Source organism: Jaculus jaculus, chromosome 8, assembly GCF_020740685.1.
Source record: "Jaculus jaculus isolate mJacJac1 chromosome 8, mJacJac1.mat.Y.cur, whole genome shotgun sequence".
NCBI classification, from domain to species: Eukaryota; Metazoa; Chordata; class Mammalia; order Rodentia; family Dipodidae; genus Jaculus; species Jaculus jaculus.
The window spans coordinates 109,666,277-109,926,910 of record NC_059109.1 but is presented as its reverse complement, the minus strand read 5'-3'; the positions used below and the strand labels follow the sequence as shown (position 1 = coordinate 109,926,910).

The 260,634-nt window shown below is 46.3% G+C and overlaps 7 protein-coding genes and 1 long non-coding RNA gene across 13 annotated transcripts; 6 read left to right on the top strand and 2 right to left on the bottom strand.

Annotated features, from left to right (window-relative positions):
* Window positions 1–12,237: 12,237 nt before the first annotated feature.
* Zcchc3 (zinc finger CCHC-type containing 3) lies at window positions 12,238–15,107 on the top strand. Its single transcript, XM_004668057.3, has one exon. The coding sequence runs from the start codon at window positions 12,250–12,252 to the stop codon at window positions 13,492–13,494; it is 1,245 nt and encodes a 414-aa protein (XP_004668114.2). The 5' UTR covers window positions 12,238–12,249; the 3' UTR covers window positions 13,495–15,107.
* Window positions 15,108–15,935: 828 nt separating this feature from the next.
* Window positions 15,936–18,700, top strand: LOC123462727. Its single transcript, XR_006638489.1, has 3 exons — window positions 15,936–16,087; window positions 17,187–17,423; window positions 18,634–18,700. It is a non-coding gene; the product is annotated as an uncharacterized LOC123462727 (long non-coding RNA).
* Window positions 18,701–33,518: 14,818 nt separating this feature from the next.
* Sox12 (SRY-box transcription factor 12) lies at window positions 33,519–36,287 on the top strand. Its single transcript, XM_004668056.2, has one exon. The coding sequence runs from the start codon at window positions 33,527–33,529 to the stop codon at window positions 34,484–34,486; it is 960 nt and encodes a 319-aa protein (XP_004668113.2). The 5' UTR covers window positions 33,519–33,526; the 3' UTR covers window positions 34,487–36,287.
* A 13,089-nt stretch (window positions 36,288–49,376) lies between these two features.
* Nrsn2 (neurensin 2) lies at window positions 49,377–59,812 on the top strand. Its single transcript, XM_004668055.2, has 3 exons — window positions 49,377–49,506; window positions 52,241–52,436; window positions 58,293–59,812. The coding sequence occupies exons 2-3, from the start codon at window positions 52,248–52,250 to the stop codon at window positions 58,713–58,715; spliced, it is 612 nt and encodes a 203-aa protein (XP_004668112.1). The 5' UTR covers window positions 49,377–49,506; window positions 52,241–52,247; the 3' UTR covers window positions 58,716–59,812.
* A 29,549-nt stretch (window positions 59,813–89,361) lies between these two features.
* On the top strand, window positions 89,362–99,962 carry Trib3 (tribbles pseudokinase 3). The gene is made up of 4 exons (XM_045156870.1): window positions 89,362–89,488; window positions 89,876–90,163; window positions 95,812–96,104; window positions 98,807–99,962. Exons 2-4 carry the CDS (start codon window positions 89,876–89,878, stop codon window positions 99,276–99,278), a joined length of 1,053 nt encoding a protein of 350 aa, XP_045012805.1. The 5' UTR covers window positions 89,362–89,488; the 3' UTR covers window positions 99,279–99,962.
* A 6,052-nt stretch (window positions 99,963–106,014) lies between these two features.
* Window positions 106,015–132,054, top strand: Rbck1 (RANBP2-type and C3HC4-type zinc finger containing 1). Of its 3 annotated transcripts, XM_004668053.2 has the most exons (12): window positions 106,015–106,575; window positions 108,386–108,530; window positions 113,469–113,562; window positions 114,027–114,225; window positions 115,449–115,564; window positions 115,646–115,819; window positions 116,764–116,924; window positions 117,932–118,043; window positions 125,367–125,546; window positions 126,133–126,231; window positions 126,459–126,602; window positions 131,405–132,054. In XM_004668053.2, the coding sequence occupies exons 1-12, from the start codon at window positions 106,554–106,556 to the stop codon at window positions 131,483–131,485; spliced, it is 1,527 nt and encodes a 508-aa protein (XP_004668110.2). In that variant the 5' UTR covers window positions 106,015–106,553; the 3' UTR covers window positions 131,486–132,054. The 3 variants fall into 3 exon arrangements, with proteins under 3 accessions (XP_004668110.2, XP_045013146.1, XP_045013147.1); XM_045157211.1 differs by lacking the exons at window positions 106,015–106,575; window positions 108,386–108,530 and having other exon boundaries at window positions 116,610–116,924; XM_045157212.1 differs by lacking the exons at window positions 106,015–106,575; window positions 108,386–108,530; window positions 116,764–116,924.
* A 2,323-nt stretch (window positions 132,055–134,377) lies between these two features.
* Tbc1d20 (TBC1 domain family member 20) lies at window positions 134,378–163,341 on the bottom strand. Its single transcript, XM_045157190.1, has 8 exons — window positions 163,212–163,341; window positions 150,031–150,216; window positions 144,357–144,437; window positions 140,390–140,576; window positions 140,114–140,215; window positions 138,065–138,206; window positions 136,887–137,074; window positions 134,378–136,698 (listed from the first exon to the last, which is right to left on the bottom strand). The coding sequence occupies exons 1-8, from the start codon at window positions 163,282–163,284 to the stop codon at window positions 136,443–136,445; spliced, it is 1,215 nt and encodes a 404-aa protein (XP_045013125.1). The 5' UTR covers window positions 163,285–163,341; the 3' UTR covers window positions 134,378–136,442.
* A 10,696-nt stretch (window positions 163,342–174,037) lies between these two features.
* Csnk2a1 (casein kinase 2 alpha 1) lies at window positions 174,038–246,585 on the bottom strand. Of its 4 annotated transcripts, XM_045156370.1 has the most exons (14): window positions 246,434–246,568; window positions 230,687–230,749; window positions 224,642–224,851; window positions 218,140–218,251; window positions 217,052–217,153; window positions 216,386–216,436; window positions 214,881–214,940; window positions 211,656–211,739; window positions 187,838–187,948; window positions 183,817–183,918; window positions 182,367–182,467; window positions 180,727–180,875; window positions 179,659–179,745; window positions 174,038–176,890 (listed from the first exon to the last, which is right to left on the bottom strand). In XM_045156370.1, exons 3-14 carry the CDS (start codon window positions 224,740–224,742, stop codon window positions 176,775–176,777), a joined length of 1,176 nt encoding a protein of 391 aa, XP_045012305.1. In that variant the 5' UTR covers window positions 224,743–224,851; window positions 230,687–230,749; window positions 246,434–246,568; the 3' UTR covers window positions 174,038–176,774. The 4 variants fall into 4 exon arrangements, with proteins under 4 accessions (XP_045012305.1, XP_004668108.1, XP_045012307.1 ...); XM_004668051.3 differs by lacking the exon at window positions 230,687–230,749 and having other exon boundaries at window positions 246,434–246,585; XM_045156372.1 differs by lacking the exons at window positions 230,687–230,749; window positions 246,434–246,568 and adding an exon at window positions 245,740–245,835.
* Between the last annotated feature and the right edge of the window lie 14,049 nt (window positions 246,586–260,634).

The following is a 260,634-nucleotide window of genomic DNA, read 5'->3' as shown; positions in this document are numbered from 1 at the left end:
TTTGAGTCTCCACCTGAAAAGAAGCTTCACTAACGGAAAGTGAGAGCAGCGCTAATATGTGGACATAAACAGAAATATTGAAAGGGCAGTTTGGTGGGCATAACGTATCTATTTAGCCAAACAACCATAGTAGCTTCCCCCTAGGGTTTATGAGCTCCCTAGCCATAGGCTTTTGACTAGGTTTTCAGTTCCAGGCATGTACTCCCTCCTCCCATGGAGTGGCCCTTAAGTTCAATGAGAGTTGGTTGTAACAGACATGCTATTACTGCTTAGGTAGCTTGCAGGGTTCACTGCTGACTAAGACTGTTCATGACTTTTCTCTCCCAACTAGCTAAATAGATAGCACTTTCCAGCTCTGTGACAGTGGGGAGGTGGCTTCCAGCTTACTTCTAGCTTGATTTCTTACTGTTCTGTAACATGTGGTATCTTCAGCAATAAGGTCTTACCACCTAGTACTGGTGGGTAGCCAAGAGCCTTGACAATAGCCTATATTGGTGTTGGTTTTTTTTTTGTTTTTTTTTTTTTTGAGGGGAGGGGAACTCAGGAGCCTCTCTGACCAACAAGACAAACTATGTCTTCTCAGTGCAGCATTGTCCACTCCCATAGAGTACTTCTGTCCAAATTCTTTATATATATATATATATATATATATATATATATATATTAACTTTATTTTTATTTATTTATTTAGTTGAGAGGGGGGGAGAGAGAGAGAAAATGGGTGTGCCAGGGCCTCTAGCCACTGCAAACAAACTGTAGGTGCATGTGCCACCTTGTGCATCTGGTTTACATGGGTCTTGGGAAATTAAACCTGGGTCCTTTGGCTCTGTAGGCAAGCACCTCAACCACTAAGCTATCTCTCCAGCCCACCTTTTTTTTTTTTTTTTTTTTTTTTTTTTTTGTTTGTAGTTTTTCGAGGTTGGATCTCTCTGCCCAAGCTGACCTGGAATTCACCATGTAGTCTCATGGTGTCTTCAAACTCACAGAGATCCTCCTTCCTTTGCCTCCTGGGTGCTGGGGTTAAAGGCATGCACCACCACAGTCAGCTTCACCTTTAGTTTTGATTAGCCCTCCTTCATCCCCTTCCATGGATTCCTATGCTTCTGCTCTGAACTGTACATGCTTCCATTTTCTCAAAAATAATGGACTAGAAAATCTCCAGGTTTTCTCCTCCATCATCATTTCTTCCCTCTACTACTGGTATGTCAACATCTTTTCATTTTTTTTTCTTTCCCTGCCAACTGCTCTCCCATTTCACCTTCACTTTAATTTTATTTATTTGAGAGAAAGAGGCAGATAGAGAAAGAGGTAGAGAGACAGAGAATGGGTGAGCCAGGGCCTCTAGGCCCTATGAAGGAACTCCAGATGCATGTGCCACCTTGTGCATCTGGCTTACATGGATACTGGGGAGTCAAACCCAGGTCCCTAGTCTTCAAAGGCAAGTGCCTTAACCACTAGGCAATCTCTCCAGCCCATCACCATCACTATATAGCATACACACACACACACACACACACGTCTGCTCTGTTTACCGTTCCTTCCCCTCACTTAAGACTTTCTTTCTCTATCTCTCTACAGAAACTGCCCTTGTCAGTATCATAGATGACTCCTCCTGTATTAGGGTTCTCTAGAGGAACAGAACCAATAGAATAAACTATATTAAAAGGGAATTTATTGGATTAGCTTACAGCTGTCCAACAACAGCAGTTTTCAGGCCTGACAGTCAAGGAACCTGGTAGCTGCTCAGTCCACAAAGCTGGATGCCTCAGCAGTCCCAATCCAGCACTTAAGGCCTGGAGGCTTCCTGGAGAGCCACGGCTCTTCAGGCCACACTGATCTTCAGTCCATACTGGAAAGCAGCAACCAGGGAGCAAAGAGCAGCCAGGTGGGAGGGGAGGATACTTTCCTTCTCAGAGCTTCCTTATATAAAGCTGCCACCCTGCCCCCTCCCCAGAGGGACTGCCCACTCTGGGGGAAGGGCTCACCCTGGGGGAAGGAGTCCTCCCTTAATCAATTTTCCCTGGAAGCAACTTCAGAGACCCACTTACAGGTAATGTCTGTGAATTCCTAAACAGATCAAGTCGACACAACACTTAACCATCATACCCCCATTACTAACTCCCATGGTCACAATCCATTGCTCGCCTTATTGTGCCTATCTGCAGCACATGACACAAAAATTACTCTCTTGAAAGGAAAATACTTAGTAGCAGAGGCCAGTAAGTTAAAAAGGAGATAATAAAGGGAAGAGAAAGGAAGGGAGGAGGGTACTTAATAGGTTGATATTGAATATATGTAAGTACAATGATTGAGATGGGGAGGTAATATGACAGAGAACGGAATTTCAAAGGGGAAAGTGTGGGGGGGAGGGAGGGAATTACCATGGGATATTTTTTATAATCATGGAAAATGTTAATAAAAATTTTAAAAAAATTACTCTATTGAGATAGCTTCTTAGTTCCATGTCAAGGAAGCCATTCATGAACAGCTTTCTGCCTCCTTTTCTGTCTTCTTTATTGGCTCCCCCTCTTCATTATTGGAGTGTCCACAGTTCAGGTTGGGCCCTCTCGCTCTTTTCTTTTTTTTTTCTTTTTTTTTTTTAATTTATTTATTTATTTATTTGAGAGCGACAGACACAGAGAGAAAGACAGGTAGAGGGAGAGAGAGAGAATGGGCGCGCCAGGGCTTCCAGCCTCTGCAAACGAACTCCAGACGCGTGCGCCCCCTTGTGCATCTGGCTAACGTGGGACCTGGGGAACCGAGCCTCGAACCGGGTTCCTTAGGCTTCACAGGCAAGCGCTTAACCGCTAAGCCATCTCTCCAGCCCTCACTCTTTTCTTGATGTCCACTCTCACTCCATTTACATGCCATTCCAGTCTCATGGCTTTGTCCCCAGCCCGTGCCTCCTCCTTAAATTACAGCAACTACACCCAGCTGCCTACTTAACAGCTCCACCTGGTGCCTTAAAAGGTGACCTGTACTATTTCCCCCAGAAACACTTCCCCCCCCTCAGCTCAAAATGGCATCTCTCTTTTTGGAATTATCTTTAACTTGTCTCTCATCCCACATCAAATCCATCAGCAGATTCTGCCTGCAGTACCTTCAGTGAATGTTTAGAATTGGATCACACACACACACTTTTGCACCTAAACTACAGTACCAGCTCCCAACCTTCTCCTATTCCAGTTCTGTCTACAACACTAGGTTGAACATATATTTAAACAAAGTGTGGTGGTGAACGCCTTTAATCCCAGCACTCAGGAGGCACAGGTAGGTGGATCACCATGAGTTTGAGGCCAACCTGAGACTACATAGTGAATTCCAGGTCAGCCTGAACTAGAGACTGCATCTTGAAAATCAAAAATAATAATAATAATTAGGAAGGAACAAACAATTTAAAATCACACCTGGCATGGTGGCACATGCCTTTAATCCCAAAACTTGGGAGACAGAGGTAGGATCACTATGAGTTCTAGGCCACCCTGAGACTGCATAGTGAATTCCAGGTCAGCCTGAGCTAGAGTGAGACCCTACCTCAAAAAACATAAATAAATTAAGTAAATAAAATAAAATTACCTTGGGCTGGAGAAGATGGATTGGCGGTTAAGGTGCTTGCCTGCAAAGCCAAAGGACACTGGTTCGATTCCCCAGACCCACATAAGCCAGATGCACAAGGAGGCACATGTGTCTGGAGTTCATTTGCAGTGGCTGGAGGCCCTGGCACGTCCATTCTCTCTCTCACTTTCTATCTACCTCTTTCTCTCTGTCTCTCTCTCTCTCTCTCAAAAAAAGTAAATAAAATATATTTTAAAATAAACAAATAAATAAAGTCACCTAAACTTCAATATGAGAATTTTTGTGTTTGTGTGTTGTGTGTGCCAGGTGCCCATGCAAATGTATACACATACATACATGCAGAATCCAGAGGTGGGCATCAGGTGTCTTATTCAATTGTTCTGGTGATACTCCTGCCTCAGCCTCCTGAGTACTGAGACTACAAATGTAAGTGACCATGCCCAACTCCAACAGCACTGTTTTTCTGGAATGAGGGGGTGTGTTTTTGCTGCTATCGTTTGTAATAGGGTCTTACCAGGTCTCCTAAGATGATGGCAGTGTGTAGCTCAAGTGGGCCTCCTCATCGTTATCAGTCTTCCCACCTCAGCCTCCCAAGTGTGGGAGTTACAGGCCTGGGCCACCATCCTCAGCATTGGTAGCATTAGAGAGCAATTAAATTAACCACCCCAGGACTGAGGGGCGGAGCTCAGTAGTAGAGTACTTGCCTAGCATGGGCAAGGTCCTAAATTCACCAAAAAATAAATAGGGTAAGCAGGGAGTGGTGGATGGCACACACCTTTAATCCCAGCACTTAGGAGGCAGAGGTGGGAGGAACTCTGTGAGTTCAAGGCCACCCTGAGACTACATAGTGAATTCCAGGTCAGCCTGGCCTAGAGGGAAACCCTACCTCAATGAAACAAAAATAAATAAATAAGGTAAAGCAAATAAATTAACCAACCTGAGCTGGGTGTGGTGGTACATGCTTGCAACCCAGAACTTGGGAGGTAAAGGCAGGAGGAGTTCCAGTTTAAGACCACATGGGCTACACAGCACGTTCAAAAAAATAAAAATGTGGACTGGGGAAATGGCTTAGCGGTTAAGACGTTTGCCTATGAAGCCTAGGGACCCCAGTTCAATTCCCCAGGAGCCAAGTAAGCCAGATGCACAGGGAGCACATGAATCTGGAATTCATTTGCAGCAGCTGGAGGCCTTGGCGTGCCCATTCTCTCTTTCTCTCTATCTGCCTCTTCCTCTCTCTCTCAAATAAATAATTTTTTTTGTTTTTCGAGGTAGGATCTCACTCTAGTCCAGGCTGACCTGGAATTAACTATGTAGTCTCAGGGTGGCCTCAGACTCATGGTGAACCTCCTACCTCTACCTCCCGAGTGCTGGGATTAAAGATGTGCGCCACTACGCCTGGCTTAAACAAAATATTTTTAAAAAATGAATAAAAGGACTCTGTCACTGTCACACACCTTCATCAGACATGCTGGCCCAGCACAGACACACACTGAGCTGCCTCTCTTACATCTCAGGTGCTCAGTAAATGACTGCTGAACCATTTCCAATTCTACAAATAAGCACAAACGTTTGCAGAAACACTGTTATTGGAATCAAAGGCAATCGAATGACCATTGGCAATCAGTAGTTGGGGCAATCAACACTAGGAGCCAGGACCGGAGAGGATGGCATCCTTCTGCACTTTCACCTGTTTAAGTGGCACTTCTTTTGTTAGGTTTTAGGGTCTCACTCTAGCCCAGGCTGACCTAGAATTCAGTATGTAGTCTCAGGGTGCCCATGAACTCATGGTGATCCTCTTACCTCTGCCTCCCGAGTGCTGGGATTAAAGGCGTGCGCCACGATGCCCGGCTAAAGCGCATGATGGAACCTCCCACCCTAGCACCTGGAAGACAATTCAGTGGCTTCCTTTCTATACCTGTGAGATACTGAGTGTGACAAAGAACCGACCAGCTCTGTTTGGCTCAGCTTGGATGTCAGAGCCAGCAAAACCACAATACGGGCTCTGAGCTGTGTGCCACCAAACTTCACAGAGAAAAAGAAAAAAAAAACTACTTTCCTTTATTTCTTCCTCTCTTCTTTTCTTTCTTTCTTTCTTCCTTTCATTTGGTTGGAGGAGTGCTGTTGTGGTGGTTTTGTTTAAGATTTTGAGGCAGAGTCTCATGTAGGCCAGGCTGGTGTTAAAAATCCCTATATGGCCAACACTGACCTTGAACTCCTCATCATCCTTCCTCCATTCTCAAGTGTTAGGATTATTGGTGTGTGTCACCATACCCAACCAAACATCTTATGCAAGCTACCATTATCCTAGAATTTTCTAAGGCTGGAGAGATTGCTCAGTGGCTAAGGGCACTTGTTGGCAAAACCTGACGGTTTGGGTTTGATTCTCCTGAACCTACATAAAGCCAAAGAGCGGTGAATGCATCTGGGGTTTCATTGCTCTGATGCACCATTTCTCTTTCTTTTTTTCTGCTTGCAAGTAAATAATAAATATCTTAAATTTTCCTGCCAGTGAAATTCTGAGAATCAGCGGTCATTTACCCAGTACTAACAGCATTGGACATGTGTTGCCAATAACCTTTCCTCTGGGGTGAAGGGAACACAATGTCTTCTCCCCCAGATTAAGGCACAGATGGTAGACCAAAGGACGATTACACCAAAACCAGTGAAGCGATGAGTTTATTGGGTTTACTTACAGGATTGTGGGTGATTAAAAGGCAGCTGCATCACCACAAAGTCCCACCCTATCTTGGGTGGTGACCTCATGAAAGCTGCATCATGGAGCCCAACTTCTAAACCTTCCTTCTCCTGCATAATGTAACTTTCTCCCCAAGATCACTTGCAGCTGGAGGGAGGGCTGATGGGAACAATTGCTTTACCCTCAGGTGAGACTCTTGTGACCCTCCCTTCCTCCATCTGCTAGGGAGCTGTCAGTAACCACACTGCCATTATTACAAGTTGCCATCGCTAGCTGGCCAAGGCATTCTTTACCTAAGATGGCTTCGATGTTATGCTCCTCACCAGCAATCCTCTGTGAAGTCAGACAAGACATGAGCCCAGCTCTCAGCTCTCAGCTCTCACAGCCAGCTCTTCACCCCTGTGGGCCTCAGTGAACCCCTGTGAAAAGTGGACACAACAGCACCTTAGCCAAAGACCAGGAGCTTGTTAGTCAGGCAGCTTGGGGGCCTAAGGTAGCCTGAGACTGCATGAGTTTAAGGCGGAATAGTCACAGAAAAAGCTGGCTGTGGCCACACATGCCTGTAACCCAGTCCTGTGGGGTGCAGAAACAGGATTGCTGGCGCTCCCAGCTCAGCCAGACTGACTGAAAAATGACAGCTCTAGTGTCTGTGAGGAACTCCCCCTCAAGGAAACTGAAAGAGTGACAGAGGAAGACACATCTCCTTCAACCTTCACATGGGCACCAGGTATACACGAGTGTGCACACATATGCATAGCACACACGCATACACACACACACACACCACAATATAGCCATGCATACTATATACAAGCAAAAAAAAAAAAGTGGCTTCCAACCCCCTCATGGCTCAAACCTATAATCCCAGCTACACAGAAGGCCGAAATAGGTTCAAATGTTCAAGGTCAGACTGGGCAACTAACTTAATGAGACCTTGTCTCAAAATAAATTTGGCACCTACTAGAGCCTATTAATAGATGGCTAGAGTAATATACTAGTATAGTAGCTGTTAACGAGTTAATAGTGGCTCTCTGGGATGAGATATTATCTTCTTGTCATGGAGAAGCATAATGAGACTATAAAATGTGGCCATTGGCTTAGTGGAACAAGGCCAGGATGTGAAGCAGCCACATTCCAGCACTCACCTCCACAGCCTGACTTTGCTTTCACTGGATATGGAAAGGCCGGAACTTGAAATGCAGATATGCCATGGGAAACAGTACCTTCCAAATGACTCCAATCTCCAGAGCACAGAAGAAACAAGGGGAAAGAAACCATAACCAGTGCTAACTTTAGCCAAAAACTATAGTTTTTTATATTTTATATTTTTTATTTTTATTTTTTATTATTTGAGAGCGATAGAGAGAGAAAGAGGCAGATTGGTAGAGAGTGGGCACGACAGAGCCTCCAGCAACTGCAAATGAACTCCAGATGTGTGCGCCACCTTGTGCATCTGGCTAACGTAGGTCCTGGGGAATCAAGCCTCAAACTGGGGTCCTTAGGCTTCACAAGCAAGTGCTTAACCGCTGAGCCATCTCTCCTGCCTGCCAAAACTATAGTTCTTATAGGTGACCTATAATGCAAGAGTCACAATGCTAGAAAACAAGAATATAAGCTACCAACACTTGAAGCTACCTATCATCTCTAGTAAGTGATTTGCACTCATGTCTCCAAACTCATCTCCTTATCTGTATAATGGGTATGTATAATTGTGGCATCAGTTTTATGGAAGATTCCATAATGCCATAAAGCCTACATTGAGCTTAGTATACTATAGGACATTTAAAAAGTACTTAATATATGATCATAATCATCATGAATAGAGGTTCTTTTTATTGTTTTGTTTGGTTGGGCTTTAAAATTTATTTGCCTGAGGGGAAGAGGAGTCTGTCAAGGTCTCTTGCCACTGAAAACAGACCAGATTCTTGTACCAGTTCTCCCCCCGCCCGCCCCCCCACCCGAGGTAGGGTCTCATTCTAGTTCAGGCTGACCTGGAATTCACTATGTAGTCTCAGAATAGCCTTGAACTTTTGGTGATCCTCCTACCTCTGCCTCCCAAGTGCTGGGATTAAAGGTGTGCACCACCACACCTAGCTGCTTGCACCACTTTTTGTGGCTGGCTGGGGAATTGATGACTGGGGAATGGAACCTGGGTTATCAGGCTTTGCAAGCAAGCACCCCAAGCCATCTCCCCAGCCCCCACTTTTTTAAGGTAGTTTCTCACTCTAGCCCAGGATAACAAGAAATCCAGCTCCATTTTTATTTTTGAGACAGGGTCTTGCTTTATTGGCCCTAGCTATCCTAGAACTCTACTTAGGGCAGCTTGGCCTAGAACTCATGCTTCAGCCTCCAGAGCACTGGGATTATAAACATGAACCATTCACTGGGGCTGGAGAGATGTCTTAGCAGTCCAGACAAGCACCACTACGCCAGCTGACCAATATTCTCAAAAATTAAAAATTGTCCTAGGATCCAGTTATCTTGGCCTCCTGCACCCTCAACTTGAATCCTAGACATTTAAGTTGGGGTTTCAACAATCTCAGCTTTCACTGCCAGGGTCCCAATAAGATTCCAGGCTATCTTGCACCTCAGCTATATGCGTTAATCCTGGCTTACAGTTCTTTCACATATGAAGCTATATAGCTCTCAATCTAGTGCTTGCCTGTGAGACATGAGGTCTTCCCCTCCCACTTAGCCCTACCTGCCTTCAATATGTGTTATGAGAGGTCTTTGTCACTCATACTTCTAGTGAAAAATAAAACAAAATAATAGGCATGTCCTCAATTCCCACTCTTCATGAGATCTAGATTTTCTGACAAAGATGGCTTGAGACTCTCACTTAGAGCCAACTATCTTTTCAGCCTTTAGTCTTTTGGCTTAAATGACATTGAGCATTGTCTGAGGAGCCTGGAGTCCCTAAGAGAGGAAGATAGCAAAAATATAGGGGTGTGTCCTGCAGTACACTGCTACCCCTTCCTTTCTAGGGTTTGGTATGGCTGCTGTCCCAGGTGTCTTCTCTTGGCCTTTTCCTTCCCCTACCCCTTACCGGGATCTGGGTATCACTCTCCAGGCCTCTTGACGTGTGCAGGGCCGAGGTCAGTCAAGTCCATAACCACCACTGAGATCTCATTTATTGCCACAAATGCACAAAATAAATAAACCAACATCACACACACACACACACAAAAAAAAAAAAACTTAAAAATAATGCAACAAAGCTAGGCATGGTGGCACACGCCTTTAATCCCAGCACCAGGGAGGCAGTGTAGGAGGATCACCATGAGTTCAAGGCTACCTTGAAACTTCATAGTGAATTCCAGCTCAGCCTAGGCTAGAGCAAAACCCTACCTCAAAAACACAAAATAATAGTAATGCAATAGTACTTGCAAATATGCCAAGAAATTAGCATCAATAAATGGGGTAGTAGAATTAGGTGCAGTAAAAATTTAATGAGAAAATTATTAAGGGCTATGCATGATAGCACATGCCTCTAATCCCAGCACTCAGGCGGCAGAAGTAGGAGGATCGCTTTGAGTTCAAGGCCACCCTGAGATTATATAGTGACTTTCAGGGCAGCTCGGGCTAGAGACCCTACTTTGAAAAATCAAAAAGCTGAAGAGATGGCTTGGCTGTTAAGGCACTTGCCTTCAAAGCCTAAGGACCCGGTTCAACTCCCCAGTACCCACATAAGCCAGATGCACAAGATGATGCATGTGTCTGGAGTTCATCTGCAGTGGCTAGAGGCCCTGGTGCACCCATTCTCTATATATATCTGCCTCTTTCTCTCCCTCTCCTTCCCTTCTCTCTTTCAAATAAATAAAATATTTTTAAAAGGAAAGAAAAACATAAATGAATAAATGGCTGGAGAGATGACTCATTAGTTAAAGTCACTTGCTTGCAAAATCTGATGATCTGGGTTTGATTCACCAGCACCCACTTAAAGCCAGATTCACAGATAGCACATGTCTAGAGCTTTTTTTCAGCAGCAAGAGGCTTTGGTGTGCTCTCTCTCCCCACCTCCCACCCCCAAATATATACATATATATATATATATATATATATATATATATATATGTATATATATGCTTAATACAAAAGAGTGAGAGTAGGAGCCAGAGAGAATTGGCGTGCCAAGGACTCCAGCCACTGTGTGCTATCTAGTGTGCATGTGTGACCTTGCATCACCTTGTGTCAGGCTTATATGGCACCTAGAGAGTCAAACATGGGTCCTTAGGTTTTGCAGTCAAGCGCCTTAACTGCTAAACCATCTCTCCAGCCCCTACCTACTTAAAAATAAATAAATAAATAAATGAAGGAAGGAAGGAAGGAAGGAAGGAAGGACTGGGAAAATAGCTTAGTAGTTAAGGCACTTATCTGTGAAGCCCAAGGACCCAGATTCAATTCCCCAGTACCCACATAAGCCAAATGTGCAAGTTGGTGTATGCATCTGGAGTTTGGCAATGGCTGCAGACCCTGGTATACCCATTCCCCTTATATTTCAAATAATAAAATAAAATAAATTTAATTTTAAAAAACTCATCAGCTGGGCACAATGGCTCACAAACTTTAATCCCAGCACTTTGGAGCTGAAGTAGGTGGATCACCATGAGTGCAAGGCCAGCCTAGGCTACTAAGTGAGTTCTAGGTCAGCCTAGGCTAGAGTAAGCCCCTGCCTCCAAAACAAAATTTAAGTAGCAAAAAGTCAATGTGGGCTGGAGGGATGGCTTAGTGGTTAAGACACTTGCCTGCAAAGCCAAAGGACCCAAGTTTGGTTCCCCAGGACCCACGTAAGCCAGATGCACACTGTGGCGCATGCTTTTGAAGTTTGCAGTGGCGGGAGGGCCTGGCATGCCCATTTTCTCTCTCTGTCTGTCACTGTTTCTTTCTGCTTTCAAATAAATAAAATTTAAAGAAAAAGCTACGGGGGGGGGGGTGCTGAAAGGATGGCTTAGCAGTCAAGGCATTTGCCTGCAAAGCCAAATGACCCTGATTCGATTCCCCAGGACCCACGTTAGCGAGATGCACAAGTGGGGGTCACGCATCTGGAGTTCATTTGCAATGGCTGGAGGCTCTAGTGCACCCATTCTCTCCCCACTCTCTCTTTCTCTGTCAAATAAATTTTTTTTTTTTTTTTTTTTTTTTTCCGAGGCAGGGTCTCACTCTGGCTCAGGCTGACGTGGAATTCACTATGTAGTCTCAGGGTGGCCTCGAACTCACGGCGATCCTCCTACCTCTGCCTCCCGAGTGCTGGGATTAAAGGGGTGCGCCACCACGCCTTAAATAAATATTTTAAAAAAGAAAAGAAAAAAAATTACCAGGCGTGGTGGTACACGCCTTTAATCTCATCATTTGAGAGGTAGAAGAATCTACGTGAATTCCAGGTCAGCCTAGCGAGATCCTACCTCAAAACACAAAACAAAACAAAACAAAAGTTAAAAGTCCTGACTACAGTTTTTCTGTGAGTCTGAAAGTTCAGAATCCAAAACTGGGTTGAGGGGGGAATGACGCATTGTGGTGCGCTTTGGGGAAAGGGAAAGGCAAGCGGGGCCCTGAGGAAGTGCAAACTTTGTGCTCCAAGAGGAGCAAGACGGTCCAGCCGGTCCCGCCTCCGGGCTGCGGGCCGTTTAGCAGCGCCCGGGGCGGGAGTTCATCGAGGACCTCTTGCGAAACGCCAAATCCTCGAGAGCGAGGCCCGAGGCGGCCAAGCCGGGCGGCGGGACAGGGCGGCCGCCGCGGAAGGGGAGGTGGAGCCCGGCGGCCAGCGGAAACGTGGCTCGGCCCGGGTCCCATCTTGTGCGAGTGTTGGGAGGGGGGGGGAGGTGTCGAATTTCAGAGAGAGGGTTTAAAAAAAAAAAAAAAAAGCCCTCCCACGCACGCGGGAGGCCCCCGAGCCCCGGGCCGGCGGCGGGCGGGCGGGCGCGCGCCATGGGCGCCCTTTGGCTGCGGGAGCGAGTGGAGGATGCTGGGAAGGAGGTAAAATGGCCACCGGCGGCGGCGCGGAGGAGGAGAGGCAGCCGGACCAAACGCAGCTCCCGCTGCCCGCACAGGCCGCGGCCCGGGCCGACGAGGCCGAGGGCGCCCGCGAGAAGATGGGCTGGGCGCAGGTGGTGAAGAACCTGGCCGAGAAGAAGGGTGACTTCCGTGAGCCGCGGAGGCGGGAGGAAGAAGGCGGCGGCGGCGGCGGTGGCGGTGGCAGCAGCGCGGGCAGCGGGCTCAGCTCCCCCGCGGGCCTGGCGGCGCCGAGTCCCGGCGACTTTCCCCCGGCCGGCCGCGGGGACCCGAAGAGCCGCCGCAGAGAGCCGGCCTGCGAGGCCGCGGATGCTCGCAAGAAGAAAGGCGCAGCGGACCCGGGCAGGAGGAAGAAGAGCGAAGCGGCGGTAGCCATGGCAACTCCCTCCGGGCCCGGCGAGGCGGAGGACTCGACCGAGCATCCCCTGCAGGACGAGCCGGAGACGGCGGCGGCGGCGGCGGCGGCGGCGGCGGGGCCCCCGGGTAAGGGTCGCTTTCTCGTGCGCATCTGTTTCCAGGGTGACGAGGGTGCCTGCCCGACCCGGGACTTCGTGGTGGGCACGCTCATCCTGCGCTCCATCGGCATGGACCCGAGCGACATCTACGCGGTCATCCAGATCCCGGGCAGCCGCGAGTTCGACGTGAGCTTCCGCTCGGCCGAGAAGCTGGCCTTGTTCCTCCGCGAGTACGAGGAGAAGCGCGAGCGGGAGGACTGCTGGGAGAACTTCGTGGTGCTGGGGCGGAGCAAGTCCAGCCTGAAGACGCTCTTCATCCTCTTCCGGAACGAGACGGTGGACGTGGAGGACATCGTGACCTGGCTCAAGCGCCACTGCGATGTTCTGGCCGTGCCCGTGAAAGTGACCGACAGGTTTGGGATCTGGACAGGGGAATACAAGTGCGAGATCGAGCTGCGGCAGGGGGAGGGCGGGGTGCGGCACCTGCCGGGGGCCTTCTTCTTGGGCGCCGAGAGAGGTTACAGCTGGTACAAGGGGCAGCCCAAGACCTGCTTCAAGTGTGGTTCCCGGACCCACATGAGCGGCAGCTGCACGCAGGACCGCTGTTTCAGGTGCGGGGAGGAGGGACACCTGAGTCCTTACTGCCGGAAGGGCATCGTGTGCAACCTGTGTGGCAAGCGGGGACACGCCTTTGCCCAGTGTCCCAAAGCAGTTCACAATTCCGTGGCAGCTCAGCTCACAGGTGTGGCAGGACACTGAACACCCCGCTTGCCTGCCGCGTTGAACACACAGCCAGTTTACCCCTCTTTAAGTGCCAAAACTTTTTTTGAAACCGTTTTTTATCGTTTTTTGGAAGATCTTTCTAAAACCCACCAGAGACATTTCTCTATGCCTTCTTAAAAAACGAGTTCACTCCGTTTCAGCCTGTTCTGCCACGGTGGGTCTCGCCAGTAAGGACTGTCCAGAATTATAAATGCATGTTACCCCTTTCCCTTTAATTAACTTTTTAAAAAATCTTTTCATTTTGTATTTGCTGGTTTTTTTTTTTTTCTGTCTACTTTTTCCCCCCTTGAATTTTATACTACCTCCCTCCTCATATTTTGTTTTCTGGGGTTTTCATTTTTTGAGCTGCATTGCTCATCTTTTTGTCCCCTCTGCGTGTGCGGGGCCCGATGTGTCGGACACTCCGTCAAGTATTTGGCGCAGCTCTACCCCGTGCCCTTTTAACTTGCTGCTTCTAATCTTTGTGGTCTGAGAATTTGTGAAACCAGTGTTGTTAGAAGTGTATGTAATCCGAACCAGTGAGCCCTGAATGGTGGCCAAGGGCCTCTCCTGTGGCATAAAGACTTACGGACTCTGTGGCAACTCTTCTGTTTAGCTCAGAGGTCATTTTTCATAGAATCATGGAACCTAAACTTTTTGCTGCTGGGAAGGACTTAAGAGGTGGTTGCTTTTATTGTTGTAGAACTTGGTGGTGGTGGGCTTGTTGGGGTTTGGTTTTTAGGTTTAGTTGTGACACGGGGTCTCATACTGTAGCCCTGGCTACCCTGGAGCTCTGTTGGCCAGTGGCTGCCTTTGAACTTGCAGTCACCATCCTTCCTCCACCTCGAGAGGTTTTTAAGTCAACCCCTTTGTTTTCCAGCAGATAAACGCCCAGAGAGGTTAAATGACTGGGTCAAAGTTGCATAGCTGTCTGGCGCCCTTGGTAGTGTTCCCTGACCTCAGACCCGGTGCTCATCTCACTACCTCTCACACTGCACAATTTCCTCAGCATTTGAGGACCCAGAAAGTCTGATCTCTCCACAGCGATGAGCTCAGAGCAGTACTGAGAAATCATCTATGAGAGAGAGCAGAAAGGGAAGGCTTGACTGGGACTTCTAAATACTTGAGAGCTAGGGAAAGGACCCAGGAACAAGTTCGAGGCTACGTGCATTTGCCCTGGGGTACCACCTCTCAAATGGGTCATGGGTCAGGCCCTTTGGAGGCCCTCCTCTCCCCATTCTTTGTCGTCAGTGAGAAATGGAGGTGCCCCTGGGTAAGGAAACCTACCATAGGTTTACATTTGCATCTTTGCCTCAGTAACTAGGATCCTGAGAGAAGCTAGCCAGACTCACCTGAAGCCTTTAAGCAACCTCGGACTCTCAGAAGAAAGGTTGTTTCAACCCGGAATTATGAGTGAGGTGTTAACTCTAAAATGATCTTGGGAAACTGGCCAAGCCAGAGGGCTGGGCCAACTACGTGTAATCAAGTTACAATTAAAGGACATAGTACCCTACTTTTAATTGTCTTTGCTATGTTTTGCTATTTTCTTGTGGCTTAGGATGTAATATTGTTAAAGATTTGTTCTGAATAAATATTTATCTTTTATACTACTAACAGTGTGCAGTTTCTTTTTAAAATGATGTATGCACAATTACACAGATTCAACTTCACTATCTTTCCCCTCATACCATTTATTTACCCTGCAGTCAACATTTAGTACCTAGCAGGCCACGCCAGGCCCTCCGGGGTTACCTAATCAGCGCATTGCAGTCAGGTCACCAATAAAACTTTAGTTTTTGTTTTCTGAGGCCCTCTTCCTAGCTGGTGGTTTCTGGATTCTGCTTAGGCGACTTAAGTGGAGCGCTGGGATTACAGGTATGTGCCTGCCAGAGGCCCAGATGGGGCCTGTTGGCTGAATAACGTCCAGGTCTCTGCGGACCCCACCGCCCCGACGGACTTCCAGCTGCGAGGTGTTCAGATGATCTGATTTCATCATTAAAAGTTCCCAGCACGCTGATTCTGGGGGACCGTACAGCTATTTCCTGAGCTGATCTGGAGTCGGGGCCTGGTAGGCTCTTGGGATGCCTGCCTTTCAGAGCCGGCCCAGTCCCACTCCCTCCTGGAATCCCACAGCCACCGGACTCGCCCCTCCCGGACCTCTCTCTCCCATCCTCCCTCACGATCGCTCCCGGCGGGAGGCCCACAGGAGAACACCTCCTTTCTCCCGGCTCCCCACCCCCATCCTCCCAGCAGGCAGCGGGCGGGGAGCCGGGGTGGAAGGAGCCGTCCCTCGCCCGCCCCTCCCCCACCCTCCAGGAGCCTGGAGGAAGACCCGGGCTCCCCGCCCCTCCCCCACAGGATCTGCTCCGGGGGCCTCCCGCCTGGCTGGCGGAGCCTGGGCTGGAGGCTGTCGGCTGGAGCGGAGCTAACCTCCCCCAGCTTCCTCTCCCGTTCGCTCAGCCCCCAAGTTATAATTCCTCAGGGAGGCTGGCCGGCTCGCGGATTCGTTCTGCTTGCACAGATCCTTACGGGCCGGTGGAGCAGAGAAACCATGAACCAAGATAGTGGCTGTAATGGAAGATGGAGACAGGTAGCCAACCCTGCAAGTCCCACTGTGACATCAAGCTATTTTAAGATACTTAGCCAGTCTAGAAATGTCTGAAGGAAATGGTTCCCTGGAACAGACAAGGTCTTGGCCGAAACCCACAAGATGGAATTGGGAAGAGATGTCCTACAGACGACAGCGTGTGCAGAGAGCACAGCTGGGGATGTAGGTCAGTGCCAGGACTTGCCCAGCATGCCAAAGCCATAGGCTAGAGGAGGGTGGAGGCACAGATGTAGTTAGAGGAAAAGCCGAAGGTGACACAGGGCTAGTAGGCTCTATCTTTTTTTAAATATTTGAGAGAAAGAGGCAAAGAGAGAGAGAATGGGCGTGCCAGGGCCTCCAGCCACTGCAAATGCCCTCCAAGCGCATACACCACCTTGTGCCTCTGGCTTATGTGGGTACTGGGGAATCGAACCTGGGTCTAGAGTCTATTCATAGGTGAATCCCTTAACCACTAACCCATCCCTCTAGCCTGGCCATATCTTAAGAACAGTGAATTTGGGCTGAAGAAATGACTCAGCAGTTAAGATGCTTGCCTGCAAAGCGTAACAAACCAAGTTCAATTCCCCAGTACCCACATAAAGCCAGATGCACAAAGTGGCATATGCATCTGGAGTTCACTTGCAGTCGCTGAAGGCCCTGGTGTACCCTTTGTGTTTGTCTCTGCTTGCAAGTACATAAAATTAAAAAAAAAAAAACAGGCTGGAGAGATGGCTCAGCGGTTAAGGCGTTTGCCTGCAAAGTTTAAAAACGTAGCTAGATACACAGTGATGTGAAGGACTCAGATACAGGCGCAATGTGGCACATACGCACAAGGAGGCATAAGTGTCTGGAGTTAGTTCACATCAGCTGAAAGGCCCTGGTGTGCCCATTCTCTCTGCCTCTTTCTATCTCAAAAAAGAAAGAACGAAAGAAAAAGAATGCAATGTTTGTCTCAGCTTCAGTCAGTGCTGCATTCTGTTAAGTTCAGTATGTAAGTAGAGCACGGTTCTGTGTGCATCCTTTCTATGCAACTTGGATAGTAATGAAAATAGTGGGAAAAGGCATGGTCATTTAGAAACCGGAATCTTATATATCCCTCCAGGCTTGGATATAAACCGTTCTAGGTATTGAAGAAAGGGATGAGTCCTCAGCTGAACAGCAGCACTGACTTCTAGAGCACCATAGAACTGAGTTACTACCTCTCAGAAGGAAGCCAGGGGCCACTTCTGGAAGGTGAAGGAAGAGGATGCTCTGCATCCCAGACTGGCCTCAAACTCAGTGGTCCTCCCACCTAAGCCTCCTGGGAGCTGGGATTAGAAGCGTGTACCACATCAGCCAGGTTTGATTTTGTTGTTTTTTGGTGTTTGGTTTATTTTGGGTGCTGAGGTGTGGACCCACAGGCCTCACACATGCTAGGCAGGCAATGCCCCCTTGAGTTTCACCTTCAGCTCCAAGGGTATGTAGTTATTTTTGCTTGTGTGTGTGATATATATAGTGTGTGTGTGTGTGTGTGTGTGTGTGTGTGTATGGTGTATGCACGTGTATATGCCCTTGCAGTGAACTACACTTGACTGCGGTGATACAGAGCAAATATTGGGTGTCCTGCACTATTACTTTTTAGCCCTTTGTGATTTGAGATGGATCCCAGAGCTTGCTGCTTTTGTAGGCTCCATTGATTCCCTGGTCTCTGCTCCACTGTTGGACTAGGATTACAGGCACATGTGGCCGTGTCAAGCTGTTTTCCTTGGATTCTGGAGTTTCAAACTGGGACAGTCTCAGACCCTCCTGCTTGTGCAGGAAGTACACTTAACCACCCACCAATCTCTCCAGCCCCACACGGATGTATTTTTATTTATTTATTTGAGAGTGACAGACAGAGTGAGAAAGAGGCAGAGTGAGAGAGAGAGAGAGAGAGAGAGAGAGAGAGAGAGAATGGGTGCACCAGGGCCTCCAGCCACTACAAACGAACTCCAGACGCGTGCGCCCCCTTGTGCATCTGGCTCACGTGGGTCCTGGGGAATTGAGCCTCAAACCAGGGTCCTTAGGCTTCATAGGCAAGTGCTTAACCACTAAGCCATCTCTCCAGCCCACATGGATGTATTTTTTAAATATCATTCAGTAAAGTATAGAGAATGGATTAGACAAAAGTCCAAGTGGAAACAGTACAGTTTAAGTGGTGGGAAATGAGGATTGCGTCTGGAAGGATAGAGATGGACAAAGAAACAGCAAGATTTAGGAAGCTGGACATGATGGTTCACTCCTATAATCCCAATACTTGGAAGGCTGAGGCAGGAGGATCACTGAGAGTTCAAGGCCAGCCTAGGGTGAGACTGAGACTCTGTCCAAAACAAAAATAAGAGAAGGAGAAAGCCATTATAGACCTTCTCTCTCTGCTTCCTGGCCATTGTTAGGTGAACCGCTTTGCTCTCTCACAGTCTCCCCATACTGGACTAAAACCGTGAACCTTTTGTGGTTCCCTTTGTGTTGCTGGACAAAACACCTGACTGAAAAGCAGCTAGTGAGAGGAAATGTTTTATTTTGCTTTACAGTTTCATGAGGACGTTTCCTGGTGGCAGAAGAAAGCACAGCAAGCACAGGGGCTGGACATCACCTCTGCCACAGAAGGTACAAACCAAAGAGAGTAGGCCCAATTCTAGCAAGAGGGAGCTGGGCTGTAACACCCCTAAGCCCACCCCCAACAACACACCTCCTCCAGCAAGGCCCTACCTCCCAAATTACCATCAGCTGGGAACCAGTCATACAGAACACATGAGTGGGGGACATCAGATACAAACCACCACAAAGCCAAAATATTTCCTGCCACCTTCTAAGCTTCTGTCAGGTGTTCTGTCACTGCAGTGATAACTGACTAACACAATGTCTAAGAGGAGGTGTGGAAGAAGCGGTTGGGTATACAAAGATCTCAAGTTTCCAGAAGGGTTCTGGGCTTGAGAAATAAAGCAGCAATCATGGAGCAGTGGTTTTCAAATGATTTCAACACATCCCAGAGTAAGAGACACATTTTCCAGTGCACTACCACACATGCACATGTGTGCATTTGCATCTAAAATAAGCTTGCTCAATATTCACCCGAGGCATGATGCACCCTGATAATTTTTTTTTTATTTTTCGAGGTACAGTCTCTCTCTAGCCCAGGCTCACCTGGAATTTACTATGTAGTCTCAGGGTTACCTTGAACTCATGGCAATCCTTCTACTCTGGCCTCCTGAGTGTTGGGATTAAAGGTAGGCACGAACACACCCACCTCACCCTAATACTTTTTATTGGCATATATTTATTATACATGATTCTGGATTTCATAAGGACATTTTCTTTTTTTTTAATTATTTTTATTTATTTATTTGAGAGCTACAGAGAGAGAGAAAGAGGCAGATAGAGAGAGAGAGAGAATGGGAGCGCCAGGGCCTCCAGCCACTGCAAACAAACTCCAGATGCATGCGCCCCCTTGTGCATCTAGCTAACGTGGGTCCTGGGGAATCGAGCCTCGAACTGGGGTCCTTAGGCTTCACAGGCAAGCGCTTAACCGCTAAGCCATCTCTCCAGCCCATAAGGACATTTTCATACAAGTACTTGGATCATACTTCCCCCCACCAACACACACACACCCCATATCTCCCTACCCTCTCATTTATCTACTGTCTTCTTTAAAAAATTTATTGGCTGGGGGCTGGAGAGATGGCTTAGCGGTTAAGCACTTGCCTGTGAAGCCTAAGGACTCCGGTTCGAGGCTCGGTTCCCCAGGTCCCACGTTAGCCAGATGCACAAGGGGGCGCACGCGTCTGGAGTTCGTTTGCAGAGGCTGGAAGCCCTGGCGCGCCCATTCTCTCTCTCTCCCTCTATCTGTCTTTCTCTCTGTGTCTGTCACTCTCAAATAAATAAATAAATAAAATTAAAAAAAAAAATTATTGGCTGGGCAAGGTGGCGCATGCCTTTAATCCCAGCACTTGGGAGGCAGAGGCAAAAGGATCACCATGAGTTTGAGGCCACACTGAGACTATATAATGAATTCTAGGTCAGCCTGGGCCAGAGTGAAACCCTACCTCAAAAGATAAAAAGCAGAGCCAGGCGTGGTGGTGCACGCCTTTAATCCCAGCACTGGGAGGCAGAGGTAGGAGGATCACTGTGAGTTCGAGGCCACCCTGAGACTACATAGTGAATTCCAGGTCAGCCTGAGCCAGAGTGAGAACCTACCTCAAAAAACCAAAAAAAAAAAAAAAAAAAAAGATAAAAAGCAAGCAACTTTATTTGACTTACTGATATGCAAGGAGAAAGAGAGAGAGAGACTATGGGCATGCTAGGGCCCCTTGCTGCTTCAAATGAACTCCAGATACATGTGCCACTTTGTGCATATATGGCTTTACATGTGTACTAGGGAATCGAACCTAGGCCATCAGACTTTGCAAGCAAGCACCTTAATTGCTGAGCCATCTCTTTAGCCCCTTCTCTGATATTTTCTTTTTCTTTTTGGTTTTTGTTTTGCTTTTTGTTTTTTGTCTTTTGGAGGTGGGGTCTTACTCTAGCTTAGATGACCTGGAACTCACTATGTAGTCTCAGGCTGGCCTTGAACTCACAGCGATCCTCCTACCTCTGCCTCTCGTGTGCTGGGATTAAAGGCGTGTGCCCCCATGCCCAGCTTTGATACTTTGTTTGTTGTGTTCTGTTTTTTGGTTTTTGGGGTTTTTTTGAGGTAGGGTCTCTAGCCCAGCTGACTTGGAATTCACTATGTATGTAGTCTCAGAGTGGCCTCAAACTCATAGCAATCCTCCTACCTCTGCCTGTGAGGTGGGTTCTCACTCTAACCCAGGCTGACCTGAAATTCACTCTGTAGTCCCAGCCTGGCCTCAAACTCAGTGATCCTCCTACCTCTGCTTCCCTAATGCAAGGATTAAAGGCATGTGCCACCATGCCTGCCCATGGTCACTTTTAAAATATTTTATTTTCATTTATTTGAGAGAGGATAAAAAAGGGGGGAGAGAAAGAATGGGTGCCTCAGAGCCTCCAGCCATTGCAAAAGAACTCCAGATGCACATGCACCTTGTGCATCTGGCAATACCTGGGTATTGGGAAATCAAACCTGCATCCTTTGGCTTTGCAGGCAAGCGCCTTAACCGCTAAGCCACCTGACCAGCGCTATGGTCACTTTCAGTTCTCTCAAAATAAACTCTTATGATGACAACCTTATTTGCATAAATATTGCATATTTTACAGGTTTTTTAAAAACACATTTTGTTTATTTGAGGGAGAGAGAGAAAAAAAAGTCAAAAAGAAAGGAAGTGGAGGCTGGGCATCTTAGCACACCCCTTTAATTCCAGCATTTGGGAGGCAGAGGTAGGAGGTAGTGAGTACAAGGCCACCCTAAGACTATATAGTGAATTCCAGGTTAGCCTAAGCTAGCAGGAGACCCTACTTCAAAAAACCCAAAGGAAAGGAACTGGGCTGGAAAGATTGATCAGTGGATAAGGTGCTTGCCTAAAGAGCCAGGTTTGATTCCCCAATACTCAGATAAGCCAGATGCATAAGGTGGCACATACATCTGGAAGTTGTTTGCAGTGGCTAGAGGCCCTGGTGTGCCCATCTCTCCCTCTCTCTCAAATAAATAAAAATACAATATTAAAAATAATAAAATAACACAAAACTGGAAGAAGCCATTCTGCATGCAGTTCAATGGGAGAAAGAGAAATCACCAGTGAAGATCCTCAACAGTGGACACTGCAAGCCTTATATTTGGCCAGCCAGGCCAAATGAGCCAACTGGTGCAATAGTGGCACGTCTGTCTTGGGGGAAACCAACTGCCCTCTCACTGGACTGGAGGCCCACTCCATGGGAGGGAATACATCCCTGATACTGTAAACCTAAAACAGGGTTAGTCATGAGCCCTAGGGGTATAACATCTGCTGCTGTCTGGCTAAATGTATATACTATGCTCATCAAACTGCCCAGTAAGCAATTCTTTTAATGTTCCTCTCATTTTTGGTTGAGAACCTTCTCTTTTCAGATGGCAGTGACCTTGGGATGACTCAGAAGGCATCATGGTGCTAGAAAGATGACCAGAGTGCTCAGCATTGCAATATCTCTATCACACCTTCCAATGCTCAGGGTCCATTGCAGAAAAGGTGGCGGAAAGAATGTAAGAGCCAAAGGAAGGGTAGGACTCCTTACAACATGCTCCTCCAGACACAAAATGGCCTGGATACCCATGACATCACAGTGCCTGACACTACCTACACAAGACCATCATAATAAGAGGAAAAGATGATGACATCAAAATAAGAGAGAGACTGATTGAGAAGAGGAGGGGATATGATGGAGAATAGAGTTTCAAAGGGGAAAGTGAGGGGAGGGAGGGCATTACCATGGGATATTGTTTGTAATCATGGAAGTTGTTAATAAATTTCTTAAATGATAATAAAATAGGGCTGGAGGGATGACTTAGTGGTTAAAGCATTTGCTTGCAAAGCCAAAGGACCCAGGTTCGATTCCCCAGGACCCACATTAGCCAGATGCACAAGGGGTCACGCCACGTCTAGAGTTCGTTTGCAGTGGCTGGACGGTCTGGTGCACCCACTCATTCTCTCTCTCTCTCTCCCTCTTTGTCAGATAAATAAATAAAAATATAATAATAATTATAATAATAAAATAAATAAACTTCACATGCATTATCTCCACTTAGTTCTGGCACCAACTCAATGAAGTGGGCACTGTTTATTCCCCGAACACAATGACAGGGGCGTCTAGAGAACTGAACCTCTGAGAAGGACATGAAGCCAGGGAATGATCTTACTGCAGTGAGCAAGTGCCAGCCCTCTTCCAGCGTTTTAGTGACTCCTCCTCCAAGCCCTTATATCCAGGGCTGTCATAACTGCAAAGATCAACTGTGGACTTTTAGCCCATAAGGGCGGGCCATGCCCCATTGTCCACATCATGTGACCTCCCTCCCGCTCTCCTCCATCTTCCCCTCTTTCCTTCCTCACATGAAGTACTGGGACCTAGCTGGAGCCAGGCGTTGTGTTCAACATGTTATCAGTGGGAGGATGAGCAAGATGGAATCATGGGTCAATTATCTTTGACTGCCATTCAGTTTGGCTGATTTTTTTTTTTTTTTTCTAGTGAGCACACAGGCCCGGTTCATCGAGCTGTTTCAACTGTGGCAATGTTAGGATGGTTTGGTCCCCAGAAGACCAAGAATCCTTAACTCCCAGCCCCCATCCCTCTTCCCCAGGCCCTCAAATCCAGGCCGCCCTGCCCCCTCCGGAAGGGGAAGCCTGGGACGGGCGCCGAAATCTGAGCGGCTCTTTCAAGCCTCGGTTGCCTTAGAAACCAGGCGCGCGGGCCTTGGCTGTCCATTACACCACACTCTCCAGGGCCCTGGCCAATGGGCTCCAAGCTCCATCTTGGGAAGCCACCAATCGGCAGGTCCCTTGACTGAGAACTCAGGGATACTACCAATGACACTGCCCTCCACCAGCTTTAACATAACAAGCCTTGATCTTTTTTTTTTTTTTTTAAGGAATTCTCCAAATTAGAAGGAACTAGCAGTACTGTGTCTGTCAGTTGCAGCCTGCATAATTTTTGGCTGGTGTTTTACATAAGGAGAGAGAAAAAAAAAAAACTGAATTATGCAACAATATTCGCTATTCTCTACTAAAACAGTTTTTAGGCAATAAAAAGGCAACATAATGGGATTTGTTTGTAGCCTGCTACGTGCATTTCATTCATTATAGGTTGGTTCATATCATTTTAAATGATCCCTAATATTAGTCCTCTTTCCTTGTTTGTATTAGTTCGTTGTTTTTCTCTTCTTGTTACAAGATCTCACCATGTAGCCTTTGGTTGGCCTGGAATTCACTATGTAGACGAGGCTGGCTGGGACTCATGAGCTCAAGGAGTCACCCCACGGCGATTCTCTTGCCTCTGCCACCTGAGTGCTGGCATTACAGGAGTGAACCACCACACTAAGCAAGAAGAAATTCTAATTTAGGGATGTGCAGATGGCTCAGTGTATAAATGCTTTTCCTGTGCAAGCATGAGGAACCAGATTTGGATCCCCAGCACTCATGGGAAAAGCCGGGCATGGCCACACACACCTGTAATCCCAACACCCCAAGATTCTGCAAGCTCCAGCTTCAGTGAGAAACTGTCTCAAGGAAATAAAAAAGAAAGGCAAGAGAATGGCACCTTACAATCTCTTCTGACTTCTGCAACTGTATAGGGTGCAATTGATATGCATACCCACCACACACACACACACACACACACACACACACACACACACACACAAACACACCACATACTACCCATGAATACACACAAATTTAAACAGGTCTAAAGCCACATAGCTTTGACTCTTTGGACTTTAAATGAACCAAATACATTTTTAAAACCTTCTAGGGCTGGAGAGATGGACCAGCTGTTAAAGGTGCTTGCTTGAAGCCGGGCATGGTGGTGCACACCTTTAATCCCAGCACTCGGGAGGCAAAGGTAGGAGGATCGCTGTGAGTTCGAGGCCACCCTGAGAACACAAAGTGAATTCCAGGTCAGCCTGGACTACAATGAAACCCTACCTCAAAAAAAAAAAAAAAAAAGTGCTTGCTTGCAAAGCTTGACAGCCTGGGTTTAATTTTCTTGTACCCACATAAAGGGAGATGCGCAAAGTGGTGTATACATCTGGAGTTCATTTACAGTAGCAAGAGGCCTTGATATGCCTACTCCCCCCTTCTCCGCTTTATATATTAATTATGTAAATATTTATTAATTAACAACCATTAATTTGTTTTCTTTTTTTTTTTTGTTGCTTTGTTTTGTTTTTTGAAGGTAGGGTTTCACCCTAGCTCAAGCTGACCTGGAATTCACTATGTAGTCTCAGGCTGGCCTCGAACTCATGGTGATCCTCCTACCTCTGCCTCCCGCGTTGCTTTTTGAGACAGGATCTCACTCTGTAGCCCAGAATGGCCTTGAATTCATGGTGATCAACCGATTTTAGCCTCCCAGTCCTGGGATTATAGGTGCAATATACCACACTCGGCTTCACAACCATTATTATTAATCACCAAATTACATTCTCAACACATTGGAAAAATATGAATGTAGGATTTTATATTTTTTGGGATCCAAGTCTGAAAAATCCTATCTATCTATCTATCTATTTTTTTAACCAGGTCTCTAGCCCAGGCTGCCCTGGAACTCATGGCCATCCTACCTCAGTCTCCCAAATGCTGATATTAAAGGTGTGCACCAACACACCAGGCTTGAATGAAATTTAGATAAGTCCAAAAACCTGGGCTATGCAGGGCATGGTAGCACACACCTTTAATCCCAGCACTCAAGAGGCAGAAGTAGGAGGATCACTGAGTTTGAGACTAGCCTGAGACTACATAGTGAGTTCCAGATCAGCCTGACCTAGATTAACACCTTTCTTTGAAAAAACAAAAAAATGAAAACCTAGGCTAGAGAGATGGCACAGTGGTGAAGGCACTTGCTTGAAAAGCCTAACAACCCAAGTTTGATTCCCCAGGACCCATGTAAAGCCAGAGGCACAAAGTGGTGCATGCATCTGGAGTTCATCTGCAGTAGCTGGAGGCCCTGACATGCCCATTCTCTTTCTCTATCTGCCTCTTTCTCGAATAAATAAATGAAATAAATAATAAGAAGTCTTGTCAGGTTCTCTGACCCCACAGTTTATAGGACACACGGTTGCAGGGTGAATACAGAAGTTGCTCAGTGCTCTGCAACAGTGTACCAAGTGGGCTGCACAGGCAATGACAGGATGCATTGTCTGGAGAGAATTTAGAGAATAATAAAACTGATTGAAAGTCGGGCTGCTTTTTATTAGCTCCATGCAGCCACAGTTCTAAACCACGTCAGTGATGCTGTAGCTTGAGTTAATAACATATTAGCAAGCTTTATATGGCATGTGCATAATAAACATTCTAATCTACAAGAAAGTTAATTCAAAGCACTCACAGTTACAGGAGCCCGAGTCAATGGCTTGTGTTAGTTATGGGAATAAGTCCCAGCAGCGTGGGATTGCTGAAGCTTGCTTCCTGTCTCCAGTCACTTTGGTTCCACTTGTGGGTGCATTTAAACAGCAGCTTCAGAGTAAACAGTGGTGCCAAGTGACTCTGATGCTGAGCAACCATCTTGACATGCTTCAGTGCTGCCATTTCACGGGACCATTTGAAACTTTTCTTTCTAACTTTATTTATTTTCAAGCAGAGAGAGAGAGAGAGAATGGACATGCCAGGGCCTCTGCCAATGCAAATAAACTCCAGATGCATGTGCCACTTTGTGCATCTGGTTTACATGGGTCCTGGGGAACTGAACCCAGTTCATTAGACTTTACAGGCAAGGGCCTTAACCACTGAGCCATCTCTCCACCCCCACTTGGAGCCTTTGACTTAAAAAATTTGAAATATCAGGCCTTTAACCACTGAGCCATCTCTTCAACAACACCCCACTTCTTATTTATTGAGGCAGTCTCACTCTCGCCCAGGCTGACCTCAAACTCATGGAAAGCCTACCTCAGCCTCTTACGTGCTGGAATTACAGGTATGAGATACCATGCCCAGCTTCATGGCTCTTTTCTTGAAACAAAAATCTCATGTGGCCCAGACTGGCCTCAAACTATGTGGCAGAGGATGACAAGAAACTGCTGCTCTTCTTGCCTCCGGGTGTGAGAGGAAGTAGGCAGTTAGGGTGACTGGACCCCTAAAAGCAAAAAAGACAGGAAAGTCTATACTTGCTAGAAATCAAGGATGATCTATCTGACTTATCTCTTGCCTGGTTCTCTAGACCTGTTTTTCTACAACCTGGGCCCATCCTGGGAGTGAGGGCTTTCATAGGATTTAAACACTGTGGTTGGTCAAGTTCAGCCCTGGGAACTTGGTCAGGACTAGCCCCTGAGCTAGAAGACAGGCCCATCACCATAAGGTTATAAATACCTTTGCAAGGGGAGAGCACGCTCTGAGAGCAGCCTGACCACGTGGGAACTTCCAGGTGTGGGGGAGCTTTCCCTCCACTGAACTCTTTTTTTTTTTTTTTTTTTTTGAGGTAGGGTCTCACTCTAGCCCAGGCTGACTTAGAATTCACTATGTAGTCTCAGGGTGGCCTCAAACGCACAGCAATCCTCCTCCCTCTGCCTCCCAAGTGCTGGGATTAAAGGTGTGCGCCACCACACCTAGCCTTCCACCAGCTTTATCTCCACCAGCTCCTCCTTTTAATTAATTTATTTATGTATTCATTGATTTTTTGACATAGGGTCTCACTCTAGCTCAGGCTGACCTGGAATTCACTATGTAGTCTCAGAACTCATGGTGATCTTCCTACTCTGCCTCCCAAATGCTGGGATTAAAGAAGGACATGTGCCACCACGACCGGCTTCAATAAATATAATAATTTAATGATCATCCTCCTCAGTCCTTTTTTAGTCAATTCTTTGATTAAAATTAGAAATGAACCTAGGGTTTAGGGTTCAAGGACTTTCTGTTACAGGTGGGCACCACCACGCCTAGTTTATTATGTGGTACTGGGGATTGAACTCAGGACCTCATACATAAAAGACAAGCATCCAACCAAGCTACAGCCCCAGCGGTAAGCTATAATTTTAAGTGAAAACTGAGACAATATGGAGTCAGCCAAAGGATATACAGAGATGAAAATAACTACATTTTAAAAAACCAGAATGTTAACAGTGGGTGTTTCTTGGCATTAAGATAATAAATCCCAAAATAATTTTTCATCTAAATTTCAGTATTTTTGAAGTTTTAAACAATGATTGTGATCTAAAAAGCTACTCCCCTGGGCTGGAGAGATGGCTTAGCGGTTAAGCACTTGCCTGTGAAGCCTAAGGACCCTGGTTCGAGGCTCAGTTCCCCAGGACCCACATTAGCCAGATGCACAAGGGAGCGCACACATCTGGAGTTGGTCTGCAGTGGCTGGAGGCCCTGGTGTGCCCATTCTCTCTCTATCTGCCTCTTTCTCTCTCTGTCTGTTACTCTCAAATAAATAAATAAAAATAAAAGCAAAAAGAATTAAAATAAAATAAAAAGCTACCTACCCCCCAATACTTTCTGTCACTAAGCTTCCCTCCCCTCAAGCCCACTGAAAAGGCACAAAGTGACTATGGAATGAAAATACTAAAGCCTTGAGCCAAGATAAACCCTTCATCCTCAGGATTCAACAGTTGGTGTAATAACCTTGCCTTAGTCATGGTACGCCCACCTTATCTGTGCTTACACTTTCGGCAATTCCAGTTACCCAAGGCCAACCTCAGTCCAAAAATATTAAGTGGAAAATTCCAGAAGTCAACAATTCCCAGCTTTTAAATGATGTGCCATTGTGTCCCATGTTGCCCTGCTCCATTCTGCCTGGCATGTGAATCTGTCAGTACATCTACACCACACACACTACTTGCCTGCCTTTCTTTGTGTGAGACAGAGTCATATGTAGCACAGGTTGGCCTGGATTTGGCTATGTAGCTGAAGATTACCTTGAACTCATGACTGTCCAATCTCCACCTCCCACGTGCTGGGGTTACAGGCTTATGCACCTCTTTGGTACTTACTGGCATTCTGTGTTATCAGATGGACTGCCCTGGGGTCCCAGTACTTAGGTTTCAGTAACTTTAGTTTTACTTGTAAAGGCCTCATGATGCAAGAACAGTGAAAATGCAAAATCAGGATTGAGGAGATGGCTCAATGGTTAAAGGACCTTGCTTGCAAAGCCTGCCAGGTTCAATCCCCCAATACTTATGTAAAGCCAGAAGTGGCACATGCATACAGTGTTCATTTTCAGCAGCAAGACTCTAGTGCACCCATACACACACATGTGAAAATAAAGGAATTTGTGGACATAGGTCTTTTGTTTTTGTTTTTCAAGGTAGGGTCTCACTCTAGCCCAGGCTGACCTTGTGGACATAGTTTTTATCTTTCTCCCGCACATTTGCCTCTTCCAAACCATGCACAGTGGTACAAGTCTGCAGTCCCAATACTTTGGGAGGCCAAGGAGGGGGAGTTACTCGCACCAGAAGGTCAGAATAAGCCATGATAGCATGGTGACTTCAGCAAAACGAAAACATCTCTTCCCTGCTCACACATGCACAAATTTCCCTCCTCCAATTCATCCACTCAAAATTCCTTAATCTTCCCAGGGCACAATTGATCATTTTTACGCCACAACTAAAGAACTTTTGTGGTAATGTATTGCCTAGGGGAACTCTTTAACATGGCTTCCAGATCCAAATGCCACACTTTCTAGCTCCACATAAACTTGTCCTGTTCCCCAAGTTCACTCTCTGGTCTTGAAGACCCCCCCCCCCACATCTCTCTCAACACTTCATCCCCACTGCTGGCCTGTGCACCAGCTCTTTCCTTTGCCTGGGTACCTTCCTGCCCCCTGCTCCCCAAGACCCATGAATGAGCAATTCACCACCCTGAGATCTAAACTCCCTGCCTAGGTGCTAGCATCCCTTCTGTGCCAGGCACTCGCCCTCCTGGTACCTTGTTTTGTTACACTTTAATATATATATACATATCTAGGTGTGATGACGCACGCCTCTAATTCCAGCACTTGGGAGGCAGAGGTAGGAATGAGTGCCATGAGCTCCTGGCCTCCCTGAGACTACAGAGTGAGTTTCAGGTCAGCCTGAACTAAAGCAAGACCCTACCTTGAAAAATCGAAAAACAACAGCAACAAAAAACAAATTTACCTTATTCTTTTAAAAAATATTTTATTTTATTTGTTTATTTGACAGAAAGAAGGGGAGATACAGAGAGAGAATGGCTGTACCAGGGCTTCCAGCTACTGCAGATGAACTCCAGACACATGCACCCCCTTGTGCATCTGGCTAACATGGATCCTGGGAAATGAACCTGGGTCCTTTGGCTTTGCAGGCAAATGCCTTAACTGTTAAGCCATTCCTCCAGCTCTACCTTGTTCATGTCTGTTTCCCCCAATGGAACCTAAGAAGGACCTGGGATTTCATCACTTCTATAACCCAGTAGCCCTGGTTTCAACTTCTGTGCCTGGCACAATAAAATGCCCGCTTTTCTTTTTGCTTTTAGTTTTCCCTTTACCAAGGAACAGACTTTGCTAGAGTATTGGTAGCTATCCAGGGTTCATCATAGGGCCTTTGGAATAGTATTGCTAAACTTTTGTTGGGCTGGGATGATGGCTTAATGGTTAAATGTGCTTCCACGAAAAGGCTGTTGAACAGAGTTCAGTTCCCGAGACCCCAAGTAAAGACAGAAACAAAAGTAGTACATGTGTCTGACACATTTGCAGCAGCACAAGACCCTGGTATGTGCGCGCACGCGCACACACACACATACAAAAATACATTTTTATTGTTGTTGTTTTTCTAGGTAGGGTCTCAATCAATCCCAGGCAGTCCTAGAATTCACTATGTAGTCTCAGGGTGGCCTTGAACTCACAGGGATCCTCCCACCTCTGCCTCCCAAGTGCTGGGATCAAAGGTGTTCTCCACCATGCCTCGAGCTAAAACAAAACAAAACAAATTTTTATTGAGTGGATAGACACATGTATGAGAGAAAGGAGGGAAGGGTGGCAAAATAATGGGTATATCCCTTCCTTCCTTCCTTCCTTCCTTCCTTCCTTCCTTCCTTTCTTTCTTTCTTTCCTTCCTTCGAGAACGGTGACATCCTGGTCCAAATTAATCCAGCCTTGAATATGCTTAGGAAGTGCTCAAAAACACTGGACTGATGCTAGCAGCAGGTAGAGTCTAAAACAAGCCTTTAACAGACTTTTAAGTACAGAAAAAGATCAGCGATTTTTATGCCACTTAAGGTAATACAAACATTATCCAGGGCTGGTGGCTCACTTCTTTAATCCAAGAATTTAGGTCGTTGGCTGGAAGTTTGAGGCCAGCCAGGATACACAGTGAGTTGCATGTCACACTGGGCTAGAGTGAAATCCTGCCTCAAATAATCATAATACAAATATTAAATATGGTGTTTGGCCAGAGCTTCACACTGTAGAACTACATATCCCATGCTGGGGGCGAACTCTCAACAGTCTTCCCTCAGCCTCTTCAGTGCTGAGGCTGCAAGCATAAGCCACCAGGCCTGACATGAGCTAAGGAATTTCAGTGAAGTTTGTATTTTCCTATGATTACTACTTGGGTGGCTTTTTTGAGGTGTTAAATTCATCCCAACCCCACTAATTCTTTTTCTCCTTAAGATGGTATCTTTGCATTGCTGGTGACCTGGGTTCATTACCGTTCCCGGTATCTAGTTCCAGATAACTTTTACACAACGCTTACTAGGTCTCAGGAGCATGTTTACACACATTATCCTATTTAATCCGTTAAAATAAAAATTAAAAAAAAACACATTAGGGGAAAAACTGTATTATCTCCTCTTAAAAGATAAAGCCAGAGGAGGTACAGGGAAGTGAACGCAGGGAGCCTGACTCCATCGAACAAAGAACCGCCCAGGCTGCAGTTGGGAGGATTAAAATGCAGTGATTTTCCAGCTTCCAATGAGGTGCGGGGACCCATGGGCGGGAGCAAAGCCAGCTCCTTCCAAGGGCCTGGGCCTTTAAGAGTTGCCCCCTCCCACCAGGGGTGCTCCATCCTCCCCCTCCCCACCTCTCCCGCGCGCGCCCAGCACCACCCCGCGCCGCCCCTCGGCCCACGCTCCTCCACCTCTGGCTGCGCCCTCGCCACGCGTTCCCCGCCGCCAGGGAAAAATGCCACCTCCGAGACCCTCGTTGCGACCCCTCTCCTAGCCCCGGTTTACAAGGGCGACGGCTCCGCGCCCCCTCCCACCGCCCAAGCCCACGTTGCCATGAAGGTGACCTCCCCCCACCCACCCAGGGGCCGCACACACCGGGTGGTGCCAAAACTGGCTCACACGTGGTAAGCGGGGAGCGCGCGGCCCCTCCCCGCCACGCGCCTCCCGGCCGCCGCTAGGCCACGCCCCTCGTAGCAGGCTCCGCCCCGGGCGGGGCAGCGCGCCCCCACCTCCCGCACCCGGGGGCAGCCCGGCCGCGCGCGCCTGCGAACGGGCCCAGGACGCGGCCCCAGCGCATCCCCGAACCTCTCCCGAGGGCGCGCGGCTAGCGCCGGCCCGCCTAACTGTGATCTCTTGGGTGGCCCGGCAAGGCACCGGGGAACGTCCGGGGAGCGCCAGCCTGGCACTGGAGTTGCACTGTGCGTGTCCTCCCGGCTGGTCTCCGGCAATCGGACGTTAGAGTCCCTTCGGGATTCCTGGAGTCCCTCGCAGGACACAAACACTCGTTCATTGGGTCCAGAAGCATTTGCTAAACCTAGGTGTGGCTGCATCCTGCGTGCAGCAGACCGTGGGGGTGGGGGGACATCTGTGACACGATACGTCCCATTAAAAAGCTTTTCTAGCCGGGCGTGGTGGCGCACACCTTTAATCCCAGCACTCCGGAGGGGAGGCAGAGGTAGGAGGATCGCCGTGAGTTCGAGGCCACCCTGAGGCTACACAGTGAATTCCAGGTCAGCCCGAACTAGAGGGAGACCCTACCTCGAAAAACAACAAAAAAATTCTGAATCTCGGTTCCTTTACACATTCTCTCCTGGCGACGGTAGAAGGGAGTGCTACCTGGCGGCAGGTGTCTCTCTCAATGAACTAAAACTGCAAAGGAAGCACGGAGCGAGGGAGAGCTTTGAGAGCCAGATGGGAAGCGCTCGGTGCTGGCCCCCCTCCATCACTTTCCCTCCAACCCCCAACCTAAGAAAAGAAGCCGATCTCATCCCTGCTCCACGCCCCCCCGCCCCCATCCCCATCCCAGGCGCGAGACCGCCCCGCCCCGCCCCGGCCGCCAGCGATTGGGAGATGCAAATACTGAATTCTCTGCCCAGCAACGGGTGACGCGCCGCCGAGCACGAGGCGTGGCCCGGCCGCAGCCCAGGCGGGCACCTCAGTGTTTACACGGGGCGGCCCCGCGCGCGCCGCAGCGGCCCGCAGACGGCGAGGGGGAGGGGAGGGGAGGCGCGCGCGCCGCCGGGGCCGCGCGGGGAGAAAGACACTGGAAGGCGGCAGCGGTGGCTGGCTGGCGGGCGGGCGGGCCGCTGCGTTGCCCTAGGCTGCAAGAAGAGCCCTCGGAGGTCCTGGAGGCGCGATTCCTCTGCTCCCCGCACAACAATGCGTGGCGTGCGGCAGGGTGCAACTTGCCCGGGGCGGCGGGGACGCGCCGAGCCCGCCTGAGACCGCGCGGCTGACCTTCTCTCTCTCTTCTCTCCCCCCCACCCCACCCCACCCCACCCCCCGCCGTCCGTTGGGCCCGAGCGCCCAGCTCCTCGCTCTCCAGCTCGCGGGGGCCGGGCTGAGCCGCGGGGCGGGGCCGCCCCTCCGTCGCCGCTTGCCTCCTCCCCCACCGCCAGCCGCGGAGGATGCGGACGGCCCCCGGCGGCGTCTAGCGGCCCCGGGCCCAGGCGCGATGGTGCAGCAGCGGGGCGCGCGGGCTAAGCGGGACGGCGGGCCATCGCCCCCGGGGCCCGGACCGACTGAAGAAGGGGCGCGCGAGCCCGGTTGGTGCAAGACCCCGAGCGGCCACATCAAGAGGCCGATGAACGCGTTCATGGTGTGGTCGCAGCACGAACGGCGGAAGATCATGGACCAGTGGCCCGACATGCACAACGCCGAGATCTCCAAGCGCCTGGGCCGCCGCTGGCAGCTGCTGCAGGACTCGGAGAAGATCCCGTTCGTGCGGGAGGCGGAGCGGCTGCGCCTCAAGCACATGGCCGACTACCCGGACTACAAGTACCGGCCTCGCAAGAAGAGCAAGGGGGCGCCCGCCAAGGCGCGGCCCCGCCCCCCCGGAGGAGGAGGAGGAGGCGGCGGCGGCGGCGGTAGCCGGCTGAAACCTGGGCCGCAGCTGCCGGGGCGCGGGGGCCGCCGAGCGGCGGGAGGGCCTTTGGGGGGCGGCGCGGCGGCGCCGGAGGATGACGATGAGGACGACGACGAGGAGCTGCTGGAAGTGCGCCTGGTGGAGACCCCCGGACGGGAGCTGTGGAGGATGGTCCCGGCGGGACGAGCCACCCGGGGCCAAGCGGAGCGCGCCCAGGGACCGTCCGGCGAAGGGGTGGCTGCCACTGCCGCCTCCCCGACACTGTCGGAGGACGAGGAACCTGAGGAAGAGGAGGAGGAGGCCACCACCGCGGAGGAAGGCGAAGAGGAGAGGGTGGCGTCCGGGGAGGAGCCGCTGGGCTTTCTGTCCAGGATGCCCCCGGTCGCCGCTGGCCTGGACTGCAGCGCCCTGGACCGCGACCCAGACCTGCTGCCCCCGTCTGGCACGTCCCACTTCGAGTTCCCGGACTACTGCACCCCCGAGGTTACCGAGATGATCGCGGGGGACTGGCGCCCGTCTAGTATCGCCGACCTGGTTTTCACCTACTGAGCCCACCGTCAGCGGGGCGCGCACGCCCCCAAACCAGCTGTTTACATACAGGAATCAGGTATTGGGGCCCCTCGGAGGCCGAGGCTGGCACCCCATCTCCCGCGCAGCCTCCCCCCCTCCTAGTTGTGCCCATCCCCCCCTCAGATCCAGACATACCCCTCCCCCGCAGACACACCCCAAGGCAACCCAACTCCCACTCTTTCCCTGACAACCAAGCCCCTCCCCATCCAGTCCCATCCCGCGTAGCCACCAGCAGCCAGCCCCCCCTCTCGGTGACACCTCCCGCACCCCGTTACATACCTGCGCCCCTCCCCCCACTTTGCACACGCCCCTCCTCGTGGCCGGACGACACGCCCCCTCGCTCGGGAACCCCTCCGCCCTCACCCAGTCTGCCTTGCTGGTTCGTGGGGGGAGCTGCTGCCCAGCGCGCTTCTCCCTTGTCCCTCCCCCCACCTCGAGAGCGCGAGGCCCCACCCTTCGACTTGGGCCCGCCCCTTCTCGCGCATGCTTGATGCTACTTAAGAGGGGGCTGGTCCCAGCCGAACTGCATGCCTCTTGTCTCCGACTCCGGAAAGGAGGGGGCGAATGTTGAGCGATCCTTAGAAATCCTTTGATCCTGGAGCCCGTGGCTTTCTCTCGACCTATCGGGGCGTCACTGCCTTAATGGGAGGAGCACTCAAAGGGAGAGAAAGAAAATAGCTGGCCCGCAGGGTTAGTTAGAGCTTGAAACTCTCCCAAGTGGCGCGACCCCTTTTCTCTGATGGGGTCACCCATGCCCACCACCACCTCGACCGCATGACTGCCTTTACAGTCCATCTTGGTCCCCGAAAACTTCCTTTTCTTTAAGTGAGAACTTGGGGTTTGGGTCTTTGGAAATCCACCAAGAAGTGACTGTCCAAGAAAACTCAGAACCAAGACACCTACCAGTCTGGGGACAGGGTCCCCTCTGCTCCTTCCCCCTTCTCCTCGGGAAGCGCCCTATCAGCTCAGGGCACCCTCTCAGCCTGGGCTCCTCCCTAAAGCCCACCGCCCCTTCCTATCACCCAAATCCATTCTCAACAATCACAGCTACAGTATTCTGTGGGAGAAACTGAGGCATCTTGGCGTTAGGGTTTAGGGCTGAGGCGCACGGGCTAAACTGTTTTGAGAGCGACCCAGCCCTGGAGACAGAATGGTTGAGTGGAAGTAGACTGCGCCTCAGACTTCCCTTGAGTGAAAAGAGATGGCACTGTCAGGAAGTTGTGTCCAGTTCAGGGTGCCTTCCAGATCCTTGCCCCGTGCCGGTTCCCCTTCGCCCAGTGTCCCCGCTCGAGCCCCGCCCCTCCGGCCTCCCCACCACCATCCCCCTCTGCCCTCACTACCTGTATCTCACCGGCCGTGTGTTCACCCTCTGGGTGGTTCACACACACTCATTCACACACACAAATCTCAGGAACAAACGGTCCCAGAGTCCTCCGCGACCCTTGCCCAGGGTCTCTGCAAGAGGTCTCTGCCCCACGCGTTCCCTTCGCTGACAAAGCCACCAGCTGCCTCCTTTAAGCTTGGTGCTCCGGCTCTGGGCCTTTCTTGCGCTCTTTATTCTTTTTCTTTTCCTTTTTTTTTTTTAAGAAAATAATAACAAAAAAGACAATGAAAAAAAAAAACGGAAAACGTCATGTGAGTGAAGAGATGTCACTGTCTGTGGTCTTGGAGAACTAGTCTCGTAGCTGAGGGGAAGGGTCCCTCCATCTGGGGCACTGGCACCCACAGCAGGACTTCGCCAGTCTGATGCCAGGACTGAATAAAAGTGTATTTGCCCCGAGCTTGCCCTGTGGTTCTGCACGTTTCTGCTTTTCCTCACCCCTCCCCAAACAGCTGGCACAGGATTTAGACCTGGGTGTCTCAGCAAGGCACCTGGCATCTCTCAGCCTCTGTCTCCTTCAATCTCAGAAATCCCTGCCTTCATTAAGGATGGCAAACTCCTCCCTGAACTGGCCAGGCAGAGTCTGAGTGGGCACTGGTGTCATCAACCAATGCCAAGAGTGGCAGCTGCCTACCTCCTGCCAGTAGTGACCTTGTGGGAATGCAGCCCACAGTGTGGCCAGATGGCCGCTTTTTTTTTTCCCCCAAGAGATGCTGGAAAGGAGTCATTGTAATTGAATGCAAGCTGACTCAATTAACAAAAAAAAAAAACACAAAAACTCTGGGCCAGAGGAAACAGGTAGGTCTGACCCAAGGAAGTCAGTTTGACCTGTGTCAGTGAGGCTTAGGAAGCAATGCTGTGTCACTCCTCACCTCTGAGCAGTGGTGTGACCTTGAGCAATCTGGCTTCCTCTCAGCTCTTTCCATATGTGTGAGGATCATAATGGTATTTGCTTCACAGGGGGTGAGCAGCATTTAGTGTTCCATGAAGTGATACTCCATTGACCAAAGGAGAATCAGCTTACTCCCCACCCCCCCACCCCCACCGGGCAGTCTGGGCCAGAGGCCTACCGTGTGTCACACGGTGCTGAGTCCTCTGTACAGTTCCCCAGGTGTGTGCACGGGGGACAACAGTCCACACTGTTTCTCATGAGGTTCTGACTGTGCTTTGAGAACAGACCGGGACTTTTGTCCGTGCCACCTGCTCTGCTTGTCAGATCCAGTGAATTCCTAAGTTGAAAGTCTCTGTCCCCTCCCCTCCCACTCCACCTCACACACGCACGCACACAAGCACACACCAGCTGAGGCTGAGTGTAGTGTAGGATTTATAATGAGAGCTTCCTTTCAAGCTGGGGGAAGACCCTGAGAAGAGAGGACCTTGAGAAGGTAAGGCAGGCAGGGTGTGTGTTCTCTACTGAAGCCTGGGCAAGGAGGGGCTTCCCATGCCGGATGTAGGGCCAGTGGGATGACTTCCAGCTGTTGGCTCTTTCAGGCGTATGGCCCAAAGCTCCTCCTCGCTCCCAGCTCCCAGTCAGGCCTGCCCCGGACTCTTTCTGAACTAGACTATTTGGAGTCTATGTGGGACAGACACTGAGAGACATTTCTCACACCAGGCCACTCCACGGTTCCCTGCCCCAGAGCAGCCCAGGCTTGGCCAGGCCTGAAGCAGCTGTTCCAGTGCCCGGTCCTGCCTCTTCTTTTCACAGGTGTTTATCCTAATAAAACGTCTCACACTCCAAACTCCGTCGTGGTGTCTGCTTCTGGGAGCTTTCTGTAGTGGAGGAGTCAAGGGTGGGTAAAGGGAACTGAACAGGGGGTATCTGGCCACCTTTGATACTCCCCCAGCCCCCTTTCAAAGGAGTCTTGGCCTGGGGATGTTCAGTTGGTGTGGCGCTTGTCCAGCATGCAGAAAGGTCAGATCTCCAGTGCTGCATAAACCAGTGTCATTCAGCACCTGGCTGGAAGCTAGATCAGGAATTCAGGGTTATCCTTTTCTACATAGCAAGTTTGAGGGCAGCTTGGGCTACGTGAACTATTGTCTGAAAAGAAGTCTTCCATCAACCTTAGGTCTGTCCCCTTCCAAGTCGACTCACTAGGCTGCAGCATGTTCCACCCACAAGGGCATTCCAGAGCTCTTCTGTCAGCACTTGCTGATCAAGGAGGAGGGTGGATGGTGGTGACTGTCCTTAACATGGCCTGGAAGAGTGGGGCACTGCCTCTCCTGGAACGCTGCTGGAGCCGTGGGAACTTTGGCCAGGCCCATCTGTTCTGTGGGCCTTAATACCCCACATGGAAAGTGGGTCGATATAGGACTTGATGTAGTGGCCTCGAACTCACAGCGATCCTACCTGTGCCTCCTGAGTGCTGGGATTAAAAGTGTGCACCACCACGCCCAGCTCCCTCTTTTGTCAACATTAAAATAATTTTATTTGAGACACAGAAAGAGGTCAATAGAGAATTGACGCACCAGGGCCTTCAGCCACCACACATGCACCACCTTGTGCATGTGTCTCATGTGGGTGCACAGAATCGAACCTGGGTTCTTTGGCTTCACAGGCAAGCTCCTTAACCACTAAGCCATCTCCAGCCCATTTTTTTTTTATTAAAAAAAAAAATTTGAGAGAGAATATATATGGGTGTGCCAGAGCCTCTTGCTGCTACAAGTGAACTCCAGGTGCATGCACCACTTTATACATCTGGCTTTTAAAAAATACTCATTTACTTACTAGAGACCGAGAGAAAGAGTGAGGGTGAGAATGGGTGTACCAAGGTCTCTAGTCACAGCAAACAAACTCCAGACACTTGAGCCACCATGAGCATCTATCTGGCTTACATGGGACCTGGAGAATTGAACCTGGGTTTGCAGGCAAGCACCTTTATTTCTAAGACATTTCTTCGGCCCTATATCTGGCTCTTTATGTGGATACTGGGGAATTGAACTCAGGGCTTCAGGCTTTGCAAGCAAGCGAGTTTAACCACCCAGATAACTCCCCAGCTCAAGAGAGACCATTTCCTATTCTGGTTCCTTCCATTTCAGATAGTGACTGGAAAAGAGCAGAAAGCACCTGCTCATAGGGACTGTGGGGACATCTAGTGACTAAGGAGTAGAAAGCAAGTTCTGTGGGAGTGGAGGGAGGTCCATGTGGCCCCAGAGAATTGGCCCACTCTAGTCTCCATGGAGCGAGCCTGCAGGGCCATGTTACTTGCTAAGACAATTTGAGCCAGCTTACCTCAAAACTGCTGGGGTTTTTTGTTTGTTTGTTTTGTTTTGTTTGCTTTTTCAAAGCAGGGTATCATTCTAGCTTAGGCTGACTTGGAATTTACTATGCAATCTCAGGGTGGCCTCAAAGTCACTTCAGTCCTACCTCATCTTCCCAGAGTGCTGAGATTGAAGGCGTGTGCCACCTCGCCTGGCTTGCTGCTATTATTATTTTTTAAATTTTTATTTGGGAGAGAGAGAGAGTGTGTGTGTGTCTGTGCCAGAGCCTCTAGCCACTGCAAACAAACTCCAGACGCACGTGCCACCTTGTGCATGTGGGTCCTGGGGAATCAAACCGAGGTCCTTTGGCTTTGCAGCAAACACCTTAACCGCTAAGCCATCTCTCCAGCCTGTTGCTGTTATTTTTAAGGCAGAGTCTCACTGTAGTCCAGGCTGACCTCAAATTTATGTCCTCTTCCTACCTCAGCTACCTAAGTGTTAGGACTACAGGTATGTGCCATTCTGCCTGCCTCAGAGTTTTGAAAAGCACTCATATGCTAACCTACTGGCTGTCTATTGCTACTGACAACTTCACACACTGAGCAGGTTAAGGCAGCATGGGGTTTTTGTTTCACAGTCCAGGGCATCCAGGCCTGTTCGACACCTCATGGGGCAGCCGCCCTGGTATCGGCTGGCTTGCATTCCTTGCTGGTGCGCAGCATCCTTTCCCAAACTCCCACAGCTGTGGGCAGAATTTACTTCCTGTAGTTACAGGACAAAGGTTTCTAATTTCCTGGCTGGTGTTAGCAAGGGCCAGTCCTGAGGGCTGCACAGTCTTGCCACATGGCCTCCCAGCTTCACCAGGCCTTTCCCAAAATTAATTAATCGGAGAGTAATTAATTTGAGACAAATTCTCCAAATGTGATCCAGGCCAGCCTTAAACTTGCGATCCTCCTGCCTCTGCCTTCCAGATGCAGAGATTACAGGCGTGTGTGCCACCCAGCCTGGCCTGTTTTTCTCAAAAGCATTTACTACTAACTGGCTGTGGACATTCTTGTTGCTGAGACAAAATACCTGACAAGAGGCCAGGTGTGGTGGCGCATGCCTTTAATCTCAGCACTTGTGAGGTAGAGGTGAGAGGATCACTGTGAGTTCAAGGCCACCCTGAGACCACATAGTGAATTCCAGGTCAGCCTGAGCTAGAGTGAGACCCTACCTCAGGAACAAAAGAAAAACTGACAAAAATCAGTTTAGGGCTGGAGAGAGGCTTAGCGGTCAAAGCACTTGCCTGCAAAGCCTAAGGATCCATGTTTGACTATACAGGTCTCACGTAATCCAGATGCACAAGGTGATGCCAGTGCACAAGGTTGTTCATGCATAAAAGGTGGCACATGTGCCTGGAGTTCTATTACAGTGGCTGGAGGCCTGGCATGCCAATTCTCTCTCTTACTCTTGCATTAAAAAAAAAAAGACTAGGGCTGGAGAGATGGCTTAGCAGTTAAGCACTTGCCTGTGAAGCCTAAGGATCCCGGTTCAAGGCTCGATTCCCTAGGACCCACGTTAGCCAGATGCACAAGGGGGCGCATGCGTCTGGAGTTCCTTTGCAGTGGCTAGAAGCCCTGGCGTGCCCACTTTCCTCTCTCTCTCTACCTCTTTCTCTGTCTGTCACTCTCAAATTAATAAATAAAAATTATTTTTAAAAAAGACTAATCTGCTGAGCTTGCCTCAAAAAAAAAAAAAAACAGTTTAAGGGAAGAGGGTGTATTTCATCTTACAGGATATATAGACCATCATGGGAGCAAAGACATGATGGCAAGAGCTTGAGGCAGCTGGTCACAATGAAGAAGCTGACCAAAGGAGCGACTGCCACAGCTCAGTCAGCTCGCTTCCTCTCTCGCACACATGCTCTCTTCCTCTCTCTCTCCCTCCCCATCTCTCTCTCCTGGAGTTAGGGTTTCACTGTAGTCCAGGCTGACCTGGAAAGGCTAACCTAGAACTTGTGGTGATCCTTCTACCTCTGCCTCCCAAGTGCCAAAGGTATGTGCCACCACACCCAGTGCTCTCTCTTCTTTATATAGTCCAGGACACCAGTCCATGGGGTGATGATGCCCATGGTTAAAGTGGGTCTTCCAATTCAATTAACCTAATCTACATCATTCCTCACAGGTGACTCTAGGTCCTGTCAAATTGACAACCATTGGAAACCATTATATTGACTAGGATATATAACGGATCTGGAATGATCTTGGCCTTGGACTTCCTGCTTTTGCTTATTCACTCACCCATTCAAAAACATTTTGTGAGGCAGAGGTAAGAGGATGCACCTGAGTTCGAGACCACCCTGAGACTACATAGTGAATTCCAGGTCAGCCTAGGCTACAATGAAACCCTCCCTTGAGAAACCAGAAAAAAATTCAAAATGTTATGAATGTTATGAATAAGCCATATGGAGAGCTACTATTTTGGATAATGGCACAACCAGAAGCTATAGTCAGTTACTAGGAAAATTTCAGTGCCAAGGATGGAATACCTTCCAGTGAGTTGTTGGCCAGGGAGGTCCCTGATGTTCCCCAAACATCACAGACCACTGGCAAGGCTCTGGGTTTCCCACCAGGAATAGATGGTAAGACCCTGTTGCTGAAGACTCCACATGCTTTGTCTGCAAGGTCACTGAGAACTCAAGCTGGAGCTGAGCTGAAAACCTCCTCCTTATAGACCAGCTGGCAGAAAGCTGGAAAAAGCTGTACTGCATGCAGTTCAGCGGGAGAGAGAAGTCATCAATGGTGAAAACAGTGGACACTGCAAGCCTTAAATTTGGCCAGCCAGGCCAAGTGACCCAATGGCTGCAATAGTGGCATGTCTGTTATGGGGGAAACTAACTGCTCTCTAATTGCACTAGAGGCCCACTCCATGGAAGGGAATACATGCCTGGTACTCAAAAACCTAGTCATAAGCCTATGGCAGGGGAGGTCATGAGCCCTAGAAGTATAACCTTGCTCTTATCTGGCTAAAGGCATATATTATGCACAGCAAACTGCCCTGCAAGCACTTTTTTTTTTGTTCATTTTTTATTTATTTATTTGAGAGCGACAGACATAGAGAGAAAGACAGAGGGAGAGAGAGAGAGAATGGGCGCGCCAGGGCTTCCAGCCACTGCAAAAGAAGTCCAGACGCGTGCGCCCCCTTGTGCATCTGGCTAACGTGGGACCTGGGGAACCAAGCCTTGAACCGGGGTCCTTAGGCTTCACAGGCAAGCGCTTAACTGCTAAGCCATCTCTCCAGCCCACTTTTTTTAAAGTTCATACCCATATATTAATGCTATTCTTGCTTTTGGTTAGATAAGCTTCTCTTTTCAGATGGTGGTAACCTATGGAATGACCCAAAAGGCACCATAGTGTTGAGAAGAAGTGACGGAGGAGTGCTCAGCACTGAAATATCTCTGCCACACCTTCCAGGTCTCGGGATCCATTGTGAAAGAGGAGGTGGAAAGAATATGAGAGCTAAAGAAAAGGTGGGACTGCTGACAATGCAATCGACCAGACACAAAACGGCCTGGATATCCATGACTTTGCAGTGCCTTCACAAGACCCTCGTAATAGGAGGGAAAGATGATGACGTCAAAATAAGAGAGAGGCTAATTGAGAGAGGGAGGAAATATGATGAAGAGTGGATTTGTGAAAGGGAAAGAGGGGGAAGGGAGGAAATTATCATGGCCTGTTGTCTGTAATTATGGAAGTTGTCAAAACAAAAAATAAAGAACAAAAAACATTTTGTGGGCGAGGCATGGTGGTGCACACCTTTAATCCCAGCATGTGGGAGGCTAAGGCAGGAGGATCACTGTGAGTTCGAGGCCAGCCTGAGACTACATAGTGAATTTCAGGTCAATCTAGGCTAGAGTGAGACCTAGCCTCAAAATAAATAAATAAATAAATAAATAAATAAATAAATAAATAAATAAATAAAAGTACTGGGCTGGGGAGCAGTTAACACATTTACACACTTGCCTGGGAAGCCTAAGGACCCAGATTCGTATTCCCCAGTACTCACATAAGCAAAATGCGCAATGTGGTACATGTGTCGGGCGTTCATTTGAAGTGGCTGGAAGCCTCTCTATCTCTCTTCCTCCCTCAAATAAATAAATTAAAATTAAATTAAGCTTGGGCTGGAGAAGCAATTAAGCAATTAGCAATTAAGGCGCTTACCTGCAAAGCCAAAGGACCCAGGCTCCATTCCCCAGGACCTATGTAAGCCAAATGCACAAGGTGGATGCCTCTTTGTCTCTTTCAAATAAATAAATATTTAAAATCAAATTAACCTTAAATAAACAAATAAAAAACGATAAAGACCAAGCATGGTTTGTCCCCTGAGCTCAGTGACCTGGAAGAGGAGAAAAACATAAACCAGGCACTGAAAGGCTTTGATGACCTTGGCCAGCGAGTCAGAGAGGAAACCCAGATTTGGAGCATGGTCAGGTCAGGTTAAGCTGTGGCCTGAAACCCCAGTAAGTGGTGATGATTTTAGAACACAGCCACAAATCTCCTGATATCCTGGAGGCCCTACTATTGCCCTTCGTCTGGGCTGGCTTCCACAACCCCCTGCTAAGGAGTAGGAAACAGCAGAAAGGATGCCGCCGAGTTCCCAAGGCTGAGTCACTTGGAACCACTATGTTGAAAGGCCAGTGTTGAGACTCATACGGTGAGGAAGTCCGGGCTACATGGGAAACTACATGGGTGACCACATGCAGGCGCTCCACAGCCCAACTGCCTAGAGTCATCTCATCCTGCCCAGAGGTTGAAAGCTCTTCCCAGCAGAGCCATCATGGAGCATAGGCAAGCCCCCAACATCCATCCATGGCCTATCTAAATTCAGCAGAATGAAATGGAACTTACTCATGCTGGCAAGTTTCAGGCACAGTTTGTTATAAAGCAGAAATAATGAGCAGAGTAGAGGAGGGGCAGAATTCAGTGAGAAATGAACTTTCTAGACACCAGCAAAGCAAATGGGAAGGCTAGTCCACAGAGGCTGACCTGGAAGCTCTGGCTGCAGGAGATGATGTGCAGAGCAGGAAGGGTCTTGAGGCATTTGGAGTTTAACCTGGGTCTCTACTTTGCTGCCCAGGGGTCTTTGGCAAACACAAGAAGTAGTTGCTGCTGAAATCCTTCTGTGGGTTGCCATTGTCTTCAGCAGCCAATCTGAAGTGCCCCCCCCTTCTTTTTTGTTTTTTCGAGGTAGGGTCTCACTCTAGCCCTGGCTGACCTGGAATTCACTATGTAGTCTCAGGGTGGCCTTGAACTCACAGCAATCCTCCTACCTCTGCCTCCCGAGGGCTGGGATTAAAGGCATGCACCACCACCCTGGCTTCTCTTTTCCTCTTTTGTAGACTTATCTTCAGCCACCTGCTCTACTTTCAAAGTACCCCAGCCACACCTAGCCACTGCCCAGTGATCATGCATTCATCTCTGCTTTTGTTGAGGAATTGGAGGGACCTTGGGCCAATCACATTGCCTTTTAAGGCCTCAGTTTCCACAGCTGTGCTTGGTTGGTTGGACTAAAAGCCATCAAGAGTGTACTCAACCTACATTCTAGAAGTCTGAGAGGAGGGGAGATGCTTACAGGCAAACCTGCCTGCCTAGCTTTTTCTAGATTGCCTAGCTATGGATGCCAGGCCTCTACCCCATCCCTGAAGGTTTCTTAGCAACCCAGATTCTGGCCCTCTGCTGTTTTTGGGTTTCCTTTCAACTAAATGTCAAATCCTTTTCTTTCTGCTCCAGAAAACCTGAGGTGGAGACCTGAATACAGATTTGGAGTGGAAAGAGCCTGAGTTGGAGGTCAATGCAGGATTTGCTGTGTCACTTAGAAAAGCTACCTGGTCTCTCTAGCTTTTTATTTCAGTTTCTGATTACCCATCACCTGCTCCTTGGGGCTTTCCTTCTTCTCTTGTATGTGTTTGGCTCCATTGCTAAATTTAGTCACTCGCAGTAAACTTTAACTGTCTTAGGAATTGAGGATGCATCACTGAGTTAAAATCATGCTTCAAGACCTTACACTTTAGTGGAGCTCTAATGGATGGAAACACACAGTGAATAAACAAATAAATATAACAGTTGTGTGTGGTGAAGAAGATGAAGTGTGAAGTGGGGCTATTTTAGATGAACTGATTATGTTAGTCAAGATCAGTGAAGGAAGCCAGAAGAGGTGGTCACACCCGGGCTATTCCCAGCCCCGCTCCATCACCTGTGATGAGCCAGATGTGGTGGCGCGCGCCTTTAATCCCAGCTCTCAGGAGGCAGAGGTAGGAGGATCACTGTGAGTTCAAGACCAGTCTAAGACTTCAAGGTGAATTCCAGGTCAGCCTGGACTAGAGTGAGGCCCTTCCTCAAAACACAAACAACAACAAAAACCAAAAAACCAAGGTGGGTGTGGTGGTGCACCATGCCTTTAATCCCAGCACTTGGGAGGCAAAGTTAGGAGGATTACCATGAGTTCAAGGTCACTCTGAAACTACCTAGTGAATTTTAGGTCAACCTGGGCTAGAGTGAGACCCTCCCTCAAAAAAAAAAAAAAAAAAAAACCTAAGCTGAGCTGGGGGCTGACGAAGAGGAAGGTGGCTGGATGGCTCTGCAGAGTAAGGAAAGGGTGGGGACATACTGAAGACCAGGAGGTCCAGAGCAAAGTGCCTCTTGCTGCTTGAGAGCAAGCTTTTTCCATTCACCTCCTGCCCTCAGGCGACTGGGGATCCCAGAGTCATTTTTAAAGCACTTTGATAATTTAAAAAATGTGATAAAATATCTGTAACAAAATTCACCTTTTTAACTATCTTTAGATGTACAAGTTAATGACATTAAATACAGCCATTCTGTTGTACACACACACACATTGGATTTCATTATGCAGCAGATCTCCCAGTCTCCATCTTCCTACCTCAGCTCCTCCTGAATGTTGAGATTACAGACATGAGCCAACACTTCATGTAGCCTCCAACAACTCAGCTATTAAAAAAAAAAAAAGTTTATTGTTATTTGCAAGCAGAGAGAAAGAGAACAGACATGCTAGGGCCTCTTGCCACTGGGCTTTATGTGGTGTGGTGGTTTGATTCAGGTGTCCCCCATAAACTTATGTGTTCTGAACGCTAGATTCCCAGCTTGGTGGTGGTTTGGGAACTGGAGTCTCCTAGAGGTGATGTATTGTTGGGGTTGGGCTTATGGGTGTTATAACCAGCTTCCCCTTGCCAGTGTTTGGCACACTCTCTTGTTGCTGTTGTCTACCTGATGTTGGCCAGGAGGTGATGTCCACCCTCTGCTCATGCCATCGTTTTCTTTTGTTGTCTTGAAACTTCCCCTTGAGTTGAGTTGGTAAGCCAAAATAAACCCTCTCCTCCCACAAGCTGCTTTTGGTTGGGTGTTTTCTGCTAGCAGTGTGAAGCTGATTGCAACACTGGGTACTGACTATTCAAACCGGGCCATCAGGCTTGCAAGAAAGTGCCTTTAACCACTAAGCCATCTCTCCAGTCCTATGTTTGTTTTTTTTTTTTTTTTTTGAGGTAGGATCTCGCTCTAGGCCAGGCTGACCTGAAATTCACTCAGGCTGACCTCAAACAGTGATCTTCCTACCTCTGCTTCCCAAGTGCTGGGATTAAAGTCGTGCGCCACATCCAACTGCAGCCCCATTCTTTTTTTTTTTTTTTTTTGTGTGTGTGTGTGTTTTGCGGTACAGTCTGGCTCTAGCCAAGACTGACCTGGAATTTATTATGTAGTCACAGGTGGCCTTGAACTGACAGCAATCCTCCTACCTCTGCCTCCCTAGTGCTGAGATTAAAGTCATGCACCACCGTGCCTGGCTTTCCAGCCCCATTTTTAACTTTTCAAAGAATCACTGTGGTTTCCTTTTTTCCCTCACAGAGTTTCATTAAGTACCCCAAGCTGGCCTGAACTTGATATTGCCCTACATCAAACACCTCAGTAGCTGGGATTACAGGTCTGTCTGGTTCACCAAACTGTATTCCATGGAGTTTATACCATTTTACACTGTCACCAACAATTCACAAGGGTTCTAATCTCTATAATGCCTCCCCAGAACCTATTTTTTTTTATCTTTCTTTTGTCTTTTTTAAAAGTCAGGCTTATGTATCCTAGGCTATCCTAGACTAAATAGCTGAGGCTAGCCTTAAATTGGTCCTGTTCACTCCACCTTCTGAGTCCTGGGATTACAGATGTGCAGTCGCCACAGCCAATTCATGTGATGCCAAGGATAGGCAAGCACTCTACTGATGGAGCTTCCAGACCCCACCCCACTTTTTTTTTTTTTTTTTTTGCTGTGTTTGGGTGTGCCTATGTAATATTACGGGTAATATGGTATGCGTGTGTAACGTGGTGGGCATGTACATGTGTAATATGGTATGTGTGTGTGTATGTGGTATGTGTAATTTGCTGTGCATGTGTAATGTGATGTGTGTGTGGTATAGGTACATGTACATACCTTTGAGTCACCCCAGATGCTCACCTGTGCTGGAGGGGTCCTCCTTTTGTGGGGGCTGGAGTGGACATCAGGTCCTGCTCTGTTGCTCTTCCACCAATCTTTTTTTTTTTTAAGATTTATTTTTACTTATTTACTTGAGACAGAGAGAGGGAGAGGGAAAGAGAGAGAGAAAGCAAGAGAGAGAGAGAGAGAGAGAAAATGGGCGCACCAGGGCCTCTAGCCACTGCAAACGAACTCCAGATGCATGCGCCACCATGTGCATCTGGCTTACGTGGGACCTGGAGAATCCAACCTGGATCCTTAGGGTTCGCAGGTATGTGTCTTAACCTTTAAGCCATCTCGCCAGCCCAATCTTGTGGGCTTTTTGTTTGTTTGTTTTTGTTGTTTGTTTTTCCAGGTAGGGTCTACATAGTCTTAGGGTGACCTTGAACTCATGGTGATCCTCCTACCTCTGCCTCCCGAGTGCTGGGATTAAAGGCATGCACATTTAGGGCTGGACCACCCATTGACACTTCCTCCAGCCAGGTGGCTGCAGATCAAACTACAAAAACACTGAATATATTGGGGGGGGGGCCTATTCAAACTACCACACGTGGGTACTGGGGAATCAAACCTTGGTTGTTAGGCTTTTCAGGCAAACACCTTAGCTGCTGAACAATATCTCCAGCCCAAAGTTACACAGGTTTGTTTTTGTTGTTGTGTTTTTCATGGCGTCCTCTTGCTGGCTCACTCATCCCTGCATCCCCAGCCTCCAGCACAGGGACAGATCAACCAGAAGCTCAAGGCATGAAGGCATGTTTGAACACTGATCTCTGGTGAGGCTCAGAAAGACCGCAAGGACTCTCTCAAGACCACCCAGCAAATGCATGAGCACTTGGCATGGCATGAAGTTGATGTAGCTGGCCTGCAAGGGTTGCCTCTCCAAAGGAACAGCCCCTGGCACACACTGCCTTGTGTGTGTGCTACACTGGGAGACAGAATTAAGAGAGGTTGCCTCATGAGCGCCTTCCAAAGGGAAGGGCTATTCCCCCATGACCTCTTCCTCTCCTCCCCTGACTACCATTTCAAAGTCAAGACTGATTTTTCTTTTTTGGTTTTTCGAAGTAAGGTTTGGCTCTAGCCCAAGCTGACCTGGAATTCACTGTGTGGTCTCAGGGCGGCCTCGAACTCACAGCGATCCTCCTACCTCTGCCTCCCGAGTGCTGGGATTAAAGGCGTGTGTCACAACTCCTGGCTCAGGACTGATTCTTGGAGGTAGGGAGTCAAAGAAGAAAGAGAATGGAGGAAGGGGATAGGAGAGTATGAGAGTGAAGGATTTGGTCAGATTAGAGTTGTCTTGCCAGTGGAACTTCTTAATGCGTGCCAAGTGAAAGAGGGACTCAGTGATGGCAGGTGATCGGAGACCCAAGGCCTTCAAGGGAGTAGAGGCTCAGTGAGAAGTGTGGGCTTTTGTTGTTGTTTTGGTTTGTTTGGGTGTTGCTACAGAGCCCAGGTTGACAGTTAATGTGTGATCCTCCTACCTCAGCCTCTTAAATGCTTAGGATCACAGGCGTGCACCTCCAGGTTTGCTTGAGATGTGGGTTTCTGTACAGTTTGTGGGCTCCAAGAGGGGTGAGTGGAGACAGAGAGGCTCTGAGGCCTCAGGAGGAGACACGTGAGGACCTGCAGGAGGCCCAGAGAGACCCCAGCACAGCAGGGTCCTTGAAGGCTCTCCTAGAGAGAAGAGAAAGGAACTTCGGAAGGGACAGGGTGTGGGGGTCTGCCTGGGACCGCAGTCCACAGAACCAGCACCCCTGGGGCCCCCCACTCCCCTCCCCCGCCTTTCCGGCATCTCTTACACCTCCGCCCCCGCCCGGGACTGCGGCGCAGGCGCGAAGCAAACCCGCCTTGCTCGGCTCCAGCTCTGGCAGCTGCGGCTCGCTCTGCGGAGACTGCAGGCAGATAGGTGAGCTCGACCCCAGCTCCACGAGGCCCGACCCCGGGCCGCCGTCTCCACCGCTCCACAGGTCCCCTACCCTCTCCCCGCATCCCCAGCCCGCCGGTGTCCCACCCCCACACCCCCCACCCCGGGGTGGGAGGGGACTCACACTGCCGGCCTCGGCCGCTGGGTGCTTTAGACTGGACCAAGGTTCCAAAGGACAGGATCACGCACCCCTCTAAAACCCCATCCCATCCCGCTGTGCCTCAGTTTCCCTCCAGAAGAAAAGACGTAGTCAACTTGGGCCCAGGGGACGAGCGGTGGCGTCAGAGACGGGGGATAGATAGAGTGTGTATAGGGGGGTACCGATGTCCCTTAGCGGCCCCCCCCCCCAAGGAGCGTGGCACTGGAGTGAGAGGGTCTAGGGAGGCGACCGATTCCATTCACCCTCGGGCCCGCGGGCCTGTCGCCGTCGCCTAGACTCCCCCACCCCCCTGCTCGCCTCCTCCGCCTTGGCGCCCCTCACCCGACCACGTAGTGCCCCCTCCTCTTCCCGCTCCCTTCGCATCAAGCCCCTCCCCCTAAGGGTTAGAGGCACCTCCCCGGCGGTTCCCATGGCAACGCCAAGGGCTCTAGAGCATCCTTGTCGCTCCGGGCCTCCCCCGCCCACCCGCTAGACCTTCTACTCCCCGAGCGACCCTAAAATGGGAGGAGGAGGGGCCAGGCTGAGGGGGGGGCGGCACACTCAAGGTCACCTTGCTTCTCCAGTAGGAGCCGGATGGGGGTGATTTACATACACTTGGAGGCGGGGCGAGCGGTGAATTAAAGGGGAGGGCTGACTCAGCCCCATTGTCCCTGAGTCCCTCCCCGCCCCCTCACCTGGGGTCTCCAATGAAAGCTCCTTGACTGAGGTTCTGACTGCTCTGGGGGTGGGGAGTGGGGGGAGCCCCATTCCTTTTCCACACACCGCCTCCTTTGCCCTTGGCTGGGAGGCGCTGGCCACGCCCCTTCTCGCCGGGTCCTTGCTATCCATCCAGTGCGTCGCCCTCCCTTCCTTCCTTCCTTCCTTCCTTCCTTCCTTCCTTCCTTCCTTCCTTCCTTCCTTCCTTCCTTCCTTCCTTCCTTCCTTCCTTTCTCTCTCTCTCTCTCTCTCTCTCTCTCTCTTTCTTTCTCTCTTTCTTTCTTTCTTTCTTTTCTTCTTCCTTCCTTCCTTTTCTTTTTCCTTTCCCTTTTTTTTTCTTTTCTTTTTTGTTTTCTCTAGGTAGGATCTCGCTATAGCCCAGGCTGACCTGGAATTCACTATGTAGTCTAGGCTGGCCTCGAGCCCACAGTGATCCTTCTACTGTGCCTCCAGAATGCTCGGAACTTTTTCGCTTTTGATCTCTGCCCTCTCCTTGAACTTTGAGCAAGGAGCGTGGACACTGGCTGTGTATGGACATGTTTGATCCACAGCCCCCTGTGCACTCGTGTGCCCTGTACTGCGCGTGTGTGTATGCGTGTTCACATCTGTGCAGTGCGTGTATATGTCCACCCCCGGGGTATGTGGGCATGCTGGCGGGCGGTGCGTTAGCAAGCCTCCACGCAGGCATTTGAGAGTGACGCCGATAAATGAGAGGGATTCTAGATCCACCTTGCCCTTCAGAACAAGCACATTGATCAATTGTGTTTGAAGCTTCTCTGTGGAGCTGAGAGGACCACTGGAGATGAGGCTATGGGACAGAGCCCTGTCCTTATCAACACCTCTCAGGACACAGGTCCCCTCCATTCCCAAGTCCTAGAGATCTCCTTTTGTAGCTTCTTAAATGGTTTTCCCTGGAAACCTAGAAACCAAAGAGCCCTAGAGCCCCTAGTTCTGAGGTGCCTGGGCTTTACCTCGTGTGGTGTCAATATTCCTTGGGACTTTGTAGTCTAGGGAGAATCAGTCGTGGGAAGGCGTTTAGGTCCTTGCAGCTTGGGGACTCCAGCTCCTTTGGACAAGTGGCAATCATGACAATTACCCCCAGGAAAAGCCCTAAAGGGGAGGAAGACTTCGAGGGGAGGGCGACAGAAGGATCTCTCACTAGACATGGGCCCCAAAAGGTGAGAATGGAAATAATTACCAAGAAAGCACAGGAAGTATTAGCAGCTAAGTTACCCTGAATAAACAGGTACTTTTAAATTATTGGTTTATTTATTCATGAGAGAGAAAGAGAATATGAATGGGCATGCCCTGGCCTTAGCCACCCCTAATGAACTTATGTCCATTAATAATTATTAATAATACTGATGACTTATGCGGGTTCTGGGAAGTAGAACCTGGGTCCTTAGGCTTCCCAAGCAAGTGCCTTAACCACTAAACCATCTCTCCAGCCCAAAACAGGTGGCATTATTAACCCTGTTTTACAGATGAGGAGGCTGAGTTCCTGAAATGCACTTGTCTAAAGTCACACAGTGAGGAAGTGGTGGATTTGGGACCCCATCCAAGCAGTGAGGTTCCAGAGCCCACAGTTTCAGCCCCTGGGAGACCTCCTGAGTAAACATGCCCATGGAGTGACTGTGTGGTTGCCAGGCAACAGGCCGAGCCTTCAGTCACCGGCTCACTCCAATAGTACTCAGGGAAAGACCGGGAGGATTCCCAAAGGCCAGGCTGGCCTGTTAGGGTAGATGTCTGGAGTGGTACGCATGGTGGTTGGGGCTCCAAGGTTCACAGAGGATGGGGGTGGGGGATGGCGACCGTGGGCTGCTTCCCCTGATCTCCTGTTGCTGCACCTTGTCCTCACAGGGATCCAATGATGCTGAGCTGCAGCCGCCCCTGTGCCTGTAGCCATGGCAACACCGTGGAGGAAAGCAAGTGGTATGGGGTCCACTCCTATCTGCACCTCTTCTATGAGGACTGTGCAGGGACTCCTCTCAGTGATGACCCAGAAGGCCCCCCGGTCCTGTGCCCCCGCCAACCCTGGCCCTCATTGTGCTGGAAGGTAAGGTCAAAGATGCCAGTGGCTTGATGGAGGAGATGGGGCGGGGTTGGAGGACCAGAGCAGAGAGGAAAAGAAGGTGGGGTACTTAGAGGCCTAACACATTCAAGCAACAGGAAACTCAGGGCAGACAGGTTTCAACAAAGTTTGTGTTCCAGAAGAGACCAGAGGTTGGAACCTTCTGGCAAAGTTCAAAGTAGCAAAGGACTGAGGTGGAGGATTTGGAAAGTTTTTTCTTTGTGCTCAGATTCCCAGTGTTGCTCCTCTGTGTACAGCCCATTGGCATCAGGCTCTTCCACATGGCCTTAAATGGCCACTACTGTGCTGACCATTGAACTTTATTGTTATTATTAACATTTTTTTTCTTTTTAAAATGTCTTTTATTATTAATATTATTGTTAGCTTGGACTTTTTTGTTTGTTTGTTTTGTTTTTTTTGAGGTAGGCTTTTACTCTAGCCCAGGCTGACCTAGAATTCACTATGTAGTCTCAGGGTGGCCTCAAACTCAGGGCGGTCCTCCTATCTCTGCCTCCCGAGTGCTGGGATTAAAGGTGTATGCCACCATGCCTGGCTAGCTTGGACTTTTTTATGGGGAAGGAAAGGTGTGTGTGTGTGTGTGTGTGTGTGTGTGTGTGTGTGTGTAAGTGTACATGCACATATGTATGTGCTTGTGCAGAGGCCAGATCTTAATGTTGGGTGGCTTCCTCAATCATTCTCCATCTTACTTTATGAGACAGGGTCTCTCAGTGAACCCAGGGCTGACTCAATCAGCTAGACTAGGCAGCCAGCAAGACCTGGAGCTGAGGTGCACAATACCACTCCCACTCTTAGTATTTTCATGGGTGCTGGGGATCCAAACTCAGATCCTGGGCTGGAGAGATGGCTTAGCAGTTAAGCCACTTGCCTGCAAAGCCCGAGGACCCAGGTTCAATTCCCCAGTACCCACGTAAGCCAGATACACAAGCTAGCACATACTTCTGGAGTTCATTTGCAGTTGCTAGAGGCCCTGGTGTGCCCATCCTCTCCCTCTCTCTACCTACCTTTTTCTCAAATAAATAAGTAAATAACACACTCAGGTCCTCGTGTTGTGTGACAAGCACTGTACTAACTGAGCCATCTCTTCAGCTGACCTTGGGCATTTATGAAAGGTCAATTTCCCTGGGTGTGGTGGTGCACGCCTTTAATCCCAGCATTCGGGAGGCAGAGGTAGGAGGATCACTGTGAATTCAAGGCCACCCAGAGACTACATAGTGAATTCCAGGTCAGCCTGGACTAGAGTGAAGCCCTACCTAAAAACAAAAGGGGGGGGGGGTCTGGAGGTATGGCTTAGCAGTTAAGGCGTTTGCTTGCAAAACCAAAGAACCCAGGTTTGATTCCCCAGGACCCACGTAAGCCAGATGCACAAGGGGGCACATGCATCTGGAGTTTGTTTGCAGGGGCTGGAGGCCCTGGCTTGCCCATTTTCTCTCTCTCTCTCTCTCTTTCCCTCTTCCTCTATCAAACAAATAAATTAATTAATTAAAAAAAAGAAAGGTCAATTTCCTCCAGTATTTGTTTTTCTTCATGAAAGAACACAGAAAAGACAGAGCTTACGAATGCCTTAGCTTTTCCGCTAGCACCCCATAAGAATACAGAAAGATAAGCACAACTTTAACAAAATCTGCACAATATAGGAAAGCTGCGGCACTTGAAAGGTATCAAGAACCAGATCAGAAGACCCATACTACCAAGTTTGGGTAGGAAGGCTCAGCATTATGAAAATGTTATTCTTCCCAAGCTGCCTAGAGAGTCGACAGGATCTTAATCAGAGTTGCTGTGTGCAGTGTGTGTACCAGCAAGCTGACTCTAGAGCTCCTATGAGAGAAGAACAAGATCCAGGACAGGGCTGGGCACATCTTCAGTACCAGCGCTATAGAAAGTAGGCATAGTGACACATGCCTGTAACCCTAGCTTTTGGGAATTGAAAGCAAGAGGATCAGGCGTTTAAAGTCATCCTGGAAGTGCATTGCAAGGATGAGGCCAGACTGAAATACATTAGACCCTACTTCAGAAAAGTACAAAGAGGCTGGGGAGATGGCTCAGTGGATGAAGCACTTCTGCCACTCGAGCCTTAATACCCAAGTTCAGCCTTCATACCCTGTTGTAGCAGACAGCTTCATGTTGCTGAGATGAACCGCCAGGCCAGGCACACTTATGAAGGGATTTATTGAAGCTTACAGATCCAAGGAAAGTTCCATAGTGGCAGAAAAAAAAAGCTTGCCTGCTTTCACAGGTCCAAGCAGACAGAAAAGCCACAAGGCAAAACAAAACAAAACAAAACACCAAAAGCCACACAACATGCAAGCACACTTAAGAATTCCAGGCAGGACTCAGGCAAAATCTACCACCACACCTTACAGATGAACCCCAGGATTGGCCCAGTGACACCTCCCCCAGCCAGGTAGCTGGGAATCTGAGAAGCTTGATTAAACTCCTGAATCTGTTGGGGGGACATCTATTCAAACTACCACAGAGCCAGCATGCATGGTGGGTTTCTGCAATCTCACAACGCAGTCAAGATGGGAAACGGGCAGGAGAAGTTCCCAGAAGCTCTGTGAGCATAGCTTCCAGTGAGGTGGAAAAGCAATGTCTGACCAGAAAGCTGCCCTCTGACCTCTACATATATGCAGTGGCACACACGTGTGCATGTGCACACATACACACAGAACTATATAAAACTTTAAAAATAAATAGGAAGGAAGGGGGAAAAAAGGAGGGAGAGGATCAGGGAAAAGGGAAGCAATAGGAAGAAAAGATCCATGATAGCGAGAAATTAATTGGAGGGTAGTTTGGCTGCCTAACGAAACCCTGTCTCAGCTATGCTGGGTGTGATATCCCTGACGTAGAATTCTAGCACTTGGAAGGCTGAGACAGGAGGATTGTGAATTTGAGCCCAATTAGGGATACAAGTGACTTACAGGCCAGCCTGGGCTATAGAGTGAGACCCTGTATCAGAAAAAAAAAAAAAAGAAGAAGAAAAAATAATAAGTAAATAAAAAAAAAGAAGGCCAGGTGTGGTGATGCACGCCTTTAATCCAAGCACTCAGGAGGCAGAGGTAGGAGGATTGCTGTGGGTTCAAGGCCAGCCTGAAACTACATAGTGAATTTCAGGTCCACTTGGGTGAGACCCTACCTCAAAGTAAAGAAAGAAAGAAGCAAACAAGCAAACAAACCAGGCGCAGTGGCACACACATCTATAATCCTAGCACTTGGGAGGCTGAGGTCGGAAGATCACTGTTGAGTTTGAGTTAGCCTACAAAGTGAGTTTCAGGGCAGCCTCAGCTAGAATCAGATCCTGCCTCAAGAAGAAAGAGAGACCCAGGCATAGTGGCTCTCCCCTTTAATCCCAGCACCCGGGAGGCAGAGGTAGGAGGATCACTGTCAGTTTGAGGCCAGCCTGGAACTACACAGTGAATTCCAAGTCATCTTGGGCTAGAGTGAAACCCTACCTCGGAAAAAAGAAAAGCAGCAAAAGAAAGAAAGATGGGGAGAGAGGAAGAAAGAAAGAAGATAAAAGGTTGAAAGAGGACTAGAGAGATGGATCTGCAGTTAAAGGTCCTTGCTGGCAAAATCTGTTGGCCCTGGTTCCATTCCTCATACCCAGGTGAAGCCAGATGCGCAAAGTGATGTGTGTATCTGGAGTTCTTTTGCAGTTGCAGGAGGTTGTTGAGTGCCCAAACTCAACTGTCTTTCTCTCAGATAAATATTTTTTTTTTCCCTTGTGTTTTCCAAGATAGGGTCTCACTCTGGCTTAGGCTGACCTGGAATTCATTATGTACTCACTGCGACCCTCCTACCTCTGCCTCCTGAGTTCTGGGATTAAAAGGAGGTGCCACCATGCATGGCTAAAAATACTTTTAAATATATTTTTATTTATTTATTTGAGAGAGAGAAAGAGGCAGAGAGAGAGAGAGAAAGAGACAGAATGGACATGCCAGGACCTCCAGCCACTGCAAACGAATTCCAGATGTATGCGTCCCCTGTGCATCCGGCTTATGTGGGTCCTGGAGAATCAAACTGGGATCCTTTGGCTTTGCAGGCCAATGCCTTAACCGCTAAGCCATCTCTCCAGCCCTGAAAATAATCTTTAAAAAGAAAGGGGCTAGAGAGATGGTTTAGTGGCTTAAGGCGCTTGCTTGCAAAGCTTGTTGGCCTGGGTTTGATTCCCTAGTACCCACATAAAGCCAGATGCACAAAGTGGCACATGCGTCTGGAATGCATTTGCAGTGCCTAGAGGCCATGGTGTGTCTATTCTCTGTCTTTGTCGGTGTCTCTTCTCTCTGTCTCTCTCTCTCTGTGCAAATAAATAAAATATTTTAAAAAAGAAAAAGAGAGAGAGAGAGAGTATGTGTGTGTTTGATTCCTAGAAATCATGACTGATTGGGCCACTTGCCAGCTGTGAACTAATTACTATGGTGGGGGCGGGGGCTGGGGAGGAAATACACTGGCAGGAAGTGGAGTTCATCTCACTTTAATCTTCCTGTGGTTTCCCACTGTGGGGTACCATTGGCAGATGGTGGAAAGATGTGAGAGAAACAAACAAGTGATGTTCTTAATAACCCGAGAGAGTTGTCAGTCAGCACTCCCTATGATGGGCATAGTTCATTGCCAAATATTGTGTGGAAATTGAAGCGGAGGGCCTTCTCATTGTTTTTTTTTTTTTTATTATTTGTGTGTGTGGGGGGGGGTGCATCAAGGTCTCTTGCTACTGCACATGAACAGCAGGCACATTTGCCACTTTCTGCATCAGGCTTCACTGGGGTGAAATAAACCCCGGGCCAGCGGGCTTTGTAAGCATGCGCCTTTAACTGCTGAGCCACCTCTACCCCCCGTCATCCTGCTTTCAAAGCTTTCACTTTAATGGGGAGGCAAGGTGCCAACCTGAGTAGCAGCATCAGCCTGCACAACCTTGGGTCAAGGGTACAAAGGATGCCGGAGGGGAGATGGTCTCCGTACCTGGTGTGATTAGGGAAGACTTCCAGAACAAGGCTTGTGAGGAAATGGAAGCAGTCTCGGCTGTCATAGCTCACAGTCCAGGGAAGCAGGCAGACGTCCCTCACCTAAGAACCAAAATCCACGTCCAAGTGCGCTCTGAGGTGGGTGCACAGAAGGGAAAGTTGGCACAGAGCTATGCAGAGAAAACTCCTTCTGAAGCCAGAAGTGTCCTAGAAGGCGTCCCTGAGGAGGGGAGGTTTGAGCTGAGAGCTGAGGATGCATGGGCATTAATCTAGCAGAACAAAGGGTCAACTTATCGTAGGATCCAAATGATGGGGGAGATTTCAGCTGGCTGGAGGTAAATACGGCTAGACCGGGCTTGGAGGCACACTTCTGAAACCCCAGTACTTGGGAGGTAGGTTTGAGGCCATCTTGGGCTATACAGACAGTTCCAGGTCAGCCTGGGAAACTTGACAAGATCCCCATCTCAAATGAAAAATTTAAAAGGTCTGAAGTTCTGGCTCCGTGGTAGAGTAGTTAACCATAGCATGTGTCTGGACCTGGGTTCCATTCCCAGAACCAAAGGAAAAAGCTAGAGGTGTTCCGGGACGCCTATCTTATGACCCTGTGCTTCAAAAGCCAGCAGAGGGCTGGGGAAATGGCTTAGTGGTTAGGGCATTTGCATGCAAAGCCTAAGGACAGGTTCGATTCCCCAAGACCCACATAAGCCAGATGCACAGGGGAGCGCACGCGTCTGGAGTTCATTTGCAGTGGCGGGAGGCCCTGGCATGCCCATTCTCTCTCTCTCTCTCTTGACTCTACCTCTCTCTTTCAAAAAAAAAGGCCAGCAGAGCCTAGCCTCTTGCTCTGTCTGCTTCTCCTCAGATCACCCTGTCCTCAGGGACCCTGCTTCTGCTGCTAGGTGTGGCAGCCCTGACCACCGGCTACGCTGTGCCCCCCAAGCTAGAAACGGTCAGTGATGGTAAGTTTCCATCGTTGGACGAGCGAGCTGCCGACTACAACCGCGCCCTGAGCATTTGCCGCCTGGCAGGCACTGCGCTCTGTGGGGCAGCTGGGATCCTGCTGGCCGTCTGCCTCTTCTGGGTCACCACGGGCTGTCTAAGCCAGGACACCAAGGCAGAGCCCTTGGACACTGAAGCTGACAGCCATGTGGAGGTCTTCAGGGATGAGCCTGAGCAGCTGTCTCCCGCCTTCCATGATGCCAGTGGTCAGTCATGGTTCGGGACGCCCACCAGCCCCTTTGGGCCGTCTTCTGTGCAGACCCTTCAGCCCAAGCGGGACTCATGAGCCTGGCAGCTGGAGTCAGGCGTTGCCCCTCCCAGCAAATCTCACCCTCCTGTCAGCCTAACTTCTGCTTTTCAGCAGGGCCATTCTCTCCAGGACCCCAGTAAGCACTCTTCCAGGTCAGGTCATGCTCAAATCTATCCCTCTAGAATAGGGCCCAACTCATCCAGAAACTGCCCTTCCTTAAGGACTCCCAAAGCTGCCCACCCACCCTCCTTCCCAAGGTCCAGTGGAGGCAGAAAACGTGCTTCAGCCTGTCCCCAAACATCTGTCCTCCCTGTGACCTGAGTGAGGCAAGCCCCTTGTTCCTTCAGATGACCAGCTCCTCCCTGATACTGTGAAGGTTTGGGGACAAGATCCTAGAGTTCTGTGACCTTCCTGTTCTCCCCAAGGTACAAGTGGTACCTTCCAGGGGCAAAGGTCATCCTCATCCACCAGGTGTCTTAGAGCAGCTGGGTCCAGGATGCTCATTTGGACCCGTTCCCCAGGACGGTGTGAAAGCATTTACCCCTCACACCATGTTCTTACCTGACTTTTGGCATCTGAGTCCCACATCCACCCCCATCCCCAGTAACGACCACCCCCTTCCCTGTTTGCAGATGAAGTGGCTGAGGGAGGCTGAGTTGGCGCTGTGTCCAAGGCCACAGAGTTAGGCAACCTCCAGGAACTAGACCGCCCATCTTCAGACTCCTGGGCCAGCTCTGGTTTTGCTGCTAAAGCAAAGCCCTTCCTGGTTTCTAGGCCATTCCCAGGTGTGGAAAGTGGCCTGATGGTCCCAAAGAAATTTGCGTGTGAATTTAAATAGTTTCTAAAAGTCATGGCTCAAGAGGACTAAGATGTCTTTGCCTCCCAGAGTTTACCCCTCTAGAAACCAATGCCCAGTGGCCCTGACCCCAGATACCATTGGTGCCCTCCTGTAGAAACCCCCCTCCCTCCTACGGGCCTCCCAGCCAGAGGCGTCATCTGCCACTAGAGGGCGCTCCAAGACAGCTGGCGCCCGGAACCGGTCCTCAGGCCTCGCCATCAGCCTCTGCTGTGCGTCCTCTCTCTGTCCCTTGCCCTTTCCCCACCTTCCCTTTCAATAAAACAGCTGGGATGGACATCGTCTTTCTTCCTGTCCCTTGGATGGCTGGGGTGTGGCGAGGGAGGAAAGAAGCCAACTGTTAGGAGATCTACTGTGTACTTGAGTCCACGATGTTCGGATGCTTGGTCACTCAGCGTGATCCTTTAAGCGATTGTTTTGATGGTCATAGAGGTGACCTTAGGCCTCCTCAACGTGTTGATGCTACCTTTACTGGTCATTCCCCAGTGTAGCTCTAGGAAATCGCTGGCCCCTGAGAGGTACTCCTAGAGGCTGGAGCCAAAGTGGTCATTTAGGGGGCCTCAAACAAAGGTCAGTTCTTAGGGCACACCCAAACCCCAGCACTTGGAAGGCTGGAACGTGAGCGTAAGGCCAGTCTGGGCTATACGGTAAGATCCTATCTCAGTCCCCATCCCTCCTACAACAAGAAAGCTTTATAGATGAGGTCACTGAAACTTACAGACTTTTTTGTTTGTTTTTTGAGGCAGGGTTTCATTGTAGCCCAGACTGACCTAGAACTCACAGTAATTCTAACTCAGCCTCTTGGGTGCTGGAATTAAAGACACCAGCTGCCACCCCTGGCTAAGACTTAGAGATATCTAAACAACATGTGCTGTCACTAGTAAGTGACAGACTTGGGATTCAGATGTCACCAGCCAACCCATCATGCCATACTGTCGTGGTTTGAAGGCCCAGAGCTGGGAACACAGCCTGAACTGCCAACAAATGCACCCAGCTGTCTGTTGTTAAGGTGAGAATGTGACCTTGGTGTTAACCGGTTACTTTTCCAGGCAAGCTAGGAATGCCCAAGTTTTTATATAGAATTTAGCCAGTTAAAAATTATAATGTGGGGCTAGAGAGATGGCTTAGTGGTTAAGCACTTGGCCTGTGAAGCCTAAGGACCCCAGTTCGAGGCTCGATTCCCCAGGACCCACGTTAGCCAGATGCACAAGGGGGCGCATGCATCTGGAGTTCGTTTGCAGTGGCTGGAGGCCCTGGTGTGCCCATTGTCTCTCTCTCTACCTCTTTCTCTCTCTGTCTGTTGCTCTAAAATAAATAAATAAATATTTTAAAAATATTTTAAAAAATTATAATGTGGGCTGGAGAGATGGCTTAGCAGTTAAGGTGCTTGCCTGCAAAGCCAAAATACAAAGGTTCAATTCCCCAGGACCCATGTAAGCCACATGCACAAGGTGACACATGTATCTGGAGTTCATTTTCAGTGGCTAGAGGCCCTAGTGTGCCCATTCTCCTTTCTTTCTCTCTCTCTCTCTCTCTCTCTTTCTCTCTTCCCCCCTCTTTATCTCTTCCAAACAAATAAATAAATAATAAAAGTAAAATATTAAAAATTATAACATGGCAGTATACACTTTTAATCTTAGCACTCAGGAGGCTGAGTTAAGAGGACCAGCATTAATTTTAGGCCAGCCTGGGCTAGAATGAGATCCTGCCTCAAAGAAAAGAAAGAAAGAAAGAAAGAAAGAAAGAAAGAAAGAAAGAAAGCCAGCCTGCCTGCCTGCTGGGTTTGGTGGTGCATGCCTTTAAGACCAGCACTGGGGAGGCAGAGGTAGGAAGATCGCTGTGTGTTTGAGGGCACCCTGAGATTGGCTTGGACTAGAGTAAGATCATGTGTATTCATCCATATGCATTTTTTTTTTCCAGGTAGGGTCTCACTCTAGCCCAGGCTGACCTGGAATTCATTATGGAGTCTCAGGGTGGCCTCAAGCTCACGGCAATTCTCCTACCTCTATCTTCTGAGTGCTGGGATTAAAGTCGTGCGCCACCACACCTGGCTCTATATGCATATATTCACATGCAAAAATAATAAAAATAAGCAATTTTAAAGTTTACTATCTGAAGCCAGGCATGGTGATGCATGCCCATAATCCAAGCATGCAGGAGGTAGAGGAGAAGGATCAGGAGTTCAAGTCATACTTGGCTGCACAGTGAATTTGAAGGTAGCCCTGGACTCCATAAGACCCTGCTGAAATGCACACAGAAATACCCATGCGTGTGTGCGCACACTTGCGTCTGGGGAGGTGGCTCAGCAGTTAAAGGCTCTTGCTTGCAAAAACCCTGTCTGTCCGAATCCAATTTCCGAGCACCCACATAAATCCAGACGCAAAAAGTGGTACACACATCTGGTATTTGCAATGGCAAGGGTCCCTGGGTCACATGACCCCACACGCGCGTGCACGTGCACACACACACACGTGTAAATAAATGTATATAAAAAATTTAAATTAGATTTTTTTTCCTGAAATTTGGTTAACACTGTGCAAGATGAAGTATTCCAGGGAACATTTTCACCCCAGGAGTATCCATGTGCAGTCTCTGCCCACACTGCTTAGGAGCCGGATAGAATTTCTCACTAATGAAATGACTAAATGGCCACGGAAGCTGAAGGGGACTTCCAGCCTGGAATATCTATGTCACATCAGCTTGCCTTCTCAGCTGTCACGTGTGTAGCCAGACCTCTTCTGTAACCCAGTAAATGCTAGGCTTCCACGCAGCCCAGTCCCTACAGAGCATCCCGTTACTACAAAGCAGAATCCAATCACCAAAATTAATTCCTAACCCTGCCAGCTGTCATTTAAATCCCCTAGAGAACATTCAAGAAGGTTCATTTTCCTGGGGGATGTGTACCAGGTTGAAGAGTGTCTCCAAAGATTCACAGTCACCCAGGCCCTGTGACACCTAATCTAGAAATGGGGTCTTTGCTGATATAATCAAGTGTACACGAGGTCAGACTGGATCAGAGTAGTCCAATTCAGTGACCAGTGTTCTGAGGAGCTCGGATGCAGGAGAAAGGCACTACATGAAGACAGAGACAGAAATTGGAGTGACACTTCTACAGTCAATACACACCAACAGTTGCCTGCAGACAGGAGGCATTAGAAGCTGCAGGGGAAGGTTGAGTTTATAGGCATGTGCCACTATGTCCACTTTGTGAATGTTAAATATATATACATATTTATTTATTTATTTGAGAGAAAGAGGCAGATAGAAAGAGAATGGGTGTGCCAGGGCCTCCAGCCACTGCAAACAAACTCCAGACACATGTTGCCCTTTGTGCATCTAGCTTACGTAGGTCCTAGGGAATCCAGCTGGAGTCCTTAGCCTTCGCAGGCAAATGCCTTAACCACTAAGCCATTTCCCCAGCCTGTGAATGTAATACATTTTTAAATGGTTAACTTTTGTTTTTTCAGTAAGTAGTGGTAATACACACTGTAATCATAGCAGGAGAACCAAGTTCCAGGCTAGCCTGGGTTACTTAGTGAGGCTTTGTTTCAAAAACTGTTGGCGCACGCCTTTAATCCCAGCACTCGGGAGGCAGAGGTAGGATTGTTGTGAGTTTGAGGCCACTCTGAGACTACATGGTGAATTCCAGGCCAGCTTGGGCCAGAGTGAAACCCTACCTCGGGGAAAGAAAAAAAAAAGATGCTAGGCCGAGACACCTCAAAAGAAGAAAAAAATAGAAAAGAAACCCAAAATTACCACAGTCAAGTTTGCAAGTCTAACCACCCCCTACCCCCCCGCCCACACACACCTTCAATAACCAAAACCCATGGCATAACTCTCTTTCTCAATAACTGACAGAACAAATAGGAAATCAGTGATGCTGTGGAAGATTTGACCTTGAGTTTATTGACATTCATAGAGCTTTCCTCCGGACAGCAGACACACACAAGGCCTTGAGCCAAGCAGCTCCTGGAGATAACCAGATTTGGACTGCCTCAGGGCGCCCTCTGGTGGTTATCCGGCGTCGTTGCAGCTTCCTGGACCACGAAGGAAGCTGTGTTTCTACCGCCCTATTCCCCCGGTAAGAGAAGCTGGCCATAGTGGCTCATGTGGTGTTTTTTTGTTTTTGTTTTTGTTTTACTAAGCCAACGCTCTACCAGTGAGCGATATCCCCACATTTTATCCCTGTCTTTTTAAAAACTTTAAAAAAATATTTATTTTTATTTATTTATCTATTTGACAGAAAGAGAGAGAGAGGGAGAGAGGGAGAGAGAGAGGGAGACAGGGAAAGAATGGGCACACCAGGGCCTCCAGCCACTGCTAATCAACTCCAGAATATGTGCCACCTTGTGCATCTGGCTAATGTATATAAATCCTGGGGAATCGAACTTCTGTCCTTTGGCTTTGCAGGCAATGCCTTAACCACTATGCCATCCCTCCAGCCCCTTTCTCCCTCCCTTTAATGGAAGGGCCAGAGCTCCCAACCCATGCACCACCTGGGGATAGAGGGCTGCTTCCTCCTGCTGACCCAGGGGACTAAGTTATTTCACCGAAACTCTCTACTTCACCCCAGTCAGACCAAAAAGGTCATCTGGAGCCCTGATGGAGCTCTGGTGGGCAGCAGGGGTGGAGGAGAAACAGCCATATTGGAAGATGAGGAAGGTGTCAGTGGGAGAAAGAGGGCTTGGGGAAACCAAGATATACAGTCAGCTCATGCTCTAGAATCTTCCTCCACAATCCTGTATCTAGTGCCTGGGAGGGGGAATCTGTAGGTCAGGGGTCAAGGTGCTGTGTGAGCCTGAGGAATTTCTGAACCTCTTTGGACTCCAGTTTTTACGTTTCTTTTTGTTTTCTGAGACAGTGTCTTTCTGGGTAGCCCAAACTGACTTTGGCTCACCAGCCCTCTGTCTCCCAAGTGGTGGGATTGTAGGTTTGCACCACCACACATGGCTTGAGCCAGAGTTTTTCTATTGTTTTTGTTCTGCTGTGGTCTCTAAAATAGGCACAACACAGACATCAGTATCTTGAGATGGTTTTAAAACCTTTGAGCAGGGCTGGGGAGATGTCTCAGCAGTAAAAGGGCCTTGCTTGCAAAGCCTGCAGACCCGAGGTTTTTTCTCCAGTACCCGAATAAAGCTAGACGCACGAAGTGAGGCATGTGTCTGGAGTTCATTTGCAGTGGCTAGAGGCCCTGGTGCATCAATTCTCATTTTCTCTCAGTCTCACTCGCTCATACTCTCGCTCTATATCTCTTACACATAACTAACTAACTAACTAAAGTCAACCAGCCTTACCTAAAGCCTGGCACACGGGCCAACAAATGAGAACTATTGTGGAGGAGGGAAACGCCAAGTATCAGAATCAGCAGGCAACACAGGTTAAAGCTATGGTAACAGAAGCCTGCTGTCAGAGACTCAGTCGGGTGGAACAAACAGACAGTCCTGCCAATAGGCTGTGACAATGGACAGAATAAGTGTCGTAACAGAGGAACAATACAATGGCACATCACAGGGGACCAGTGGTGAGATTTAGACAGTAGCACATAGCAGTGGTATGAGGGACCCCAGAGGGCTTGCACAGCATGCACAAAGCCCTGGGTTTGATTCCCAGCACTGCATAAAACAGGGTGCGTGGTGCATGCCTGCAATCCCAGCACTTGGAAGGTGGAAGAAGGAGAGTCAGGTAGCTACATAGCAAGTTCAAGGCCAGCCTGGGTTCCACGAGTCTCTGTCTTAAAAAAAAAAAAAAAGTGGGCTGCAGAGATGGTTCAAGTGGTTAAATCATTTGCTTGCAAAGCCCAAGGACTCAGATTTGATTCCCCAGTACCCATGAAAGCCAGATGTACAAGGTGGCGCATGCATCTGGAGTTCATTTACAGTGGCTAGAGGCCCTGGCATACCCATTCTCTATCTCTATCTGCTTCTTTCTCTCTCCCTCTGTCACTCACATAAATAACTAAATGAATAAGGTTTCTAGACAATGCTATAAAGCTGGAAAGATGACTTAGCGGTTAAGATGCTCGCTTGCAAAGCCAAAGGATAGTTTCAATTCCCCAGTACCCACATAAGCCAGATGTACCAGGTGGTGCAAACATCTGGAGTTCATTTGCAGCAGCCGGAGGCTCTGGCACACTCATTCTCTCTCTGCCTCTCATAAATAAATTAATTAATTAAGGTATGTATATATTTTTAAAAAAATGGCATAGGGCTGGAGAGATGGCTTAGTGGTTAAGGTGCTTGCCTGCAAGGCCAAAGAACCTAGGTTCAATTCCCCAGGACCCACATAAACCAAATCTCAATCTCTCTCTCTCTCTCTCTCTCTCTCTCTCTCTCTTTAAAATAAATAAATAAATATGAATTTTTTTTAAGATTGGCATATGTAGCACTTGTATGGACCAGTTTCCTCAGCGGTTGAAGAGATTTTCAGTTCTTACACATGGGAGGTGGTTACTGTAATCTCCAGTTCACAGGAACGGAAGCAGAGTGCAGTCTGTGTGAGCATCTGCTTAGCCAGCAGGGTTGAAATTGGAATTCGAACCCAAGCAATGCAAGTCTAGAATGCCCCACACTCCTAGCATTCACAGATACAGGAATCACCCCACACTCTACCAACTCACTACCCCCTAAGGGGGCGGGGGGAGGGCATACTCCCAACCAGCCCCCCGCAGGTACACACACACACACACACACACACACACACACACACACACGTTATTCAGATGAACTCCTGCTCCCCCCCCATACAAAAGATCCTCTGCATGTTGCCCCAGGAAGGCTGGACATAAACAACCGGTCCTATGGACCTCATGGACATGTATAAGTTCTCCAATAAGCGTGTTACATGCCAGGACTCCCCTTGACATGTTCTCCTATGCACACCCACAGACATGTAGACACACTTGTCACCAGTAAAACAAATGTTAGGGTTGAAACAGCAAGGTTGGGGACCTCAGGGAAGGTAAACAAGAGGCCATGCAGCTGAGGTGTATGAGATAGCTAAGGTGGGGGAATAAGAGGATGTCAGGGCGCTGGGCAAAAAGCAGGGCTGACCACTGCGGGCTCCAGAGCCCCGCCCTGAGGAGCACGTGCAAGGCATCGCTGTCCTTTTCCCTAATAAACTTCTGGGGCTGGAGAGATGGCTTAGCGGTTAAGCGCTTGCCTGTGAAGCCTAAGGACCCCGGTTCGAGGCTCGGTTCCCCAGGTCCCACGTTAGCCAGATGCACAAGGAGAGGCTGGAAGCCCTGGCGCGCCCATTCTCTCTCTCCCCCTCTATCTGTCTTTCTCTCGCTCTCAAATAAATAAATAAAAAATGAACCAAAAAAAAAATAAATAAACTTCTGACCTCGACGACTACTTACATCTCCGCACAGGCTTCTGCATCTAACACATGACTGTAGCAAACTGATTTGTGGGTAAGAATGGCTTCTATGAAAGCCTCCTACTCCAGGGAGGGGACCACCTCAGAGGTGGGCAAAGGGAGCAGAAATGGTGGACCAAGACTTAAAAGTCCGATTATTCGAGGCAGCCACTGGCCATGGCTATCCAGCTCGGTCTGCTCTCCACTCTGAGGGTGTACCTAATCTCTGCTTTTGCTTTCTTACCTGCTAAAACTTTTTAAAAAAATGTTTTCTTTTTTGCATTTGTGTTATGCGTGTATGTGTTGGGGGTGCACATGTGCGCATGCGCATGTGCATGTGGAGGTCAGAGGTCAACATCAAGTATTTTCCTCAATTGCTTTCCACATTAGCATTATAATTTTTGGTTTTGTAGGGACTGGCTGTAGTCCAGGCTGACCTGAAATTCACTCTGTAGTTTCAGTTTGGCCTTGAATTTACAGCAATCCTCCTAACTCTGTTTCCCAGGTGCTGGGATTAAAAGCATGCACTACCATTCCTGGCCCTCCTCATTATTTTTTAAAATATTTTTATTTATTTATTTGCAAGCAGAAAGAGAGAGAGAGAGAAGAGAGACAGAGAGAACGGGCATGTCAGGGCCTCCAGCCTCTGGAAACGAACTGCAGATACATGTACCACTTTGTGCATCTGACTTTACATGGGTACTGGGGAATGAAACCCACGTCATTAGGCTTTGCAGGCAAGTGCCTTAACTGCTGAACCATCTCTCCAGCCTCGCATTTTCTATTGTTTACTTATTTGTTTATTTGATAGAGAAAGGGGGGGGGAGAGAAAGAGACAATGGGCGCACCAGGGCCTCCAGCCACTGCAAACGAACTCCAGATGTAACGTGGGTCCTGGGGAATCAAACCTGGGTCCTTTGGCTTTGCAAGCAAACTCCTTAACCGCTAAGTCAGCCCTCCAGCTCCTTGCGTTGCTTTTTGAGACTCTTTTGCTGAACACAGCGCTCACCAATTTGGTTAGACTAGAGGGACAGCCAGCAAGCCTCAGAGATTATTCTGCCTTTGCCAACACACCTGTTTTTTACATGTGTGCTTGGGATCTGAACTCAGGTCTTGGGCTTATATGGCAAGCACTATATTGACTGAGACATCTCCACAGTCCTTAAAAACCTTTTTGTTCAGCTGGGCATAGTGGCACATGTCTTTAGACTCAACACTCAGGCTCACTGTGAGTTTGATGCCAGCCTGGGCCTATGGAATGAGTTCCAGGTCAGTTTAGGCTGGAGTGAGATCCTATCTCAAAAAAAAAAAAAAAAATCTTTTTGTTTGCTAAAATAAGCCTTGACTATGTTTTTTTTTAAAAAAAGATTTATTTAGATTGACAGTTTCTTTGAGAAATGTCCAAAGAAAATCTGGGACACACGTAGGTACCCACCCACCCCCACAAACTAAAATCATCTAAAAGGAGGAGAGAAAATTATCTTTGTTTCTGGGAGATGTTCCCATGCCCCATTCCAAGTCCTCTTCCTCTGGTGGCCACTAGAACTTTTAGGATAGCAGCTTTTCCATGGCTAGCTCCTGAGCTTTGGTTTTTATTTTTCATGCTCTTTAATATGGGTACATTTTTCCAACATGTCAGGTAAAATCAGAAAGCAGATCTTGCTGCTGAAAGACCCCCAGAGGGAGACCTTCACTCAAGTCTTGAGATAGCACGCACCCAAAGACACACGGGAGACCAAACTTGCTGCAAAAGCATGAGGCTTTATTCCGGAAACCAGAGCTCTGGGGTCGACACGTATCTCATGCAGGAGACAGAGGAGTCGACCCTGAGCCCTACTGGGTGTTTCTTTTTATAGGGTTTTTAGCAAGGAAGGGAAAGGGGAGGGGGTCTCACAAGGGTGTTTGCCAAGCTTGTACAGTTATGTCTACATATCTTATTTGTGCATAACCAGAGTTTAAGTCCTTGGTCAGGGTGTCTTGGGAAACTATTTTTTTTCCTCTTCCCGGGACATAAAGTTTAGGTTGACCCGACCAACCCATATCTTGGGCCACCCGCAGCCTATCTTTTAGCGAATTTTTGATTTACTCCTTTCTGAATATATAGTTCAGGCTGTCCCCTAGCTGTAGCAACCAGCTGTTTCTTCACTAAGTTTACTTTAAAATTTTCTATCCTGCCTTTCACTGCCGTGGATGTACACAGGCTCCAGCTGTACCAGTCGGCCGTCTCTGCAGGTGACTGTGATGTTAGACCTGTGGCAGTTCATGTCGCCCTCCGCGTCAATGAGCCAGCCTCCATCCACCTCACCAGTGTTCCTCTCACAAGCAGGACTTTAATTAGCACACCGGTAGACATCTTGGCAGCAAGAGATCAACTACGGACTCCCTCCTCCTCCACACCCTCCTGTTCCGCTCTGCCCTTGACTACTTTCTTGCTATTCCTGTGCCCCAGTATGAATTCTTCTCTGTTGCGAGCCCAGGAGCCAGAATTACTGCGGCAGTCTGGAGGCGTGGCAGGCAGTACGACTCGCCCTCCATCCGTCCGCACTGACGCGCTTACTCTTCCACCGATGTTTCTAGCAGCTACACTGATTGATTGCTATGTGAAAGTGCACTGGCTTGCTCAAGGCCACCCAGCTAGCCGATGGCGGGGATTCGAGTCCTGATCATGTTGTCCCTGCAACTGCTGCACAGGTATACCTACGCGAACAGATGTGCCCTGGCTGCATCCCCACATTGATATTCCCTGTGGCCGACATGTCATATCCTTATCCAGATCGTATCCTCCTGACCCTTGGGCATGCGTGGGGATAGGACCGTAACCCTGCTGTAACCTTACACCAAATCTCAGCTTGGGTTAGTGGCGGCAGGGCTGGGCCTGTCCCAGCTTCGCCAAAGTCAATCTCTGGGCACCAGGCCAACAGGGACCTTGTGAAGGAAGAGCTCACAGGATTTCATAAGCATCCGGCCTGGGACACAGGTTGAGGGCAGAGAGTAAGAGAGAGGAAAAACAGGATGTCCTCTGGGGTGTGCGCCTGGGCAGGGTCCACAGACTGGACTAGGTTTGGCAGGGAGGACCTACTAGACTTGGCATCTAACTGTGCACATGGCAGGTTGCTTGCATTTGAGTGGAGGAGGGGCAGGGAGAGGGTTAGAAGGAGTGCACGAAGGAAGGAGGCCTGTTAGGGCCAGATAGATGAAGGAAGACGTGAATTCACTTATTCATAAGTCTTTTGTTATTGTTGTTTTGAGACAGGGCCTTATTCTGTGGCCCAGGCTGGCCTTTAACTTTCTTTTTAATTTTTAAATGTTATTTATTTTTTATTAAAATTATTTATTTTTATTTATTTGAGAGCGACAGACAAAGAGCCAGTTAGAGAGAGAGAGAGAGAGAGAGAGAGAGAATGGGCTTGCCAGGACTTCCAGCCACTGCAAATGAACTCCAGATGCGTGCGCCCCCTTGTGCATCTGGTTAACGTGGGTCCTGGGGAATCGAGCCTCGAACCGGGGTACTTGGGCTTCACAGGCAAGCACTTAACCGCTAAGCCATCTCGCCAGCCCTGTTTGTCTATTTTTGTGAGAGAGAAGGATAGAATTGGCGACCAGGACATCCAGCCACCGCAGTCAAACTCCAGACGCGTGCGCCCCCTAGCGTGCATGTTGTGCTTGCATCACCTTATGTGTCTGGCTTATGTGGGACCTGCAGAGTTGAACATGGGTCCTTAGGCTTTGCAAGCCTTAATCGCTAAGCCATCTCTCCAGCCCACAGGCTGGCCTTTAACTCCTAAGAATCCTCCTGCCTCAGCCTCTCAAGCGCTGGAATTACAGCTATGAGCTACCATGCCAGGCAGTACTTGCTCTCAGATGACCCAGGACATGCTCTGTCGGGGGCTTAGTGCACCAAGTGGAGCCAGCCCTGCTGGTGCAAAGGGGAGAGCATAAAGGATGTTAGCAGACTGGGGACTAAGAGACCATTGGCATGTGGAATGACCCGGTCAGTGTGAGTGGACTGGGGTGTATATAGAAGACAAAGAGGTGTGTGTGAGTGTGCGCGCGCATGTGTGTGTGCGCGCGCACGTGCGTGCATGCCCACATAGGCAACTGCCTGCAGTGGCATGCATCCCAAGAGCATACATGCAGCCTGGTCATGTCCTTAGGACGTGCCTTGATTTGTTTGTGCTGGTCTTCTAAGATAGGGTCTCAAGTAACCCGCTGGTCTCACAACGTAGACAAGGATGGCCTGGGATTACAGGTATGCACCACCACACCTGGCTATGTGCTAAGTGCTTTAGAGACACACTAACCAGGTGTCAAGTATGCTACCTTTTTTTTTTTTTTTTTCTTTTCTAGCCCAGGCTGACCTGGAATTCACTGCGTCGTCTTAGGGTGGCCTCCAACTCAGAGCCATCTTCCTACTCCTGAGTTCTGGGGTTAAAGGTGTGCACCATTGTGCCAGGCTCCCATTCATAAGCTTACAGAGTAACAAGTTAACGGCTTATGAACAGAGTGGCTTTGTTATAAAAGTGAACTCTTGGGCTGGAGAGATGGCTTAGTGGTTAAGCGCTTGCCTGTGAAGCCTAAGGGCCCCGGTTCGAGGCTCGGTTCCCCAGGTCCCACGTTAGCCAGATGCACAAGGGGGCGCACGCGTCTGGAGTTCGTTTGCAGAGGCTGGAAGCCCTGGCGCGCCCATTCTCTCTCTCTCCCTCTATCTGTCTTTCTCTCTGTGTCTGTCACTCTCAAATAAATAAATAAATAAAATTTAAAAAAAAAAGTGAACTCTTTCTCACCATGTGATGTCCTCATGGAATACGATGCCAGCACCATGCTTTTGGACTTATCGGCCTCCAAAACCCAGAGCCACATTGTGGTGGTTTGATTCAGGTGTCCCCCATAAACTTAGGTGTTCTGAATGCTAGGGTCCCAGCTGATGGAGATTTGGGAACTAACGCGTATTGGTGGGGGTGGGCTTATGGGTGTTTTAGCCAGTTTCCCATTGCCAGTGTTTGGCATACTCTCCTGTTGCTATTGTCCACCTTATTTTGGGCAGGGGGTGATGTCCACTGTCTGCTCATGCCATCATTTTCCTCTGCCATAATGGAGCTTCCCCCTGAGTCTGTAAGCCAAAATAAATCTTTTTCCCATAAGCTGTTCTGGATTGGGCGATTTCTGCCAGCAATACGAACCTGACTGCAACACACATAAAGATCAATATATTTTTTTAATTTTATTAATTGGTTGTGGTGGCACACGGTTTTAGTCTCAGCACTTGGGAGGCCAAGGTAGGAGGACTGCTGTGAGTCCAAGGCCACCCTGAGACTACATAGTGAATTTCAGGTTAGCCTGGGCTAGAGTGAGACCCTACCTCGAAAAACCTATACATACATACATACATACATACATACATATATATATATATATATATATATATATGGGTATACATATGTATATACATACACACATACTTGAATAATTATTGCTACACCAGGGTCTGTTGCCACTGCAAATGAACTCCGGATGCATGCACCACCTTGTATATCTGGCTCTACATGGGTACCAGGGTACTGAGTCCTGAGCTGTTGGGCTTTTGCAAGCAAGCACCTTTAATTGCACTCCATCTCTCCAGCCCAGCTGGATTCTCTTTTTTTAATTTTGCTTTTAGTTATTTACTTGAGGGAGAGAAAGAGGCAGAGAGAGACAGGAGGAGAGAGAATGCGCATGCTAGCTCCAGCCCCTACGAGTGAACTCTAGCCACATGTGCCACCTTGTGCAGCTGGCTTACCTGAGTCCTGGGGAATTGAACCTGGGTCCTTTGGCTTTGCAGGCAAGTGCCGTAACCATGGAGCCACCTCTCCAGTCCCCATCTGTTTTTTTAAAATATTTTTTAAAATTTATTTGTTTATTTATTTGACAAAGAAAGAGGGAGAGAGAGAGAATGGGCACACCAGGGCCTCCAGCAAATGAACTCCAGACACGTGTGCCCCCCTTGTGCATCTGGCTAATGTGAATCCTGAGGAATCGAACCTAGGTCCTTTGGCTTTGCAGGCAAACACCTTAACCACTAAGCCATTCCTTCAGCGCCCCTCTCCTCAAGCTGTATTCTTTATTTAAAAAAATCCAGTGTGTTGGTTCAGTTATAGTCACAGAAGACAAACTAAGACATCTTCCCAAGTCTTGCTGCAAGATTTTTTTATGTGTAGTGTAGTATGTGTGGTGTGTGTGTGTGTGTGTGTGTGTGTGATATGCATGTGTGATAGGCATGTGTGTGCGCAGATGTGTGACCCCATGTGCACACATGCAGAGGCCAGAGGAGGCGAGCTGTCCTCTACCTTCTTCTTCCTTGTTTCCCTGGGACAGAATCTCTCTGAAACCAGAGGTGGCTGTTTTTCTGTTAGACTGGCTGACTGGCAAGCCTCACTGTTCTTCCTGTCTCTGCTCCAATTATCTCTGGGATTGCCTGGATTTTCAGTGGTTTCTGGGGTTCGAACTCAGGTCCTAATGCTTGTACAGCGAGTGCTCTTACCTACTGAGCCATCTCTGAGCCCCCATACTCTGAATCTTATATCCCTCTGCTTCTCCAACACTTCCCCACACAGGCCATTGGTACTTAATCTGTAAATTGCTCAGTGGAGTTGCTCATTCCTCATAAATAACAATGACAGCCACTAGAGGCTGTAGAATAATAAGCAAGGCTGCTCTGGGTTTTTATGATTTGCCAGGCATTATGCTGAACCTCATTCCTTCATCCAACAAACATCGACTGGATGTCTGACAGGTTCCTGGACTGTGTGAGCCATGGGAAAACTTCCAATTTTAGTGAGGGCAGGAGGGACCGTCAATATGCAATTTAATACCCAAATCCAGGACAAATGCCGGAACAGAGGACAGAGTTATGGAGGAGAGACAAATTGCCGGTGTCAGGTGGGGTGTACTTTCTGTGAGTGGCCAGGGAGATCCAAGAAGGTGATATTTAAAATATTTTATTTATTTATTTATTTGGTGGTTTTCCAAGGTAGGGTCTCACTCTAGTCCAGGCTGATCTGGAACTCACTATGGAGTCTCAAGGTGGCCTCCAACTCAAGGCAATTCTCCTACTTCTGCCTCTGCCTTCTACTTCTGCTGGGATTAAAGGCGTGAGCCACCATGCCTGGCTATTTATTTATTTTGAAAGAGCATGAAAGAGACAGAGAGTGAGAGAGAGAGAGAGAAAGAGAGAGAGAGAGGGAGGGAGAGAGAGAAAGAGAATGGGCATACCAGGGCATCTAGCCAGTGCAAACAAACTCTACCTTGTACATCTGGCTTATGTGGGTACTGGAGAATTGAACCTGGGTCCTTAGGCTTTGCAGGCAAGTGCTTTAGCCACTAGGCTGCCTCTCTAGCCCAAGAAGGTGATATTTGATGTGAGTCTTGAAGGTGGAGGAGTCTGAAGAGACGGGACCACAGGGGCAAAGACTCTAAGGCAGAAGGAACTTGGCAAGTGCAAGGGTTAGAACAAAGAGGTGAGGCCGGACTCCAGAGAGCAGGTGGGCATGGAAGATGACGTGGCGGGGCTGGTAAGGGTCGGCTCCGTAATCCCTGTCCCAGCTTCACAGGCTGACGCTCAGAGAGGGCAACTGGCTGGTCCAATCCATGTCACACAGCACTTAGAGACTATGCAGGGCCTCAAGCCTAGGTCTGCTCTTGCCCCTTTATTCTAGGTAGCCACAGAGATGCCCATTCCTGGCATTCACATCAATATACACACATTCGTTCTGCACACTGATTCACGTTTAATGGCAGGACCAGTCGAGGTAGTCTAAGATCCTGTTTTCTTCCCTGCTGTCTCGTGGGTCCAAGAGAAGAGAAGGATGTCACCCCAACTCAGCCTTCTGGAGTCCCTGGGTCAAGGAAATGTTCAATGGCAGGAAGAGGGAAATGGTTTCCTAAGGAAAGCAAGGAGCCAGTTCATCTGTTGGGTATAGGGACGGAGGAGATGGTGGAGCTGTGAGACCCCATGGGTCGTGAAGGAAGGGGGAGTAAGTGCAAGGGAGCTGAGAGAGTCACCACAGCGTCTCCCCACGCTGGCCCCAGCTAGCAGGGTCTCTTGCCAACCAGTGCCAAGGCAGGTGCTAATGACGAAGTCTTCCACATCTGCCTTTAGGCTGGTGGGCAAATGTGGAAAGATTTCCCAGTTAGAATGAGAGAAACCCCACGAAGTTTCATGAAGACACCTCCTTTCTTGTAAACTGGCAACAATCAGAAACTTCGAGGATACTGTGTGCTGAGAAAGTTGTGGGGAGACAGCTGGTACTCACATTGTGCAGGCAAAGGTAGACAGAGGCAAGCTCTGTGGAGATATCTCTGACGATGCAAGTGTGGGCTGGGGAGATTGCTCAGTGGTTAAAGGCGCTGCTTACGTGCAAAGCCTGATGGCTCAGGTTTGATTTCCTAGTAGCCACGGAAAAGCCAGATGTACAAAGTGGATCATGTGTTTGCAATGACAGGAGGTCCTGGCATTGCCCACACTATCTTTCTCTGTCTGCCTCTGCTCTCTTAAATAAATAAATATAGATAGATACATACATACATACTGCAAATGTACAAACTTTAAAAAATATTTTATTTTATTTGAGGTAGGGTCTAGTCCAGGCTGACTTAGAATTCACTATGTAATCTTAGGGTGGCCTCGAGCTCACAGCAAACCTCCTACCTCTGCCTCCCAAGTGCCGGAATTAAAGGCATGTGCCACCACACCTGGCTTTATTTATTTTTTAAGAGAGAGGGCTGGAAAGATGGCTTAGTGGTTAAGGCGCTTGCCTGCAAAGCCAATGGATCCAGGTTCAATTCCCCAGGACCCATGTCAGCTAGATGCACAAGGTAGCACATGCATCTGGAGTTTGTTTGCAGTGGCTGAAGGCCCTGGGGTGCCCATCCTCCTCCTCCTCTCTCTCTCTCTCTGTACCTCTTTCTTTTACATAAAATTAATTAATTAAAAATAAAATATACTTTACAAGAGAGAGAGAGAGAATGAGGCAGATAGAGAGAGAGAGAGAATGGGCACGCCAGGGCCTCTAGCCACTGCAAACAAACTCCAGACACATGTGCCACCTTGTGCATCTGACTTTACATTGGTCCTGGGGAATTGAACTTGGGTTGTTAGACTTTGCAGGCAAACACTTTAACTGCTAAGCCATCTCTCCAGCCCAAATGTACAAACTTTTTTTCCTTTTTTCTTTTTGAGACAAGCCTAAAAGACTGGCCTTTTTTATGTGAGAGAACAAGAGAGGAGTGAGAATGAGAGAGAGGGAGAGACTTGGCGTACCAGGGCCTCCAGCTCTGTAATGGAACTCCAGACGTGTGCACTACCTAGTGTGCATGTGTGACCTTGCACACTTGCCTCTGGCTTATATGGGACCTGGAGAGCCGAACATGGGTCCTTAGGCTTCACAGGCAAGCACCGTAACCCCTAAGCTATCTCTCTAGCCCATACAAATTTTTCTTAAGAAATTCTGTGTAAAAGAAATTGGCTTAGAACTGTTTTCCCACACACTGCTGTGTGAACACCATAGCATTGCTTGGATAGCAGAAACCTGCAAATCCCCGGGTTTCCTGATGGGGAAGCTAAATGAACTAGCATCCATACTGCTCAGTGGCTGAGTGTTTGCCTAGCAAGCTCAAGGCCCTGGGGTCAACCTCCAGTTCTGCCCAAATAAAACAAAAACTGAAATTCCAAATGCATTAAAAACACTGCTGTGGGGCTGGAGAGATGGCTTAGTGGTTAAGCGCTTGCCTGTGAAGCCTAAGGACCCCAGTTTGAGGCTCGGTTCCCCAGGTCCCACGTTAGCCAGATGCACAAGGGGGCGCACGCATCTGGAGTTCGTTTGCAGAGGCTGGAAGCCCTGGCGCACCCATTCTCTCTCTCTCCCTCTATCTGTCTTTCTCTCTGTGTCTGTCACTCTCAAATAAATAAATAAATAATTTAAAACAAACAAACAAACAAACAAAAACACTGCTGTGCAGACCACAAGCTCTGCAAGAACTAATCAGGAAGTCCATCCTGAATTGATAGGGAATCCTTCCCAAGACACTGCTAAACAGGAAGGAAACAGTTGTGGTGCACACATATAATCCCAGCACTCGAGAGGCTAAAGCAGGACAATCGTGGGTTTGAGGCCAGCCTGGGCTACGTAGTGGGACCTTGTCTCAAAAAGAAAAGAAAAGAAAGTCTTCAAAGCAAAACAAAACAAGTGCAGTCTTTATTTGATCTACAGCCTTCCCTACACTAGTCACCTCATTTCTTTTTCCTTTTTAATATTTTATTAATTTATTTGAGAGATACACAGAGATAGGGAGAGAGAGAGAAGGGGTATGGCAGGGTCTGTAGCCACTGCACATGAACTCAAGATGCATGCGTCATCTTGTACGTGGGTACTGGGGAATCGAACTCAGGTCCTTAGGCTTTGCAGGCAAATGTTTTAGCCACTGAGCCATCATTCCAGCCCAGTTCTAGTAATTCTATTGTTAAAGGAATAATCATCTTGAATTTTAGATCATTATTTGTGTTAACCTTTTTTTTTTTTTTTTGCTTTTTCGAGGTAGGGTCTCACTCTGGTCCAGGCTGACCTGGAACTAACTATGTAGTCTCAAGGTGGCCTCGAACTCATGGTGATCCTCCTACCTCTGCCTCCCAAGTGCTGGGATTAAAGGCGTGTGCCACCACGCCCAGCTTATTTGTGTTAACCTTTAATCCCAGCACTTGGGAGACAAAGTTAGGGAGGATTTCTATGAGTTCAAGGCCACCCTGAGGCCATAGAGTGAATTCCAGGTCAGCCTCGGCTAAGTGTAAGATCCTATCTACCCACAGTTGTAAGTTCCCAAGTCATCAGAGAGAGAGAGAGATTTCTCTTTTTAGGTAAGGTCTTGCTCTAGCCCAGGCTGACCTGGAAACCATTATGTAGTCTTAGGGTGACCTTGAACTTGTGGCAATCCTCCTACCTTTGCCTCCTGAGTACTGGGATTAAAGGCGTGCACCACCACGAAAGAGACACACATTCAGTCAAAATTAAACTTGGAAGTTGGAATTTGACTTTATTTCTCAGGTGTAGTCATAGGCTGCACAGCAAACCACAGCTCCCTGTCAGCCACATGGTCACTCCACAGTGTGTCTGTGAAGCTAAGGTAGGCTTTTCCCTAGGATAGTTGTATTGAGGACATTTGTTTTGAGACAGGGTCTCAGGTACCACAGGCTGGTCTTGAACTCACTGTGTAGCTGAGGATGACCTTGAACTTTGGATCCTCCTGCTCCTACCTTCCCAGCACTGAGATTACATACCGCAACGCAGGCTGGGTATGTAGTGTTGGAGAATGGGCTTTGTGCATATCAGGAAAGCCCTCTACCAGCTGAGCTATACCTCCAGCCCTTAAAGAACATTTTGACTTGGAAGTAACACCATCATACGTTGAGGGGCATTTGTGTCCCCAAAGTCCAGTCACATCTCATCACCCACACAGCCACCTCTGCTTCCTAGTCTCCCTGTCCTTGGTCCCTTCAGCCTGCTCTGTGCACTGCTCCCTCCAGGATTTTATTTTTTTGTTTGTTTGTTTATTTTTATTTATTTATTTGAGAGTGACAGACAGAGAGAGAGAAAGAGGCAGAGAGAGAAAGAAAGAAAGAGAAAGAGAGAACGGGCCCACTAGGGCCTCCAACCTCTGCAAATGAACTTCAGATGCATGCATCACCTTATGCGGGTCCTGGGGAATTGAGCCTTGAACCAGGGTCCTTAGGCTTCACAGGCAAGTGCTTAACCGCTAAGCCATCTCTCCAGCCCCAAGTAAGTCAAATCACTTTCTTTCTTTACTGAAACTCTCCCAAGACTTCTTCACTGCCCAGAGTCCCCTGAAGGGCCTCCAAAGATGCATATGATCTAAATTCCCCATCTGACCTCACCTACCCCCACCTTTGCCTTTGCAGAAGCTACCAGCCTGAGTGATTGCCCTCCAGAGGTCTCCTGGTGTCCCTAGTCTGGCCACCCACCTTACTCCAGAACCCACATCCCCTTAACCCACTCTTTCGCAACCTTTTCCCCTAGAACCTATCATGGGCTAGAACTCATTAGGCTAATTATAATCTACATATCTCTTTTTCAAAATTTTATTTATTTGCAAGGAGAGAGAGAGAGAGAATGTACATTCCAGGGCATCTAGACATTGTAAATGAACTCCAGAGACCTGTGGCACTTTGTGCATTTGGCTCTATGCGGGTACTGGGGAATTGAACCTGGGTCATCAGGCTTTACAGGCAAGAGCCTTAACCACTGAGCCATCTCTCCAGTCCCTGCATTTCTCTTTCTATTGGGATATAAATACCATTTTTATGGTCATCCTCTTTGTATCTCCAGTCTTTAGAAAAGTGTCTGAAAGGTGGCAGGTGCTCAATGATACTTACTGAATAAGTAAATGATATCATTGCTCTTGGAGCGAGAATGGATATATGGATGGATGGACAAACAGGTGCTTGGTGAGTCAAGTGCAGATGGGATATGGAAAGATAGAATAATGGAGAGACGTTGAATGGATACATGGTGAGGGTGGGTTATGGATGAAGGGTGCATGGATGAGGGGGTTCATAGATGAGGGGTGCACGGATGGAGGATGCATAGGATGCTTGCAGCTACTTTTCACTGCCTACCATGTGACATGCAAAGAAGCAGATTCTAGGGTCACACCGGGAAGGGCTCTGCCCTGATGGAGGTAGGGTTTAGAGGGGAGAGATAGAACGAACTAGAATGCTCTGGGAGAAGTCATGTGGATGAATAATGGAAAATGGACCATAAATGGGCAGGTAGGTAGAGGTGCCCACGCCCTGGCTTGCTGTACCATGTAACACTTCCAGACCAGAAAGCTCCCCACACCAACCACAGCTCAGATCTCCAGACCCTATCCTCCCCGCACTGGCTTAGCCCCTGCCGATCCCATTCCAATGGCCAACCTCCATCCTCCCGGCGCTGACTCCACCCCACCTCACCCTGAGCTAGTCAGCAGTCATTGCAAAGCATGATCAAGTCAAAAGCTGGCATGGGGGAGAGGACCAGCAGGGCAGGGAGCAGATTTTTGGTGCCCATGCCTGTGCCCTCTTGTTTCCGTGACCAGAGTATCTGGGAGTAGATTTGAGTTTATCTTGGGGTCTGGGGTGGTGAGTGATGATGAATTAAACCTGCCTAGGTCCCTCCCCAAGGCTAACTTGGCTTGGAGTCTTCTAACTGTCCTCACTGGCCACAAGGGCAGGGTGGCGTAGAGGCTGGGGGTGGCAGGGTTCTGTCTGTCCCAGAGGGTGTCTTGTGCAAGGTTTTCTGATGCAATGGCCTGAACACTGTATCCCATCCCCCCCCACCCCCCAGTCTCCCAGCTTTTCTCAGAAAGGGAAGGGCTGGGCAGTAGCCAGGACCCAACACACACACAATCCCTTTTGATTCCCTGACCTCTGATGGCCTCCAGACCCGTGCGAGTCAGGAAGGCAGGCCAGGAGGAAAGAAGACTGAACAGCGGCTCAATGGTACAGCAGTAAGTCCAGTGCTAGGGGAGACCTGACTGGGGGGGGTTCCCCTCCCTCCCAGCTGGAAGGTAAAAGAAGCTGAGATCCTGGTGTGTCCCTGCCATAAACACACACACCCATAATTATGGGATTGAGCCCAGGGAGGGACTAGTCAGCCCAAGGTCAGATGCAAGGTACAAGCCCAAATCTGTGGTCCTTCTGCTGCCTTTTAGCTCCTCCCTGAACAAGGAGGGCAAAGAGCAAAGACCCTTCACTGACAAACAAAACTGAAAACATCTGAGCGCCAAGGTTCAGTGAGAGATTATATCAAGGAAGTAAGGCAGAAGAGTCATAGAGAAGGACACCCCATGTCCTCCCCTGGCCTCCACACTCATTCTTAAGGGCCCTCACACATCTGCACACACACACACACACACACACACACACACACACACACACACACACACACCCCTAAGGCTGCTTGCAGCAAGACAATGTAAGGGAAGCACACACACACACACACACACACCTGGACCTCACTAGACCCTCAGGCACAAGAATTCCTTTCCTTGTAATTCTCTAATTGCTAGGTTGGTTTTCCTGCCTGCGGGGGCCCAGCCTGCCCGACAGATGTGGATGATGAGAGATCTGTGCAAAGTCCCTAGGAGACTCCAGAGAAGAAGGTGCTCAGGCCCTTAGACAAGGCTCCCTAAGAGAAACGGGTCTGCTGCAACTCCTGACTTAGCCAATCACTTGTGTCTTCCGCAGACTGGCTGCTCCCAAGCTGTTTATGTTTCCCCAGCTCATAAAAAAATAGAAAAATTGGGCTGGAGAGATGGCTTAGCGGTTAAGCACTTGCCTGTGAAGCCTAAGGACCCCGGTTTGAGGCTTGATTCCCTGGGATCCACGCTGGCCAGATGCACAAGGGGGTGCACACGTCTGGAGTTCGTTTGCAGTGGCTGGAGGCCCTGGTGCGCCCATTCTCCCTCTCTCTCTCTCTCTCTCTCTCTCTCTCTCTGTCGCTCTCAAATAAATAAAAAAAAATAAACAAAAAAAGAAAAATTAAGCCCAGCGTGGTGGCGCACGCCTTTAATCCCAGCACTTGGGAAGCCAAGGTAGGAGGATCACCATGAGTTCAAGGCCACCCTGAGACTACAGAGTGAATTTCAGGTCAGCCTGGGCTAGAGTGAGTAGAGTGAGAGCTTATCTTGAACCACCCCCACAAATTACTTAAATACCTTTATTTAAAACAGACACTTTATTTTCTCTCTCTATATTTTTTCAAGGTAGGGTCTCACTGTAGCCCAGGCTGACCTGGGATTAAAGACGTGAGTGCTATGCCCAGCAACAACTGTTTTTAAAAAAAGATAGTAACTGTGTGTATGTATACGAAGTGTGTGTGAAAGTGGCCTGTTCATGAGTGGCATGGCACAAGGAGAACAAAGGACCACCTTGTGTTGGTGGTCACCGAGGCAGTTGGCACTTGAGCTTTAGGATTCTCCTGTCTGCCACCCTTCCCGCCATGGGCAAGCTGCTATCACAGATGCCTGCACGCCACCAGAGCTCAACTTCACGCGGCCCCCGGATCCACACTTGGGTACTGAGGCTTGCACTGCATGTGCTTTCCCTGCTCAATTACCTTCCCAGCGCCTCCCTTTGTTTTTTTGTTTTGTTTTTATTTTTTTTGTTCTTTTTTTGAGATGGGGACTCTTGTATCCCAGGCTGACTCTCTATGTAGCCTAGAATGACCTTGAACTCCTGATCCTCCTTCCTCTATTTCCCCGAGTGCTGGGATTATAGGCATGTAGGACCACCCCCAGTTTATTTGGTGCTGGGGAGCAAACCCAGGGCTTCATGCATACAAGGCGGACATATTGTCAATTAACACTCCCAACTCCTTGACTTCTTTTTCTTTTTTCTGACTTTTCAAAGGGGGTTCTCGCTCTAGCCCAGCACTTGGGAGGCCAAGGTAGGAGGATCACCATGAGTTCAAGGCCACCCTGAGACTACAGAGTGAATTTCAGGTCAGCCTGTGCTAGAGTGAGTAGAGTGAGACCTTATCTTGAACCCCTTCCCACACACAAATTACTTAAATACCTTTATTTAAAACAGACACTTTATTTTCTCTCTATATATTTTTTCAAGGTAGGGTTTCACTCTAGCCCAGGCTGACTTGGAATTCACTCTGTAGTCTCAGGGTGGCCTTGAACTCACAGTGATCCACCTACCCCTGCCTCTCCAGTGCTGGGATTAAAGGTGCGTGCCACCACATCCAGCTTGACTTCTTTTTTCCTAACATTTTTTAAAAAATGTTATTTCTGGGCTGGAGAGATGCTTAGGAGATAAGGCACTTGCCTGAAAAGCCTAAGAACCCAGGTTTGATTCTCCAGGTCCCACATAAGCCAAATGCATACGGTGGTGCATGCATGTGGAGTTCGTTTGCAGTGCTTGGAGGCCCTGGCACACCCATTCTCTCTCACTCTTTATCTCTATAATAAATAAATAAATATAAATATTTAAAAATTGTTATTATTTATTTATTTGCAAGGAGAGAAAGAGACAGAGACAGACAAAGAGAGAGAGGGCACCAGAGCCTCCAGATGCTGCAAACAAACTCCAGACACATGGGCCACCTTGTACATCTGGCTTTACATGGGTACTAGGGTATTGAATCTGGGCCTTTAAGCTTTGCAGGCAAGTGCCTTAACCACTAAGCCATCTCTCCAGCCCTTGACTTCTTTTTATAGCAAATTATAGTTTTCCATTGAACTAAGTGATTTAAAATGTACATTTTGAGCCAGACTTTGTGGTGGTACAAGCCAATAATCTCATCTATTTGAGGCAGGAGAACAGCAAATTCAGAGTCTGCCTAATTTACAGAGTTGAGTTCAAGGCCAACTAAGGTAATTTAGTGAGACACTGCTTCAAAAAATGTTTTTAGCCAGGTGTGGTGGTGGACACCTTTAATCCCAGCACTCAGGAGGCAGAGGTAGAAGGATCTCTGTGAGTTTGAGGCCACCCTGAGAATACATAGTGAATTTCAGGTCAGCCTGGGCTAGAGCAAGACACTACCTCAAAAAACAAACAAAAAATTTAAATATTTTACTTATTTATTTGGGAGAGAAAGATAGAAAGGAAGATAGAGAACAGGCACACCACAGCCTCTAGCCACTGCAAGCAAACTCCAGATGCATGCGTCACCTTGTGCATCTGGCTTACATTGGTAGGAATCAAACTGGGTCCTTAGGCTTTGCAGACAAGTGCCTTGACCGCTAAGCCATCTCTCCAGTCTCCACCCCCCCCAACCTGAAATCTTTTTATTATTATTATTTTGTTTATTTTTATTTATTTATTTGAGAGTGACATAGAGAAAGAAAGAGAAGGAGGCAGATAGAGACAGAGAATGGGCACACCAGGGCCTCCAGCCACTGCAAACAAACTCCAGATGCATGCGTCCCCTTGTGCATCTGGCTAATGTGGGTCCTGGGGAATCGAGCCTCGAACCAGGGTCCTCAGGCTTCACAGGCAAGTGCTTAACCACTAAGGCATCTCTCCAGCCCCTGAAGTCTTTTAAATTAAGTAAAAAGGAGGACTGGGGATGTAACTCAGTGGTAGAGTGCTTTCCTAGCATTTGCAGGATTTTGGGCTTAATCCTCAATAGTGGGGATGAGGAAGTTGGGCTGGGGTGGTGGCTTAGAGGCAGAACACTTGCCTAACATGCATAGGACCCGGGTTCATCTCTAGAACTGCAGGGGAAAAACAGAAAAGAAAAACAAAAACCTGATGTAAAGAGAAGAGGTCACTGTAAAATTAAATACAAGAAGAACAAAACAAGATTATGCTATCCTGGTTCAATCCCATCTCCCGCTGAAGGCTCGGCGCTGAGCTTTGCTCTCCAGTCCTTAACAAGAGAGATGAGAAACAGGCAGAGAGACGTTCTCCCCAAGGCATTGGGGGAGCAGAGAGAACATCTCCTGGAAAGGGACCCACGCATCTCCTGGGGGTCAGTATCTTCATCCAGGGTCTCGGAGACCTCAAAGCCTTAGCCACCTTGCCAGTGTCAGGCAGGGTTTATTTTGGAAAACATTGACCTATTCCAACTGTTTCCTCTAACTTTTTCCAAAAAAAATTAATAATAAACTGAGTGTGGTGGCACATGTCTTTAATCCCAGCTCTTGGGAGGCAGAGGTAGGAGGATTGCCATGAGTTTGAGGCCACCCTGAGACTGCGTAGTGAAGTCCAGGTCAGCCTGAGCTAGAGTGAGAGCCTACCTCGAAAAAAAAAGAAAAAAGTTCACACTGGAAAGCTGGATGTGGAACCACATTCCTGCAATCCCAGCACTCTGGAGAGTTCCAGCAGCAGAGACAGGAGGATCAGAAACTCAAAGCCAGCCTCAGATGCATATTGAGTTTGAGACCAGCCTGAGCTAGATGAAACCTTGCTTCATAAAACAAACAGGCCAAGCCGGGCATGGTGGCGCACACCTTAAATCCCAGCACTAGGGAGGCAGAGGTAGGAGGATTGCCATGAGTTTGAGGCCACCCTGAGACTGCATAATGAATTCCAGGTCAGCCTGGGCTAGAGGGAGACTCTATCTCAGAAAACAACAACAACAACAAAAAGCACCAAAGGCTACAGAGATGGCTCAGTAGTCAAGGCACTTGCCTGCAAAGCCTAATGACCCAGGTTTGATTCTCCAATACCCATGTAAAGCCAGATACACAGTGGCACATACATCTGGAGTTTGTTTGCCATAGCTGGAGGCCCTGGTGTGCCCATCCTCTCTCTGTCTGTCTCTCTGTGCTTGCAAATAAATAAATAAAAATTTTAAAAAAAAAGAAAGAAAAAAACCAGAGCATACAAAACACAAAGTGAACCAAAAATGATTCAAAAATATGGCACTTAAAGATACTAGTATTAAAAGAACATATGAGCATGAAAAAAAGTTGAATGCTATTAACAGTTTTGGTTATCTGTTGCAAAATATGTTCAGTGTGTTAAAAAGGATAGATTTATAAAGCTATTTTTCTTTTGCTTTCCTTCAATGCACAACCAAAAAAAAAATTTTTTTAATTGTTTTTGTGAGAGAGTGTCAAGTAGCCCAGGACAGGGCTCAGGGGCACCAGCAGGACAAGTCAGATCCCAGAATCCTCCAGGGGACTCCAAAGGCTCTGATACATAAGGGGGCTGGCCCCCTGGGTTCCAGAACCAGAGGATCAAAGGTGACCCTGCCCTGCCTCCCTTCCACCTCTGTCTGAAGGTGTTATTTTTTTTTTTAATTTTTTTTGGTAATTTTTGTTTATTTATTTGAGAGAGACAGAGAGAGAGAGAGGGAGAGAGAATGGGCACGCCAGGGCCTCCAGCCACTGCAAACGAACTCCAGACGCATGTGCCCCCCTTGTGCGTCTGGCTAACGTGGGTCCTGGGGAGTTGAGCCTCGAACCGGGGTCCTTAGGCTTCACAGGCAAGGGCTTAACCGCTAAGCCATCTCTCCAGCCCTGAAGGAGTTATTTTTTGACACTGGTGAACTCAAATATCAGCCCCGACATGAGGCTTCCAAGGTAAGTGCTGGAGCCCTGGGGCTGGGCAGGGATGTTGTGCCTACGTTTGGCAGCACGACGGCTTCCTCCCCTGGGTGTGAGTCCCGTTAGGTCTCTCCTCCTGCAGCGTTCAGCATCTCCCTTCTACTCCCAAAGGCCTACATGCAGCACACACTGTTCTCAGTATTTTACTTATTTTCTCGTGGTACAGAGGATGAGCCCAAGGCCTTGTGTGTGCTAGACAGATGTTCTCTCACTAAGCTACAGCACCAGCTCTGCCACATCCCCTCCGTCCTTTAAAGAACATTTTAGGGGCTGGAGGGATGGCTTAGCTGTTAAGGCATTTGCCTGCAAAGCCAAAGGACCCAGGTTCGATTTTCCCAGGACCCACGTTAGCCAGATGCACAAGGGGGCGCACGCGTCTGGAGTTCGTTTGCAGTGGCTGGAGGCCCTGGTGAGGCCATTCTCTCTACCTATTTCTCCATCAAATAAATAAATAAAAATAAAGTATAATTTTGAAAAAGAACATTTTAGGATTAAGAACATTTTAGGATTTTTAAAAATATTTATTGGGCTGGAGAGATGGCTTAGCAGTTAAGGTGCACTAGCCTGCCAAACTGCAAGGACCCAGGTTCGATTCTGTAGGACCCATGTAAACCAGATGCACAAGTTGGTGCATGCTTCTGAAGTTTGTTTTCTGTGGCTGAAGGCCCTGGCGTGCCCATTCTCTCTCTCTGTCTCTCTCCCTCTCTCTCCCTCTCTCTCTTTCTCTCTCTGCTTCTTTCTCAAATATAAGTGAAAATAAAAATAAAGTAAAAAATATATTTATGTTAGCTGGGCTAGGTGGTACATGTCTTTAATCCAAGCACTCAGAAGGCAGAGGTAGGAGGATAGCCATGAGAGACTATAGAGTGAATTCCAGGTCAACCTGGGCTAGAGTGAAACCCTACCTCAAAAAAAATTTTTATTTTACTTGCAAGCAGAGAGAGACAGAGAGAATGGGAGCGCTAGGGCATCTAGCCACCGCAAATGAACTCCAGATGTATGCACCACCCTCTGTGTCTGGCTTTCTGTTGGTTCTGGAGAATCAAACCTCATCAACAGGCTCTCAACCACTGAGCCATCTCTCCAGCCTTTTTTGGGGGTGTGTGTGTATTGAGGTATGGTCTCACTCTAGCGCAGGCTGACCTGGAATCCACTTTGAACCTGAGGGTGGCCTCAAACTCTCAGCGATTCTCCTACGTCTGCTTCCTGAGTGCTGGGATTAAAGGCGTGCGCCAGCACACCCTTTCTTTATTTCTTTTTCCTTTTCAATTTTTTTTTATTAACAACTTCCATGATTGTAAACAATATCCCATGGTAATGTCCTCCCTTCCCCCACTTTCCCCTTTGAAACTCCATTCTCCATCATATCCCCTCCCCCTCTCAATCAGTCTCTCTTTTATTTTGATATCATGATCTTTTTTTCCTATTATGATGGTCTTGTGTAGGTAGTGTCAGGCACTGCGAGGTCATGGATATCCAGGCTATTTTGTGTCTGGGTGGAACACATTGTAAGGAGTCCTACCTTCCTTTGGCTCTTACATTCTTTCTGCCACCTCTTCTGCAATAGACCCTGAGCCTTGAAAGGTGTGGCTATCTTCATTTCTGAACTCTGTCACTTCACAATTGTAACTGTCTTTCCCAAGAGTGACCCAGACCACCCATCCCAATTACCACTTCTCTGGAATGGTCCAGGCCCTGAGGCAAGGTGGATGGCCCTGCAGCGGAAGAATTGTAAGGCCTCCACTGCCCCCCTGAGTACTCCTAGTCTATAAGGGAGTTGCTTCCTACCTGCCTGGTCAGAGAGAACCCTTCTCGGCTTTCCCCAATAAAGCCTATCTCTGCTGTTGGTCTGAGTGTTTTCTGGTTTCCTGCTTTTTTCCCCTAACACACAGTAGTAAACACTCTTAGCCACTGGGCCATCTCTCCAGCCCCAGACATGTTAGTTTCTTCCTTCCTTCCTTCCTCCCATTCTCCCTCCCTCTCTCTTTTTTTCCCCTGGGGTAGGGTCTCACTGTAGACCAGGCTGACCTGGAACTCACTTTGTACTCCCAGGCTGGCCTCAAACTCACAGAGATCCTCCCATCTCTGCCTCCTGAGTGTTGGGATTAAAGAAATGTACCCCCATACCCTCTAGAACATGTAAGTTTTGAGACAAGTCTCCAATACGAAGCCAGCCCAGGCAGTGACCAAACTACTGATCCTCTTGCCTGAGCCTCTGACTACAGATGCGTCCTGAGCGGGCAAATGTAATGTAATGCAAATATAAGTGTAAATGCGTTATTGCCCTCAACAACCCTATGACTGTTCTGGGCCCATGTTTTGGCGGGCAGAATTGAAGTTGGGTTTCCTTTGTGTAGGGGAGAAGATTGTTTTGTTTCGGGCATGCTGGACAAGTGCTCTAGCATCGAGCCACACCCCCAACCCAGGCAGAGAAAGCGAATTTCTTCTTCTTCTTTTTTTTTTTTTTTTTGGTTTTTCGAGGTAGGGTCTCACTCTGGCTCAGGCTGACCTGGAATTCACTATGTAGTCTCAGGGTGGCCTCGAACTCTCAGCGATCCTCCTACCTCTGCCTCCCGAGTGCTGGGATTAAAGGCGTGCGCCACCATGCCCGGCTTCTTCTTTTTTTAAAAAAAATATTTTATTCCTATTTATTTGAGAGAGAAAGAGAGACAGAATGGCGTGCCAGGGCCTCTATTCACTGCAAACAAACTCCAGATGCGTATGCCACCTTGCGCATGAGTCTTACTTGGGTCCTGGGGAATCCAACCTGGGTCCTTTGGCTTTGCAGACAAACGCCTTAACCACTAAGCCATCTCTCCAGTGATTTTGTTTCTGAGCAGCAGGGGTGTGTGCAGAGGTGGGTGCACACTTGGAAGGATGGCTCTCAGAAGGCTGGAGAAGGATGCGAGTAGTTTTGCAGTATTGTAGCCAGACCGAAAAGGTAGATTGTTATTCCCATTTCATAGGTGGGGAAACTGAGACTCATAAAAGATTCACATGCAGGGCGTGGTGGCGCACGCTTTTAATCCCAGCACTTGCATTTAGGAGGCAGAGGTAGGAGGATCGCCGTGAGTTCGAGGCCACCTGAGACTCCATAGTGAATTCCAGGTCAGCCTGGGCCAGAGTGAGACCCTACCTCAAAAAAAAAAAAAAAGATTCACATGATAGACAGAGTCAAAGGCTAACGTCTGCAATCAAAATAGAGGCTTCCGCTGGCGGGCGGGAGAGGCCCTGGGGCGAGGGGCAGGGGGTGGGCCAGGCTGGGGAGGCGGGGCCCGGGATGGTGCAATCCCGCGCAGCCCGGCGTCAGGCGGCGGCGGCGGCGGATTAGCTCAGGTTTACATCAGCCCGGCGGGCAGCGGCACCGCGGAGCCCGGCGCCCTCGAGACACTCGCGGAGGAGGCGGCGGAGGTTCCCCCACGAGTCTGCTGCCAGGGGCCGGGTGCGGGAGCTGGCCGGGGACCCCGAGATCACCGCAGCGGAGACCCGCGTGGATTCCCAGGACAAGGTACCTGGCGGGGGACGGCAGAGTGGACCTCCCCGAGCCTGGCAAGCTGGAGGGGCGGCCGGGCACAGGGTGCATGGGGAGCCCGCGGGCGAAGTCTGCATGTTGCATGCTCGCTCTTTCTCTCTCCGAACATACTTTCTGCGGTTGGGGGCGCCGGGGTCCGGGGGCCCCCTGGGTCTCCAGCGTTTGTGGCGCTCGCGGTGTGTACAGGCCTCCAACTAACGTTCCTCCTGTCTCCCCAGTGCTGGTATTACAGAGGGTCCTCACTGTGCCTGGCCTTCCTTATTGCATGTTTGCATTTGGGAGCAAAGCATCGAGTGAACTTCAGTGTGGAGCCAACTCTGATGTGTCCTGGTTGTTCCTGCTTCTCTTCCTGTCCCTCTCTAGATGCGAACCTCCTCTCTGGCCACTCCTGCTGGTGTCCCCTGCAAGAAGAAAAGGTCGAACGGTGACTCACCTGCTGAGGGTCCCATCCTGAAACCTGCTCGAAGTGAGCCCCGGCCCAGGCCTCCCCCTTGCCCGTCGCCTCTGAACTCTTCCCCTACTCCAGACACTGCATCGTCTGCTGTGGGCCCTGCTTCCCGGCTGGGGCCTTATGTCCTCCTGGAGCCAAAGGAGGGTACCCGGACCTACCGGGCCCTGCACTGCCCATCAGGCGTGGAGTATACCTGCAAGGTATGTCCCAAAGGCGCACCCAAGCATCCCAGGGGCCTGCAAAGGGTCTGGGCACCAGAGGATTGCCAGGAGCCTGATACTTAATGCTGTTTGTTTATTGTTGTGCATTTATTTATTTATTTATGGGGGGCGGGGAGAAGCAGCCAGAGAAGCCCTAGCTGGGACCAGAGAGGTAAAGGTTGTGGGACCTTCATAGCTTAGATCTATAGGCTTCATACCGTGATAAATGACACCAGGTACCGTAGGATCCACGGGAGGACTGCAAAGCCCTCAGAAGTGTGTCTGTCTCCAAAGCCTGAGTAGGAGTTGGTGGATGTGTGATAAGGGGTTGGGGTGGGGGGAGGTTGTGCAAAGACCCACATGAAAAGGAACTTGTACTGTCCCTAGGGGTGTGCAGGAGAGGGCGGGAGATGAGGGCTGGCCACAGCCGCTCCTGGAAGCACGAGGAAGGAACTCTCACTGGGCTGGGAGCCACTGAAAATGTTTGCACTGCAGAAGGACAAGGCACGGCAGGACATCAGAACTTCTGGTTGCTGGGAAGGTGGCTCAGCGGGCAGTTCAGATCCTTGGCACTGAAATCCTGGCACTGAGGAGGTGGAGACAAGATGATCCCTCAGGCTTGCTGCCCAGCCAGGCTAGTGAATTGGCAAGCTCCAGGTTCAGTGAGAGACTCTGGCTTAAAACTATGGTGGTGGCACACACACCTTTAATCCCAACACTCAGGAGGCAAAGGTAGGAAGATGGAGCTGAGTTTGAGGCCAGCCTGAGACTACAGAGTGAGTTCAAGGTTAGCCTGGGCTAGAGGGAGACCCTACCTTGAAAAGAACAAAACAAACAATGATGGAGAGCAATTAAGATACCTTAGGTTAGCTGGGCATGGTGGCATACACCTTTAATCCTAGAACTCAGGAGGCAGAGGTAGGAGGATCGCCATGAGTTCGAGGCCAGCCTGAGACTACAGACTGAGTTCCAGATCAGCCTGAGCTAGAGTAAGAACCTATCTTGAATAAAAAAAAAGATACCTTATGTTGACCTCTGACCTCCACATGCATGAACACATGTGCATTCACATCCATATGCCACACACACACACATGTACATCCACCATGCTGCAAAATTTTTTTTTCTTGGGATTCTGAGATGATGGGGCCTAACCTATGGCTGCTTCACACATAGGAAAACTGAGGTCATGTGTGCTGTCACATAGCAGTGAGCCTGGCATCCAGGATATGATAAGGGCTAGAGAAATCTGAGGATTCCTGAGAGAAACCTGGAAAGACAAGATCAAACACTGGCGGCTCACAGCACGAAAGGAAGGGGATGAGAGCAGGAACGCTGTTGGTTGCCCAGGGCGCATAGTCTCTCTTACTCTTTATGCAACTCCACCAGCTCCTTATGCTTCTTGGGCCCATTTTTAAAAAAATATTTATTTGGGAGAGTGTGAGAGAGAGAAGGAGTGTGCCAGGGCCTCCTGCAAACAAACTCCAGATGCAAATGCCACCTTGTGCATTTGGCTTTACATGGGTTCCGAGGAGTTGAATCAGGGTCCTTAGGCTTCCCAGGCAAGCACCTTAACTGCTAAGTCATCTCTCCAGCCCTTAGTAAGACTGTTTTGTTCTTTTTAAAAATATTTATCTATGAGAGAGAGAAGAATGAGTGTACCTGGGCCTTCTGCCACTGCAAAAGAACTCCAGATGCGTGAGCCACTTTATGCATTTATGTGGCTTTACCTGGGTACTAGGGAATCAAATCCAGGCCAGCACCATTAACCAATGAGCCATCTTTTCAGCTCTCCCACCCCCTTTTTTTTGAGGTAGGGTCTCATTCTAACCCAGGCTGACCTGTAATTCATTCTGTGGCCCAGACTGACCTTGAACCCATGGTGACCCTTCTACTCCAGCCTCCAGAGTACTAGGATTAAAAGCATGAGCCACTATACTGGCTTTTTTTTTATTTTTTATTTTTATTTTTTGTTTATTTTGTCTTATTTATTTAAGAGTGACAGGGAGAGAGGGAGAGAGAGAGCGAGAGAATGGGCGCGCCAGGGCCTCCAGCCACTGCAAATGAACTCCAGACATGTGTGCCACCTTGTGCATCTGGCTAACATGGGTTCTGGGGAATCGATCCTTGAACCGGGGTCCTTAGGCTTCACAGGCAAGCTCTTAATCACTAAGCCATCTCTCCAGCCCTTTTTTATTTTTTGATTAAAAAAATTTTTTTAGAGAGAGAGAGAATTGGCACCCCAGGGCCTCAGCCATGCAATCAAACTCCAGATGCATGCACCATCTAGTGGGCATGTGCAACTTTGCGCTTGCCTCACCTTTGTGCATCTGGCTTATGTGGGATCTGGAGAGTCAAACATTGATCCTTAGGCTTTTCAGGCAAGCACCTTAACCACTAATCCATCTCTCCAGCCCTATTTAAAAAAAATTTTTTTTTTTTGGTTTTTCAAGGTAGGGTCTCACTCTGGCTCAGGCTGACCTGGAATTCACTATGTAGTCTCAGGGTGGCCTTGAACTCACAGCAATCCTCCTATGTCTACCTCCCAAGTACTGGGATTTAAGGCATGTGCCAGGCTGGAGGGTTAACAGTTAAGGCATTTGCCCGCAAAGCCAAAGGACCCAGGTTTGATTCCCCAGTACCCACATTAGCCAGATGCACAAGGGGGCACATGCATCTGGAGTTTGTTTGTAGTGGCTGGAGGCCCTGGTGCGCCCATTCTCTCTCTCTCTCTTTTCCCCTTTTCTCTGTCAAATAAATAAATAAATAAAAATTAAAAAAATAGGGGCTGAAGAGATGGCTTAGTGGTTAAGGACTTGCCTGCAAAGCCAAAGGACCAAAATTCAGTTCCCTAGTACCCACGTAAAGCCAGATGCATAAGGTGGCGCATGTGTCTGGAGTTTATTTGCGGTGGCTGCAGGCCCTGGGATGCCAATTCTCTCTTTCTGTCTCTGTCTCTCTCAAATAAATAAAATATTTAAAAAAAACTGAAACATAAGCTGGGTGTGGTGGCACACGCCTTTAATCCCAGCACTCAGGAGACAGAGGTAGGAGGATCACTGTGAGAGTTCAAGGCCTTCCTGAGACTACATCGTGAATTCCAGGTCAGCCTGAGTAGAGTGAGACCCTACCTCAAAAAACAAACAAACAAAAAAAGAAACAGCCAGGTGTGGTGGCTCACACCTTTAATCCCAGCACTTGGGAGGCAGAGGTAGGAGGATCGCCATAAATTTGAGGCCAACCTGAGACTACACAGTGAATTCCAGGTCAGCCTGAGCTAGAGTGAGACCTTACCTCAGAGTAGGGGTTGGGGGGAAATTTAAACACAATAGCCTCTGACTCAGGGGCATGGCTGTGCATGAGTCCCTGTGGGTCTGAGAAAAATAAAAACATAAAGTAAAAAATATATATATATATATATATATATATACACATATACATACATACATACATATATATGTGAATATATATATATTCAAATAACATGCAAGTTCAAAGTCAAACCAACCAAAGTTACCATACCAGCTCTGCCACTGATGAGTTCTGTGGCTTCTAACTAATCACTCTCCTTTTCTGAACTTAGTTTTATTGCCAGTAAAATGAGACCTGCCTTCCAGATATGTGTTTAATGTCTATAAACCTCAAGCACATTTCCCATGAGACTTGCCACTCTCTCCATATGTCCCTGTCCCTTTGCCCACCCATGCTGGCCACATTAACCCTTACCAGCACTTCAGAAGCAGAATGAGCTCTTCATTGCATGAGGGCCTGTGCATGGCCATACCCCAGCCTGGGACACTCATCCCACTGGCATCTAAACCATTTAATCAATTTGCCAGTGTCACTTTTTAAAATAAGTGCTCCCTTCTAAAATACTAGTCCATAATATGTTCATACAATAAAGTCCTCAATTTAAAAAAATAATGGGAGTGGAAAGATAGCTTGGTGGTTAAGGCACTTGCCCGGGAAGCCTAAGGACCCAGGTTTAATTCCCCAGCACTCACGTTAGTTAGCCAGATGCACAAGGTGACCCATGTGTCTGGAGTTTCTCTCTCTCTCTCTCTTTTTTTTTTTCCCTTTTCGAAGTAGGTTCCTTCTCTAGCCCAGGCTAACCTGGAATTCACTCTGTAGTCTTAGGGTGGCCTTGAACTCACAGCAATTCTCCTACCTCTGCCTCCCAAGTGCTGGGGTTAAGGGCGTGAGCCACCACTCCTTGCTGGAGTTATCTTGTAGTGGCTGGAGGCCCTGGTGCATGCATCCTCTCTCTCTCAAACAAATAAATAAATATTTTAAAATTTTTTAGAGAGAAAGAGACAGAGAGAGAGAATTGTCACACCAGGGCCTCAGCCACTGTAATCAAACTCCAGACGTTTGAGCCACCTACTGGGCATGTGCGACCTTGCCCTTGCTTCATCTTTGTGTGTCTGGCTCACATGGGATCTGGAGAATTGAACCTGGGTCCTTAGGCTTTTCAGGCAGTGACTTAACTGCTAAGCCATCTCTCTAGGCCTAACATATTTTAAAATATTACTGGCTGGAGAGATAGATCAGTGGTTAAAGGCATTTTCTGGCAAAGCCTGGCAGCCCAGGTTTGAGTCTTCAGTACTAACAAGGTGGTGCAGCACTTTGCAGTGGCAGGAGCGTACACGCACGCACTCTCTCAAATAGACTAAAATGCTTAAAGGAAGACACTATTCCACACTTACCTAGCATATTCAAGGCCCTGGGTTTGAGCTCCACCACTGCAAACCAAACTGAAACATGCTAACATCTCTCCTGGTCCTTCTGGCAGACCTGCAGGCATCGTGAGGAGTTAGTCTGCGGCCTTGCTCAGGCTGTCCCCTCCCTGTGCTGGAGTGTGGGCAGCTGGGCAGGGCTTGTAGGTGAGCACCCTGCGCTGGCTGCAGGGGAGAAAGGAGGCCTTGGGGGTAGCCTTTGCCTTACCTCTTTTGGGTCCCTCCTGCCTCTGGGGGTGACTTTTTTTTTTTTCTGTTTGGCTTATACTTTGTGTTCAATTCTCTGGGGCTTAAGTCCACTGGGCAGCAGTTCAGCTCCCAGAGTGAGTGCTTAGGGTCCAGTCCCAGGGTGATGCTAGCTAGCTCTTTGGCCTCTGTTCCCTCTCCTGTGAAATGGCTTGAGTCAGCTCCTCACAGGGCTGTTGAGTTGAGTGACTTAGCATGAAAAGCCTTGGCATGTGTTGCACACAGTAGTGTCTAAAGGACAGGCTGACATCACACAAGGTGGCGCAGGTGTCTGGAGTTCGTTTGCAATAGCTAGAGGCCCTGGCACAGCCATTCTCTCTCTGCCTTTCTTGCTGTCTTGCTCTCTCTCTTTAAAATATATTTAACTAATTAATTTATTTGAGATAAAGAGGGAGAGAGAGAATATGGGTGCGCCAGGGCCTCCAACCACTGCAAACGAACTCCAGACACACACGCCCCCTTGTGCCTCTGGCTTACGTTGGGTCCTGGAGAATCAAACCGGGATCCTTTGGCTTTGCTGGCAAGCGCCTTAACTGTTAAGCCATTTCTCCAACCTTCGCTCTCTTAAATAAATCAATAAGAAGAAAAGGGCAGGCTGTGCCTACTTGCCAGGCTAGCCGGGCTTCCCAGGTCCCCAGCTGTGCTCACCCTCTGCTCTGCCCACAGGTGTACCCGGCCTGCGAGGCTAGGGCAGTGCTGGAGCCCTATGCACGACTGCCCACCCACGAGCACGTCGCCAGGCCCACCGAGATCCTGCTGGGCACCCAGCTCCTCTACACCTTCTTTGCCCAGAGCCACGGGGACCTGCATAGCCTGGTGCGTGACCGACGCTGTGTTCCCGAGCCCGAGGCCATGGTGCTTTTCAGGCAGATGGCTGCTGCCCTGGCGCACTGCCATCAGCACGGCCTAGTCCTGCGTGATCTCAAACTGTGTCGCTTTGTGTTCGCCAACTGTGAGAGGTGAGTGTGACTTCAGAAACACACCTGAGAGGTGGGCCATGGTGGGGAAACTGAGGCCCAGGAAGGCAGAATAAGTTAGAATATGTGCTTAGCAGGTGCAAAGCCCTGGGTTCAATCACTAGTGGAAGGAAGGAAGGAAGGAAGGAAGGAAGGAAGGAAGGAAGGAAGGAAGGAAGGGAGGGAGGAAAGGGAGAGAGAAAGGGAGACACAGAGAGAGAGACCTAGTACCACTGCCTGGGCTACATCTGACTCTGTGCTTTTGGAAGCCCCTTGGAGAAGAGCATTGTGGTCGTGATAGTTACAATAGCTGATAGTGATACAGAGCGGCACTGTGTTCTCTGACTTGGCCTGGACTCTGACCAATAGGAAGTAGGTACTGCTATTATCCCGAATGATAGCTAAGCAGCCTAAGGCCCAGAGAGTCAAGGAGATAGTCCAAGGTTCAATTCCCCGGTATCCATGTAAAGCCAGATGCACAAGGTGGTGCATGCATCTGGAGTTCGTTTGCATTGGCTACCGGCCCTGGTACACCCATTCTCTCTCACCTCTTTTTCTCTCTCTCTCAAATAAGTAAATAAATAAAAATATTAAAAAATAAAATAAAACAACATAGAATAAAAATTAAATTTAAAAACAGGCTGGTGAAATGGCTCAGTGGTTGACAGTGCTTGCTTGAAAAACCTGACAGCCTTTAATCCCAGCACTGGGGAGGCAGAGGCTATCCCGAGACTACAAAGTGAATTCCAGGTCAGCCTGAGCTAGATAGAGGGAGCCCCTACCTTGAAAAACCAAAAACCGCTGGGCGTGGTGGCGCATGCCTTCAATCCCAGCACTTGGGAGGCAGCCATAGAAGGATCACCGTGAGTTCAAGGCTACCCGGAGATTACGTAGTGAATTCCAGGTCAGCCTGGGTTAGGGTGAGACCTTACCTTGAGAAACAAAATAACAGCAACAAAAGCAAACAAACAAAAAAAGAGCACCCATCAGTTACTTTGTATGTTTGGATTTGACTGGTATGTTCAGTTAGACTGAGATGGAAGTGGGGCTGGGGTCTGTGGCTTGGTGGTAAAGTGTTGCTGTGGCCACTGGGTTTGATCCCTAGCACTGGAAACAAGAGATTAAGTAGCGATTGTAAATGACAGATAACACAGGTTAATGTCTCCTCCCATCCCCCACATACATTTATCACCCCCCTACCCTTATGTTTTTTTTTTTAAATTTTTAATTTATTTATTTGAGAGTGACAGACACAGCAAGAAAGACAGATAGAGGGAGAGAGAGAGAATGGGCGCGCCAGGGCTTCCAGCCACTGCAAACGAACTCCAGACACGTGCGCCCCCTTGTGCATCTGGCTAACATGGGACCTGGGGAACCGAGCCTCGAACCGGGGTCCTTAGGCTTCACAGGCAAGTGCTTAACTGCTAAGCCATCTCTCCAGCCCCCCTTATGTTTTTTGACAAGAGCTAGTGTAGTCCAGACACTTAGGGAAGAGGCAGCCCTGGCTCTAAGTAGGTAGACCAGTGTTCCCACAGCAGCCTGGGGAGCTGTACAATGGCATCTTGCACACAGTTTGTAGCGAGGTTGAGTGAGCTGAGCCAGGGCTCAGAACCCGCCTGTGCCGTGGTTAGCCTAGCATTCTGCCACGTGTGGCACACTTCCTATTCCTTCTTTTATTACAGACTCTCTCCTCCCAAAGTTTGCTTCTGGTTTAAGAGAAATTTTACCCGTTCAGCCTCCTCCCAGAGACACTTGGAAATGTGTCCCTCTGGGAATGTCAGTTTGCAGGTGATTGCTCTGTCATTTTGAGAAACACTTTAACTTCCCCATCTGTGAAACAGATCTCACAGGGCTGGCTCACGTGTCAACCACCCAGCAGGCACTGGGGCAGTGGGCACTGCTGTGGTGCAGGGTTCTAGGCAGGACCTTGTAAGACCCCCAGAATGAGGACCCCAGGCTCTGCCCGGAAATGGCGACACCCCAAATCACTCACGAGAAACGGTCTTGATGCAAACAGCAAGAGGATTTTTATTCCACGCGCGCTGGGGCCCACAGTCGTACACCGCGCAGGGGTAGAGGACTTCAGAGCGCCGAATGCAGGAACGGGACAGTTTTTATAGGGTTTCTAACAAAGCCTGTGCATTAGACCAATCATTTTTTTAATATCAGGAGCCCGCAGGGTGCGAGCCAGTCAGTTTGTGCCACTCCATAGTTTCTAAGCCAATTAGTTTAATTTGTTCAAGCTCCTCGTGGACCAAATCAGTCTCTTATGACCTTGGTGGTCAGCATTTGCGCAGGTCCTTGGGTGGGAGTAGCAGAGTGTGGTATCAGTCTCCTATGACCTTGGAGATCAGCATTTGCGCAGGTCCTTGGGTGGGAGTAGCAGAGTGTGGTATCAGTCTCCTATGACCCTGGTGGTCTGAGGCAGGCTACTAAGGCTTACGGTGCAAGCTATTTACAGAAACCAAATAAGTGGTTCACTTCATTACTCATCCTTGAGGGCTATCTCATGCCCTTTTTACCTAGTTTTATATTAGGAGCAGGCTCTGATATAATGAGAAGAGGGATTCTTGCTTCCAACAGAGAGTAAAGCCTGGAGTTTGAGGTATGCAGGGGCCCGCTTAAGCTCCCTTTGGAGCGTGATAGTATTTCTGGGCTTCTGAATTTTTGGGCCTTTCAACCTGACCCTCCTGTTTCTGCCCCAGAACGAAGCTGGTGCTGGAGAACCTGGACGATGCCTGTGTGCTGACTGGACCCGATGACTCCCTGTGGGACAAACATGCATGCCCCGCCTACGTGGGACCCGAGATCCTCAGCTCCCGGCCTACCTATTCTGGCAAGGCAGCTGATGTCTGGAGCCTAGGTGTGGCACTCTTCACCATGCTGGCTGGCCACTACCCCTTCCAGGACTCGGAACCTGTCCTGCTTTTTGGCAAAATTCGTCGAGGAACCTATGCCCTGCCCGAGGGCCTGTCCGCTCCTGCCCGCTGCATGATCCGCTGCCTTCTTCGGAGGGAGCCCTCGGAGCGGCTTTCAGCCCCCGGCATCCTGCTGCACCCCTGGCTGCGGGCGGGCCCAGTCACTTCGCCATCCCACCGTGTTGAGGCTGACCAGCTGGTCCCTGATGGGCCAGGGCTGGAGGAAGAGGAGGAAGGGGAGATGGGACTGTATGACTAGGGCCACTCTACTGCCCCTCTGGGCTGAACCCAACTTTAAGTGCCTTGTAGGAGGGAGAAGGGTCAGCACCCTGAGAGTGCTGGATGCACCCCTGTACTCTGTGTGTGGGTGCTTGCTGGGTACCAAGCCCTGTTCTAGGTGCTGGGAATGCAACACAGAGCAAGGTATACCAGATATCTTTCTGGCAGAGCTGACAGACTGCCACATGCCCCCAGTGTCTGTCCTGGCATAGTTCATACCAAAGATGGCCTCTACTTGGCTGGTGGCAGGCCCCTGTCTACAGCCTGGTTCTCTCCCCTAACAACTCGGCTGTCTTGAGTCTTGTCCTTGTAGAGAAAGGAGCTGCAGGCCTGCCTCCCCATCAGTAAGGACCACAAGCCTGGTTGGGGCTGGTACTGTGCTGCTAATCAGGCCTCCTGTGGCCCAGGGATCAGGCCAGAAGAACAAGACCCCAGCATGAGGTTGGATCTCATCTGGCTCAAGGAATGAAGGTTCAGGCCTGTCCACCCCAGTCACTCCCAACTGGGACATCAAGGCTGAGGGCAGGACTATTAGGCAGAGACTCCCACAGCTTCACAGAAAGTCTCAGGCCCTGTTTGTTCTGGGGAATCCCAACCCCCAGGACCACTGTCAGTGTGATGACTTTTGTTCCGTGAATAAATATTTTCACCACGTGCCTCACAAGAGAGTTGTGCAATAGTGATGGTTCTCTAGGAGAGTTCTTCTGTAGTCTTCTAACACCCTTGTTAGTCTTCTCTGTGTCCAACACTGGCCCCACCATGAAGGCTAAACACCTCTCAACCCTAGCTGAGTGGCTGGTGAGATATTCTGCACCCCTTTGATCTTCCTTCACAAGCCCAGTGTATCAGCTGTCTTCTCATTGCTGGGACAGAATATCAGAAAGAGAAAAGGTTGGTGGGGAGGGGAGGAAAGTTTTAGTTTACAGTCCCAGGTTACAACCCATCACGGTGGGGAAGGCATGGTGGCAGGGGCTTGGAGCAGAGCTGGTCACATTCAGCCCACAGTGAGGAAGCAGAGAGTGATGACAGCTGCTGCTCACCCTGCTCCCTCCTTTTTGTACAGTCCAGGTCCCCAGCCCATGGCATGATGTCAGCCACATTTAAGGTGAGTCTTCCCACCCAATTAACTTAAGAAAATCTCTCACAAACTCTCAACTAACTATACAGTCCCCTACAGGAGTTTCTAGGTCCTCTCAAGGTGATAGTCAATATAAACCATCACATCCAGTTTCCATCTAAGTCAAGAGTTGAGGGTATAGCTCGGTGGTAAAGGTACCTGTCTAGCATACTCAGGGCTTTGGATTCCGTCCTCTAGACTGGAAAGAAAAGTGGAATAACAGGGCTGGAGAGATGACTTAGTGATTAAGGCACTTGCCTGCAAAGCCAAAGGACCCAGGTTCAATTCCCCAGGATCCATGTAAGCCAGATGCACAAGGTGGCGCATGTGTCTGGAGTTCGTTTGCAGTGGCTGGAGGCCCTGGTGTGCCCATTCTGTGTGTGTGTGTGTGTGTGTGTGTGTGTGTGTGTGTGCCTCTTTTTCTTTCTCTTAAATAAATAAATAATATGTTCTGCATAAAGCCAGAAGCCAACGGCCAGGGTGGACCTTAGGGTTGGCCAGTCTAGCTCTCAAAGCTGTTGGTAAAGCTGCCTGCTTTCTTGACTCCTTCTGCCCTCTGCTCTATTGCCCCCAGAGACAGCTGACATAATGGTGACAGCAGTCAAGTGTATCCCATTAGACAGGGACACTGGCATGGCAGTGCTTAAAAACAGTGCTCTGGAGTCATGTTGCCACAACCAAATCCTTGCTCCAGCACCCATCAGTTGTTTGACCCTCAGCAAATTTCTTAATTACCCTGTGCCTCCAATTCTTTGTCTGTCAAAGGGGGAGAATTGTACCTAACTCAAGAGACCTGAATGACCTTGAACTTCTGATCCTCTTGCTTCCACCTCCCTAGTGCTGGGGTTATAGCCCTCTGTCCGCATGCCTGACATATTTTTAAAAAATATCTTATTCATTTATTTATTTGAGAGAGAGAAAGAAAGGCAAATAGAGAGAGAAAGCGGGGGGGGGGGGAGGTGAGGGAGAGAGAAAGAAAGGAAGGAAGGGAGCAAGCAAGAAAGAACAGAGTTAGGACCTCTAGCCACTGCAAATGAACTCTAGATGCATGTGCTACCTTGTGCAGCTGGCTTTATGTGGGCACTGGGGAGTCGAACCTGGGTCCTTTGGGTTGCAGGCAAGCACCTTAACCACTAAGCCATCTCTTTAGTGCTCCCCCCCTTTTTTTTTGGAGGGGGATTCGAGGTAGAGTTTTACTCTAGCCCAGGATGACCCGGAATTCACTATGTAGTCTCAGACTGGCCTTGAACTCATGGCGATCTTCCTACCACTGCCTCCTGAGTGCTGGGATGAAAGGTGTGCACCACCGCATCTGCCCTATTTTTGTTTTTTAAGTAAAGCCTTCAGAACTAGCAAGATTTGGCTTCATAATCTGCTGAAAGAGCTACTTTTTGTCTCTTGAGCTCTTTCTGTGTCAGAGCAGCCTCCCCAGAAACATGTGTAACAGTTTCCCACACTTCTCAGAACTGGCCTCTGTAGACATCACTTGTAGGAGGAAGGGGTGGCCCCAAGCCATTCTGCTGGTGGCATCCTCATAGGCTCACCACACCATGTGCTGATCTCAGGGTTACAGAAAGCAACAAGGGTGGATACGTTCTGATGCACACATGGTGCTGTGTCACATCAGCACTTTGTCTTACTGAGTTCCACAGCAGGCCACTTAGTCCAATCCAGCAGGCAGAAAAATACATTTTGCATGTAAGGAGATGAAAACTATAGCCTTAAAAAAAAAAGGAAGCTGGGCGTGGTGGCGCACGCCTTTAATCCCAACACTTGGGAGGCAGAGGTAGGAAGATCACCGTGAGTTCGAGGCCACACTGAGACTACAGAGTGAATTCCAGGTCAGCCTGGGCTAGAGTGAGACCCTACCTCAAAAAACCAAAAAAAAAAAAAAAAAAAAAAAAAAAAAAAAGGGCCTGGTGGCGCACGCCTTTAATTCCAGCACTTGGGAGGCAGAGGTAGGAGAATTGCCATGAGTTCGAGGCTACCCTGAGACTACAGAGTGAATTCAAGGTCAGCCTGAGCTAGAGTGAAACCCTACCTCAGAAAACTAACTAAATAAATAAATATAACAATAATAATTAATTAATTAATTAAAATAAATAAAAAAATAAAAGGAAAGAAAAGCACATATGGGTCTGGAGATATGGCTTAATGGTCAAGGTGCTTGCCTGTAAAGCCTAATGACCTGGGTTTGATTCTCCAGTACACACATAAAGCCAGATGCAGTGGTACATGCATCTGGAGGCCATGGCATGTCCATTCTCTCTCTTTCTCTGTTTGCAAATAAATAAGAAAACTTAAAGTATATATTCCAGATACACAAGGTGGCACACACATCTGGAGTTCACTGCAGTGGCTAGAGGCCCATTCTCTCTCTATCTGCCTCTCTTTCTCTCAAATAAATAAATAAAAACGTTTACAACAGCATATATAGGGCTGGAGAGATGACTAAGTGGTTAAAGGTGCTTGCTAGCAAAGCCTGGCAGCCCAGCTTTGGTTCCCGAGTACCCACATAAAGCCAGAAGCACAAAATGTTGTTCATGCCTGGAGTTTGCAGTGGCAAGAAGCCCTGGTGTGCCCATTCTCTCTCCTTCCCCCTTCTCTCTCTCTCAAATAAATAATTTTTTTTTAATTTTTATTAACATTTTCCATGATTATAAAATATATCCCATGGTAATTCCCTCCCTCCCCACCCCCACACTTTCCCATTTGAAATTCCATTCTCCATCATATTACCTCTCCATTACAATCATTGTAATTACATATATACAATATCAACCTATTAAGTATCCTCCTCCCTTCCTTTCTCCACCCTTTATGTCTCCTTTTTACTTAGTGGCCTATGCTACTAAGTATTTTCATTCTCACACAGAAGCCCAGTCATCTGTAGCTAGGATCCACATATGAGAGAGAACATGTGGCACTTGGCTTTCTGGGCCTGGGTTACCTGACTTAGTATAATACTTTCCAGGTCCATCCATTTTTCTGCAAATTTCATAACTTCATTTTTCTTTACCGCTGAGTAGAACTCCATTGTATAAATGTACCACATCTTCATTATCCACTCATCTGTTGAGGGACATCTAGGCTGGTTCCATTTCCCAGCTATTATAAATTGAGCAGCAATAAACATGGTTGAGCATGTACTTCTAAGGAAATGAGATGAGTCCTTTGGATATATGCCTAGGAGTGCTATAGCTGGGTCATATGGTAGATCAATCTCTAGCTGTTTTAGGAACCTCCACACTGTTTTCCACAATGGCTGGACCAGATTGCATTCCCACCAGCAGTGCAGAAGGGTTCCTTTTTTTCCACATCCCCACCAACATTTATGATCATTTGTTTTCATGATGGTGGCCAATCTGACAGGGGTGAGATGGAATCTCAATGTAGTTTTAATCTGCATTTCCCTGATGACTAGTGACGTAGAACATTTTTTTAGATGCTTATATGCCATTCGTATTTCTTCCTTTGAGAACTCTCTATTTAGCTCCATAGCCCATTTTTTGATTGGCTTGTTTGATTCCTTATTATTTAACTTTTTGAGTTCTTTGTATATCCTAGATATTAATCCTCTATCAGATATATAGCTGGCGAAGATTTTTTCCCATTCTGTAGGTTGCCTCTTTGCTTTTTTCACTGTGTCCTTTGCGGTGCAAAATCTTTGTAATTTCATTAGGTCCCAGTGGTTAATCTGTGGTTTTATTGCCTGAGCAATTGGGGTTGTATTCAGAAAGTCTTTGCCAAGACCAATATGTTGAAGGGTTTCTAAATTTTTTTTTTTACAAAAGCATACATACTATATGTATGTGTGCATATTGGAGTTGGGTGTCGTGACACACACCTGTAATCCCAGCAATCAGGAAGTTATAAGTGATTATTGGTTTGCAGATAATCTATCAAACCTTTTAAAATAAAAATATATAATAATAAAGTCAGAGCTGGGCGTGGTGGCACAAGCCTTCAATCCCAACACTGGGGAGGCAGAGGTGGAAAATTGCTGTGAGTTGGAGGCCACCCTGAGAGTACATAGTCCCAGGTCAGCCTGGGATACAGCAAGATGCTACTTTGCAAAAACAACAACAAAAAAAATCAAGTTCAGTCTTAATATATAGCTACTAGTGAGACCCTGTCTCAAAAGCAAGACAAACAATCCAGCTGTGATAGCTTACACTTATAATCCCAGAAATTGAGAAGCTGAGGCAGTGCAGAAGATATTATCTCAAAAAATAAAAAAAAATTTAAAAAGGGTTGGAGAGACAGCTTAGCAGTTAAGGCATTTGCCTGTGAAGCCTAAGAACTCATGTTCGAATCTCTAGGTCCCACATAGCCAGATGCACAATGTCACACATGCACACAATGGAGCACACATGTCTTGAATTCATTTGCAGCAGCTGAAGGCCCTGCCATGCCCATTCTCTCCCTCCCCCGTCTCAAATAAATTAAAAAAAAAAATTTAAAGATCTAGATAAAGGTCTTTTCAGTCAAAAACTAAGAATGTTTGTTACTAGTTCACTGTGAGGCCAACCTGGAACTATAGAGTGAATTCCAGGTCAGTCTGGGCTGGACTGAGACCCTACCTTGGAAAAAAAAAAAAAAATATATATATATATATATATATATATATATAAAATCTATCTATCTATCTATCTATCTATCTATCATCTATCATCTGTCTATCATCTCTCTATCATCTCTATCTATCAATCATCTATCTCTGTCTCTCTTGAGACAGGGTCTCATGTAGCTCAGGTTGGTCTCTAACTAGCTATGCAGCCAGGGATGGATTTGAACTCTTGAGCCTCCTGTCTCCTTCCAAGTGTGGGGCTTACAGTTGTCTACCACTACACCTGACTCAATGGAAACTTCTAAAACAGTAGCTCTCAAACTTGGCTGATTTACTCCAGGACGATCCTTGAGTACAGTGAGCCCATGGAGATGGTCGGTGATGTGGGCAAAGGTGGGAGACAGGTGGAAAGAACTGGAGAGGACTTGTTAGCTTTCAGGGTGAAGTGTATGAATGCTGGTGGTGGTGGGTGGGGGGAAGGTCACATGGTTTGATTTACATTTTTGTTTTGTTTTCCAGGTAGGTTCTCACTCTAGTCCAAGCTGACCTGAAATTCACAATGTAGGGTCACGGTGCCCTCGAACTCACGGTGATCCACCTACCTCTGCCACCCGAGTACTGGGATTAAAGGCGTGGGCTACCACGCCCGGCTGGAGAACCTACATTTTTTTCGACTGCCAAAGAGAGCAAAGAACCGGGCCTGCCTGCTGGTGTGCCCGCGGGTCGGACCAGGGTGCAGGTTGTGTCCTGGGCGTACCGGGTCGGCTCCCGGAGTGCCAGTCCGCTCCCGCCTGGTAGCTCAAACCACCCCGCCCTGGACTCAGGCTCCATTCCCAGGTTCTGGCCCGCCCCGCCCCGAGGCCCCGCCCCGCCCCGAGGCCCCGCCCCGCCCCGCGGCCCCGCCCCGCCCCGCGGCCCCGCCCCTTCCCGTCGACGCGCAGGCGCGTCGCGTGCGTTCTGCTGGAACTCAATCGGCGCTCAGCCTCGGGGACGCGGTGGGGCGGTGCGACGCTAGAAGCCCAGGCGCTGGCAAGGCGGCGGGGAGCGGGCGCGGCGCCCCGGATGAGGAGACAGTTTTCCGGCCCCCCTCCCACTCCACTTCCGGGGCTTCCACTTTCACTTTCTCTTCCGTGTAAGCTGCTCCCGGCTTCCTTCAGAATGGCCGGGGCCTCTCCGCCGCGCAGGACGTGGAGCTGACGTCCGGGACGCCGCGGGGACCAGCAGCCGAGCGGGGCGGCCCTCGGGGACTCCGGCGTCGGTCCTGCCGGCCTTTTCCACCGCCGGCTGGGCGCGGTGCTTGCTGTGTTTGCTTTCACGGTCGCACGCCGGGTTCCGATCTGCTGCTGGTGCCAGGGCCGGTCCCCACGCCCTGGGTGGGGTGATGCTGCCCGACCGCCGCCCACGACACCAAGGCGCCCAGGGGACTTAGGCCTCGTCGGTGGCCTCCGGGGGTTGAGTCACTCTCGGCCTCTAGCCCTTTCCCAGGTGGCCCTGGGGTAGCGTTATCCCTCCCCCACCATCCCCCGAGCAGCAGCCCTCTCTGGTGGGGATGGGCGCAGCCAGGCCAAATGGACGAGAAGACCAAGAAAGGTGAGCGCAGACCAGAGGGATGGGCGAGGGTGGAGTGGGTGGGCCCTGGCACGCTCCAGGCTTGTCTTTATTGCTGCCCGCCTGTCACCTTCATTTTTCTCACTTGGGGCACCGCTTGGTTCCTAAAGCATCTTGGTGGCCTTAAGGCCCTGGCCTGGTTTTGTACTAAGGGGTAAGGGATTCTCAGTGGAAACAGCACTGAACTTGAATAGCTCCTAGCTGGTAAGGAGACAGACTTCTTTCTACCAGCCACGGGTGGGACTTGCCTTTAACCCTAGCTTTGCCATCCAGTACTGCAGAACAGAGGCAGTGTTGGGTCCTGCTGCAAACCACTATCGTGTTCTTAGAGCCAAGGCCAGATCCCTGGGTCACCCTTGGTGTCGCCCCCATCTTCTTGAGTTCACCCCTTGCTCTATGTGTCGGAGGCCCACTGGCCTGTTCTTTTCTATTGTCGTTGCCCCACTCCGACGGGATTGAACCCAGGCCTTCACACATTAGGCAAGTGCTCTACTAAGGCTCTGGGCCCTTGCCTTTTCTGTTCCGATCCAACCATTTCCTGCCCACGGCTTTTGACGGCTGCCCCTCACCTGGAACGGTCTTCCAAACTGGGTCTTGGCATGTCCAGTTACCAACTTTTAGAGGTCTCCCCGGACCTTACCCAATGTACTTAACTGCTGGCGTGAACCACAGCGTGGTTTTATTGTATTTACTTTACATTTTTGCCTCTTGTTAAACTTTTGCATTTCTGTCTTTAAGCCAGCCCAGGTTCTATTCCCCATCCACATAAAGCCAGATGCAAAAAATGGTGCATGCATGCATCTGGAGTTGGTTTGTTGTGGCAAGAGGCCGGCATACCCACATGTATGCATGCAAATAAATTTTTTTTTTTGTTTTTGGAGGTAAGGTCTCGCCCTAACCCAGGCTGACCGGGAATTCACTATGTAGTCTCAGGCTGGCCTCGAACTGACAGCCATCCTCCTACCTCTGCCTCCCAAGCACTGGGATTAAAGGTGTGCGCCACCATGCCTGGCTCAGGACCCTGTATCTTCTATATTTATTTAGTATTTTTTGTTTATTTGAGAGAGAGAGAGGGAAGTGGGATGGGGGGAGGGGAGAGTCAGATAAAGAGAACAGGTGAGCCAGGGCCTCTAGCCACTGCATAGGAACTCCAGACACATGCACCACCTTGTGCAACTGGCTTATGTGGTTACTTGGGAATCAAACCTGGGTCCTTAGGCTTCCCATACAGGCGCCTTAACTGCTGAGCCATCTCTCCAGCCCAGAACTCTGTATCTTAACCACTATTGGATCCCAGTTCTTGGAACAATTGGGTAGTACACAATAGGATCTCAATATATGCTTGTCCAACAGATGAGTGGAAGTGTGGATGACTTTGTGAGTATGAAGGAAGAATGGGACTACAGTAGTGCAAGGCATGGGGAGTTAAAGAAAGGGCTTTAAAATTAAAAAAAAAATTTTGTTTTATTTTTTATTTGAAAGAGAGATAGAAAGAGGCAGATAGAACAAATGGGCTTACCAGGACCACTAGTCACTGCAAATGAACTCCAGACACATGTGCCACCTTGTGCATCTGGCTTATTTGGGTACTGGGGAATGGAACCTGGGTCCTTAGGCTTTGAAGGCAAGTGACTTAACCACTAGGTCATTTCTCCAGCCCGGGACAGGGTTGTTTAAGCTGGGTCAGGAGATAGAGGAGCACAGTAAGGAGGCTGGAATCAGCGTGCACTAGGGCTCCTACAACATCTCCTAAATAAGCCCTGGGCTGATCTTATGCTGTGCTGACTTTCAGCGGAGGAGATGGCCCTGAGCCTCGCCCGGGCAGTGGCTGGCGGGGATGAACAGGCTGCTATGAAGTGTGCCACGTGGCTGGCAGAGCAGCGGGTACCCCTCAGGATACAAGTGAAGCCAGAGGTTTCTCCGACACAGGACATCAGGTGAGGAGTATGTGGCTGGGGTTAGAAGCCTACTGAACTTTTGAGCAGGCTTTCAGTTTTTTTTATGTTACAGTGCTGGAGCTTGAAGCCAGGGCCACACTGGTAGATTCTGGTGTTACGAGACTGGGTTTCAAATCCCAGTTGTCACTAATCAACCATGAGCTTAGGGCAGACTATTTCCCAAACCAGGCTTCTTTTTTTTTTTTCTTTTTCCCCGAAGTAGGGTCTCACTCTATCCCAGGCTGACCTGGAATATACTATGTGCAGTCTCAGGGTGGCCTTGAACTCAGGGGAATCCACCTACCTCTGCCTCCCGAGTGCTGGGATCAAAAGCGTGTTCCACACCTGGCTCTTTTTTTTTCTTTTATTAAAATTTTTTTTATTTATTTGAGAGAGAGGGAAAGAGGCAGGTAGAGAGAGAGAGAGAATGAGAGAGTTTTTCTTTCATTTTTATAACAACTAGCTCACAGCGCAATTAGGAGGTGTATTAGGATGTTAGGCCTCAGAGGGTAGGAAAAAACAAACAGCGTAAAAGTGGAATAAATAAACCTGATAGTAGCCAGTCCAGATGGAGAGGCTCTGCTCTGTGCATTTCTCAGAGGCTCATCTTCCACTCCTTTATTCCCTCATTGATGGCCTCTGTTCTGAGGTTTATCTCATGATTTAAAATAGCCAGGCAGTCGGGCATGGTGACACACGCCTTTAATCCCAGCACTCAGGAGGCAGAGGTAGGAGGATCACCATGAGTTCGAGGCCACCCTGAGACTACATAGTGAATTCCAGGTCAGCCTGGACTAGAGTGAGACTCTACCTTGAAAACAAAAAGCAAAAATAAATAAATAAATAAAAATAAAATAGCCAGGCAGAGGCTGAGTGTGGTGATGCACACCTTTAATCCCAGCACCTAAGAAGCTGAGGTAGGAGGATCTCTGAGTTCAAGCCAGCCTGAAGCTACAGAGTGAGTTCCAGATTAGCCTGGGTTGCAGTGGGACCTTACCTTGACCAAAAAATAAAAAAATAAAAAATAAAATAATAATAATAAATACATATCCAGGCATGGTGGCACATGCTGTTAATTGCAGTACTCAGGAGGCTGAAGTTGGAGGATTATTGTGAGTTTAAGGACAGCCTGGGCTACAGTGAGACACCTAAAAAAAAAAAAAATCAAAAATAGAAAATAAAATAAAGGGCTGGAGGGATGGCTTAGAGGTTAAGGCATTTGCCTACAAAGCCAAAGGACCTCGGTTCAACTCCCCAGTAACCATGTAAACCACCTGCACAAGGTGGCACATACATCTGGAGTTCATTTGCAATGGCTAGAAGCCCTGGCATGCCCATTCTCTCTCTCTGTCTCTCTCTGTGTCACTCACTCTGCCTTTTTCCCTCTCTCAAATAAATAAATAAATAAATAAATAATTTAAAAATAAAATAACATTAAAAAAAAAGTAAAATAGCTATTCCAGCTCCATCCATCACATCAGCAGGAAGGGAAGACCTCTTAAGAAACTAGGTTAGGCCAGGCATGGTGGCGCACGCCTTTAATCCCAGCACTCGGGAGGCAGAGGTAGGAGGATCACTGTGAGTTCAAGGCCACCCTGATTCTACATAGTGCATTCCAGGTCATCCTGGGCTAGAGTGAGACCCCCAAAAAACCCAAACAACAAAAACTAAAATGCAGACCAAAGTTGACATACTTTGGCTTATCTTACAAAAACCACATTTGCTTTTTGAGGCAAGCCTAACAGACTGGCTTTTTTTTTTTTTTTTCCTAATGCAAAAAGAGCAAGACAGAGAGAGAGAGAGAGAGAGAGAATGAAAATTGGGGTGCCAGGGTGTCCAGCCATTGCAGTCGAACTGCAGATGCTTGTGCTACCTTGGGCACATGCAGGACCTTGCATGCTTGCTTCACTTTGTGTGTCTGGTTTATGTGGGACCTAGAGAGTCAAACATAGGTCCTTAGGCTTCACAGGTAAGCACCTTAATGGCTAAGCCATCTTTTCAGCCCCAAATCTTATTTTTTAAAATTTTTTTATTGATTTATTTGAGAAAGAGGCAGACATAAAGAGAATGGGCACATCAGGGCTTATAGCCACTGCAAAGAAACTCCAGTCATGTGCCACCTTGTGCATCTGGCTTACATGGGTCCTGGAGAATCGAACCTGGGTTCTTTGACATTGCAGGCAAAAAGCCTCTAAGCATCTCTCCAGCCCCCCAATCTTATTCTTCAAAGGAGTCTGTCAAGGGCTGGAGAGATGGCTTAGCGGTTAAGCGCTTGCCTGTGAAGCCTAAGGACCCCGGTTGGAGGCTCGGTTCCCCAGGTCCCACGTTAGCCAGATGCACAAGGGGGCGCACGTGTCTGGAGTTCGTTTGCAGAGGCTGGAAGCCCTGGCGCGCCCATTCTCTCACTCTCCCTCTATCTGTCTTTCTCTCTGTGTCTGTCGCTCTCAAATAAATAAATAAAAAAATAAAAAAAAAAGTTGTGAGCTAGCAAGCCTGGCCTACACTATTTTAAAAAAAAAAAAAAAAAAAAAAGGAGTCTGTCAAATATGCCCAAGTATCCAAGGAGATTTCAAGAATTCTTGGCAAGGATCCTTGAGGTAACTGATATTTAAAGGGCTGGGAGATGGCTTAGCAGTTAAAGGTGCTTGCTTGCCCATGTTTAGTTCCCCAGTACCCAGGTGCACAAAGTGGCACGTGTGTCTAGTTTGCAGTGGCTAGAGGTCCTGGTGCACCCATCCATATACACATACTATCATGCACAAATAAATAAGAATGTTAAACAAATAAAGTACTGTGGTAAGGATGTGTCCTCGTGGTAGAGCATCTGCCTCAGGTGCATGAGTCTTTGGAATAATGGTGTTTGGATTTATTTCTTTTTCTTTTTTTTTAAAGATTTACTTTGATTAATTTATTTGTTAGAAACAAGAGAGAGAGAGGGAGACAGAAAATGGGTGTGCCAGGGCCTCTAGCCACTGTGAACGAACTTGAGATGCATGCACCACCATGTGCATCTGGCTTATGTGGGACCTGGAGAATGGAACCTGGGTCCTAAGGTTTCACAGGCAAGTGTCTTAACCACTAAGCCATCTTTCTAGCCCTCTTTCTTGTTTTCTTTTCTTTCTTTCTTTTTTTTTTTAATTTTACTTCAGCAAGAGAGAGACAGAGACAGAAAGAAACAGAATTGGCACACCAGGGCCTCAGCCACTGAAATTGAACTCCAGATGCTTGCGCTACATTGTGGGCATGTGCGACCTGGTGCTTGACTCACCTTTGTGCATCTGGCTAATGAGGGATCTGGGGAGTTGAACGTGGGTCTGTAGGCATCACAAGCAAGCGCCTTAACCACTAAGCCATCTCTTTGGCCCTATTTATTTATTATTTTAATTTTCTTTTTGGTTTTTCATGGTAGTCTCTCACTCTGGTCCAGGCTGACCTGGAATTCACTATGTAGTCTCATGGTGGCCTCCAACTCAGCGATCCTCTTACCTCTGCCTCCTGAGTGCTGGGATTAAAGACGTGCACCACCACGCCCGGCTTACTTATTTTTAAATATTTTATTTATTTGAGAGAGAGAGAATGGGCGTGCCAGGGCCTCTGTGGAATCAAACTTGAGTTCTTAGGCTTTGCAGGCAAGTGCCTTTACTGCTCCAGCTCTGATGTTTGGATTTAAATGTGTCACAGTTACTGATTGCTTTCAGTGGCAGAGCAGTCATAGCATAAGGGTCTGAAAAAGGTTGCCATAGGCCCTGCCTTGTGGGTTGGTGGAAATAAATTAGTTAAATGATACTGAGTTGAATAGGCTGGCACATGGTCAGTATCAGGTGCTGGTGGTTTGGCTAAGGAGCAGAGAGAACTTGGGGACAGGGAGTTTGTCTTAAGAGAAATAAGGCAGAATTTGGGAGGTAGAGCCAGGGGTAGTGGCTCACATCTGTAATCTTAGCATTTGGGAAGCTGAGGTAGGGGGATCATCCATATGCTCAAGGCTAGCCTCAGTAAGTGAGTTCCAGGCCAACTTGGGCTACAAAGAGATCCTGTCTCAAGAAAAAATGCAAGCCAGGTGTGGTGGCTCATGCCTTTAACCACAGCACTTGAGAGGCAGAGGTAGGAGGATTGCCTTGGGTTTGAGATTACATAGTGAATTCCAGGTCAGCTTGGACTAGAGTGAGATCCTACTTTGAAAGACCAAAAAAAAAAAAAAAAAAAAAAAAAGAAACAAACAAACAAAACAAAATGCAGCTGGGCATGGTGGCGCAAACCTTTATTCCTAGCACTCAGGAGGCAGGTAGGAGGATCACCATGAGTGTGAGGCCACCCCGAGAATATAGAGTGATTTCCACGTCTGCCTGGGCTAGAGTGAGACCTTACCTCGAAAAACAAAGACGAAATAATAATAATAATAGAACATGGGAGGCAGAAGAATTAGGACTTTGAAGCCAGCCTTGGCTGTGTAGGATGTTCGGGAGCACAGCTTGGGCTACATGCGGTCCTGTCACAAACAAAATTCTCCAGAAACAGAACTCCCACCTACATCTAAGAAAAAAAGTGCCAGGCTTGGTGGTGCATACTTGTAATCTCAGCTATTTGGGAGGTTGAGGCAGAAGGGTAATGGCAAGTTTAAGACATGCCTGGGCAACTTCTTGAGATCTTGCCTCAAAATAAAAATAAAGGGCTAGAGGTACAGCTCAGTTGTAGAAAACCTACCTAGCTTGAGACCCTGGGTCTAATTCTAGTACTTCTGCCCCCCTCCCCCTCGTCCAAGAAGCCCTACAAAGCCCGGTGTGAGCCAGTGAGGGGCTTAAGCAGTGGTCCTGATGGAACAGGAAAGGTGTGGTGAAGTAGGAATTCAGGGACATACTCCCCCAGGCAGGCGCAGGCACGTGTGTGCAGACACGAACGTCTGTACTGATGGCTAAGGCGCTTGGTTGTCCTTCTCCACAGGTTGTGTGTGAGCGTGGAGGACGCCCACTTGTACACTGTGACCATCTGGCTCACAGTGCGTCCCGACATGACAGTGGCCTCCCTCAAGGACATGGTGAGAGGCTGGAGGGAGGTGGAAGTTCCTATTCTGCTCACGCCTTCGCTCTCTCTGGCCTCCTCTCTCTCACTTCCTCCCTCTGTGTGTGTCTATGTGTCTCTGTGTGTCTGTCTATGTGTCTGTCTGTTGTCTGTCCATCTATACTAGTTTTTTTTTTTTTTTGTCATGGCCAAATACCTGACAGAAACAGTGTCAAGGAGAGGAGCTTTATTTCGGCTCCCAGTACAGAGGGTACAGCCCATCATGGTAGAGGAGGTATGGCCACTGGAGAGGGGCTGGGGAGTATGTAGGAAGCAGAGAACTGGGGCCAAAGTAGGCCCCCAGTGACCCACCTCTACCAGCAATGTCTGTCACCCCAACAGTTCCACAGTCTCCAAAACAGTGTCACCCACCAGGGAGCAAGTGGTCAAACACATGGCTTGTGGAAGGTATTTCATACTCACAACATTCCTGCCCCCCAGGTATTCCTGGACTATGGCTTCCCGCCCACTCTGCAGCAGTGGGTGATTGGACAGCGGTTGGCCCGAGATCAGGAGACCCTGCATTCCCATGGGGTACGGCAGAATGGGGACAGCGCCTACCTCTACCTGTTGTCGGCCTGCAATACCTCGCTCAACCCTCAGGAACTGCAGCGGCAGCGGCAGCTGCGCGTGCTGGAAGGTGCGGCCTGCGCCTTCTGTCAGGGGCTCGCTGGAGGCCGGGTCCTGTGCGCGGAAGAGGACACTGGGTGGAGGAGGGACTGGGAGCATTTCATGGAACCATTCTGAGAACAGCTGGCATGGCAAGGATGGTTGAACTTAATCCTGGCCCTGGCATTTGCCAGCTGTGTGACCTTAGACAAGTTCATTTCTGTCTCAGTTCCTCTGTTTTCCATATTTGTGAATTGAGTATGGTGGGTGCTACACCACTACCCTGGCCTCCTCCTCTCCAAAAAAACCCACAAAAAACCCCTTTTTTTCCCCAGGCAGGGTCTTACTGCAGCCCAAGTTGATCTGGAACTTACTGTGTGGCCCCCCTCCCCCCCCAGGCTGGCCTCATACTCACAGCCGTTCCTCCTCAATGCTGTTCACCACCACACCTAACTCACTTTTACTTTTGCAGTATTTTAGACCTGTGGGCCCAAAGAATTACATACAGAAATCCCAGAATGCCTTTCATGTGGTTCCTCTAAATATGAACACTTGCTTTACTTCATCTCTGTCTACATAATTATTGTATGAATCATTTTGAAAGTGAGCTACAGACACAACGTCCCTCTTCTCTAAATGCTTCGGGTTCCTTAGAAAGGAAGGTCATAGCTGGGTGTGGTGGTGCACGCCTTTAATTCCAGCACTTGGGAGGCAGAGGTAGGATTGCCATGAGTTCGAAGCCACCCTGAGACTACATAGTGAGTTCCATGTAAGCCTGGACTAGAGTGAGACCCTACCTCGAAAAAAAAAAAAAAGTCATTTTTGGTTGGGTGTGGTGATGCATGTCTTTAATCCCAGCACCTGGGAGACAGAGGTAGGAGGATCACCATGAGTTTGAAACCACCTGAGACTATCTAGAATGAGACCATACCTCAAAAACAAACAAACAAAAAAACCAAGTCCTTCCAACCCCAGGGTTCCTCAGGGCCTTGATTCTTCTGACCTGCCTGGAAAAATCCAGGCTGATTTCTGCTTGGCTGGTGTTTCAGCTCAGTGGAGTCTGGTAGTGGTTGGCAATCTCACCCCACACCAGGGGTGGGTGGTGGGTTACACAGGCCCAGTCATGGGTAGAGTAAGGCCTGTTGTAGCCAGGATGCTCCCCAGGCAGGATTCGGGGGAGACCGTGCCAGGCGCATTGAGCATGGCTGGCTCAGTGTGTGGACACTGTGGACCCACACCCCGTCCCTCCCACAGACCTGGGCTTCAAAGACCTCACGCTGCAGCCGCGAGGCCCCTTGGAGCCAGTCCCCCCCAAGCCCAGGGGCCCCCAGGAGCCGGGGCAGCCAGACACGGCACCAGAGCCACCGCCGGTAAGCCGCCTGCCCTTGCGTGCACCTCTCCCCTGCCCACGCTGCCTAGTGCTGCTCCGCTCATGGCTCCTCTACCCCCAGGTGGGCTGGCAGTGCCCCGGGTGCACTTTCATCAACAAGCCCACTCGGCCTGGCTGTGAGATGTGCTGCTGCGCGCGGCCTGAGGCTTACCAGGTGCCCGCCTCCTACCAGCCTGACGCCGAGGAGAGCGCGCGCCTGGCCAGCGAGGAGGAGGCCCTGCGCCAGTACCAGCAGGTGGGCATGCACGTCCGGAGATGAGCTCCAGGCTGAGTGGGGGAGGCCTAGCCAGGAAGGGAGCCACCTGCACACTGCTGCGCCCCTGGCCACTGCCGTGCCCCTCGTGACCACAGTGCTAAGCCGCGACCCTGCGCTTGACCGAGAGCTGCCCTGAGCCTGAGACTTGCACCCAGGGTGCGGTGCATAGCTGCTGTTTATTAGTTTTTTCACTTATTCTACCTCCTTGCTTTGATACCCCCCACCTCTATAAGTCCCTGGTTGGGACCTCAACATCCTAGCTGTGAGCCTAATCGTACCTCAGCCAAAACCTCACCCATGCCTGTAATCTCATCCTGGCCCTTACTACAAGCCTCCTCTCCCACAATTTCCTTCACGGACCCTCACTGCTCCTGGGGAGTGGCCTGGCTCTCTCTTCAATCCCTGATACAGTCAGCCCCCCCCCCCCCCCCCCGTAGCACTGATTGCACAGACACCTCACCCCGAGTGCTCCCGTCCGAGAGCGTGCTCCACCCCACTCGCATGTCCCTTGGACTCGGTACAGCTCTGCCCACCTTGGCCTGGCCCTGTCCCGTCTGCCCCTTGCTGTGCTTCCTGCTTTGCCCCTCCTCACCCTTGGCCTTGACCCCTGCCACTGCGCCCCTCCCTCCACCAGTGCCCCGTCCCTGTCCTGCCTCTTGCTCAGAAAATGAGCAGTGTGATGCCCGCTGCCCTCGCGCTGCCCACCCCTTGAGCCCCTTCTCTGCCCTGCCACCGCTGTCCCCTTGCCTGGCTTCTCACCCTGCTGTAGCCCCCTCCTGCCTGCCTTGGCCTTCCCACCTGCTGACCCAGCCTCCCAGCCTGTGGCCCCTCGCGCTCCTGCCCGTGGCTGCTCCCATCCCGCCCCAGCCTTGGCCCACCTCCTGTCTGACCTCCCGGTGGCCCCACCCTGCCCATGTGCCCAGCGGAAGCAGCAGCAGCAGGAGGGGAACTACCTGCAGCACGTCCAGCTGGAGCAGAGGAGCCTGGTGCTGAACACCGAGCCTGCCGAGTGCCCTGTGTGCTACTCGGTGCTGGCGCCCGGCGAGGCTGTGGTGCTCCGCGAGTGTCTGCACACCTTCTGCAGGTGCGGCCCCACCCCCACCCGGCAGCCCAGCGCCACCCAGAGTGAAAGTGGGTGGGGCCTTGTGCCCTTGTGTATCACTGGAGCCCCACAGACCCCAGAGGTAGGCTCTGCCTCCCGATTTGCACAAGAGGAATAGGAGAAAGCCAGGTATGGGGTTCATGTCTGTGATCCCAGCCCACCGCAGGTGGAGGTCAAGGCCAGCCAGGATTACACGAGACACTGTGTCAGAAAACAAAAGCAAACAGAATGGAAGGGGAGGTTCAGAGAGGCCAAGCAACCCAGTTCATGAGAAGCCCAGAAATAAACTGGGGCATTCTGATTCCAGAGCCTTTGTCTTTATTCTCTACTCATGACTGCCCTTACCTGGGGAAGGGTACTGGGGCTGTGTCCTGTGCCAGTCTGGCCTCCCCCATGGGCATTCTGCCTGCTCTGGGTCTCCTGGACTGGAAAAGCGTGGTTACTTACCACAGGGAACCTTAGTAGAAGATCCTTAGAGCTGACGTTCCAGCAGAGAGGCTGATGTGAGTGGGTAACCAGAAGACATTGAAAAGGTGTCGCTCGCTAAGTAACTGGGTTATGAACCCTGCTGGGGTGGGGCCAGCAGCCTCTAAGGAGGTCACTGCAGTGGAAGCTGGAAGTTCTGGCCTGCCTAAAGAGACCTAAGGGGTCAAGGCCGAGGGGTGGAGGGCTGGTGGGACTGACAGCTGTGCCTGAGTGTGTCTCGGGGGCTCTGAGTAGCAGTGTGGGGTCTGGTCTGTCTTGGGTGGGCTGTCTGTACTGGACTCAGCACCAAGTGGGGACAGGGCCCATTTAGGAGACTGCTGGATTACCCAGCAGCAATGCTGGGGCCCTGGACCAGAGCAGCAGGAACGGTGGAGTGGTTGGACGTGGGGATGGGTTGGTGAGAGGGATGGGAAGGAAGGAGCTCGAGGTTAAACCGTACTAGCTGTGGGATGGAAACCGAATGGAGGTTGTTGGAAGCCTAACTGCCACTCTCCCTTCCCTAGGGAGTGCCTGCAGGGCACCATACGCAATAGCCAGGAGGCAGAAGTCTCCTGCCCCTTCATTGATAACACCTACTCCTGCCCGGGCAAGCTGCTGGAGAGGGAGATCCGGGCGGTAAGGCCATGAAGGGAAGGGAAGGGAAGGGAAAAAACGAAGCTGAGTCTAGGGCACTGGCCATCCACAGCCCCCAGTAGATGTGTTCCAGATCCTTCTCCACGCAGGGTGCTTGGTTAGGATTGGGAGTAACAGTTGAAAGCTACCAGCTGCTTTAACTTCTCAGGAAGATGGGTGGTTAGGGTGGTGCACTCTGACACACTGGCTGTCTTGGCCACCTCAGGTGGGACACTCATCAGCTGCTTTCTGTCTTGTTTATTTGTTTGTTTGGAAGGGACAAGGAGGCAGACAGAGAGAATGGGCACACCAGGGCCTCTTAGCCACTGCATACGAACTCCAGACAACATGTGCCACCTTGTGCACCTGGCTTCTATGGGTCCTGGCAAGCACTTAACCTCGCTAATTCACCTCTCTAGCCCTGCTTTCATTCTTGTGAACCCCAGTTGGTATTTATTTCCAAAGCTGATTTGTGTGGGAATAGGGCAGGGGGGATGTTGATGCCCAGCAAGCCCTGTGTCCGTTGCCTCATGCTTTGCAACTAGTCAGCGCAGATCTGGTGGCTTCAAACACCTGAGCTCATAAACTGCAATACAGAGCTACAGGCTGGGCGGGGCTGGGGGCTTCTGCTTTTGGCTTGGCTCTGGGCTCATCTTGGCTCAGTGGTGGTGATAGGCTGTTCACAGTGACATCATCTGGGACAGCTTGGTCAGGGCCTGCTCACATGAAAGTAGTTGCATGTCTCAGGATTCCAACAACATTCATTGGGGAGCCATGCATAGGATTGCTGTCCAGTTCTCTGCTTAGACTGATTTGCTGCTGTGTCACTGGCCAGTGCAAGTCACATGTTCAGGCAGAATCTGTGTGGGAAGGGACATGAACAGAGAGCTGACAGTACCAGCATGTGCCCTGATCCTGTGGCTAACTAAGGTCATTTGTGGTCAGGCTCTCTCCCTGGCTGCTGAGAGCTGGGCAAGCGCTTCCCCTTTTCTGGGCCTTCTTGCCTATGGTGTGGGCTGTTGGGCTTGACTCGGGGACTGTAAATGCCTGGAAAATGGCCAAAACAAGGAGCAGAGTAAGCGTGGTAACACACCCTGCCATCTCAGCACTGCTGAGGTAAGAGGATCAAAAGTAAGGCAGCCTGGCCTGCTCCCAGCAAAGCTGTGTCAACAAGCTAAGGGTGGCGCTCAGCACAGATTACTTGCTAGCAGGGAGAAGGCGTGAGTTTAGTTCCCAGAAATCCAAAGGGGGTGGTCAGAGTGGCCAGAGTCTAGCTGGGAGACCCTGAGACTGCTTCCCATTACTCCTGCCTCTCTCCTATGACCTTGTCCTGAGTACCCCCAAACTACCACGTATTTCCTATTTCCAAGTAGAAATAGTAGAGGCTTATGGGGTAGATATTGGGGGATTTCTGTCCTGTGCGTCAGAGCAACTCTGTCTTAGCTGTGGGGACTCTGAGCAGGTCAGCTTCCAGGCCTCCTGGGGTGTCCTCACTGCGGCCTGGAAGAGACCTTGTGATACTACGTCATCTCATCTGTCCTTGGCACCTATAGACGGTGTCCCAGAGGCTTACTGTGAAAACTACATCTATGCAGGGTCATTGTCATCCAAGGACCTGACACAAGCCTCATGTATCAGGTGTGGCAGAGAGAGGAGGCAGGGAGCAGTAGTATGGTGGCAGTGGATTTTATGAAAACAGCAGCAACAAGAAACATGCCTATGGTGGGCATCGGTAGCACACGCCTTTGATCCCAGCACTCGGGAGCAGAGGTGGGAGGATCACTGTGAGTTCAAGGCCACCCGGAGACTCCATACTGAATTCCACATCAGTCTGGACTAGAGTGACACCCCACCTTGAAACCCCCCCCCCAAAAAAATAAGGAAAAATGTCTAAAGCATAGAGAATCAGAAATATTCTCTGGATGCATTTTGCCTTCTTTCCCTCAGTGTTTCTAGGCAGATATGACTTTTTTTTAAAAATTTGTGTTCATTTTTATTTATCTGAGAGTGACAGACAGAGAAAGAGGCAGATAGAGAGAGAGAGAAAAAAAGAGAGAATGGGCACGCCAGGGCCTCCAGCCACTGTAAACGAATTCCAGATGCATGCGCCCCTTTGTGCATCTGGCTAATGTGGGTCCTGGGGAATCGAGCCTCTAACCAGGGTCCTTAAGCTTCATAGGTAAGCGCTTAACCGCTAAGCCATCTCTCCAGCCTGGCAGACATGATTTTTCACAAGTCAACTTTGTTAGGCATACTTTGCTTCACAGGTATGTGAATACGTGAACTTTGACCCCACCACTGAGCCACAGTGCAGAGCAAAGGCATGCTCTTTGTCTCAGCGTAACCAGCTTTTGCTGTTTGCTCCAGAACCCTTCTAAGGATCATCTCAAACCTCCACAGCATGCGTTCTTCTTGTATGCCTTCTTGACAGTTCCAGTTTCCCAGTTAGTAAGGTGCTTTCTAGAACACAGAATGGTGCCTCCTTTAATGCAGGATAAACACTCAGGTGGGATGGGCACAAGAAGGTCAGACGAAGTTTGGGATTGTGAAAGCATTACTTTTCTTGGAGTGTGATGTACCAGGATGCTAATTTGTTTGCTTGCTTTGAAATAGGGTCTTGCTATGTAGTCCAGACTGGCTTTAAACACATCAGTTCTTGCCTTAGCCTCCTAAGTGCTAGGATTATGGGCATGTGCCAACATACCCAGCTCTAGGATAAATTATTTTTATTATTTTTATTATTTTTATTTTTGGATTTTCAAGGTAGGGTCGCACTCTAGCCCAGGCTGACCTGGAATTCACTATGTATTCTCAGGGTGGCCTTGAACTCTGAGCAATCCTCCTACCTCTGCCTCCTGAGTGCTGGGATTAAAGGTGTGTACTGCCATGCCCGGCTTATAAATTATTATTATTTTTTTATGAGGGGGAGAGAGAGAGAGAGGGATTGGCACACCAGAGCTCCAGCCACTGCAGTCGGACTCCACACACGTGCCACTTTGTGTGCATGCATCACCTTGTGCGCTTGCCTTATGTGGCTCTGGGGAGTTGAACCTGGGTGCTTAGGCTTTATAGGCCAGCGCCTTAACTGCTAAAGCATCTCTCCAGCCCATAGGATACAGATTTAACTGCATTGTCCCCTTGCTGCTTGTTACTACTTTTATCTTTTTTTTTTTCCCCACTCATAAAGTTTCCTTTGTAAGCCGTTTTTTTTAAATTGTATTTTTCAAGGTAGGGTCTCACTGTAGCTCAGGCTGACCTGGAATTTACTATGTAGTCTCAGGGTGGCATTGAACTACCTCTGTTTCTTGAGTGCTGGGATTAAAGGTGTGCACCACCATGCCCGGCTACAAGCTATTTTTTTTTTACTTTTAATTTTTTACTTTTATTTATTTATTTACTTGAGAAAGACAGAAACAGGCAGGCAAAGAGAGAGAGAGAATGAATGGTGGGCATACCAGGGCCTTCGGCCACTGCAACTGAACTCCAAATGTGTGAGCCCTTGTGTATCTGGCTTACGTGGGTCCCTTGGCTTTGCAGGCAAGTGCCTTAACAGCTAAACCATCTCTCCAGCCCTGTAAGCTATTTTATAAAGCATGCTATTCTGAGGCGTTGAGTACTTTCACACAGCTGGGTAACCATTGTGATCATCCATGGCCAGAGCTTTGCTTATCCACTGCTTAGATGTTTGTTATTATTTTGAGACAAGGTCTTGCTGTATAACTCAGGCTGGTCTGGGGGTCCAGATCCTCCTTCCTTAGCTTCCCAGGTGCTGGGATGGCAGGCATGCACCCCATGCCTGGCTTTTTATTTATGTGTGTGTGTGTGAGAGAGAGGCGGAGGGGAGAGGAGAAAAGGGGTTATGGGCATGCCAGGGCTTCTTGCTGCTGCAAATGAATTCTAGACACATGTGCCCCTTTGAGCACTTGGCATTATATGGGTACTGAGGAGTTGAACCTGGGCCAGCAAGCTTTTGCAAGCAAATGCCTTTAACTGCTGAGCCATATTCTCAGCTCATGTCTGGCTCTTGAATGGCAGTTTTCAACACTAGAAAGGCTCTGTGAAGAACAGCTTGGGTTGGGCATGGTGGTGCATGGCTGTAATCCCAGCACATGGGAGGCAGAGATAAGGAGCAGGAATTCAAGGCTGCTCTATCAGTTACTTTCTCTCTACTGTGAACATATACCCAGCAGATGCAATTTAAGGAGTGACAAAGATCAATTCAGATTATAGTTCCAGAGGGTCGAATCCAGCATGGCAGGAGCAGAAAGCCAGCATCGTACTGTCACATCAGCAGGGAGGAAACAGCAAGAACAGCGTGTAAGACCAGGCCATAACACCTCAAGGCCCACTCCCAGTGACACCCTCCCTTCAGCCAGGATCCACCTCCTAAAGGTTCCACAGCCTTCCTGAACAGCACCACCAACTGGAGATTAAGTATTCACATGCATGATTCTATAGGGGACATTTCGTATTCAAACCACCACATTCCAAGCCCTGGCCTGCATAGGCCCCCATAACCATCTCATAATGCAAAATGCATTCAGTCTAATTTAAAAGTTGCCATAATCTTTCCCAGTTTCAACATTGTTCAAAGGTCCATAGTCTCATCTCAGACTCCGGGTGGTCTCTGAGCTGTGAGTCCAAATCCTACAACTCTATATCCAGTATCTGGGACTTGTGATGAAATCCTCTATTCTCCAAAAGCTTTGGGTAGTTCTGCCTCCTCTAGCTGTAACTGCCTGTAGCCTCTCCTGTGAACCAGATCTGTCCCAGTCCTTTAGCTTGTCTTGGAAGATGTGCCATGACCCTACCATCTCAACATCCTGAGAACTCCACTGCAACTTAGGGCTCACTTTCACTGCTACCCAAAGGACTTTTTTTGGTGGTGGTGGGGGGAGGGTTGTAGATTCTTGCTGTAGTCTAGGCTGACCTGGAAATCACTACGTAGTCTTAGGGTGGCCTTGAACTCTCAGTGATCCTCCTACCTCTGCCTCTGGAATGCTAGGATTAAGGGTGTGCACCAACATGCCTGGCTTAAAGTACCTTCTTGCAGGGAATTAGACTCTGTCTCACATTGCTTAGCCTCAGTGGCTCTCTGGAACTGTGATCAAATAAACATTCTCCATCTTGCATCTTTCATTCTTCCAAAACCAGTACAATATGGTTAAGGCACTTGCCTGTGAGGGCTGAGGACCCAGGCTTGGCTTCCCAGCACCCACGTAAGTCAGATGCACAAAGTGGTGCATACGTCTGGAGTTTGTTTGCAGTCTGATGCTGCCAGGTCAGGGTGAAGCCTGGCACCCATGGAACACAGCTGTAGCAGTCTATAGCTCTCCTTGAGAAGAGAGGCTTCCTTCAGCATTCTCCCTTCAGGCCTTTCCTTTCCAAAAGAATTTGCATTTTTCCTGTCTTGTGTCCTCACAGGGTGTGGTCTTGTCCCAGGACAATTTTCCTATTGTTCCAGTGCAGAGTACTTGGCTCTAATGGAGGTCATCTCTTTAACAATTACAGCTGTAGTCTCCAGGCCTGGGATTTTAAACTTTGTTCACATTTCTTTCTGTGTCAAACTTTGTATTTTTCATATCTTTCTACACTGCAGTTTTCTCTCTTTTTTATTTATTATTATTATTATTTTTTGTTGTTTTTTTCCAGATAGGGTCTCACTTTAGCCTAGGCTGACCTAGAATTCACTCTGTATTCTCAGGGTGGCCTCGAATTTATGGCGATCCTCTTACGTCTGCCTCCCCAGTGCTGGGATTAATGGCATACACCACCATGCCTGGCTTTCTCTTTTTTTTTTTTAAATATTGTTTTATTTATTTGAAAGAGAGAGGCAGATAGAGAATGGGCATACCAGATCCTCTAGCCACTGCAAACAAACTCCAGATACTTGCACCAATTTGTGCATCTGGCTTACGTGGGTACTGGGGAATTGAACCTGGATCCTTAGGCTTTGCAGGCAAGTGCCTTAACTGCTGAGCCATCTCTCCAGCTCTTTGCTGTCTTTTTTTTTTTATTATTATAGATCTGAATTATAGTACCTAAGAGGATCCATATCACAGACTTTGTTTTTCTGTCTTGAGATTTCCTCCACAAAAGATTAGTTCATTACATTTTTTTCTCTTTTGAGGTAGGGTCTTACTCTAGTCCAGGCTGACCTGGAACACACTCTGTAGTCTCAGGGTGGCTTCAAACTCTTAATGATCCATGTACTTCTGCCTCCTATGTGGTGGAATTAAAGACATGTATCACCACACCCTTGAGTCCATTATTTTTATTATTTATTTATTTATTTATTTATTTATTTGAGGCAGGGTCTTTAGCTCAGGTTGACCTTGATTCCACTCTGTAGTCTCAGGCTGGCTTTGAACTCGCAGTGATCCTCTCACCTCTGCTTCCTGAGTGCTAGGGATTAAAGGTGTGCATCACCATGCCTAGCCTAGTCCATTACTTTTAAATTCAGCTTCACTCAAGCTCTGAAGACATGAGCAGACTGCAGCCAGTTTCTTTGTCAGAATGTCACATGAACTTTCTCTAGCCAAGTTTCTGGTAGAGTCCTTGTTACTCTCAGGAACTTCATTATGAGTCAGGTCTCCACAGTTCACATTTCTTTCCACCTTCTGGTCTTTTAAACTCCTAGCAGAATGGGCCATTGAACACTGTCTCTCTCTCTCTCTCTCTCTCTCTTTTTTTTTTTTGTAAAGCTTTTTTAATCCAAAGTTCTAAACTTTCCATATTCTTCCCACAAGCCAATTCCAAAAGCCTAGGAACCACATGGTCAGGGGTTATCACTGTAGTGCCCCCACTCCTGGTACTGACTTTCAGCATCAGTTATTTTCTCATTGCTGTGAACAAATACATGACCAGAGGCAGGTTATGAGAAGAAGAGGTGTTCAGTTCAGCTTACAGTTACAGAGGGTATAGTCCATCATGACAGGAGCAGGAAACAAATATCACATCATCACAGCAGGGAGGAAGTAGACTAAAAAAAGCAGGCGGGGTGGGGCTGTAATACCTCCAGGCCCACCTCTAGTGACTCACTTCCTCCAGCAAGGCTCTCCCTCCTAAGGATTCTGCAACCTTCCATAACACTGCTATCTACTGGAGGTTAAGTATTCAAATAGGAGAGTCTATGAGGGACATTTCACATTCAAACTGCCACAGCTAGCCTGTGATATATGAGGCCTTGCCTAACCTCTGCCCCTTACAAAAGTATTAGATGCCGAGCTGGAGTTGAGGGAACTGGGGCTCCCTGGGGAGTAGTTGGTGAAAGGAGAGCACCTGTTGGGGACCCTGAGCCCCAGTGACATGGCTGTGTGTGCACAGCTCTTACCCCCTGCGGACTACCAGCGCTTCTTGGACCTGAGTGTGTCCATCGCAGAGAACCGCAGCACCTTCAGCTACCACTGCAAGACTCCTGACTGCAGGGGCTGGTGCTTCTTCGAGGATGACGTCAACGAGTTCCTCTGCCCCGTGTGCTTCCACGTCAACTGCCTGCTCTGCAAGGTGGGATGGGGCCCATTCAGTCTAGTCGCCCACCCTCATCCCACCAGGGTTCACTGCAGTGCAGTGCTGGGGAGCCAGGACCTAGAGCTCAGCCCTAGACAGGCCTGGCCCGGTCCATGCACTGACCTAGCTGAGTCCTGACCCTGCTCAGAGCCTAACACTGGCTCCAGGCGTAAAATGAGTCCTGATCCCATATTAGCCCTGACCCCATCCAAGTCCCACACCAAGCAGGCCCCAGGCTCTGGATCAGGTGCTTAACTTGGTCCCACACCAAGTCTTATCCCAGCCCCAGACTGAGTCCTGCCTTCCCCCAGCTTGCCCTATCCCCTGTCCTCCTGAGGTAGCCAATGAAGTTGGGCCATAAGAGCAGAGCTGGGACAGGCCAGGGCTTCGGTACCTGTCAGGACCTAAAACAAATAGACCCTGTCTTAGCCTCCCCGGCCTCTGCTTTCTGCAAAGTGGATACATGCTTTATAATGTGAAGCCGTTACTGAGGACACAGTTGCTAGAGTTGATGCCCACCCTGCCTCCACAAGCTACTCCGGTTCCTGGGGAGTCATTTCATCCAGAGGCCCTCACCCTGCAGGCCATCCACGAGCGCATGAACTGCAAGGAGTATCAGGATGACCTGGCCCTGCGTGCTCAGAACGACGTGGCTGCACGGCAGACGACAGAGATGCTGAGGGTAAGGTCCAAGGGCTCGGCACTTAACTTCTGGAGCCTTCTTGGCAAGGACTGAGTTCACATGTCCCTGGAGGCCTGCATCTCCAAAATTCAAAAATGGGTGTTTGGCTGGGAAGGGGATGAGATGGTGAGCCTCAGGAAGAGGGTCTGGGTGGCGGGGGACCACAGGGACAAAGGGGCAGAGGGCTGGTGGGTGGGCACAGGGCCTCAGCAGCTGCCCTGCTCCAGGTGATGCTGCAGCAGGGCGAGGCCATGCACTGCCCCCAGTGCCGGATTGTGGTGCAGAAGAAGGATGGCTGTGACTGGATCCGCTGCACTGTCTGCCACACCGAGATCTGCTGGGTCACTAAGGGTCCACGCTGGGGCCCTGGGGTGAGTGACTGGGGAGCCAGAGAGCTGGGTGTGGTTGTGGGGACTGGAGCAGGGCTTCAGTGTTAGCCTGGGGCCACGTCCCACCTACCGTGTGCATCTGTATGGTGTCAGGGGTGAGATACACATGCACACACACACACACATATACATACTATGTATATAATTTTTATTTTTTGGTTTTTGAGCCCCTTTATATATTTTTAAAACTTTTTTAAGGGCTAGAAAGATGGCTTAGCGGTTAAGGGTTTTGCCTGTAAAGCCAAAGGACCCAGGTTGAATTCCCCAGGACCCATCTTAGCCTGGTGCACCCATTCTCTCACTCTCTCATCCTCATTCTTTGTAAAATGAGTAAGTAAAAATAAAATATTTTAAAAAATTCTTTTAAGATACAAAATAAAAATTTTTAACCTTTAAACATGGCACAGTGGCTCATTGCCTGTAATCTCTAGCACTTGGAAGGACAAGACAAGAGATTGTCACAAATTTGAGGCCAGCCTGGGCTATAGATCTGCAGTTTGTTTGCAGTGGCTGGAAGCCCTGATGTGTCCATTCTCTCCCTCTTAAATACATACATACATATGTGTGTGTGTGTGTGTGTGTGTGTGTGTATCTGGATAGATGACTTAGCAGTTAAACCTCTTGCCTGTGAAGCCTAAGGACCCACATAAACCAGATGCACAAGTTGGCACATGTGTCTGGGGTTTCTTTGCAGCAGCTGGAGGCATAAAATCATCACCCTCAGCCAGGTGTGGTGACTCACACCTTTAATTCCAGACTTGGGAAGCAGAGGTAGGAGGATCGCCATGAATTCAAGGCTAGCTTGAGACTACACAGTGAATTCCAAGTCAGCCTGGACTAGAGTGAGACCCTACCTTGCAAAACCAAAAATGAAATGAAAGTACAGAAAGGAATGGGCTGGAGAGATGGCTTAGTGGTTAAGGCACTTGCCTACAAAGCCTGAGGACCCAGGTTCCACTCTCTAGGCCCCACATAAGCCAGACACACAAGGTGAGGCAAGTGCATAAGGTGGCACATGCATACAAGGTGGTACATGTGTATGGAGTTTGATTGCAGTGGCTGAGGCTCTGGCATGCCAATTCTCTCTCTCCTACTCTTTTTCTCTGTTATAAAGGTGTGTGCCACCATGCCCAGAAAAAAAAAAAAAGGAAAGAGAAATGCTCAAAGGAGCAGGACACACTATTTATGGCTCACACCTAAACCTCAGCATGGCAGAGGCCGAGACACGAGGATTGTTCTGTGAATTTGAGGCCAGTCTGGGCTACAGAGTAAATTCTAGGTCAGCCTGGATATTGCAGTCAGGTTCACATTGCTGGTAGAAATCACCTGACCAAGAGCAGCTTTTGGGAAAAAAAGGTTTATTTTAGCTTACAGGCTCAAGGTGAAGCTCCACAATGGCATGAGCAGAGGGTGGACATCACCTCCTGGCCAACATCAGGTAGACAACAGGAACAGTAGAGTGTGCCAAATACTGACAAGGGGAAACTGGTTATAAAACCCATAAGCCCGCCCCCAACAATACACTGCCTCCAGGCGGTGTTAATTCCCAAATCTCCATCAGTTTGGAACGTAGCATTGAGAACACCTATGTTTATGGGAGACACCTGAATCAAGCCACCACATTCCAACCCTGGCCCCCATACTGATAACTATACATGATATAAAATGCAGTGCATTCATCCAACTTTAAAAGTCTCTCTCTATATATATTTTATCAATCCTAATGATATTTATACATCCCCATAGTCCAAGATCTTTTAACTGAGCCATAATATCAAAAAACAAACAAAAAGAAAACAGCAAGAATAAACATTCACACTGCAAAAGATGGCATTGAGCATAGCAAAGAAATTCGCAAGCAATACACAACTTAAACAGGGCAGACACCAAACTCTGTAGCTCCAAGTCCAGCAACTCTAGCCAGTGACAAGTCTCCAAGACCGAGAATTCTAACCAGCAACAAGTCTCTGGAGTTCCAATTCCGCCCCTCCAGCTAGGCTACTCACAGTCCTGGAAAACTTCATCCGGAGGGCTGGAGAGATGGCTTAGCGGTTAAGCGCTTGCCTGTGAAGCCTAAGGACCCCAGTTCGAGGCTCGGTTCCCCAGGTCCCACGTTAGCCAGATGCACAAGGGGGCGCACGTGTCTGGAGTTCGTTTGCAGAGGCTGGAAGCCCTGGCGTGCCCATTCTCTCTCTCTCCCTCTATCTGTCTTTCTCTCTGTGTCTGTCGCTCTCAAATAAAAAAATTTTAAAAAAAATTTAAAAAATAAAAATAAAAAAAAAAAAAACCTTCATCCGGAATCAGCAGCTTTCCTTAGCAGCCATCTTGTGGTCCTGGCATCTCCACTGGGTCTCCATTGCAATGCATGGTTCATCCTCATGGCTCCATGGGGTCTCCATGCAGCCATTCAACAAGCCTGCTTCATACTGCCCATGGCCATTTCCAAAACCGTGTTGCTAACTCAGTGAGCCTCTTTTTCCTGCATTTCTTATACTACACATACCATGAGAGTGCCAATTTGTTAAACGGGGAAATAAAGCAGACTTTGAAGAACAGGACATTTCTTGAGCATTCAAGCCCCATCATAAGACTGTGTTCTTTCTGTTGTCTCAATACAGTTCATCTGGCCAAATCTCAATGGTTATAATCTCTCATACAGTTGCAGCTGAACAGGCAGAGGTTTGGCCCAAAGATTTCTATTCGTGCCATATCCCTCTGCACACACCAGTCCATTTCTATGCACTGCAACCCTGCACAAGTTCTCAGGACACAGGCATAACAGCAAGCCTCTCACAGGAACTGCTTCTAGCCCAGTCCAGACAAAGCTCCTTTTCACCCTCATAAGCCAAACCTCATAGTCCATAGTTCTTACTGGGTTTAGGTCTTGCAACTCTGACTAGAAGAATCCATCAAGCTGTACTTACAGCACTGCAAGGTGTCTCTTGGGCCAAGGTTTCAAATCCTTCACATTTCTCTTAAAAATCAGTTCTAGGGCTGGAGAGATGGGTTAGCAGTTAAGTGCTTGCCTGTGAAGCCTAAGGGCCCCGGTTCAAGGCTCGATTCCCCAGGACCCACGTTAGCCAGATGCACAAGGGGGCGCACGCATCTGGAATTCATTTGCAGTGGCTAGAAGCCCTGGCGTGCCCATTCTCCTCTCTGTCTCTCTCTCTTTCTCTCTCTGTCTGTTGCTGTCAGATAAATAAATAAAAATAAACAACAAAAAAAATCAGTTCTAAAAGGCCAGTGCCACACAGTCAGGTGTCTAGCAACAACCCACTCCTCAGTACCAACATTACTGTTCCAGTCAGGTTTGCATTGCTGGTAGAAATTACCCAACCAAGAGCAGCTTGTGGGGAAAAAAAAAGTTTTATTTTGGCTTACAGACTCAAGGGGAAGATCTATGATGGCAGGGAAAACAATGGCATGAGCAGAGGGTGGACATCACACCCTGGCCATCATCAGGTGGACAATAGCAACAGGAGACTGCTAAATACTGGCAAGAGGAAACTGGCTATAACACCCATAAGCCACCCCTAACAATACACTGCCTCCAGGAGGCTTTAGTTCCTAAATCTCCATCAGCTGGAAACCTAGCATTCAGAACACCTAAGTTTATGGGAGACACCCGAACCAAACCACCACATTGGGCATGAAACAAACAGGATTGGAGAGATGGCCTAGATGTTAAGGCATTTGCCTGTGAAGCCTAAGGATCCACATTCAGTTCGCTAGAACCCATTGTAAACCAGATGAACATCACTTTGTTTGCAGTTGCTAGAGGTCCTGGCATGCCCATTGTCTTCCTCCCTCCCTCCCATTTTCTCTCTCTAATAAATAAATAAAAATAAGAAGAAGAATTGATTTTTTAAAAAAGAAACACAGGTATCAAAAGACCATACTGTTCATGATGTAACACTGGTATGAGCCGGGCATGGTGACGCATGTCTTTAATCCCAACACTTGAGAGGTAGAGGTGGGAGGATCGCTGTGAGTTCAAGGCCACCCTGAGACTACATAGTGAATTTCAGGTCAGCCTGGGCTGGAGTGAGATCCTACCTTGAAAAATGAAAATAAGTAAATAAAAATGGTATGAAATTCAAATATGTGTGGACACAGTTCACAGTCCCCTTGGAGCCCAGCTGTTTTCCCTCATTGCCTTCTGCCTGTGGCTGCTTTTGTGCTGAGGAGGTTGAGGGCAAAAGCTTGCCAAGCCTATGACTAAAGAGAGGTTTGTTTTCCAGCCTGCCAAAGCAGAGAGTAAGAAAGGGTCAGTGTGGAGTTGGAGGTGGACTGACCAGGCTCTGGCATGCACTAGCCACCTCTCAGTCTTAGTTTCTCTGTCTTTGAAATGGCTACAGTGGAAGGACCTGTCTCAGGCTTACCAGAAACAGGAAGAAAAAAAAAAAAAAAAAAAAAAAAGAAACAAGAGAGCCCAGCAGGGTGCCTGACATGGGGTGAGCCCTCCTCCCCCTCCCCCAGATGGTAGCTGTCATTGTTCAGCACTGGAGTCAGGGCAGGAAGAATTGGAGCTGAGCGGAGGTGTTCTGTGCCCATCTACAACATGTAGGCCTGGCAGCCCCTTCCCTACTGTGGGCTGAGAGCCTGAGGTTGTGGGTACTGTGGGGCTGCCTGCCTCTTTGCGGGTGCTGAAGCCAAGAGCACGTTTTTGTTGGGCTCTGGGGGGGCTGCTGCAGATCTGCAGGTCGGTTCTGCTTTGACCTGATGGAGTGATGCCAAACAGCCTGTCCGCTCCTGACACTGTTGTCTCTCCCTTTATCTTCTAGGGCCCTGGAGACACCAGTGGGGGCTGTCGCTGCCGGGTCAATGGGATTCCTTGCCATCCCAGCTGTCAGAACTGCCACTGAGGCCAAGATGGCGGTCCCTGAACTCACACAGCCTCACATCACTAGGCAGTTCGGCCTGGGGCTTTGGCTCTGGTTGGGGCGAGATGCCTTTGTGTTGACCAAGGTGAAGGACCCGAACTGTGTACATGGCCTGTTTGCTGCAGACGTTGCAGGAGCCTCAGCTGAGCTAGCTGTTGTGACCCAGTGCCTTTGAGCCCTCTCCCCAGCAGGGTTGTTTGGTTGGACTTCATGGCCTTTGGAAGCCCCCACCCCTACTTCATGCCAGTTTGAAACACAGCCCCTGGCCTGAGGTCTGGCTGGCTGGTGTCCCTGAACCTTCAAGTGACTGCATTCTTTTCCCTCACCATCCTCCCTTGGCACCAAGTACCCAGAGCCCCATCCTCTAGTCTGCTGGCTTTGTGGTCAACTCAGCTCTGCTGCTGTCATCGGAAGCCTGGTACCTCTTACAGATGCTGTGAACCTGTTCAGAGCCCCAGGGACACCCGCAGGTCTGAAAGTGTAGCCCAGTGGGTCCCGCTCTGCTTCTCCTTCTATTGCTGAGGAAGCTAATTAAAGTAGTTTTCCAGGAAGGAAAGTGTGGCATGCTTGAGAGGGAGGGAGCATGCTGGGGTGTCATCTGTCAATCCTTGTCAGCGAGTGGTAGGAGGCTGTCTTTACTCTGGGACACTCCCCCCCTATAGCAGACTTGCCTCCCTCTCCAGTGTTGGCTGGGCCAGCATTAGTCCACGCAGACGGGGAGTTTGCAGCATGCAGATTGGAGGGTGTTGAGGTGGGAAGCTGAGGCAGGCTGGTAATAAAGTTCTGGCTGCTCTCTTGGCTTTTAGGGTGGGAGCAGAGTTGCTTCTGGAACACGTGTAGCTGTTCTGATTGGGAGGAAGTGGTCCATCCTACCTTTTGTGCTTGTGTGTATGTGTGGTGTATTTACATGCTTGTGTAGAAGCGAGATGTCTCCCCAATCACTCTCCACCTTATTTTGAAACAGGGTCTCTCTGATCCTAGCCATTCAGCCGAACTAGCCAGCAGGGAATCCTGTCTGCCTCTCCAGCACTGGGATCACAGGTGTTAGGGATGAAACTGGTCCCATCCTTGCACAGCAAGTGCTTTACCTATGAAGCTATCTCCCCAGCCCTCCATCCCCTTGGTAAAAGTACTGACGAAACCATATCGGTGCAGCACCGCCGCTGGAGATGAGTGAAGTAGCGTCTTGGTGCAGCTCTTCTGGGTGGGCTGCCTCCATCTGGTCCTGACACCTGTAGTGTGATCCTGACAGCAGGCAAGGAAGAGCAGCTCTGGTGTGGTCCAAGCCCTCCACACTCCAGATGCTGGAACATGATCTTATAAAGACAGGCTTGTTTTGGCCTTGGAGAGGCACTGCCACCCTGTCATTGGATGTCAAGACCCCACAGGACGTGTGAGAGGACCAAGGGCCTTCAGCTTGTAGTGTTGTCATGGGAGCCACCCCTGGCCTGGCCACTCTCGGGGCTTTGCTGTCCCCAGAGCCCCTGCCCTTCAGGCAGCTCCTCTCTTCCTGAGGGCTGCTTTCCTTGGGCTCTGCATACTGTGAGGCTTAGTGATTCAGCTCAGACACTACCTGGCCATAGTATGTAAGGTCCCACAATTGTAAGAGCTCAGTTCTACAGAGTGCCTCATTTCAGGTGCCACAGATGGTGTGTCCGGGCTGCTACTCTGGCCAAGTACGAATCCAGAGGTTCCCCTGACCCACCCTCTGAAGCTCAGGCAAACACGAGATATAGATATAGGCTTGCCCATGCACTGTGCATAAGACCTAAAGAACAGCCACGTGGGAGAGGGGATGGGGTGGTGGTGGGGGATTTGGTGCCTAGTGTGGGCTGTGTGCTGTTACCCCAGCAGCAGTTCAATGAACCCCTCTTTCAGGAGAACAATCTAAGCACCTGGTCTTTGTAGTGAAGTTCCTACCACTGCCTCCCGAGTGCTGGGATCAAAGGTTTACACAACACATGGCTTGTTTTTATTCGAGAGGGAAAGAAACTGGCATGCCAGGGCCTCCAGCCCCGCAATCGAACTGCAGGTGTGTGTGTCACCTTGTGTGCATGCATGACTGTGTGTGTCTTATGAGGGTTTTTGGGAGTCAAACCTGGGTCCTTAGGCTTTGTGGGCAAGTGCCCTAGCCACCAAGCCCTCTCCCCAGCACTGCCTTTGCTTTTAAAAAGCACTGACTCCTGGCTTGGGCCCACAAAGTGACTCAAGGTAGAAAAGCTTGGCATCTTCTACTTTGGCACAGACTTCTGCCAGGCACATCAGTCACTGGGGAGTATCCACCTAACCTAGCTTGTGGAAGGCAAAGGTAGGTCACTGTGCTAAAGCTGCAGTCACCTCGTACCCCAGAAAGAGCAGTCTTAGACCCTCCATGGGTGAGGGCACCCCCCTCCCATGAGTGGGAGGCGGCATCCTGACTCTGAAGCAATGACAGCAGAAAGGACTTTGGAGAACTGCAGCTGAGACAATAACGAAGCCACGTCTTGACCAGGTCTGCTTCGTCAGGCATACCTCTTGCCCCCATCCCAATGGCTTCTCTTGTTTGTTAGTAACCCAAAGCTGACTTGGGGGTCCACGAACCCAGCTCTTTTCCCAATGCACTCATTAACCTCCTCTCAACCTTTCACCCTTTCTCGTCTCTAGCTGGTGCATGATTAGGACAGTTGCCAACTTTAGCCTTCTGGGCTGCAGAACTAGGGCTCTTGCCCTGAAACTGGAAAAACAAGGCCACAGGGATCACCTGGTGTATCTCCTGGCAAGCCTAGGCCAACCAGGAGTCCACAGACCGACCACAGCACAGGTCTGGTCTTAGTCCAGATGCCAAACACCATGTCCAATCCCAGGCAAATCGTGTGTGGAACAGAAAGACAAGTGTTTAGGAACCACATATGGCTGTTTATTTCATACAGGGCCCTGTACAAAATATCTACACATACTCTTTACAGAAGTCCCCTGAAGGTAAGTCGATGTTTTCGTGGTGGCTGGGGAGAACCCTGGTGTGAGCAAAACCAAGGACATTCTCCGCAGGTTACAACACAAGACAGCGCCACTGGCTTCCTGAGATCCAGAGCTGTGGCCTTAGGAGCAGGGCCTGTGTGCCTCTTCCTCGTCATCACTTCCCCCATCGTCAAGCAGGCTGAAGGACAGAGGGCGAAAGGCCACACTTGCTGAGAGAAAACTGGAAATACTTGTCAGCTTTTCACTGTGGCTCCTGGGAGAATTCCCCTTGGTCCTGATGAACCCACACTTTGTAAGTTAACCCACGTTCTTCACACGCAGGGGGTCCCACATGAAGAATGGCCCACCACTTGGAACCTGTTTTGGTTAAAGTGCTCAGTGTAATTTGGGGTGGACATTTACTAAGTACTCTGGCCTGTGGCAGCTGTCTGGCACACTAAGCATCCCCACTGCCCATGGTGGCCATATGGAGCGGAAGCAGGATCTGGACAAAGTAGGGTGGAGTGCTTCTGGCATGTTTAAGAAATCACCTGTCAAGACCAGGAAAAATCAAAGCACATGGCTGCTTCGCTCTTCTCACTCATTCCCTGAAGCAGCAAAAGGCACTTTTTCTTTTCAAAGAATAGTTAATGTAAAACCAACCTGGCTTTGCTTTTAGCAGAACTCCCAGAAAGACCAAGTGATTCCCCTGTTCCCAGAGGCCTGGAGGGTCATGGGGGAAACCAGGGCAGGATTAGCTGTTTGGGGCTCCTGCAAAGCCCTTCAGGCTAGTATGTCTGTCCCTTTCTGGATGCTGGCAAGCTTCCAATGAAACTTCCAACTGCAGAGACCAGCAGTTGAGATAAACCAAATGCAAGGACAGGCCAAAGTAGAGCGGGTGCCTCGCTGGAAGCAGAGTAGGTATGTGCAGAAAACAGGAAGGAGGGTCGGTCAGGAGGTGGGCACTGTGGAGCTCACTCTGGCTAAAAAGAAATGTTTAAGCAGTTGAGTAAAAGCAGACTCTAGGCACAGCCTGTCATCCCAGCTGCTTGGGAGGCTGAGGCATAAGGAGTCAATGTTTCAAGGCCAGCCGGGGTACAAAATACAAAAGAACTAGGGCTGGAACTCGGTGGTAGAGAACTTGCGTAGCATGCGAGAGGTGCTGGGTTCTTCCTCAGTACTCCACCCCTATTCCCAAAAAGGAAAAGCAGTAAAAAGTAAACTCCAGGATGGTAAAATGTCATCATTCTGATGAAAAGCATTTTTTCCAGGAAGGAATTATTACTTTTAAAGTGAGAGTACTTACATTTTAGGTGTACATAATTCTAAAAATAGTATTAAAAATGTCTTTAGATGTAATGTCAGGTGGTTTATAGAAGAGAACAGGAGGGAGGGAAAAGTGGAAAAAGTGGTCTAGGTGATTAATATTCCTTTGCACAGAGTGGGAATACCCATGTGATTCTAGGCTGAAGAAAAGTTTGACTTAACTGGTAATCCAGTTCACGTTTGTCTGATTCTGACCAGCTAACAGGGCTGCTCTTAAGACAGGCCATCTGGCATCCAAGCTACAACTCTGCCTTCTGGCTTTCATTCCACGGCTGGACTCTGGGAGAGGCATCCCCTGCCTTTCCGCTCTACTGGAAGCAGACACTACTTCAGATGCTGTGAGGAGGGTGTGCCCGGCCCAGCTTCCACTCTACTGGGCAGCCAGGAAATCCCAGATCCAGAGGCTCCAAGGCAGCCCCTTCCTCCCACTGGAGGAGCAATGGCAGAGAGCACACTCAGGTCCACTGTGCTGGCCCAAGAGACCAGTGTTTCCCAGTGTCAGACAGCTGGGCTATGGCCTTCAAAGCCAAGGCAACACGGGTGGGCAGGCAAGGGTGGCAGGAAGAGGACACCCTTGACAGAAACCCTTTTAATCACGGCAACTCTCCTCTCCTGGACCTTCCACACACGAGAGGCCTTGGTGCACTGGGCAGGGAGGAAACCCCTCTGGATGAATTCAGGGGAACAGCTGCAGCTGGAACTTAGGGGCCAACTCCAGGGCACTCTTCACCACCGCTAATGCTGCTGCTCCAAGTGCCACTGTCAGCCCCATCACTGCCAGTTTCACAAAGTGGTTGGTCCTTGGTTTGGTCAGCACATCTTTTGTTCGAGCCTCAGGACGTAGGAGTCCCCGAAACCGCTGCCGCAGCACCATATCTGGTCTCTGCTGGGCTGATGCCAGCTCAAAGTCTTTGAAAGTAGAGGCTGCCGTGCTGTGGGAGTGGACAGGGGAAGAAAGTGAGCAGGCTGCCACAGAACACACTTCTGGATAAAGTCTATGGGGCAGATTCCACCGAGAGCATGGATATCTGGAAATGTCCCCAGCCCTGTGTCCACCAGGCCCATGTTCCCTCCCTCATTTACAACCAGCCCAGCTCTATCAGAGCTTGGCCTCCCTCACCTCTCAGCCTCCTGCTGGGCAGCTGCCTCTACTGCAAGTTTGGAAGGGGGAAACTGAATAAAGAGATCTCCTGCTCTGCTGATGAGCATCTCGTAAGGCAGGTCCTGAGGGATCTGGGATAGCAGATGGTGGACCGAGGCCATGTCGCAGTCACAGTCCAGGACTTCCTGCTCACGATACAGCACGATCTGGAAGAAATAAGACCTTGCATCAAGCACTAGAGGCACAAGGCCTGGGCTACTCACCTTTTTCCCTTCGGATATAAAATTCGAGTCAGTACAATCAGGAGTCAGCCAAATGTTCCCGAGCAGCAGTACAGCACGACTCCTCTGTGCTCATCCTACTGGATGGCCCTTCCTGCTGCAAGTAAACCACCCATGATATGACAGATGGGCAAATCTACACTCTCAAGCACATTTGTCTGCTAATGTGTCTCGTAAAGTCTTGAAAGAAATGGAGATCCTTTTTTTAAAAAAAAATTTTTTTTTTGTTGTTGTTCATTTTATTTATTTGAGAGTGACAGAGAGAGAAAGAGGCAGATAGATAGAGAATGGGCGTGCCAGGGCCTCCAGCTGCTGAAAACGAACTCCAGACGCATGCGTCCCCTTGTGCATCTGGCTAACATGGGTCCTGGGGAATCAAGCCTTGAACCGGGGTCCCATGGCTTCACATGCAAGCGCTTAACCACTAAGCCATTTCCCCAGCCTGGAGATTCTTTTATGACGAAAATGAGAGAAATTACTGGAAGGTTCTTGGGAGTTTTGGCACACAAGAAATGTTTTAGGAAACCAAAGAGGCTCCCATGCTGTTTCTGAATTTCCTCTTGACTGCTGGTCCACACCACCCAGTCCCTCTGGGAATGAGTCCCAAATTCTACCAGTCATTCACCTCTAACACCAGGCCTCTTCTTTCCTCAACCACTGAATGCTCCCCTCATGATATCGATCACCTAAACAGTTCCAGGAGGTGTCGGTAACATACTGAAAATTTACAAGGCATGCTGGTACTTTAAAAGCTTATTAAGTCTTGCAGAAGGAAACCTGCTTAACCAGCACTGCTTAATGCTGCAGGAATGGTCACTGGCCAGGTGTCCACAACCACTTGGTTCCTGTTCAAGGAAACTCATCAAGCTGGACAGGTTCAGTGAACCCAGATGTTGTCTCCCACCATATACCTACCACAGCTGCAAAGTAAATGGGCATGAGTGGGTGGCAGGCCAGGAAGAAGTCATATAACCGCACCACGTGCCTGAAGTCTGACAGGACATGCCCAAACCAGGTGATGAGCCAGCTGAGAGCAAAGATGGTCCCCACCTCAGCACTAGGAGCAAAGGAAATGCAGAGGTTAGGCTCCTTCCCCACAGGTTATCCCTTCCCTGTCTCTGGCCCTTCTTTATCCTCAAGGGCTAAAGAGAAAGAAGCATTTGAAAAATAGTTTTTGGAAAAATCTGTCAGCTAGGAATTTAGCATATTCTCACAAAATATAGTCTTTCAAATAAATTTACCAAGAGGGCAGGGGTAAAGCTCCGTGGTAGAACATGTAGCTACGTGCTTGAGGCCTTGGGTTCAATCCTGTTAACATGAACACTGAACAGTCTTGGCTGCCTCATCTCACTGGGCACTCTAATGCATAGTAAGTGCCAGCTAGAATGAAGACTTTTCTAAGAAATGTACTGTGGCTTTCCTTCTAGGACAGCATATCCTTTTTTTTTTCTTTTTCTTTCCCTTTCTTGAGGGCAGGAATATAGCTTAGTGGTAGTGTCTGCCTGAGTATGAAACATGTGTTTGAACCTCAGCACTACAAAACAAAACCAAAAATCATAGCCACTTTTTGTTTTGTTTTTTTGAGGTAGGGTTTCACTCTAGCCCAGGCTGATTTGGAATTCACTATGTAGTCTCAGGGTGGCCTCAAACTCATGATGATCCTTCTACCTCTGCCACCCAAGTACTGGGATTCAAGGTGTGTGCCACCATGCCCAGCCGAAAAATGTCACTCTTTTTTATATTTATTTGAGAGCAAGAAAGAGGCAGAGATTAAGAGAATGGGCATGCCAGGGCTTCCAGCCACTGCAAACAAACTTCAGACGTATGTGGCCCCTTGTGCACCTGGCTTATGTGGGTCCTGGGAAATCAAACTGGGGTCCTTTGGCTTTGTAAGCAAATGCTCTAATTGCTAAGCCATCTCTCCAGCCCCATAGCCACTTTTTAAAATGATCTTTTAAAAGAATTTTTTATTTATTTGAGAGCAACAGACAGAGAGAAAGAGGCAGAGAGAGAGAGAGAGAGAGAGAGAGAGAGAGAGAGAGAAAATGGGCACGCTAGGGCCTCTAGTCACTGCAAATGAACTCCAGACATGTGTGCCCCCTTGTGCATCTGGCTAACATGGGTCCCGGGGAATTGAGCCTTGAACCAGGGTCCTTAGGCTTCAGAGGCAAGTGCTTAACCTCTAAGCCATTTCTCCCCCATAGCTACTTTTTGAAAATAAGTTTATAAAAACTGCAAAGAGGTATTTCTTTTCCTTGATACTTGAGAAACAGAATTGCCCACAGATGTCCCCATCCTCCCTCCCTCCTCTTAATCACTTTCTTTTAAATTTTATTTATGTTTATTGGTGTGCGGGGGGGGGGGGGATGGACACGTCAGAACCTCCTGCTACTGCAAATGAGCTCGACACATGTGGTGCTTTATGTGTCTAATTTACATGGACACTGGGGAATTGAACCCAGGCTAGCAGACTTTGCAAGCAAGTGCTTTTAACTGCTTAGTCATCTCCCCAGTCCCTTGTGTTTGAGACAAGGTCTCAGGTAGCTCAGGTTAGCCTCAAACTCGATCTATGTAGTCCTAAGGTCTTGATCCTTCTACCTTCACCTCCCAACTGCAGGGATTACAGGTATGAATGACATCTGGCCTTCTCCTCTTCATCTTTAGGTCTCTGTAACTACTGGGGCAAGAGCCTCAAACTCTACACTGGCATTCTACCTTACCCACTATAACTTACCAGATGTAAGCACAACCCATGAGCCTTGTCATCCTTGTGTACCCAAAGAACACAGTACCCAAAAAGAATGGTTCAGCTGAGTAGTAAACTGAAAGGAGAACCCTTATGAATTTAGCACTAACTTATAAGATGACGACAAGTCCAAGTTAGATTTGTGGAAGAGCAAGATCCAGGAGAGGAAGTGCGGGCTCTGTGCATGCCTGTATCCCGTAAGCACAGCACATACCTACCTCTGCATGAAGTCATGGAGCTCTGGATTCACCTGGTCGATGATGGGCATTAGGTAATTCAGTATGTGCTTTGTGTTTTCCATTGTGGCATCCATAAAATCCCTACAGGAAGACAGTTCTATCAATACACTTGGTCAAGTTAAACAACAGGTCAAACTGGTGGGTGGGACAGGTACATTTATTCAAATATCTAACTAGAAAATGGACCCATGAGCCATCCTGCAGGGGTTGGAGCAGTGACAGCCATCCTGGCACAGAGAGCAGATGCACAGGTACCTGAGGTGGTGGGTAGACAATTTTTCTACCAGAGATGTTGTCAACCTCTTGCCCAAAACCAGCAGAAAGGTGACCACGATGTCATGGTAGCCCTGATAGTAGTGGAGCTGAGGGTTGCGCTCCAAGATGAGGAGGATGATGTCAATCAGTTCTTCCTGCAGCCCCTCTCTCTGTTCATCTGGCATGCCTGGGAAGAGAGGAAAAGAGATGCATTAGAACCCAGGAGGCAGCCTGGTGACAAGATTAGGAAGACAGCAATGGACATACAAAGTATCCCCCCCTAAAAAAAAAAAAGAATTACCAACAGGTTGGCAATACCTTGCTAAATCCACACACTGCTGTTACTACCTGGGCATGGGAAGAAAGCCACACACACACTGCTTAGAGAGGTGGTGCTGGGCAATATTCTGTTAACCAAATCATTAATTAGCATTGCTCATAAGGGAACCACAGGACAGTCAGGACTTCCTGAGATGCTGGGTTGCCACCTCTGCCCCATGTCACCAACTTCCTATCAACAGCAATCATTTTGGGGCTGGAGAGATGGCTCGGCGATTAAAGTGCTTGCCTGCAAAGCCTAAGGACCAGGGTTCGATTCCCCAGTACCCAAGCCAGATGCACAAAATGACACATGCATCTGTAGTAGCTAGCGGCCCTGATGCACCCATTCTCCCTATCTGCCTTTCTCTATCTCTCAAATAAATACATATTTTTTAATGGGCTTGATAAGTGGCTTAGTGGTTAAGGTGCTTACCTACAAAGCCTCAGGACTCATGTTTGACTCTCCAGGTCCTACGTAAGCAGGTGATGCAAGTGCAAGGCTGCACATGTGCACAAGGTGGCACACACATCTGGAGTTTGACTACAGCGGCTAGAGGCCCTGGCATGCCAATTCTTTTCCCCTCTCTCATTAAAAAAAAAAAAAAAAAAAAGCCAGGCTTGGTGGTATATGACTTTAATTCCAGCACTTGGGAGGTGGAGGTAGGAGGATCGCCATGAGTTCAAGGCCACCCTGAGACTATATAGTGAGTTCCAGGTAAGCCTGGGCTAGAGTGAAACCCTATCCCCAAAAAGCAAAAACACACACAAAAAAAGGAGGAGGAGGAAAAGCAGGCAGTTAAAGCAAATGGGGTGAAATGTTAAAACCTGAAAAATTAGCACAAAAGGTCTCTGGAGGAATTTTTGTTTTGTAAATTCTTGGAATAAAATTATGTAAGAATTTATATAAAAATTAAAAACAGGGCTGAAGGGATGGCTTAGTGGTTAAGGCATTTGCCTGCAAAGCCAAAGGCCCCAGTTTCAATTCCCCAAGACCCATGTTAGCCAAATGCTCAAGGTGGCGCATGGGTCCGGAGTTCGTTTGCAATGGCTGGAGGCTCTGGTGTGCCCCATTCTCTCATTCTCTCTCCTCCTCCTCTGTCAAATAAATAAATATTAAAAACACAAAACTTTGCAGTCCCTTCTAAGCCAAAGCCAGTGTTCTAGGAACACCTGGTCTCAATCCCCAGCTGCAGCTGAAAGCAGAGTGCTGGCTGCGGAGTGCTTTGGAGTACTGGACCTGTCCTGCTGGGGCAGGGTAGATCCTCGGCCAATCTGGCTTTGGTAGGAATGCTGAACCTTAACAGAGAGAGAGAAAGAAAGAAAGAAAAAAAAGGAATGTTGAACCTGCCTTCAACAGGTACTCAGTCAGCACTCAACAAGGAGCAGGCCAGGCTCAACCCAACACCATGGTCAGGAAGCCTGGAGGCGTGCCAAGAAGCCTGCAGAGCTCGAGTTCTGTACCCATCATCACTTCTCAACCTCGGGGTGAGCTCACAAGGTTCAGCTAAAGGAGTTTACTACCACAGTGCCAAACAAACCGAAGCTGCTGGTGGCTGGAAAGCTACTGTCATCTGTGTTCCAAGTCTGGTACTGATACTGGTCCAGAAAATCCAACTCTGGCTAGTGGGTGAACTAGAGAAAGGATTGATTCAGTGGGAAGTGTGTGGTCTTTACTGCTCAGAGGAGAGCTCCGTCTAAGCCAGCCTGGAAAAGTGCCTGGGAGTTGCAATCCAACAGCTGTGCATGTCACCACCCTTGAAGACTCGGTCCTCCCCACCTGGTGGAACTGAGAACTATTCAGTGTGACACTGGATGGCAGTCTGCTCACAAAGGTTCCTACAGACAAAGCAGGACAAAGCACAACTCCTGCTGGTGTCTATAAGACGTTTATTTGGAATTTCCAAAGTTATAAATAGAAACAACTAAAGTATCACTCAAGAAAAAGAATTCAAACCTTGATCTCGTGAACTGCTTTAAAAGAATGTCACTAAAGTTCAGCTTTCCTATACAGTTAGTTTAGCTTTCACAGTTAGAAAGATAAAATAGGCTGACCGGGCATGGCAGTGCATGCCTTTAATTCCAACACTTGGGAGGCAGAGGTAGGAGGATCACCGTGAGTTTGAGGCTGAGACTACATAGTGAATTCCAGGTCAGCTTGAGTTAGAATGAGACCCTACCTTGGAAAACCAAAAACAACAAGAAGAAAGATAAAATAGGGGCTGGAAAGGTGGCTCAGTGGTTAAGGTGCTTCAAAGCCTAATGACCCTGATTTCCCAGGACCCACGAAGACAGATGCACAAAATGGCCCTGGAATGCCCATTCTCTGAATCTCTCCTTCTTGCAAATAAATAAAAAATAATAAGGCATGATGGCACATACCTTTAATCCCAGTACTCAGGAGGCAGAGGTAGGAGGATGGCTGTGAGTTCAAGGCCAGCCTGAGACTACATAATGAATTCCAGGTCAGCCTGGAATAGAGTGAGACCTTACCTCAAAAAAAAAAAAAAAAAAAAAAAAGGCAATATGGGCAAGTAAAATAATGAAAGCAGAGAGAGTGAAAACTATCTCATTTGAATTTCCTGTTTCTGACTGGTCAGCCAAGGCCAGAAGGATATGACTAAAAAGACTAAGAAATCCCAAGAGTTCCATGGACAGGAAGAACATCACACGACTGAGGAGACATCCACGGCAGAGGAATGAAGGGCACAGAGGGAAGCAGGTTGCTTAGGGGGAGGGACAGGAAGCATCTGTTTTATGTCATCTCAACCAGACCAGGAGGAGAAGAAAAGGAGACTGGCCATGATGATATGTGGCATCAAACTGAGCTGGCTGGCTTCTAGTCCCACACAAGCCTCTCTAGGGAACAAAGGTCCAAGTAGGACAGAAGGCCTACAACTGAGGTATCTAAGGCCGAGCCTGCTGTCAGGTGAGGCTCGCAACATACCCTGCAGCAATCTCTACTTCATGGGTGTCAAGGTAGAGCTGCCAGAGGAAAAGGAAGAGGGTGAGATCACACACAAGAGACTGCTGCCTGGCTCCCTTCATTGTGAAAACAAAAGAAAGTTATTCTCATGGTAAGTGGGAGTCAGTATAGGGACCCAATATATGCATATGAAAGGTATCACTTGCTAAATTAAGATACTGACAGTTTCTGTTATTGCCCAATTCCAAACCAGTCTGCTCTCTAAAGCTAGACTGATGGCCCTAACAATTCCTATGAGGTCCCTTCCATAGCATGAAGGCAAATACTAAAAGGCTGCTTCTCTCACTCACCATCTCTAAACCACAAGAAATGATCTGAATGAAGTTCAGACTTCAACAGTGGAGGTCTGACAGTAGTAAACCAGTTAACAAAAGAGTGGCTGGGCGTGGTGGCACATGACATTAATCCCAGCACTTGGAGGCCAAGGTAGAGGACTGCAGTGAGTTCAAGGCTAGCCAGAGATTACATAGTGAATTCCAAGTCAGCCTGAGCTACAGAGAGACCCTAGCTCAGGGGAAAAAGAGTGACAGTGGCTGATTGAGGGCATGGAAGCTGGGCAGGTCTGTGGATGGGGTGAAGGAAACTCCCTGAGCCCGGCAGCACCAACTCAAGGTGAGTGTAAGAGGAGAGAAAGCCTTGTTCCGGATGTGGCGTGCTGCTCACCAGGAGGGAACCGTCGTAAAGACCGCCTGACATCCAGCAGCACCTGTTGGTAGTCCTTGCTCACCTGCCGTAGGTCCTCCCCTATGAGAGGAAAAGAAGCATGTTATTTCAAAGACTGGGAAGCTGGACATGGAGCAAAACACTCTTGGGCTGTGTCTATGGCTCAGCAGTAGAGAGCTGGCCTAGCAAGCTCCAGGTCTTAGGCTTGTTCCTAGCACCAACTACTTTGGAATGCAACCAAAGCCTGGAGCACACAAGAAGGCTTTTTCCTAAAGAGCACATGACTCATACACTATTTGGAGTGTGGTGGTTTGATAAACTTAAGTGTTCTGAATGCTAGGTTTCCAGCTGATGAAGATTTGGGAATTCAAGTCTCCAGGAGGCAGAGTGGTGTTGGGGTGTTATAGCCAGTTTCCCCTTGCCAGTGTTTGGCACACTCTTCTGTTCCTGTTGTCCACCTTAAGTGAGCCAGGGGGTGATGTCCACCCTCTGCTCATGCCATCGTTTGCCCTTGCCATCGTGGAGCTTCTCCTTGAGTCTGTGGGCCAAAATAAACTTCTTTTCCCCCGACAAGCTGCTCTTGGTTGGGTGATTTCCACCAGCAATGTGAACCTGACTGCAACATGGAGCTAACTAAGCTGCACAGCTACAATCCCAGCTACTCAGTCAGGTGTGGTAGTGGCTCACACTTGTAATCCCAGCATGTGGGACATGGAGGCAGGCGCACTGTCATAAATTTGATGCCAGCTTGGGCTACATAGTAAGTTCCAGGCTAACTTGCATTATACAGCAAGACCTGTCTCAAAATGAAAATTTTAAATAAATAAAAAAAAAAGCTGGGGATGTAATACAGTGGTAAAATGCTGGTCTAGCATATGCAAGGCCTTGGATTTGATATCCATATCACAAAAACCAAAACCAGTAAAGACACAACATTTGACAAGGAATCTCTAGCTTAGTTCCAACATACATTGTAAGTCTAATGAGCACAGAGGAGGGAACAGACTGTCCAGAGTGGTTCATCAGGAGAGATAGCAGCAGAGAAGTCAGGATGCCTGGGTCTGTGTAGCCTGCCTCTGGTCATCACTGGGAAACTGACCACATATGTACGATGTGACTCCCTTCCATGCACATCTCTCAGTTAAAGGACTGAACAAAATTATGAATGTGGGATCTGGGGAGATAGCTCAGTAGGTAAAAATGCTTGCTGTGCAAGCAGGAGGACCTCAGATTGTCCCCAGCACTCACATAAAAAGCTGGGCATGGCCACACAAGCCTGTAACTTAGCACTGAGGGGATGAACACATGAAGATTGTGTGGTCAGCCACTCTGAATGAAAAACATGGAGCTCCAGGATCAATGAGAGACTCTATCTCAGGAAAATAAGGGGAAGAACAATAGAGGAGTAAAGCCGATGTATTATGCACGCCTTTAATCCCAGCATTCAAGAGGCAGAGGTAGGAGGATCGCCATGAGTTCGAGTCTACTCGTCCACCCTGAGATTATGTAGTGAATTCCAGGTCAGCCTGAGCTACAGTGAGACCCTACCTCAAAAAACAACAAGAACAAAAAAAATAAAATAAAATTTTCAATGTGGACAGAGGATGTACTCAGGATGAAAATACAACATATTGCCAGGAGTGGTGGCACATGGCTTTAATCTCAGCACTCAGGAGGCAGAAGTAGGAGGATCACCGTGAGTTCAAGGCCACCCTGAGACTACACAGTGAATTCCAAGTCAGCCTGGAGTTAAGTGGCTGGAGAGATGCCCTAGTGTGCCCATGTGGTCTCTCTTCCCTCTATTGCTCTCTGCTTGCAAATAAATAAATATTAATTTTTTTTTTGTATTTTGGGGTTTTGTTTGTTTTTTTGAGGTAGGGTCTCACTCTAGCCCAGGCTAACTTGGAATTCACTATGTAGTCTCACTCATGGCAGTCCTCCTACCTCTGCCTCAACAGTGCTGGGATTAAAGGTGTGTGCCACCACGCCTGACTTTTTTTTTTTTAATATTTTTTAAATTTTTTATTTATTAACAGACACAGAGAGAAAGACAGATAGAGGGGGAGAGAGAATGGGCGCGCCAGGGCTTCCAGCCTCTGCAAACGAACTCCAGACGCGTGCGCCCCCTTGTGCATCTGGCTAACGTGGGACCTGGGGAACCGAGCCTCAAACCAGGGTTCTTAGGCTTCACAGGCAAGCGCTTAACTGCTAAGCCATCTCTCCAGCCCCACGTCTGACTTTTTAAAAAATATTTTTTTTATTTACTTATGAGAGAGAAAGAGACAGATAGAGAGAAAGAGAAGAGAGAATGGGCAGGCCAGGGTCTCTAGCCACTGCATATGAACTCCAGACACATGTGCCCCCTTGTGCATCTGGTTTACCTGGGTCCTGGAACCTTCACAGGCAAATGCTGTAACTGCTAAGCCATTTCCCCAGTCCCCTTGTTTTTTGTTAAGATTTATTTATTTATTTATTTATTTATTAGATACAGAAAAGAGGAAAGAGAGAGACAGAAAAAAAAGAATGGACACGCCAGGGCCTGTAGCCACTATAAACAAATTCTAGACGCCTGCACCACCATGTGCATCTGGCTTTACCTGTGTGCTGGAGAACTGAACCTGGGTCCTTGGGCTATACAGGCATGTGCCTTAATTGCTAAGCCATCTCTCCAGGCCTGTTTGTTTGGTTTTTGAGGTAGGGTCTCACCCTAACCCAGGCTGACATAGAATTCACTATACAGTCTCAGGGTGGCCTCAAACTCACAGCAATCCTCCTACCTCAGCCTCTTAAATGTTGGGATTAAAGGTATGTACCACAACACCTGGCTAAAAATATTTTAAAGAGCTGGAGAGATCGCTTAGCAGTTAAGGTGATTGCCTGCAAAGGGTAGTGACCTGTATTTTATTCCCCAGTACCCACATAAAGCCAGACGTACAAAGAGGCACATGTGCCAGGAGTTGGTCTGCAGCGGTTACAGCCTTAGCAACATAATGAATTCCAAATCAGCCCAGGCTAGAGCGAGACAAAATAATAACAACAACAACAAGAAGCTGGGTGCAGTGACACATACCTGTAATCCCAGCACTTGGGAGGCAGAAGTAGGAGGATCACTGTGAGTTTGAGGGCACTCTGAGACTACATAGTGAATGCCAGGTCAGCCTGGCTAGAGTGAAACCCTGCCTTGAAAAACCAAAAAGAAAAAAAAAAAATTATGGGGTGGAGAGTTGGCTTAGTGGGGTTAAGGCACTTGCCAGCAAAGCCGAATGGCCCAGGCTCAATTCCTCAGCACACAGAGAACCACATGCACAAGGTAGCACATGCGTCTGGAGGTCTGGAGTTCACTTGCAATGGCTAGAGGCCCTGGCACACCCATTCTCTCCCTATCTGCCTTTCTCTTTTTATCTCTCTCAAATAAACTAATTAGCTTAAAAAAAATTCTGAGGCTAGAGAGATGCCTTAGAGGCTAAGGCACTTGCCTGCAAAGCCAAAGGACCCAGGTTATATTTCTCAGCACTCATGAAAGCCAGATGAACAAGGTAGCACATGTGCCTAGAGTGCGTTTGCAATGGCTAGAGGCTCTGACACATCCATTCTCTCTCCCTCTATCTGCCTCTCTCTCTCTCTCGTTCTCAAATAAATAAAATATATTTAAAAAAAATATGAGGGGCCAAGTGTGGTGGTGCACACCTTTAATCCCAGCACTTGGTAGGCAGAGGTAGGAGGACCGCTGTGAGTTCAAGGCTACCCTGAGACAACACAGTGAATTTCAGGTCAGCCTGGGCTAGAGTGAGACCCTACCTCAAAACACAAAAACAAAAATAAATAAATAAAAAATATGAGTCTGGCCAGGTGTGATGATACCTGCCTTTAATCCCAGCAGTGGGGAGGCAGAGGTAGGAGGATCGCTGTGAGTTTAAGGCTACTCCGAGCCTACACAATGAATTCCAGGTCAGCCTGAGTTAAACCCTACCTGAAAAAAAAAAAAAAAATACACACACACACACACACACACATTCACTCTTCACCTTATTAGGAGACATGGGAAGTCAGGAACCATAAATGAGTGTCAATCCCAGGACTGAGCACCTGGCTTTGCCCTCCAACAAAAGCCCACTGCTCTGAGGCAGCCATTTCCAAACACAGTAACAAGTGGCAAACTCAGCACCCACTCGGTACTATACACTGAACCTTTTAACCCCAGAGTAATTTTAATCACCTCCATTGTCTGGCACACAACAGGAACACAATCAAGATTAGCTAAGGGCTGGAGAGATGGCTTAGTAGTCAAGGCACTTGCCTGTGAAGCCTAAGGACCCAGGCTCAATTCCCCAGTATCCACAGAGGCATAAGGTGGCACATGTGTTTGGAGTTCGTTTGCAGTGGCTAGAGGTTGTGGAGTGCCCATTCTCACTCTCAAATAAGTAAATAAATAAATACATAAAATATTTAAAATTTTTAAAAAAAGGCTGGGCGTGATGATGCACACCTTTAATCCCAGCATTTAAGAGGCAGAGGTAGGAGAGTCTCCATGCGATTGAGGCCACCCTGAGACTACATAGTGAATTCCAGATCAGCCTGTGCTAGAGAGAGACCCTACCACGAAAAACCAAAGATTCACCAAGTGAATAAAAGAACCCCAAGAATTTTTCTGTTAAAAGTAGGAAAGCAGAGAGTGAAACCCTACCTCGAAAAACCAAAATAAATAAATAAAAATTTTAAAAAAGTAGGAAAGCAATAAGGTGACAGGAATGAATGGACAACAGCAGAGGGGACTCACTGTTTTGCAGTACCTAGTTTCATACTTTCAAGCGCATTCCAGGAAATTTCTTTCACCATGGCCTTGCATTTGCATATTAGTTAAATAACAACCTCTAGTAGAATATAGAATTTTAGAACTCCAAAGGATATTTGATATTTCTCTATAAATAAAGTTTTTAGGGGCTGGAGAGATGGCTTAGCTAAGGTTAAGGCATTTGCCTGCAAAGCCAAAGGACCCAGGTTCAATTCCCCAGGACCTATGTTAGCCAGAAGCACAAGGGGGCGCATGCGTCTGGAGTTTGTTTGCAGTGGCTGGAGGCCCTGGCATGCCCATTCTCTCTCTCTCCCCATGCCCCTACCTTCTCTGTGAAATAAATAAAGATAAAATACTTTTTTAAAAAAAGTTTGTATTTTGTATTTTTCAAAATATAGTCCCCTCTTCATCAGTCAACTGGTTGTCTGGTAAACAGTTTCCAATAACCCACAATTCCAATCAAGCAAATCTGGACTAGGATGGACTTTTCTTCCCCCCCCCCCTTTTTTTTTTTGTTTTTCGAGGTAGGGTCTCAACATACCCAGGCTGACCTGGAGTTCACTATGTAGTCTCAGGCTGGCCTCAAACTCATGACCATCCACCTACCTCTGCCTCCTGAGTGCTGGGACTAAAGGCATGCGCCACCACATCCGGCTAGGATGGGCATTTTTAACAAACTCTCCCTTAATAAAAGCTCATTTAGTTTTCAATAAAACTGATCTGTTTGGCATTACTTTCAGAGTGGGCTCAAGCACTTCCTAAAATGTTTCTATTTGCTTATCTGCTTTTGGTTCACAATGAGATTTTATAAAAACCCACAACCTGGAATTCTTGTCTCTCTGCCTCCTGGATCAGCTCCCCTCCCGGCCTCCACCTGCTTACCTGACACTGGAGGGGGGTCACTGGTATTGACATTGAGGAGCTTGGGCCACACTTTGCATCTGATTTCATCAGTCAGGAGTCCTCCTTCGCTGATAGCCATGCGTCTGAGGGCAGCCACATCAATGGGATCACTGCTCAGGGCTTCGTAGATCACCTCCACTTTCTTTTTCTTTCTAGCATCAAAGTCTAAGGAAAAAGAAACACAAGCCGGGCATGGTGGTGCACACCTTTATCCCAGTACTGGGGAGGCAGCAGTAGGGGAATCGTCATGAGCCTGAGACTACACAGTGAAATCCAGGTCAGCCTGGATTAGACTAAGACCCTACCTTGAAAAACCAAAAAAAGAAAGAACGAGAGAGAGAGAAGGAAAGAAAGAGAAACACAAAAGCCAAATGTGCTATGTGGAAGATGAAGCACACATTTAGCCTATACAGGGGTTCTGTATCAGTTGTTTCTATGACCAAGCAGCTGATCAGAAACCATGGTTTATTATGGCTTGCAGTTCAAGGCTACAGTCTATCATGATGGCAAGAGGCTGCTGGTCTCATTAAGTCCATAGGGAAAAATCAAAGCAGAGGCATAAATGCCCATGCTTGGCTAGCTTTCTCCTTTATATTCAGTTCAGCACCCCAGACAATAGTTAGGGTAGGTCCTCCCACCTATATTAACCTAATCTAGAAACTCCTCCAGATATTCACAGGTATGTTTCCATGGTGATTTTCATTTTACGTTTTTTTTTTAGGGAGAGAATGGGCATACCAGGGCCTTTAGACAACTCAAAAGAACCAGATACATGTGCCACCTTGTGCAACTGGCTTTCCATGGTTACTGGGGAATCAAACTTGGGTCATTAAGCTTTACGAGCAAGCACCTTAACTGCTGAGCCATCTCTACAGCCCAAGTTGCCTACTATATATATATTTGCAAGGAGAGAGAGAAAAAAATAGAAAAAATGGACATGCCAGGACCTCTTGCCTCTGCAAATGAACTCCAAATGCATGTGCCACTGTGAATATGGCTTTACATGGGCCCTGGGGAATTGAACCCAGGGTGGCAAGCTTTGGTAGCAAGCACCTTTAACTGCTGAGTCAACTCCCCAGCCCAAGTTGCCTACTTTTTAAAAAGATGAACTGTTAGGGCTGGAGAGATGGCTTAGTGGTTAAGCGCTTGCCTGTGAAGCCTAAGGACCTCGGTTTGAGGCTCAATTCTCCAGGACCCACGTTAGCCAGATGCACAAGGGGGCGTATGTTTCTGTAGTTCGTTTGCAGTGGCCTGGTGCGCCCATTCTCTCTCTCTATCTCTCTGCCTCTTCTCCTCTCTGTCACTCTCAAATAAATAAAAACAAACAAACAAACAAACAAAAAGATGAACTCTTAGCCAGGTGTGCTGACACATACCTTTAATCCCAGCACTCTGGAGGCAGAGGTAGGAGGATCGCCATGAGTTCGAGGCCACCCTGAGACTCCATAGTGAATTCCAGGTCAGCCTGGGCTAGAGTGAGACCCTACCTCAAAAAACCAAAAAAAAAAAAAAAAAACAAAAAAAACAAAAAAACCCCAAAAAAAACACAACCACTAAGGGGGCTGGAGAGATGGCTTAGGGGTTAAGTGCTTGCCTGTGAAGCCTAAAGACCCAGTTCGAGGCTCGATTCCCCAGGACCCATGTTAGCCAGATGTGCGGGAGGGAGGGGAGGAAGGGGGGCGCATGCTTCTGGAGTTCGTTGGCAGTAGCTGGAGGCCCTGGTGCACCCATTCTTTTTCTCTATCTGCCTCTTTCTCTGTGGCTCTCAAATAAATAAGTAAAAATGAACAAAAATTTAAAAAAAAAACAGCCACATGATGTGTAAAACACTACAGATATAGTTTGTGAAAGTAAGAAGCAAGGAATTACAATTAAGTGCTGAGTAAATTCAGGCATACACAGCAACTACTACTATTAATGTTTTCCTGTTCACTTGTTTTCTCTTTCTCTCTTTTCTTTTTGAGGTAGGGTCTTGCTGTAGCCCAGGCTGACCTGAAATTTACTATATAGTCTCAGGCTGGCCTCGAACTCATAACAATCCACCTACTAATGCCCTCCAAATGCTGGGATTAAAGGCATGTGCCACCATGCCCAGCTCCTGTTCTTTCTTAACAAACTTCATGGAGCATATATATTTCAAGGTAAGCATTTTGCTGGGCTGGGGATGTGGCTGAGTGGAAGAGTGATTACCTAGCAGGTGAGAGATCCTGTGTTCAACCTCCAGGATTGAAAAAAAATAATTTTTCCAGCCAGGCATGGTGGTGCATGCCTTTAATCCCAGCACTTGGGAGGTCAAGGTAGGAGGATCACTGAGACTATACAGTGAATTCCAGGTCAGCCTGAGCTAGAGTAAGACCCTACCTCAAAAAAAAAAAAAAAAAAAAAAAAGCAGCCAGGTGCAGTGGCACATGCCTTTAATCCTAGCACTTGGATGGCAGAGGCAGGAGGATCGCAGAGAGTTTGAGGCCACCCTGAATCTCCATAGTGAATTCCAGGTCAGTCTGGACCAGAGTGAGACCCTACCTCGAAAACCAAAAGAAAAAAAAAATAGTCAAGCATAGTGAGTGGTGTATACTTGTAATCCCAGAGCTGGGGAGGTAGACACAGGTGGATCCCTGGGGCTTGCTGGCCACCCAGTCTAGCCTATTTTCAAGCTCCAGGCCAGTGAGAGATTGTCTCAAGAAGATGGATGGTGTCTGAGGAATGACATCAAAACTGTCCTCTTGACTCCACATGCATACACACACACACACACACACACACACACACACACACACGCAAGCAGAATGTCAAAGGCTACATGGGTTTTGAACATGGCTGTGATTAGGGAGGCCATGATATTCCACATGAAACAACTGTTTCTCAATAGCCATATTCATTACTAGTGATAAGGTAATGAGTTAAACACCTTACTTTTTAAAAATTATTATTTTTATTGGGGGGGGGGCAGTTTTCAAGCCCAGGCTGACTTGGAACTCACTGTGTAGTTCCAGACTGGCCTTGAACTCTCAGTGATTCTCCTGCCTCTGCCTCCTGAGTGCTGGGATTTAAAGTGAGGTACCATGCCCAGCTCCTATTTAATGATTTTTAAAAATTTATTTACTTATTTTATTGGAAAGACAGAGAGGGGGACAGAGAGTGTGTGTATGTGAGAGCAAAAGAGACAGAATATGGGTGTGTCAGGGCCTTTTGCTACTACAAACTCCAGATGAACATGACACTTCCTGCATCTGGCTTTACGTGAGTACTGAGGAATCAAACCTGGACCAGCAACCTTTGCAAGCAAGTGCCTTTAACCATGCAGCAACCTCTCCAGCCCTATTTATTGATCTCTGAGACAGGGTCTAGTGAATCCCAGGCTGGCCTCAAATTTTAGTATGTATCCAACGATGACTTTGAATTTCTTTTCCTCCCGCCTCTGACCCCTGGGTGCTGGGACTGTAGGTATACGCTACCACACATGGGTTATTTTGTGCTCGAGATCAAATTCACAGCTTACTGCATTCTAGGCAAGGGCTGCACGAGCTGACACACATCTCCACCCCAAAGCACTTTATAGTCTTACATGATCATCTGCACTACGTACAGGCAGTTTAGTACATTTACTTTTTTAGAGGGCAGCCTCTCCTCTTTCAGGCAGAACGTCCACTTTTAGGAATGGCTTGCTGACTAAATGGATGATTTCTGTTTTTAGATTTTTTTTGAGTTCCTGTACCAGTGAAAATCAAAAGCCCAATAAAAGCTCAACACCTAGCATCAAAGGTTAACAAAATCAGATCAGTGTTAGTGGCAGTGAAAAAGCAGACAAGGGACTGGAGAGATGGCTCAGCGGTGGAAGGCACTTGCTTGCAAGACTGCTGACATGAGCTCAGCCCTCTGTAGTGCCTATGTAAAGCAGACACGTACGTGGCACAGGTGTCTGTGAGCCCAATGTGCCTACTGCATGGAGGTAGAGCCAGGAGAGTCAGCAAGCTCACCAGCAGCATCAGCGACAGAGACTGTCTCAAAAGAAGGTGGAAGAAAAATCACTCTAATGTTGTCCTCTGACCTCCACGCTTGCTGTGACATGCATAGGGCAATACGTGTCTCTCTCTCTCTCTCTCTCAATCTCACACACACACACAAACACACACACACACACACACACACACACACACACACACACACAGAGAGAGAGAGAGAGAGAGAGAGAGAGAGAGAAATTTTTAATAGACAACAAAGGCCAAGAGTGCAGAGAGATTATAATGGGTCAGGCCATCCAAACAGGAAGATGAAGAATATAGGCTTGAAGGCAAGAAACATAGGCCCCTCTTATTTGATAACAAATAGTTATTAAAAAAATACTTAAGAGAAAGGAAGGGAGGAGGGTACTTAATAGGTTGATATTGTATATATGTAAGTACAATGATTGAGTTGGGGAGGTAATTTGATGGAGAATGGAATTTCAAAGGGGAAAGTGTGGGGGGGAGGGAATTACCATGGGATATTTTTTATAATCATGGAAAATGCTAATAAAAATTAAAAAAAAATACTTAGAGCTGGGCATGGTGGCACACACTTTTAATCCCAGCACTTGGGAGGCAGAGGTAGGAGGATTGCCCTGAGTTCAAGGCTACCCTGAGACTATATAGTGAATTCCAGGTCAGCCTGAGCTAGAGTGAGACCCTACTTCGAAAAAACAATAGCTGCACATGGTGGCGCACATTTTTAATCCCAGCACTCGGGAGGCAGAGGTAGGATTGTTGTGAGTTCGAGGCTATCCTGAGAACACAGAGTGAATTCCAAATCAGCCTGGGCTACAGTGAGACCCTACCTTGGGAAAAAAAAAGGCTGGAGAGATGGTTTAGTGGTTAAAGTGTTTGCCTGCAAAGCCAAGGGATCTCAGTTTGATTCCCCAGGACCCAGGTAAGTCAGATGCATGAGAGGGCACATGCGTCTGGAGTTCGTTTGCAGTGGCTGGGAGGCCCTGACGCACCCATTCTCTCACTCTCTTTCTCAAATAAATGAATAAGATGTATTAAAAAAAAAAAAAAGGGCTGGAAGCCAGGCGTGGTGACACATGCCTTTAATCCCAGCACCCAGGAGGCAGAGGTAGGAGAATCGCCGTGAGTTCAAGGCCACCTTGAGACTACAGAGTTAATTCCAGGTCAGCCTGGACCAGAGTAAGAACCTACCTCGAAAAACCAAAAAAAAAAAAAAAAAAAAAAAAAAAGGGCTGGAGAAGATGGCTTAGTGGTTAAGGTGTTTGCCTGCAAAGCCAAAGGATCCAGGTTCAATTCTCCAGGGCCCATGTATGCCAGATGCACAGGGACACATGCACCTGGAGTTCATTTGCAGTGGAGGCCCTGGCACACTCTCTGATAAATAAATAAATAAAAACAAAAAAACTATGGGCCTGGAGAGATGCCTTAGCAGTTAAGACGCTTGCTGCAACGTCTAAGGACCTGGAATCAACTTCCCAGTACCCATGAAAGGCAGATTCACAAGGTGGCTCTTGAGTCTGGAGTCCGTTTGCAGTGGATGGAGGCCTTAGCATACTGATTCTCTCCTTCTCTCTCATAATAAATAATATTTATGAGAGGCTGGAGAAATGATTAAGGTACTTGCTTGCAAAGCCTGATGGCCCAGGTTTGATCCCCCAGTATCCACATAAAGCCAGATGCACAAAGTGGCACATAAGTCTGAAATATATTTGCAGTGACAGGAGGTCCTGGCTCACCCATATGTTCTCTGTCTCTTTGTCTCCCTCTCTGTTTGAAAATAAATAAATATATTTAAAAAATACTTATTCCCAGCATGGTGGTGCATGTCTTGAATCATAGTACTGGGAGGCTAAGGTAAGAGGATCATTGTGAGTTCGAGACTAGCCTGAGATTACATAGTGAATTTCAGGTCAGTATGGGCTAGAGCAAGACCTTACTTTGAAAAACCAACACACACACACACACACACACACACACATATATGTGGCTTTGGACCCTACTAGAGATTCTTTCCATAAGTTTGTTGTTTTTTTTTTAAATTCCAAATAAAGCTGGTGTTGTCATAGAAAAAGTATTTATGATGTAGACATGGTGGTACAGATTTGTAATCCCAGCTACTTGGGAGACAGAGGAAGGAGGATTGCAAATTCAAAGCCATCCTGAGCAATTCAGTGAAACCTTATCTGACACACACATGCCTTGGAGTTGATTTGCATTAGCAAGAGGCCCTAGCACACTCATTCTCTTTCTCTCCTACCTCTCTTTCAAAAAAACAAATTACAAAAAAAAAAAAAAAAAAAGTTTAACGCTTGGGAAGATGGTTAAGTGGTAAAAGGCACTTGCTTGCAAAGCCTGCTGGCTCAGGCTCAATTCTCAAATGGCCCATGTAAGGCAGATGTGAAAAGCAGGGCAAGCATCTGGTGTTCATTTGTTGGAAATGAAGTGGCAAAGCACATGTGTATGCGTGCATGTGCATGCCCACACACAGAAGCATACATACACACAGATAATTTTTTTAAAGATCAAAGTTAAAAAAAGGAAACGGGGCTGGAGGGATGGCTTAGCAGTTAAGGCATTTGCCTGCAAAGCCAAAGGACCCCAGTTCAATTCTCCAGGACCCACGTTAGCCAGATGCACAAGGGGGCGCACATGCATCTGGGGTTCATTTGTAGTAGCTGGAGGCCCTGGTGCACACCTTCTCTCTCTCTGTGTCAAATAAATTAATAAATAAAAATAAAATATTTTTAAAAAGTTTTTTTTTAAAAAAAAGGAAAAGGGGGCTGGAGATATGGCTTAGCAGTTGAGATGCTTGCCTGCAAAGACAAAGGACCCAGGTTCAACTCTCCAGAACCCATGTAAGCCAGATGCACAAGGTGGTGCACACATCTGGAGATTTTTTGCAGCAGCTGGAGGCCCTGATATGCCCATTTTCTCTCTATCTGTCTCTTTCTCTCTCCCTCCCTCTCTTTCTCTCTCTTAAATAAAATAAAATAAAAAATAAAATAATTTTTTTTTAAAGGAAAAGAGCTGGGTGTGGTGGCACATGCCTTTAATTTCAGCACTTGTGAGGCTGAGGTAGGAGGATTGCTGTGAGTTTGAGGCCACCCTGAGACTACGTAGTGAATTCTAGGTCAACCTGGCCTAGAGCAAGAGCCTACCTTGAATAAAAAAGTTATGAAGATACAGGACTAATATGAGGACAGCTGCACCAGAAGGCAGGTTAGGCTCTGGAAGAAACATCATCCTATGGGGCACACTAGGCTCTAGACAGGGCACTAAACAGCTTCCTCCAGCTATGCTCTATTCTGGACCAGTAGTCTACAACTGTGTCCATGACAAAGCTGCACATTATTTACACAAAACAGTTAGCACTGGTGACCTACTTAGGTGAGCTGTGCCACATAAGCCACATAAGCAGAGGTTTGGAGTCACTTGGTACAGATAGGAAAACAACAAGCGACTTTTGGCTCAGGTAAATTTGTTCTGGCTACACTGGTGTTCTCTTCCCCAGTAACCTGGGCTGGGAATCACTGGCTCAGCTCTTCCTGGTGTAGACCTACATTCTCAGTTTAACTGTTCAGAGCTCTGTGCTCTCAAAAAAGTGGCCTAGTTTGGATGATGTTAAATGGTTGCTTTAAGCCAGTCATGGTGGCGCACACCTTTAATCCCAGCATATGGGAGGTAGAGGTAGGAGGTTCACCATGAGCTCGAGGCCACCCTGAGACTACATAGTGAATTCCAGGTCAGCCTGGGCTAGAGTGAGACCTTACCTAGGTTGCTTTTCACCAAGTCCTTAATTCTTTCTATCAGCAGAGTAACTCCCTCAAGTGTTCTGAGGTATGTCAAGCTCTGAGCTCAAGTGTGTCATTCCACTCATTTACCCACCAATTTGTCAGTCCATCATTTAGTCTCCTGTACTAAACACTGACCTGGTGGACAGTCATAATGAACATGACTCTCCCGCCCCTTGAGAAGCTCATGCAGGGAGGGACACAAGTATTACCTAGGATATTAAGAGTCACAGTGGATGATAAAAACTCAAAGGGAAAAACAGCTATTTCTCAGGTAATGAGGAAAAGGTTTTGCCAGGAATATCCTCTGGTGTCTTCTTGAAAACTCTGTCACGTGGACAAGTGTGTCAAAAGGAAAGCATTCCTGGCACAGGAAGGAGTATGGGCATTGTCACCTTGTCATATGAAGGAAACAAGTTCAGGAAACCCAGAGACACTCTATGAAACATCAGGTCAGGCACAGGGAGAGGACAGAGTGAAAGGAAGGACTGGGAAAGAGAGGCTAGCCAAAGCTCAGGCCAGGCACCTCGTGCACGCCAGGTGAATGCACTCCTACCATGCCACACTTCCAGCTGGCAGACTTCGTGTATGACAACACAGGTTGACTGTAGTACTATGCATTAAAACCTGGTGCGAGGCGAGCCCTCCACTCATGAGCTACATCCCCTTGACAACACAGGATGAGGCAAAATTTGAATTGAATTAGTTTCCAACAAGGAAAACAATCTAACAGACACCCACACTGTTTTCACTTGGGCATCCTTGCCCCCACGGACATGGTAATCCCAGGTATTGCTACAGTGAAACTGACATGTGAAAAGTTCTGTTGCTCAGTTTGTCAAGAGTCTGTAATCTTTTCTCAGTTTGTTTAAATATATTGTACCCCACTTTTTTTCCCAAGTAAGCTATTCAGCAATGTGGGGAAAAGGAAATAAATAAAATAAAATTCTGAAAAAAAAATCTGGATGTGATGGCACACACCTTTAATCCCAGCACTCAGGAGCCAGAGGTAGGAGGGTCACTGTGAGTTTGAGGCCACCCTGAAACAACATAGTGAATGAATTCCAGGTCAATCTGGGCCAGAGTGAGACCCTACCTCAAAAAAACAAAAAAACAGAATACTCAAGTGAGCTAGAGATGTATAAACCACAAAGTGAAGTCAACCATTAGCTTATACGCTTACCCTGATCTTCAGTGAACAACAAATTCAGACATCCTTAAAATAGCTCAGATAGAGAAACATCACAGTGCTATCCTTTGGAAGCCCAGGTAAAGAATTAAAATGAATATTACCTATTGTATCTTAAAGTAATTTAAAAAATTTTCGCAGGACATGGTGGCTCCCACCTTTAATCACAGCACTTAGGAGGCTCAGACAGGAGAATCACTGTGAGTTGGAAGCCAGGTAAGGTCTCACTCTAGCCCAGGCTAACCTGGATCTCACTCTGTAGTCCAAGGTTGGCCGTGAACTCATGGCGATCCTCCTACCTCTGCCTCTGAGTGCTGGTGTAACAGGCATGAACTTGCACACCCTGCTTTCTCCATAATTTTTTGTTATTATTAATTAATTGAGTATGTGTGGGGGTGTGTGCTTGCCAGGGTTTCTTTCCACCACAAATGAACACCTGTTCAGCTTTATGTGGGTGGCTAAGGAACTGAATCCTGGCAGGCAAGCTTTGTTAACAAGCTCCTTTAATTGCTCATCCATCTCTCCAGCCCCTCTTATTTTTTTTTTAAATTATTTATTTATTTGAGAGCGACAGACACAGAGAGAAAGACAGATAGAGGGAGAGAGAGGGAATGGGCGCGCCAGGGCTTCCAGCCTCTGCAAACGAACTCCAGACGCGTGCGCCCCCTTGTGCATCTGGCTAACGTGGGACCTGGGGAACCGAGCCTCGAACCGGGGTCCTTAGGCTTCACAGGCAAGGGCTTAACCGCTAAGCCATCTCTCCAGCCCCCCTCTTATTTTTAAAAGTAATCTTTGGTGGTGTTGGGGACGGAACCCAGGGCCTGTGTGTGCTAAGTATACTTAACCACTGAGCTACACTCTTAGCCCTAGAACACTTATTTTTTATAAGGGATCCCCTATCTCCTGATGGTGGAGATTGAACCAAGGACACCATACACATTAGGCAAGTGCTCTACCACTGAACTATCCCTATCCCCTCTGGCTTTTGAGATATAACCATGCTATGAAGCCAACTGGCTTTAAACTCATAATCTCCGGCCTGAGCAACCTGAGAGCTGGGATTACAGGCGCATGTCACCATACCTGGCCTGAAGTTCCAAGCATATAGATTCAGAGAAGTGAGTCCACTATTGCCATAACTCTCCCAACTCTGGCTAGAACCCAGGAAGAGATTACAGCCTCTTCAAAGGAAAACATATTCCCCAAATCACTGTGACTAAAATGGACACAGCTATGCTTCCTCTCAAAAGTTTTTCTATAACCCCCAAATAATTAATGACTTGGATATGCTAAAGCTTTTGTGGGAGTACAAAAAATCCCACATTGAGTACTGGTTTAAGTTTGACTATCAAGAAAGCTTTACAGGGCTGGAGAGATGGCTTTAGAAGTTAAAGTGCTTGCCTGTGAAGCCTAAGGAACCCGGTTCTATTCCCCAGTACCTATGTAAGCCAGATATACAAGGTGGCACATCCATCTGGAGTTCCTATGCAGTGGCTGGAGACCTTGGTGTGCCCAACTCTCTATCTGCCCATCTCTCTCTCGTCAATAAAAAAGAAAGCTGGGGCTGGAGAGATGCCTCAGCAGTTATAGCAGCTGCCTGCAAAGCCTAAGGACCTGGGTTCAATTTCCCAGAACCCACATAAAGCCACAAACTGGTACCTGCATCTGGAGTTCGTTTGCAGTGCCTGGAGGCCCTGACATGACCATGCCCATTCTCTCTCTCTTTCTGAGTGCCAATTAATAAAAATATGTTTTTTAAAGAAAGTTTTACAGGGACTGGAAAGACAGCAGTTAAAGACACTTTCCTACAAAGCCCAACAACTGAAGTTTGATTGCCCAGTAACCATGTAAAGCCAGATGCACAAAGTGGCACAAGCATCTGGAATTTGTTTGCAGTAGCTAGATGTTCTGGCATGCCCATTTTCTCTCTCTCTCTCAAATAAATAAATAAATATTTTTAAAAAGAAAGCCTTAGAGTCTTTTTTCCATTATGATGATGATGAGGAGGAGGAGGAGGAGGAGGAGGAGTGTAGGGCATACAATGAGAAGTACAGGGAAAGACCTGGATGCTCTTTTGCATTATTTCCCTGAGACTCTTTCACTGAATCTAGAGCGCCTCATGTTTTGGTCACAATGACTGACCAGCAACCAGCAATTCTCTAGGAGTTATGACAAGCATGGCTACAATGGGTACTGGGAATCGAACTCAGGTCCTCATACTTGTGTGGCAAGTGCTCTTATCAACTGAATAATCCACCTCCCCAGCTTTCCAGCCTATAAACACAAGTTAAGCATTTCACAAATTTACATTTTAAAATGCTAGCATTTCCCGCAAACCAGCATTACAAACAACAAGATTTAAAAAAATTTTTTTTTTCTTCAAAATGCTGTGTGAAATAATGCAGGCTTGTTGCTCTACCCCTCAGGAGGATCAGGAGTTGACAGCTACACAGTAAATTAAAGGCAGCCTGGGCTACATGAGACCCTCAAAATAAAAGGGGGGAGGATAAGACATAGAGAAAAAGAATATTTATGTTTGAGCTTTCTGTCTGTACAATACAGACAGAAGAAGAGGAAAATATCATCATATTCTGGGCAAAGTTCAGATAAAAGAAAATCAAACAAAGTAGGCTCCGTCTTTGGCAGACCTAATAAATTTATCCAAAACAGTTGCCAAGCTAGAAGAAATCCATTAACCACTGGAAACTAAGCAAGGCAGAAGCAAGTTCCAAGACAGCCTGGGAAACCTTAACAAGACCTGTCTGAAAATAAAATTTGAAATGGCTGGGATGTAGCTCCCAGTCCCTGGTTCATCCTCCAGTATCTCCTGCCTCACACAAGGAAGGACCCTTTACTTCAACAATGGAGAAAAACAGTACGGAGTAAACCCTGCTGACCAGGAGCTCTACAAGGGAAAACTTCTACTGTCATTTTGCCAACAGTCCTCCAACATATGGAGAACCAAACCAAACTCCTTCCACCCACAGAAACAAAAATCAAGGGAGGGCTGGAGAGATGGCTTAGCGGCTAAGCACTTGCCTGACAAGCCTAAGGACCCCAGTTCGAGGCTCAATTCCCCAAGATCCACGTAAGCCAGGTGCACAAGGTGGAGCATGCATCTGGAGTTTGTTTGCAATGGCTGGAGGCCCTGGCGCACCCATTTTCTCTGTCTCTTTCTACCACTTTCTCTCTCTCTCTCAAATAAATAAAAATAAAAATAGAAAAATCAAGGGAACTGGAGAAGGAAAAGCACTGTGAGCAAGACACACTGCTGCACTGCAACAGGTCACAAGACCCACGCCACATGGGGCAGATGTCACACAAACAACCGCAAAGGGCCACCGTGCCAAAGAGCCCAGGAAAGTAGTACGTGGAGCGAGCTTCACTTGCAATCACTATAAGGAAAAGAGGAACAAAAAAGTAGCCTGATAAGATGTGGATCCCAAGGAGCACCATGGAAATACTTGGGTGGAATAACACCTTAGAATTATTTCATGTGGTACAGAAATTTTAAACGTCATGTATTTACTGCATGGGAAAATGAATGCACAAGAAAACTAAAATTTGGCAGAAATTTTGTTTAGGTCGAAAAAAACAGTATGAACAGATTAGAAGTAAAATTAGCATGGGTGGCAGGCACAGCCTGGGGAAGCGAGTAGCTGAGCGGTTCCAGCAGCTGCGGAATGGGGGCCTGGGGAGCTGTTATGTTTGGGAGTTTCTTTTTCGGAATGAGAAGTGTCCTGGAATTGGACAGTGTGCACAACTCGGTGACAGCGCGGAGGTCCACTGAGCTGGTACTTTAAACTAACAGACGGCACTCGCGGAAGTGCGGGGAGCTGTCAGACTGGAAGGAAGGCGGCACCCGAAGCTGCGGACGTGGCGGGCAGGGGCAGGCCAAGGCTCTCCGAAAACCCAGTCGTCGGCTCCGGATGGAGGCGGCCGCGGCGCAGAGCCCCCGCTCCGTCCGTCCCTTCCTCCGAGACGGCACCCTGCCTGGCTGCCTGCCTTCCTGCCGGGGCTCCCCCTCCGTCCGCCCGGTCCCCACCGCAGGCCCGCTGCCCTCCCCTTCCCGCGGGAAGCCGGCCCGACCACAGCCCAGCACCCGCCCCCGGGGCCGCCAGCGGTCCCCCAGCCCGGGCCTTGGCGCCTCCGGCCATCCGCGCAGGCCACCGCCGGAGCCCCGGCCCGCTTCCGTACCTTCTTCCTTCTCGGCGCCGCCGTCCCAGCGGCTGGGCTCGGGGCCGTCGCCCAGCTCACGCCCGAGGGTCATGCCCCGGGGGCCCGGGCCCTAGCCCGAGCCCCGGCTGCTGACGGAGCCCCGAACAAGCGGCTCCGAGCGGACTCACCCTCAGCTCCGCCACAGCACGCAGGTCTTTCCCCCGTCAGCCCGCTGCGCAGGCGCGCAGGCAGACACGCCTCCCACGCCCTCACGTGACCCTTTACGTGGGGGTGGTGGGTGAGAACCCGGACGCATGCGCGTGCGGGCCGGGGAAAAGGACGGCCAAGCAGTAGGCGTGGCTGCATCTGAACCGAGGAGAGTGGCACTCTTGTGTTTTGTTTTTTTTGAGAGGTAGGGTTTCACTCTAGACCAGGCTGACCTGGAACTCACTATATAGTCTCAGGGTGGCCTCGAACTCTCAGCCATCCTCCCATCTCTGCCTCCCAAGTGTTGGGATTAAAGGCCTGCGCCACCACGACTGGCCCATTTATTTGCAAGCTAAGAGAAAGAGAGAAAAAGAAAGAGAGAATGGGCGTGTAAGGGTATCCTGTATGCTGTCTGCAAATAAACTCCAGACGCAGGCGCCACTTTCTGTACGTGGCTTTGTGTGGGTCCTGGAGAATCGAACCTGAGTCGTTAGGCTTTGCAGACAAGCACCTTAGCCGCTGAGCCATCTTTCCACGCCCTGCATTTACATTTCTAATCTGTGGAATAGTATAGTAATAAAAGTCCTGAAGTCACGAGGTTGCATGCTATCAGGCAAGCGGTAGATGCACCATCTACCGGAAGTATGAGCCTTGACTTCGGCTTACTGAGGATTTTATCTCATGTCTTAGTTTCCTACACGAACCCCTGTCATATTTAGCTATTTCAGTATGGCGGGACCATGGCACATGGCCCCCGCAGGTGGAGCACTGCCCAACGACGTCGGGCGTCATTCATGTGATTGTAAGAGATCAGCAGCCTTCCACGGTGTTGTGCAAAACAGCTGTCACTCATCCAAAAATAGTGATCTATCATGTAGTTGAGTTTCTCATTACTTCGATGCCAATGGTATCCTTTGTTTCTAACACCCATTCACACTCCATATCAGTCACACCATTCACTGGTGGCGTCAGAAAGAGCCTCACAGATGGCTTAGTGGTTAGGGTGCTTGCCTGCAAAGCCTAAGAACCATGTTGTACTCGCCAGATCCCACATAAACCAGATACAAAAAAGGCAAGCAGTCACTCGTGGCCACTAGGTGGCGCAAGTGTCTGACGTTCGATTGCAGGGGCTGTCTGCCTCTCTCTCTTAAAAAGTCTCACTTCGCAGATCTCTAGTGCAAGGTCCCATTCTATTGCCCTTATGATCCTAGTTGTTTATTGACTTCTCCCCCAGACCCACCATAACAATATTCCTTCTCCATGAGGCCTCCTGCTGGTCCCTCTTAGCTTTATATCATCCTGTCCAGCCCAGATATCAAGGCTCACCATTACACTGTTAGTCCTTTTGAAAGGAAAATCTCTCTCTAGGGTAGCTTTCATAAGAAAAAGGAAAAAAAAAAAAAAAAAAAAAAGGCCAAAAGAGCATGCATGAGGTTGGCATCTATAGATGTATGTACATATTTATTTATATTCACTTAAAAATTATTTATGTTGGCGTGGTGGCGCACACCTTTAATCCCAGCACTCAGTTGGCAGAGGTAGGAGGATCACCTTGAGTTCAAGGCCACCCTGAGACTACATAGTTAATTCCAGGTCAGACTGGACCAAAGTGAGACCCTACCTTGAAAAATCAAAAAAAAAAATTTTATAATTCATTTAGTTGCAAGCAAAAAGCAAATGAATGAGCAAGAGTGAGACAGAATGGTTGTACCAGGGCCTCTTGTCATGGCAAATGAACTCCAGATGCATGTGCCACTTTGTGCATGTGGTTTCACATGACCACTGGGGAATGGAGCCTCAGTAGACAAGCTTTACAGGCAAGCACCTTTTACTGCTAAGCCATGTTCCCAGCCCTTGTTTATATTCATCTTCATAGTATGAGGAATGAATCTGAGGCCTTGGACATGCTAGAGAAGTACTCTACCACTGGGCTATATCCACAGTCCTCATGAGGTCTTTTAAGTGTGCTAATATTGGATTGAGAGATGGCTTAGTGGTTAAGGAGCTTGCTTGTGAAGACTAAGGATCCAGGTTCAATTCCCTATTACCCACATTAGCCAGCTGCACAAGGTGGTGCATGTGTCTGAAATTCGTTTGCAGTGGCTGAAGACCATGGTGTGCCCATTCTCTCTCTGTGTCATTTTCTCTCCTAAATAAATAAATAATAATAAAAATAAAAGAGCAAGTTGATCATAGTAGCCCATGCCTTTAATCCCAGCACTTGGGAGGCAGAGGTATGAGAACTGTTTTGAGTTTGAGGCCACTCTGAGACTACATAGTGAATTCCAGGTCAGCCTGGGCTAGAACAAGACCCTACCTGAACCTCCCCCAAAATGTGTTAATACAAATTTAAGATGAAAACTTAATACCACAAGTCTAAATTATTCAAATACATGCTTGTCATTATGTCACAAGAGTAATCTGCTAAAATTCTTGAACTTAGGGCTGAGGACATAGCTCAGTGGATAAACATTAGCTGCTTAAGCTGGAGTACCTGAGTTCATTCCCCAGACATTAAAAAAATTATTGAAAAGTATCTTAAAACTTTTTTTTTTTTTTCTGTGACTGTTGACTTAAGTTTTGAGATAGGGTCTCATCTATCCCAAGCTGACTTCAAACTTCCTATGTAGCTAGGATGACTTTGAACTTCTGATCCTGGTGCCTCTATTTCTTGAGTGCCCAGCTGTGTGCAATCAACATGCCTGGTTCATAAGGAGCTGGGCTTTGTGCATGACAGTAAGCATTTTACTAACTGAGCTTCCCCAGGTCCAGAAATTATCTCAAGCCTTCTAGGAAAGCCAGGCATGGTGGCACACACCTTTAGTCCCAGTACTTTGGAGGCAGAAGTAGGAGGATCGCTGGGAGTTTAAAGTCAACCTGGGGGCTGGAGAGATGGCCAAGCGGTTAAGCACTTGCCTGTGAAGCCTAAGGACCCTGGTTCGAGGCTTGATTCTCCAGGACCCATGTTAGCCAGATGCACAAGGGGGCGCACACGTCTGGAGTTTGTTTGCAGTGGCTGGAAGCCCTGGCGCGCCCATTCTCTCTGTCTCTTTCTCTGTCACTCTCAAATAAATAAATAAAAATGAACCAAAAAATTAAAAAAAAAATAAAGTCAACCTGGGATGACAGAGTGAGCTCCAGGTCAGCCTGGGTTAGAGTGAGACCCAACCTTGAAAAAAAAAATTAGTTATTTATGAGAGAGAGAATGGGTATGCCAGGGCCTCTAGTCACCACAGACAAGCTCCAGACGCATGAGCCACCATAAGTATCTAACTTACATGGGTTCTGGAGAATCGAATCTGGGTTCTTAGGCTTTGCATGGAAGTGCCTTAACCACTAAGCCATCTCTCCAGCCCAGTATGTTGAATTTCTGACATGCTAACTCTTCCATCCAGTACCCATATAAAGCCAGATGTGCAAGGTGGCACATGTGTTCATTTTCAGTGCATTGGATTTCATTTGCAGTGGCTAGGAGGCCCTGATGTTGACAGCTGAATTTTTGCCTTTGGTAATGACAGTACAGTGATTTCTCTCCTCCCAGCATTGCGGTCTTTCTGGGTCTTGGCCAGCTCTCACCCTCTGTAAAATAAGGAAGTGGCTGACTCTCAGGGAAAGGGGCAAGTGCTCAGCCAGAGTACAGTAGCTCAGGGCTATTCAGTTCCTGTCCCAGCCTGGAACACCTGCTGGACAGAACACTGACTAGTCCTGGGAGGCTTTCAATGACAGCATGATCAGAAGTACCACTTCTTTATTGTACTTTTGAAAGGAGCTCTAGGGACTGAGCAGGAATTTGTTAAAAGCAAAACATTGACCCAGAACAAATGAAAACTAGCGTGCCCAGGAGCCAATCTACCCAAGGCAATAACTTCGTGCCTGGGCTTGGAGCCTGTGGGTAAGCAGAGGCTACAAAACCAGCTCGCCAGATCCTACAAGGTGAACATCTAGGAAGACCTTGAACCACAAACAAGAATAATGAACTCGGGCTGGAGAGATGGCTCAGCGGTTAAGCGCTTGCCTGTGAAGCCTAAGGACCCCAGTTCGAGGCTGGATTCCCCAGGACCCACGTTAGCCAGATGCACAAGGGGGCGTACACGTCTGGAGTTCGTTTGCAGTGGCTGGAGGCCCTGGCGCTCCCATTCTCTCTCTTTCTCTCATTCTCTCTTTATCACTCTCAAATAAATAAAAATGAACAAAAAATATTTTTAAAAAAGAATAATGAACTCATTTGCTCAACAAATATTCATTGCCCCTCTGTAGACTGGGCCAGTGTTGGGACCTAACATGGTTGTTTCATTTTGTGCTTTTCATGAAGCTCAGGCTGGTAGAGACTTTTTATTTTTCGGTTTTACAAGGCTGGTAGAGACTTTTTATTTTTCGGTTTTACAAGGCAGGGTCTCACTCTAGCCCAGGCTGACCTGGAATACACTTTCTAGTCTCAGGATGGCTTGAACACATGGTGATCCTCCAACCTCTGCCTCCCGAGTGCTGAATTAAAGGCCTGCATCACCATGCCCAGCCTAGACTCTTTTACTAGGGGTGACAAGTACTAGGGAAGGAAGTAGAAGCCTGGAGGATTTTATTAGACCGAAGAGAGCTACAACCCACATGATGGGGCAGGAGAAGCAATAGGGGACTTTCCAGGATGAGACACCTTAAGAAGGGGAAGGACGCCTGGATGAAGGCAAGTGTATCTAGAACAAGAAAACAGCCCACTCATGATACATAGTCTAGAAAGTGGAAGTGATTTTGTGTTCTTGTGATACATGTAGGAAAGAAAACATGAATTTGGGAATGCAACAATGTAAGGATTGTAAAAAAAAAAAAATCTAGCAATAGTAAAAGGTTTCTCAGCAAGCAGTGACCAATAAGCCATTCAAAATCAACGCAAAATGGGCCAGAGAAACGGCTCTCCATTTAAGAGCACTCGATGTGTAAGCATGAGGGTCTAAAGAGGCCTGAGACCCCAGGACCCACATGAGCACCTGGGTGTGGCCACACGCCTGTAACTGCAATTCCATAAAGGAGCATAGACCTGAGACTCGCCACAGAGCTTGTGAAAAAATGGCATGCTCTGGAGTCAGCAAGAGACTCCAGCTCAAAACAGAACAGGCAGAGGGAGCTGGAGATACTGCTCAGAGGTTAAGGCACGTGCCTGCAAAACCTAACTACCTGAGTTCCCCAGTACGCATGTAAAGCCAGTTGTTGCACAAAGGGACAAACACACCTGCAGTTCCTTTGCAGTGCGTAGAGCTCTGGTGTGCCCTGCCCTGTCTCTCTCTGCTTGCAAAACAAAAACGAAAACAGAAACCTAGTTTAGGGGGTGGGAAGATGGCTTACAGGGTAAAGGGCTTGCCACTCATGGGGACCTGAGTTTTGACCCCCAGAACTCACACAAAAAAGCTGGATTCAACAGTGTACCTGTATTCAGTCCACTTATGGTGGGATGAAAAGCAGACACACCATACCTGGACACTCACAAGACAGCTTGCCTGGCATGTGCAGCCATGAGCAAGGAGACCATGTATCAAATAAGGTGGAAGGCAAGGACAGACACCTGAGCCTGGCCTCTCAGCTCCTCCACACTTGTGCCATGACTTGCGTACACACACACAAATTAAATAAAAAACATTTTTATTTGAAAGAGATAAAGAGGGAGAGGGACGAATGGGCATGACAGGGCTTCCAGTCACTCCACATGAACCCCAGATGCATGTTCCACCTTGTGCATCTGGCTAACAGGGGTCCTGAGGAATCGAACCTGGGTCCTTTGGCTTTGCAAGCAAACACCTTAAGCGCTAAGCCATCTCTCCGCCACCCCCCCTCCGTGTTTTTAAATTACAGAGAGCCAGAAAGGGAGATGGGATGAAATGAGCACACAAAGGCCTTTTGCCACTGCATCAGGCTTTATGTGGGTTCTGGGGAATTAAATCTGAACTGGTAGACTTTTTAAGTAGGTGCCTTATCTGCTGAGCCTTCTTCCCAGCCAAAGATTTTTGTTTTTTGATGTAGTGGCACATGCCTTTAATCCCAGCACTTGGGAGGCAGAGGTAGGAGGAGAATCGTTCTGAGTTCCAGGCCACCCTGAGATCACACAGTGAATTCCAGGTCAGCCTGATCTAGAGTGAGACTCTACCTCAAAACACACACACACAAATCTATTGACAAGCCCCATGAATATAAACAGTATACTATGGTCATAATCCTCTTTCTTTTCCCCCTACCAAATTCCTCCTCCACCAAATCCCTTCTTTCTAACTAGTCCCTTTTCCCCCCTCCTCAAGGCAGGTTCTCACTGTAGGCCAGGCTGACCTGAACAATGATCCTTCTATTTCAGCCTAGAGTGCTGGGATTAAAAGCATGCACCAACATGCCCAGCCCAAGTAGTTTATTTAAATTTTTAAAAAATTTATCTGTGTGTGTGAAAGAGAAAAAATGAATATGGGTGCACTAGGGCCTCTAGCTGTTACAAACTCCAGACACATGTGCCACCTTGTGCATCTGGCTTTATATGAGGAAATCGGTCCTGGGTCCTTTGGCTTTGCTGGCAAGCACCTTAACTGTTAAGAAGCCATCTTCTGCCGGGTGTGGTGGCACACGCCTTTAATCCCAACACTTGGGAGGCAGGGGTAGGAGGATCACTGTGAATTCAAGGCTACCCTGACACTACATAGTGAATTCCAGGTGCGCCTGAGCTAGAGCAAGACCCTATCTCAAAAATCGAAGAAAAAAAAAAAATAGACGGTTTTCCTGAGGGCCTAACACCAAGGTTGTCATCTGACCTCCCACACACATACTAGAGAGGAGAAAGTCAGACAGTTGTGTAAAAGCTGCTTAGGAAGCATAAACAAGCCAGGTGTCGACAATTCTGACCCTGGTGGTTTTCTGCAACTCCTTTACTGTTTTCAGATGAAATTACAGCTAATAATTCCACACATACACCTTGTTTCTCACTTGTTTATTAAATTTGGGTTTCACTATGTGCTTTTCTGACAACATATACTTCCACACAGCTTGTGTTTCTTACTTGATTGAGCACAGGACTAGCTCATGGACACAACACTTACTGAAGGGAATCCTACATGGAAAGGAACACCAGAGGTCAGGTGTGGTGACTCAAACCTGCAGCCTAAGTACTCAGGAAGTGCAGACTGCCCTAAGTTTGAGGTCTGCTGGGCTATGCAGAATCCTAGATAGGCCTGTTTCAAAAAAGAAAAAGCACTTCAGAGGCAGAGGTAGGAGGATTGCTGAGTTTTAGGCCAGATTGGAGACTACAGAGTGAGTTCCAGGCCATCCTCAGCTGCATAGCAAGTTCACTGCCAACATGGACTACATGAGACCTTGCCTCAATCAACTAACAGCATGAAGGTATTTAGGCCTCAGAAGTTCATATTTGAGTACAATGTACAGAAGCAAGGTCCTGACTTTCAGGGTCTTGCTACAAATGTTTAATAGCCAAGACTTTGACTCAGAATAGAGCCAACTCTGGTCAAAGCAGATGATTCAAGGATGTGGAATGAGACATACTCAAGCCTCTTAGTAATCTCTAAGAAATAAACTGGCCGCCCTCTCAATGTCCATCTGAAGGTACCTGAGCAAGTGCTACTTACCCTGTAGTCAATAGCATTCATCATTAGGGCCACAGGAAGAAATAAATCCAATTTACTGTAGTGCAAAATATTTGACTTTCAGTAGAAAAAAAAATTTCAGGGGTGAGTGATAGTCAGTGAGGGTCATAACAGGGCAATGCTGGATTTTGTGCAAACCAAACTTGGATGTTTAAAATTTTTTTTAGGGGCTGGAGAGATGGCTTACCAGTTAAGCGCTTGCCTGTGAAGCCTAAGGACCCCGGTTTGAGGTTTGATACCCCAGGACCCACGTTAGCCAGATGCACAAGGGGGCGCACATGTCTGGAGTTTGTTTGCAGTAGCTGGAAGCCCTGGAGCGCCCATTCTCCCTCTCTCTCTATCTGCCTCTTTCTTTCTCTCTCTGTAACACAACTAATGAAAATGAACAAAAAGTTGTGTTTTTTTTTTAAGTCTTTTTTTAAATATGGATTTTTCTTTTTGTCTCTCTTTTGGGGCCCTTTGAGGTAGGGACTTGTTCTAGCCCAGGCTGACCTGGAATTCATTACACAGTCTCAGGTTGGCCTTGTATTCATTATGATCATCCTACCCCACCAAGCCTGGCTGGAAATTTTCCAGATTTCCAAATGCACCAATCTGGCATCCCCACAGATGTGTCATCCTTTCATCATCCATTCATATGTCCAGTTACACAATACTAAGAAACAGGGCTGGGGAGATTGCTTGTAAAGCCTAAAGACCAAGGTTTGATTTCCAGTATCCATACAAAGCCAGATGCATAAAGTGGTTCATGTGTCTAGAATTCACTTGCAGTGGCTAGAGGCCTGGATGTTCCCATTCTTTCTCAAAAATAAATAAATGTAAAAAAAAAATAGGGCTAAAATTAGCCTTGGTTGAGTTCTTGTCTAGCATCATGGACAAAGCCCTTGTACTAAGTAAATTCCCAGTACCACATAAAATAAACTGGGCATTGCGAGACTTAACTGTAATCCTGGCACTTGGAAGATAGAGGTAGGAGCATCAAGAATTTGAGGTCTTCCTTGGCTACACAGTGAGTTTGGGGCTAGCTTGGGGTACATAAGACTGTCTTCTAAACAAAACAAGAAGTCAACATCTGGTCCAACTCTTACTATATGTTAGACCTTGTGCTGGGCACTTTCTACACATTTATCATCTAAATCTGAATATTCAACATATAAAACAAACTTTTTTTTCTTTTTTGGTTTTTCTCAAGGTAGGGCACTGCTCTAGCCCAAGCTGACCTGGAATTCACTATGTAGTCTCAGGGTGGCCCTGCTACCTCTGCCTCCCCCAATACTGGGATGTGTCACCACACCCAACAAAACAGGATTTTTTTACTCCCATCTAACAGTTGAAGAAAACAGGACCTCTGAGGCAGGAAGGAAGATTATTACTAAGAAAGGGAAAATGGGTGTCCCCATCACTGTTAGTAATGCAAGTTCCAACTGGGTACTCTGTTTATAGGTCATGGCCTTTTCTTTCCTTCTTTCCTTCCTTCCCTCCCTCCCTTTCTTTCTTTCTTTTGGAGGTAAGGTATCGTTCGATTCCAGGCTTACCTGGGCCTTTCAGGGTAGCCTCAAACTCGTAGAGATCCTCCAACTTCTGCCTCCCCAGTGCTGGGATTAAAGGTGTGAACTACCACATGCAGCCTACACCATTTTTGGAGGACTTCAAGGCCTCTTGGTTAAAACCTTTTTCTCACTCAGGAGATGGCCCTGGAAAGACAGCTTCTCTAGTAGACATGTCACCAGATAGACTCCTTCAAGCTGAAGCACCAAGGAGAAGGTCACCAGCAGGCAAAGATTGGACTAATGAGCATCCAAACAGAATTCTCATCTGGGCAGGCAAACTGCTGGTAACAAATCTGTAGGCAACGGTGACAAAACTAAATTTCCCAAGGCACGCTCAAATTACAACAATAGTTCCTGATACTTAAACCTTACTCTTCTTTGTTTTGTTTTTTTGAGACAGGATATCTCTCTAGCCCAGGCTGACCTGGAATGCTCGGTGATTCTCCTACCCCTGCCACCCGTATGCTGGGATTAAAGGCATGTGCTACCATGCCTGGCTTATCAACCTTTTTTTGATTACATATATATAAATTTTTATTTTTGGGTCTATTGAGGTAGGGTCTCACTCTAATCCAGGCTGACCTGAAATTCACTCTGTAGGCTCAGGTTGGCCTCCAACTCTTGACAATCCTCCTACGTCTGCCTCCCGAGGGCTGGGATTTTAATAAGCCATGAATTGAAGGCACCCTAAGACTACAGAGTAAATTCCAGGTCAGCCTGAGCTAGAGTGCTAGAGTGAGACTGCACCTCAAAAAACAAAAATGAACAAAAAGAAGGGGGAGGGGCATGCCAGGGCCTCTGGCCACTGCAAACAATCTCCAGATACATGTGCCACCCTATGCATCTGGCTTACATGGGTACTGGGGAATTGAACCTGGGTCCTTAGGCTTTGCAGGCAAATGCCTTAACCATTAAGCCATCTCTCCAGCCCTCCATAAGCCTTTTACATTTAAACACACTCAAAAGTTTTAAAAACTCAGTGTCAGAGCTGAAAGATCTCAGAAGACAATTCATTCAGTGTTCTGCTTAAATACAAAAGATCCTAAGGAGGAGATGGACTTTGCCAGTTTAGACTGAATTATTGATAAGACCAAATTACTAACCCTCCATATAAGAGGGTCAGAGGAATTGGCATATCAAGGGCCTAACAGGAGTCAGACACTTGACATACATACGCTCATTCCATCCCAAAGAACAGTGGCTTCAAGTTGAAATTACTTGCCTAATTGTGTGAGAGGGGCAAAAAAATGAAACATGTCTTGTTCAGCACCATCATGATCCCTTCACTTTGCCTCAGTGTCAAAACTCTCAAGACGTCAAGAGCTCCTCAACCAACGTCAATTCATCCCATCTACCATCTCTACCAACCCAACTTAAATTCACATCAAGAGAAAACTTAAGTCATCAATTAAAAACAAACACCTAAGCCATCTATTACACACGGTGTCGGTTGGAGAAGCATATTGTTCAGGCTGCAGGGACATTTCATTTATTTAAATGTTTTTATTTTTAAAAAAATTAAAGACCTTCATGGCACAACTTCTTCCCAGCACAGTTGTTTTAGTCATACCAATTACAATACAATTACAACCAATAGACCAAGGAGGAGACGACTTCTGAGTTTAAACCTAAAGTAGGTGGGAGGGGGCACTTCAAACAAAGTTAAAAATATTTTCAGAGTTAACTGCCAACAGTTGTTTTATATTGGCATCCATCTCCTGCCATCTAAGCAATGCAGACACACAGGAAGTGCTGAGAAATAGTGTCCCAATACAAGGTATACAGATGAGGTAATTTACAACACAGAAGTTGTCACTCTGTAAACCCTGGCCCTCCCTACCTCCCACTTACAATCAGGTCTTTTCCCATGTTTCTGCAGTGATTCCTTGTTTTTATACTTTCATTTACTTTAAAAGGCTCTTGGGTGGCACTTCAGAGTCCTCTGCACTCACCTTCAGCTCTGGCCAGGTCTGACGGGCCTAAGGAGGCCCAGTTGTCTATAGCTGGTCACACCAGCCTCTGCTACACCTAGATTTCTGAGCTATGAGTAGAATGTGATCTACAACCTTCCTCCCCACCTCAAAAGAAAGAATTCATCAGTCATAAGTGTCCTGTTCAAATCACAATCCAATGCAATACAAACGCAATCACAAACTGCACCTCTGGCACACCTGATGATCTTAGCTTCTGTACAAATGCAACATGTAACCCTCCCACCATTCTAGGGCTTCAAGGGTCGAGTAGAATAAATAGTCACTGTAAGTGTCCACAAGGAAGAAAACCACCCTGCCGGAGTCAGAGTGCTTGTCCTTTGCTCTTGCTACACTTGAGAAGCGTTATCAAAAGAGGTGTTAGTTTCCTCTACCTTACCATTACGTTCCCTAAAGCCACCACCTTGATAAAGTTACTCAAGCCAAGATGGGTTACAAAGTTAGATAAGTTCGTTAAATTTAACTCCCCAAACAACTGTTTACCTATGATGCCCAGGTGAGAAAGGCTTGTGAATCTATAAAGGTAGGAGAATGGGGAACTAAGATTTTAGGCCTTAAAATATGTTGGAAGAATTTTTTCCTAGTCCCCACAAGCAGCTACTGTAATGAAATAACAGGAGAAAATACAGAGCTGACAGTTTTGCTATTGTGCTTAAAAAACTAGGCTTCCTCAGTGAAGCGCCTGACAAAACTTAGGTGGTTGGAATACAGTGGAAACCCACTTTACACACATACACACAAAAACTGGCGACTTTCCTATCCCCAATCCCTGCACTGCGGAGACACAGAATGAGTTTTATGGCAAAGGATCCTTAATCCCCAGAGACACTTTGGCTTGTGGTGCTTTTTTAAGGCCTCTCTGCCCTGTCCAGTACCATGGGTTAAACGAGGGGTGTATAAAAATGTGGGCTTTGGGAAGCCTCCATGGTACGGGACTGCAGGCCCCTCAGATTTGAATGCAAGACACCCACCCAGCGAGACCTTTACACAGGGAACTTAAATCTAACCTTGATAAATAAAACCAAACGTTTATTTACACCAAAGAATTCCAACACTGGATCTTTCACATATGAAGGACAAAGTATTATATATATACACATAGCAAGGGATGTAACAAGAGAGGTGATAGTTTCCCACAATTACAGGTCTACCATTTCTGTTTCATTGGAGATAGTGGCTCCATTCTGGCCTCTCATATACATTTACAAGTCTGAGAAGCAGGTCTTCTCACTGGATGGCATGTGAGGAAAGGGGAAGGTAGGAGAAAAAGAAGATACAAAGCGTAAACTGAAACCCAGTATGGCCACATCACCCGTTAGCTCTTCAAAGAGTTGTTAGCATGAAGCCTATATAGACAATGTTTCTTTTGTGAAAAGCAATAAATTATACCCAGTAACTAACTGACTTCAAAATGGCCAAGTCAAAACTGAAAAAGATTTTGCCTTCCCTCTCCTATCAGCTATGGAGCACAGCATATCAGGAGATGAAAGGGGAAAGGTCAAGGCAAGAGTCTGGGGGAAGAGGTATTACAACTTTAAACTAAATGAGACTTAAAATGATTTAGCATTGGGTCAGTAAGACATGATTCATATGGAACAGAAATTTTTACCATCTGTCTGCACTTTGGCTAGACTTTCAACATTTCGACATAACTAAGACACACTTCCACTAGAGCCCAGATGACACCACTAAAGCAATCCTGGAGCAAAGTGATGTAAGGGACTACTAATGCAATGTTCTGGATTGACTGAGTCCTTCCTACCTTCTTCCGGCCTCCCTTGAGAAGCTACAGTTTTATAATCTCTGGAGAAGAGCATGAGATATAACCCCCAAAAGTATAGTAATGTGAGAGCAATGGTGGAAGGAAAAGAAATCTCCACCCAAATGCAGCAGCTGGGATTGAGGCTAGTTTATCTTTTGTTCTTTAGTGATGACAAACTGAATTTGGAAGGGGAGAAAAAAAAAAATTGTCCGTGAAATATTCCACCTGCAGGTAATTTTTCAGGGAATCCCCTGAGTTATGAAAAGTTCAAGTTAAAAAAAAAAGAAAAAGAAAAAAAAATCAGCCTATTATAATTTTTTTATGACTCAACTACTATAAATCCACAAGCAACTGTTCAGACACGGTGCTTCTGAAGTGTTTTCACACCTCCCACCAGGCGCAAGCTGCATCAAGGAGAGGGTGGACTTCCCCACCTCTGCTCAGGCATAAGGAGACAGATGGGGTTATCACTGTTGAGCGCCAGCAGCAGCTGGAACAGGCATCCCAAGGGGGTTGGCAGCTGCAATCACTGGTGAGCCTGCCAGAGGTCCAAGGGGCGAAGGGGTTGGCACTGAAGAAATCCCTGAAAGAAAACAAAGCAGTAAGCCAGAAGTACCAATCATGGCAATCTTAGTCATCAAAGTCTCATAAAATTTATCTCAAATGTAACACAAGAAAAATTCTTTATTGAAACTTCTCTTGATCAGATCCCCCTACCCCCCAGGTAGGGTTTCATTTTAGCTCAGGCTGACCCGGAATTCATTTGGTAGTCTCAGGGTGGCCTTGAACTCATATTGATCCTCCTACCTCTGCCTCCTAAATGCTGGGATTAAAGGCATGTACCACCACGCCCGGCCTTGGTCAGATTTTTATACATAGTTCAAAGCCTAATCCTCAAAAACCCAAGTTAAAGCCTGGCATGGTGGTGCACACCTTTAATCCCAGCACTCAATAGGCAGAGGTAGAAGAATCACCACGAGTTCCATACCATCCTGAGAGTACATACTGAATTCCAAATCAGTCTGGGCTAAAGCGAGACCCTACCTCAAAAAGCAAACAACAACAACAACAACAACAAAAAACCCTCCAAGTTAAAATGGGAAGTCTTAATAAATTTTTGCAGTCAGGTAGAGATTTAAGCTTAAGAGTATGTCCACAGTCTAGACAGCCAGTGATTGGAAACTATACTTGAATTCCATCACAAGCCCACACAGGGCAGCACAGCCTAGCAGAACCTCTACTCCACATTCTACTTTCTAACACAGTGCCCACTAGCTAGATATGTGGGTTACTAAGCATTGGAAGTGTGGCTAGTTACTATGATACTGAACAGCTTGCACTGGACTCCAGTCTATGCTCATGTGCTCTGGAAGCTGTCAAAACTGTAAGTCACTTCAAGTGGGTAAGGAACAGTTCCCATCTAAGGTTCGAAGGAATACAGAGTGAAAAATACCCTCTTTATCTAGTTATCTGTAACTCAGGGTACAGTTTTTGAGGTTTTCTTCCAAAAGTTATTTTATGAGAATCTGTATGTAGGAATCATACATGGAGCCAGGCAGCATGGTGGCATGCACCTTTAATCCTAGCACTCGGGAGGCTGAGGTAGGAGAACTACTGTGAGTTCAAGGCCAGCCAGGAGCTACAGAGTACCAAGTCAGCTTGGTCTAGAGGCTCTGCCTCAAACAAAACAAAACAAAACTAACAACAGAAGAATCCTACATAGTAATACACACTTGCACACTCCTACTCTTGGCCATGATTCAGTAGGCCCCTGCTCAGGCACAGTATCATCTTGGAGTCAGAGAACTGACAGAACAAGAAATGCTATATAGATAAACTATGATTGACTTAACCAGTTTCCTACTAATAAGCAGCTAGTTCTTTCAAAACGGAAGTGGGAATGCCAGCCTGAGACTACATAGTGAATTCCAGGTCGACCTGGGCTAGAGGTAGACCCTACCTAGAAAAACAAAAACAAAAAAAAATTGACTTGTGATATTGGAAATCAGAAAACTCTCACTAAATGTAAGCAAGGCATGGAAGACAAGAGAATGAATTCTACCTCAGAAGAAATAAACAAGGTTTCATGCGTAGGTCAAGTGGAATGGGAATGTGCCTAAAAGACCCACCTGGGGTGGTAGCAGATTAATCTTTAATCCCATCACTTTGGGAGGCTGAGGTAGGAGGATTACTGTGAGTTCAAGGACAGCCTGAGACTATATAGTACATTCCTGGGGTAGAGGGAGACCCTGCCCCCCCCAAAAAAAATCACCCCACAGGGCTGGAGATGGCTTAGTGGGTAAAGCCTAAGGAACTCAAGTTAAATTCCAGTACCCACGTAAAACTAGATGCATAAAGTGGATAAGGTAGTGCATGTGTCTGCAGTTCATTTGTAGTGGCTGGCTGGAGTTCCTGGCTGTCCATTCTATCTATGTAGCTCTTTCTATATCTATCTTTCTCTGTTTCATTCTCTCTCAAATAAATAAATAAATAAATAATATTTAAAAAGCCAGGCATAGAGGTGCACGCCTTTAATCCCAGCACTCAGAGACAGAAGTAGGAGGACTGCCATGACTTCGAGGCCATCCTGGCACTACATAGTGAATTTCACGTCAGCCTCCTAAGCTACAGTGAAACCTTCCTGCGAAAAACCAAAAAAAAAAAAAAAAAAAAAGCAGTTAAGATGGGCATAGTGGTAAATGCCTTTAATCCAAATCCAAGCACTAGTGAGGTAGAGGCAGGAAAAACAAGAGAATCACTATATATTCAAACACAACCTAGTCTATATAACAAGTCCTGGGCCACAAGAAGAAGGGGGTATATGATGGTACACACCTATAATCCCAGGAGTCAGGAGGTAGAGGCAGGGAGAACAGTTGTTCAAGGTCATCCTTGAGTACAGAGTTCAAGACCAGCATGATACTTTATTTAAATAAATAATAATTTTTAAAACCCAGCCTGGCCAGGCATGGTGGTAGACGCCTTTAATCCAAGCACTCAGGAAGAGGTAGGAAGATCACTGTTGAGTTGTGGAAGTCAGCCTAAGACTACACAGTAAATTCCAGGTAAGCCTGGGCTAGAGCAAAACACTACCTCAAAAACAAAGAAAGATGGTAGATATGGTGGCACATGTCTTTAATTGCAGCACTCAGGAGGCAGAGGTAGGAGGATTGCTGTGAGTTTGAGGCCATCCTGAGACCACAGAGTGAATTCCAGATCAGCTTGAGCTACAGTGAGACCCTACCTCAAAAACCAAGGGGACGACAAAAAACAAACAAACAACAACAAAAAACCCACAGCCAAGAACAGACCTCACAGTTTTCTAAAAAGATACTTTCCCAACGAACCAACCTGACATCATATTGGCGCTGCTGACAGGTGTACTGCCCCCTGGCATGCTAGATGAACCCATTCGAGCCTGGTCCTTTGCAACAGTGTCTAGAAAACAGACAATAAGGTTAGGTTCGGTTCTGTTTAGCTGGAAGGGATTATATTAGTTCAGGAAGGGCCAGAGAAGGTCCCATCAATTGCCACTTTACGTATGTCTATGACTCCTAGCAGTTAAGGTAGCAAGGTAGCAATTGACATCACCAGGAACTGACAAATACTACGAAATAGAAAAACCTTTCCTGTCCAATGGTGGTAATCATGTTTGTTAAAAAATATGTTTACTGAGTTGGAGAGGTTGCTTAGTGGTTAAGGTGCTTGCCTGCAAAGCCAAAGGACCTTGGTTAGATTCCTCATACTCCACATAAGCCAGATGCACCCATTCTTTCTTTGTCACTCTCCCCTTCCCTAGCCTGGGAAGCCTAAGAACCCAGGTTCAATCCTCCAGAACACATATAAGCCGGATGCATCTGGTGTTGGTTTGCAGTGGCTAGAGGCACTAGAGCACCCATTCCCTCTTCTCATCTTTAATAAATAAATAAAAGAAATTAAAAATCTTTGGCAGATGGAAAGAATGGGTGCAGCAGGGGCTCCACCCACTGCAAATGAACTCCAGACACATACACGACCCTATGCATCTGGCTTACATGGGTACTGTACAATTGAACCTGGGACCATAGGTTTCACAGACAAGTACCTGAACCACCAAGCAATTTCTCCAGGAACCACCATTCCCCTTTTAAATATTCAAGAGCAAGAGAGAGAGGAGAGAGAGGGAGAAAACTGGAGGGAAGGGGGTGTGTGTGTGCACGCGCATGCGCACGTGCACTGCTTTGTCAGGGCCTACTGCCTCTGCAAACCAACACCAGATTCAAGATACATTTGCCACTTTGTACATGTGGCTTTATGTGGGTATGGGAATTGAACCTGGGCAATCAGGGTTTGCAAGCAGCCATCTTTAACTACTGATCCGTCTCTCCAGACGAAGTTTCCCCTGCCTTAGAGTTTGCTGGGCTACACATATGAACTCACAGAAATAGGGGTGTTCCATGGCCTCTCTTGCAGTAAGCCGTGACTGGTGGTCATATCGCAGCAGCTTGTCTAGAAAATCCAAGGCTTCAGGGCTGACAAGGTGCTGATTTTCACTGTGGACAAAGCGTTCCCATCGCTTACGAGAGTGTCTGTAAAGCCAAAAGGCATAATGAGAAATAGGCCACAAGGGCAGAGAAGCCCAGGCTTCATTCCCACGCCCTCCTTGCTAACTAATGCTCAACCAATAATGAAGAAGGGTAAAATTCAAAGTCTTATACCACTCTACTTCAGGGGAAGGACACACACTTTATGAACCATACTACTGAGACGTCAATATTCCTGTGCCGGAAGTCCAGTGGCTGAACTAACCAGGACTTCTCACTGCCATGTGGGCTGCAAATGCCTCTGATGGAGGAAGCCCATCTGTTCCTCTTAGGTAACCAGTGTATTACTGCTGTGTCTGTTCACTACTGATAGTCAGTTTTATGTATACCAGTCTATTTCCTTCTTCTGGAGGGTCTTGTCATTTAAAGAGGCAAACTGGAGCCGGGTATGGAGAAGCACACCTTTAATCCCAGCACTTGGGGAGAGGGGGCAGAGGTAAACTTTTCGATGTTAATTTGGATAGCAATTCAACGCAAAAAAAAACCCAAACAAACAAACAAACAAACAAAAAACACCCCACAAATATTGGGCTGGAGAGATGGCTTGGCGGTTAAGCACTTGCCTGTGAAACCTAAGGACCCTGATTCCACAGTACCCACGTTAGCCAGATGCACAACGGGGTGCATGTGTCTGTAGTCTGTTTGCAGTGGCTGGAGACCCTGGCACGCCCATTCTCTCTCTCTCTGCCTCTTTCTCCGTCTTTCGCTCTCAAATAATAAATAAATAAAAACCAAAATATAAAAAAAAACACAATTATTTACTTTGTGGGTGGGGTACACATGTCATGGCACGCATGTGATGTCAGAGGAAAAATCTGAGGTGTCTGTGCTCTATCTTGTTTGGTACAGGGTTTCTTGCTGCAAAACTGTCATGACTGCAAAGGAACAGCTCCCATTGTTACAGGCAATGTGGGATCACAGATGCATGCACCACTTTGCCATCAAGTGCCTTTAACTGCTAAGCCATATCCCCCAGCCCGTCCGTCATCTAGTCATTTCACGACCCCCCCCCCCCCGCCCCTGGTCCAAGATAGAGTATCACTCTAGCCCAGGTTGACTTGGAACTCACAATGATCCTCGTACTTCAATCTCCCAAGTACTGGGACGAAGGTCAAGTACCACCACACCTGGCTAGTATTTTTATTTATTAGAGAGAAGAAGGGAGAAAAGGAGGAGGGGAGCACGTGTGCATGGCAGGGCCTTCAGCCTTCAGCTACTGTGAATGAACTCCAGACACATGTACCATCTGGTGCATTTGGTTATGTGGGTCTTAGGGAAATGAACCTGGGTCTATTGGCTTTGCAAGCAAGTACCTTAACTGCTAGGCTATCTCTCCAGCCGCACCCCCTCTTTTAAATCACAGAGCTCTCAGGGCAGTATCCCGTAGAACCAGACGAAACATTTAGCATTGTTGGCACACGTATCATGACTATTTCAAGAATCTAAAATGGCAAAGCCACAGATTTTATGACTTACCTGCCCAAGATATCATTGAAACGTGGGTCTAATTCAATGTTGTACTTGTCAATATAGTCATATAAGTCTTCCGTCCCCAGAACCTTGGCTATCCTCACCAACTAGTATTGAAGAAAAACACAAACTCATACCAGAAGCACAATACATGATCTTATCACGATTATTAATAAATAATTAACAGAAGCCAGGTGTGGTGGCACACACCTTTAATCCCAGCACTTGGGAGGCAGAGGTAGGAGGATTGCTGTGAGTTTGAGGCCACCCTGAGACTACATAGTGAATTTAGCTTGCGTGAGCTACAGTGAGATCCTACCTCAAAAAACAATACATAAATAAATAAATAACAGAAAGACAGCAACATGCCTATGGATATACATCATTTTCTAATGTGTGTGGCAGGTTTGCATTTTATATAAAATTCCACAAATCAACTCAATGTATAAATGTTTAAAAAAAACTTCTTTGCACAGTTCCTCCCCCTTGAAATGGTTCCCTAAATGGCCTTACAACTTCACAACTCCAATGAAGACAAAACTTCTTTTAGGAAGTTCCCTTTGAACACTCAGGATGCTCACCTTTTATGATTTGTTGCATTTCTACACTTACAGGACTGTAGTTTACTGCAGTTTATGTGAGTTTCTCTTGCAAAGACTATGAACTATTTGAGGAAAAATATTCTTTTCTCTATAGTTCTCAGACCTGTATGACACCTGACCAAGAGCTGCTGACATTACCACCACCCAGGTAGTCTTTGACTCATTAAAAATGGCTACTATGGTCAAAGAGAAAAGGCATTAACTTTCTACCATCATGCCAGGTGCTCAAATCAAATGGTTCCTTGATTTTCAAGGACTATGTGAATTTAATGAAAAAAAAAATCGCCTACTTTAATAAACTCAATTTATGAACCGGCTGTGGTGGCACATGCCTTTAAATCCCAGCACTCGGGAGGCAGAGGATTGCCGTTGAGTTTGAGGCCACCTTGAGACTACATGATGAACTCCAGGTCAGCCTGGGCTAGAGTGAGACCCTACCTCAAAAAAATTAAAAAAAGAAAAAAAAAAACACAAAAAATTCATTTTATACAGAGACAACAACCACAGACATAAATAAACCAGTTACTGGAGAAGATATTTCCTACTCTAATGAAAGCTCACGTAAAGAGATTCTATTATAATGTACTACTTTTTTAATCTGGACAAGTTATATGGTTGTTTACTTTAGTAATGTTGTTTGGGAGTTTCATTGAGATAACTCACATAGTCCAGACTGGCCCTGAACTTGTTTTGCAGCTGAGAATGACCCAAAGTCCTGATCTTCCTGCCTCTACCTCCCAAATGCTCCAGTTGTAGGTCTGCCCCACCATGCCTGCTTTATGTGGGACTGTAGAGCAAACCTAGAACTATGATTAGACTACACCAGTAAATTCCATAATGGGAATATGTATCACCTGATCATAATTGTCATGTCCATGGAAAAATGGCTCCTTCCGGAAAATCATACTCGCCAGCATACAACCCAAGCTCCACATATCCAAACTATAATCATACATCTGCATTAAAGGAAACTCACTGTTATTACTCAAGAATTCCCAGGCATGTCACTTCAAAATAAAAATCACATAGTCAAAGTGAAAATATCAATAATCTCTTCACATCTACATTTACTTCTCTCAGTGTTTTTTCATTGATTTTTCCTTTCTTTTTCTTTACTGTTTTCTTCTGAGGGGCAGGGTTCAAGGTAGGGTCTCACTCTGGCTCAGGCTGATATGGAATTCACTATGTAGTCTCAGGCTGGCCTTGAACTCACGGTTATCCTCCTACCTCTGCCTCCTGAGTGCTGGGATTAAGAAGTGTTGGAGAGATAGCCTAGGGGTTAAGGTGCTTGCCTGCCAAACTAACCTGGGCAACCGAGCTCCATTCCCCAGTACCCATATAAATCCAGATGCACAAAGTGGCACATGCATCTTGGGTTTGTTTGAAGTTACTTGAAGGCTGAGGCGCTCATTCTCTTTTATCTCTTTCCTTGCAAATGAATTTTTTTTAAGAAATGAAAAAATGTTTTAAAAATAATAATGTAACAAATATGACCTGTGCATGGTGGCACACACCTTTAACCCCAGCACTCGGGAGGCAGAGGTAGGCAGATGTGAGTTCAAGGCTAGCCTGAGACTACACAGTGAATTACAGGTCAGCCTGGGGGAGAGCAAAGACCCTGCCTCCAAAATTTAAAAACAAAAATAAGCTTAGAAATACGCATTCACTGTATCCTTTTTAAAAAATTATTTATAATGTCTCTCTTTTATTTTGATCTCATGATCTTTTCCTCCCATTATGATGGTCTTATGTAGGTAGTGTCAGGCACTGTGAGGTCATGGATAACCAGGCCATTTTGTGTCTCAGGGAGCACGTTGTAAGGAGTCCTACCCTTCCTTTGGCTCTTACATTCTTTCCGCCACCTCTTCCACAATAGACTCTGAGCCTTGGAAGGTGTGATAGAGATATTCAAGTACTGAGCACTCCGGTTACTTCTTTCCAGCACCATGATGCCTTCTCAGTCATCCCAAGGTCACTGATTGAGATGGGGAGAATGGAGTTTCAAAGGGAAAAGTGGGGGGAGGGAAGGCATTACCATGGGATATTTCTTTATAATCATGGAAGTTGTTAATAAAAAAGAAAAAAAAAAGAAAATTATTTACATGAAGAGAGAGAGAGTGGGGGAGGGGGAGGGAGGGAATGGATATGCCAGGGACTCTAGTTCTCTAGCTGGTGCAAACAAAGTCCAGAGGCATGCATCAACATATGCATCTGTCTTATGTGGGTACTGGGTAATTAAACCTAGGTCCTTAGACTTTACAGGCAAACACCTTAGCCACTAAGCCATCTCTCTAACCCAATACACAGTTTCTTTCTCTTACAATTTATTTATTTATTTATTAGAGAGAGAGACACAAAGGTGGGAGGGGAGACAGAGAATGAGAATGGGCACACCAGGGCCTCTAGCCACTACTAATGAACTCCAGATGCATGTGCCATGATGTGCATCTGGCTAATGTGGGACTTGGATAATCAAAACCTGGTTCCTTAGGCTTTGCAGGCAAATGCCCTCCACTCCCCAGTATCTTTTACATTCCAGAAAATGGTAATGGTTTTTAGGGCAGGGCACACAACTTTGTCAGGACATTGATAGCCTTGATGACTAAGTGCAAAATGTATTTTTGGGCTGGAGCGATGGCTTAGCAGTTAAGGTGCTTGCTGGCAAAACCAAAGGACCTAGATTCGATTCTCTAGTACACATGTAAAGCCAGATGCACAAGGTGGAACATTCCTCTAGAGTTCATTCACAGTGGCTGAAGGTCCTGGCACACCCATTCTCCCCCTCCCCCACCCCCGTTTTTTTGTTTTGGTTTTTCGAGGTAGGGTCTCACTCTAGCTCAGGCTGATCTGGAATTCACTATGTAATCTTAGGGTGGCCTTGAACTCATGCAATACTCCTGCCTCTACCTCCCGAGTGCTGGGACTAAAAGGGTGCACAGTCATGTTCGGCTTTCTTTTTATCTCTCTCTCAAATAAATAAAACTTAAAAAAGATTTAAAAATTATTTTAAGATTTATTTGTGACTGGAGTTGACTTAGTGGTTATGGTGTTTGCCTGCAATGCCAAAGGATGCAGGCTGGAGGCCCTGGTATGCCCATTCTTTCTCCATCTCTCTCTTCTTTGTCCTCAAATAAATGAATAAAATACCAAAAATATATTTTTTAAATTTTTATTTATTTGCAAGCAGAGAGAGACAGAGAGGACAGAGAATGGGCATGCTGAGGTCTCTAGCCACTGCAAACAAACTCCAGATATATGTATCCCTTGTGCAGCTGGCTTACGCATATGACTTCTTTAGCTTTGCAGGCAAACTCTGTTAACTGCTAAGCCATTTCTCCAGCCCAATTTTTTTTTGAGCTAGGGTTTCACTCTAGCTCAGGCTGACCTGGAATTCACAATGTAGTCTCAGACTGGCTGCGAACTCACAAAAATCCTCCTAACTCTGCCTCTGGAGTGCTGGGATTAAAGGCATGTACCACCATACCCGGCACATACAAAAAATTTATTTAAAAAAGTATTCTTGCATTACCGTGAGTTTGAGGCCACCCTGAAAGTAAATAGTCAATTCCAGGTCAGCCTGGGCTAGAGTGAGAACCTATCTAGAAGCAAACAGACAAAAATAAGTACTCATAAGTGTTTTTAGATTTCTTTCAAGGTAGGGTATCCGGCTGGCCTCAACTCACAGTGATTCTTCTACCTCTGCCTCCCATATGCTATGACTAAACGACTGTCCAAACCATATCCAGCAAGAATTTTTCAAGTTTTTTAAACACTTGGTAATTACTTTGTTAATTTTTCCCTCTCTCCCTCTTTTTTTTCTTTTTTTTTCAAGGTTTCACTCTAGCCCAAGCTAACCTGGAATTCACTCTGTAGCTCAAGCTGCCCTTGAACTCATCATGATTCTCCTACTACAACCTCTCCAAGCGCTAGATTAAAAGCGTGAGCCATTATGCTCAGCTGTTTTGGTTTTTGAGACAGGGTCTCCTATTTTAGGAAAGGCTGGCCTCAAACCTGTGTTATTTCTCCCGCCTCAGCCTATCAAGTTCTGGGATTATAGCATGCACACCTATTCCTGGGTATTTCCTTCTTGAAGGTGAGGTTATCTATATTTGAGGTTCAATTTAGGGTAATTTTTGCTTCCTTTTTTTTTTGGTTTTACAAGGTAGGGTCTCTCACTAGCTCAGGTTGACCTGGAATTCACTATATAGTTGCAGGGTAGCTTCGAACTCACAGTGATCCTCCTACCTCTGCTTCCCATGTGCTGGAAGTAAAGGCATTCACCACCACACTGAGCTTGATTTTTTGTTGTTGTTTTTTGGAGACTTCTGATCCACATCCTCTTTCCCAGCACACTAGCAGTACAGATAGCACTGAACTCATGGCAATCTTCCTACATCAGCCTCCCAAGTGCTGGGATTAAAGAAGGCGTGCACCACCAAGCCCAACTGAGAATATACTTAACTTTACTCATGAAACCAGGCATGGTGACTCACTCCTTTAATCCCAATACTTGGGAAGCACAGATAGGAGGATCACCCTGAGACAACAGACATAGTGAATTCCAGGTCAGCCTTGGCGAGATCCTACCTAAACAAACAAACAAAAATTTACTTCAGTTGGTTAAAGTCTAGCTTATAATTTTTAAACTAGTTCTGAGAAACTGAACATAACCACTATCTGAACGATCTCTTCATCTACTGCTAATATAAAGGTATAGCAGACAAGCTGATCTACCTGTTAATATTTCGTTTAACGTAAGGACAGCTTATGGGTGTGCATAAACGGCTCACTCAGAAGTACACGTTCCGTTTTGCAAATCATGTATATGTAAAACAAGTATAGGACTAAAAACTGTACATGTCCTTCTCTTCTCACCTGGTAGTCTACAAGTAGCTCAGGACCTTTGAAGTATCGGGAAGCAACTCGGACATTATATTCCTGGCCAGGATGGTAAAACTCAGCTAAGCCCCAGTCTATTAGCCGCAGCTGTAAGGGAAAAACAAGCAAACAAATATGAGCACTAATCATCTTCTAAGCTACCCTCCCTCATGCTGTCACTGGCACAATCTATACAAAATACTACCCACATCACCCTCCTGAGACGCCTAAACCCAGCATGGTGATACATGGTTGTCACCCCTGCTACTTGGAAGGTTGAAGCAGAAGGTCGTTTGAAGCCTGCCATGTTCAAACAGTGAGTTCAAGGCCAGGTGAACAATTTTAGTAACTGTCTCAAGAGGGCTGAGGAGGTACTGGTAGAGTGTTTACCCTAGCATGAACAAAGTCCTCATTGGTTCAAATTTTATATTTTGCAAGGATTGAACCTACAGACTCACACATGTCTAAGTAAGTTCTTTATCACTGAGCTACATGGAGTACTCTATTATTATTAATATATAAATACATTTTGTTTCTGAGGCAGGGTGTCACTCTACCCTAGAATGACCTAGAACTCACTACCTCTGCCTCCCAAGGGCTGGTACTAAAGGCATGTGCCACCAGACCTGGCGCTCTGTATTTTTTACTTTGAGACAGGCTCTTAGTAAATTGCATGGGCTGGTCTTGAACTTACTCTGTAGGTCAAAGCTGACCTTGATTTCTCCTCCTTTTTTCTCCACTACCTCTACCTTCCTCCCTACCCCTGTCTCTCAATTTTAGTCCCTGACCCATATCTCACAAGGTAGCCCTGACTGGCATCAAATTCACAATCCTAGGTATGTGCTACAATGTCCAGCTAGTACGTTTGATCAAAGGCTCCCACTAGTCAACATATTACTGAAAGTATCACCTTTATCTCTTTCTGAGATCTTCCTTAAGGAGGTCTTTTCTAAACAGTCAAGTAAAATTAAACTTTGTTTTTGGCTTCCTGAACCTTAGGTATAGCCCTGAATAGAACCCAAACCTCTTAATATTTTATTTTTTATTTATTTGACAGAGAAAGAGGGAGAGAAAGACAGAATGGGTGTGCCAGGGCCTCCAGCCACTGCAGATGAACTCCACATATGTGCCCCCTTGTGGGTTCTGAGGAATCGAACCTGGGTCCTTTGGCTTTGCAGGAAAACGCCTTAACCACTAAGCCATCCCACCAGTGCAGACCCCACACCTCTTTATGGTATGTTTACATTATACTTTTCTTTAACAATTTCTTCCCTAAAAACTTTTTTTCATTTATTTCCAAGGAGAAAAGAGGATGAGAGACAGGATAGAGAGAGAGAGACAGAGGGGGGGGGAGGGAGGGAAAGGAGATGCCAGAGCCTCCAGCTACTGCAAACAAATTTGAGATGCATGTGCCACCTTGTGCATCTGGCTCACGTGGGTCCTAGGGAATCCAACCTGGGCCCACTGGCTTTGTAAGCAGGTGCCTTTACCGCTAAACCATCTTGCCAGTTGCCATCTTTTCTTTTTAATATAGGGTGTATTTCCTGAGAGTATGTACTAATTTATTTACTTTTATATTTCCAGACTCCAACACGATGTCAGGAATACAGAAGGAAAATATATCTGGAGTTAAGTTGTAGAAAAGCTCTAAGATTTTATGCCAAAATGTATGCTCAGAGCCAGGAATGCTTTAATTCCAGAGCTGAGGTAGGAAGAACTCTTAGCTCAAGGCCAGCCTGGAGTTACAGAATGAGTTCCAAGTCAGCCAGGGCTACAGTGAGACTGCCTTAAAAAACAAACACACACAAAAACACAAAAACAAACAACAACAACAAAAAAAACCCCACAGTTGCAGAGATGGCTTAGTGGTTAAGGAACTTGCCTACAAAGCCTAAGGACCAAGGTTTGATTCTCCAGGTCCCACGTAAGCCAGATGCATATGGTAGCTCACGCGTGTGAAGTTCGCTTGCAGTGGCTAGAGGCCCTGGTGTGCCCATTCTCTCTCTTTTTCTCCCCTGTCTGTCTCCAAAAAATATATAATTTAAAAAAGGCAGTTAGGATGTCAATGTAGGAACCATGCCAAAGCAGCCTAGGTGAGAAAAACCCAAAAATAAACTCAGCAAAATAAACTCTTCTACTAAAAAGTGAGGAGTATGAGAAAATATCAACTGCAGCAGAGAAGTAGGAGAGATCCAGAGCATCTAGAGCCCACAGAAGCAGCTCCAGTAGCAGAGGCATCAGGTCCATGTGGGCACAGCCACCAGGCTTGGTCTGAGACGCAGGAAAAGCCAAGTAAGGGGATTTTTCACTCACACCAGCAAAGAGTGGAGGAGAGGCTCCTGAAGAAGAGGACCAGTGGGAGAACTTCAGCAACCATCTACAGCTTCCCTTCCCCCATCACCAGCACAAGAGCCAGAGACCTGGGGAAAGGAGCTCACCTACACACCATCCTACACAGGCGATCAAAGTAGCGATCCAGCAACCAGGCAGCCTACTTGAGCCCACAGCAAAACAAAGAAGGACACAAGCAGGAGCGCAGCATAACTGAGACCAAAACCATCCCAAAAGGTAACTGGGATTTTATCAGGTCACTACCTGCCAAATAGGCCTGGTATAAAGACTTGAATAGGAAGTGCTAATTGCACCTTCCATGGCAGGATAAATTATATGTTAAATCTGATGGGTGGTCAGATTTGCCACTCTTTTTAAAAATTTTATTTTTATTTATTTGAGAGTGACAGACAGAGAAAGGCAGATGGGGGGATGAGAGAGCCTCCAGCCACTGCAAACGAACTCCAGATGCATGCGCCCCCTTGTGCATCTGGCCAATGTGGGTCCTGGGAATCAAGCCTTGAACCGGGGTCCTTAGGCTTCACAGGCAGGCACTTAACCACTAAGTCTCTCCAGCCCAGATTTGCCATTCTTAACTAAGCTGTATTTTGGGCTTGTCATTTGTTGCTTCCTGGTTTATAGTGCCTTTCTTTCCTCTTCTGTCATTCATTAGGGAAGGGTCTCACTTGGTCACAAGCTGACTTGGAATCCTTAATATATCAGAAATTTTAGCCTCCTATTTGACAGGATTAAGGGTGTGGGGCAACACACATCCTAATGACTGTGACTTTGTTAGAGGATCTGGTTGTCATAATACCTACTCTTGCATAAATACTCTGTGCTGTTTTTCATTGAAGATAGACATTGTTTAGTTAAATTTTAGAACCTGCCTGTATTTTGTTCCACTCAGTCTACTTGGATACTCTCACAGCAGGCAAACCCAAAATCTACAGTCACTTTTGTAGTTACTCACTCTGAGTCTTACAAGCCACACCTAGCACCTTAAGTTCCTACCCTAAAGAGATATAACATCAGATTGATTGATGATCAAATAATGCTGTAGATAATTAGAAAATATAAACATTAAATTAATCCAAGATACAAAAATATATACATTATGACACAAGAAACACCAAAAATCAAGAAAGTATAAACCCACCAAAATGTACTAATGCATCAGAAATGACCTCCAGTGAGATAGATTTAGAGGAAATGCCTGAGAAAGATTTCAAAAGAATGATTATAATTAAAAATAATAAAATAAACAAAAGAATGATTACAAGAATGTTCAAGGAAATCAAAGAAATGAAAGAAGACACAGGAAATCATTTTAATGAAATAAGGTCAATACAAGACACAAATAAGGAAGTAGAAATAATGAAGAAAAACCAGTCAGAATTACTAGCAATGAACAGCAGTCAATTAAATAAAAAATTCTGTAAAAAATCTAAAAAGCAGAATGGATGACGGAGAAGACAGAATAGCTAAACTAGAACACCAGGTAGCAGACCTAATACAATCCAACAAAGAGAAAGACAAGCTAATAGGAAAGTATGAGTGGGAATTTGAAGATATTCGGGACACATGAAAGGATCAATCATAAGAATTCAAGGTATAGTAGAATTTCACCCCGAAGATACAGTAGGTGTCTTCAACAAAATCATAGAAGAAAACTTCCCCCAAACTGGGAAAGAGATGCCAATGCAGATACAGGAAGACTATAGAACACCAAAAAGACAAAACCTGGAAAGAACCTCTCCTCGCCATAAAATGATTAAATTACCAAACATACAAACCAAAGAAAATATACTGTAAGCAGTTAGACAGAATAATCAAGTCATATACAAAGGCAAGCCCATCAGAATCGCAGCAAATTATTCAACACAAACTTTAAGAGCCAGAGGGCTTGGAATGTTTTTCAAATTCTGAAAGATAACAATTCTCAACAAAGGCTACGTTATCTTGCAAAGCTATCCATTCAAAATGACTTGGATTTTCCACAACAAAAGCAGTCTAGAGAAATATTTGAAGACAAATACTTGAAAGAATCCTCCATGCTGAAGAGAAAGAAAAGCACACATATAAGGAACCTGGAAAAAACAAACCATATTCAAATACTAATTAATACAAGAGAGTAAAGGTAAAACCTGAAGAACTACAAAACAAGAAAAATAAATACACACCTGTCAATAATAACTCTTAATATCAATGGCCTCAATGCCCCAACCAAAAGACACAGGTTTGCAGACTGGGTTAAACAGCAGGATCCTTCAATTTGTTGTTTCCAAGAAGCTCACCTTTCTACAAAGGATGGCCACTATCATAGGGTGAAAGACTGGAAAACGGTGTTCCAAGCAAATGGGCCTAGAAAACAAGCAGGGGCTGCTTTCCTAAGATCTGACAAGGTAGATTTTAGTCCAACATTAGTTACGAAAGATAAGGAAGGAGAAATATGGATGACATATAAGCATCTAACAAACTGTTTGACATCCCTAGTCATCAGGGAAATGCAGATTAAAACTACACTGAGATCCTATCTCACTACTGTCAGATTGGCTACCATCATGAAAACAAATGACAATAAATGCTGGTGAGGATGTGGAAAAGAGGAACCCTTCTACACTATTGGTGGGAATGCAATCTGGTCCAGCCATTGTGCAAATCAGTGTGGAGGTTCCTGAGACAGATAAAAATAGATCTACCATATGACCCAGCTATTGTACTCCTAGGCATATATACTCAGGACTCATCTCATTACCTTAGAGATACTTGCTCAACCATATTTATTGCCGCTCAATTCACAATAGCTGGGAAATGGAACCAGCCTACGTGTCCCTCAACTGATGAGTGGATAATGAAGATACGGCACATGTATACAATGGAGTTCTACTTAGTGGTAAAGAAATCTGCAGGAAAATGAAGGGATCTGGCCAGGATTATACTAAGTGAAGTAACAAAGACACAGAAAGCATTTCATGTTCTCTCTCATATATGTGGATCCTAGCTTTCTGTGTGAGAAGGAAGAAAACTCAAATGCAAAGACCAGTAAGCTGGAAAAGAGATATAAAGTGAAGAGAAAGGAAGGGAGGAAGGTTTTTAATAGGATGGTATTGTGTATATATAAGTAGAAAAATAGATTTATGGGAGTGAAAAGGCCCAAATGAGGTCAGGGGAAGAGAATGAGTAAAGGAAAGGTTTATCACAATCTAAGAAGATATAAATGAATCATATGGAAACCTACATTTTGGGCAATGGAACACTCAGGAGCCCTAGATTGTTACTAGAAAATTTCCAGTGCCAGGCATGGGATACCTTTCAGTGAGTTGTTGACCCCTGAGGTCCCTGATGTCCCCAAAACATTATAGACTATTGGCAAGGCCCTTGGTTTCCCACCAGGAATAGATGGTAAGACCCTACTGCTGAAGACTCCACATACTTGGGCTGCAAGGCCACTGAAAAACCCTGTTTGAGCTGAGCTGATAACCTTCTCTATGTACTTCAATGGGAGGGAGAAAAATCACCAGGATACTCAACAGTGGACGCTGCAAGCCTTATATTTGGCCAGCCAGGCCAAATGAGCCAACTGGGACAATAGTGGCATCATGTCTGTCATAGTGGTAACCAACTGTCCTCTAATTGGACTGGAGGCCTACTCCATAGCAAGGAATATATCCCTGATACTGAATATATAAAACAGGGGTAGTCGTGAGCCCTAGGGGTGTAATGTCTGCTGTGGTCTGGCTAAATGTATATACTATGCTCATCAACCTGCCCAGTAAGCACTTCTCTTAATGTTCATACCTATATGTTAATGCCACTCTCACTTTTGGTTGAGAACCTTCTCTTTTCTGAGGGCAGTGACCTTGGGATGACTCAGAAGGCATCACAGTGCTGAGAAGTGACAGAGGAGTGCTCAACAGTGAAATATCTCTATCACACCTCCCAAGACTCAGGGTCCTTTGTGGAAGAGGTGGTGGAAAGAATGTAAGAGCCAAAGGAAGGGTAGGACTCCTTACAACATGCTCCTCCAGACACAAAATGGCCTGGATATCCACAACCTCAAAGTGCCTGACACTATCTGCAGAAGCCTATCATAATAGGAGGAAAAGATGATGACATCAAAATGAGACTGATTGAGAGGAGGAGATGGACACTGGCGTTTCCAAGAGCAAAGTGGGGTGAAGAGAGCATTACCATGGGATACTGTTTATATTCATAGAAGTTGTTAATTAAAAAAAAACAAAAAACCTCCCAACTAAAACATATACAAGGACCAGATGGATTCACTGGTGAATTTTACCAGACCTTCAGGGAAGAACTAACACCAAATGCTTCTTAAACCTTTCCATAAAATAGAAAAATAAGGAATCCTACCAAACTCCTTCTAGGAAGCCAGCATCACCCTGATGCCAAACCCAGGCAAAGACAGAACAATAACAACAAAAAAACTTACAGACCAATCTCCCTCATGAACATAGATGCAAAAATTCTCAACAAAATATAGGCAAACAGAATACAATAATATATCAAAAAGAACATTCACCCTGACCAAGTAGGCTTTGTCCCAGAGATGCAGTGATGATTCAACATACACAAATCAATAAATGTAATACATTAACATATTAAATGGACTGAAGGACAAAAATCACATGATCATCTCATTAGATGCAGAAAAAGCATTTGACAAAATCCAACATCCCTTCATGATAAAAGACTTACAGAGACTGGGAATAGAAGGAACATATATCAGCATATTAAAGCCTATTTATGACAGCCCTACAGCCAACGTACTACTAAATGGAGAAAAAACTTGAAGCTTTTCCACTAAAATCAGGAACAAGACAAGGGTGCCCACTGTTTCCACTTTAATATAGTACTGGAAGTCTTAGCCATAGCAATAAGCCAAGAGACACACACAAAAGGGACACAAAATTGGAAAGGAAGATGACATGATTCTACACATAAAGGACCCTAAAGACTACCAGCAAATGGTTAGAGGTGATAAACACCTATAGCCATGTAGCAGGATACAAAATAAACACACAGAAATCAGTAGCCTTCCTATATGCTAACAACAAACATACAGAAAATGAAATCAGAGAATAACTCCCACTTACAATTGCATAAAAATAAATAAATAAAGTACCTTGGAATAATCCTACACATTAAGGCAATCCTCTTAAAAATTCCAATGACATTCTTCATGCAAATAGAAAAAACAATCCAAAAATTCATTTGGAAGCCTCAAATATATAAAATAATTTTCAGGAACAAAAATAAGGCTGGTGGTATCACCATACCTGATTTTAACCAGTACTACAGAGCCATAATATGAAAAACAGCATGGTACCGGCACAAAAGCAGACATGTAGATCAATGGACCAGAATAGAGGGCCCAGATGTAAGTCTGGGCAGCTATAGTCACCTGATCTTCAACAAAAATACTCATTGGAGAAAAAGACAACCTCTTCAGCAAATGGTGCTGGGAAAACTGGATATGTATCTTTAGAAGAATAAACAGAGGAAAAGCCAGGTGCGGGATTTCCCCCTCACACCGCGCTCTCCGCAACTTGGGAAACGTGAGGGGAGAGCGGCAGCGAGCAACGGAGGAGCAGACCGCGAGGTAGAAGAACACGTGGAACAGCAAGAGAATCAGAGCAGCCGCGGCTCCCTCCCCTCCCCCACCGCCTGAACCCAGCTCCAGCGAACAGAGCAGCGGCCCGGGACCCGGCCACGCCAACTTGGGCTGACAACGGGACCCAAGCAGGAGCAGAGTTCAGGAGCAACATCAGCGGCTCCAGCACCGGTACCAGCGGCCCCAGCAGCAGCAGACCCAAGAGCGGCAGCAGCGGCAGATCCCGCAGCAGCAGCTTCAGGGGGAGCAGCGGCAGTGGACACAGCAGCAGCAGCTTCAGCAGCAGTGGTGGCTTCAGCAGTGGCAGCTACAGCAGCAGCAGAGGCAGCAGCAGCGGCTCAGTTTGCCCCGTAGGAAAAGCAAGTGCCCAGCTCCAGAAATCAGAACAGCAGCCCGACGACCCAGGCAGCAACTTGACTGAGACCAAAATCACCCAAGGTAACTGGGATTGCACCAGGGAAGGGTCTCACTTGCTCACAAGCTGACTTGGATCCCTCAACAGACCAGAAATCTAAACCTCTTTGTTGATAGAGGATCTGGTCATTATAATAACTACTCTTGCATACATACTCGGGGCTCTTTTGATTGAATGTGTACAGTGTTTAGTTAAATTTTAGAATCTACCTGTATTTTATTCCACTCAGCCTGCTTGAATACTCCTATAGCAGGGAATCTCAACCCCTAAGAACATCTTTGTAGATACTCTGAGAGTCTTAAGAGCCACACCTAATACCTTAAGGTCCTACCCTGAAAATATATTACATCAAATCAATTGATACAGCTAAGAATACACAGCTAGCTAGAAAATCCAAGCATTAGCTTAATCCAAGATGCAAAAATATATACATTATAACACAAGAAACACTAAAAAGCAAGATGATATAAATCCACCTAAAAGTATTAATGCATCAGAAATGTCCTCCAGAGAGAAAGAGTTAGAGGAAATGCCTGAGAAAGAGTTCAAAAGAATAATTATAAATATGTTCAAAGAGGTCAAAGAACACATGAAAACAATCAAGGAAGAAATCAAAGAGGAAATCAAAGAGGAAATCAAAGGAATCAAAGAAGAGGCAGGACACCAATTTAATGAAATAAAGAAGGCAATACAAGACATAAATAGGGAAATAGAAATAATAAAGAAAAACCAGTCAGAATTACTAGCAATGAAGAACACAGTTAATGAAATAAAAAACTCTGTAGAAAATCTCACCAGTAGGATGGATGAGGGAGAGGACAGAATATCTAAGCTAGAAGACCAGGTGGCAGACCTAATGCAGTCCAACAAAGAGAAAGACAAACTTATAGAAAAGTATGAGTGGGAATTTCAAGATATTCGGGACACTATGAAAAGATCCAATATAAGAATTCAGGGCATAGTAGAAGGAGAACTCCACTCCAGAGGCATAGTAGGCATCTTCAACAAAATCATAGAGGAAAATTTCCCCCAAATTGGGAAAGAGGTGCCAATACAGATACAGGAAGCCTTTAGAACCCCAGCCAGACAAAACCCAGAAAGAACCTCCCCTCGCCATATTATAATCAAACTTCCAAACACACAAACCAAAGAAAAAATATTGAAAGCAGTTAGAGAGAAAAATCAAATTACCTACAAAAGCAAGCCCATCAGGATTACAGCAGATTATTCAACACAAACTTTTAAAGCCAGAAGGGCTTGGAGTGATATATTCCAAGTTCTGAAAGATAACAACTGTCAACCAAGGTTACTTTATCCTGCAAAGTTATCCATTCAAATAGATGGAGAAATAAAGACATTCCATGACAAAAGCAGGTTAAAGGAGTATTTGAAGACAAAACCAGCTCTACAGAAAATACTTGATAGAATCCTCCATGCTGAACAAAAGGAAAAGCACACATATAAGGAACCTAGAAAAAACAAGCTATACTCAAATACCAGTTAACAGAAGAGAGCACAGATAGAACCAGTAACACACACACACACACACACACACACACACAAATGGCAAACATAAATACACACCTTTCAATAATATCTCTTAATATCAACGGTCTCAATGCCCCAACGAAAAGACATAGATTTGCAGACTGGGTTAAAAAGCAGGATCCTACAATTTGTTGTCTCCAAGAAACTCACCTTTCTACAAAGGATAGACATTATCTTAGGGTGAAAGGTTGGAAGACGGTGTTTCAAGCAAATGGGCCTAGAAAACAAGCAGGGGTTGCTATCCTAATATCAGACAGGGTAGACTTTAGTCCGACGTTAGTCAAGAAAGATAAGGAAGGTCACTTTATATTGATTAAGGGCACACTCCAACAGGAGGACATTACAATCCTAAACATATATGCACCTAACATGGGGGCTCCCAAATTCGTCAAACAAACACTATTAGAACTAAGGTCACAGATAACACCAAACACAGTGGTGGTGGGTGACTTTAACACCCCACTCTCATCAATTGACAGGTCATCCAGGGAAAGAATAAACAGAGAGGCATCTGGACTAAATGAGGTCATAGAAGGAATGGACCTAACAGATATATACAGGACATTTCATCCAAAGGCTGCAGAATATACATTCTTTTCAGCAGCACATGGAACATTCTCTAAAATAGACCATATATTAGGACATAAAGCAAATCTTAACAAATTCAGGAAAATTGAAATAATTCCTTGCATTCTATTGGGGCTGTTTTTGATTGAATGTGTACAGTGTTTAGTTAAATTTTAGAATCTACCTGTATTTTATTCCACTCAGCCTGCTTGAATACTCCTATAACAGGGAAACTCAACCCCTAAGAAAATCTTTGTAGATACTCTGAGGGTCTTAGAAGAATAAACAGTAGATCCTTCTCTCTCTCCATCCACAAAAATTAAGTCCAAATGGATTATAGACCTTAATATCAGACCTGAAACTCTGACAATGCTAGAGGAAAAAGTAGGGGAAACCCTTCAACATATTAGTCTTGGCAAGGACTTTGTGAATATAACCCCAATTGCTCAGGCAATAAAACCACAGATTAACTGTTGGGACCTCAGGAAATTACAAACCTTGTGTACGGCAAAAGAAACTGTGATAGAGCAAAGAGGCAACCTACAGAATGAGGGAAAATCTTTGCCAGCTATACATCTGATAGAGGATTAATAACTAGGATATACAAAGAACTCAAAAAACTAAGAAATCGGAGCCGGGCGTGGTGGCGCACGCCTTTAATCCCAGCACTCGGGAGGCAGAGGTAGGAGGATCGCTGAGAGTTCGAGGCCACCCTGAGACTCCATAGTGAATTCCAGGTCAGCCTGAGCCAGAGTGAGACCCTAACTCGAAAAACCAAAAAAAAAAAAAAAAAAAAACAAAAACAAAAAACAAAAAAACTAAGAAATCAACCAAGTTAAAAAATGGGCTATGAAACTAAACAGTGATCTCAAAAGAAGAAACACGGATGGCAATATGAACAACTAAGAAACTGTTCGACATCCCTAGTCATCAGAGAAATGCACATTAAAACTACGTTGAGATCCTATCTCACTCCTGGCAGATTGGCTACCATCAGGAAAACCAATGACTATAAATACTGGCGAGGATACAGAAAAAGAGGAACCCTCTGCACCTCCTCCTTGTAGAACACCTGATAGAAAGCAGGAGAAAAAGGCATGCTGTATGCAGTTCAATGGGAAAGAGAGAAACCACCAGTGAATATACCCAACAATGGGCACTGCAAGCCTTATATTTGGCCAGCCAGCCCAAATGAGCCAACGGGTGCAATAGTGGCACCCTCTAATTTGACTGGAGGCCCGCTACATGGGAGGGAATACATCCCTGATACTGAAAAGCTACAATAGGGTTAGTCACGAGACCTAGGGGTGTATAACGTCTGCTGCTGTCTGGCTAAATGTATATGCTATGCTCACGTTAACTGCCCAGTAAGCACTTCTTTTAATGTTCATAGCCATACATTAATGCTACTCTCACTTTTGGTTAGAAAAGATTCTCTTTTCAGTTGGCAGTGACCTAGGGATGACTCAGAAGGCACCATGGTACTGAGAAGAAATGACAGGAGTGCTCAACAGTGTAATATCTCTATCACACTTTCCAAGGCTCTGGGTCCATGATGGAAGAGGTGGCAGAAAGAATGTATGAGCCAAAGGAATGATAGGACTCTTTAAGATGTGCTCACCCAGATACAGAATGGCTTAGATATCAATGAGAGACTGATTGAGAGGGGGAGGGGATATGATGGAGAGTGGAGTTTCAAAGTGGAAAGGGGTGGGGATAGGTACAGAATTACCATGGTATATTGTTTACAATTATGAAAGTTGTCAATAAAAATTAAATTATGAAAAAAATAAAAAACATGCTATAAGTGAAGCAGGCCAAGAGGTAACCATAACTTACTATGGAAAGCATGGCTGCAATTTAATCCCAGTACTTGGGAGGCAGATGCAGGAGGACTGCTATGAGGTTAAGGTACCCTGAGAGTACATAATGAATTCCAAGTCAGCCTGAGCTAGAGTGAGACCCTACCTCAGAAAACAAACAAACAGAGCTGGGCATGGTGGCACAGGCCTTTAATCCCAGCACTAGGGAGGCAGAGGATGGTGGATTGCTGTGAATTTAAGGCTACCCTGAGACTCCATAGTGAACTTCAGGTCAGCATGAGCTAGAGTGAGACCCTACCTCAAAAAACAAAAACAAAACAATCTAACTACACACACACACACACACACACACACAAATTGCATACATTATACATTTAGAGTGAGAAGCAGAGAGACAAACAGAGAGAATGAATGGCCACAGCAGGAGAAGACCACTGTAAATGAACTCCAGATGCATATGGTACCATGTGCATCTGATTCCAGGCAAAATCAAATTTGAGTCCTTTGGGGAAAGTTGGGGGGGGGGGGGGGCTATTACCATGGGATAATTTTTATAATCATGGAAAATGTTAATAAAAATTGAGAAAAAAAATTGGGGTCCTTTGGTTTTGCAGCCAAGAGCCTTAATAAGCCTTTTCTCCAGCTCTTAAGGTTAATTTTATATGTTATTTACCTCACATCTTACATTTAATCTGTCAACAAATCCTTCTGGCTCATATGTACATATTCTGACCACTATTATCACTTCCAGTGACAATGCCTTGGTCCACTATCCCATCTTTTTTTGGGATGAAGGAGGGAGTATGACAAGCACAGTCCCATGTGGACCGGACTGGCCTCAAAACTTCCTATGTAACTTTGAATGACCCTCAATTCTTCCTTCTCCTGACATCACCTCCCCAGTGCTGGGCTATAGATCAGGCATGTGTCACTAGGCTTGGCTCCTTCACCACCTCTTGTCTTATTTATGGTATGTAATAATCTGTTCTCTTAAGGGGTCTATTTTCACAGGAACCCTCTCTTTTCTGCATTAGCAATAAGAACAATCTTTTAAAAAAAATATTTTATCTATTTCCAAGCAGAGATGGAGTGGAGAGAATGAGAACGAATGGAACGGGCGTGCCGGGGCATCCTGACACCATAAAACAAACTACAGATGAATGTGCCACTTTGTGTACTTGACTTAAGTGGAACTGAACCTGAGCTGTCAGGCTTTGCAAGCAAGTGCCTTTAATTGCCGAGCCATCTCTTCAACTCCCAAAACAATCCTTCCTCAAAGCTGTTTGCTTCAAAACACTTACAGCCAGGTGTGGTGGCACATGGCTTTAATCCCAGCACTTGGGAGGCAGAGGTAGGATTGCTGTGAGTTCAAGGCCACCCTGAGACTACAGAGTTAATTTCAGGTCACTCTGGGGTAGAGTGAGAGTCTACCTTGAAAAATAAAAAAATAAAAAACAACAACAACAACAAAAAAAAACAGCCCACCACTTACAGCACAAGGCATGATGGCACATACTTGTAATACCACTGCGGGAAACAAAATAGAGCTGTAACACATTCAAGGCCAACCTGTGCTACAGAAGGAGACTGTCTCAAAGAAAGAAATAAAACAATTACAGATTCACAGGACACTGCAAACATAGTAGTAGTTCTGTGTACTTGTCACCTAGTTTCTCCTAATGCCAACCACTTACTTACTTAACTTACTTGCTTACATACAAACATACATCATCAAAAATCTGGAAACTAGGGCTGGAGAGATGGCTGAGCGGTTAAGTGCTTGCCTGTGAAGCCTAAGAACCCCGGTTCGAGGCTCGGTCCCACGTTAGCCAGATGCACAAGGGGGCGCACGCGTCTGGAGTTCGTTTGCAGAGGCTGGAAGCCCTGGCGCGCCCATTCTCTCTCTCTCCCTCTATCTGTCTTTCTCTCTGTGTCTGTCACTCTCAAATAAATAAATTACAAAAAAAATTAAAAAAAATCTGGAAACTAACACTGAAAAAATTCATAAAGCAAGCTTATTCAGATTCCACCAATTTCACACACATTTTTAATTTTTTACTTTATTTTTATTCAATTATGTATTTTGAGAGAGAATGAATATGAGTGTGCCAGGGCATTTAGCCATTGCAAACAAACTCCAGACACATGTGCCACATTGTGCATCTGGCTTACATGGGTCCTGGGGAATCAAACCCAGGGTCCTTGGGCTTCGTAGACAGTTGCCTTAACCACTACCACTAAGCCATTTCTCTAGCCCCATCACATGCTCGTGTGTGTGATGCATAGGAAGTTATCATAACCACAAGTTAGAATTATCCCAAGACAATGGAGATGTCCTATGTGCTATTCAATCTCTAGTATACTTTCTATTCTTTAAAAAATATTTTATGTATTTTATTTTGGAAGAGGGGGGAAATTGGAATGTCAGGGCCTCTAGCCACTGCAAACAAATGCCAAACACATGCACCATCTTGTGCATCTGACTTACATGGGTACTGGGGAATTTAACTTGGATCTTTAGACTTTGTAGGTATGCTTTAACCAATAAGTCATCTTTCCAGCCCTTTGTAAAAAAAAATATTTTATTTATTTATTTTAAGAGTGACCTCTCTATTTTCAATCTTTGTGCATCTGTTTTTATGTGAATACTGGGGAGTTCAACACAGGCAGGCAAGATTTGTAAGTAAGAGTGTTTAATTGCTAAGCTTTTCAAGTTGTCCTTTAACATTTAGCGAATAGTAGTAGTAATATGGGATCTAATAATAATAATTAATGCTAAGTAGTAATAATAAGTATATATAACCACAGCTGGCTTAAACATTCATCCATTGGAAAATGATTCTTTACCCCAACACTTTATAGATGCTGCATTCATGTATACGACTTTTGTATGGGCAAAAGTTTTTTTTTCCCCCTGGAATAAATGACACAGTTAGAGTAGATGGTTAGTTATTTTTCTTTGTAGAGGGGGAGTATTTTTGAGAAGACAAGATATTGTTATGTAGCCCACACTGGTCTCAAATAGGAAGCAATCCCAGCACTCAGCAGGTAGAGGCAGGAAGATCAAACTTTGAGGCTAGCCTGAGAGACATATTATGACTCCTGTCTCCAAATAAAAACATAAATGAAGACAGGTGTGGTGGCACATGCTTTTAATCTCAACTCTTGGGAAGCAGAGGTATGAAGGTTGCCAAGAGTTCAAGGCCACCCTGAGACTACATAGTGAATTCCAGGTCAGCCTGAGCTAGAGTGAGACCCTACCTCAAAAAACAGAAACAACAAAAAAAAAAAAAAAACCACAAATGATGCACAAGATGGCATGTGTGTCTGAAGTTCAATTGCAGTGGCTGGAGGCCTTGGTGCACCCATTCTCAAATAAATATATATATAAAATTAAGATGCAACAACAACAACAAAAAAAGCCAGGTATGGTGGTACATTCCTTTAATCCCAGCACTGCACTCACTCAGGAGGCTGAGATTGAAAAATCACAATGAGTTCAAGGCCAGCCTGGGACTACAGAGTGAGTTCCAGGTCAACTTGGGCTAGAGCAAGACCCTACCACAAACACACAGCCCACATATATGAGAGTTGAAAGGACCACCATGTATTCGAAGCCAATCTGAGTTTACAAAGTCTGGGTTAGAGTGAGACGATTTCTCAACATGCATTTGGAGTTCATTTGCAGTGGTTAGAGGCCCTGGTACATCCATTCTCATTCTTTCTCTTCCCTTGAAAATCAATCAATCAATCAATCAATCAATCAATCAATCAATCAAGCTGGGCATGGTGGTGCACCTTTAATCCCAGCACTCAGGAGACAGAGGTAGGAAGATCGCCCTGAGTTCAAGGCTGCTCGGAGACTATGTAGTGAATTCCAAGTCAGCCTGGGCTAGGGTTGAAACCCTACCTTGAAAAACAAACAAACCAAAAAAATAAAAAATAAATATTTTTAAAAATAAATAAAAACAAAATCATAGAGCTGGACAGATGGCTCAGTGGTTGATGGGCTTGCCTGCAGTACCCATGTAAAACCCAGACGCACAACGTGGCACATGCATATCTCCTGTCTCTACCAGGTGTGGTGGTGTTTGCCTTTAATCCCATCACATGGGAGGATGAGGTAGGAGGGCTGATGTGAGTTCAAGGTCAGCCTGAGACTCCATGGTGAATGAGCGGGACCCTACCTCAATAAATAAATAAATGAATAAATAAATAAAAATTTAAAAGGAGGCTGGAGAGATGGCTTAATGATAAAGGAGCTTGCCTGCAAAACCAAAGGACCGAGATTTTATTCCCAAGGACCCACTTAAGCTAGACGCACAAGCTGATGCATGTGTCTGGAGTGTGTTTGCGACAGCTGCGGGTCCTGGCGGGCCCATTCTTTCTGTCTCTTTCTCTCTCAAGTAAATAAGCGCATGAGTGTGGAGTTCTTTTGCAGCGGCTGGAGGCCTTGGCGTGTCCATTTTCTATCCCCCCTCCCCGTCTCTGTCAAATAAGTAAATAGAATAGAATATTTTTTAAAATTTAAAACAACATTTTTTTAAAAAAGTAAAAAAAAAAAAAAGCAAGCAGGTGTGCTTGTGTATGCCTTTAATCCCAGCACGTGGGAGGCAGAGGAAGGATCACTGTGAGTTTGTGGTAGAAAAGAAGCACAAAGTTGAACTGATTCACTGAGTTACTGTAAGAGTTAATTGCTGAGGAACTAAAACTTATCTTTGTCAGCAGATGGAAAAATCCCAAAGGAGCTACCCAGCAAGGGCCCAAAGGGATGATAAGAAGGAAAGACAGTTTAGGCTAAAACAAAGTAAAATAGAGCTCATTGTTAAGATGGTCTGACTACAGAAATCATCAATATGCAAACTGTCACATCTTGTTTGTTCATTTACCCCGTCCCTTGGCTAAGAAAACTATAAAATGAAATAACATCTCTGCTGGGGCCAAAGCTTCTTTGGAGGACTACCTCAAGCTTTTTGGTCACTCCTCTACTTTCACCATACAGGCATTGGAGTGATCTTTCCAGAGAATTCCTGCAAGTTCAAGGCCATTTTGGGACTAGAGAGTCAGTTCCAGATCAGCCTGGACTAGAGTGAAGCCCTACCTGAAAAAACAAACAAACGAATAAATGAATGAATAAATAAATAAATAGAAATAGCTCACAAATGACAAAATAGGGCCATTTCCCAAATGTCAAATTTTCTGTTACTTCCATTTCCATGCCTGCTGAACAAGTGCAGATTACTAAACATTTTTATTTCTTTTAAGTGTTATTTATTTGACAGAGTAAGAAAAAGGGGGGTGCATACCAGGGCCTCCAGTCACTGCAAAAGAACTCCAGATGCATGTGCCACCTTGTGTATCTGGCTTACATGGGTCCTGGAAATCAAACCAGGGTTCACTGGCTTCGCAGGCAAACACCTTAACCACTAAGCCATTCCTCCAGGTCCCCCCCACCCCTTTTGAGACAAATCCAATGGACTGGGCTTTAAATTTTTCTTTATTTTTTTATTTAGCAGGATGAGGTGGTGAACGCCTTTAATTCCAGCACTCAGGAGGCATAGGTAGGGGGATCACGATGAGTTCAAGGCCAACCTGAGACTACACAATTAATTCCAGGTCAGCCTGGACCAGGCTGAGACCCTACCTCAAAAAACAACCCAGCACTTGGGAGGCAGAGGTAGGAGGATCGCCATGAGTTTGAGGCCACCCTGAGACTCCATAGTGAATTCCAGGTCAGCATGGGCTAGAGTGAGACCCTACCTCAAAAAAACAAAACAAAACAAAACGTAAAATTAAAAAAAAAAAAAAACCAACCTTCCTTCCTTCCATCCATACATATATAATTTGAGAGAAAGAAGCACAGAGAGAAACAAAGAATATGGGCATGCCAGAGCCTTTAGCCACTACAAATGGACTCTAGATGCATGTGCCACCTTGTGCACTTGGCTTCCGTGCATCCTGGGGAATTGAGCTGGGTCCTTTGGCTTCGCAGGCAAACACCTTAACTGCTAAGCCATCTCTCCAGGCCCCTGGACTTGTCTTTTTATGGGGTGGAGGAGAGGGAGAGAAAGCACAATGGGTAGAACTGGCATGGCAGGGTCTCCAGCCACTGCAATCCAACTCCAGACATGTGCTGCACCCCCTTGTGCGCATGAACAACCTTGTGTGCTTGCATCACTGTGCATCTAGCTTACACGGGACCTGGAAAGTCGAACTTTAGTCCTTAGGCTTCACAGGCAAGCACCTTAACTGCTAAGTCATCTCTCCAGCCCTTTTTACTTTTTAAAAATATTTTTATTTATTTGCAAGCAGAGAGAGAGAGAAAGAGGGGGAGGGAGGAGAGAGAGAATGGGCATGCTAGGTCTCCAGCTACTAAAAATTCTAGATACATGTGCACTCTGTGCATTGGCTTTACATGGGTCCTGGGGAACTGAACGTGGGTCAGTAGGTTTTGCAGGCAAGTACCTTAACTGCTGAGTCATCTCCAACCCTTTTAATTTTTTAACATAGGCATTTAAAGCTATAAATTTCCCTCTTTGGACTGCCTTCACTGCACTCCATATAGTATGATATGCTAAACTTGCATCATTATTTGATTCTAGGAAGGTTTTTTTTGTTTGTTTTCTTCAATGACCCATTCATCATTTAGTAGGGTCTTGTTTAATTTCTGTGAGGATTTCATGTGTATGTTCTATGTTTTCCTTGCTGTTGATCTGTAGTATAATCCCATTATGATCAAATGAAGGAACTGTTTCAGTTTTCCTGTACTTAAGATTTTCTTTGTGTCCTAATATGTTATCTATTTTAGGGAAAGTTCCATGCACTACTGAAAATTATGTGTATGCTGCAGCATTTGGATGGAATGTTCCTTAGATATAAGTTAAGTCCACTTGTTCAATGACTTCATTTAATCCAGATACTTTTCTGTTCATTTTCTACCAAGATGACCTCTCAGTTGGCGAGAGAGGAATACTAATGTCGTCCACTACAATTGTGCTTAGGGTTATCTACAGAATTACGTGTTTGTTTACTGAAATTGACAGCACCTATATTTGATGCATATATGTTAAGAATTGTAATGTTCTCTTGCTTAAGTGTTCCTTTAATCAATATAAAGTGACCATCTTTATCTTTTCTAACTGTCGAAGGACCCCGGTTCGAGGCTCGGTTCCCCAGGTCCCACGTTAGTCAGATGCACAAGGGGGCGCACGCGTCTGGAGTTCATTTTCTAACTGTTTGACTACCCTGTCAGATACTAAAATAATAACACGTGCTTGTTTCCTAAAAATAACATTTTCCATCCTTTTGCCTTAGGGTAGTCCTCGTCTTTAATGGAGGTGAATTTTTTGGAATCAACAGTTAGAAGTATCCTGCCTTTTAGTCCATTCCACTAGTCTGTGCCTTTTGAGTAGGGCATTGTGACTATTGATATTGAGTTATCATTGAAAGGTTTGTGTCTATTCCTGCCATTCTTCATTTTGTAGCACTTGCTGATTTTCTGCTACTCTCTTGCTTTAACCATTGTTCAATTACTTTCCCTATGGTCTCACTTTCTGTTTTTCCTTTTCTTCAGACTAAAGTCCCTACTGGCCTACTGGTCGTATATTCCTTTAGCCCGTTTTTATCATGGGAAGTTCACATTTCTCCTTCAATTAGGACCAATAGCTTTGCTGGATATAGTGGTCTGAGATGGCAGTTGTTTTTCAGAACATGGCATTCTTCATTCCAAGCTCTTATGGTTTTAATAGTTTGTGTTGGGTAGTCTGATGGACTTGCCTTTATAAGAGACTAGCTGTTGCTCTCTCACTACTTTTGATGTATTTTCTTTGTTCTCTGTGTTTGGTAGTTTAGTTATAATATGGTGAGGAGAGGTTCTTTCTGGTCTTGCCTGGTGTCCTAAATGCCTTCTATTATCTGTATTGGCATATATTTCCCTATTTGAGGGTAATTTTCTTCTATGGCATTATTGAAAATAATTACTATGCCCTTATATTGAATTCTTCTATCCCAGAATTTTTTTTTTTTTTTTTTTTGTTTTTCAAGGCAGGGTCTCACTCTGGGTCAGGCTGACCTGGAATTCACTATGTAGTCTCAGGGTGGCCTCGAACTCACGGCGATCCTCCTACCTCTGCCTCCCGAGTGCTGGGATTAAAGGCGTGCGCCACCACGCCCGGCTCTATCCCAGAATTTTTTAAAGCATATTTTTTATATTTTATTTTTCTTTACTTATTTGACAGAGAGAGAAATAGGGATTGAGGGCTGGAGAGATGGCTTAGCGGTTAAGCACTTGCCTGTGAAGCCGAAGGACCCCGGTTCGAGGCTCGGTTCCCCAGGTCCCACGTTAGTCAGATGCACAAGGGGGCGCACGCGTCTAGAGTCTAGAGTGGCTGGAGGCCCTGGCGCGCCCATTCTCTCTCTCTCCCTCTATCTGTCTTTCTCTCTATGTCTGTCGCTCTCAAATAAATAAAAATTAAAAAAAAAAAAAAGAAATAGGGATTGAGACGGGGGGGGGGGCAGGGGGGGGAGAATGAGTGTTCCAGGGCCTCAAGCCACTGTAGATTAACTCCACCCGCTTGTGTACCTGTCTTTTTGTGGGTCTGAGGGAACTGAATCTGGGTCCTTTGGCTTTGGAGGCAAGCACCTTAACTGCGAAGCCATAACTCCAGCCCTCTACTGAATTTTTTTATTTGACTTGCTGTGTTTTTCATCTGCAGTATTTCATACTGATATTTCTTCATTGTTTTTATTTCCTTACTTATGTCTTGTATCTTTGGTTTTCTCCTTTATTCTTTGAACATATTTACAATCATTCTTTTCAATTCTCTGTCTGGCATTCCATCTAATTCATGTCATTGGAGGTCATTTCTGTTGGATTTATAAGTTTTTGAGGGATTATACTACTTTGATTTTTTGTATATTATTGTGTAGAGATTTTTGAATTCCAGTTTATTTCAATTCTTAGGTTTTCTAGTTATCTGCTGTATTCTTAGACATTTAAATCAGAAGTTTTATCTTTACAATAGGAACAAGTTGGCAGATGTGGTCCTATGTTACTCTCAGAATTGAACAGCTTATGCGGGACCTGGAAAGTCGAACTTTAGCCCTCAGGTTTCAGAGGCCTTAACTGCTAACCCATCTCTCCAGCCTTTTTTAATTTTTAAAAATATTTTTATTTGCAAGCAGAAAGAGAGAATGGGCATGCTAGGACTCCAGCTACTAAAAACTCTTGATATATGTGCCACTCTGTGCATTGGCTTTACATGGGTCCTGGAGAACTGAATCTGAGTCAGTAGGCTTTGCAGGCAAGTGCCTTAACTGCTGAGTCATCTCTCTAGCCCTGTGACATACTTCCTTTTTTTTTTTTTTCAAGGTAGGATCTCAGTCTAGCCCAGGCTGACCTGGAATTCACTATGTACTCTCAGGGTAGGCTTAACTCTCGGCCATCCTACCTCAGCCTCCTGAGTGCTTGGCTTAAAGGTGCGTACCACCACATGCAGCTCTGTAACATACTTCTCCTTTTTGCTTGTTTATTTTTATTTATTTGAGAATGACAGTCAAAGAAAAAGGCAGATTTGAGAGAGAGAGGGAATGGGCGCCAGGGTTTCCAGACACTGCAAATGAACTCCAGATGCATGCGCCACCTTGTACATCTGGCTTACTCTTGAGTCCTGGGGAATCAAGCCTTGAAAGGGGGTCCTTAGCATTCACAGGCAAGCACTTAACTGCTAAGCCATCTCCCCAGCCCTGTAACAAACTTCTTTATAAACCAATGAATGCATTTACCAGAATTCTGTAATTTTTTTTTTTTTTTTTTTTTGAGGGAAGATCTTGTTCTAGCCCAGGCTGACCTGGAATTCACTATGGAGTCTCAGGGTGGGCTCAAACTCATGGCAATCCTCCTACATCTGCCTCCCAAGTGCTGGGATTAAAGGTGTGCACCACCATACCCAGCTTAACTGAATTTTGAAATGCTCTAGCAAATTAACTGAACCCAAGCAGGGGATTAAAGATTGTGAACCAGTAACAGAGTTAACATCCGTCATAATCTCATAAGTCAGGACTGGCATGTATAATGTGAGGAGGGGGCATTCTTGGGATCTGATGCCATGTCTAGGTAGATAGTAGCAGAACTGGAAGAAATTAGAGGAAGTCAGCTGGTAACTATCAACTATAAAGTTAACTGCTGGCTATTGTTTTGGGATCACAGAAATAGCCTGTACTGTGAACACACAGAAGCTGACCTTGAGCTGGTATGCCCTGTACTTATTCTAACAGGCTCACTTTCTTGTCTCAGGACTTTTGCACTTGCTGATTTATCAACCTGGGATATTATTTCTTCATGAGTAGGTGCCCTCTCCTTTATTTCAAATCCTGTCATTGCCTACTCCTTAATTTTTTCCTCCTTCCCTACCACCACTCTTTGATTGGCTTTTACTGTGTAGTCTATCTAAGGTTGACCTTGAACTCATAGTAATTTCCTAGTCAACCCCTTAAGTCCTGAGATTACAAGCTTTAGCCCCCTCCCAGTTCACGTGTCTTCTTCATGGAGCAGCGTATTTTTTTTTTTTGCTTTGTTCAACTATACATCCCCGGTCTCTAGTGCTTGCTACATTGTATCTATCTAAAATGTTGAATGAACTAATCAACTAAATTCTCTATGCCCACAACTGTCACCACTGACTGCAGGAGATAGGTTTGGTCACCTTAAAAACACTGAATATGGGCTGGAGAGATGCCCTCATTGGTCAAAGTACTTGCCTACAATGCCTAACGACCCAGGTTTCAATTCCCTAGTCTACACATACAGCCAGACACACAAAGTGGTACATGTATCTGGAGTTCATCTGCAATAATTGAAGCCCTAATGTGCAGCCCCGCCTCCTTGCAAAAAATAAAATAAGCAACAACAAAACAACTACAAAAAAAGCCCACTGAACATTAGAGCCCAGTGTGGTAATGCATGCCTAAAGTCCCAGCACTCAGGAAGCTCATATAGGAGGATTGGCTATGAGAGTTCAAGGCCAGCCTGGCCATAAACTGAATCCCAAGTCAACCTGGGCTAGTGTGAGACTCTACCTTGAAAAACAAAAATATCTGAAACATGTGAAATTACAGCTTTCGTATAAAATCATTTGTAATGACTGGCTAACAAAAATAGCATTTCCTAAATATTCCATCTACTTTCCAATAGTGTACTTTTGAAACTTTTCATGTTAAACCTAATGACATTAGAGGGACATATATCCACTATACAAGTTTTAAGAAAATGATAATTGAGGAAAAAGAGAATTCCTAGCAAGCTAGTTATCCAAGAAGACCAGAAGAAAAACAGTTTCCTAGGTTAGATGATTGTTTTGTTCACTGCATTATTGTCTTTCCTTGGAAGTACTTGTGCTAATAAGTACTAGGAGGTATGACAAGACACTAGGGATAAAAAGCTGAAAATGGGTTGCTAATCATGTTGATATAGAAAACGTTTTAAGTCTGTTATTTTACCTTTCTGTGCTCATGATCAATCATGACATTATGTGGCTTCACATCTCTGTGCATAATCCCCATGCTGTGACAGTAATCCAGGGCCTGTAAGAACAGGTAAGAAAGGAAAGAGTTAGCTTGCATGAATATTGTTTTTCCAGTCCTTTACTTTTTCATCCATGTAAGCTTTTTTCCTTCTAGCCTCACAACACAACACCCTACACACCCTACCCCAGAGAATCAGGATTAGCACAATCACTCCCACAGCTATCCTTCAGGGACTTGTTCAGAATCATACAGTTAAGTAAACTTAGGTCTCTGAACTTCCAGCTATTTATTTATACACACACACACACACACACACACACACACACACACATATGGTTATGTAATTCAGGATAGCCTCAAACTTTTGGCAATCTTCCTGCCTTAACCTTCCAAGTGCTGAGATTACAGGTGTGAGCCACTATGCCCAGATCAAGTGCTGTTATTTACAGAGTTGTGGCAACATTCCTATTGCTAAAAAGGCCCAAATGTATATCAATTACACCAGTCTTACCTACAGCCTAAATTATTTCCATAAATAAAGTCTCCTTGCCCATTTCCCCAAAAATAAGCTTTTAAACCTCTTAGATGAAGAATAGCAATTTTTTTCAGTAAAGAGCTGGGCCAAACCTGTCCTGCCTGTGTTTGCATATTGCCATAGTTGCTTTCTTGCTACAACAGCTGAGTTGAATAGTAGAACAAAGACTTTGGCCTTTTAAAGAAGTTTGCTAACCTCAGAACTAGGGTGAACTGAGTGATGTAACCTGTGAGTTTGTTAATCCTAGTCCTTTACTCAACAGATTCCATTAGCCAAGTTCTTGTCCTTCTTGAAGGACAACCTGGATTCCGACAGGAGGCAGGGATAGGCAAACACATCTTTGTGAAGCCCTGTTTGCTACAAGACTACATGAACTAAGGGAAAGATCAAGTATTTCCAGTTTCAATTTCTTTTGGATATTTTTAGGTTCAAACAGTTGGCATAATGTCAACCTCTGTTTAATAAGAAATCGTAGCTAACTCTCAGCAATTTTCTCCTACATAAAGCTGATCTTGGGCTGGAGAGATGGCTTAGCGGTTAAGCGCTTGCCTGTGAAGCCTAAGTACCCTGGTTCAAGGCTCGGTTCCCCAGGTCCCACGTTAGCCAGATGCACAAGGGGCGCACACGTCTGGAGTTCGTTTGCAGAGGCTGGAAGCCCTGGCACGCCCATTCTCTCTCTCCCTCTATCTGTCTTTCTCTCTGTGTCTGTCACTCTCAAATAAATAAATAAATAAATAAAACTTTAAAAAAAAGCTGATCTTGTAACTACAGGGAGCAAGATAAGTGGAGTTAGTGTTTTAGAAATCAAAGTCCAAGCTCAATCATCAATCCCTAAGCACACACTTAGAACAATGACCCTAGAAGGCTGAGTTAAAGAATCTTTCTCTTGCTGGAAATGTTGGCACAAGTCTTTAATCCCCGTACTCAGGAGGTAAAGGCAGGAGAATCACCCTGAGTTTGAGGCCACCCTGAGACTTCATAGTGAATTCTTGGTCCTGGGTAGAGTGAGACCTTAGTTCAAAAAACAAAACAAAACAAAATATCTATCTATCTTCTTTTTCATTTGTTTCTTGAGGTGATCTCACTCTGTAGCTCATGCTGGCCTTGAACATGTGGCAATCTTCAGACCTCAGCCTCCCCAGTGTTGGGATTACAGGCAGGCCTGTACCACGAGGCTCAGATCTGTTGTTGAATCTTAGTGAAATAAAGTATATTAGAAGCCAGTGCTTTTCTTTTGTTTGTTTGTTTTCTTTTTAAACAAGTTGACAATATAATTTTCACTCCCAACTTTCTCTGAGGCTGGGGATCTATAGTACAGTCAAAAAGCATTTCCTGGGGCTCAAGGGATGGCTTAGTGGTTAAGGTGCTTGCCTTAGAAGGCTAAGGACCTATGTTTGCCTCTCCAGGTTCCACATAAGCAAGAAGCACAAGGTGACAAAAGTGTGAAAGGTTGCACTTGCGGACAAGAAGGTGCATGTGTGTCTGGACTGCAGTGGCTGGAGGCCCTCTTTCTCTCTGGGGAAGGGGCAGGGAAGGCATTTCCTTACCATGAGTGAAGCCCTCCATTCAATTTTCCTCCACCACCACCCACCAAATAAAAGCACAAACATCTGGGTATAAGTGGCCCATTTCTTTAATCCCAGCACTCTGGAGGCAAGACAGAGAGATAGGAGGATCACTATGTGTTCAAGTCTAACCAGAGACTACATAGTGAATTCCAGGCGGTTGTCAGCTAGAATGAGACCCTACCTTGAAAAACAAAAACAAACAAAAGGCCCCCTCAAACAAACAAAGCCAAAAGAAAAAAAATCACACTTAAAAAAATTTTTTAAAAATATTTTGTTTGTTTATTTGAGAAAGAGGTAGAGAGAATGAGAGACAGAGAGAGAGAGAGAGAGAGAGAGAGCGCGAGAGAGAGAGAGTGCGCAAGAGAGAGCGAGCGAGCATGCCAGGGCCTTTAGCCACTGCAAACGAACTCCAGATGTATGCACCTCCTTATGCATCTTGCTTATGTGGGTGCTGGAGAATTGAACAGGTATCCTTTGGCTTTTCAGGCAAACGCCTTAACTGCTAAGCGATCTCTCCAGCCCTAAATTACACTTCTATTAGACCCTATTCTACAACCCCTACTTTAGCCCAAGGACTCTTAATTCTATTAACTTGTATTAAAGAACAACTTTCAGCATACTTTAACCTTAACTTGATGGCCTTTTCCTACTATCAAATAAGACTTTTTTTTGGGGGGGGGGGGGAGTTTCGAGGTAGGGTCTCACTCTAGCCCAGGCTGACCTGGAATTCATTATGAACTCTCAGGGTGGCCTCAAACTCACTGATCCTCCTACCTCTACCTCCCTAGTGCTGGAACTAAAGGTGTGTGCCACCACACCCAGCTTTTATCTATTTATTTATCTGAGAGAGAGAGAGACAGACAGACACAAAAGGAGAGAGAAAACTGGCAGACAAGAGGATCTAGCCACTGCAAACAAACTCCAGATGCATGTGCCACCTTGTGCATTTGGCTTATGCAGATACCGAGGAATCAAACCCAGGTTCTTAGGCTTTGAGGCAAGCGCCTTAACTGCTAAGCCATCTCTCCAGCCTTCAAACAGACCACTAAACAAACATGAGACCAACTTAAGAAATATTTAGTACTGGTTGCTTACCTTCAGAATTTCATACATGTAAAATCGAATATCATAGTCTGTTAATGTCTGGTACAATTGCTGTTAAAAACAAATGAAATATGTGAGTCATAAAACAATGCTAATAGAAGGCGATTTTCTCATCTATTCACAGTAATTCAAACTAAGATCTCACTAGTGTCCCACTGTTCCAAAACTTGTTTGCTTGTTGCTGTTTCTCCCCAAGTCTCACTTTAAATAGATTACACTTGGGTTACAGGTAAAGGTGAAGAACTACTTCAACTCATTTTGTTAAAGCTAAATGTACTGCTGAGAATACACCTATACATATACACACATATGTACATGTATGTATATACACGTACAGCATGCACTGGTACATTATTTACAAATTAGGGTTTGCTTTTCCTTTACCTTCAGACTGTCTCATAAAAGGCATTTTGGCAAAGATGGCCTCCTTAGTAGTGAAATAACCCATTCTGGCTTATATAGTTGGTATTGAGCATCTCTAATGGGTATGAAGATGGTATGATGCCAAACCTGTTGAGCCAATTTGACAGAAATATGCCTGTCTCACACTGAATGTAAATTCTGTAAACACTTGTTACATTAACCTTTCCAGTTTTCAAAAGGTTGCAGAATTTTTACATTTATATAACTTTAAATGGTTAGTATATTCTCCAGGTCTATCATTTCATTCTGATTCTGAAATATCTAAAATACCTTCTTTTCCCCTTTCTCAACCTAAGAATTACCCATTTACTGATACATAGAATTTTTTGTTTTGTTTTGTTTTTCAAAGTAGGGTCTTACTCTAGCCCAGGCTGACCTGGAATTCACTATGTAATCTCAGGGTGGCCTTGAAATCACAGCGATCCACCAACCTCTGCCTCCCAAGTGCTGGGATTTAAAGGGGTGCGCCACCACGCCTGGCTTGATACATAGAATTCTTGATATTGCAAATACCATTGAACTTGTAAAGCGTTGTATGCCCTTCAGTTACCCTGGTACTGAAAACTGAAAAAGTAGGCCACTATTTACTGTGGAGGTTTTTGTTATAACAAAATCCGACATCTGACACAGCCCAGTGATAGAACAGTTGCCTAGCATGCAAAACTAGGAAGCTCTGGGTTCAATATCCAGCACTGCAAGAGTAGAACTATAGCTTCATTTCTGAGATACCCTAAGGAATACAGTCCCTACTATTTATACATACAATATATTCCTTCTTAACAACTGTTATCTTATAGTAAATAGCACTAAGGCCAGGTCCTCAGTGAACATGCACTGGACTTCAGCAGAAAATTGTAAAATGAATGTAAGAATGGTGAGATGGACATGTACTGGTTGCTAAGAGCACTAAGTGAATAAAAGGCCCACTTATGGAAAACAGGTATGATGTGTATAGGATTTTCTATGTTAACATTCAGCAGCGCAGACGTTAAAAGCTCTTCCTACATGTCATCCCCAAGACTTTCTGTGATCTAAAAATTCAATACTTTGAAACAGCTGGTTATCTATTATACCTTGAAGTCTGTGTTGTTTACATGTTCAAAAACCAAGGCAGGGGTTCGTGACTAAGGAAAAGAAAAAGAAAACACATTAGTAACAGTTCTGGCAGCTTTAGCTTGGACAGTTTTGTGGATGATGCTGCATGGTGAATTTGGCTGTCCTTGCCTCAATATTAAGAAACTTCCAGTGGGGTGTGGTGGTGCCCACCTTTAATCCTAACACTCTTGGGAGGCAGAGGTAGGAGGATCACCATGAATTCAAGGCCACCCTGAGATGACATAGTGAATTCCAGGTCAGCCTGGGCTAGAGTGAGACCCTACCTCGGAAAACAAAAACACCCACTTCTCCCCACTCTGATCAATTCTCACACTTAGGTGAATTTTGGGAAGATGGATCTGCCTATTGGTATCAGACCTGAGTCTCCAAGTGGATTAACATATTTCAGTTTCCAGTGCTATTAGTCTCTTTCAGGAAAAAAAAAAAAAAAAGCTAGTTAAATACAATTGATTTAGCATTTGTAAGCAAGAATTCAATTATTGGTGAGGTAATTGAGAAAGGAAAGAGACCAGGTGGAAAAGGAGGAGGATAGCTGATGCCCTTCTCTGGCTTCTAGCTGTGTTCTAGGTCTAACATCTAACATAGCCCCAGGTCTGGTGAGTTTGTTATAACATTATACTTACAACAGGGTCTTTTACAATGTCTGCCAGTGTGATGATGTTGGGACCGCCTCTTAAGTTCTCCAAAATTTTTATTTCACGCTTAATTTTCTTCTTTTTTACAGGCTGAAAGAGTAAGAACATAGGAATGAAAAAAAAAGTATTTCAATAAATAGTGCAATACAAAAAATGGCTTACTTATGACTCAGTGGATAAGAGTGCTTGTTTTACAAGCTTACGGACCTGAGTTTGATTGCCCAGCATCCACATAATAAGCTGTGCATGAGCCAGGCGTGGTGGCACATGCCTTTAATCCCAGCACTTGGAAAGCAGAGATAGGTGGATCACTGTCAGTTCGAAGCCACCCTGAGGCTATGAAGTGAATTCTAGGTCAGTCTGAACTAGACGGGGACCCTACCTCAACCAACCAACCAAAAAAAAAAAGAGCTGTGTATGGTAAGGCATGCCAGCAACCCCAGCGATGAGGGATGTAGAGGAGGATAGCTGACTCTCTCCTCTGGCCTCTGCACATGTGGGTATACATATGAACACATGTGCATATGGCATAGAATCCCCACCCCAAAAAAGGAAATGTAACACACTTGTCTCATTGCCAGGCACTCTAGAGGTACTTACAAAAGTTAAAATGCTTTTTGAACCAGGAGTGGTGGCACACACCTTTAATCCCAGCTCTTGGGAAGTAATGGTAGGAGATTCGCTATGAGTTTGAGGCCACCCTGAGACTACATAGTGAATTCCAGGTCAGTCTGGGCTAGAATGAGACCCTACCTTAAGCCCCCCCCACACCATCCAATAAAATCTTTAAGAAAGCTTTTTGCATATTAGAAGGAAACATGGATACTTTTTATTCCTTCCTGTACAGGTCTCATATTGTATACTAGGTTGACCTGAAATTTTTGGTAATCCTCCTGTCTAGCCTACTAAGTCTACTTTAACAAATGGCTACCAAGTTGTTAAAATATAAATACCTACTTATTTGGAACAGGTATGTGATAACAGGGAACTGTAAGGTGTTAAAAACACTGGGGGAAAAAAACCCTCAAGATTTATAACAAACTCCACATTCCATTTGTTGTTCTTCGTGTACTTACCTTGAGAATTTTAACAACAACTTTTTCATTATTTGTGATGTTAATGGCTTCAAACACTTCACTGTATTTACCCCTGCCTAATTTCCTAACAAGCTGGTAATCATCTTGATTTCTGTGGGCAAAAACAAAGTAACTATGATTAATGATTTCTTTTTAAAGGTTACATTTCTATTTATGCATTTATTAGAGACATAGAGAGAGAGACTGAGAGAATGGGCACGCCAGGGCCTCTAGCCACTGCAAATGAACTCCAGATGCATGTGTCACCATGTACATCTGGCTTACATGGGACCTGGAGAATCGAACTTGGGTCCTTAGGCTTTGCAGGCATGCGTCTTCAACACTAAGCCATCTCTCCAGCCAATGACTAATGATTTTAAAGGATCAAGCTATCAAGCACCAATTCAACTAATGAGACTATGTTATTGTTGGGGATTGTGGTTCGTGCCAATAACCCTAACATTTGAGAGGTCTAAGCAGGAAGGTCAGCCTTAGCTACATGGCAAGTTCCAGGCCAGTTTGGGTTAAATGATGCTATCTCAAAAGGAAACAAACAAACAAACAAACAAACAAACAAACAAACAAACAAATCTGCCGGGTGTGGTGGTGCACTCCTTTTAATCCCAGCACTTGGAGGATGAGTCCGAGGTCACTCTGAAACTATACAGTGAATTCCAGGTCAGCCTGAGTTAGAGTGAGACCCTACCTCAAAAAGCCAATAAATAAATAAATCTGGGCCGGAGAGATGGCTTACCGGTTAAGGCAATTGTCTGCAAAGCCAAAGGATCCCGGTTCGATTCTCCAGGACCCATGAAAGCCAGATGCACATGGGGCACATGTGTCTGGGAGGGAGTTCATTTGCAGTGGCTAGAGACCCTGGCGTGCCCATTCTCTCTCCCTCTCTCAAATAAATAAATCATGCTGAAGAGATGGCTTAGTGGTTAAGGCATTTGCCTGCAAAGCCAAAGGACTCCAGTTCGATTCCCCAAGATCCATGTAATCCAGATGTACCAGAGAGTGCATGTATCTGGAATTCATTTGCAGTGGCTGAAAGCCATGACATGCCCATTCTCTTTCTCTCTCCCAAATAAATAAATAATCAACTTAATTATTAGAAGTAACACAAAGAAGACATTTTGAATGTTACATTGTAGATAATCCATTCCCCTACCCCTCACCCCCGCCCGTGTTCTGCCCAAGTAGGGTCTCACTTTAGGCCAGAGTGATCAGGAGTATTCTACAGCCTCAAGTTGGCCTTCAACTCACAACACTTAGCTACTGCTAAACCTATCTTACCCGCCCCTGCCCTAATTAGGGTCTTACTCTAGCCTAGGCTGGCATGGAATTCACTCTGTAGTCTCAGGCTGGTTTCAAACTCATGATGATCCTCCTACCTCTGTCCTCCCCCCCACTTTGGTGTGTATTATGGTGAGCATGTGTAAGTCAGAGGACAACTTTTAAACGTCACTCCTCACCTTCCACCACATCTGAGGCAGGGTCTCTTGTTCAGGGCTCCACTAGGCTAGCTGGTCTGTAAGCTAGCTGGAAATTCTCCTGTCTCCACATCCAATCTCACCCTAGCATGCTGCGATTACAAAAGGCTTTTTTATAGCTTCAGGCTTTTATGTGGGGTCTGTGGATCTGAACTCAGATACTCACTCTTGTGAGACAAATGTTTAGTCTACCTAGCCATCTCCCTAGCCCCACACTGTATTTTTTTTTGCATGTGTGCTATGTAGTAGGCATGATATAGTGTGTGCATGCATGTAGGTGTGCAGATGCAGTGCCCTGTGTTTGCATGGAGATGTTCAGAGACCAGAGAACATTGAGGTCCCCCTTCCACTGTTCACTCACTTGTTTCCCAGAGAGGTAGTTTCTTACTGATATTGCAGCTTTTGAGAGGTTTCAAAAGCCCCAGTCATTCTCTAGTCTTTCTTTGCTTCCCACAGGACTGGAGTTACAGTACAGACAAGCGTGACCACGTTCAGCTATTTATGTGGGTCCTGGGAATCAAACTCTGCAGTTTCAAGGGCCCCCACCGGCCCTCTTACTTTCACAGGAAGTGCTCCTAACTGCTAAGCTATCTTTCCAGCCCACTACCTACACACACTCCATTTTCTTCAATAACATGGCCAATTAAAAATATGAATATTAGAAATAGAAAATTTCAACTTTTTATTGTTTCAAAAGTCAAATTGCTTATGCTATTACTGAAACAGCACACTTGTACCTTGTAATTGCTTGTACCTATCTAAATATGACTGTCACCAACAACAGATTGCTTCTGCCTTTGAGAATTAAAGTTTTATACCTTCTTACCCAATACTGACTGGTCCCAGGTTGGCACTTAGAACCCCATGAACGATGTAAAAATAATATTACTCTCAGCTACACTTTGGGAGCAGCTTCTTTATTGGGCCTCTTTGCCTCCAAGTGGCTTGACCTCTCACATGTCCTTCAGGACAGGATCTGAGCATACATAACTCATGAAATAAAAGTTTGCAAACCACGTTACAGATCATAAACCACAGTTGGTTATTCTGTGACTAATAAGCAACATCAGAGGCCATAAACTAAGGTAATGAATAAGAGAAGCTTTAACATGTTCCCTCTGCCTTGCTACCAACCTGGAGGATTTTGCTGTAAATAATGATTAACATGGTTTCTTTAGTAAGGCCTAGCAAGGCATGGTAGTGTATACCTGTAAACCCAGGACTCTGAATCTAGGCAAGAAAATGTCAAGTTTGAGGTCAGCCTGGGTACAGTGAAAGCCTGTCTTAAAAACAAGTACATTCCCACTCATCAGTGGGTAGATACCTCCCTATGAGTTGCTGGACAGACTAAAAAGCCCTTGAAATATGGGCTACTGTCGGGTGTGGTGGCATACACCTTTAATCCTAGCACTCGGGAAGCAGAGGCAGGAGGATTGCATGAGTTCAAGGCCATCCTGAGACTACACAGTGAATTCCAGGTTAGCCTGAACCACAGTGAGACCCTACCTGGGGGGGGAGGGGAGAATGATGGCAAGACCCTATTGGTGAAGAAAAAAACCACATGTTCCACTTATAGGACATAGAGAAACCAAGCTGGAACTGAGCTGGAAGCTTTCTCCTCCCAGCTGACTAACTTTCATAGTGCTGGAAGGTGCTATGTAGGCTGGTGGGAGAGAAAAGTCATCAACAGTAATATCTGCCTGTGGACTCTATGTGCTCCACAGCCAAACTTCCAGGTAAGATATGCCCACTGGTGCAATAATGGCATGACTGTTGTGGGGGCAGTCAATCATTTACTGATTTGAGGCCTAATCCACTGGAGGGAAATCATACTTGGTTCAATAAAACTGGTCATAAGTCCATGGCTGGGAATGTCATAGGCCCTAGGGGGGAACCTGCTACTGTTGTTCTGCTAAGTGGACATGGTATCAAACTGCCTTCTAAATGCTTACATCAAATCCAGCCAGGCGTGGTAGTGCACATCTTTAATCCCAGCACTCAGGAGGCAGAGGTAGGAGAACTGCCATGAGTTCGTGGCCACCCTGAGTCTACATAGTAAATTCCAGGTCAGCCTGGGATAGAGCAAGACCCTACCTAGAAAAACCAAAATAAATAAATAAATAAATAAATAAATAAATGAAAATAAAATGTTTACATCAATAGATTAATGTAGCTCTCAGTCACTGTCACAGAGGTCTTTTAGTACTGAGTAGGGTTCAGGGAAGAGCTGGTGAGGGGTGAGGAAAAGAGTATTATGTATTCAGACATAAATGGGACACCTCCCTCCAAAGCCAGAGAATCTTATGAAAGGGGTGTGAACTTAGAGCTGGAAGATGGGTAGGAGTACTGTGGAACACCATCTTCTGGAAATGACATGGCTGTTAACACCCATGAACTTGCATGAGCTCTGGTTTCCTGCAAAAGACTGAATCTGTCAGCACTGGATCATGGATTCATGAGATTCTACTGTCCCCAGAGCTAACACTGGTGGCTAATGGTTGCTAGGGAAGCCATGTTCTTCAGTGGTGTAGTCACTGGCAAACTACCCATAATCCAGTAAATGAACCACTACCCAAGCTTATTGGATCAATCCTAATTTAACTCTGTGAGTTCTAAAAAGACAATTAGTCGAAAGTGGTTTAGTGGTTTAGCAGCAGTGGGAGGAGTGTAAGAGAGGATAATGAGAGTGAATATGATTAAAACACATCATATACATGTATGAAGTTGTCAGAAATAATTAAAAAACAAAAGTAAAAAAAAAAAAACCACTCCAATAACACATAATCTCACAGGGTCTGGTGGTACAGGTCTGAGGCAGGAGGATCGTTAAGTTCAGAGCCTGTCTGGGCTCCAGACTGAATTCAAGGCTAGCCTGTGTAATTTTTCAAAACTCTTGACTCAAAAAAAAAAAAAAAAAAAAAAAATGAAGCTAGGCTGGTAGCACATACCTGTAATGCTAGTACCGAAGGCAGAATTCAGAGTTCAAGGTCATCCTTGGCTATAGGGGAATATCTCAAACACACACACAGGGCTCATACACAAAGGATTCAGGATATAACTTAATATTAGCTACCTGCCTAGTACATTCAATTCCAAGTACCTCACATAAACATACACACAAAAAAAGAAAAGCTTAAATTCCATTTATTCTTATAATCCACTATGTACTACATCAGCCTCTCATTTTCCTCAAACTAAAAAGGAAGAGAATGAAAGACGAAAAGATACTAAGAACAATGGACTGATACCATTAGGTCTGGAAGAAGGAACCTCTCTTTGTTCTCACTGAGTTCTGTGGAAAGCCAGCCAGTATAAGCTAACACATGCAAGCATATAGCACCATGCTAAAAATCGGAAATGATTGTTTAGTGTCATTTAGGCAAAAGGAAGCATAAAACATGCAATTTGAAAACTGACACCAAGATTTCTATAGGAAAACACATGTACTGCCTAGAGTTCAAAATCTGTCACTTAAGAATTCACATAATCAAATGTATTTATTGGTACTGAGCCACGATTGTTAATGGTATCTTTAAAGCAAGTGATGTTTCTTTATATACAGAGAAAATGCTTACTGTTAAAATATCATAGCATACCAGGATGAACAATATACTTCAATGACAGTTAAGGAGAGACAGTCTTTAATCACTTACAGAGAATGGAAATAACAAACAGGTATCAAATACAGCCAGTGAGAGGTATATTTTCTTTCTGAAACAAGTTTTTACTGCAGAGCACAAGCTGGCCTCCAACTTAAGCTTGTCCTGCCCATCTTCATGTGTGTACCACCACACCTAGCTGAGCTGCATCTTTACGAATTTTCAAAGTGCTTCATTTTGTACCTGATCATGAAAATGCTTTTATCACAGAAGGTATGAATTGATCAATTAAATTAGTATGCCATGTTGAGCCAGGTAATGCAAATATGTTTTACATGGATAATTATGAGGGCAAACACAAATGCTCAAGATGTAACGAGCTATATTCTGTGTTATGCATGCTTGGTCTCATGGTAAGAATAAAAGGATTTAATTTTGTTTCTTTTTAAAAATATTTTATTTGTATTAGAGAGAGAGAGGAACAGGCAGACAGAGAATGGGTGCCAGGGCCTCCAGCCACTGCAACCAAACTCCAGACACGTGCGCCATCTTGAGCATATGGCTTACATAGGTCTTGGGGAATCGAACCGAGGTCCTTAGGCTTTGCAGGCATATGCCTTAACCACTAAGCCATTTCCCCAGCCCTAATTTTGATTCATAACAAAAAAAGGGTATCAGGCTGAAGAGACGGCTTAGTGGTTAAGGCCCTTGCCTGCAAAGCCATCGGATACAGGACCCACGTAAGCCAAATGCACAAGGTGGCGCATGTGTCTGGAGTTCATTTGCAGTGATTAGAGGCCCTGGCATGCCCATTCTCTCTCTCTCTGCCTCTTCCAAATAAATAAATAAAAATAATTTGAAATAATAATAAAAAAGAGGGCTGGAGAGATGGCTTAACAGTTAAGGTGCTTGCCTGAGAAGCTAGAAGACCCAGGTTCAATTCCCCAGTACCCATGTAAGCCAGTGATGCATATATCTGCAGTTCATTTGCAGTGGCTAGAAGCCCTGGCACACCCAAGTGCTCATTGTCTCTCCCATAAATATAAAGAATATTTAAAGCTGGGCACTTGAGATTCTCCTGCCTCAGCCTCAAATGGATCCAGAAAGTAGTTCAAGGTAAAGAATCAAGAAGACAACAAGCATTTGTTGCCAGCCTCAGGTACAGAGTACATAAATCAGAGAAAAGGGACTGAAATTTTTCAGATTATAATTCATGAACCTATTTGCTAATGCAGTAATCTACTTTTTCACTATAAGGAAACTTTCAGCACAACAGAAGAAAAACAAGCTTGGCTTTGGTCTTGAGGTTTGGAGAAGCAGACTCAAGGAAGCTTACTGACATAAACTGCTTAAGAAATCAACAAGATTCAGACTTTGTGTGAGTAAAGTGAAGTAAATGGAAACAATTACCCCCATTCCACCACATGTGACTCATAATCCCAGTACTCTCGGGGTCTGTGCGTATTGACATCTGTGTAAACTCTGGCCCTGCTTGGCACGGGTCCCGACATGTCAGACAGGTTGGCGGACAAAGCTGAACTTGATGTTTGAAGATCTGGCAGTCACCGTGTTCTGAGGCAGTTGGGGGTAAGACCTTATTTCAGACCTGTTTTCTTCAAACTGTAGAAATAAAATGTAAAAGGCCAAGAAATTACTTTTTAATATTTTTGTTTCAGGTTTTAGAATAGTAGTAAAACCATGAGTATAAATTATCAGTCTGACTCTAATAATTGATAGAATAGGGAGAAATAATGTTCATACCCTTATATTAATGCTACTCTCACTTTTGGTAGAGAATCTTCTCTTTTCAGATGGGAGTGACCTTGGGATGACTCAGAAGGTATCATGGTGCTAGGAAGAAGTGACAGGAGTGCTTAGTACTGTAATATCTGCATCACAACTTCCAAGGCTCAGGGTTCATTGCGGAAGAGGTGGTGGAAAGAATGTAAGAGCCAAAGGAAAGGTAAGACTCCTTACAACATGCTCCTCCCAGACACAAAATGGCCTGGATATCCATGACCTCACAGTGCCTGACACTACCTACACAAGACTATCATAAGAGGAGGAAAAGATCAAGACATCAAAATAAAAGACTGATTGAGATGGGGAGGGGATATGATGGAGAATGGAGTTTCAAAGGGGAAAGGAGGAGGGGGGAGAGAGAGTATTACCATGGATATTTTTTATAATCATGGAAGTTATTAATAAAAATTTGAAAAAAAAACCTGGCATGATCTGGGTGTGGTAGTATAAGCCTATAATCCCAGCAGCACTCAGGAGGATCATGAGTTTAGGGTTATCCTCAGATACATAGCAAGTTCAGGGCATGTCTGGGCTATGAGAGACCCTGTTTCCAAACAAAAGAGCAGCCGGGCATGATGGCTCACACCTTTAATCCCAGCACTAGGGAGGCAGAGGTAGGAGGATGGCCTTGAGTTTGAGACCTTCCTAAGACTAAATAGTGAAATCCAGGTCAACCTGAGCTAGAGTGAGATCCTACCTCAGAAAACAAAACAAAACAGATGAATAGCATATCCAAGGAATGACACCCGAGTTTGTTCTTTGGCCTCATATATATGTGCCAACATGTATATGAATACACACACATTCATGCACCACACACACTAGCAACCTGGGGAAGCATCTTTAAAATAAAAGTGGGGGTGGGGGGCTGGAGATATGGCTTAGTGGATAAGGTGGAAGGATAGCTGTGAGTTTGAGGCCACCCTGAGACTCCACAGTGAATTCCTGGTCAGCCTGAGCTAGTGTGAGACCCTATCTCAAAAAACCAAAAAAAAAAAAAGACTAAATACAATTTCTTCTCCAGACTATCTTGTACTACAGCTTGTGGAGATGCTATAGAAAAATCAATGACAAAACTGGTGTTTAGAATGGTAGATTAACTGTTAAATATTCCTGAAATAATTAGGTATGCCCATGTGTGTACACAAAATGCATACACTTGTAACTATTCCCAGATTTTCTTAGAATGATTTTCTCATCCTGTTGGGAGAAGTTAATATAACTGTTTCTCTACTGATAATGAAATTTTTTCCCTGAAATAGGTTAAACCTATTTAATATTTAAATAAGAGTGATTATATTAACCTGCTCAAACTGATGAAAATTTTTGAAACTGCAATGGGCATGTATGATAGACAATAAAAGAATATTTAAGAAGCATGTGCTGCTTTAGAAACAGGATGAACCTGTGTACAGAAGCTTTCAATCTTATTTTTATAGCATTTGTATGTCACTCTCTTGGAATAACAGCAGTTACTTTTACAAGTTATGTGCATAATCATAAGATATGTTTCATTTGTAAGTTGACTTCAACTCATGCTTACCTGTTAGTGTTTTCTTACAGTAGTGTATTTTCCAGAATTTCACTATATGCTTACAGTAAGTAGAATAACTTTGTTGAAATACTGAATTTCTTGACGTTTCTTTTTAACTACATGTAGCATATAGCAAGTTTGAAAGACATTTTAATTATTTTTATGGGGTAAAAATTTAGCAAGATTGTGTATAAGAGCCTATGTATCTTATCATTATCATCTGTAAGGTTTTTTAATTACTACTACTTAACAAATGCTACCTTCCGGTTAATGCCTGTATCTCTACTGAATTTTAAAGGACCAGAAAACTTTAAGAAGTTTTACATCTCACAGTTGTAACCAGGTAAGTATCAGCTTGGGGTTGTTTTGAAGTACTAATTGCACAGAAACTTTAGTAAGCTTAGTTGGCAGGATTTCTTAGCTGAAACTTGCCTAAATTTGTATTTGAAACTTAATGTAAACATATAAGCAATATAAAATTCAAGGAGGCGTAAGCTAAAGGGTGGTTAACTTTTGTGAAGACTCTCCTTGTTTGACTTACTTCACCTTGCTATTAAATGAGAACAGATTACCTTAAAACATGTTAAATAAAACATGTTCTATAATTTCACTGAATATCTTAGCTAAAAACAAATTACATTAGCTTCTGATCAGTACAGACTAAAATATGACTAGTCAAGTGGCTATCCTACAGCTTAATTCATCTCAACCGGTGCTATCACATATATATATGACCATTTAGAGCATATATTTATGGAACCCCAGGATTTTATATATATATATTTTATATATAATATATATATATTTTATATATGTATATAAAATCTGAGGTATTATTATACTAGTGTTCAGAATACTGATAGCAATTTGGGAAGTGGAGCCTTGCTGGAGAAGGTGTGTTGCTGGGGCGAGGGGAGGGTCATTGATGGTTCATTATCCCTAGCTTGCCAGTTTAAATTTGACCTCCTGCTGCTGCTTTGGACCTGCTGTAGCAAGAACATTATGCCCAACCTCTGCTCTACCATCTTCCCCTGCCATCATGGAGCTTCCCCTTGAAACTGGAAATACAAATAAGCAGCTTTCCTTCCATCAACTGCTTTTGGTTCAGTGTTTTGTGCCAGCAGCTAGAAGGTAGTTGCAACAACTTTGTTCAAACATTTTAATTGTGGTAATATACTTATAAATTTTATCATGTTAATCATTTATCAGTGTACTAATTAGTTTGGTGGTGATTTAACTAGTTTAGTGGTACTGATCATATTCATAGTATATAGCTATCACTCCACCACACATTTCTAGAAATGCTCACCACTTCAAACTGAAGCTCTGTATCCATTAAAAACTAACCATAATCTGAGTGTGGTGGCCCACGCCTTTAATCTCAGCATTTACGATTACATAGTGAATTCCAGGTCAGCCTGGGCTAGAGGTAGACCAGTACTTCGGAAAAAAGAAAACCAAACAAACAAAAAACCACCACCAACCTTTTGTATTCACAGTTCTTTTTTTTTCTGGAACAGATTATTCTAAGTACCTCACATATGCAGAATTAAGACTGTATGTCCTTTTACACTTAGTACAATTACCTTAAAGGTTCATCCATATTGTAGTATTATAATTTCATTCTCGTTTGAAGACTTCATGACTAATAAGTTTGTTTTTTTTTTCCAAGGTAGGGTCTCCCTTTAGCCCAGGCTGATCTGGAATTCACTATGTAGTCTCAGGCTGGCCTTGAACTCATGGCGATCCTACCTCTGCTTCTGCTGGGATTAAAGGCATGCATCACCACACTTGGCAAGGCTTCATATTTTCCTGCTCCTGTGTGCTAGGTTTTGCTAATCCATTCATCTGTTGACGGAAACTTAGATTGGTTTCATAGTTTACCTACTGTGAACAATGCTGCTAAGAACATCCGTATTAAAAAAAAAATTGTTTCAAACCTTGCAATCCAATTATTTTGGGTATGTGAGCATCTGTAAGCACATAGCAAGATAGGAGGCAGATACAGGAGAATGCCAGAAGCTCACAGGCCAGTGAACTGATGAATACAGTGGTGAACACTTTCTCAAACAAGGTGGAAGGTAATGACCTATGCCTGAGATTGTGTGACTTTCACACATAGCAACTAAACTGAGACTTCTTTTGTTTTGCTTTCTTTTTCAAGGATCTTGCTTTAGCCCAGCCTAACCTGGAATTCAATATGTAGCTCTCCAGCCTGGCCTTGAACTCACAGTCGTCATCCTACCTCTGGGATGAAGGGTAATGCTATATATTCTACAAGTGTGGCACATATAATGAGACTAGTGTTGCTGGACCAAACATACAAGACCAGAAAACTCATGTGCTTGTTAACAAATTTTCTTACCCAAGAAATTCCTGTAACTTACTTCTATTCAACCAAAACTATCTGGGGTTCCATAAATATATGCTCTAAATGGTCAGAAACCACCTCAATCTACCAAGCAATCGGGTCCCCCTTGTCTATAAAGACTGTTGCATTCTTTCTGTCGGGCTTTGCTCAGCTTGCCTACCTCTTTTCATTTGGGTCACAGGAATATGTGTGAGTCCATCTGCTTCCTTTATGGGACAGCAATAAGCTGTTTCACTGCCTGGGGGTATTTTCTGCTAGCCAAAGGAAGGTAGGACTCCTTACAACATGCTCCTCCAAACACAAAATGGCCTGGGTATCCATGTCCTCACAGTGCTTGATACTACCTACACAAGACCATCATAATAGGAGGTAAAGATCATGACATCAAAATAAAAGAGAGACTGATTGAGAGGGGGAGGGGATATGATGGAGAATGGAGTTTCAAAGGGGAAAGTGGGGGGGGAGGGAATTACCATGGGATATCGTTTACAATCATGGAAGCTGTTAATAAAAAATAAATTAATTATTAAAAAAGCAAAGGTTTTGTGCTTCAGTATCATGTTGAGCAAATAACCTGCTCACAGTAAGAAATATTCACAGGAATTTCATAGCATACAGGAGAATAAAACCTGGTCTCCAAACTGTGGTGGTAAAATAGGTTCTAGAGAGAGCAAAGGGATAGTGGCAAACAGGGATGTGAAAACAAAATGAGATATTATTAATGATAAACTATTTTATTTCATCTGTGCCTCTCTAAGTGTATGTTTAGCATGTAACCTTAAAAAGGAAAACCCAAAGACTATATTTCTCAGTATTTGGTTCTCTCATACATTTCCTCTTTTGTTCAAATCATAAGCCCTAAGTACTTGGGAGGCAGAGGTAGGAGGACCACTGTGACTTTGAGAACAGTCTGAAACTACACAGTGAATTCCAGGTCAGCATGGGCTATAGCAAGACCCTACCTGGGGGATTTTAGGACTAGATTTTAGGACTATAGCTCAACATCTTCTATTTCTGTGGGGGATTAGTACTCCACTTCCTTATATGACACTGTGCTGAATGTGATGGCACATGCATGCAATCTCAGCAATCAAGACGCTAAGGCAGAAGAACTGAGAATTCAAGGAGAACCTGAGTAACATAGCAACATCTTGCCTCAATAATGAATGAATATGGCTGCAGAGATGGCTTAGTGGTCAAGGTACTTGACTGCAAAGCCAAAGGACCCAGGTTTGATTCCCCAGGACCCAGGTAAGCCAGATGCACAGGTGGCACATGTGTCTGGAGTTCATTTGCAGTGACTAGAGACAGACACATTCTCTATCTGTCTTTCTCTCTCTCTCAAATAAATAGCTGGGTGTGGTAGGGGACACCTTTAATCCCAGCACTTGAGAGGCCGAGGTAGGAGGATCACCAGAGGTAGGAGGATCACCAGGAGTTCAAGGTTACCCTGAGACTACATAGAGGATTCCAGGTCAGCCTGAGCTAGAGTGAGACCCTGCCTCGAAAAACCGAAAATAAATAAATTAAAATTAAAAAAAGTAATTTAAAATGAATAAATAAAGCTAGGCATGATGACAAACCCCTATTATCCCAGCACCTGGAACTTTCATTACCCAATGCCTATCTGTTACTTTAAATCATCTCCAGATTATAACATAATGTATAATGTACATAATACCCAATTCTATGTAAATGCTACATAAAAAGCTGATATGCATTGTTTAGAGAAAAAAAAAGTCTGTACCTGTTTCAGTACAGGTGCAACGTGTTTTTCTTAATATTCTATTCAATCCATGATTGGTTGAATCTGCAAAAGCAGAGCCCACAGACAATACTGAGTGAGCAAGACAGATCAGCTCTGATACCAGCTAAAGATGTAAGTATTATCTGTGAATAATGACAGAAATTCACTAAAAAGTTTTAAGGAGATAAGAGTGCATATATACAAATAAGAACAGGCAGAAGAATGATGCAGTGAGGATGGATCCTCTCCCCCTCACACACACACAAGGAAAACACCTTCAAACACTGCTGCAGAGAACATCACCCATGAACAAACCCAGGAACCATGACCACATTTCCCTATCTTGTTACAGACACAAGACAAAACTGCCTTTTTTACTTCATAAAAGTGGACTGATTTAGAGGCCAAGTGAACACACAAAATCACAAGTAACTAGTATCTGAATTTCTTGTTTCAAATGTTCATAGCTATCTCAGAGTATCTCAGCAACCCATTCCTTCATTCAACAAGTATTTACAACAAGTACCTAAAATGTTCAGGGGAAATTTAACCACGTAAGTTTAAAGGTTTCCATGATCCAGATAGAAACACAAAAACATGCCCTTCCAAGTTCTTCCACCACCGTGGTTTGTTGCAGTTGCCTGATATCTTGCCATGTCTTCTCACAAGACTTTCAGAATCAAGTGAGTTTTTGCCAAGAAACAAAAGGAAAATCATCCAATTCCCCAATGGATTGAACTCAGGGCTTCACATGTACTAACATGTACATGTTCTATGACTGTGCTACTACCTCAACCCTCTCTCCTTATAAGATAGTGGGACCCAGATAAGTAAGCATGCAAAGAAGTCCAAAGGCTTTTGTTGATCCTGAAAATTTAAATTTTAAAAAATTTTATTTTTATATTTATTTATTTATTGAAAATGACACAGAGAGAAAGAGGCAGGGGGGGGGGGAGAGGGAGGAAGGGAGGGAGGGAGGGAGAGAATGGGTGTGTCAGGGCCTCCAGCCACTGAAAACGAACTCCAGACGCATGCACCCCCTTGTGCATCTGGCTAACATGGGTCCTGGGGAATCAATCAAGCCTCAAACTAGGGTCCTTAGGCTTCACAGGCAAGCACTTAACTGCTAAGTCATCTCTCCAGCACAAAAATATTTTATTATTTATTTATTTATTTGAGAGAGGGAAAAAGGCAGAGAGAGAGAAAGAGAATGGGCATGCCAGGACTCCCAGCCACTGCAAATGAACTCCAGATGCATGTACCACCTTATATACCTGTTTTATGTGGGTTCTAAGGAACTGAATCAAAGTCCTTTAGCACCCTAACCACTAAGCCATCTCTCCAGGACCCCCCCCCCTTTTTGAGGTAGAGTCTCACTCTAGCTAGGCTGACCTGGAATTAACTATGTACTCTCAGGGTAGCCTCAAACTCATGGCGATCCTCCTATCTCTGCCTCCCAAGTGCTGGGATTAAAGGCATGTGCCACCACGCCCAGCTTTTTATGTTTTTTTTTTTTTTTTTTTTTGAGGTAGAGTCTCACTCTAGCCCAGGCATACCTGCAATTCACTATGTAGTCTCAGGGTGGCCTCCAACTCCCAGCAATCCTCCTACCTCTGCCTGAGTGCTGTGATTAAAGGTGTGCGTGACCATGCCTGGCTCTGAAAAATTTTAATTTTGTTTTGACTTAAGGCAAAGCCCAGAGCCCAACTTTATAAGATATTAAAAAGTCTCCTGGGAGACCCTCTCTATCTGAATCTGGGCTTCAAAAGGTTATATACGCAGAATGAGGGTGAATATGCAATAGAAAAGCCAGGAAAGAATTAAAGCTTTACTGGAGGGAACATCTTCTCTCCAGCTTTTATTCCCTTGAAACAGAGCTGGAACTTATTAAAGACATTTTTATCACAGACCATAAATACAAAGGTTATGATAGAGAGATGCTCAGGGAAAGGATGAAACATAAACATACTCAGGTATGGTACGGGACTCTCAAGGGAGTCACCTCTCAAGCTTGTTTTAAAGTAGTCCCAGGATACCTAACAAACAAGGTTTCTATGGCCACCCTGAGACTACACAGTATATTCCAGGTCAGCCTGGGTTAGGGTGAGACCCTACCTCAAAAACAAATAAATAGGGCTGGAGAGATGGCTTAGCAGTTAAGGCACTTGCCTGCAAAGCCAAAGAAACCAGGTTTGATTCCTCAGGACCCACAAAAGCCAGATGCAAAAAATAGTGCATGTGTCTGGAGTTCGTTTGCAGTGGTTGGAGGCCTTGGAGTGCCCATTCTCTTTCTCTCTCTCAAATAAATAAATAAAATAAAATAAAAATAGCCTGGTGTGTGGGCTAGAGAGATGGCTTAGCGGTTAAGCGCTTGCCTGTGAAGCCTAAGGACCCCAGTTCGAGGCTTGATTCCCCAGGACCCACGTTAACCAGATGCACAAGGGGGCACATGCATCTGGAGTTCGTTTTCAGTGGCTGGAGGCCTTGGCGCATCCATTCTCTCTATCTGCCTCTTTCTCTCTCTGTCGCTCTCAAACAAATAAATAAAAATAAACAAAAAATAGCCGGTGTGGTAGTGGTAAGGCAGGCTTATAATCTCAGCACATAGGACACTGGCTGAAATAAGAATGCTGTTGAGTTTGAGGCCAGCCTGGACTAGAATGTGAGGCCTCAACCAGGGCTAGAGTGAGAACCTCCCTCAAAAACGGGGAGGGAGAGGGGAGGGTTGGGGGCCTGGAGAGATAGCTTAGAAGTTAAGACTTGCCTGTGAAGCCTAAGGACCCTAGTTCAAGGCTCAATTATCCAGGACCCACATAAGCCAGATGTACAAGGGGCACATGCATCTGGAGTTCATTTGCAGTGGCTGGAAGTCCTGACACGCTCATTCTTTGCCTCTCTGTCTGTGTTGATCTCAAATAAATAAATAAACTAACAAACACAGAATGTCCTTTTTAAAAAAGGACAACAAGGGGGATGGAGAAATGGCTCAGCAGTTAAGGTACTTACCTGCAAAGCTTAAGAACCCTGGTTTGATTCTCCTGTACCCACGCATGCCCATTCTGTTTTCCTTCTCTGCTTGCAAATATGTAAGTAAAAATGTTTTGGGGGATGAAGAGATGGCTTAGCCATAAAGGTGCTTCCCTGCAAAACCTAAGGACCCAGGTTCAATTCCCCAGTACCCACGTAAGCCAGATGCAAATGGTGGTGTCTGGAATTTGTCTGCAGTGGCTGAAGGCCCTGGCATGCCCATTCTCTATCTGCCTGTTTTCCTCACTGTCTCTCAAATTAAAAAAAAAAAAAAAAAAATTCTTTAGAAATCTGAGCCAGGTATGGTGGCACATGCCTTTAATCCCAGCACTAGGGGCTAGAGGTAGGATAATCGCCTTGAGTTTGAGGCCAGCCTGAGACTACATAGTAAATTCCAGGTCAGCCTGGGCTACAGTGAGACTCTTGCTTGAAAAAACAAAAACAAACAAACAAACAAACAAATCTGTTTCGGTTTTTAAAAAGATGAGGTATGGATAGAGTGCTTGCCCCCCATGTGCAAAATGACAAGGCTCAATTTCCAGGCACAGGGCGAAGTGAGGTGGTGGTGAAGGTTGGGGGACTGGTGTATAGCACTTGCCTAGCATGTAAAGTCTTAAGGTCAAAGGTTCAGTCTCCAACACTCTACCACCAAATGTTCTTTTACACTAGTCATGGTGTGGCACACCTATAATCCTAGGACCCAGAACCCAGAGGCTGAGGCAGAAGGATTGAGGCCAACCTAGTCTACATTGAGAACCTGTCTCCAAAAACAACAAAGAAACACAAAGTTTATTTAGTCAGGTTGGTGATTCACCTTTGTAGTGCCAGTCCTTGGGAGGTTGAGACAGGAGGACTGAGTTCCAGGCCAGCCATGGTTGCATAGCAGATAGTGTCTCAAAACAACAAAGGTCTGGAGAGGTGACTCAGCAGGTTAAAAGTGCTTGCCTGCAAAACCTAACAGGCCAGGTTTGATTCCCTAGTGCCCACATAAAGCCAATGCACAAAATGGAGTTTGTTTGCAGAGGCAAGAGGCCCTGGCATACCCAAACTCTGTCTCCGTCTCAGTCACATGCATATGTATGTTAGATGTCTCAAAGCAGAACCAGGGGTTTAGATAGTGGTAGATTACTTATTAGCATGGACAAAAACCCAAGGTTCACTTCCAGACTTCACCAAAACCCCAAACAAACAAAACAAAAAACTTACCAACCTAGGCTGGAGAGGGTAAGGTAGTTTCTTCCACACAAATTATACTCCAAAAGTAAGAATTCCTTCACAACCCTTCCTCTTCCCATCAATAACCTCAGTTTTTTCTAAATCCCATCTCAATCCTCACCACAAATTCTACAGCTGTTTTAGAAATTATATCCAGCTGAACATGGTGGTGCACACCTTTAATCCCAGCAGTTCTTGGGTGGGTGAGGTTAGGAGGATCGAGTTTCAGGTCAGCCTGAGACTACATAGTGAATTCCAGGTCACCCTATCCTGAAAAGCTGAAAAAGAAAAAATCTATCTATCTATCTGTCTGTCTATCTATCCAGGATAACAAGAATGTAGCTTTCATAAGAAAACACCCCTGAAAGCTACTAAGCTAGAGTATGATAGATCTAGCTTCACAAAATGTCAGTTAAAGCCAGGTATGGTGGTGCACGCCTTTAATCCCAGTACTTGGGAGGCAGAGGTAGGAGGATCACTGTGAGTTCAAACCCACCCTGAAGAAACGACATAGTGAGTTCCAGGTCAGCCTGGACTAGAGTGAAACCCTACCCCGGGGTGGAGGGAGGGGATACAGTACCTGCCGCAAATGGAGCAGGCATTGAGGGGCCTACTGAACGAGTGTCTTTTGACTGGCAATAAATTCAGCCTCTCCAAATGACTACTGTGTACTTTCTAATATGACATGATACAATTTTTCTGGGAACATTGGTACCCTTTTTTATTTTTATTTTTTTGGTTTTTCGAGGTAGGGTCTCACTCTAGCCCAGGTTGACCTGACCTGGAATTCACCATGGAGTCTCAGGGTGGCCTCGAACTCACAGCAATGCTCCTACCTCTGCCTCCTGAGTGCTGGGATTAAAGGAGTGCGCCACCATGCCCAGCATTGGTACCCTTTTTTAAAAAACTTTTTATTGACAACTTCCATAATTATAGACATTAAACCATAATTCTCTCCCCTCCCCCACTTTCCCCTTCACAAATCCTCTCTCCATCATGTATCTGCCCCTCTCTCAACTAGTCTCTGCTTACAAATAATTTTTGTAAAAGGTGTGGGGTGTGTGTGTGTGGTGGTGCAGGCTTTTAATCTCAACACTTGGAAGGCAGAGGGAGGAGTTATCACTGTGAGTAGGAGCCCACCCTGAGACTACATGGTGACTTCAATGCCAGCCTGGGCTAGAGACACCCTACCCCAAAAAATCTGTAATAAAGCCGGGCGTGGTGTTGCACACCTTTAATCTCAGCACTCAGAGGCAGTTATAGGAGGATGCTGTGAATTTGAGGCCACCCTGAGACTACATAGTGAATTTCAGGTCAACCTGGACCCTACCTCAAAAATTCAAAAAAAGTTCAGACGAAAAAAGCCATGTGTAGATTACCATGTAGGGTTTTACACTTTGTTGTTGTTGACACAGGGTCTCACATAGCCAAGGCTAGTCTGAAACTTGCTATGCAGGTAAGGACAACCTTGAAATTCTTACTCTTCTGCCTCCACTTCCCAAGTGCTGGGATTACAAACTTGCACCACCCTGTCTGGTTTACCCCATTCATGTTTTAAAATGACCTATTTATGTCGGGGCATTAGGTAGCACATGCCTTTAATCTCAGCATTTGGGAGGCAGAGGTAGGAGCATCTCCGTGAGTTCAGGGCCGCCCTGAGACTACATAGTGAATTCCAGGTCAGCCTGAGCTTGAGTGAGACCCTACCTGGAAAAACCAAAAATAAAATAAAATAAAAATTTTTAAATTAAGATATGCCTACAAAACAATTTTTTAAAGTATTTTGTTTGTTTATGGGGGGGGGGGGAAGAGGCAGAAAGAAAGAGAGAATAGGCACCCCAGGGCCTCTAGCCACTGCAAACGAAATCCAGACGCAGGAGCCCCCTTGTGCATCTGGCTTATGTGGATCCTTAGGCTTTGCAGGCAAAAAGCCACTTCCTCAGCCCTGTCTGTTTGCAGAGTGAGACCCTGCCTCAGAAAAAAAAAAAGATAGCTTATAGCTAAACTGAGAAATGACTACTAGAGCATTAGTCATGACTTTAGAAACAGTGCTCACTTTTCCAAGCAGAATAAAATGTATTTAAAAAATGAAATGTTTAAAAAAAAAACAGTGAAGGGAGAGGGCTGGAGAGATGGCTTAGTGGTTAAGGCATTTATATGCAAAGCCTAAGGACCCAGGTTCAACTTCCCAGAACCCAGGTAAGCCAGATGCACGTGCATCTAGAGTTCCTTTGCGGTGACAAGCCCATTCTCTCTTTCTCTCTCACTCAAATAAATAGATAATATTGTTTAAAATCATCCAAGCATGATGGGGCATCTTTTAATCCCAGCACTCGGAAGGCAGAGGCAGGAGGATTACCATGAATTCAAATCCTCTCTGAGACTACACAGTGAATTCCAGGTCAGCCTGGGCTACAGCATGACCCTACCTAAAAAAAAAAAAAAAAAATCCATAAACCGGGTGTGGTGGCGCACGCCTTTAATCCCAGCACTTGGGAGGCAGAGGTAGGAGGATCGCCATGAGTTCAAGGCCACCCTGAGACTACATAGTTAATTCTAGGTCAGCCTGGACCACAGTGAGACCCTACCTCGAAAAAAAAAAAAAAAATCCACAGTTTGTAGAAACCAAGGAACTTCCACTCATAGCTATTATACAGATATTACAAATTATTTTATTTTTTGATTGACAGCTTCCATACTTACAGACAATAAACTATGATAATTCTTTATCTGCCCCTATTTTTTTTTTATTTATTTATTTAATTTTTTGAGGTAGTCTTGATCTAGCCCAGGCTGACCTGGAATTCACTATGTAGTCTCAGGGTGGCCTCAAATTCACAGTGATCTCCTACCTCAGCCTCCAAAGTGCTGGGATTAAAGGTGTGTTCCACCATGCCCAGCATGATCCTATGAATTCTCTTACCTCAAACTTAAAAAATATATATTTGAGAGAAAGAGAGAACAGGCACACCAGGGCCACTAGCCACTGCAAATGAACTCCAGCTGCACGTGCGACCTTGTGCATCTAGCTTATGTGGGCCTGTGGAATCAAATCTACATCCTTTGGCTTTGCATGCAAGCGTCTTAACTACTAAACCATCTCTCCAACCAATGCAAACTTTTTTTGTAGTGTGTGCATACATACACCTGCTCATGTGTATGCATACTAAAGATCAAAAGACAGTCATTGCACTCTACCGTGTGTGTGAGACAGGCCCTTCCTTCCTTTCTTCTTCTCCCCGAATTAGGGTCTAGCCCAGGCTGGCCTCAAACTCACAAAGGATCCTCCTCCTACCTCAGCCTTCCTGAGTGCTGGGATTAAAGATATTTACCACCACATGTGGTTTGAGACAGGGTCTTTCATTGTTCATGGTTGCATTCATTACACTAACTGGCCTGCAACCTTTCAGGGGGATTCTCAGTCTTCACCTCCCATTTCCCTACAGTTACACATGCTACAGCATCCTGCTTTTTTTTGGCAGGGGTGAGGGGGGGGGAGCAGGGCTTTTCAAGGTAGGGTTTCACTCTAGCCCATGCTGACCTGCAACTCACTGTAGTATCAGGGTGGCCTTGAACTCAAAGCAACCCTACCTCTGCCTCCCCAGTGCTGGAATTAAAGGTGTGTGCCACCATGGTCAGCAAGACAATTTTTTTAAATATTTTATTTATTTGAGAGAGGCGAGCAGATAAAAGAAAGGGTATGTGGGTCCTCTAGCCACTACAAATAAACTCCAGACACATGTGCCACCTTGTGCATCTGGCTCATCCATATGTTGAGCACTCAGGAGTCAGAGATAGGAGGATTATTACAAGTTCAAGGCCAGCCTGGGACTGGAGCGAAACCCTGCCCCAAGAAAGTGCAGAGGGGGTGTATGTGTGAGAGAGAATATGAATGGGCCTTTCCTTAAAAGCCAGAAACTAACCTGGGAATGGTGGTCCACACCTTTGATCTCAACACTTGGGAGGCAGAGAACTGCTGTTAGTTCAAGGCTACTTTAAGACTACGTACTAAATTCCAGATAAGCCTGGGCTACAGGGAATCCCTACCTCAATAATAATAATAATAATAAAATAGATAAACACATAAATAGAAAAAGAGAGCTGGAGAGATGGCTTAGCAGATAAGGCACTTGATAACCTTACCAACTTAATAACCTTTGTTGGAATCTCTGGATCCCACGTATAGCCAGACAGAAAAGTGATGCAAGTGTACAATGTTGCACATGCACACAATGGAGCACATGCGTTTGGAGTTTGTTCACAGTGTCTGAAAAGGTCTGGCACGCCCATTCTCTCAAAAAAAAAATTTGTGTGTGTGTGTGTGTGTGTGTGTGTGTGTGTATGTATATGTATATATGAGAAGAAAAAGATTTAGCTACAAGTTTTGAGTGTGTTGAAGCAAAGTAGAATATGTAAGGGAACAATGAGACCCCTGTACAACTAATTCATAAAAAACTGTGTCTGGGGCTGGAGAGATGGCTTAGCGGTTAAGCGCTTGCCTGTGAAGCCTAAGGACCCCAGTTCAAGGCTAGATTCCCCAGGACCCACCTTAGCCAGATGCACAAGGGGGTGCATGCATTTGGAGTTCATTTGCAGTGGCTGGAAGCCCTGGCGCACCCATTCTTTCTCTCACTCTCTATCTGCCTTTCTCTCTCTGTCACTCTCAAATAAATAAATAAAAATCTTAAAAAATAAAAATAAAAAAAAAAACTGTGTCTGCCAGGTGTGGTGGCACATGCCTTTAATCCTAGCACTGGGGAGGGGAGGCAGAGGTAGATGATGATATCCATGAGTTCAAGGTCACCCTGAAACTACATAGTTAATTCCAGGTCAGCCTGGACCAAAAAGAGACCCTACCTCGAAAAACCAAAACAAGCCAGAAAAGAACCAAAAACACATATGCCCCATTTTCTATCTCATCTAGAACACAGGAAATCTTTTTATAGGGATGGAAGTATTACCAACCTACAATAATTCTTCCTAAATGGCCCAAGAGTTCTAGATCAACACTTTAGAGAGCTATTATCTAGCCCCTTCACACTGTAGCTAAGGATGATAATAGAATATTTAAACATTAAGAAAGAGGCATAATAGGTTGATATTGTATATATGTAAGTACAATGATTGAGATGGGGAGGTGATATGATGGAGAATGGAATTTCAAAGGGGAAAGTGTTGGGGAGAGGGAGGGAATTACCATGGGATATTTTTTTATAATCATGGAAAATGTTAATAAAAATTTTAAAAGAAGAAAAAAAATGAGTTCACAAAAAAAAAAAAAAAAAAAAAAAGAGGCATAGGTTCCACTCCTCCCAGGCCCAAATCACTGTATTGGCAATCTTTGTTCTCTTTGTTCACTAAAAAGTCATCACATTGACCGGAGATGGCTTAGTGGTTAAGGCACTTGCCTGCAAAGCCTAACGACCCAGGCTCAATTCCCCAGTACCCACATACAGCCAGATGTACAAGGTAGCACATGCATCTGGAGTTGTGGCTAAAGGCCACCCTGCCACACAAAAGTAAATAAAAATAATTTTTTTTAAAGTCACCAAGCCAGGTTTTGTGATACATGCCTTTAATCCCAGCACTCTGGAAGGCAGAGGTAAGAGGATTGTTCGAGGCTACCTTGAGACTACATAGTGAATTCCAGGTCAGCCTGACCTACAGTGAGACCTTAGCTCAAAAAACAAATGAACAAAAAATAAAATAAAATATTTTATTAAGAGAGAGTGAGAATGGGCACACCAGGGCCTATAGCCACTGTAAGGAACCCCACCTTGTGCATTTGGCTTATATGGGTACTAGAGAATCAAACCTGGGTCCTTAGGCTTCACAGGCAAGCACCTTAGTCACTAAGCCATCTCTCCAGACCCTAAATTTTTTTAAATTTGTGAGGTGAGAGTGAGTGACTATGGGCACATGAAGGTTTCTTGCTGTTGCAAAATCCAGATACATACAGCACTTTGTACATCTGGCTTTACATGAATTCTGGGAAATTGAACTCAGGCTGGTAGACTTTGCAAGCAAGCACCTTTAATAGCTGAGCCCTCTCTTCAGCCCCAATATTATTATATATTTTTGAAAACAAAACAACATAAAATTTTCTCATTTGTTTTACAGGCCAGAAACTGGGTAGGCTTAGCTGGGCCTGCTGTAGGGTCCCTGCGTGGCCCAAATCAGGATTTCCTCTTCCTTTTTCAGTTTTCAGAAGTAGGGTCTCACTCTAGCCCAGGCTGACCTAGAATTCAGGTCCTCCTACCTCTGCCTCCCAAGTGGTTAAAGTGTAAGCCACCATGCCTGGCTTCAAGATATCAATCTTGGGGCTGGAGAGATGGCTTAGTGGTTAAGCGCTTGCCTGTGAAGCCTAAGGACCCTGGTTCGAGGCTCAATTCCCCAGTACCCACGTAAGCCAGATGCACAAGGGTGCTACATGCATCTGGAGTTCGTTTGCAGTGGCTGAAGGACCTGGTGGGCCTATTCTCTCTCTCTCTGTCACTCTCAAATAAATAAATAAAAATAAACAAAAAAAATTTTTTAAAGGTATCAATCTTGATGCCACCTAACATTCAGATTCCAGGGATTAAGGGTCCATACACTTTACTGGGGAAGCTTCTGTCTACCACTGTCAATGCTATGGCCTCCAAAGATTCACACCTCCCATATAACAAAACACATCCATCCAATTCCAAGTTAGTTTCTTAAAGGTCTCATACTACTAACTAGAGCACCAATTCCAAAAACCTCATGCAATCGTTATCACTGATTAAATGTTAGCACCTGGGAGGCTAAATGAAGAGAGCTGCCATGAATCTGAGGCCAGCCTGGGCTACGCAGTACCAGGCTAGTCAAGGCTAAACAAAAAGGGAAAGAGGGAGGTGGGAAGGTTGGAGAGATGGCTCAGCCAGTGTTTCATGAGGACCTGAGTTAAATCCCCAGAACCATGAAAAATGCCAGGCATAGCCAGGCGTGGTGGCACACGTTTTTAATCCCAGCACTTGGAAGGCAGGGGCAGGAGGATCACTGTGAGTTTGAGGCCACCCTGAGACTACAGAGGGAATTTCAGGTCAGCCTGAGCTACAGTGAGACCCTACCTCGAAAAACAAAAAACAACAACAACAAAGCCAAGTATGGTGGTACACACTTAATCCCATGGCTAGAGAGATAAAGACAAGAGGGTCTCTGGAGCTGAAACTGGTAGTCCCAGGCCAGTGAGAGACCCTATTGTCAAAAAAAAAGGTGGATGGCATTACTGAGGTTGACACCTGAACTTGTCCTTTGGCCTTTACATGCATGCATATACACGTGCACACATACCTGCACACACACATAAAAAAGAGAAAAAACCCAAGTCACATTCAGTAGTAAGATGTTCTGGGTTATATGTTAAGTATAACACCTGGGGCATAATTTCTTTAAAAAGCAAAACACAACAACGAAAAACAAGTTATCTACTCCCATCATGGCCCAGGGTACCAGTTACAGGTATTCTAGTTCAAATGGGGAAAATAAGAGGAAACATGCCCAAGCTAATTTCAAAATCCATTCCATTCCATACCCTGGAGAAAATTCCCTTTTGCTTTTAGTTCCATTTCTCTGGACTCTGGGTTCTACCTGAGTCAACCTTCCTTTTTTTTTTTTTTTTTTTTGAATGAAAAGTAGTACAACCATGTTAGTATTTTTTTCTCAACTGGTTTTTTGTCTGTAGAATTTCAGTATCCAACAACCTTACTTAATTTTTTCCTGCTTTTCAACAGAATTGTTTCTGCAGACATTAAATGAGCAAGAATCTCATTGTATGGTGTATTTTGCTTATGAGAGAAAGATACTAACCAATACTCAACACTTTGCTTGAAAATATCTTCAGCTAAAAATCTAAGTTCATCATTTACAAATTTGGCCTTCAATATAACCACAATACAATTCTGCATTACTACTAACCTGTCAGTTTTCAATAACCTGCATCTCACCTCTGAGTTCTTTCTCACTAGCAGCCATTAACATCCATATTCCTACTAACAATCTGTTCTAGGTCTTTTCTACATACTCCTCATAATTCTTCCAGCCTTCACCCACTGCCACTTGCATTTTTAGGTAACAGTGCACCCCACTTCTGGTACCAAAATCTTTACATGTTCATCTACCACAATAAATTATGACCTGTGTGGTGATTTACAATAACACAAGTTTATTTTCTATAGGTTTTAAGTAAACTTGGTTAGATCTTTGCTTAAGGTCTCAAAGCCAAAATCAGGATGCCTGTAAAGCTGTACTGCTTGCTGGAAACTGCAAAGTTCATTTGGGTCCTGTGTAAGGCCTGGTCTTCACTTCCATGCTATCAGATACTAGAAGTTGCCATATTCCTTCTCATATTTTCCTTGTGAAAAATTTCCATTTCTCTAAAAGCAGTTACCAGGTCCCTCTCATGCTTCAAACTCATTTGATTTCCCCTCTAACCCATCTCTAGCCAGAAAGACTTTTCTATCTTTAAATGTTCATAATATTAGTCCGTGCCTACCATGAAACCCAGGACTAAAATAACTATTTTAACATTCCTAACCTTAGCCAGGCGACCTTAGCCAGGCGTGGTGGCGCACACCTTTAATCCCAGCACTTGGGAGGCAGAGGTAGGAGGACTGCTGTGAGTTCAAGGGCACCCTGAGACTCCACAGTGAATTCCAGGTCAGCCTGGGCTAGAGTGAGACCCTATCTCAAAAAAAAAAAAAAAAAAAAAAAAAAAAATTCCAGATCAGCATGGGCTACAGTGAGACCCTACCTCAAAAAATAAAAATGGGGGGGGGGGAGTGGTGGTGCTGGAGAGATGGCTTAGCAGTTAAGGCATTTGCCTGCAAAGCCAAAGGACCTCGGTTTGATTCCCCCAGACCCATGTAAGCCAGATGCACAAGATGGCGCATGCATCTGGAGTTTGTTTGCAGTGGCTGGAGGCCCTGGTGCACCATCCCCTCTCCCTTGCTTTCTCAATAAAATTTTTTTAAAGGGTGGGGGTGGGGATACTGCTCAGTGGTTAAAGGTGCATGCTTGCAAAGCCTGACAGCTATCCATGTAAAAAGCCAGACATAGAAAGTGGTGTACGTGGGCTGGAGAAATGGCTTAGTGGTTAAGGTGCTTGCCTGCAAAGCTAAAGGACACAGGTTCGGTTCCCCAGGAACCATGTAGGCCAGATGCACAAGGGGGCATAAGCATCTGGAGTTCATTTGCAGTGACTGGAAGCCCTGGAGTGCCTCTTCTCTCTCTCAAATAAAGAGAAATAAAATTTTTTTTAAAAAAAAGAGAAAGAAAAAGGAAAATAGAAGCCGGGTGTGGTGGTGCACGCCTTTAATCCCAGCACTCAAGAGGCAGAGGTAGGAGGATCACTATGAGTTCAAGGCCATCCTGAGACTACATAGTGAATTCCAGGTCAGCCTGTGCTACAGCATGACCCTACCTTGAAAAAACAAAAAAAAGAAAGACAGGCAATGTAATATACTAGTGTTATGTGCAGAGACAGAAACTGTAACAAGATGGGTGTGATGACGGAGGCAGGTAGACTGCCGTAAGTTCAAAACTAGCCTGGACTACATAGCAAGTGCCAGTCCAGCTTAGAACAGGAGATGGAATCTCAAAAAAAAAAGCCTCAATATTGAAGAGAAAAGGTAGGCAACAGAATTAAAGGTACACTGTAGCAAAAGGTAAACAGTGTATCAAAGAAGTGAAGCCTCATATTGAAGAGAAGAGATAGGAAACAGGATTTAATACATTGTAACAAAAAGTTGCCACTTTGTTTCATCCTCAAGTAGCAAGGCAATTGCCCAGTAACTAGTCCATGCCCCCCTTTCAAGATGTGCCTTTTTCCCTGTTTTCCCTAAAAGCAAACACTAGAAGGCATGGTGTGTTTGTTTCAAAGAAAAGTTGCCACGATGTAACTTCTCTTTGCAACTGTTAATAAAATCAATCCAAGTAAAGGTCCAGTCCTTCCCATCCTTCTCCAAGTCACACACCCTACCCTAAGAAGAGCAAACTAAAGACAAATCTTTCAAAGTCACAGAAGGACAAACTTGCCCTAGTAAGACTGCTGCAGATGGAACTTTTCAAAACACGCAGAACTAGTACTGGCCCTGGACTTTCAGCCCCAGTTCCGCCAAGCTTGCTAAACCATCTAACTTGCAAAACAAGGATCATTCTCAAAGCCACTCTCGACAAACAACTGTTCTTGGACTGAAGGAACTCCAAATGTACCACACTAGTCCCCCTAGTCACGGTGACAGGTAAGATCTACTTAGCCCTTACTTGCTGCCAGGCACTGCGGTAAGTACTCGATACAAGCTATTTTATTCATTTACTCCTTACAATAAAGTTGGGAGCGAGGAAATACACCCACATTTTGCAGATTGGAAAACGGAGGCTTAAGAGAGTTTATGGGTCACTCACCTAAATCGTCAGTGGCTCTGCTATCTGAGGGCATAAAAAGTCTATTTCATGATCGCTGGCATATGCTGCCACTCCTTAGATGGAATGAGGTCTTCAACTCTTGCAAAAACAACCTCTTTCTAATTCGATTTACATTTCCACTCCCCACATCCTTCCAACATAATTTAGCGGTTAACACGGGAATCATGTCTTCCCAAATAACTTGTCACCTCCTTTTCAGAACACTTTCCTCCCCCACAGAAGCAATTCTCCTGATTCTGACTTTGCTTTCCTAAAACAAACTACATTAAGTTCCACCCATCACCTGCCTACCGATCTAGATCATGTTCCCATCCTGGAAAAAAAGAAAAAGGACATCCAACAAGAAACAAATAAAAAGTCCTTACTCTTTCAAAAGGTCACCACCACCACCACAAGCACACTCACGGCCAACCTTTCTCCATTCCACATAGCCTCTCCTCCTCGACCCAGGCTCCCGTGCACATCAACTCCACCCATTCACGAAGTGCTTTCCTCCTCCTCCCCGTTCTTCCTTCCACAGCCAACTCCGCCCGGCGGGGGGGGGGGGGACGGGGACGGGACACCCCACTCCACCTCGCCCCGTCCGCAGGTGGGACGTTCGGCCCCGCCCAGAGAGACCCCATCCCCTCCCCTCTCGGCGCTAGCTGCCCACCACCAGCTTTATACCCAGCAGCCCAACTCCCTCGGTGCCCTCTCAGCATCGCACCCCACAGTTCCCTTCCCCCTTCGACCACCCCCCACCTCCAAGTTTGCCCCCCTATCGTCTCCGCCCAGCCTCCCTCCCTCGTGCAATAGGCGAGTCCGACGGGCACTTCCCACCGTCACCGCCAGCCCCGCTCCTTCCTTCCACCCTCGAGGGTGGTCCCCGGATGGACTGCGGGAGCCTCGGCGGAGGTGTGTGCGCGGGGAGGGGGGAGGAGTGGGGGCAGGGGAAGGCGACAGGCCGCTCGCGAGTCAGCTGGAAGCGTGCTGCGGCCAGACCCCGCCGTCCTCTCCCGGGCTCGCACCGCTTCCCCCGGCCGGCCTCCACCGACCTCACCCGGGCGGCTCCCAGCGTACCTGTGGTGGAAAGTGGCAGTGGCGGCGGCGGCGGCCGCGCTCTCCCTCGCCTCACACAGACAATATGGCGGCGGCGGAGGAGAAGACACACACACGGCTCGGCCGCCAGCCGCAGGGACCAGAGCGAGGCTGCAGCCTCCGCCGCCGGAAGCGGAAGCCCCCTCCCGCCAGGAGGCGGAGCCGAGCAACTTCCGGCTCCGCCCTTAAAGGACTCGCAACCCTGCGCGGTCACGCTGGGACCATGTCCTGCAGCCGCGGCGTCCCGAGGGTTCAGTCTTAGACGGACGACGCGAGACGCAGGGGACTCTCCGCGTGAGGCGTTGCAGTGATGAAGCGAACTGTATGCGGGGCCTATACGGAGCGGGGGTAACTGGAAGCTCCCCCTAAGCGGCTGGTGGTTGGACCCTGGCTAAGCCGGTGATCTTAGGACTCGTCCCCGCACTCTGCCCCAGCCCGCGTGTCGTCCCTTCCTTTCTTCAAAAGAAGCATGCGCGACCTTTAGAGCTGTAGAACGGAGCATTCTGGGAATTGAAGTCTCTCCTGCGGACCGACGGTCTAGGATTAGGGTTCCGGCAGCACTTTTTTTTTTTTTTTCTTTTTCTGCTCAAACTTGCAGTTTAGAACAAGTAAATGAAAGTTGGGTCCCATGAAGGACGTGGCGCCAGAGTCGTAGAAGAAATGATAATAATGGTCTAGAGACCCCGATCCAGTTCCGATCTTCTATTGAATCCTACTTAAAGCTGCCCACTCAGAATACTACAGGGGGTTTCTCCTTCAATCTGCCCTCACCCGACCTCTATTTGGGGTGGCTGCCTGGCTAAAACAGACATAGAGCTGGGCATGGTGGAGCACTCCTTTAATTCCAGTACATGAGTGGCAGGGGTAGGATAGCTGTGAGTTCGAGTCTACCCTGGAACTACAGACTACAGGTCTGAGCTAGAATGAGACCCTACCTCGAAAAAAAATAAATAAAACAGACAGGGCAGTATCTGGTATGCAACCCAAATATCTTCTTGCTCAAAAATTTTCCGTGGCTTTCTGATGCTTCAAACACTTAGCTTGATAGTCACAGCCCTCCAAAATGTAGTCATACCTCTCCTTTCTAGACTCCTGCTACTCCCCTCTAATTCCCCTCCCCCCCACGGTAGAGTTTCGCTGTAACCCAGGCTGACTTGGACTTCACTACGTAGTCTCAGGGGGGCTTCGAACTCACGGCGATCCTCCTACCTCTGCCTCTCCAGCGCTGGGATGAAAGGTGAGCACCACCACACCCGGCTCCCCTCTAACATTACTAATGCTTTTACACACTAGAACTGCAAATGATGCCTGAAATGTGGTCTCATGGCCTTACTTTGCAATGACAATAACTGTTAGTATCGCCCTGTGGACTGGATAACTTGGATATGTTTAATCCAACCAGTTCAAGTTTCTTTTCCTTTGAGGACCTCTTTTCTATTTGAGCTCCCAAATGCAAGTGCCATCACCCAGCAGCCTGAGGTCCTTAGTCAACTGCTTCTCTGAGCCTGCAGTGGACGGAAGTCGATGCATGAGAGTGCTAATGAAAGGATTCAAGTGTTAGCCTCACCTCTGGTGGGGCAGAGGTGTGAGGTCTGAGACAAGGGTGAGGAAGCTGAGTTATTTCTGTACCAGCCATTATCCCCAGCTGCCTCAGAATAACTGCCTGTTCCAGGGGTAGGTTTTCCACTCACTCCAGCCCCCTTTCACAGTTTGTCAGCTGATTGGTATCTCTGTTCCTAAAGAGACAACCTCCTCTCCTATAGCATTTGAGGGGTGGTGGCTGTAGACATATAATGATAGACTCAGGAGATGACACTGACCTTTTCTGGGCCTTATTTACTGGATAGGTTTGTGGCATTTGACTCTAATTGCCTGAGTATTAATAGCTGTTCTCTGAGTATCTGCAAGCTGAAGTCATTCATTCTTTCTCCTGGGCCTCAGTATCCCCACCTGTGAACTGATGAGGTTGGATAAAGCAATCTCAAGGTTGCCCAGCTGGGAACAGTGGTGTGTCTATACACCCAGCTCTCAAGAGGTGGAGGCAGGAGGACCAGGAGTTTAAGGTCATCCTCGACTGCATAGCCTGGGATACACAAGACGCTATCTCAAAACGTGAAAATAGGGGCTGAAGAGATGGCTTAGCAACTAAGGCACTTACCTGTGAAGCTTAAGGACCCAAGTTCAATTCTTCAAGTCCCATATAAGCCAGATGCACAAGGTGGCACATGCGTCTGGAATTCGTTTGCAGTGGCTAGAGGCCTTGGCATGCCCATTCTCTCTCATAAATAAAAATAAATTTAAAAAAATAAAATTATAAAAAAGTTAAATTAGTGCTGGGTGTGGTGGCACACGCCTTTAATCCCAGCACTCGGGAGGCAGAAGTAGGAGGATCGCCATGAGTTCGAGGCCATTCTGAGACTCTAGAGTGAATTCCAGGTAAGCCTGGACTAGAGTGAGACCCTACCTTGAAAAACCAAAAAAAAAAAAAAAAAAAAAAAGCCAGGTGTGGTGGTGTACATCTTTAAACCCAGCACTTGGGAGCCAGAGGTAGGAGTATTACTATGAATTTGAGACCACCCTGAGACTTCATAGTGAATTCCAGGCCAGCTTATACTAGAGTGAAACCCTACCTCAAAAAATTTTTTAGAGGGAGGGAATTACCATGGGATATATTTTATAATCATGGAAAATGTTAATAAAAATTAAAAAAATAAAACAAAAAAAATTTTTTTAATTAAATTTTAAAACTTTAAAAAGGAAAAAAAGATTTTAAAAGGAGTTGGGTATGGTTGCACACACCTTTAATCCCAGCACTTGGGAGGCAGAGGTAGGAGGATCACTGTGAGTTCAAGGCCACCCTAACATTACATAGTGAATTCCAGGTCAGCCTGGGCTAGAGTGAGACCTTACTTCGAAAATCCAAATAAATAAAAATAAAAAGTTGCTGTGCATGTTATAACTCATAAAAATCAAGTAGACAGGAAATAGACTAAAAGCAATGCTGAGAGCTATGATGGAAAAGGATAAGTGATTCTGACAGAGAAGTATGTGGTGAGTGGCTCAGAAGCTCCCTCTGGGAGGGAGAAATACAAAGGGCCTGAGCCAGGAAAGAGTTTGCTAAGTTCAAAGGAGGCCATGAAGATAGAATTAGTAAGGGGGAGAAGGATCAGGAATATGGGAGAGAGGTGGACAGGACATTCAAGCCATTGAGTGGGAAGCTGGGAAAGTGAGGGTCTCCCTACGCTGATTCCTCCTGCCTTTCTGATGATCTTGTCACCCTGTGCACTGCCTTGGTGATGCAGCTGAATGCTTGCCTATCCTGCTTGGCTTTGCCTCCCAGGTTCTGGGATGACACATGTGTGTCTGCCTTGATCTCCTTGGATTTCTACCTACCCCAATCTTATTTCTCTTTGAGAACAAGAATGCCTGCGGCCAGGATTTCCTCCCAAGTATGCCAACTGAAGTGGTTGGATTTAAGAGGGCTGCCAGAGTTACTTCCAGGCCACCTCCAAGTTCATTATAGTATCATCTGCACATTAAGTGGCATACCCCCAGTGCCTTGGTGTTGGCAATTGTCAAGGCAACAACTAGAAGGAACCATGAAAGGAGGGAAAAGAAAAGCAGGTGTGGTAGGGAAGGCCTGTAATTCCAGCACTTGGGCGAGGTACAGGTAGGAGAATCAGAAATTCAAGCCCAGGCTGGGCTAAGAGAAACCCTTGGAGTGGGGTCAAATACATAGGCACGCACACAAAGAAAAGTGAGAAGAGGTGGCACCAGAATTCCCAGACAGAAAATACCTAATTATTCCATATTTTATTAGCCTGTGTCTTCCTGCTCCCACTTGTTTACTCTCTAACCTTTTTTTTGTTGTTCATTTTTATTTATTTATTTGAGAGTGACAGAGAGAGAGAGAATGGACGTGCCAGGGCCACCAGCCACTGCAAACAAACTCCAGACGCGTGCGCCCCCTTGTGCATCTGGCTAACGTGGGTCCTGGGGAATCGAGCCTTGAACTGGGGTCCTTAGGCTTTACAGGTAAGTGCTTAACTGCTAAGCCATCTCTCCAGCCCTGTTTTTGTTTTTTGAGGTAAGGTCTTAAGGTCAGGCTGACCTGAATGTACTCTAGTCTCAGGGTAGCCTCACACTCATGGTGATCCTCCTCCCTCTGCCTCCTGAGTGCTGTGATTAAAGGTGTGTGCCACCATGCTGAACTCACTCTCTAACTTCTTGACCTTCAAAGGTTGAGAGGCTGGTATGTGGTTTTATCTGCCACTTCTTAGCCAACAATAAATTCTCCTTGGCACAATTGGTGTTCTGTCTTGTTACTGGTTCCACAGTTCTTTTTGTAATTTTAATTAATTAATTTATTTATTTATTTGAAAGAGTGAGAGAGGGAAAGAGGCAGACAGAAAGAGAGAGAGAATGGGCATGCCACACTCTCCAGCCACTGCAAACAAACTCCAGGCGCATGCACCACTTTATGCATCTGGCTTATGTGGGTACTAGGGAATTGAACTGACATACTTTGGCTTGGCAGGCAAATGTCTTAACTGCTAAGCCATCTCTCCAGCCCTGATTCTACAATTCTAAGAGGGAAAATGGACCCATTTTGGGGGTAAAAACTGGTCATAGTACCCTTCCAATTCCTCATTATTCTCCCCAGATTGCCTTAAATTCATAACCTCCTTCAGAGAACACACCAGGGTACAGTGCTAGGTACAGTCCTGCATACTCAAACAGGACCCAGGTGATGTCTAATCTTTGTCATCTCACAAGCTGCCCTGATAGAAATCTGCTGTCCCAAGAGATTTCAATGTCCACGTCATTCTGAACTTAATACTTATTTTTTTAAATATTCATTTATTTGAGAGAGAGAAAGAATAGGCATCCCAGGGCCTCCAGCCACTGCAAATAAATTCCCAGAAGCATGTGCCGCCTTGTGCGTCTGGTTTATGTGGGTACTGGGAAATCTAACCTGGATCCCTAGGCTTCACAGCCAAGAGCCTTAACCACTAAGCCATCTCTCCAGTCCCTGAAGTAATACTTATAACTAGCAGTTACTCTCCTTGACCACCTCCACTCCTCAGCCCAGTCTTCCTTCTTACAACACCAGCAGCAAGAAATTGAGAATATTTGCCCCATACCACACACTGAATAGTCATCTTCAGTAATCTTCACATCATCATGATGGAGGAGAAACCAAAAATGCTCCTTTGAACTGATGAAGAAACTGAGGTTCAGTGAGATCACAGGCCATGCCAAAAGTCACATGCCTGGGATGGAGCTTCATTTCAACCTGGGCCATTAGAGTCAATCACTCCATTAGGAACACAAATGTGCCAGCTTTCTGTTGCTCCTTAATAAGGCCTTCCAAATTTAGTAGCTCAGCATACTTGGGCTGAGCTGAAAACCTCTTCCATGTAGACCAGCTGACAGAAAGCTGGAAAGAGCTATGCTGCATGCAGTTCAATAGGAGAGAGAGAAATCACCAGTGGAGATAGTCAGTAGTGGACACTGCAAGCCTTAAATTTGGCCAGCCAGGCCAAATGAGCCAACGGGTGCAATAGTGGCATGTCTGTTATGGGGAAAACCAACCACTCTCTGATTGGAATGGAGGCCTGCTCCATGGGAGGGAATACATTCCTGATAGTGAAAACCTACAACAGGGGTAGTCATGAGCCCTAGGGGGTGTAATGTCTGCTGCTGTCTGGCTAAATGTATATAGTATGTTCCCCAAACTGCCCAGTAAGCACTTCTCTTTTTTTTTTTTTTTTTAAAGGCCAGCCTGAGCCAGGCAGGTGCCAAAAGCCTTTTTTTTTTTTTTTTTTTTTGGTTTTTTGAGGTAGAGTCTCACTCTAGCCCAGGCTGACCTGGAATTCACTATGTAGTCTCAGGGTGGCCTTGAACTCACAGTGATCCTCCTACCTCTGCCTCCCAAGTGCTGGGATTAAAGGCGTGCGCCACCACGCCCGGATCCAGTAAGCACTTCTCTTAATGTTCATACCCATGTATGTATTTTTAAATATTTTATTTATTTATTTATTTGACAGAGAAAGAGGGAGAGAGAGAGAGAGAATGGGTGTGCCAGGGACTCCCAACCACTGCAAATGAACTCCATACGTGTGTGCTCCCTTGTGCATCTGGCTAATGTGAGTCCTGGGGAATTCAACCAGGGTCCTTTGGCTTTGCAGGCAAATGCCTTAACTACTAAGCCATTCCTCCAGCCCTCATACCCATGTATTAATGCTACTCTCACTTTTGGTTAGAGAAGCTTCTCTGTTCAGATGATGGTGACCTTGGGATGACTCAGAAGGCACCATAGTGCTGTGCAGAAGTGACAGAGGAGCGCTCAGCACTAAAACATCTCTATCACACCTTCCAAGGCTCAGGGTCCATTGCGGAAGAGGTGGCAGAAAGAATTAAGAACCAAAGGAAGGGTAGGATTCCTTACAACGTGCTCCTCCAGACACAAAATGGCCTGGATATCCATGACCTCACAGCATCTGACACTACCTACACGAGACCCTCATAATAGGAGGAAAAGATGATGACATCAAAATAGAGAAGTCGGGCATGGTGGCGCACGCCTTCAATCCCAGCACTTGGGAGGCAGAGGTAGGATTGCTGTGAGTTCGAGGCCACTCTGAAACTACATAGTTAATTCCAAGTCAGCTTGGACCAGAGTGAGACCCTACCTCAAAAAAAAAAAAAAAAAAAAAAAAGCAAGCAAGAAAGAAATGAAAAGATAGAGAGAGAGACTGATTGAGAAGGGGAAGGGGTATGATATAGTGGAGTTACAAAGGGGAAAGTAGGGGAAGGGAGGGAATTACCATGATTTATTGTCTATAATTATGGAAGTTGTCAATAAAAAAAGTTTAATAAAATTTAGTGGCTCAAAACCAATTTCTTTGTGTGCATCTGCAATTTGTACATTTTCACTGTTAATAGGGAGATTTTACCCCCAAAACACAACAACAACAACAACAAAAAAGTGATTAAAAAAGAAATAGACACCATCTTCTACTCCATTTGTGTATTTATGTATGTATTTATTTTCATCTCACTTTAGCCCAGGCAGACCTGGAATTAGTCTCAGGGTGGCCTTGAATTCATGGCAACACCCCCTCCTCTCCCTCCCCAGCACTAGGATTAAAGGCATAAGCCACCACACCTGGCTTCTCCCTATTTTCTTTTTTTCCTATATTTTATATATTTATTTGTAAGCAGAGAGATGCTGACACATAGAGAGATAGAGAGTATGGGTCAGGGCCTCTAGCCACCATAAACGAACTCCAGATATATGTGCTACTTTGTATATCTGGCTTATGTGGATACTGAGGAGTCAAACCGAGGTGGTTAGGCTTTACAAACAAGCACCCTAACCATGGAACCATCTCTCCAACCACTCCCTCTTTCCTTTTTACCTTTGTTATTATTTTATTTTGGGGCAACTCACTAAATTTCCTAGGCTGGCCTTGAACTTACTTTTTAGTTCAGTCAGGCTTGGGACTTTTTTTCTCCCTGAGGTAGGGTCTCACTGTAGCGCAGGTTGGCCTAGAACTTATTCTGTAGTCCCAAAATGGCGCCTCACACTCACAGTGATCCTCCCACATTTGTCTCCCAAGTCAGGGTTTCAACTTTTTTGTGTGTGTTTTGGTCTTTTGAGGTAGGTTCTCACCCTAGCTCAGGCTGACCTGGAATTCACTATGTAGGCTCAGGGTGGCCTCAAACTCACGGCGATCCTCCTACCTCTGCCTTCCAAGCATGGGGAGTAGAAGTGTGCACCACCACTCTTGGCATTAAGCTTTATCTCTTGATGACAAGAATCAAAGTCACATGCACATTAAGTAGCCATTTATATATAACTGTTTAAAGGTTAAGTATGACACAGGTAAACATGGAGCCATTCATAGCAATGAGGTGAGGGCTAATCACTTTGAGCACTTGCCATATTTATACACTGTACAAGATGCTTTACATATGCTAACTCAGGTAATCCTCATAGGATCCCTGTGCATCTCCCTTACAGATTATGCACACCAACTCTCAGAGAGGTTAAACAGCATGTCCAAGGCCATTAAGAAGCACCAAAGTCATTTTAAAACTGATGCTATCATGTTTTGACATAGAAACCTGACTCTGATATACTGTTGGCAAAATAATAGTTTGTCAGGGCTGAAGAGATGGCTTAGTGGTTCAGGCAAAACCTGCAAAACCAAAGGACCCAGGTTCAATTCCCTGGGATCCATGTGAGCCAGATACACAAGGGGCCTCACATGTCTAGAGCTCATTGGCAGCAGCTGGAGGCCCTGGTGTGCCCATTCTCCTTCTCTCAATCTCTCTCTCTCTCCCCCCACCCTCTTCCTCTCTCTCAACTAAATATAAAACTAAAATATTGTTAAAAATAAAAAATAAGCCTGGCATGGTGGCACATGCCTTTAATCCCAGCACTTGGAAGGCAGACGTAGGAGGATTGCCAAGAGTTTGAGGCTACCCTGGTTCTACATAGCAAATTCCAGGTCAGCCTGAGCTAGAGTGAGATCCTACCTCAAGAAACCAAAAAGGAAAGGAAAAGAAAAAGAAAAGGAATCAGGTTTGGAGAGATGGCTTAGCAGTTAAGGCCTATCAAGCTAAAGAACCCAGGTTCAGTTCCCCAGGACCCATGTAAGCCAGATGCATAAGATGGCACAAGGTTCAAGGTTGTTTACAGCGGCTGAAGGCCCTGACACACCCATTCTCTTTCTGCCTCTTTCTCTGTGTCTCTGAAAAAAGCAAAACAAAAAGGAACATGAAATACAGAGGCTTAATCAGATGGATGGACATTTATTTATTATTCATTTATTTTTTTATTTTATTTATTTATTTATTCTTGGTTTTTTGAGGTAGGGTCTCACTCTAGCTCAGGTTGACCTGGAATTCACTCTGTAGTGTCAGGTTGGCCTTGAACTCATAGAGATCTGTCAAAATAAAAATAAATAAATAAATAAGCAGGCATGGTGATATACATCTATAATCTATAATCCCACTACTCAGGAGGTGGAGGTAAGAGAATTAGAGCAAGTTATCAGTCATCATGAATACTAGGCTAGCCAAAGCTATGTTGCAAGACCTTCCTTAGAAAACCAGAAGAGGAGCTGGGAGGATGGCTCAGTAATCAAAGGTGCTCGCTTGCAAAGCCTGCCAGCTTGGTTCAGTTCCCAAACCACCCCCATACAGCTGGTGGGCGGGCATTCATTTGTGGAGGTAAGCAACTCTGGCACATGCATACATACACATATGTGCAGATAAGTAAAAACTTCAAAATAACAGCTGGAGAGATGGCTTAGCAGTTAAACGCTTGCCTGTGAAGACTAAGGACCCCAGTTCGAGGCTTGATTCCCCAGTACCCACATAAGCCAGATGCACAAGGTGGCACATCCATCTGGAGTTCATTTGCAGTGGTTGGAGGCCCTTATGCACTCATTCTCTGTCTCTCTTTCACTCTTTCTCTCTCTCTCTGTGTCTTTCTTTCTCTTTTTCTTGTTTGTTGCTCTCAAAAAAAAAAAAAAATTCAAAAAAGAAAGAAAGCCTAAGTATAGACATGAAGTCTAGGAAACATTTACCACAAACTGTAACTAGAGCTTATCTCTGATGAGGGCCAAAGGACAGAACTTTCATTTTTAACACTTCAGTCTGCATTTTTTGAATTAAAAAGAAACAAATATGAATTTTATTTTTACCACTTCAAAAAAAGAATTTTAAAAATGTCCTTCAAATTGTCCTTCACCTCTCTGTTTTTCTATTTGGCTTTTACTTTGACTAGTTTATGTTTTTCACTTCTTGGTACCACCTCCTAGCCCATTATCAGTTCTGCCCTGAAGTGTCCTCCCTCTACAGGGCACCCTGCACATACGTGGCTGGAGGAAAGTTACTCTCCACTCTGGTACTTGTTTACTTAAGACTTTTTGATGATAGCCATGCATTGTGATGTATTCCTGTAACACTGATACTCGGGAGGTGGAGAGAGGATCAGAAATTCATCACCAGCCTGGATCTTGCCTTAAAAAAAAAAAAAATTAAAAATAAATAAATAAATAAAAATTAAAAAATTAAACAAAACCAAAGAAACAAAAAATATATTCGGGGTTGGAGAGATGGCTTAGCAGTTAAGGCCATTGCCTGCAAAACCCAATGATCCAGGTGTGAATCCCCAGATCCCACATAGCCAGGGGCACATGTATCTGGAGTTTGCAGTGGCTAGAGGCCCTGGCATGCCCATTTTCTCTCTCTCTTTCTGATAAATTATACATATATATGTATGTGTAATTATATATATATATGTATAATATATGTATGTATGTATGTATGTATATATATATATATTCAGGCTGGGTGTGTTGGTGCACACCTTTAATCCTAGCACTTGGGAGGCCGAGGTAGAAGGATCGCTGTGAGTTTGAGGCCACCCTGAGACTACATAGTGAATTCCAGGTCAGCCTGGGCTAGAGCAAGACCCTACTTCGGAAAATAAAACAAACAAACAAACAAAAATTCAGGGCTAGAAAAATGGCTTAGTAGTTAATGCATTTGCCTGCAAAGCCAAAGGACCCAGGTTTAACTCCCCAAGACCCATGTAAACCAGATGCACAAGGGGATGCATGCATCTAGAGTTCATTTGCAGTGGGTGGCTGGAGGCTCTACTGTTCCATTCTCTATCTGCTTCTTTCCCTATCCTTCTCTCTCTCTCTCAAATAAATAAACAAATAAATAAGTCAAAAAATATTCAATAAACCGATGTCAAGAGGTTAGAGAGTAAGCCAGGTGTGGTGGTGCACCCCTTTAATCCCAGCACTTTGGAGGCAGAGGTAGGAGGATTGATGTAAGTTTGAAGCCAGCCTACTCTACATAGTGAATTCCAGGTCAGCCTGGGCTGGAGGGAGACCCTACTTTGAAAAATCAAAATAAATAAATTTTAAATATAAAAAGTAAGAAAAGCTGTGGTGAATTTGAAGCAAGCCTGGGGCTATAGAGTGTTTCAGGTTAGCCTGGACTACAGTGAGATTCTGTCTCAAAAAAACCAAACAACAAAAAAGAAAAATGAAAGAAAAACAAAACCCATATATCTGTGACTAGATTTATTCCTTCCTTCCTTCCTTCCTTCCTTCCTTCCTTCCTTCCTTCCTTCCTTCCTTCCTTCCTTCCTTCCTTCCTTCCTCCCTCCCTCCCTCCTTCCCTTCCTTCCTTCCTTCCTTTCTTTCTTTGATGTAGGGTCTCACTTGAGGTCAGGCTGACCTGGAATTCATTATGTAGTCTCAGGGTGGCCTTGAACTCACAGCAATCCTCCTACCTCTGCCTCCCAAATGCTGGGATTAAAGGTGTGCTCCACCACACCCGGCCAAGATTTCTTAATGATTGTTATTTTTCTTTCCCAACCAAAGGCAGCTATCTGTGTCTCTGATGTTAGGCTGGGCCATGTGACTTGCTCTGGCTCTCTGAGTAGTTTTGAAATCAACAATGTGCAAGTTGCAGCCTAAGCTTTAAGAGATCTGTTGTGCTTGAAGTGGTAGTTACCTGAAATCTAAGACCTCTAGAGACTTAGAGGCAAGAGGAATTTTGGTTCCAGGCCAGCCTGAAGTATACAGCCAGACTTGGTCTCAAAAAAAAAAAAAAAAAAAGTTGCTGTAGTTATGTGCAAGATAAGAATTGTTTTTTACTTTAATATTTGCTGTATTTTTTTTTTGGTTTATTTATTTATTTATTTTGGTTTTTTGAGGTAGGGCTTCACTCTGACTCAGGCTGACCTGGAATTCACTATGTAGTCTCAGGGTGGCCCTGAACTCTCAGGAATCCTCCTACCTCTGCCTCCCTAGTGCTGGGATTAAAAGCATGCGCCACCACGCCTGACCCTGTTTTTTTTTTTTTTTTTTTTTTTTTTGAGGTAGGGTCTCGCTCTAGCCCAGGCTGACCTGGAATTCAGCATGAAGTCTAAGGGTGGCCTCCAACTCATGGTGATCCTCCTACCTCTGCCTCCTGAGTGCTGGGATTACAGGCAAATGCCACCACGCCCAGCTGTATTTTTAATTTTTTTAAAAAAATTGTTTTTATTTTTTTGAGAGTGACAGAGAGAGAAAGAGGCAGAGAGAGAGAGAGAACAGGTGCACAAGGGCCTCCAGCCACTGCAAACAAACTTCAGATGCATGCACCATCTTGTATATCTGGCTTACATGGGTCCTGGGGAGTTGAACCAAGGTCCTTTGGCTTTGGAGGCAAACGCCTTAACTGCTAAGCCATCTCTCCAGCCCCATCTCTTCTTCTTTTTAAAAAATATTTATTTATTTATTTATTTGGGCACTCCAGGGCCTCCAGCCACTGCAAACAAACTCCAGATGCATGTGCCCCCTTGTGCATCTCAGCCCCATCCATCCTTAATTTTTAAAAATTTATTTATGTTCATAAGCAGAGAGGTAGAAAGAGAGGGCATGCCAGGGTTTCCTGCCAGTGCAAATGAATTTCAGGCACATGTGCTACTTTGTGTCTCTGGCTTTATGTGGGTGCTGAGGAATTGAACTCAGGCCATCGGGCTATGCAAGCAAGCACATTTAACTGCTGAGCCATCTCTCCAGCCCTAAGCTTTATATATATATATATCAGTCTCTGTTTTATTTTGATGTCATGATCTGTTCTTCCTATTATGATGGTCTTGTGTCAGGCACTGCAAGGTCATGGATATCCAGGCCATTTTGTGTCTGGAGGAGTACGTTGTAAGGAGTACTACCCTTCCTTTGGCTCTTATATTCTTTCTGCCACCTCTTCACCTCTTACACAATGCACCCTGAACCTTGGAAGGTGTGATAGAGATATTGCAGTGCTGAGCACTCCTCTGTCACTTCTCAGCACCATGATGCCTTCTGAGTCATCCCAAGGTCACTGTCATCTGAAAAGAGAAAGTTCTCTAAGGAAAAAGTGAGAGTAGCATTAATATATGGGTATGAACATTAAGAGAAGTGCTTACTGGGCACTTTGATGAGCATAAGTATATACATTTAGCCAGACAGCAGCAGACGTTATACCCCTAGGGCTCATGACTATCCCTATTGTAGGTTTTCAGTATCAGGGATGTATTCCTTCATCCTAAGTTTTTTTTTTTTAATATTTTTTGTCATTTTTATTTCTTTATTTGAGAGTTATAGAGAGAGAAAGGGAGAGAAAGAGACAGAGAGGAAATGGGCGCACCAGGGCTTCTAGCCATCGCAAAAGAACTCCAGACACTTGCACCCCCTTGTGCATCTGGCTAACGTGGGTCCTGGGGAATTGAGCCTCAAACCGGGGTCCTTTAGGCTTCACAGGCAAGTGCTTAACTGCTAAGCCATCTCTCCAGCCCTCATCCTAAGTTTTTTTTTTTAACTTATTTTATTTATTTATTTGAGAGAGGGGCAAAGAGAGAAAATGGGCATGCCAGAGCTTCCAGCCATTGTAAACAAACTCCAGACACATGCGCCATCTTGTGCATCTGGCTTACATGGGTTCTAGCAAATCAAACTGAGGTCCTTTGGATTTGTAGGCAAGTGCATTAACTGCTAAGCCATCTCTCCAGTCTCCCCCCCCCCTTTTTTTTTAAACAGTCAGGGTCTCTGTAAACCAGGCTGGAGGCTCTGGTGCATCCATTCTCTCACTCTCTCGCAAATAAATAAAAATAAAATATACATATTTTTAAAGTTGAGCCATCTCTCTAGCCCCAAACTTTAATTTTTTTGTTGTTGTTGATGGTGGTGTTTTTGTTTTTCAAGGTAGAATCTTGCTGTAGCCCAGGCTAACCTGGAATTCACTATGTAGTCTCAGGGTGGCCTCAAACTCTTGGCAATCCTTCTACCTCTGCCTCCCTAGTGCTGGGATTAACCAACTTTTAATATTTTTTAAATTTTTTATTTATTTATTTGAGAGCGACAGACACAGAGAGAAAGACAGATAGAGGGAGAGAGAGAGAATGGGCGCGCCAGGGCTTCCAGCCTCTGCAAACGAACTCCAGACGCGTGCGCCCCCTTGTGCATCTGGCTAAAGTGGGACCTGGGGAACCAAGCCTCGAACCGGGGTCCTTAGGCTTCACAGGCAAGCGCTTAACCACTACCAACTTTTAATTTTGAGACAGGGTCTCAAATCAGTTGTTCAAATTGTCTCTGAGTACTCTCTGTAGCCTAGGAAAGCTT

What these genes read in the sequence shown, in the direction of transcription:
- Zcchc3 (XM_004668057.3), top strand. Translation starts at nt 12,250, where the DNA reads ATGGCCACCGGCGGCGGCGCGGAGGAGGAGAGGCAGCCGGACCAAACG.
- Sox12 (XM_004668056.2), top strand. Translation starts at nt 33,527, where the DNA reads ATGGTGCAGCAGCGGGGCGCGCGGGCTAAGCGGGACGGCGGGCCATCG.
- Nrsn2 (XM_004668055.2), top strand. Translation starts at nt 52,248, where the DNA reads ATGATGCTGAGCTGCAGCCGCCCCTGTGCCTGTAGCCATGGCAACACC. An exon ending in GGCCCTCATTGTGCTGGAAG is followed by an intron (nt 52,437 to 58,292) that starts GTAAGGTCAAAG and finishes GCTTCTCCTCAG; the next exon opens with ATCACCCTGTCCTCAGGGAC.
- Tbc1d20 (XM_045157190.1), bottom strand. Translation starts at nt 163,284, where the DNA reads ATGACCCTCGGGCGTGAGCTGGGCGACGGCCCCGAGCCCAGCCGCTGG. An exon ending in TTTACGACGGTTCCCTCCTG is followed by an intron (nt 140,577 to 144,356) that starts GTGAGCAGCACG and finishes CTCTCTTCCCAG; the next exon opens with GCATGCCAGATGAACAGAGA. An exon ending in TTGTCTACCCACCACCTCAG is followed by an intron (nt 140,216 to 140,389) that starts GTACCTGTGCAT and finishes GTCTTCCTGTAG; the next exon opens with GGATTTTATGGATGCCACAA.
- Csnk2a1 (XM_004668051.3), bottom strand. Translation starts at nt 224,742, where the DNA reads ATGTCGGGACCCGTGCCAAGCAGGGCCAGAGTTTACACAGATGTCAAT. An exon ending in ACATGTATGAAATTCTGAAG is followed by an intron (nt 211,740 to 214,880) that starts GTAAGCAACCAG and finishes CTGTTCTTACAG; the next exon opens with GCCCTGGATTACTGTCACAG. An exon ending in TTGATCATGAGCACAGAAAG is followed by an intron (nt 187,949 to 211,655) that starts GTAAAATAACAG and finishes TTTCCCTTACAG; the next exon opens with CTGCGGCTAATAGACTGGGG.
- Rbck1 (XM_004668053.2), top strand. Translation starts at nt 106,554, where the DNA reads ATGGACGAGAAGACCAAGAAAG. An exon ending in TCTCCGACACAGGACATCAG is followed by an intron (nt 108,531 to 113,468) that starts GTGAGGAGTATG and finishes CCTTCTCCACAG; the next exon opens with GTTGTGTGTGAGCGTGGAGG. An exon ending in GCAGCTGCGCGTGCTGGAAG is followed by an intron (nt 114,226 to 115,448) that starts GTGCGGCCTGCG and finishes TCCCTCCCACAG; the next exon opens with ACCTGGGCTTCAAAGACCTC.
- Trib3 (XM_045156870.1), top strand. Translation starts at nt 89,876, where the DNA reads ATGCGAACCTCCTCTCTGGCCACTCCTGCTGGTGTCCCCTGCAAGAAG. An exon ending in GCGTGGAGTATACCTGCAAG is followed by an intron (nt 90,164 to 95,811) that starts GTATGTCCCAAA and finishes CTCTGCCCACAG; the next exon opens with GTGTACCCGGCCTGCGAGGC. An exon ending in GTGTTCGCCAACTGTGAGAG is followed by an intron (nt 96,105 to 98,806) that starts GTGAGTGTGACT and finishes TTTCTGCCCCAG; the next exon opens with AACGAAGCTGGTGCTGGAGA.